Here is a 213,072-nt window from a genome sequence, read left to right as displayed (position 1 = left end):
TTTTCGATGGTCTTAGGAACCAAGACACCTGCGTGCCAGTGTTTGGAGCCAGGGGAGTGGAGGTGGTAGGCAGCAGCAGGCGCTGCCTTGTGAAAGAGAGGGGCTACCTGACAGGAGTGCCGGTGCAAGGACAACCGGCGCCCAGCCAATTGCGATACAAGAGGCACCGGTGGACCGATCGGACGGCTGCGCTTGACAAGAGGAGGGGAGGGGAGAATGGAGCACCTGAGTGCTGGCGAGGCAGCGGCCTGAGAGATGGCTGGGCTGAGATCGGTCTCCCAGCAGTGAGGGGAGGGGACACCGGGAAGAAGGAGCCGAGAACCGAGGCGGGAAGGATGGCAATGATGTCCCTTCGGTCCGCAGCCTCCTCCTCCTCAGAGACTCAGAAGTTCACGCAGGAGCTCTGCAGCAGCTGGCTCCAGATGTTCGGGTTTTCCCTTTTCTTTAAAAACTTCCGTCCATTCACAAGGAGACACACCTTCGTTTCCTTCCCGCGATATCTATGAATGAATGAGTGGTTGGAAAATTTGGGAGCGAGAGGATTCCAGGAATTTAGGGGCGGAGGGGAAAAAAGGTAGCCATCACAAAACATCTTCAGCAGCCGCTTTGAAAAAAAATAAAGACTACGTCTTTTTAGTTTTAAATTTTAAGCTTCCATGCTTAGAATAGAATGGAATGGAATGGAATAGGAAAATGGAATGAAATGGGAATGGAAATAGGAATGAAATAGGAATAGGATGGAATAGAATAGAATGAAATAGGAATAGAAAAGTTTATTGGTGGAGTGTGATAAGATACACAGGGAATTTGTCTCCAATGCACCAACTCACAGTGTACATATAAACAGCAAGTAATAGGTCATAATAATAGTTACAATCATTAATTACAAACAACAATTGATAAATCATAAACAACCAGTAGGACAAGATGAAAAATAGCTGGGGATATCCAACCTAGTACTGTATTTCTCTTTGACTCATTTTTTTTACTGTCTTTCTTCTCTGTTTTATTTTTATTTTGTTACCAACTGAAAGGGACTTCATGGACTTTTTGTAACAAGATTAGAGGTTATATTATATTATATATATTATTTTCATTAGCAAACCATTTCACAATATATAATTACATATTGTTTTTGTGTTTAATCACTATGCTTTAATTATATTCAATTTGTAACAATGAAAATACATCCTGCATATCAGATATTTACATTATGATTCATAACAGTAGCAAAACTACAGTTATGAAGTAGCAATGAAAATAATTTTATGGTTGAGGGTCACAACAACGTGAGGAACTGTATTAAAGGGTTATTGGGAAGGTTGAGAACCACTGATCTAAGCTGTACAAAGTGAGGCGAGGCTCACGTATAAAAATCAAGCTAGGGTGGTGGGGTGAAGCTGCTCAATGCACCCTACATCTGCTTACCTTAGGATCACCGCAGACAAGTCTTCCATGCCCCAACACTTATCATTCTGCTGCCCAACTTCTGCAGCCACTTGTGGCTGCGAGCGGCCAGATGCCTCGTGGGTCATTGCACCATTGCCGCCGCTCGCAGGTCACATAGCGTGTCGGATTGATGCCGCCGCTCGCACGCGCAATGGCACACACCACACAGCGTCCTGCCGCAAGCGGCCGCAGAATAACTTTGGTAGTGGTGCGACAGGTGTTACATTATAAAGCGGTAGTAACGAGTGTTACTACTGCTTTATCATGTCTTGGTCAGGCCACACTTGGAATATTACACCCAATTTTGGTCATCACAATATAAAAATGATGTTGAGATTCTGGAAATAGTACAGAGAAGAGCAACAAAGATGGTTAGGGGGCGAGAGACTAAAACATATGAAAAATGGTTGCAGGAATTAGGCATGCTCAGTCTAGTGAAAAGACGGACAAGGGGTAACATGAAAGCAGTGTTCCAATATTTAAGGGGCTGCCACAAAGATGGAGTTAGTTAGACTATTTTCAAAAGCACCAGAAGACAAGACATCTGTATCCAACAATGGATACAAATTAGCTAAAAATATTAAGTAACCTAAAAAGGAGAAATTTCCTGTTAGAAAAATCAACCAGTGGCACCCCTTGCCTTCAGTAGGCTCTCCATTCCTTTTAATAAGGCTTTTAATAAGAGAATGGGCAGCCCGTTGTCTAAAACGATAAAGGATGTCCTGCTTGAGGAGGGGGATGGACTTGGCGACCTCCAAGATCGCTTCCAGTGCTGTTATTCTATTGTGATCGCCTACACTAGGCCTACCCAGCCATGCACGCAGCCCTCGACAGCTAATAATGCCGCCCTACACCAGAATAATAAATATAAAAAACACCGAGCCTTCCTGCAAAGAAAGTTTATTTATGTATATTAACTGTATTATTATAGTTTTATATACAACCCAAGACAATTCTTAACTCAATGAAGCCGAAATGTCGGACAGCGGCGATCTATACTTCGCAGGCTCAAACCTCCTCGGCGCTTGGTTGGAGAAGCCAGCGGGAAAATCCTAAGAGTGAATAACAGGGACCGCCGCGGTAGACGAACCTCTGCGTAGCGCTGCCCGGGACGCGTTTGCAGGAGCGCTCGCCCCCCCCCCCCCGCCTTTTCCAATGCGCTAAGGTTCCTTCCAGACGAGAGGCGTCCCTCGGGGACAGGCGAAGGGCCGGCCGAACAGGGCGCTCCACAGCCGGGAGACCTCCTTCGACTTCCACGAGCCCCAAGGGACGCAGTCTCCAGTGCCCTTCCACCGTGCCAACTCGAGCCTACCGTCCCCACCTTCTCCGGCCAGCCCCTTGTGGCAAGCAGCGCCGCCTCTCTCCTTTGTGCGCAGCCGCAGCAAGGCGGAATTCGTCCGACCCTGCCCAGGCTGGATGAGTCTGCTTCCCAAGCGGTATCCCAGAGACGGACGGCGGCGGCGGGTGTAACTAGGCGAGGGCGAAGACTAGAATGAAGGGCTGCCATTTGGCCGGCCGCTGTTGAACCTTCCTGTTAGGTACTGTGCGTGTTCTAGGCCAGCCGGCTTCCCGTTCTGGCTCGGCGGCAAAAGGTGGGTGCTTAGCGCTTGCGGGGATAGGACGTCTCCCAGGCGCCATCGGGTGACCCCCTCACCCCCCTCCGGCTGCAGTCCCTCCCCCCCGCCTCCGCGCCCTCCGATTGCCGCCACCAGCTTGGGAAGATGTCTGAACGGATCCATTCATGGGCAGGCCGAGGCCACCCAAAACGAATTGGGATTAATCCGAGTTAACATCTATAAAAGAAATAAGAAGCGTTGCATTATGAATTACAAATCACAGTGACTGAGTTTCTACTAGAGACTAAGCTTAAATGTCTCACCCCACTGGGGTTGGCCTGTACCACTCCTGCCAGCAGAGAAGGCATACCGTGGGTCCCATCAGCCCGATTATTCTGGTTGGCGGGCTCCAGGAGGAAAGCTTTCTCTGCTCTTGCTCCTGTTTCTGGAACATATCCCCCCCCCCATGTTAGGTTGCCCCCACCCCTCCTATCTTTTCGTAAGGGCCTAAAGACATGCCTCTGCCAGTTGGCTTGGGACCCCAAGTGGGGGAACAGCGCAATGGAGGTGGTTGATAGAGTAATAATAGATCCCACCTTCCTCCCACTCCACCCAGTGTCCTTGGTTTTAATGTCTGCTTTTAATCTTTTATGTTTTAACTGTATTTGTAACTATAAGCCACCCAGAGTTATGCTATGGTAAGATGGATGGCGAATATATTTTTTAAAATAAATAAATATTAGAAACCATCGTCTGAATTAAGAATAAATCATGATCTGACCACACATGTGAATTAGAAACAATGATATATTCTAATTGCTAGTTTAACACTATCTTCAGATGTGGGTGCAGTGGCCAGGATGTACTCCTAAAAGCAGACAGGGCCAAGGAAAAAAAATAAAATATATTGAAATTAAATAATTAAAATAATTTGAAACGAAAATTAATACATCATAAGATTGGAGATTTACCCTGCCTACACAAGAGGACAGTTTTGTTGGGGTTTAAGGCTCCAACTCTCTGTTTTATACGATGAATTTTTTTGAGATAGATGCTTTTTAGAAGCAAAGAGGAACGGACACCTTACAAATGTGCATTTTCCTTTTTCATCTTACTGTTCGATGACACAGCGCATAAAATAGGATTCCACATGGACACTTACAGTTGAGCTTTCTTATTCTGATATGTGTTGGAATTGGTATACTGCATTCAGTTCTGGTCGCCACGATGTAAAAAAGATGTGGAGACTCTAGAAAGAGTGCAGAGAAGAGCAACAAAGATGATTAGGGGACTGGAGACTAAAACATATGAAGAACGGTTGCAGGAACTGGGTATGGTTAGCTTAAGAGAAAGAAGGACTAGGGGAGACTTGATAGCAGTGTTCCAATATCTCAGGGGTTGCCACAAAGAAGAGGGAGTCAAACTATTCTCCAAGGCACCTGAGGGTAGAACAAGAAGCAATGGGTGGAAACTAATCAAGGAGAGAAGCAACTTAGAACTGAGGAGAAATTTCCTGACAGTTAGAACAATTAATCAGTGGAACAGAAGTTGCCTCCAGAAGTTGTGAATGCCCCAACACTGGAAGTCTTTAAGAAGATGTTGGATAGCCAACTGTCTGAAACGGTATAGGGTTTCCTGCCTAGGCAGGGGGTTGGACTAGAAGACCTCCAAGGTCCCTTCCAACTCTACTATTGTATTGTATTGTATTGTATTGTATTATTGTATTGGTACTCCTTCAATAATACAATTTTCTTTAGCTAAAGTTCCATTTTCTTTCATTCACAATTTCACTTGGATATAGGTACAGTTCTAATGGCACAAGGAGAGAGGTTGTTTACTCTTCAGATTCTTTGTGGTGCAGGAACTAATGTTGCTGCTCATGATAACATATAAATAGCTGAAGTCTTAAGATCCACCTTTATTCCTTCATGGGCAAATGATGACCCATGCCTTTGCCCAATTTTGGTTGGGTTATAGTTTTGAGCCAAATAAGGCAAATGCATCTTGCAATACTGTAGTGGCTTAGGCCATCTTCAGTATGAACCTAGACTAGGGGTCTGGAACCTTAAACACTCAAAAGAGCCATTTGGACCCGTTTCCCACAGAAAAAAATACAGGGAGCCACAAAACCTGGGTGGGCATGGCCAACTTAATGTCACTCACTCCCACCCAGTCACATGACACACACCCCAGCCACGCCTACCCATGTTTTGTGGCTCCCGGTGTTTTCTGTGGGAAACAGGTGTGTGCGTGTGTGTGTGTGTGTGTGTGTTTCTCTCTTTCTTTCTTTCTTATCTCTCTCTGCCTCTCTCTCTTTCTCCCTCTCTCTCTCTCTTTCTTTCTCTCCCTCTCCCTCTTTGTGTGTGTGTGTGTGTGTTCCCTCTTGAAACATTTCCAAAAACAAGCAAGGCTTGGGGTTTGTTTTTGTTTTTGTTTTTGTTTTTGCTGATGATGTTCTTCTTCTTTGGGTGCTTTTTACCATATTATTTAAATCAAGAGCCATTTCAGGTTCCCAGATGAAACTCTTCCGTCCCCCTGCTCAAGGAGACGCGCAACTTGCTCTCCGCCCCAAGGGAGCGCAAATTTAATTTAGCTGCTTTTGTAGTGCCTTGCGCAGCACTTAAATTTAGCATGCTTCACAATGGGGGAGACGGCGTCCCCTCCTCCTCCTGAGCCCATTACAACATGGAGCATTGGCCACAGCTGGGCCAGGCCAGTGTCTTGAGGTGGAGAGCAAGTTGCACATCTCCCTGAGTGACCGAGGTATGCACAGCGCCAACTAGGGCCGGAAGAAGCGCCCACGATAGGAGGCAAGTACAGGGGTGCTTTGCTCCTGCTCTGGAATATGGAGCAAGTCTCCATCCTCCGCTGTCACCCTTACTTTCTCAGGCCAGGCGAGGAGTGACTGGGAGGGGACGGTGAGGGGTGAGGCCAGCCAGTGGTGGGTTCAGCCAACAGCGAGCCACAGCTTGGGGATGAAAGAGCCGCATGCAGCTCCGGAGCTGTGGGTTGCTAACACCCAACCTAGACTGTGGCAATGTGCTCTCCATTGGGATGTCTTTGGAGACCCTCCAGAACCCTCCATCAGTTCAGAATGCAGCACCTGGCTATTAACTCTTGCTTGTTGGCATATGGAACCCAATAGGCTTTCCATGAACTTGCAATGAAGCCCTACGTGGCTTGGCAGGCCCACGACTGCTTTCTCTATTGAAAATTGGTCCAGCCCAGGAGGTGCTAATGAATCCCAATTCCTGCTTAGTGTGCTTTCTTTCTTTATTCATGTCAGAAGCGTCATTAGTAAGATTGTATGCATGGGTAAAAGTAAAAACATAAGAACATAAAATACATAAAAGCCTAATTTAAATGATTCTTGCCCAGAAGCATGCAACATTGATTGCATTCATAGATTGAAGCCTGTGCTGCAGGCTTCATTTTGATGGTTCTAGATTTGCCTGCTGGAAGAAATCCATAGCTTTTGAAAACTTGAAAACTTGAAGAATTTGAGAGGATTTATAATGTGGAATAAAATACTCATGATTGTTTGATGCATTTTATGTTTAGCTTTTCGTGGCTTTATGTTTTTTCTGGTTTTTTGTCTTACTGCGGATATTTTAATTTTGATTTTGAATACAGTTCAAAATCAGGAATTATCAGATATTATAAATCAGCATTGGTCATTGATGGTGACCAATATAGGTGGGATCTGGTATGTCCTCAGGCTTTGTTCATAAAAGTCAAGATGTGACTGCAGCCCTCCGGTTCCGGTTGTGGAGAGCGATGGGCATGTTTCGCTCGCCCTGCGCGCTCTTGGTGGGCTCCCCCCTGATCGGGGGGGGCACAGGGAGCCTTATAGGGGGCCCTGCCGAAGGGGCGGCTAGCTGGGGGTCCTCTGCATCAGTGGCAGCCGTGGGGGGGGCTCCCTGCATTGCCCTAGGCACCGGGAGGCGAAAGGGGGCACGCTTCTGTGCGCTTTCGCGTCAAGACAGCTGGATGAATCTGACAATTGGAAGGTTGCGGCTGCAATGTGGTGAGGTGGAAATTCTCCCCATTCCCTTTTCTGACTGTTAAAAGAAGGATTGCCAGCTTTTTAAAGCTCTTCAATCTGCTCTTGGGAAGTGTGATTGGAGGGAGGGGGATTCCCCCCCCCTTGGAAAAGCGGCTTTGAACTGCTCTCCACCCTCGGAGGAGGAGGAGGGGGGAGAGCTCTGGAATGAAATCACCCTCACAGCAAGCAAGCAGATAAATACCCTGCTGCAATTGTGAAAGAGAGGTGATGATCTGACTTCTTTGAAAACTTTGAAAACTTTTGGTTTGTTGCCTCCTAATCCCGGTGCTGGCAAGGCAAGATGGCACACTTCCGCTGTCTTTATGCACTTTGAAATTTCACTCCACCCATGAAACCTGCTGGCATTTTGTCTTTGTCTCCGTGACACTCAGAGATATCTCTTGATATACTGTATTCTGGACCTGGAACAATGGATTTTATTGTCTGGATTGAACTATAGAAAAGGTCTTTATCTTTGCTTGGACCGCCTGCCTCGTGATCTCTCTTGGCTATCCCCTTTTACAGCTGCCTTTTTATTGTACTGACATAGACATCTCTGAGCTTTCTTTACCAAAATGGCACCGAAAAGACCACCACCTGGGAAATCAGGCTTTGCTGGCTCTGCTCCAACATCCTCAACGTCCAGCCCCAGCGGGCAACAGACATTAATATCTCTGTTACAGCCCAAGGCCCCGGAGGAGGACCTAACCCAACAGATGCTCCAAAAGATCTTAAAGGGGCAGGAGGACTTGAAGAATCAACTGAAAGAAATGAACGAACAGCTCAGAGAAAATCAAAACTGAACGGCTCAAAATATACAAAGACTGGAAGTTTTGGAGGAGGGGACGGCCGAGATGAGGGGGGAGGTGAGGGGGGGTCCAGAGAGGAAACCAAGAACTTGAGAACCATCAGATAAAAATGGAGTTTGAAAGGATGTCTTTTTTCCTTAGATTTCAAAATGTAATTGAGGCTGATGATGAGGATTTGAGGGAGATGATGACAACGCTATTAGCTGAATATATCAAAAAAGACAGACAGCAGTTGGGATGGGATATTGACCTAGTCTATAGAGTCAATTCAGCTTATGCTAGAACACACAATGTTCCAAGGGAGGTCCACATTAAATTTCTTAGAAAGACCACAAGAGACGAGATTCTGAGTGCACAAAGGGGGCAAGTGTTAAAATACAAGGATAGAGAGATAGTCATCCTGAAACAAATCCCAAAGAAAGTTAGAGACAAAAGAAAAAAATATTCGCTTTTAGGGAAGAAACTATACCAGAAAGGGGTTTGGTTCCGGTGGCTTCTGCCAGAAGGTATGCTGATATTCTGGGAGGATACTAGAGTTAGAATTAACACAACTATGGAGGCCGAGGCCTTCATGGAAAAAAACAAAGCGCTCCTAGATAAAGCTGATGATACCACACGTGATACACAAGACAAGGGAGGTGCCGGAGTCTGGCCGGTGGTGGGAGAAGAGGCAACATTGAGAAAACTTAGATCACAAAAGTGAATTAGAAAAATAATGCAATTGCTAATATAGGGAATTTTTTCTGTTTGATATAAAATAGATTGAAATTACTTGAAGATATAAGGTAAAAATACGCTGTCAAAATATTGCTAAGTAGTAATTACTTAATGTATTAACAAGTGAAAGTTATGAGAACTGGGGGGGGAGTGCCATTTCCTGCATAATGTAGCTGTCAAAATTTGTAACTTTATCCACTATCCCCTTTCCTGAAAATTTTTGTAAAACTAATAAAAACTTCTGTTTAAAAAAAAGATGTGACTGCAGCAGTGCAGCAGCTGTTGTGTGTGGTGTCATATATACAACAGACCGAAAACTGAGATGGATCTTTAATTGCAGGGTCACAGTCACGATCTTAACTTTTTTGACCATGCCTTGCAGAAAATCATATATGGGATAAATAAAGCAAGCAAAGACTTCAAGTGAGATGTGTGGAAAAACAAGTATGTCCTTTGTATTATTGATATGTCTGAGAAAGTGTTTGGAATGTCTGCAGGAACAAGCTGCATTTCCCACACATTCTCAGAAATGTTAAATTTTGCTTCTTAGTGGGACGCTTTAAAAAATCTTAATGAATGTCTTCTTGTCATTCTGTCTTCTAGGGTCTAGAAAGCAGAAAAAGCTGTGGAAGACTGATCCTTCCTCAGAATGAGCAGTACTTTGTCATCCTCCAGTAAGTGCATCTGTCAGCTGGGCTGGCACATTGGTGGACATCCAAGAATGGATTTGTCAAAATCAATAAAACAGAACGCTGCAAACTGAGTACATACAGTGAAGTTTACTTTGTGGCTTAAATAAGGGAACTTATTGGGTAATGGAAGAAACTTGAGCATTTCCTTGCATTTTCTCAATAGACAATTTTTATGTTTTTAATTTTTTATCCTTTGATATACTGAAAAGGTTAAATAAGTACACCTCAGAAATTAAGGCAGGGGTCAACTCGTAAGTTATCAGACTAGTGGGGGAAATGGTGTCAGCTTTGCCCAAATTCAAATGGGATTTTACATGCATAGAAAATGGTGCCAATGTTAAATGGATTTTTTGTCTGCTGAATCTAAAGTCTGCCATGTTGAGGTCTAGAAATGTGAGGATTTAATTAGTTTTTACTGTCAGTATTCCAAATAATATACACATAGAAAGTAGAACTCCAAGACAGGTAGATCGCTCAAAGAACAATTTATTGGATACATCATATTGGCACAACTGGTGAAAACCGATTCTGAAAGTTCCTGCGTTTTTCATCCACTTAAAAGTGAAAATCCGCCCTTTCTCCCAAGTCATCCATCACATTGTCCAATAGAGGGGCTGGCCAGTTGCTTGGTTTCTCTACTCCTCCTTCCAGCCACCTGTTGAAATGTCCTTGGTTCCCACACGAAAACCTTCTGTTTTGGCTATAAACCCCCAGCTATCTATTTTTCTCCTCCCTCCCATCCAGTGGCAAACCTGAAGCCATAAATATGGCCTCAGCCAGGTTTGCTTCAGGGTTGACAGTCGGACCTTCCCCCTTAATTTGTGAGAAGCTCCTGGAAAAAAAAACCCAAATGGAGTTTAATTAATATTCAATCAACCACCTCTCCCTCTCCGTAGAGGTCCTTATGGCTTTTGAGGATATTTGTCATGGAACTGCTTGACCAATCTGTCTGCTTTTATATCTCAGTTCTTTACTCACATAGTTTTGGAGAGTGGATATCCCTTCCATTGTACTATTGCAACCTCCCCTTGTACAGTCTAGAATCTTAAGACTCTCCTTACTTCATAATGCATTTCCCCTTGCACTACGATCGGTTTGGGGGCTACCCGGTCTACTGGCCTCAGTTGGGAGCCTACCGCCGGCTCTAACAAGCTACTGTGAAAGATGGAATGCACTTTTCCTAGCAGGCGGGGGAGTTTTAGCTGCACTGTAACAGGGTTAATTCCTTCACTATTGGCCCTAACTTCTTGCAGGGGAGTTTTAATCTCAAGTATTTTGTAGAGAGGTAAACCTTGCTTCTTATTTGGAAATTTATTTATTTATTATTTATTTATTTTATTCAATTTATCAGTCGCACCCTCTCCACGAAGGGACTCGGCTTTTGGGAGGCTCGGTGCTTATCAGCTTGCATTGTATGGGCCTTTGCTACTTCTGGAAGGGCTCGCTTCATGTTTTCCCAGGCTTTTTTCAGGGACTCCATCTATTCAGCTAAAGACATGGAGGAGGGTGGCTCCCTAGCGAGCTCAGGCATGGGGACAAATTCCATGCCACTGGTGACTTGGGGAGGGGTTAGACCAGTGCTGCTGTGCACCACATTATTGTATGACGCTTTGGCAAAAGACAGCAATTGTACCCAATTGGTCTGTTGATAGTTCACATAGCAATCATAGTGTTGGCATATTCTGCGACCCTATTAGTGCTCAGGTGAACTAAGCCTCCCCGTGAGGACTTAATGGACTTTATAAACTCCCTCCAGAACTTAGCCATGAACTGCCGCCCCCCCTGGTCAGTGAAGATTCTGCGAGGAATGCCATGCATCCTATAGATGTGCTTTATGAAGAGTTTAGACAGTTTATGGGCTTAGGGGAGTCCTGAGCAGGCTATGAAATGGGCTTGTTTTGAGAACAAGTTTATTGAGGTCCAAATGACTGTATTTCCATCACTGTCAGGGAGCTTTACTATAAAATCCATGATAATCTCTTCCCATGGCCAGGATGGGTCCACCCCAGGGGTGAAATGCTATCAGTTCTGACCAGTTCGCTACAACCGGTAGAAAAAAATGCTAAGGTTCACCCAAACCAGTTGTAAAAAAAAAGCTTTAAAAGGTGAAAAAAAAAGGTTCTGTGACACTCAACTGTGCCATGCGATCGTCGGAGCCTCTTTTTTTCTCACTTTTAAAGCATTTTTTTACTACCGGTTCTGGCGAATAAGTAGTTTAAAAAAGCTTTAAAAAGTGGGGGGGAAAGATGTGAGCTGCACAATCATCGGAACATCTTTTGTTTTCACTTTTTAAAGCATTTTTTTTCCTGCTGGTTCGGGTTAATAGGTAGGAAAAATGCTTTAAAAAGTGAAAAAAAGTTGACCATGCCCACCCAGTCACATGACACCACGCAGTTTGATTTTTAGTTTCTGGTAGTGGCTTGCATGACTGGTTGGAAGTGGGGAGCACAAACCATGTCCTCTCGTTTGCTGTTGTACTTTGGCGTGGAGTACTGTGGCGTACTGTGGCGTGCCCTCCACTCACGCAAAGCTCTATTTGCGTGAGTGGAGGGCATGTGCACATGCCGCTTGCACAAATGGAGCTGTGCATGTGTGTGTGCACCTGCCACTCATGCCCTCCCTGTGCTGGGCCGGGTTGCCAAGCTGGAAAGATTGGGGACCGCTGCCTTAATTGATTTGAGTCTGTTATGGAATCTTGTTTCTTTCCACTGGGATGCTGTGGAATGATGGCTTAATGACTCTGGAACTGCTGGCCAGAAATGGTCTGCATTCTGGCAGTTTGAATCTGGCTATGCAAGATGGGGTAAGCTTCCTGGCTCCTGCCCACTCAGCAATTTGATAAATGGGTACCACTTCGATGGGAAAAACCTAGCTGCATTCATGTGTATGGAAAGTAGAAGCTGGTACTAGATCTGACTGGATGTGAGGCAGTGCAACATGAGGCAAGGCAAGGTGACACTAGCAGAGGAGCCTGGAAGAGCCAGCAACCCAAGCACCACTAATCAACTGTTAGTTCACTCCCGTGGTGCACCAAGGATAGGCATGTAAGCACCGAGCAGAATGAACTAGCAATTTAGACAGAGAGGACTGCATGGGGTGTAGCATTTGTAGATTTCCCTAACATTGTATTCCATACTGTAAATAAATCTTTCCACTGTTGTGCATACTTGTGCTTGTAGGTTTAGCTAGCAAAGATTCTGTGGTTGCAACACACTCCCTTCACAAACCAGTGAGATGCTTATATCATATAATTGTTTCTAAATTTTAGAGGGCACTATCTCTAGCACATTGTAACACCTTCCCCACAACTGTTCTATAGGACCAATACAAAAAAGTCCCATGAGTTTAGATTGTGGCCCTGAGGACAAGGGACCATTGAAACCACAGCTCATGTCCTGTTATACCCTCTATAAAGTTTCACTGACTCATATTATAGCTCCTTACCTGACAAAATACTGTATCTGGCAAATTCTGATCTCTTTTATGTACCGCTGTTACTGTTGGATCAATATGATACAGTTTCTTTGAATATATAGTACAGCTACTGTATATAGCAGTGGTGACTAACCTTTTGGGCACCAAATGCCGAAACAGGAGTGCGTAGTGGCCAGCTGCACTTCCTGGTTCCGTCTTGCGCATGCGTGCCAGCCAGCTGGTCTTCGCGCATGTGCGTGACAGAACCTGGAAGAGAGTGGCTGGCTGCATGCGCATGTGCGCTGGACCAGTTGACTGGCGTGCATGCATGAGATGGAACCTGAAAGTGCAGCTGGCGATGGCACGCATGCCATAGCTTCGCCATCACAGGTATATAGTATAGCTAAATTCTGCTATCCTGTCCATAAAGTTAGGCAGAATTTGACCACCCATTGGTAATTCCATCATGAATTCCAATGTTCTATTGTGTCTCACTGTGTTGGTTTTATATTTTAGTTTAGTATTTTAATTTTTATTCTGGTCTGTGATCCTAATAAAAGATTGATGGATTGATCCCAACAAAGAATAAGGTAGAACATAGAAAATAGAATAACAGAGTTGGAAAGGAGCTTGGAGGTCTTCTAGTTCAACCTCCTGCTCAAACAGGAGACCCCATACCAAATCAGAAAAATGGCTGTCAAGTCTCTTTTTAAAAGCCTCCAGCGATGGGGCATCCACAACTTCTGAAGGCAAGGCATTCCACTAGTTAATTGTTCTCACCATTAGGAAATTTCTCCTTAGTTCTAGGTTGCTTCTCTCCTAGATTAGTTGTTTCTTGTCTTGCCTTCTGGTCCTTTGGAAAATAGGTTGACCTCCTCATCTTTGTGGTAGCTCATCAAATATTGGAACCTGCTATCCTTCTTTTTACTAGACTAGACGTACCCAATTCCTGCAACCATTCTTCATAAATTTTAGCCTCTGTCCCCTTATCATCCCTATTGCTCTTTTCTGCACTCTTTCCAGTGTCTCAACATCTTTTTTATATTGTGGTGACTAAAGTTAGATGAAGTATTGCAAGTGTGGTCTAACGAAGCCTTTGTAAAATGGTATTAATACTTCACTTGATCTTGAGTCTAACCTTCTATTTATGCAGCCTAGGATTGCATTGGCTTTTTAGGTTGCTGCCTCATGCTGCTGCCTCATATTTAAGTGACTGTCCATTATCACATCAAGATCCCTCTCACAGTTACTGGTATTCAGCCAAATTTTATATTTGTAAATGTACAAATGTTTTGTGTTGCCTAAGAGGACAATTTTACTTTTGTCCATACTCAATTTCATTTTATTACATAGTGCCCAGTGTTCAAGTTATTCCCTCATCTAAAATCACTTATGAAGATATTGAAGAGAACTGGGCCTAAATGGAATGCTGTGATTCCCCACTGCTCACCTCCCTCCATGTTGATATAATTCCATTAGGATTACATGCTGAATATGGTTTGTTAGCCAGTTACAAATCCATCTGGTAGTGGTGCTGTCTATTTCACATTTTTCTAGCTTATGAAAAAGTATTTTGTGGTCTTCATTGTCAAATGCCTTACTGAAATCCAAGTATATTATATTCACAGTATTGTGCTGATCCACTAATTTAGTCACTTTGTCAAAGAATGAAATAAGATTTGTTTGGCATGATTTGTTTTTGGCTAGGGCATGTTTGCTTCTGTTTATAACGTCGTTTGCTTCTAGGTGTTTGCAGATATGTTGCTTTATTATCTTTTCCAGGATCTTTCCAAGTATTGATGTCTGGCTGATTGGTCTGTAGTTTCTGGATCTGTTGCCCCCCCCCCCCCCCCATCATTTTTTGAAGATGGAAACCACATCATCTCTTTTCCAGTTCTGAGGTAGTTCCCCCATGCTACAAGGTGGTAGTATGAGGACCCTCATTTAATCAACCATGATACCTCTCAGACTACAAACTTTGATATAAAGACTGTTTGGGCTCTTCCTCCCCTTATCCAGGACAGAACATCTTTTGCATTAATTATGTTGTCTTCAGGAAGCTTTCTTAGTTGTGCCTATCATAATTTCTCTCTAGCCAAAGCTGTTCTAAAATTTAATGCCTTTAATTCTGTAAGAAAGACTTAGTGTCATCTCTGTTATGCAATGTTGTTTAAATACAGGCCATCATAATCTAGATTTTGGGAAAGGCTGGTCTATGAAACTATGTACTTGAAAGATCTTTAAACAATATACAAATAATTCTGTAACTCATAAATTTTCTACTTCTTACAACCCGTGTAATGACACATGAATTTGTGTAACTCTCCCATGAATAAATAAAAAATTGCCATGTGTTAGTACTTGGCTGTATGACTATCAGAGTTGTATAAAAGAGTAAACAAATCTTTGAAAGAAAGAGATAGCTAAAAACATTACCATATTGTTTTCAAGAAAATGAGGTGGACATTTCCTTGAAGGCACCATCAATGAAATTCAACTTTAAAAGAGAGCTTATTGTTGTCATGGTGTAATTCTCTCTCTAGGTTTGCTTCCAGTTCCATCTACCTCGGGGACACAGTTTGCAGAGACTTCTGTGCGAGAACGCATGAGAGAGAAACTGAAGGCTGCACGAGTAAGATGTCAGAAATTCCATTCCCAACAATGCCTGTCATAACATTTGGATCTTTGGAGAGATTGCTTTGGGGATTGTTGGTGTATTTGGGATGCAATAGATAGGCAGAAGTATAGCTATGTGTAATTTTAAAGGAAGAAGAACAATAATCTGTAGCTCAACAAGAATCAATTTAATTCCATGGTTTGAGGGCATTGAGAAGAAAAAAACAGAATTGCTTATCTCGTTGCCTTGTGATGAAATTTTTATTTCACATCTTTTTTGATACAGTATCTTTGATTGGCTGGATGGAGGCAAAACATTGCTCAAGACTGCATTTTTCTTCTCTTTTGTAATGAGCAGTTTTATTAGCAACCAGACACAACCCTGGCCCAAATTGGAATAATAAAGGAAAAACATACAAAAATAGAAACAGCATTGGCATGCTGGGTTTTTTTATGTTGAATTCCTAGCAACTGAATAGGATTCTATCTCCCCACCCCACCCCTGACCAGTCTGCAAAGTCAGAAAGATTGGGGAACTCTGATGTAATATTATTAGCAATTCCTTTTATTGTTTATAAGAAAAAAATTAATAATTTAAATGTTCAAATATACAGATGTCTTTGAGACTGGTTTATATTAAAATAACTCTCATGTTAACAGACTAAACATCCTGAAATGCAAATAATCTTGAAGTCAGAATTCTGGGTCAAGAACTGGATTTTTTCTGGACTTGTTGCAAATTCCAGAACTTCCAAAAGTGGTTTGTTTGGTGATCTATTTGAGTTTTTGTGTGTACTTGATAGTTCACAGCTACTGATGCAAAGTGATACATGATCCAGCACTGGATGAAGCAAGGAGCACAACAAAGTATCTGGCATTTGGGGTGGATTTGTCATCTGTTTGTTTTCTTTAATATTCAGTCTTCTCTTAACTGACATTTCTTGATACTAAAAGAAGTGGGGTCTATTGCTGTGCACAAAAATTAATTCTTAAAAATCTTCTACTTTCCTCCATAATATTTCCATTTTCTCTGCTTATTAAAAAATCTAATGCACACTCATTTTTCCATCTCCTGGTAAGGCATAATTTATGTCCATAGTATTGGCTACACTTACTTATTATGCAGAAAATAAGAAGACAATATGAGTTAATGCAATTTTTCCATATATTTTTGCAGACAGGTGATCATTTGTTGAGTGCAACACAAAGAAAAGAAGGCAAGTTATCTACAAGAGTGAAGTTTCGCGATGTTGTTAGAAGAGGCAAACAAAAATCACAGGTGATGAGTGTCAGTTGAAGAATGATGGCTTTTCAGTTTATTTTGTGATTAAGGCTGAATTATGAATTGAGTATGGTTAAAAATATCCTTGAGCATATGTGACCCAGAAAACACAGTAATATATTATGACAATTATATACTTGAGTTAAAGATTAGGAAATGATCCAGATACATATGTTTTATGCATCATTAGCTACATTTAGCTTTTTACTTCCAAAGTTGAAAGATGAAGGAGATTGTTGTGATGGAACTCCATGACCCACTGTGCAAATGGAGAAGTTATGCAAGATGTGATATCAGCTCCAAGATGCCCAAAATCCTGACAAATTTTTCCTTTCTTCCATTCATATCCATAGATAGAAATCTGATGATCAGTCACGTTATAATGTGTTCCAAAGATGTGGAGTATATTTTGGTGATGAATATAACATTCTAAAACCCTGTACAGTCAACTGTTACATTTTGTATTTCTAAATGTGTCTAAATAAACATCCTCCAATATAGAGTATGGATTGAGAAGTGGTGTTTCAAACAGAATAGAGCTGGAAGCGACCTTGGAGGTCTTCTAGCCCAAACGCCTCCTTAATACTGGAATACTGCTTATCATGTCACCCCTAGTCTTTCTTTTCTCTAGACTAGCCAAACCCAACTCCTGCAACCCTTCTTTATATGTTTTAGTCTCCAGACCTTTAATCATCTTAGCTGCTCTTGGCACTTTTTCCAAAGTCTCAACATCTTTTTTGTAAACCAAACTGGATGCAGTATTCCAGGTGTGGTCTTACCAACAATTTATAAAACAGTACTAATACTTCATGTGATCTTGATTCTATACCTTTGTTTATACAACCAAGGATTACATACAATACAATACAATACAATACAATACAATACAATACAATACAATAGCAGAGTTGGAAGGGACCTTGGAGGTTTTCTAGTCCAACCCCCTGCCTAGGCAGGAAACCCTATACCCGTGATGGCGAACCTATGGCACGCGTGCCACAAGTGGCACACGGAGCCATTTGTCAGGGCACTGAGTTCACGTTTTTAAAAGCTATTTTTTGCCTTCCCCAGGCTCCAGAGGCTTTATGGGAGCCTGGGGAGGGCGAAAAGAGCCCCCCCCCGGAGGCTTCAGGGACTGTCCCTGATGCCTTCGGAGCGCTTAAAATGACCCTCCGAGCAACCCGGAAGTCACTTCCGGTTTGCTCGGAGGGTGGTTTTAAGCGCTCCGAAGGCTTCAGCGAAGCCTCCGGACAGTCCCTGAAGCCTCCGGAGGGCCTCCGGGGGGTCGGGGGAGGCTCTTTTCACCCTCCCCAGGCTCCTATAAAGCCTCTGGAGCCTGGGGAAGGCGAAAAAAAATGTAAAAATGGGGGGGGGTCACGTGTTGTGCGCGCATGCGCACTGGGGGGGTCGTGCATTGCATTATGGGTGTGGCATGCCCGCACTCGACCCCCCTGTGCTCCTCCCCACTTGTGGCACGCGAGCCAAAAAAGGTTCGTCATCACTGCCCTATACCATTCCAGAGAAATTGTTATCCAACATCTTCTTAAAGACTTCCAGTGTTGGGGCATTCACAACTTCTGGAGGTAAACTGTTCCACTGATTAATTGTTCTAACAGTCAGGAAATTTCTCTTCAGTTCTAAGTTGCTTCTCTCCTTGATTAGTTTCCACCCATTGCTTCTTGTTCTACCCTCAGATGCCTTGGAGAATAGTTTGACTCCCTCTTCTTTGTGGCAATCCCTGAGATATTGGAATACTGCTCTCATGTCTCCCCTAGTCCTTCTTTTCATTAAACTAGACATACCCAGTTCCTGCAACCGTTCTTCATATGTTTTAGTCTCCAGGCTCCTAATCATCTTTGTTGCTCTTCTCTGCACTCTTTCTAGAGTCTCCACATCTGAATGCAGTATTCCAAGTGTGGCCTTACCAAGGCATTATAAAGTGGTATTAACATGATCTTGATTCTGTCCCTCTGTTTATGTAGCCTAGAACTGTGTTGGTTTTTTTGGCAGCTGCTGCACACTGCTGGCTCATATTTAAATGGTTGTCCACTAGGATTCCAAGATCCCTCTCACAGTTACTACTATTGAGGAAGGTATCACCTATACTGTACCTGTGCATTTCGTTTTTCTTGCTTAAACCTTACTCTTTTCACCATTGAATTTCATTTTATTAGATAGTGCCCAATGTTCAAGTTTGTCAAGATCCTTCTGTATCATAAGCCTGTCTTCTGGAGAGTTGGCTATTCCTGCTAGCTTGGTGTCATCTGCAAATTTGTTGACTTCCCCATTTATACCCTCATCCAAATCATTGATGAAGATGTTCAAGAGTACTGGGCCTAAAACAGAGCCTTGGGGTACTCCACTGCATACTTCCCTCCATGTAGATGCAGTTCCATTGAGGACTACACGTTGAGTGCGGTTGGTCAGCCATTTACGAATCCATCTGGTGGTGATGCTAACCCACATTCTTCTACTTTATCTAGTAGTAGGTTATGGTCTACCTTATCAAAAGCCTTACTGAAGTCCAAGTAAACTATATCGACATCATTCCTCTGGCCACTAATTTTGTCACATTATCAAAGAATGCAATAAGATTAGTCTGGCATGATCTGTTTTTGACAAATCCATGTTGGCTTTTGGCTATTACTTTGTTTCCTTCTAGGTGTTCACAAATTTGTTGCTTGATTATTTTTTCCAGAATCTTTCCTGGTATTGAGGTCAGGCTGATAGGTCTGTAGTTTCCTGGATCTATTTTTTTCTCTTTTTTGAAGATAGGAACCACATCAGCTTTTTTCCAGTCCCCTGGTAGTTCCCCGGGGTTCCAGGAACTCTGAAATATATAATTCAGTGGTTCTGAGATCTCGTCTGCTAGTTCCTTCAGAACCCTGGGGTGTAATCCATCCGGTCCTGATGATTTGAACCCGTCTAGGATAGACAGGTGCTCACTTACCATTTTCTTCCCTATTTCAATTTGTGTTCCTTATCTGATTTTTGTGGTGCTGCTTTTGATAGGTTGGACTGTTTTATCCCTTTGTGTAAAGACAGATGCAAAACATGAGTTAAATAGTTCTGCTTTCTCCCTGTTGCTTGTCACCTTCTTGCCACTTTCTCCTAGTAATGGACCAATTGTTTCCTTAACTTTTTTTTTTGTTTTTAACATGTTGGAAGAAGCTTTTTTTTGTTAATTTTAACTTTTGTGGCAAGCCTTTCTTCATTGTGAGCCTTAGCTTTCCTCACTTCATCTTTACAGGCTCGGGCCCTTTGCTGATATTCTGCCTTAGTTATGTCCCCCTCCTTCCACTTTTTATACTTACCTTACAACCCTGGGGTGTAATCCGTCCGGTTCTGGTGATTTGAACTCATCTAGGGTAGACAGGTGCTCACTTACCATTTTCTTCCCTATTTCAGCTTGTGTTCCTAATCTGATTTTTGTGAAACATTTGCTTTTGAAAAGACTGCTTGATGAGCAATGCTCAGAAATGCATAGTTACTGTTATAATTCTCTATGAAGAATAAACAGTAATCTTTTAAAATTCTGTTACAGAATTAGCTCTCGAGTTGTATTATGATTTTTTTAAAAATAATTTTCTTCATTAGATTCAGATGGATTATCCTTCTTCTGAAGAAGCCTATAATTTCTTTACTTTCAATTTTGGTCCTGAGGAAGAGAATGTAGGGGATGATGGTGAAAACAATAAAAAGAATGCATCAGATCTAGATGACAAAGACAGGGAGAACCAGAAATCTACACTCAGCAATCAGGAAGAAGAAGAAGAGAATGAAATGGTAATCATGAAGAAGTACATACACATCTTTTTAAACAAATATGTAATTGACTGATTGTATTTTGTTGTAAACAAAATGTGGAAGCTTGTAGTTAATATCATGCCTCTCCCCTTCTCTCTCCAGTGATGTACGTAGGATATCATATCTTGAGACACTGAGTCCTAGATTACATATAATGGAGAATTTAAGCCAAAGATGTTAAAAAATTGCTTATTTGTGGCTGAAGCACCAAGTTTGTTAAGGTCAAACATTTTCTGACATAGATATCCTTTACATCTACAGCAATCCTATTTAGAAAAAAGTTAAATTTTATGCTTTTCTCTTAGAAAGAAAATTTATTTACTTTGAGGGAATATTTACACTGTTTTTTATATGCAGTGAGTTAAACAAGGTAGTCAGCATCACACAAGGACTATCAGTAGGAAGTAGTGCAGCTTCTCAATTTAGTGTAAAGATAATTCTAAAATAGATGAATGCTTAGTGCCACAAAATGCAAGAATTGTGTGATGAAAATCATGAAGATTTGTTCAACATTCACTGACAGATTCTGAACAACCTAACTGCCATCTTTGTTGAGAAAAGTTCTGCTATTAGTCACTGCTAAGACTCATACTTTACTCTTCACCCTACACACATACGCACACACGCACGCACACACACGTTTGCGTATTTCTGTATTCTGACATAAACTCCCAGAATCCTCCAGCCATCAAGGTGGTTGGTGCTAGGTGATAACTTCATGCTGGTGGGAAATTCTGGAAGTTGATATCCACTCATATTAAAGTTGCCAAGGAAGAAAAACACTTCTAGGTTAATTTGCCAGCCTGGCCCCACACGAGGTAGAACTAATTATGGCTTACACACCAGTGAAACATAAGGTCTGTGTTTTCTTACTCAGACATTGTTTTCAGAGGATTTGTTTTATTTGTTTTATTACTGGGACTTCAATCATAAGACTCTAAAGAGAATTGGAAGCTTATTTTTTTTAATTTAGATCATTTTTATATACTTCAGCAGTGCCCAGATTAGTATCCATGTCAAAAATAAAAAGAATATGGATTGTGTATATTGCAGGGGTGGGCTCCTGCCAGTTCTAACCTCTTCTATAGAAGAGGTTCCACAAATCTACAGTGCTGTTTAGAACCGGTTCCAGCTTCCTCCCTCCGCCGTCCGCACATCATCAAGATGAAGAGCGAGAGGAGGAATTCTGGGAGTTGAAGTTCACAAGTCTTAAAGCTGTCAAGTTTGAACACCCCTGGGTTTTTTTTTCTAAAGAGGTAGGGGTGCTATGGTCTTGTAACTTGGCAGCTTTAAGACTTCCACACTTCAATGCCAGAGTTCCTGAGCCAACATGACTGGAGAAGGATTCTGGGAGTTGAAGTCCACAAGTCTTAAAGCTGTTAAGTTTGAACACCCCTGGGGGTTTTTTTCTAAAGGGTTAGGGGTGCAAGGGTCTTGTAACTTGACAGCTTTAAGACTTGCGTGCTTCAAATGCCAGAGTTTCTGAGCCAACATTTTGGTTGATAAGCAAGAGTGTTGTTAAATGAGTTTCATCACATTTTACAAGTTGGCCATGCCCACTTGGTCACATGGCTGGCAAGCCACTCCCACCCGGTCACATGGCTGGCAAGCCACTCCCACCCGGTCACATGGCTGGCAAGCCACTCCCACAAAGCAGGCCACACCTACAGAAAAGGTTCTAAAAACTTTTGAAACCCACCACTGGTATATTGCTTGTAAATTACAGTTATGAGAAGCATGTATGTATATTTGAGTTAGGTTGAAATATAAAAATTTATAGCAGCTGTGTTACAGTATCTCCTGAAATTGTAGTCAGTAATAGTCACCAGTGGCCTGATATGGTACATACACATAGATTTTTTGAGATAGTCCTCAAACATCAAGTGTAGGCTTCCTGATAAAGATGATTCTTTGATGCAAAAATGATTGGAAATAATTTTCTTTGCAAAAACTCCTATGATTGCAAACCTGTAAATCACCGTTATGCTGCAATTAAGTTCTGATTGAAAACATTTATGTGGTAAATACAGGATGAAGAGGAACATCTTTTCCATGATAAAGATAATGATGGCGTATTTGTTATTGAACAGACATGTCAAGATTTCTTAGAAATTAGACCTGCAGAATATGAAAGCTATTCTGGAAGGGTTCAGAAAGAGAAAGATACTTTATTTATTCCCAGTATGTTAAGAGGTATGTTGGTTGGAATTATTTTGAAATTTTGTGTAATATAAGAATTTATCAGATATAGCTCGCTCTATCTATCTATCTATCTATCTATCTATCTATCTATCTATCTATCTATCATATATCTATCTATCTATCTATCTATCTATCTATCTATCTATCTATCTATCTATCTATCTACTACATCCGTCCATCCATCCATCCATCCATCTATCATCTAAGAGAAAAGAGAAAAACCTTGGTTTTTAATACATTAATTTTGAAATGCCTCTTGGTGGATAATTTGTCTTCAGATTTTACAAGTAACATCCATTTTTTTACAGTAAAGGTGGGTGGGATTGCATATTTGTGCCTTTGATTTAATTTTGATTCCTGGCAGCTGCCTAGACAACTTTTTGCAATTTTCTTGGCAAGATTATTTGGAAGTAGTTTGCCATTGCTGTTTCAACTCTTAAAGAAGTTATAGGAGGCTGGGACAAAATAGATGTGGTTCTAAAAAAGAATTAACACTCAAAATAGAGATGTGAGTGTACAGGGAAAAATGAGAACAATTAAAAACAGTAGTCTAAATTTGTAGTATTTTCAAATAAAAATAAAGTTGTGTCAATGGGTAATAGTTTTAGAATGCAAAAGATAGGTTAGAAAATCTTGCTGTTTCTTTTTATTCATTAACCTTTTTTTTGAAAGTTAAAATTTAATACTTTCTTTCCCCGAGTCCCTACGGGGAGAGGGGGGCGGTCTATAAATTCAATAAACCTTAAACCTTAAACCTTTTGAAAATTGTATATATGTATTTAAATTGCTATGGAAAGACAAATATATATTTTATAGGAAAATATGCTGGATGCAGTGCCCTTCAATTATAGATTCGGCTCAGATATTTTTCTCAAATTGCCAAGTATTACTGCCTATTCAAGAGACCAGCATTTCCCAACCTAATGTTCTCCACTTATAAAGAGTACAAATCCTAGAATTCCGTTGCAATCACTGGGAATGATAATTCCAACATATTTGGCATGTGCAGAAGCATCCAGGCAGAGCCTCTGTCACCGCCACTACTGGTTCGCCCAATCCACAGCGAACTGGCAGAAACCCACCTCTGCTGTAATTCACTATGAATAAGCATAGTAGGGAAGTTTTATATTTTTAAGAGAAGAGCAGTTCTTGCTTGCTAATTCCAATATGTGTTTCTGAAATCCAGTTAAGTCTTCAGAACATCTCTTCCATTTTATCATGAAGTTGTTAAAAATCATTACTAGGGAACTATTATATTTAATAGTTCTTTCTTTTTCTCCCCCCCCCCTCTTTTTTGTCTTGGTTAAAATGCATGAGGAATATTTAAGAACCGCTTGCATACTATGGCTATTTAATTTGTCTTACTAAAAGTATTGTATTACAGCTGGTAATTGCTTCAAAAAGATCTGTTCAAAATTTTTAATAACTGTGTATGTTTTTTCCACTTGGCTTCTGCCCATGTTTTAAGTTAGAATTGCAAATAACTATTCAAAACTGTTAAAGATTTTGTGGGCTTCCAATTGATGTTGCGGCAAGATCGGACATGAGGAGTGGATCGCCACACTCCCAAGCTGAGTTATCCCCGTCTGTAGCCTCCTTTAGGAGGAGCCAAAGCTGCACTGAAGGGGCGGTGAAGGGGAAAGAGGGGTGCCCTGTGAGGTTGCGGAGAGTCACAACTCTCCTGTCTGACCTGGGGCTCTTTTTTCCTGTCAGCCATGGCGAGGAGAAGAGGCAGCCTAAAGATGGCTGCCACGAAGCTGGGACAGCAGAGCAGTAACTAAGACAGGTGCTGGAGCGAAGTAGGTGAACAGTGACTGGAACTGGGGGAGAGGATTCCTTTTTACTTAAAACCTAATTCCAAGGGATAATTCAGAATTGCTTGCTCAGAATTATCTGTTAAAGTGGCGATTAAGCATTCTGAGAAAAAGACCAGACCAGAAGGAAAAGAGAAGAACAATAAATCTCTAAAAATAAAGAAATTGGACTCTTAAACTAGATGTCAGCATTCCAAATATCCAGAATTAAATCAGAGTTCAAGACATAACTTTAATCAAAGTTCCAATTTAATAAGACAGACATGTTGGTACATCTGTGGAAACCTGAATCTTAAGGCTTCCTGGGTTTCCACCCAGTTGAAAGTTCATGAACTTGTCCCCACACCCACAAGTCCATCATATGACCCAATCTGCCACGTTGGCATTTCCACCCATCTAGTTCTGGTCAGATGCAGAGGTGCAGAGACAAAGACGACCTTGATTTCTAGAAAGGAATTTTTTATTTTGAAAACAAACACATTCTACTCCTACCCCCTCCCAATTCCCCATTAATGAAACAGCATAGTAAAGAAAGAGAGAGAGTGTGTGGCAGGCCAAAGATCCTAAAAGGAATATGACTGCAGGCCTGACAGGCGGCCTCTCCTCAGAAGAAAAATGTTTCCTGAAAAGAGAACAACATAAAAGTTAACATAACACAATAAACCACCTCTCCCCACCCCCAGGGGGACCCTTTGGCTTATCAGGAAACTTCTCATGGAATTGTTTTAATAACTTATCCGCTTTTAGGTCCCAACTTTTCACCCAAATAGCTTCGGACAAAAGGTACCCCTTCCAATGCACTAAATATTGTAAGTGACCCCTATACAGCCTGGAATCTAAGATTTTTTTCATAGTGTGTTTCCCCTTCTATCAGTACAGGAGGAGGGGGAGCTTGGGTGGACAGTCTTACTCTGGACCCAATTACTGGTTTCAACAAGCTACAATGAAATGCTAGGTAAATTTTCCCTAGAATTCTGGGTAGACTGAGTCGAACTGTAACTGGGTTGATTATCTTCTCTATTGGGAATGGACCTAGAAATTTTGGCCCTAATTTCTTACTAGGCATTCTTAATCTTATGTATTTGGTAGATACAAAAACTTTGTGCCCCACATGAAAGAGGGGTTGGAGCGAGTGGTGTTTATCATCTTGCTTCTTGTAGGCTTCTGCTGCATCTGCTAGAGCTTTCTTCATATTTTCCCATCCTTTCTTTAGTGTGTCCATCCATTCATTAAGAGACATAGAGAAGGGGGGTTCTCTAGGCAGCTCAGGCATGGGAACAAATTCCATGCCACTGGTAATCTGGAAAGATGTTAATCTAGTGCTGCTGTGGATTGCATTGTTGTACACCACTTCGGCAAAGTGTAGCAAGTCTGACCAATTGTCTTGCTGATAGTCCACATAACACCAGATGTATTGTTCCACCATCGCATTGGCCCTCTCTGCACAGTTCGTGCTGGGATGAAACACTGAGCTGAGTCCTTGTGTGGACCCGATGGATCTCAGGAACTCTCCAGAACTTGGCGGTGAACTGAACTCCGCAGTCTGAAATGATCCTTTTGGGTACCCCGTGCAGGCGAAAAATGTGTTTCACAAACATTTTCGCTAATTTCTTTGCCTGAGAAACCCTGAGCAAGCGATGAAATGCGCCTGCTTGGGAAAAAAATCAGTAACTGTCCAGATTACTCTATTTCTGCTGCTATCTGGGAGCTCGACGATAAAGTCCATTGCGATCTCCTCCCATGGTCGGCTAGGGCTGGCCACTCATTGTAGTAGTCCAGGGGGCTTCCCCGGCTGTGTTTTCATCGTTGTGCAAGTAGCACAGCTTTTTACGTAATCTTCCACCTCCGATCTCATCTTTGGCCACTAAAATTGACGCCTGGCGAGGTGGAGTGTTTTTAGGAATCCAAAGTGGCCTCCTAGTTTCACATCATGGCTTCGCTGTAGGACTTCCAGCCTCAACCCCACAGGGACGTACAGTTTGGACCCCTTCCAGGCTAAGCCACTGCTCATTGTTAGGATGTCCTTGTAATTGTTGAACCACGGGTCTGCCGGGACTGCTGCTTTGAACTCTGTCGTCAGCTTATTCTGGCTTCGGGTGGTGACCTGGGCCACTTGTTGGTGGGAGGAAGAAATGCTGGATTGAACCACTTCTTCCTTCTTACTGTCGTACTGCGGTTTTCTTGACAAAACATCCACCAACAAGTTCTTCCCTGCAGGGATGTTTGGAAGTATTATGTACAGTGAACTTGTTTGGGGGATAGTCTTTGATGGGCGTGGATAGCTTCGAGGTTTTTATGATCAGTCCAGACCTCGAATGGCATATCCCACCCCCTTCCAGGAGATATCTCCACGTGAGCAGGCTCCACCTGATCGCAAATGCTTCTTTCTCCCAAATGGCACACCTTTCTGTAGTGGTGAGTTCCTTGGAGATGTAAGCACATGGCAAGAGGTGACCCTCTCTATTCTTTTGTAGTAGCACTGCAGATATTGCTACATCACTGGCATCCGTCTGGATCATGAATGGTTGCTTGGGGTTGGGGTGTTGCAGTATGGGCTCTTGGGCAAAGAGCCATTTTAATTTCTCGTAGGCTTTTTGACCGTCCATTGTCCATTTCAGGGGTTGGTTTGCTTTTGGCTTTGTTGGGGAACGCCCCGTTTTTAATAGCTCAGTCAATGGGAGGGCAATTTCCTCAAATGTTAAAATGAACTGCCTATAGAAATTGGCAAATCCAAGGAAGCTTTGTAGTTGTCTGCTAGTGCTTGGAGGTTTCCAGTCTAACACAGCTTTCACTTTTCCTGGATCCATTTCTATACCCTCATTGGAGATGCAATAACCCAAGTAATCTAGTGAGGTCTTGTGAAACTCACATTTCAACAACTTTCCGTATAGTTGGCAGCCAAAAGTTTTTTCAGGACTTGCTGTACCAGCTTCATGCGTTCTTCTAGGGCAGTGTTTCTCAACCCTGGCAACTTGTCCTTTGGACTTCAACTCCCAGAATTCCCCAGCCGGTGGAAGGATTTGGAGGATTTTCCCATGTTGTCCAGTGGCATCTCTGCCATCCATGACTTGGGAAGAAAGCCCAATTTGGTGGTGTTTGATTAGTGAGAGATGCTTGCCAAATCCCTTCTTGCTGGTTCAGCTCATTTATCGCTGTATGGAAGGAGTAATTATCTCCACTCCAGTATTTTTTTTCCGAGCCTTGGCTGGAGAAGGAGGAGTGGGAGTACGCACTCATGCTTAGCTGTAAAAGTTGGGACCTAAAAGTGGACCCCTGAATGTTATATTAGAAGATTGAACCTATAAAGGGAATGTAAAGAGACTTTGGATAACTCCTGGGACTATTTCAATGGAACTGATTGATTATCTATGGGTTACAAAGAACTGTGATTAGTGTACTTCTTGAAGGGCAACTTTAGATCTAAATAAATATTTCTTGGACTACTGGACAAAAGTGGGATTTCTTAAAACAACATAATATGCTTCATAAGGAGGAAATGAGTGTAATTTTGAAGGAGAGGGTGTTGACTTTCCAAAGCACAAAGGACATTATGGAGAAAGGATTCAAGGAGATTATGGAAAAAATGGAAAATACTATACAAGAGATAATGAGTAAAGATGAAGACACTCAGAAAAGAGAGGAGACAGTAGAAGGAGTGGAAGAAAAGACAAATGAAGAACCAGTGAACAAAACAAAAAAAGACAAGGGGGAGATAATACTAAAAATAACAGTGATTGATGAATTAAACAAGGGGGAAAATATTTTAAGAGATTTAAAAAGAGAATTGGAGATACAGGAAGATACTTTTGAAAGGGAGATATGGGTTTGAGCAGATACTTTGAAAGCTAGGCAGTGGAAGAGGGTAGAGATGAGAGAAACACCTAGATTGAATAGCCAGGATATAGATGCAGACAGAGAAAAAGATCCAAGAGAGGAATATGGGAGACAAATCAAAAAAAGAATAGCAATTAAAATACTGAAGCAGGCAAGAGATGGATAGAAAGGAAAGGGTTTCTTTTTTTAATTATTATTTCAATTTGCTTTTTTTCTTTCTTTCTCCTCTTTTAGAATGGTGGCATGATTAGAAGTTAGGTAGAAATAAGAGAATGGGGAAACATTTGTAAATACACACCTTTATATAATGAAACAAAAGTAATAATAAAATGGGAAAACTAGAGATTGAATGATGGTATTATTAAGTATGTTTAAATAATATTGTGATTGGCATTGGAATAACATTGAAACATTGAGCAATTAAATAATGAAAAAACATATTTTAATATAAACATGTGTATTACTATCAGAATTATATAGATTTGATGATTTTAAAGAATATGAGTAGAATAATTTTGTATGTTTAAATATTGTGATGGTATTAGAACTGTGTATTGAGACATTGAATAATGAAATAATGAATGGTTGTATCTTAATATAAACAGATGCAAAGAGTGAAGTATGGGAGGTAAGTTAAAAATGAGCAGGATTTAAAGCATTTAAAGGTGACATGATTAAAAGTCAGAATAGAGACAGAAATAAGAGAAAGGGTGAATATTAATATATACATTTTTACATAATAAAATAAAAGCAATAACAAGAGGGAAGCTTAGAAATTGAATGGCGGTATAATTATGTATTTGAAACGGAATAATAAAATAATGATAGACTATAACTTAATATAAATTTGTATTATTATTAGAAATATATTAGTTGGTTGAATGTAATAACTGTGATTAATATTATTAGTTTTATCTGTATCAAAATGTATGACACCCAGGTGCTACACAGTTCACGCATTGATATGTACAGTATATGTAAAATGAAATAAAAAACTTGAAAAAAACTTAAAAGATTTTTCCTTAGTTTTATTTTGAACACCACAGTTGCAGACCTCTGAATTGTTTCTTTCATTAGTTTTTAGATGTCAAGGTAACATAATTGACTGTCTCCTCTCTGTTTGTTCCAAAATCATCTTGGATTATAATTCACTAAAACAGTAAAACAAATAGAGAACAAAACGAACAAAAAGCAAAATAATATATCTACCTAGAATGTTAATATAAAAGCAATTAATGAATACTAATTAATAATGGTTAATTATTCATTAATCCACCAAGCTGGAAACCAGGAGACTCAGTTCTAGACCCACTTTAGAAACAAAAACAGCTGAATGATTTTGGGACAATCCCTGTCACCTTCAGGAAGAAAACCAGGGCAAGTTGCTTTGAAAAAAGTTGCCCCCAAACCCCTGCAATTATTTGTCCAGGGAATCAGTAGCAGTAGTAACAGTAGCAGTAGTAGTAGTAGTAGTAGTAGTAGTAGTAGTAGTAATAGTAATAATGTTAAGCATCTCTGTCAACCCTTGCAGGTAAACCAGACAGGAAACGAGCAGATGAGCTAATTATACTCTATTATACAATTATATTAACAAAATCTTGCAATTCTGAAAGTACAAATCTCCTACTGTCTCTTTACAGCCCGATCAATTTAGGACATCTTTCCTAAGTTTCTTTCTCTCACATTAAGCAACTATGGGTTCCTTTCTCCCCACTTTTGTCTGATGGTTTCCTAGATAGCATCTAATTCCTGCTTCCCACAAGCTTGTTCTCACATATTGTTACATCATCTGTATCTTCCTTCTAGTACCTCCCTCTCTGAAGATGCCTGAAAATATGCAACCACGGTTTCTTGAGGATGAAGGTTTCTACATAGGAGAACGTCCTGTTGTATCATTATCCAACCAGAACATCATGGAGAATAGGATACTCAAGCAGGAACAGGTATGGTCCCTCATGCAGGTGCTATTTGCTATAATAATTTATCTTCTTTAAATGGTTCAGTTGCCAATGTTTCAAGTGAGCTTGGGGACTCTACTTTTATAGCGTCTTTAACAGTGTACAATTTAAAGAGGTTGGAAATATGCATAAGAAACAAACTGGCAGATTGAGGACAAAAGAGTTGCAACCCTTGGGTGAAGCCTAATTTAAAGTAAATGAAGCATGGTCTAGGACAGCGGTTCTCAACCTGTGGGTTGCGACCCCTTTTGGGGTCAAACGATCTTTTCACAAGGGTCGCCGAGGAGCCTCCCGCAAAGAGGCTGGCGAGAAGCCTTCCCCAAGGGAAGGAGCGGCTCGGGTTCCCCATGCGGCGGAAGAAGAGGGGTGTAGGATGGGGGTAAAGTAGGAGCTGGAATGGAGGCGACAAGGGGGAGGAGAGAGACGCTGGGAAAGCAGCTCGCTCCGAGTGATGGAGGTTGATGGGCAGAGCTACGGAATCCAGGAGGTACCATTTCTGAGGCATAAAACAAGGCAGGGAAAATAAAATAAAGGAACGTGGGATGCGCGTACGCTGAGATTCCCTATTAAGACTCTTACCCATGCTTAGCATGGGTAACAGTCTTAATAGGCTTTGGCCCCTCTCCTGCAGCTCCCTGCTGATCCAATTGCGCAATCTGCTCTCTGCCCCGAGAAGGCACGAGCCTCTCGCCTGCTTTTGCGATTCCGCATCTTTTGCAGGCAACTCGGTTGGGAAAAGCTCCAGCCCTTTTCTTGTGCTCATTTCTTGTGTGCGTGCGCGCAAGCAAAATATGAAGGCGGAGGGGACAATGACTCCTCCCACTGTCGCCACTGCGCAATGAGGTGAGTAACTGGGTACGCAGCGCAGGAGACTCCTCAGTGCCAGACTCAGGTCAGTGCTAGCTGTGGTCCCCTTTGTGTTGGTTCAGGAAGAAGGAGAATGGGGAGCAGCAGCAGCAGTTGGTTAGGTGCAGAGAGGGAAGAGCTCTCCTTGCGCAGGGCTCTGGAACTCTGCATCCAGAGATGACTGCTCCGGCTCTTTCCTGAGTCAACATGAAGAGGACCGACCTGAGTCTGGCGCTGAGGAGTCTCCTGCGCAGCGCAGCCAGCTACTCACTTCTCAGTGGCGGCAGCAGGAGGAGTTGCTGTCCTCACCACCGTGATCCTGGCCCAGGAGGGTATTTTGCTTGCACGTGCAAGAAACATGTAAGAGAAAAGTAGCGAAAGATAGAGAGAGAGAAATGAAAGAGCTGGAAGGAGAGAATGGGAGAGAGGGAAAATAGAGGGAAACAAATTAGAGGGAGAAGCAGGAGAGGGAGAAAGAAATGAAAGAGAGCTGAAGGGAGAGAATGAGAGAGCGGGAAAAGAAAGGGAAACAAATCAGGGGGAAAGAAAGGAAGAGGAAAGAAAGAAAGAAAGAAAGAAAGAAAGAAAGAAGAAAGAAAGAAAGAAAGAAAGAAAGAAAGAAAGAAAGAAAGAAAGAAAGAAACTTTCTCAGACCTATGACAAAAGCAATGGCAAGCTAGATCTCTTGCCAAGAAAACTGCAGTTTGCCAGAAGGCACAAATTGGAAGCAAGTCTGATTTTTTAAAAAGAAAATAACAGAGATGGCAAAAAAATGCATCTGAAAATAAGATCATTTACAATTTTGGATAACGTATTATATTGTCAAACTCAAAAGAATATATATATATATATATATATATATATATATATATATATATATATATATATATATATATATATATATATATATATACACATATACATATACATATACATATACATATACATATACATATACATATACATATACATATACATATACATCATATATATATATATATATATATATATATATATATATATATATATATATATATATATCCTATTGCTGTTAGTACAATCTTGCCAGCTTCTATCAACTTATAGTTCACTATAAAAAGATTACAGAGAAGCAATTTTCTACAATTAATCACTTTATTTTGGGTTCAATGAGAAAGAAAGAAAAAGAAAGAGGGAAAGGGAAGGAAGGAAAGAAAGGAAGGAAGAAGAGAAAGGGAGAGGAAAAATAGAGAAAAACAGAAATGAGAGGGAGGGGAAGAGAAGAGAGAGAGACCCTATTCCCACAGAAAACACTGAGCCATGAAACCTTGGTGGGGGATGTCTGGGGGAGGATGTCATGTGACTGAGTGGGAGTGATGTTGAGTTGGCCACACTCACCCAGGTTTTATGACTCCCGGTGTTACATAGTAGCAATGAAAATAATTTTATGGTTGGGGGTCACCACAACACGAGGAACTGTATTAAAGGGTCGCGGCATTAGGAAGGTTGGGAACCACTGGTCTAGGATGACTCATGGTGGCCAGGTCAGTGTGGCTGGGTGGGTGCAAACAGGTGGACAGCGACACAACTGATTCTACATGTCTGGGTGGTGTAGACAAGGTGCCACTGATTTGGCACTGCCAGGTGACTGTGGCTGAATGGGTGGGACCAGATGGGGGTGGATGGGTGGGGGTGGATGGGTTAGCACACAACAAGTTGCGCTGGCTTCCTGAATGTAGGGACAACTTGGCACCCCACCATACAGATACACCATTCCAAATTTGCGGACCTTTACCTGCATCCATGCTGGGAAGTTGCCAATCATGCCCAGGTTTGGCAAGAAGAACCTTTCCTTTGACATACTGTGTATGGGTGCACACATGCACACACACAGATGCAGACAAATACCATTCTGACTTTGGGGACTTTTATCTCTATCTGTGCTGAAAAGCTGCCAATTGCGCCTGGGCTTGGGGAGAAGTACCTCTCGTTTGGCGTGCTGGATGCTTATGCATGCGGACACACACCCCATTCTGATTTTGGGGACTTTTATCTGTATCCACATTGGGAAACTTCCAGTCTTGCCCAGGCTTGGGGAGAAGAACCACTTCTTTGTCATGCACAGACACGATTCTGCGCTTGGGAACTTTTATAAACTCTTTTCCTTCCCTACCTTGATAAGCAGTACCCCTCTTTGCAAATTCCAGACCGAACTTTAAATGTCCTGTGATGGCACTCAGCTATTCCCTTCTGTCCATGATCTGCATCTTACTGCCAATTTGTGATGCTAGAATGAGACAAGTCCCCAGGCTCGAAATAGTATGTGTGTATGTGCGCATGCGTACACATGCATGCTTGGCTGCCTACAGTTTGGAGAGGTGAGGTGTTGGGATGCTGGATTACACATTCAGTTAGCCAGTGCAATTTGTTCCACGCCAGTCCAGCCGTGCCCACATTGCACACAGCCGGCCATGCCCAAACAGCCATGCCCATCTGGCAATGCCTGCAAGGTACACCAACCCAGCTGCACCCACCCGGCCATGCCACCTATGTATGTCCACCTGGCCACTGTGAGTTGTTCCATTCTAGTGAAGCACTGCAACTGATAGGGCTGAATGCTAGGACCACTTCTGTACAAATCAGCAGAATGGAAATGTGGACACAAGAGACAAATGCAAATTTCTTTCCTTTAATGAGTTTTTAAACTAGTCATTCTATCCTTCCATTGGGATAGTATTGGGGAGAGCTTGAGAGCAAGGACTTGGCCATTATGACATTGGAGGGAAAAGCCTTCAGAATTTGAGCCTCTCCCATCTCAGCCTATCCCAATCCATCCTCTGCAGTCCCTTCCTTCTTTGGCTTTTCCCAAGACAGGGTTTTCTCTTTTGACAGAAGAGTAGATACCTAATGTGAAATGCCCGATTTCAGGAAAATTCCAAGAATTCTGGGGCATAGACATCAGGCTTCAGTCCTGTATGTCTTGGGTTTGATTATTCTCTACATACACTTTTCAGAATTATTGCCATTACTTCAGAGTTCCAAAAACCTTTGAACTAGACGGACCATTAACATTTTAAGAGCATGTTCTTAGGGACCTCAAAAAATGCTGCCTAGGTGGTCTAGCATGTTACAAACTGACTGCTGAGTCACTCATGAACATCAGTTTACTCTTTCTGTCATTCTCTATGTCAGCTTTGTCTTTCTTCTGGGCCAACGGATACATTTCTGCCTCAAAAACTAGTATCCAACCACCTTCTATATTTAGTTTTTAAGAAGACCCATTGGAAAGTCTGAAATATTCTTGGATATGGAGATGATACGGGCTTTTTTTAAAAAAAGAAAAATCATTTTACTTACAATATTTGCATACCACTCTTTGTTTAAGAAGCATCAGTGCACTTTTACAAAACAATAATCAATGCAATACAAAATAGCAACATACGTGAAAGCAATAGGGACAGTAAAACCAATCCCTGTTTAGAAACTAATCATAATAGTAGCTGATTTACATTCCTGTTTCCCATTACATGAAAAATAATAAGATTTTTAAAAAATTAGATAAGACAGGAACCAGGGATTAATTTCCTATTGATTGTTAGCTTTCATTTTCTGAAGAATGGTATAGTTTTATTTAACAAGATGCTTCTGGCAAAATTTAAATGTTTTTATGTCCTCTTTTTTGCAGGGGAAAAAGTGGTTTGGAAATGATGGTCAAATTTTAGCCTTGCCCAATCCAGTTAAACAATCCCTTACTAGACCTCCATTGTTTCTTACAAAGGGAGACCAAGAGACGGACCTTGTGATCTTTTATAAAAAGGTATGTTGGTTATTGCATGTTGTTAGATGCCTCAGTGCAGAATGGCTGAATACAAATCTCTGCCCAATTCAATGTTTTCAACTTTGGTAAATTTAAGATGTGTGGATTTCAACTCCCAGAATTCACCAGCCAGCATCAGCTGGACCATGGTCTTCATTACATACATGAAGGGCTTCTGGCATGGGATGGATTGCACCTCATAAGAATCAGGAAGAATGTATTCCGAAAACAACTGGCTCAACTTATCAGAAGGGGTTTAAACTAAAATTGAGAGGGGAGGGTGACAAACCCTTAGGATCTTTAGGGCCTAATAAAGCATAAACTTCAATGCAACCAATCAAACACTGAGAAAATAAACTCAGAAAGTCAGCCATGCAGGACTCAGTTCCTGTACACAAACACTCAAAGTTTGGGGAACAAACAGGGCTGCCAGATTGGGGGATTATTACCAGGCCTTGGCATTTACATGGGTGAAAGAATGGATCAATTTTAGGCATAAGGTTTAGGTTTAGGTTTATTGGACTTATATGCTGCCCTTCTCCCAAAGGACTCAGGGCGGCATACCACATAAAAGCGCATATAACAAAAGTTAAAAGAAAGATTAAATAGAATATAAAAAAAACACCAATAGACATTTACAATGAGATTTAGAAATTAAATTAAAATTAACAATTAAAATTAATAATTTATTTCATTCAGGCCAGGCCGGCTTGCTGGAAATGCCAACTTTTTAGGGTACACCGGAAGAACTGGAAGGTCAGGAATTATGCAAAGCTCCGGGGGGCAGCTCATTCCAAAAGGAAGGCGCTCCCACAGAGAAGGCTCTCCCCCTGGGGGTCGCCAGCCAAGACTGTCTGGCCGACGGCACCCTGAGGAGGCCAACTCTGTGGGATCGTACTGGATGGTGGGAGGCTACCAGTGGCAATAGGTGGTCTCACAAGTACCCTGGGCCTAAGCATGGAGTGCTTTAAAGATCATAGTTAACACCTTGAATCGCACCCGGAAAACAACCAGCAACCAGTGCAGGCCTCCTAAAAGGGGTATAACATGACAACCCACGCAGCCGCATTCTGGACCAGCTGAAGCCTCCAGGTGCTCTTCAAGGGCAGCCCCATGTAGAGAGCGTTATAGTAGTCCAGGCGAGAAAGGATGAGGGCGTGAGTGACTGTGCACAGGGCATCCCGATCCAGGAAGGCGCAGCTGGCGTACCAGGCGACCTGGTAAAAGGCCTCCCTGGTCATGGCCGTCAGGTGTTTTTCTAAACTAAGCCACATATCCAGGAGGACTCCCAGATTGCGGGCCCTCTCTGAGGGGGCTAAAATTTCTCCCCCTATCATCAAAGATGGTGCAAGATGCACAAATCGGGATGACGGGAACCACAGCCACTCAGTCTTGGAGGGATTGAGCTTGAGCCTGTTTGTCCCCATCCAGATCCATACAGCCTCCAGGCATTGGAACATCACATCGAGGGCATCATTTGGGTGGTTTGGGGTAGAGATGAAAAGTTGGGTATCATCAGCTTATTGATGATACCGTACCCCAAAACCATGGAAGATTTCGCCCAGCAGTTTCATGTATATGTTGAACAGGAGGGGTGAGAGAACTGACCCTTGGGGCACCCCACAAGTGAGGTGCCTCGGGGTCAATATCTGCCCTCCAGTCAACACAAACTGCGACCGATCCGACAGGTAGGAAGAGAACCACCGCAAAACGGTGCCCCCCACTCCCAAGTCGTCGCACTAGGATACCATGGTCGATGGTGTAGAAAGCTGTCAAAAGGTCTAATAGGACCAGGACAGAGGAGCAGCCCCTGTCCTGGGCCCGCCACAGATCATCAACCAGTGCAACCAATGCCATCTTGGTGTTGTACCCGGGCCTGAAACCCGACTGAAACGGATCCAGATAGGCAGCTTCGTCCAGGTACTGGGGAAGCTGACGTGCTACCACGCTCTCAACAACCTTCGCTACAAAGCGAAGGTTGGAGACCAGACAATAGTTGGCTAAAGAGGCTGGGTTCAGGGAAGGCTTCTTAAGGAGGGGCCTCACCACCGCCTCCTTCAAGGCAGTGGGAAAGAACCCCTCTCTCAATGAAGCATTGGTAATCGCCTGGAGCCAGCCTCGTGTCACTTCCCAGGAAGCCAAAACTAACCAAGAGGGTCATGGGTCCAGCACACAAGTGGCAGCACTGAGTCTCCCCATAATCCTGTCCATGCCCTCGGGAATCACAGGGTCAAACTCATCCCAGATAGTTTCCACAAGATTCATCCGCGTCAACCCGCCCGAATCTACCTCTCCCGGAGCTCCTTGGTAAACCAGGGAGCTTCCTGGGATCGGCACTGGGTCAGAGGACGCAAAGGCACAATGCGGTCCAAGGCCCCAGTGACCGCCCTATCCCAGGCTTCCACTAGGGCTTCGGTCAAACTGTGAGCAAGGGATTCAGGAAAAGTCCCAAGCTCCATCAGGAACCTTTCAGGGTCCATCAGGCGCCTGGGCGGAACCATCTAATCGGTTCTGCCTCCCTGCGGCGAGGGGTGACAGTATGGAAGTCAAGCCTAAGGAGGAAGTGATCCGACCATGACAAGGGTTGGATAGAAATATCCCCTAAATCTAGATCATTCATCCACTGTCCAGAGACGAAAATCAGGTCGTGCGTGTGTCCCCTGTTGTGAATAGGGTCTTGAATTAACTGAGTTAGGTCCATAGCCATCATGGAAGCTATGACTCGGATGTCTTGCCAATGGAAGGCAGATTGAAATCCCCTAGGACCATAAGCCTGGGGAAATCAACAGTCAATCTAACTAACGTATTCAGTAGCTCCGGCAGGGCCGATGAAACATAACAGGGAGACAGGTACGTAACAAAAAGGCCCACCTGGACTCCAAGGCCCCACTTCACAAAAAGGGACTCACACCCACCTATCTGAGGCACAGTGACCTCCTGAGGTCCAAGACCTTCCCTAATAACCACCGCCCGCCCCTGCCCTGGGCTCTCGGCTGGTGAAACGCCCGGAAGCCTGGTGGGCATAATTCAATGAGGGGAACATCCCCCTCATGGCCCAACCAGGTCTCCGTAATGCACGCCAGATCCGCTCTCCCCTCTTGTATAATGTCGTAAATGAGGGGAGCCTTATGTACCACGCACCTGGCATTAAGCGACACCAGCTGGAGACCCGAGTCCTGTAATTCCGAGCACCCAGGGGTACAAGAGGGGCAATGAGGGTTGGAGTGCGCGATCACTCTTAAAACAGCAAACCCGCGGCCCCTGGACATAATTTGGCCCTAGGCCCCCACCATATCTGCCCCTCCCATATACAGTAGAGATGGTAAACCCCCCAATGGAATGGTTTAATGTCTCCCCTGGAATCCCAACCCTTTCCAGCACTCCTGACCCGCGTCCATTAGTTAGCTCTGGCCTGTGTCCTGGCAGATCCCCTCTCCAAGTCTGTCTGAGCCATCCGAATCAACCGCCCCCTGCCCCCCCCCCCCCTTAAAATTTGATTTTAAAAACCCTGTAAAAAAAACCTAAGAAGCCTCTTCTTCGCATGAACCATCTCCCCGAAGTTCTCCTCAAACGTGACAGGACACCATCTTGGGCATTCGCAAGGACGTTATAAAAGACTGTTAACTTTAGAAAGACATAACCTTCAACTAGGTGGGCATAATTCAACTGCTTTTTTATGTTATGGGAAGAATAAAATACATAGTTACTTTCAAAGACATGTTATGTTAGAAATGCACTATAATTGGTATGGCTTAAAATTAAAGAACAACACTACCTGAAAATACCAGTCTGGCTTTCCACAATGAAAGCATGGATACAGCCTAATGTTATTAACATGGAAAAAATTGTAAGATATAAAAATATTTTGAATGAAAAAGGAACATTATAAACCAAGCAGGAACTTCGTAGTCAAGGGATGATATCGCATGGTGGTCACAAATGCAGATACAATCTCAATATGAGAAAGATGCCAAAATGTATGGTTTCAATATAGAGTTAATAGAATTGGACCAGATATTAACTGGAATGGATAAAAAACTGATAAAGAAAATATATTGTTACTTATTAGGTATCAAACTTAAAAGTGAGCAGGTAAAGGAGACAATGATTGTTTGGGCTAAAAATTTTGGCTATGCAATAGAACTACACAAATGGCAGAAATTGTGGGATAGAAATGTTAAATTGACTATGTCAACTGTATATAAAGAAAATTTGTATAAAATGTTCTGTAGATGGCATTTTGCACCAACAAGACTGGCAAAAATGTATAAGGATAGATCTGAATATTGGAAATGCAACCAAATACCTGGTTCATATTACCATATGTGGTGGACATGTCCAAAACCCAAAAAATACTGGACAAAAATACATACTTGGTTGGAAAAAATGATAAAATAACATTTACTATTAAGGACAAAGAAGAAACTGAATACTTTTGGACATGGTTAGACCATAAAAACAGACCATAACATACCAATGGTTAGACAATAAAAACAGAAGTTAGAAATGCAAGGATATAAAAAGGATAAATGTTAAAATGGAAATTTGATAAAATAGACAAACAAAATATTATTGTTATTATCAATGTTATTGTGATGAATGTTACTGTAAACATTTTGATTATGATTGCCTAAAAACAACAGTACCCAGATAACACACTTGTTTGCAGGGGGATGGTGGATTCAGAAATGGAATTTTTACATGTTATTCAAATAAAGTAAATAAAACATGAAAAAAGTTCTTGATAAATGTCAATTCCACATTTTATTTAACTTATCCTTAGGCATTAAGTGATATTTATTCCTGGTTTGCTAGTCTTTGGTATAGTTAATCTCAGTTATATGTAAAACGAGCCAGAGGCTCATACCTTGTGCTGAAAAGAAAACTCTCCAAATTAGTTGATTATGCATGATCCAGTTCTTATATGTTTCTCTGAAATCTTATTCTATCATACCTCTGTGTGAATGTAGTTGCTTAAATTTTTATTTTAGGCTCTAAAAATGAGACTTGCCAACCAGTACATTGTTGAAAATGATGATCTACAAAGTTGCTTTCAGTTGGATATTGACATTTCAGGATTAATATTCACACATCATCCTTGCTTTAGCCGTGAACATACTCTGGCAGCAAAACTGGCTCAGTTATATGATCAGTATCTTTCCAGGAAACAGAGAAATGTTACTAAACTCCTTACAGATAAGGTAATTTCATTACTTTTCTTCAGTTTGCAAATGTGTCAATAAAATAGAAATCAGCATTTTTGTAGAATATGCAGAAGTCTGTATATTTATTGAAAAATATGCAAATATTAAAATATGTTTGTGGTTGAATACCAGAAAATCTTATTCTGTTATTATATAAAAGTAACAGATACTGCTAACTACTTGTGCTTGGCAAACTTTACTGAGTTATTAGCTTAGCTGTGATATTATTGACTACAATCAGGTCCAGAAATATTGGGACATTGACACAATTCTAACATCTTTGGCTCTATACACCACCACAATGGAGTTGGAATGAAACAAACACAATGTGCTTTAACTGCAGACTGTCAGCTTTAATTTGAGGGTATGTACATCCAACTCAGGTGAACAGTGTGGGACTTACAGCAGTTTGCTTATGTACCTCCCACTTGTTAAGGGACCAAAGGTAATGGGACAGAATAATAATCATAAATCAAACTTTTCCTTAATACTTGGTTGCAAATCCTTTGCAGTCAATCACAGCCTGAAGTCTGGAACGCATAGACATCACCAGACGCTGGGTTTCATCCCTGGAGATGCTCTGCCAGGCCTCTACTGCAACTGTCTTCAGTTCCTGCTTGTTCTTGGGGCATTTTCCCTTCAGTTCTGTCTTCAGCAAGTGAAATGCATGCTCAATGGGTTTCAGGTCAGGTGATTGACTTGGCCATTGCATAACATTCCACTTCTGTCCCTTCAAAAACTCTTTGGTTGCTTTTGCAGTATGCTTTGGGTCATTGTCCATCTGCACTGTGAAGCGCTGTCCAATGAGTTCTGCAGCATTTGGCTGAATGTGAGCAGATAATATTGCCCGAAACACTTCAGAATTCATCCTGCTGCTTTTGTCAGCAGTCACATTATCAATAAATACAAGAGAACCAGTTCCATTGGCAGCCATACATGCCCACACCATGACACTACCACCACCATGCTTCACTGATGAGGTGGTATGCTTAGGATCATGAGCAGTTCCTTTCCTTCTCCATACTCTTCTCTTCCCATCACTCTGGTACAAGTTGATCTTGGTCTCATCTGTCCGTAGGATCTTGTTCCAGAACTGTGAAGGCTTTGTTAGATGTTGTTTGGCAAACTCTAATCTGGCCTTCCTGTTTTAGAGGCTCACTAATGGTTTACATCTTGTGGTGAACCCTCTGTATTCACTCTGGTGAAGTCTTCTCTTGATTGTTGACTTTGACACACATACACCTACCTCCTGGAGAGTGTTCTTGATCTGGCCAACTGTTGTGAAGGGTGTTTTCTTTACCAGGGAAAGAATTCTTCGGTCATCCACAACAGTTGTTTTCCGTGGTCTCCTGGGTCTTTTGGTGTTGCTGAGCTCACCGGTGCGTTCCTTCTTTTTGAGAATGTTCCAAACAGTTGTTTTGGCCATGCCTAATGTGCTTGCTATCTCTCTGATGGGTTTGTTTTGGTTCTTCAGCCTAATGATGGCTTGCTTCACTGATAGTGACAGCTCTTTGGATCTCATCTTGAGAGTTGACAGCAACAGATTCCAAATGCAAATAGCACCCTTGAAATGATCTCTGGGCCTTTTATCTGAACATTGTAATTGGGGTAATGAGGGAATATCACACACCTGGCCATGGAACAGCTGAGAAGCCAATTGTCCCATTACCTTTGGTCCCTTAACAAGTGGGAGGCACATATGCAAACTGCTGTAAGTCCTACACCGTTCACCTGAGTTGGATCTACGTACCCTCAAATTAAAGCTGTCTGCAGTTAAAACACATTGTGTTTGTTTCATTCCAACTCCATTGTGGTGGTGTATAGAGCCAAAGATGTTAGAATTGTGTTGATGTCCCAATATTTCTGGACCTGTATATGGAGAATGGTTGCAGGAATTGGGTATATCTGGTCTAATGAAAGGAAGGAAAGAAGATTACATGATAGCACTGTTCCAATATTTGAGTGGCTCCTACAAAGATGAAAGAGGTCAACTTATTTTCCAAAGCAACAAAAGGAAGAAAAGAAACAATGATTGGAAATTAACCAAGGAGAGAAGCAACCTAGAACTAAGGGAAAAAATTATAATTGCGAGATCAATGAACCAATGGAATAGCTTGCCTTCAGAAGTTGTGGGTGATCCATTACTGGAGCCTTTCAAAAAGAAAATGGATAACTATTTGTCTGAAATGGTATAGGGTCTCCTGCTCAAGCAGGGATTGGACTAGAACAGTGGTGGGCAACCTTTTTTTCAACTGAGCCAAATCTCGCCAAAACCACGATTGAAATTTACTTTGAGAGCCACATTTTTAAAACCGAAAATACATAGGATGGTACACTGTTTTTAGTTTCAATAAGATTTTATTGAGAATATTCTGCATGCAAGTATCCACATAGGTCGGGAGGATACAAATAACACAACTAATAAAACAAAAACTTTAGAACGATATTATTTATCGATAACGTTAAATTCCGTAAAATTTGCCTTACAATGTAGAGAAAATTACATCCTGACATTGACTGACAAAGTCACAACCACTAATGTGAACATTGGCCTTGCATTTCCTTGGATAGTTTGAGTAAGTCAGGTTTGTATGTTGTTGTTTTTAATTTCATCTCTCTCTCCCACTTTCTTTCTTTTTTTCTTTTTCTTTCTCTCTCTCTCTCTCTCTCTGGCTCTTTGTCTCTCTCTCCCTCCCTCCCCCATCTCTGTCACTCTGTGTGTGTGTGTGTGTCTGTCTGTCTGTCTCTCACTCACTCTGTGTGTGGGTGTGTCTGTCTCTGTCTCTCCCTCTGTCTCTCTCTCCTCCCTTCCTCTCTCTCTGTCACTCTGTGTATGTGGGTGTGTCTGTCTCTCACTCATTCACTTAATCACTCACTCTGTGTGTGTCTCTCTGTCTGTCTATCTTTCTCTCCCTCCCTCCCCCTCTCTGTCTCTCTCTGTCTGTGTGTGTGTGTCTGTCTGTCTGTCAGTCTCTCTCTGATTCCCTCCCTCACTCCCTCCCTCACTCCCTCTCTCTGTCTGTCTTTCTCACTCTCACACACACACACACACACAATGTGGTCACCTTGTTGAGTGTTCCAATCACATTTGAAACACTCAACAACTGGCCTGCATTTATGGTATTTTGCAGCATTCTGCAGTCATAGGACCAAAATTGGTTGTCACTCGCCCGGGCTTTTGCAGAAGCTTCCCTCCGAAGCCCGAGAGGAGGGAGGGGAGCGGGCACCCGGCACACAGAAGAGCCGCATGTGGCTCCCGAGCCGCGGGTTGCCCACCACTGGACTAGAAGATTTCTGATGTCTTTTTCAATTCTATGTATGTTCTACGTTCTAAATAATATATAATAAAATAAACCAGGTGATCTCAGGAGTGTAGGCATGACATGTATTTATGATAGTTGTAGTGTCCCTGGGCTTTGTGATCCCCTTTTACGACCTTCTGACAAGCAAAGTAAATGGGGAAGCCAGATTCACATAAGAACTGTGTTACTAACCTAACAGCTGCAGTGGTTCACTTAATAACTGTGGCAAGAAAGGTTGTAAAATGGAGCAAAACTACTTAACTCTCTTTTCTGCTTAGCATCAGAAATTTTGGGTTCAATTGTTGTCATAAGTCGAGATCCACACGACCTTCCCAGCCAGCTTCCAACAAACAAAACCAACGAGGGAAACCTCATTTAAGGTTGAATTCTGAAAAGATTTAAATACCAAGTTTGCTTTGTGTGAATCTTCTTCATTGTCTTCTTTACTTTTAGGTATTTGATTGATGGATACATTGGTTAGAATTATAAATCTTTAGGATTGGGAAGAATATAATTTTAAATAAAAGCAATAATAAAGGCGAGACAACAATATTGAAAAATAATAAACTATCAAAAAAGCATATTTTCAATGTTCTTCCCAGGTTTATTTTGGAAAATATTTCTGGCATTTTCATAGAAAAGCAAGTCTATCGATGTTGCTAATAATAAGGAAAAATACAGAAATATAATGGTTTCATATGGTGGTGCAAACAAGTCAAACTAATGTTTATAAGCTTATTTTCTAGCTTCATGCTCTCAGAAATGCTTTACAAAATATTTTGGCTACTACTGAAAGTGGAATTCCAAACTTAGTAGTCCAACAAAGCATAACTGATTATAAGCTTGAAATAAGGTGAGTAGATTAATAATTATTCTATTATTCATTCTGTAAGTTTAAAAAGGTTATCCAGCTGAAAAGGTGTTTTTGGGAAAAGAACGGAGTCATGCTCTAATAAAAGGCAATAAACTGTTGTCATTGGAATTTTGTAAGAACCTCTTTTTTCCATGAGTTATTTCAAGTATTTATTTTGTAAGGTAGATCTTTTTGTTTAATTGAAACTACATAATGGCCAGCCAGCAGAAGATTTATGACTCTTTCCTAAGTCCCTCTTTGTGTAACTGCTATGATAAAACAACTTTTATTTATTGTCCTTTTCTTATGTGCCATTTCTGGGAGCAACTAGAATAGTAGGAAAAGAAAGTGTTATGGGGACAAGTCAGTTGGGACAGCTTGTCAGATCTTCCAATTAGTCCAGATTAGGAAACCAGACCAATATTGCTATTATTATAAGGTTATAGTAACAGTCTTGCAAGTGTGAATATTCTTCCCCCTTTTCTCCCTTCTATGGGAGATGTAGGAGAATGTAGGACAACTCATTGCAACCAAGTCGACATGAATGGATGAGCATGGCTGGGTGGACATGGATGAGTGGGTGTGGTCAGGTCAGCACGGATGGATGGGCATGGCTGGGTGGATGCATTGGGTGGGCATTGCTTTCTGGGAACAGCCAAGTCAATGTAGAACAAGTCGCCTTGGCTAACTGGATATGGTGAAAGCTCAGCACTCCACCAGTTCCTCGCCTTCTTAAACTGCTGGGAACCAGACATGGAAGCAGGAATCATTTTGTCCCACACCAGTGCCGCAACCTCAAAGGAAGAAAAATCCGTGAAGCCTCTTGGGGCCTGCCCAGAAGCCCAGCGGTGGTCAATCCATTGCCCCCGAGAACAACTTCCCCATCATCTGCTGCCTCCTCCTCCTCCTCCTCCTCCTCCTCCTCCTCCTCCTCCTCCTCCTCCTCCTCCTCCTCCTCCTCTTCTGTAAGCTATGAAGATCTGGATGGGGAGGAACCAGCTCCACCTGAACCCTAACAAAAGGGAGTTATTTTGGCCCACCTGGATCTTGAGAGCTGTCATGTTTCATATTTTTCTCCAGGCAGACAAATCCTTACCTTTTCAAGATCTTTCTGTCTATACACAACTCTGTGGGAGTGAAGAACTGAGTTTTCTCCACCATCCCCCTGCAACGTTCAAATAAACAGAAGATTGGACTGGCAGGGCAGGTGGGTCAGGGAGCTACTTGGTCTCAGCCCAACAGCCATTCTGAAAGGCAGAAGTGAGACAGGTTGCAGGAAGTGAGTGGTGCAGTGGGCAGGGAGATCGTCACAAGCTGGGTGTTCCAGGAGGTGCAGATTGGCAGCCCTCAGTCTGTTGGAGCCAGGGAGCCAGGAGGGAGAAAAGGGGCAGGAAGGGAGAAAGATTCCTGTCACATGCCAGTGACAAAGTTGGTGGACAAGGAGACCTGGCCGATTGGAAAGCTGTCCTTTATCCTGTTGCGAGGCAAGAAAGTCAAGAAGAACTTCAGCCTGCAAGCCAGTGAAGGGGCAGGCAATAAGCACTGCCCTCCAAGGCCAGAAAAACTCACTTTCTGCCTCAGACTTTCACAGTGCCTCTTGGGCTAAAGCCAAGTAGCTCCTGGAACCCCCCTCACCTCCCAACCAGATCCTTTTTGGAAGTTGCAGTGGAATCATGGAGAAAGCTCGCCTTTGCTACCATAATTCTAGACAGAACGGTCCGGAGAAGATGAGGTTTTGTCTCCCTTGAGGGAAGATATAAAATATGATGGCTCTCAAGACCCAGGTGGGCCAAAACTTCCTTTTTGTTAGGGTTGAGGTGGAATGGTTCCTCTCCATCCAGATCTTCACAGCCTCCAGTCCAGCAGAGGAAGAGGAGGAGGAGGAAGAAGAAGGTTACAGGGAAGTTGTTCTTGAGAGCAGTGGATTGACCACCGCAGGGCTCCAGCATGAGTTCTGGGAGACTTTGTGGATTTCTCTCGCTTTTAGATCATGGTGCTGGAGTGGAACGAAATGGTGCCTGGCTCCAGTTCATGCCCAACCATCCAGGCCAACCCAGTTGCACCCACCTGGCCATGTCAAGTCATTTGCGCTGAGTTATTTATGCTGACCTGGCCCCATCCACCTGGTCATGCCTACCCGTCTGCACTGACTCATCTGTGCTGACCTGGCCAATGTGAGTCGTCCCATTCCAGAACTAGGAAGTGTTTTGCTTGAGACATTTTCTCAATTGTTGTTCTGGCTTAGATTCAGATTTTTTTTAAATCGGAATGTGGCTTTGACTACGACTGTTCCTTTTGTTCTTCAAAGTTATTCCTCCTGCCCAATATTATATAAGCATTAAAGTTCCCAGGCCACATCTTGCTTGGTCCTAAAGATTTTGCCAGTTTTCAGGGAAGCCATGGGCAAAATAAGATGGAGACTGTAATGAGAATAGGGAGTGTCAGTTTTGCTTCAGTGGTAGTTTCTACTTGAGTAAGATGGCGCTGTGCTTCTGCAGAGATAAAATCATGACTGCACCTATATAGCTTCCTGCCACTATCCCAGGGACCTTATTATGTTCCCAGAAAAGGTGCATCTTCTTGGCAACCTGGTTATTAATTGATTTGGGATTCGATAATCTGACCTGCTACACTATAGCTGAGTGATTACAGGCATTTTCCAATATTGCTAATGTTATTTGATGTATATTAATGTACTGTATATATTCCCTGCAATGAAATGTCTGTATTCATGAGCAGGAAAACAAGAAGACTTCGCGATAATGAACAAGAAAAAGATCGAGCATTGCTGAAAGCCATGATTAAAGTGTGGAAAGACATAAAATCCATGCGTGATTTTCAGAAGTTTATTAACACACCCCTGAAGCTCTTCATGAGAAAGTATGTGTTTTGTAGGAATTACATTATTTAATATATTAAATTTAGGGCTTTTTTGCATACATTGCTTCTGACTTAAATCTAAGGCTTGGATCTCATTGAGTTGATAAACAGGTAGTCCTCGACTTACAACAGTTTACTTAGTGATGGTTCGAAGTTACTAGGGCACTGAAAAAAGTGACATGACCATTTTCACACTTACGACTGTTGCAGCATCCCTTGGTCATTAGGATGCTTGACAACTGACTTACATTTATGATGTTTGAATTTCTTGAGGAAAAAAGGCAACATAAGATATATTGGACTGAAGGAATGATATTTCATGTCTGTGCTTCTTTCAAGAAAGAATGTTGGGCAAAAATGATAGAAGCCATGATAGAAACTGAGATAGAGAACTTTTCTGGCTTTTATTTCTCCCACTTGTTGCACCCATTATTTTTAAAAATCACACACACCCATTCTGAATGAAACCAATGTTGATCGTGTGAAAAATGCAACACATATTAGAGTGTAATATACCAACATTTTTATGTATGGCTTTGATTTTATTACTATTTGAAGGGAAGAAGTTGACCTGAAGTTGGATGAGAAGGCATATGAGGCAGAAATTCAGGCTGAAATAGCTGAATTACTAGAAGAAAATAGTGAACAGTATGAAAAGAAAATGGATGAATATAAAACTGAACTCCGGGCATGGAAAACATGGAAGAAAGCACAGGTTTGAGTCAGCATCATTGTGGGCAGAAAGTATTTTTGGTCACATACTATGTTGGCTAATGTGGGAAAGAGATTAGGCATGGGCTTAGTTGTCTAGCACAGTGTTTCTCAACTCTGGTAACTTTAAAACACGTGTACTTCAACAGCCTTCTAGCCGGATCATTCTAGGAATTGAAGTCCACACAACTTAATGACACCGTGGTCGAGAAAGGCCGGTCAAGAGATGGCGAGCGTAGGCAGTAGTGTGCTGGGTGATTAGCTATGACATAGATTAGAATGAATTATTTTTTGCATTCTGTCCTTTCAGACTGTCACAATGTTAATATAGGCAAGAGTCAACTCTACTTACAGTCCTTTCCATATGAAACTAATCAACACAGGAGGCTACTTTCTATGATCATTTACCACGATTGTCAAATGCTAGTGGCAGTTTGTTTCAGTATTAGATTCAATTCCCCCCCCCCTCCCTCACTCACATAAGCTCAGTCTGCCTTTCTATCAGCCCAGTCATTCTAAGAGAATTGTAGCCATCTAAAAAAATAAAAGTGCTTTGCATATTTTTTCTTCAGCTTCTGAAAGAAAAGCAGAATATGCTGTATATCTAAAAAATAATGGTGTTCTACATCAAAGCCACTTTAAACCCAAAGGTTCCTTTCCAAAAGGCAACTGGACTTTCTTGTTTTTTTTAACTTTGAAAATGTTTTGCTTCTCCTCTATGAAGCTTCTTCAGGTCCCTTCTTCTTGATGAGAAGTGAAACATTTTCAGAGAAAAACCCAAGAAATCCAGTTGCCTTTTGGAAAAGAAAGCACCTTTGGGACAACCATGTTCTGGATGATTGAGAATCTCCATCGACATTAAGACGTTTTAAAAGATAAAGTCCTGTTAAAGCCTTTATTTGTAGAAATTTATCTAAATTCTAAGATTTTTTAAAAAACGGGTAAACTTCTAATAATAGAATAACTGTAGTAAAAATTAGTAACGTCCAGCCACCAATTAAATTATTTATCACATTCATTTATCAAATTAGAGGGAAAATGTGGTCAGTCCAGCAAAATCCATGCATGAGAGATCCACCAAAAACAAATACATCTTTTCACCCATATAGAAAAACCAAAAGAAACAAAAGAAGAAATCAAGTCAACACTTGGAAGATGAAGAATCTGAGCAAATGGAGGAACCTCTGAAGCCTCTTCCACCTCCCCCAGTTGACCAACAGCAGGTGGAGTTGCAAGTTCGCAGAAGAGCTGCTGAGAACAGAAGGCAGCCTGGAGAACCCATTCTAATCCCTGAATTAACCTTGGTGGGGAGCATCACTCCAAATGAGGCTTGTCCTAGGTGAGCCGTATTAGCATAACATCAAAGTATCACTAGAATGTAGTCACAATTAAAAGCAGTTCCGAGCTTTGCCACAGTTCTTTTCTTGACGTTTTCTTCAATCCTCGGAGACATAACTGTCCTATAAGGCAGTTGTACATCTTCAGGAAGGCTTCTGCTGATCAAAGTCCCTGAGCAGGTTCATAGTATACACCACGGTCTTTTAAGGTTTTGAAGATCAACTCAGCTCTCTAAATCATCCCTAATAGGAAATCAGCAGTCAGCTATCTAAGTGTCAAGTCTCCTCAGCACCAAATTCTTTTATATAATTTTATGACATTTTATTACTAACTGCCTAGAACAGCGATGGCGAACCTTTTTTGGCTCGCATGCCACAAGTGGGGGGAGCGCAGGGGGGTCGTGTGCGGGTGTGCCGCACGGATAATGCAATGCGCAATCCCCCAGTGCGCATGCGTGCACAACAGGCGCGACCCACCCATTTTTACTTGCTTTTTTCACCCTCCCCAGGCTCCAGAGGCTTTATAGGAGCCTGGGGAGGGCAAAAAGAGCCCCCCGCCTCCCTGGAGGCCCTCCGGAGGCTTCAGGGTTGCGCCTTGTGTGCCCTGACAAATGGCTCCGCGTGCCACCTGTGGCATGTGTGCCATAGGTTCGCCATCACTGGCCTAGAATCACTTAGGCAGTGAGATGGGCAAGGCCCAGGGGTGAAATTCAGCAGGTTCTGACAGGTTCTGGAGAACCGGTAGCAGAAATTTTGAATAGTTCGGAGAACCAGAAAATACCTCCTCTGCATGGCCCCAGAGTGGGGAGGGAATGGGGATTTTGCATTATCCTTCCCCTGCCATACCCACCAAGCCAGACTCACAGAACTGGTAGTAGAAAAAGTTGAATTTCACCACTGGCAGGGCCCAGCCAATCCCAGAAAGATTTGAAGGATCACATTTCCCATCTAATTTTCCCAAAGTTCCCCAAAGCATGCTCGATGAAAAAGTCCAAATAATTAATTTAATTCAAGTGGATCAAGAGGTATGGATCCATCATTTTCTCAATTATTTATTTTTATTCAAAAGATTGGAGATCAGCCTGTAATTACAAAACTCCCAGACCCAGATGGATTTTTTTTCAATTATGTTCTTATAACTGCCTCTTATAAGTCATGTGGGAGAAACACAACAGTTTCTAAATGAGGTGCACATTCTTAACATTGGTTTATCTGCCAGTGTATTCTAATATCTGAATATTGTGTTGATAATAATAATTAAAACATTTAAATATTTGCTCCTTCTCATTTCATATAAACTGGAAATGGTCACTTCTTTGAAAAGTCAGTAGAAAACTAAGATTTGAAAATGCTGTTGACTCCAAATCAGTTCCTAAGATGTTTATTTTCAGAATGCCTGGAATAGCAGCCAGATGTTTGAAAGTAAAGATTGTTCATTCATGCCAGAAATGTAGCAAGGGGCCAGTCTGTTTTCAATTCCATAACTGTGGGCCAAAGAACATTTGGAGATAATGTCTCCAGCATTCAGCAGAGGCAGGATTGTGGTTTTTCCTATTTTTTTAATTGAAAATTTCCTCATTGCAAAAGAAAACGAAACAAAAAAGCAATTTTAGCCCTTTTCTCTTCCAAAGAAGCAACATTGTGGTCTTTCTGGCCTTGTCTTTGGCAGCTATTCTGCAGCCAGCCTCTATTTTTCAAATTGGCAGAATGTGGGACTAAGGTAATGATGTGTAATTTTATTTTGGGAAAAGAGCCTGTGCTTTAGAACTTTTATGATTTGGGGGGGGGAGGGGTTAGAGATGTGAAAAAGGGATTGCACGCACTGCATAGAGCAGGGGTGTCCAAACTTGGGAACTTTAAGACTTGTGGCTGGGGAATTCTGGGAGTTGAAGTCCACAAGTCTTAAAGTTCCCAAGTTTGGACACCCCTGGCATAGAGTGAAGACTATCTTATTTTAAACACATGTTTTAGTTATCAAAACCCTATGAAACATCTCAAAGACAAAACTGCCCAGACTTGATGGAAGTTGGGCAATATATAAAATGAATAAATTATTTTGATTGGTCATGCAGTCAGTCACTACAGGATTTGGCATTTTTGTCCACCTGTCAAGTCCTTTCCAAGGACATGAGATAAGCAGATGTTGATGTTTGATAGTGTTAAATTGTCGCAGGATATAAGCCAGTGATGGCGAACCTTTTTTGGCTCGCGTGCCGTAAGTGGGGGGAGTGCAGGGGGGGGCGTGTGTGGGCTTGCCGCACCCATAATGCGATGTGCGACACCCCAGTGCGGATGCGCGCACTACAGGCGCTCCCCCCATTTTTACATGCTTTTTTCGCCCTCCCCAGGCTCCAGAGGCTTTAGAGGAGCCTGGGGAGGGCGAAAACAGCCTCCCACGCTTCCCTGGACGCCCTCCGGAGGCGTGAGGGAAGCCTCCGGATGGTCCCTGAAGCCTTTGGAGCGCTCAAAATGACCCTCGGAGCAAACCGGTTTGCTCGGAGGATCGTTTTGGCGCTCCGAAGGCTTCAGGGAAGCCTCCGGATGTTCCCTGAAGCCTTTGGAGCACTCAAAACGATCCTCCGAGCAAACAGGAAGTGACTTCCGGTTTGCTTGGAAGGTCATTTTGAGCGCTCCGAAGGTGTCAGGGAAGCTCATTAAGCCTCCGGAGGGCCTCGGGGGGGCGGGGGGCTCTTTTCGCCCTCCCCAGGCTCTTACAAAGCCTCTGGAGCCTGGGGAGGGTGAAAAATGGCTTTAAAAAAGGGTGAACTCAGCTGGCCAGCTGACAGGGCAGCGCCTCGCATGCCCTGACAAATAGCTCCGCGTGCCACCTGTGGCACGCGTGCCATAGGTTCGCCATCACTGATATAAGCTGTTCCGAATAAAACTGCCTTTTGCAATTGATTGATGTTTATGTTGTCTGTGGTGTTGATAGTGTTCAAATGGTGCTCCAGTTGTTTTGCGATTACACTCAAGGTGTCTATTAACTATTGGTTCTACTTTTGCTTTCTTTTGGCACAATCATTATATCTCTATTTTGTTATCTTAATTCTTTCTCTTCTCTTCTTTATTATTATTCAAGCAAATGTACATGTTTTATTTACTTGTTGTTAACCTGTTTGTAGAAGTGAAGTTGCAAGACGTGAAGATGTGAAGAAAAGGTCTATCTTCTTAAAAGTTCTTTTCAATTCCAAAGAGGTGTCTCGAACAGTTTCTCGACAGATGAGCTCAGACTTTAGAATTCACATTGGGCAGATTTTTAATGTGCAAATATTCAATTGGCCAGAGAGTTTAAAATTGCAGGTAAGTTATTGTGTTAAACACATAGAGAAACAGTAGAACATAAATATTCTTACCTATGTCTAAGAGTTCTGAAGAAATCCTAACTTCACTCGTTTAGATTTAGTTTCCACAGAGGAACTTGAGTAATTTATTTTATCCATGGATTTGAATGACAGAAAGTTCTTTTCATAGTGAAATTCTGTTCATGGACAAGGCTAGCCTTGTATGGGATATAGATGGCATGCTCAATTTTTCTTGCTTTTATTTTTATTTTTTTTTGTACTTCTACACTGCTTCGATGGCAGTTTGAACCACTATCTATTTCAAACAAAATTCTGCAAAACTTTCGCTCCAACTAGTTATGTATATGCAATGGTAAAGAGCTTGTAAAGAATAAATGTCAATACTTTCCTGTTAATTTAATAGCATTCCTTTGAACCGCTGGTGTTTCCTCCGCAGTTGCTGGTTTTGGAGTCCATGATCTAGTGGCTTTTGTGTAACAAGAGCTGGATTTTCAAACAAGAATCACTTTCTCTGCTTTCACTTATCAGGGAAAGGGAGCCCACCCAATTACCATTCTAGTATATCCCAAGCTAGAGCATATTTTTACAGTGTAGCCCTGATACTATGATACATAATGAGAGACAAGCAATTCTAACTTAAACCATCCTTCTCCAGTCCCTTGAAATGCATGTACTTATTTATGGCCCTGAGAATATATTTGAAAAAAGGATGTAAATTAAATATAATTACCAAGCACTCAAAGTGATTAGGGTTTGGAATACTTTCTTCCCTTTATTACAGGTTTATGAAACAATTGGACTTGGCAGTGCTAACTTGTTAATGGAAGTATTTGTGCCCATCCCGGAGACAACTGTTCTGACAGGAAGAGCTCCCATCGAAGAAATTGAATTCAGCAGTGACCAGTGTGTAACACTGGACCATGAAGGAGTGGGCAGTGGTACAGAGATTGTTCCATTTCTTATTTGTTCATGTTCAGAAGATTGTAAACCAGCTAACATAGTTGACAGATTGTGGCTTTAGTGCTGTTAAAATACTTACCCAGTATGTCCATAGACTTAACTGTCATCTCGTAGGCAACTTGATGTGTTCAGCTTCACAACAACCTTTAATAGTTCTCCAAAACTTGCTGAAAACTGGTTTCCTTCCTTCCTTCCTTCCTTCCTTCCTTCCTTCCTTCCTTCCTTCCTTCCTTCCTTCCTTCCTTCCTTCCTTTCTCCCTCCCTCCCTCCCTCCCTCCCTCCCTCCAAGGAAAAATATAACAACATTAAAGACTATGCAAGCCATGTATTTTTTATTGGTTCAAAAGAACACAAACCATGGTTGATTTGTCAGATCTGAGCAGATCTTTTTGATCTCTTCTTGCAGGGGTTCCATTTTCATTTGAAGCAGACGGTAGTAATACTATGATTTTAATGACTTCTGGTAAAGTGTCATGCAGTGTGTCATGGGCAGTTGGAGCAAATGGGATACCACTGGTTCCTCCTGTGTCACAGAAGAACTCTGCTCTTTCAAGGTAGTGAACTTCAACAGAGTTGGATTCAACAAGTCCTACATAAGCCCGTTCTTTCCTAGCGAGAGAAAAAAAACCTCGTCAGGCTTCGTAATTTTTGGAATCATTGTTTTAGCCAGATGTTGAATTATATTTTAAGTTTTGTATGCATGTATCAGCTGACCATTATTGACTCTTGAACTACTCTGTACTGGCATTGTGTATTATTTAAAGTACAATGATATTTCATTTTTTTTTCATTCATATTTTTTTTTTTTATTTTAAACAAGTTTTATTTATTTTTACAAATTTTCCAAGGAAAACGGGTTCAAAGGGCTGTGATAACATTTTGACAGCTACATCGTGTGGGGGAGAGCAGTCCCCCCAAGTCTCACAACTTTTAGAAACAAGAGTTAAAAGGAAAAACCTCAACATTTGAATAGATATTAGCAGTTTTGAGTTTAACACTAAATCATCAGTATGTTTCAATCATTTTGTTTTGTATCACTTCCGTAAAAGTACATTGTAACAACAATTGCAATAATGTTTCAAATCACTTTTGTGACCTGAGCCTTCTAATTGTTGCATCCTCCCCCCCGCCTGCTGGCAGAGCCTCAGCCCCTCCCTCCCTCGTCTCTTGTGTACCATCCCCCATTTCATCTAGGAGAGCATTGTATTTTTTAGTGAAAGCCTCCACCTCCACAACTGTGTTGATTCTTAGTCTGTTGCCCTCCCAGAAAATCAACAAGCCTTCTGGTAATAGCCACCTGAAACAGACCCCTTTGTTATATAATGTTTTTGCTAAAGAGGAATATTTCTTCCTCCTATCTCTTATTTTCTTTGGGATCTGCTTAAGAATGGTTATTTCTTTATCTTTATCTTTTAGTGGTCCTCTCCTTTGAGCTCCTAGGACCTCATCTCTTGTGGTCTTTCTAAAAAATTTAACATGAACATTGTGTGTTCTTGCATAGGCTGAGTTAATCCTATAGATCAGGTCAGTGTCCCACCAAAGCTGTTGTTTATCTCTATTAATGTATTCTGCTAATATTGTGGTCATAATCTCCTTAAGATCTTCATTCTCAACTTCTGGCAGGTTTTGGAACCTAAGGAAAAAGGACATCCTTTCAAATTCCATTTTTATCATGTGGTTTTCAAATTCTACATTCCCCCTTTGAATTGTCTTCACCTCGTCCCTCATCCCAACCGCACCCTCTTCCAGTACACCTATTCTCTGTTCATTCCGTGTGGCTTGTTGTTTCGTTTCTCTGAGCTGATCATTTAAGTCTTGTAGTTGTTTTTTTATTTCATCCTGTCCCTTTAAGATAGATTGAAGCATCTGGTGAGTAGACAAATCCCTTGCACTCTCTTCAGGGGCTTTAGGTTGTAGAAATGACCCCAGTTGTGACTGCTGCGCAATCGGACTTGACGTGGAAGATGTTGGGGCCGATGAAGCCTTGCCAGGTGGTAGCTTTTTTGGACCCATCATGAAGCTCAGAAATAGTTATTAATCTGTACAAAGAAATGGCGTCTGTAGGGAAGCACAGCTGGTAGAGATCACAAGGCAGGCAAATCCAAGAGGGAAGAAATCTTCTAATACAGAGATAGATCAAATAAGTAGATCAAAATATTCCAAATCCAAGGGAAAAATGCATTTAGAGAGGCTCCTGGAGATCTCTGGAGTGGAAATTAGTTCAGAGCCATAAAATCTTCCAAGGGAGGAGTCTCATTCATAAAGACAAAGAAGAAAGAGGAAGTTGGCCATCTTGGCTCAGCCTTTACAGGTGGTCAGGAAGCAACAAGTCCAAAGTTTCCATACATAGTTTAAAGAAGAGTCAGTTCAGCCGTCCTTTCTCTCACAATTGTGGTAAAAAAAAAAAAATCCCCATTGTTTAAGGGAAGTGAAAGTAAGTTTTAAACTCTCTCTCTCCCCTATGAGAGGGAGAGATTTTGCAAGTGCCGCTTTTCCGAGAGGGGTGGGAATTCCCCCCCCTCCAATCTCAACTCTTCCAAAAGTTGAAACAAAGTCCCAGAAAAACTGCAATTCAGTCAATTGAATAAAGCAATAAAAGACTTGGGGAGACCTCCCACCTCACCGTACTTCAGCTGTATCTTTAAAATTGCTCGTTTCCTTCCAGGCTCTGTTCGGCGAAGGCACGCGGTAGCATTCCGCGCTCCCCCTATGCTCCTCGGCTCCTGGGGCAAAGCTGGAGGCCCCCCCGCGGCTGCCGCTGTTCCAGGGGTCCCAGCAAGCCGCCCCCACGGCAGGGCGCCCCTCCAAAACACCCTGTGCTCCCCCTAGACTTCAGCAAACAGCAGACGCAAGCGTCCGTCGCCCTCGGCTACCGGAAGTCATCCTACAATGATATTTCATTGAATAAAAATACTTCAGATTTATTTTCTCTTTATTAACTTACCATGAGCTTTTTAAACAATACAGTAGTGAGTCTTGTGAAATGATGTGATGTGATTATAAGCTGTGTGTAAATTTTATTTGAAACGGCAAATTAATGAATTTATACAAAATCGACAATCCATAACTAGGAACACCCAACATAGAGATTCTTTATTTTTCTTTCTTTCTTCCAAAATATTTGGAAGACTTATTTTAACCAATTGTTTTTACTCTTATGTCAAAATTTCAGGTCCTTAAAAAAAGTGGATGCTATTACATCAATTGGCACATCTGGATTAACTGACATGAAGAAATTAGCCAAGTGGGTGACTGAAACAAAACTTGATCCTAACGATCCAAGCAACGCAGCCCTGATGCAGTTTTTAAAAGTAAGAACTTTCTATTATTCATGATGCTGAACTTCCAGATATTTTTATCCTACATTTTCCCAAAGCCTCACCTGAAAAGTTAGTGATGCAGGTTAATATAATTAATAGACAGGTGATTCTTCCTTTTGGCATATTCCTTACATGTGTGCACAGATGGTTGTCTTGGATGCATTGAATGTTTCATTAGAAAATGGGTCTGGGCTTTGACCCTAATTCTTTATTTTGTATCACAGATGCAAATTCTAGAGTTGGAACACAAAGGCAGGCCCAGATAGGTTACTGATTCCATCCCTGGAGGTTACTGGTGTGATTTACCGTTGTTGTTTTCTTCCTTCTTCCAGAGGACTTGTTATGATATTGCTAAAGCATCTAATAACCTCAAGTTAGAAATTAGAAGATAAGTTGAACAAGGATCCAGGGGTTAGCTTTATTATTTATTTCTGTAAAAGTGTAGTGATTTTTTACATGTAATGCAATTCCAGCTCCTCTTTTGTTAGGTGTGTTTCATTTGAACAATTTATATCCTAGTTGTGTGTTCCAATCAATGTATATCCTAGTTGTGTGCTCCAATCAATTTATATCCTAATTGTGTGTTCCAAGCATGGGTCCATCTCACCAATACTCCCATATTGTATTTCCCTTCATCTACTAGAACTTCAACCTCTCCCTGTTGGTCCCTCTTATTACGAACATTGGTATACAGGCATTTGAGCCCTTATGGTTGAACTTCCTATATCTCCTGATTGTACTTGTGTGTCCTTTCTTTAGTACTCCCTTTCATGTTATTTGGTTTGTTGTGTTGGCCTTAGGCTTTGGATTTAGTCCTATAAATAGGTTTCCTTCCCCTGCACTTTTAGTTTAAAGCCCTTTGGCTAGGGAACCAGTTGTTTCCCTAACACATTCTTGCTGGTCTTTGTGACATGAAGTCTGTTTCTTGCTAGAAGCCCTTCATATAGGTAGTGTAAATCATGGTTTACAAATCCCAAATTCTTATGATGCCACCATCCTTTGAGCCAGCAGTTTACTTCTAAAATGTTCCATTCCTTCATTGGTTGATTGTTTACCTTTCATCCTGAATACAGATGAGAGCACGATCTGGGCACCCAGATACTTGTCTAGTTGTTCATAGTCCTTTGAAATTGATCCAGGCTCTTAGTTGCATGATTCGTCTTGACATGAAAATGTAGAAAGGGATAGCAATCAGTGGACTTGATTATTTTAGTTAGCCTCTCTGTCACATCTTTGCACTTGGAGACAACTCATTTCCCTTAAGATATTGTGAGGTATACAAATTGATGACTGTTCCTTTGAGTAGTGAATTACCAATAAGCAACACAGCCTTTTTTTTCTTTGGGGACATTTGAGCTCCTTTAGTTCTTATCACTGGAAAACTATATTTCCTTCCTGGAGAATACTATGAAATCATTTGCTCAGTTCCAGAGAAAGTAGGAATTGGCTTCTCAGGGTTTTTTTTTTTTTTTTTTGTTCTTAGCATCCAAAATTTTGGTCTCAATTGTTGTCTTAAGTCGAGGACTATCTCTGCCTTCCTCTGCATGGCAGCCTTGCCTAGTAAACTCCTTCCCTTTTCTGGGAATTTTTCCTCTGAGTTAGAGGCACCAAAATAACCAAGATGATATAAGGTCTCTTGCTGGAGAAGGGGGTTGGACTAGATGACCTCCGAGGTCCCTTCCGGCCCTGGATTGCTGTGCTGTTTCAAAGCATCCTCTGAAGCTGCGTCTAGTGCCAGGGTTTGTGGTCTTTCCTTCCTCTCCTTTTTCTCTCTCTTCCTCCCTCCCTCCGTACATCCATCCATCCATCCAGCTTCCTTTTTTTGTTTCCCTTCTCTCTCTCTCTTTCTCTCTCTCTCCCCCTTCCCTTTGGATGAAGCTGGCCCTCCCATTTCTTCTCCTAAGAAGCGTTTGGCTTTCTCTCTTCCCACCCACTTCCTTCCTTCCTTCCTTCCTTCCTTCCTTCCTTCCTTCCTTCCTTCCTTTTTTCTGTCTGTCTGTCTGTCTGTCTTCCTTCCTTCCTTCCGTCTGTCTGTCTGTCTTTTTGTCTTTCTGTCTGTCTGTCTGTCTGTCTGTCTGTCTGCCTTCCTGCCTGCCTGCCTGCCTGCCTGCCTGCCTGCAGAGTACTTATCCACATCCTGCTCTTCCCTTCCCTTATCAGGGAGGCATGATCAGGCACAGGGGAGTTTCAACCCCATTTTAGGAAAGCGTTTGGCTTTCCTAAAGCCATTTGGTGGCAGCCCCTTCCCTAAACCCCACCACCCCTGTGATCGATCGCACCATGGCGTCTGGCTGCCAGCATTGTCAAGTAGCTGATTGGTTGGTGGCTAACTGTCCCGAGCAGCGAAAAGTTGAGGATGAACCCTGGTTTAGTAAATGGGCCACAGTGAAGCACGTGGGAGGGGCTGAGGGTGAATGGGTGGGGGCGTGTCAGCCAAGGAGGAACACTGGCAGAGAAAGAGGCATGGCCAAGGATAGGAGACAAAAGGTCCTAGACCCGCTCTGTAATGGTGTCCCAAGGGGAGGAATTGAAGCAGTTTATATGCAGGATGTGAAGGGTCTGTAGGTATTTTCTCAGCTCTTCTTCTGACCTGCACAGTTCAATTTCAATTTCAATTTATTTGTGCTTCTAGACCGCCCCCTCTCCCAGAAGGGACTCGGGGCGGTGTACAGTCCATAGAGAATATCACAAAAATACAATAAAAAATTAAATATGTACAAAATTAAATATGTACAGTTTGGAGGAGGTTAAAATGCAATTAAAAGAACTGTACAAAGCTAAATAAATATAATTTTTTTTAAAATCCCTAAAACAGACACACAAGATTAAAAAACCCTAAAATAACCAGATAATAATACATTTGCCAGGAGGGACAGTTGTAATTATGCCAGGCCTGCTAATCGGAACAGGTGAGTCTTCAATTTTTGCCGGAAGGAGCGGAGGTCAGAAGTGGTTCTAATGTCGGGGGGGAGGTCATTCCAGAGGGTTGGGCCCATCACAGTATACAGGTCTTCTATTGAAAACAGGCTGGTTGAACTGTTCTAACTATCATTGATGTCTGCACCTTTCCTGTTTGGTTGCTGTACCAAACCAGACATTTATAGAAACGCAAATGATAGGCACAATAATTCCTCTGTAAAACTCTGTCAACAGTTCCTGGGGTAATCTGAACTTTCTGAGTTGATGCAGGATGAACATTCTTTGTTGTGCTTTTTTAATGATGTTCTAATGTTAGGTGTTCATTTAAAATCCTAGAAGATTATAGAAACCCCAAATATGAAGGATTCTACTGCTGATACTGTGCTGTCAAATATAGTAAGAAGTGATAGAATAGAATGGCTCCTCCTAAAATTCACTCTCATCTCTACAGTTTTAGGCATGTTCAGCTCCAGATTTTTCTAGCTGCACCACAGGACTAGTTGTTCAGCGTCCGGTCTATATGCAGACTCATCATCCTCTCAAATAAGACCAATGACTGTTGCAAACTTCAGTAAAGTTAGCAGACCAATCCCTAGAGATGTAGTCATTGGCCTAGGCTATAGGAAGATTGCCAAGGCCCTGAAACTGAGCTGCAGTATGGTGGCCAAGACCATACAGTGGTTGAACAGGACAGGTTCTACTCAGAACAGGCCTCATCATGGTCAACCAAAGAAGTTGAGTGCCCATGCTCAGTGTCATATCCAGAGGTTGGCTTTCGGAAATAGACGTATGAGAGCTGCCAACATTGCTGCAGAGGAATGGGACCTTTCGTCTCCTACTCTTGGCCGGGGTGGGGGTTCAGCCTGTCCGTGCTCAGACCCTATGCCACATGCTGCATCAGATCGGTCTGCAGAGCTGTCATCCCAGAAGGAAGCCTCTTCTAAAAATGCTACACCAGAAAGCCTGCAAACAGTTTGCTGCAGACTAAGGACATGGATTTCTGGAACCACGTCCTGTGGTCCAATGAGACCAAGATAAACTTATTTGGTTCCAATGGTGTCAAGTTTATGTGGCGGCAACCAGGTGAGGAGTACAAAGAGAAGTGTGTCTTGCCTACAGTCAAGCATGGTGGTGGGAATGTATGTGGTCTGGGAATGCATGAGTGCTGCCGGCACTGAGGAGCTACAGTTCATTGAGGGAACCATGAATGCCAACATGTACTGTGACATATTGAAGCAGAGCATAATCCCCTCCCTTTGGAGACTGCGCCACAGGGCAGTATTCCAACATGATGACCCCAAACACATCTCCAAAATGACCACTGCCTTGCTAAAGAAGCTGAGGGTATACCAAGAAAGCTCAGATCACAAAAATGAATAAGAAAATCTCATTGATATAAACTGACCGAAAGGAGTAATGGAATTAACATGTGGATTATATATTACAATGTATAAACTGACTGAAAGTACCAATAGAATTAATATGCTGATTGTATATGATTATGCATTTAATGTTTTATATTCAGATGTATACTATGAATTTGGAGGGGAGGGGCGCCTATCACACTTTGCAACTGCCAAAATTTGTATACCTTTCCATTACCTTTTCCCCTATAAATGTTAAAAAAACCAATAAAACTTAAAAAAAGAAGAAGAAGAAGCTGAGGATAAAGGTGATGGGCTGGCCAAGCATGTCTCCAGATCTAAATCCTATTGAGCATCTGTGGGGCATCCTGAAATGGAAGGTGGAGATGCACAAGGTCTCTAACATCCACAGTGATGTCATCATGGAGGATCAGAGTGGCTTTTTTGGGAGCTGCAGCAGACTGCTGGTTCATATTTAAGTGACTGTCCACTAGAACTGCAAGATCCCTCTCACATTTACTGCTGTTAAGCCAGGTTTTACCTATTCTGTACCTGTACATTTGATTTTTCTTGCCTGTGTCAAACCAAACGGCTTGGGTGGTGGGTGGTGTTCGTTTGTTGGCTAGGGCTGGTTTCCAGATGTTTGGGACATGAAATCAACTTTGAAGGAGCCAGGTTAATCTCCAAAACAGAACACTTCCACAAGAGAATAATCATGGAAGCCATCGAAATAGAGAAACACCCCCACAACATGAACAAACGTGATGATACCTCCCGCCTACCAAACATCTGGAAACCAGCCCTAGCCAACAAACGAACACCACCCACCACCCAAGCCGTTAAAATACAAAACAACAATGCACACACAGCCTGCACCACTCAGCACCAATCTACCAATCATGATACAACCACACAACCAATCATTCCACTTACTGAAACAAACCCAGCACCCCATCCCCTCCCACCAAGACTTACAGAAAGATGGCAGCTCCGGTCACATTTTAAGCCCACAGCTTCTGGTTTTGTTGTATTCGGGTCTTTTCCCGTGTAAGGTTGAGATTTGGGGCCAACATCTTAAGAAACCCCAAAGACAAAATCCAGCTAGAAAACCAAGGAGTCTACGAAATACCATGCAAAATCTGCCCAGCAATATACATAGGACAAACAAACAGGAGAATAAATGCACGCATCACAGAACACAAGAACGCAGTAAGAAAAAAAGAAAAAACTTCTTCCCTTTTCCAGCACCTTAAAGCTACAGGACACGAAATCAACTTTGAAGGAGCCAGGTTAATCTCCAAAACAGAACACCTCCACAAGAGAATAATCATGGAAGCCATCGAAATAGAGAAACACCCCCACAGCATGAACAAACGTGATGATACCTCCCGCCTACCAAACATCTGGAAACCAGCCCTAGCCAACAAACGAACACCACCCACCACCCAAGCCGTTAAAATACAAAACAACAATGCACACACAACCTGCACCAATCAGCACCAATCTACCAATCATGATACAACCACACAACCAATCATTCCACTTACTGAAACAAAGCCACCACCCCATCCCCTCCCACCAAGACTTACAGAAAGACGGCAGCTCCGTTCCCATTTTAAGCCCACAGCTTGAAGATGGCAGGTGTGAACCTTACACGGGAAAAGACCCGAAGCAAAGTGGTTTAATCTTGACATTTTCAATGATAATGATCTTTCATACTATCTTCTCCTGTTATTAATTTATAATTATATTACCATGTTGTTTATATGTATACTGAGACCTTTTGCACTGGAGTCCAATCACACTGTCAACTGTCCCATTCATTTAACTAGCAAAAAAAGACTTCTGGGCCATTGTTTACCAAGAGTACACTTTATTGGAGCTTAAATAGTTACAAAAGAATAGCGAAGCTGGTTCTGATGCTTTTAAGTGCAAACAAAGCAATTAAAATTTTCTTTTCCCTGGCCACTCCCCTCTATTATCAACAAATGTCCTCCCTGCCCATTTGCTAATGTCAGGTTGTCTGCATTGCAAAGCTTGTTTTGGGGATGGCATAACACGCACTTGGCCACTAAAGAATGTTCTGTTCTGTTCTATTCTATGACACACCATGCCACGATACTCTACTCTACTCCACTCCTACTATTCTCTTCTTTGCCATGTTGCCCACAGAAGCACTGTGTGTGTGAATATGCACATATATACATATACACAACTAAAAAACTTACTTACACTTTTCTTTAAGTATATAAGCCTTTTTGTTTTTCAGATTACTCCATGTGGTGATTCTTCCATTCCAGATTTCCTTCGACTGGAGCAATTGCAGCAAGAATTTAATTTTGTTTCTGATGAGGAATTTAATATGTCCAAAAGATTTTGGCTTCTTGAGCTTAGAAAGAATGAAGTAGCTGAATTTCAAAATTATAAATTCGTTCCTTTATTGGAAAGAGAGATCAGTGAAAATATTTTGCAGGTAAGAAATCATTCTAAAAATTGTAATTAGAATTTATTGACAGTAAAACTTCCCATCTTAGTTTCAGGGGTTTTTTTTTTTTTTGAGATCACTGCAACTTTAACAATTTTAGGAAAATCTGTGATGAAAACTTATGATATTATTTTAATCACAAACCTTCCAAGCTTCGAATGAGCAAATTTTTGAATAAAACTCTTCCAGAGCTAGACAGGACAGAGCCTTATAGTGGACTGCTCTAAATAGTGTTGTGTTTTACTAAATAGTTTTATGCATACTTTAAAAAAAACGAAGGGGGAGATAGGGGTAGAAAAAGAAAATATTAAATCTTTAACTTACCAAACCATTCAAATCTTCCCATTGAATAGAAGATGTTAAGATTCTAGAAAGAGTGCAGAGAAGAGAAACAAAGATGGTTATGATACTAGAAAATAAATTGTATGATGAACTGGTTGCAGGAACTGGGTACTTGAAGTCTAACAAAGAGAAGGACTAGGATTCATATGATAACAGTGTTTCAGTACTTGAGGGGCTGTCACAGAGAATAAAGACCTATTTTCCAAAGCACCCAAGGTAGGATAAGAATTAATAAGTGAAAGATCATAAAAGAGACACATAACAGCTTGCCTCCAGAAGTTGGTGGTTCTCCATCACTGGAGGTTTTCAAGAAGACATTGCGCAATCATTTGTCCAAAATGGTATAGGATCTCCAGCTCAAGCAGGGGTTGGAGTAGAAAACCTCTAAGGCAGGGGTCCTCAAACTTTTTAAAAGCTTTCCCCCAAAAGACTGCAGATGAAACCAGTTTTTTCCTTAACCCTAAGGACAGAAAAGACAAAGCCACTGGAATAAAAACCATCAAGGCATTGTGGGAAGTATTAGCATAAAGGACAGTGCCAGAAACCTCACAGAACCAGAAACCACAGAAAACAGTGCCAAGAAACTCAAGCCAGCCCTTCCCTCTTTAAGAAAACCCCAGGCCAGGGGTCCTCAAACTTTTTAAACAGGGGCCAATTCATGGTCCCTCAGACTGTTGCGGGGCTGGACTGGCTAGGTGGGCATGGCTAGGTGACCATGTGACTGGGTGGGCATGGCTAGGTGGCCATGTGACTGGGTGGGCGTGGCCAATTTAGCAGTCCATTTTGCCTTTGTCCTTCCTAAACTCTACTTGGTTGAACCCAAGGAATCTATTTATTTAATAAGACTCCCCCCCCCCCCAAGGGAAAAAGAGCACACACTTTCTTGCTACTTGCCTAATTTCAGTACAACAGCAACTTCAGGCTTCTTAAAATAGGCCATTAAAAAAAGAATAAAACAAACAGGATTTCCTTCAAAATCACTCCTGATTATATGTTGCAGAAGACCACACAATAAACCAGACTGAGAGCTGCAACAATTAAAAACCCCAGATTTGGGAAAGAGAATCACATAAAATCCATTAGCATTGCATTTCTCTGAACGCACCATATATCTTTATCTTACGTATTGTAAATTGATTTCTGATGCATTTAACTTATGGGATTATCTTTTATTACTACTCCCAGCAATATTAATCTGCATTTCTTACTTTATTTAAAACGAACAGATTTCAAATTATATAAATCCCATTGGTCTGTAGCCAAATACAACCCCCACCAATGTGCTTTCTCTCTCACAGACACCAATCTGCTTTAAAAGGTAAATATTATATATAAAGTAAATGTTACAGGCCTTACAATACCTTAATGCTAATTAAATCTAAAAGAGTCAGAAAGTGACTCCCTGATAACTAAGGACAGGTCCACCTCAAGTTTCATTTAGAAATGGAGGGGTGACAGAGAAAGAAAAGAAAAGCTTTTAAGTTAAATAGGCTTACTCTGGTAATTACACAGCTAATCAATTTAGGAACACAATAACAAAAACCCTCCCTCACGTTGCTGCTTCTGAACTAAAGCAATTGAGCAGGGAAGCCAGAGTGCGAAAGATCCTTAGCAAAATGTTCACCTTAGCAACCAATTAACCAACCACACACACAGAGAGAGGAGACGAATCCAAAGTCAGAGAAGGCACCTTTACAATTCTCCCAGATCAGAAACAAAGCTCCCAGAGCTGGAGAGCTGCACTTACAGTAGAATAGGAAGAAAAACTTCACTTTTAAAAACTCATGGAGAAACCCCCTCCTCCTCTCCACGTGGCTGCTTCTGAACTAAAAAAGCTAGCAATTGAGCAGGGAAGCTACAGTGGGAGAGATCAAACGCCCCTTTTTCTTCCTTCCTTTCCAGCAAGCAGCAGTTTGCAGGGTCTGAAATTTACCTTTACTTTCTGCCTTTGTCCGCTTTCCAGCTAAGGGATGCTGCTTCTTTTGCTGCCTCCCCACAAAAAGAACCTCTCTTTCTTTCTCCTTCCTTCCTTCTCTTCTTCCTTCCTATCTTCCCTGCCTGCTTCCTTCTCATTCCCATCTCCTTCCAGAGTTTGGCAATGCTGCTGGCTGTGACTTTCCCACGTGGGGTGGAGTGAGGGCAGTCCCAGTGAAAGGGAAGCCACACAGGCTGCAATGGTGGGCCTTTTTGGCCTTCCCAGCCCCCAGAAGCCTCTGCCAGCCAAAAAATGGCTGCGTTTTGGCCTCCCCCTCCCCCCTGCCTCCAGTAGCTCTCTGCCTTACCTTCCACTCCCAGCTCGCAAAGGTAAGTCCTATGCTTGGCAGAAGGGTGGGGGCCACCGGGTGGGTGGGCAATCTGGGCAGGGCAGCCTCGTGGTCCTGTGCGGGCCAGATTAATGACTTCAGTGGGCCGTATCCAGCCCGCAGGCTGTAGTTTGAGGACCCATGCTCTAAGATACCATCCAACACTGTTATTTTATGTTCATATGCTCTATGTTTATAGTTAAATGTATTGGATGGTCCCAGTTAATAAAAGTTACAGCTGAACCTGCGATATGAATTCAGGCATTATCTCCAATATTGGAACCAAGTCCTTAATTCTCATTTTCAATCATTTTAAACCCAGAGCTCAAGATGTTCTAAATTTCTCTCCTTTTAAGCTACTGTAGAATGTCTAAAAAGTTTATTTTACTTGGCAGGGGGAGGGAATGGTGAGCTTGCTGCTTTTGGTTTTTCTTCTGATCTGATTTTCTTCTGATGGCTTTCTGATACCTACTGGCAGGAGAAAGCTGAAGGAGAAGAAAAGACAACACAATATGTGTTTTTGAAAGACAGAGGTCTAAAGGGCTTTCATTGATATAAGTCATGGTGGTGACTCTTTTTCAGGACTATGAGAAAAGATTGCAGAAGAAGGATGCCATTGATACTAAGGATTATTTAGATGCACACAGAGCAATTGTTGCAAAATACATGGAAAAGGTAGGGTTTTTGAATGTAGTTAATAAATACATATGCAAAATGTACTTGGAAATATTTTGGAAAAATTCTAGACTTAATCATAACCCTAAATAATTGGAAGTAGCATAACTGATGGCAAGATGGATGGCAAGATGGATGGTATATACATTTAATAAATAGATAAAAATACTTGGAAATATTAGTTTGATAATATGAAATTTTATATAAACAACCCATGGAGAATATGAGAGGAGGTTTAAAAGCTTTATCTAGAATATGTTTTAAAGATGTATTGTGATTGGATGATTTAAGATGATTTAATAGAATTATCATATAATCCTATTCTAGATTTTGAATATTATATATAAGAGGATGTAAAAACAATTATAGTCAAATTAAGGTTAAGATATAATAATCGTGATTTACATGAATATATGTGAATTTAAAATATGCGATTTGATATGAAAAGCAGGTGATGACTATGGAAGAGATGCATGGAAATACTGTAACCAACTGACACACTTTCTACATTTTGTAATGGAAGATGGCTTTTTTATTTTTATGTTTGTTTGTCTTTGTTCAAAAATAAATAAAAATTGTTTTAAAAAAAGAACAGCTGTATTTGTTAATGTGAACAGCACAGCAATTGACTAATTTCAGATTTAAGATAATTTTTTTAATTTTTTTTTTTCAGGTTAGGGAGTCAGTAATTAATCGTTTCCTGATCACAAAGCACCATTTTGTTCTTTCTGACTTGGTCAATGAAGATGAAATCCCTACTATTGGGTAAGGAAGAGAATATAAGGCTAGCTCAAAGTTGTAATGTGTTTCAGATGTACCATTATTTTGAAGGGTTTTAATTTATATATTTTTTGAAAGTACAATTGAGGTCCTGAAAACCTTGCTTAATTTGTTTTAAAATGTAGCCATGTCCCTTTCTAAGCAAACTTGCTTCTAGTTTTGTCTCAATAATATCTAATGGAATAACATTTAATCTATCTTTGGCTGGCATTTTTAATTACATTTTCTGAAAACGTGAAGGTAATTGAAGGTTGTTGAGGACAATATGAAATTGATTGTGTGTAAACAACATATTTCTACAACTATGCCGGACAAGGGCATTTGGAAGTAGCTATGACAACACTACCATATAAGTGACATCAGAATATGTACGATGTCACATGCACGATATCAGCTGTTTCTTGAAGTAAAAGAAGGGCTAGGCCAGGAACTGAAGGAAGGTGGGCAGTTAGCAACATTAAGGGTAGAAATGGAAACTCAATGGCATACGAGACACATACCCAAAAGAGGAAGCTCTTATGCTGGAGTGAAACTGCCATAAAGAGATGTACCATTGTTTATTGTCAGTCCTGTAAGGTAGACCAGATCAAGAAACCAATGCCATGTAGAATAGTTTATTGTAAAATTGTAGCAACAGAATCTTGTATCCTTATGTGAAGCAAGAAATTGCTTTTCTTAGACATTTTTCCATCCATTATTCCTCGTCTGGCCTTCGGGTGCCTTGGAAAATAGCTTGACCCTCTCCTCTCTGTGGCAGCCCCTCAAATATTGGAACACTGCTATCATGTCTGCCCTGATCCTTCTCTTCACTAGACTAGCCATACCAGTTCCTGTAACTGTTCTTCATATGTTTTAGTCTCCAGTCCCCTAATCATCCTGGTTGCTCTTCTCTGTACTTTTTCTAGTGTCTCAACTCTTTTTATAGACAAGGAATAATGGAAGGAAGCTGATCAAGGAGAGATTCAAGCTAGAAGTAAGGAGAAATTTTCTGACAGTGAGAACAATCAACCAATGGAACAGCCTGCCTTTAGAAGTTGTGGGAGCTTCATCCCTGGAAGCTTTCAAGAAGAGATTGGACTGCCGTTTATCATAAATGGTATAGGGTCTCCTGCTTGGGTAGGGAGTTGGACTAGATAACCTACAAGGTCCCTTCCAACTCTGTTAAGCTGTAAGGATCTGTAGGTGTTTGTGTGATGTAAATTAGTGTTGTTTATTCAGCTACTGCTGAGTCATGGTCTGGTTTCAGTCTATTAGAATGGCTGGTTGTTTCTGATTATTACCAGCCATTCAATCAGACCAAAACCAGACCATGACTCGGCAGTATCCGAACAAATAAGACTAATTTACATCGCACAGAAGATACTTAAAACCAAAGGCCATGCCACAGTAACAACAGCCAGCCAATTTAACAGTCTGAAGTCAGACCATGACTCAGAAGTAGCTGAACAAACAACATCCACACTAATTTGCATCACATCAAGATCAGTGCTCTGACAGATGAGCACAATTCAAAGCACACTCCTGATGTCTCCTTGAATAGTGATGAAATATTTGCAACCAAAATGCCCAGCTCGGAGCTCAGACCAACAGACCAATTATCAACCTGAGCTACTTATATTCAAATATATTTCTTCTTAAAAATCTCCAGTGATGGAGCACCCACAACTTCTGAAGAGAAGCCATTTCACTGATTAATTGTTCTCACTGTCAGGAAATGCCTTCTTAGGTTCTAGGTTGATTCTTTCCTTGATTAGTTTCCATCCATTGCTTCTTGTCTTGCCTTCAGCGGCTTTGGAAAATAGGTTGATCCCCATCTTCTTTGTGGCAGCCCCTCAAATATTGGAACACTGCTATCATGTCATCCCTAGTCCTTTTTTTCATTAGACTAGACATACCCAATTACTACAACCATTATCCATGTAGTGTTTGTCTAAAGTTACAGTGACACTGAAAAAAAAGAGATTTGCAACCAATCCTTGCATTTTCAATCATTGTTATGAGGTCAGAATTCAGGTGTTTGGCAACTGGTATGTATTTACAATGGTTGCAGCATCCTAAAATCATGTGTTGGCCACCATCTGCAACCTCCTTATCTGGTTTCTGACCAGCAAAGTCAAATCAGCAATATTTGTTTAATAGCCACATAACTCACTTAACAACAGTGATTTGCTTAACACCCATGGCAAAATCAGGCAGTTACTTAACAACTGTTTGCTTAGCAACCGAAGAAATACGGATCCCAATTATGGTTGTAAGATAAGGACTATATAGCAAAAGCAATAGCACTTAGACTTATATACCGCTTTTGTATTTATTTTATACAATGACAATAAATACTATACTACTACTACTACTACTACTACTACTACTACTACTACTACTACTACTACTACTACTACTGTGCTTACAGCCCTCTTTAAGTGGTTTACAGAGTCAGCATATTGTCCCCAACAATCTGGGTCCTCATTTTACCTGCGGAGGATGGAAGGCTCAGTCAATCTTGAGCCTAGTGAGATTTGAACTGCTAAATTGCAGGCAGCCGGCAGCCAGTAGTCAGCAGAAGTAGCCTGCAGTACTGCACTCTAACCACTGTGCCACCGTGGCTCAGGTATATGTAAAATTCAAATAGAATCCTCTGATAGTATCTGCTACTTCTGAAAAGTGCTTTGTTTAATTTGGTTATTTTGTTCTCCTTTAAACAAAGAACTCTTGAATGTATGGAACAGGAATGGACATTACTTTGTATGATACACATTGATTATCCAGACAACTTCATGGATTCTGGGCTTTGTACATTCCCAAGCATCCTTTGCTAGCAATTTCAGAACTGAAGGAATGAACACATGTAGGCGCTTCTCACTCTCAAGCAATTAATGAGTTTCCTAGCTTTTGCTCTAATTTCAGCATCAAGATTGACCCAGTAGAATTTACAGGAGTTTGGGAAAGCAATCAATATCTGGCATTCTAGTATTAGAACATATACTTCTTGATTTTACCTGCTAAGAGAAAAATCGGCCATGGTGTTGAACTTTTCAATCTGAGAAATGTAATTAATAGTGAAGTGTAACCTTATTTTTTGAGTTTTTGTAAGCTTTTCAGTCGATCTAGCTTATTGCATGAATGCGTTTTTTAAAATCATTTTTTGTTTATGCATCCACTGAACTTCATTTCAATTTTGCTTTTTCTTTTTGTTCTGCTCTGCCTTCTGTTTAAGTTCTTCTGGCCCAGGGTATGTCAACTTGCATTCTCACTTCTATGTAGATGGTTGGTTTTGAGATCGATATCCAAACCAGTGTGTTTTGTAGAATTGTTATAGTTTTGTTTAGAAATTATAGCTATTTATACAATGTTAGCATGACAAATTATAGCAACATAACTTTTATATTGTGGCTCTGCTTTTTTTTAAATAGCTTTTTGAGTGTCAGCCTGTTTAAACTGGCCGAATCAAAGCGACCTTTAAAACCAAGGCGAAAAGAGAGGAAGAAAGTAATGGCACAGAATCTCTCAGATGGTGATATAAAACTCTTGGTTAATGTTGTTAGAGCGTTTGAGCTTCCTGTTAGAAAGTGTGCTGGGAGGTAAGCAACTTTTAGCAATGTTCTTTGGTGTATTGGACACACTGCTTTAGTCTATATGCCTGCTGACCACAATCTTAGACAGCAGTACTGGAGTATTTATCCTCCCCCTCCCCATTTTTAATTATTAGTACTTTATTGTTACATAGCCATGTATATTACCTTTCAAAGCTTTAACTGTGCTTGTTCCATTCCTCCAGGCATATAATTCAAAAGGTCCTGAAAAACACCTCTCTTGTGATGTGATGGTATGTAAGAAAATGAGAAGAGCTGCAGCCAAGGCAATGGTAGATCTCAGCCCAAAGAAGGCATGTTAAAATCTCAGAAGGCAGCCTTCCTAGTTCCTTGGAAAGTAAAGTCAAGGGTAGAGGACAAGGGAGATGTGCTTCTAGATTTGGAAGATTCTATTCTTAGAGGTTATAATACCTTATAATAATTGTAATACTTAATATACTGTGTTTCCCCAAACATAAATCCTACCCTGAAAATAAGCCCTAGCCCGATTTTTATGCCTGCAATAAATATCATCCCCAAAGTAAGTCCTACTTAAGGTCACTTAAGAGTCTACACAGTCACCCAGCTGCCCATTCTGTTTGGTTGCTGCCTATACGAGGTGAGGTGGGGGGATTAGTGTGTGTGCTGCGGCTACAAGGTGAAGCACTGGGAAGGTGGAGGATGAAGTGAGGCAAGGGTTGCAGAGCTTAGCCACACACCCTGAACCAGCTTACCTGAGGACCCCACAGCCAGGCCGTCAAGTGCCGACAACTGCTTGGCCTTGCGGCATCAGCTCCAGCAACCCCATGCAGAATTGCCAGTCTGCTTCTTCTACTTGCCTCTGCAACAAAGCAGGAGGCTGAGCAATGCACCAGTGCCATAGCCACTAAGCAACGTGGTGGTATAGTGGAGGATGAAGTGAGGCAGTGGTGGGGGTGGAGGATGAAGCAAGGCAAGGGGGGGCGGAGCTGTTCCATGCACCCTGACTGGCTTACCAGAAGGTCCCGTTGCCAGGCCATCAATGTGCTGACAACTGGCTGGCCTTGCAGAAGTGGCTCCAGCAGCCCCGTGCAGGATCCCATGTAGCCACTGGCCTCCTTCATCTCCTTTCTCATCACTGCAACGAAGCAGGAGGCTGAGCGATGTTCCGGTGCCACAGCCACTTAATGAGTCATTGGGGTGGTAGAGGATAAAGAGAGGTGGGGGGGTGAAGGACACTAAACCCTACTTTAACTCACCCCACCACAGGGGAACTACAATGCCATACCCTAACCCTGACACCCCTGATTTAATGGTACCATACACTTAACCCCCAGACAAGATGAGTGCAAAAAGAAAGCTATTCCATTGAGTTCAAAAAAGGACTTGGAGGACTCTCAGGGCAAGAATCTTTCTGCAAAGAGAAGAAATTGGATCTCTGTATGGTTCAAAAATGGCGAGCAGAGTACGATAACCTCAGACAACAGGTGGACAAGGGAAATGCTAAGAAGCCCAAGGGTGGGTCAGGTCAGCAACCATCATTTCCTGAACTGGAAGAGAACATCTGTGAATGGATTGCTGACAGGAGAGCAAAGGCTTTTGTTGTGCACAGGGTTGATACTCAAATATTTGCCCTTGCAATGGCATCACAATTAGAAATATCCCCAGAATAATTCAGAGCATCACAACACTGGCTGGATGGCTTCCTTCAGCGATATGAACGGTCTCTAAGAAGATCAACAACACTGTTCAAGCTGGAAGATACTGATCTTATTAAACGTGCACTTGCATGTAACTCCTTTGTTGATGGCATCAACTTTTCTAACTACCAACTCTCCAACATGATTGCTATGGACGAAACTGCAGTGTTTATGGGCCAAGGATCTCAAATGACAATTCATCAGAGGAGTGCCTCATCAATCTATTCCCTCCACTGGTTACGAAAGTGCACGTGCTACCTGTATTTTGTCAATTTGTCTGGATGGAAAGAAAGCCCCACCTCTAATCATTACTAAGGGTGAGAAAGGTAAGATGGAACTTTTTCAGATGTTTATGTTCTTGAAACCAAAAAAGCCTGATACACCCAAGCTGTTATAAGGAAGTGGGTCGATTTAATGCTGCCACTTGTTGTTCAAGGTGGCCAAAGAGGTCTGCTAGTCTGGGATTCATCCAGCACTCAGCGCACTAAAGACATGAAGATGTTCCTTGCACAGAGAAGAATATATCAAATAATGATTCCCACAGGAATGACTACCTATCTCTAGACTCTTGATATTGCAATAAACAAGCCATTCAAGGACCATTTGCACATGGAAATCCATGGCTACATTGAAACAGACTAGAGAGAAATCAGTGTGGAAACTTTATGAAGTCTAGCCTTCCACAGGTTGTGACTTGGGTGAAGAATTTATAGGATAAAATCACTGACGCCTGTGTTGCCAATACACCATGAGTAGGCTACATGGACAAGAAGTGCTCATTTATAATAATAATAATAATAATAAATTTGAATTTATTAGCCGCTCCCTTTCCAGGCAGGACTCGGGGCGGCGTACACTAGGACATATATAAACATACATATATACAAAGACATACATGCACGGAGGAGGTAATAGATTACAACATTTAGACAATTAAAACCATTAACATACCCCGTTTAATAAAAACCCAATATACAATAAAAATTTAAAATTTAAAAAAAGACAGTCAGGAGGAATATGAAAAAATTACGGTTGAGCCAGGCCAGATAATTGGAAGAGGTGGGTCTTCAACTGTACACGGAAGGAGCGGAGATCGGAAATAATCCTGATGTCACGGGGGAGGTCATTCCACAGGGCTGGGCCCATCACAGAGAAGGCTCTGCTCCTGGGTGTCGCCCCCCGACACTGTTTGGCGGACGGTACCCGGAGAAGTCCCTCTCTGTGCGAGCGAATTGGTCATAGGGATGTGTGGGGCAGGATGCGATCCTGCATGTAACTAGGTCCTGTGCCATGAAGCGCTTTAAAGATCATAATCAAAACCTTGAAACGCACTCGGTAGACCACAGGAAGCCAGTGCAGCTTGCGCAGGAGAGGTGTTACAGGGGAGTATCTAGTCCTCCCCATAATCACCCGCGCGGCCGCGTTCTGGACCAACTGTAGTCTCCGAGTGCATCTCAAGGGAAGCCCCATGTAGAGAGCATTGCAGTAGTCCAGGCGAGACGTCACTAGCGCATGGGTGACTGTGCGTAGGGCATCCCGGTCCAATAAGGGGCGCAATTGGCGCATCAGGCGGACCTGATGGAACGCCCCCCTTGCCACGGCTGTTACATGGTCATCCATGGACAGCCGGGCATCTAGGAGGACGCCCAAATTGCGCACCTGTTCCATGGGGGCTAGTTGCACGCCCCCAATGGCCAGAGATGGAAGCACCTGGTTGAACCGGGGGGCCGGAAGCCACAGCCACTCCGTCTTGGAAGGGTTGAGTTTTAGTCGGTTGCCATCCATCCAGACCCGTACGGCCTCCAAACACCGGGACATCATTTCGACGGCCTCATTGGGGTGGTTCGGGGTGGAAATGTATAGCTGAGTATCATCAGCATACAGATGATATCCCACCCCAAAACCACGGATGATCTCGCCCAGCGGTTTCATGTATGTGTTGAACAGGAGAGGCGAGAGCACCGATCCCTGTGGCACTCCACATGTGAGTGACCTCCGGGTCGAATTCTGCTCCCCTGCCAACACACGTTGCGTCCGGTCAGAGAGGTAGGAGCCAAACCACCGTAAGACGGTGCCCCTGACTCCCAGCCCCTCTAGCCGGTGCAACAGGATACCATGGTCGATGGTATCGAACGCCGCCGAGAGATCTAATAGGACCAGGATAGAGGAACAACCCCTATCTCTGGCCCTCCAGAGATCATCAACCAATGCGACCAAGGCCGTCTCCGTGCTGTGCCCGGGTCGGAAGCCGGACTGGCGCGGGTCTAGATAATCATTTTCCTCCAGGTGACGTGGGCACTGCTGTACCACCACACTCTCTACAACCTTCGCTAAAAAAGGAAGGTTGGAGACAGGACGATAATTGACTAGGTCCGTTGGGTCCAGGGAAGGCTTCTTGAGCAGGGGCCTCACCACCGCCTCTTTCAAGGCGGCCGGTAGAGACCCCTCACCCAACGAGGCGTTCACTAGGCCCAGGAGCCAGTCACGCGTAACCTCCCAGGATGCCAGTACAAGCCAGGAGGGACACGGGTCCAATAAACATGTGGTGGGTCGCAGACGTCCACGCAACCTGTCCAAATCCTCGATGGCAACCGAGTCAAACTCCTCCCAAAGCGGTCCCTCAAGACTCGCCACGGGCGTCTCTACTGGACCACTGAAAGGGGCTCATCCCATCCGGATTTGAGCGACTTTGTCCTGTAGATATTTCCCAAACTCCTCTGCTCTGCCCTGTAAAGGAGCTTCCCGCGGTCTCTCAAACAAGAGGGAGCGAGTCACCCGAAACAGGGCGGCAGGGCGGTTATCTGCGGACGCAATAAGAGCGGCACAATATTGACGTTTGGCCACTCTTAATGCCACAAGGTACGTCCTCAAATAGGCTCGTGCCTGTGCTCGGTTATGGAGACCTCTATTGCTAGATATGAGATATTGGGGCCAATGGTTTTACAGTAAATGGAGTCGCAAGAAATTCAGGCCAGAATTCAGTGTTTAGAGAGTTTGGAGAGAGGATGTTCCAGAAGAAGATGACAGGACTATATTTGAATAAATGTAGATGGTTGTACATCAGCTTGGTACATGGTTGCCCTGGGGTGGGTTAGGGTTTGGCATTGTGGTTGCCTTGGGGTGTGGAGGGTTAGGAGTGGGGTTAGGGTTTAGCCTCCTCCAACACACACACCCGCCTTGCTTAGTAGCTGCGGCACCGGTTCATTGCTCAGCCTTCTACTTTGTTGCGTCAGGGAGCAAGGAGAAGTAGAAGCAGGCCAATCCCGCATGGGGCTGCTGGAGCCCCTGCCATGAGGTCAGGCAGTTGTCAAAGCATATTGATGGCCTGGCTGTGGGACCCTCAGGTAAGCCAGTGCAGGATGTATGGGGCAACCCTGCACTCCCCATCTTGTTTTGTCTTCCACCCCCACCGCAGGCATGGGTTTCTGCTGGCATTACTGCCGGTTTGGTGCGCGTGCAATTTGTGCATGTGCAATTGCCTGTAAATAGGTGTGAGCATGTGCAGAACACTAAAAATGTTAAAAATACATGCTGTGGTGACTGGAGAACCAGTTTGGGGGTGTGGCGAGCCTGCCACTCCTACGAGTTCGGCAGCCCAGTTGCAATTGCCACTATCGGTTCATCTGAACTGGTTCAAACCGGTAGCAACCCACCTCTGCCCCACTGCCTCGCTTAGGTGCTGCTGCACCGGTACATTGCTTCATCCTCCACTCCACCTATTGCCTCACTTAGTGGTCACATCACCACTGCATCACTTTCTCTTTCACCCTCCCACTGCTTGGTTTTGTCTTCCACCTCCCTATCACCTTGCTTAGCGACCATGGCGCTGGTGCATCGCTTTGTCTTCCACCACTCCCCCTGCTTAACTTCATCCTCCACCCCCACCCTCCCGCCTCGCCTCCTGCTCCAATGTGGCCGCAAAAAAAAAGGGCTATCCTGAAAATAAGTCCTGGCGCTTATTTTGGCAATCCAAAACATATAAGACTTGTGTCTTCTTTTCAGGGAAACAAGGTAGGTAGTCCTCAACTTTACACCAGTTCATTTAATGGCCAAAGTTACAATGGCATTGAAAAAAGTGACTGATGTTAGTTTTCACACTTACGTCCATTGTGGGATGCCCATAGTCACATGATCAAAATTCAGATGCTTGGCACCGATTCATATTTATGATGATTGCCGTGTCCTGGGGTCATGTGATCACCTTTTGTGACCTTCTGACAAGCAAAACCAATGGGGAAGCCAGATTCTCTTAACAATTGTGTTACTAACTTAGCAACTGCAGTGATTCACTTAATAACTGTGGCAAGACAGGTCATAACTCACCTAACAAATGTCTCACTTAGCAACAGAAATTTTGGATGCAATTGTGTTGTAAGTTGAAGACTACATGTAACAAAAGTAGTGTTAGTACTCATGGTTTTGATTTCTCATCTAGACTACCTCAAAAGGCAGCTTGCAAGTCTGAAAGCACATCTCTCCCTTCTCTACCCTTCTGTTTTCCAGGAAACTAGGGAGAGTCCTTTCCAAGAAATTGCCAGGCCCCCCCATTCCTGCTGTATGCTGAGATCTCTCTTGTGTAACCATTGCCTCGACTGTGGCTTTTTCTCCTGTATCCCAAGGTCATTTCCACAAACCATCATGTGAACATCCCAGGGTTTTCCTATTCTATATAGAATCAAAAACCTTTCATTACCTTTCTGATGATTATTAGATCATCAGATGCTAAATATTTGATTTCGCAGTTCAGATTAGGAGCAGCTGAACAACCCCTTTTACAGACATCCACCCCCCAAAAAGACAGGGCAAATTTTGTGAAATAAGGGTGTGGGGAGAACAGGAGGTAACATTTTCCAGTTATGGTTCCAGCTTGGTATAGTACCTTTTTCTTTTGTTCCAGGACATACTGAAATAAGATAAAACATCTCTGAAGAGTATTTAGTTTAATAGTTGATTCTTGCCATCTTTACTTATTTCACTTGAAATATTTAAATGGCGTTAATATTATTTTAGTTTCATTATTAATTTTATTTTTCATTATCACAGCTATTACAACTTACATTTGTAGTGTGGTAACTTTAGTCAGTTATTGGTTTTTTAATTTATTCACACTTACTACATTTTAACTGTTACAGAGATCAGCAGTACAGTATATAAGTAGCACAAATAAGATCCGTGTAGGGGGGAGGTAAACCTGTTACTTGTTCATGCTGAGCCAAATTGTTTTGGGGGTTTGGGTGGGTGTAATGTACGTATGTGTGAAAATTGAAAAAATAGCAAAAACAAGAAGGGAAATAATTTATTTGTATTATTGCTGTGCAAATGTCGTCATCGCTTTTGCAAAATTTGTACTTAAAGTCATTTTGTTTTCTTTTTTTCAAATCCTATTGGAAGTTTATTAACTTTTTCTACATCTTTTTGTAAAGCAAACTTCAGCAGCCATCGAAATCATCATGGGCTTTCAATGAGACATTTGTTGGTTCTGCAACTCCACACAGCCCCAACCACAGTATGGACTGGACATTTAGCCAGGTACGTTACAATGCCATGAACCTGGAGGGGATAAATAGATAAATAGTTGAATAATAACAATATCCTTATTCCTTTTTATATATAGAGATCACCATTCCCCTATTTATTTATATATATATATATATATATATATATATATATATATATATATATATATATATATATATATATATATATATATATATATATATATATATATATATATATATATACACATATACATACATATATATATATATATATATATATATATATAATTTTTATTTTTAACACAAACAAAACAGCACATACATAAAAAAAACTTCATCAATTTCGTCAAGCATGTTGTTTGGTTACAGGTTTTTGTGCATCAATTTTTACAAATAGAAATAACAGCACTGGTTATCCATCAAACATGACTAAGTACATCACTATCATTGAGCATCCCATGTTCAGATTACCATTACTCATCCTTCATTTCAAACAAACCTTATTTCCTTAAATCCTTAATTATCTATTAAGCAACAATAAATCTTTATAAAGTTATAAACTCAGGTCTTACAAAAAAGAATAAAAATAGTACTACTAATAAATAAAAAAGAGAAAGGATTTCCCATCGACTCATATTGTAGATCATAACTTTCAATTAACCACCATGTGACCAATCAACCCTAAGATATAGAATATTGATAGTATAACATATTCAAGTCCAGTAATAATTTTCCATTGTTAATCCAAGATGTTATTAAATATTTCAATTCATGTATGTATCAATTATTCATTACATCATCATTATTCCATTTGACATACAGGAATTTTTCTACTATGACATGCTTACAATTATACATAATTCAAGTCAACCCACTCTTATACCTTAGATTCATTATTGTCTTTATATATCATATGATCAAGCACTCTAAACCATTCCACTATTCTTGATGGGTTCATTCTGTGAAATTGATAAATATAGCTGCTAACACTCAAAAAAGATTTAATGCTTCTAGTGGTAGTATATTCTTCTTCTATGTTGTAGAAGAAGAAATATTCCTAATTGAATTATTATATTGGCTACCTAAGTCCACTGGACTCTTTAATATATTTTAAATATTATTTACCAATGCATTTAAATAACATTTTCCTAAGAATGTACTGTATATTTATTGAAAATTGTTTTTTCTACTTTTTTTCTTTGTAGCTTGTTAAATAATATCAGTTTATATATAATGCTCCATATATTGATCAGAAAGTAAAAGGCTTGGGTCTCCACATGCCAAGTTAAAATGCAAGTGAAATACTGAGGGATTCAGCTTGTTTTAACATCTGCCTAGTCCTGAAATCATAATAGTGTCTTTATTGGGTCAATCCTGCCACCAAAAAAAAAAAAACAGAGAGAGAGAAAAACCACAATTCCCACTTCCTGAATTCGATAAACCAACATACCCATTACAGACTGGGCTAAACGGAATGTATTCATTATATTCTTACAGAGTTTTGGTCATATGCTTTTCATGAAAATTCTCAATAATGATGTAGCCTTTTTGATAAATTTTGAATTTGAAAGCTTTCAAGAATGTTTTCCAAGAGACTTCCCTTTATAAATGAGCATATTTCCACTTAGCCTATTCATCTTGTTATCCATAGTCTGTGTTATTTGATTTGGGGGAAAAGTTTTATAAACTTTGAACGCTAAATGTAAAGATTTTTTTTAAAAAAAATCTTTGGTGTTCAGATAAATTTTATTAATGTTAAGTGTTAGAAGCACGGAATGTTAGAAACGGTATTGAATAGGGAATCAAACAATAAAATATCATACTATTTTGAAAGCCAAATTTACATGAACTAGAAAATTTTGACCCTGGAAATTTTTTCCAGAAAGTGTCCATATCTATGACTGTAAAAGTAATTATTCATATATTTATTTTAATGGATGTTTATAATATGCTTGGAGGTATCTACAGTTTCTACTTTTAGTTGGAAAACGTAGTTTGACATATCTGAACTTTGCATCTCATCTAATATATCAAAAACTTTGAGTTCTGTTTAATTGTAGGTTTCAGTTCGGCCTTTTGTAGAGGTTTCTTTCCAGCGAACAGTTTGTCGGACAACCACCGCAGAAGGATCAAATCCAAACTGGAGTGAAGAATTGGAACTTCCATTTAGGTGTGAATGGATCCCATAAGGCCTTCTTTCCATTGGAGAAGAACTACATTGGGTGGGACAAAAAGACCAAGATCAAATTGTGCATTTGGATTATTTCTCCTCCTCCTCTTCTTTTTCTCCTTTAGGTTTCTGAAGGAGGGAGGTTTTGAATTGGTCTTTGTTAGTTTAAGCCAAATTTGGAAAGATTTCTTGTCCCCGTTACCTACCCCTGTTATTTAGCATTTTTATTCTGTACCTCACAAAGTGGCAAATAAAATCCTTATGTGAACATTTCAGTTGCTTGCAATGAATCCCCACCAGTAGGTATAACAAAATAGCTTTGCATTTTTCTGAAAATAAAGGCAGTTTTGATTTCTGTAAAAGACCGCAAAGGAACTGACTTTGAAAACATGGCTGAAGAGTGAGAAAAAGTTCATTGTGCTCCAGATCTTGATTCTACCAGTGTATCACATTCCATCTCAAGCTTTGGGCATTTTTTATCATTCCCTTATTGAATGAGATAGCTTCTGTTCACATCTGGATGAACGATTGGGATTCTGGTGGGATGGGGGTCAAACCTTTGAACTCTCTAATACTCTGCTAACCCTTCTAATGGAACAGGTTATTGGGTGTTGCATTGTGATGAAATCATTATAAAAATTGAGTTAGTCTTAGAGAATAGGGAAGAAGGTAAGAGAAAACAAGCCTTTGCCATGCTGATGTATTTTGCAAATTATATTTTGATCTGTACTGTATCTGTTTTAAAATATCGTTACAGAGCTCCTAACAGTGACTATAGCATCTCTAGTCTGCAGTCAGTGAAGGATGACATCTTCATTAACATCTTTGATGAAGTACTGCATGATATCTTAGAGGTGAGCAAATCATCTGAAAAATTCTCTTGAGCCCGTCTGTTGAGAAAACAAAATGAAAAGAGCTGGAAGGTGAGTTTACATTTACTCCCCTAATGGAGTCCCAGACACAGAATATTCAGATCTGAAAAGCAAAGTGCTCTCTCCAAGATTTGCTGACCGCAGATTAGACTGGATATTCTGAAGGTCGGTAGATTGAACATTCAAACACTTTCTGTGAAGTGAAAGGAAAGAGAAGAATTAAAATAAGATAGAGTTTCGCTCTTTGCTGATAACTGTGGATGCATCATTGCAAACATAGTGGAACTATTTTCACCAGTGAACATAGGAAACCTTGTTCTGATTTTATGTATTGAATAGGATGGTACCAGGACAGGACAGACTAGAATAGCTTTATTTGGCCAAGTGTGATTAGACGCACAAGGAATTTGTCTCTGTTACAGAAGCTGCCATCTTTATTGTTATTTTATAAATAACTCATGTTGGGAAACATATCTAATACTCCTTCCTCCTCCTATCTCCATCATAACAATAACCCTCTGAGGTGAGTTGGACTGGGAAAGGGTGGCTGGCCCAAGGTCTTCCAGCCAACTTTCTTGCCTAAGGAAGAACTATAACTCACTGCCTTCTGGCGCCTTAACTACTAGATCACCATGTAGTCAAGAGTGATTGGTATCATACTACCTACAGTATACATACTGTATACATACAAACGTAGATAAATTAAAAGCAAGAATTAAAAACCAAGGACACATGGGGAACCAGAGGTAGAATGGGGGATGGGGGATCTGTTGTTACTTGATCAACCACCTCCATTGTGCTATTCCCCATTGGGGCTTAGGCCAACTGTCAGAGCCAGGTCTTTAGGCCCTTACAAAAGGATAGGAGGGTTGGGGCCAATCTCACATCGGGGCAAGATGTTGCAGAGGGCAGGAGCAACAGCAGAGAAGGCCCTTCTTCTGGACCTTGCCAGCTGGAATAATTGGACTTACAGAACCTGCAGCATGGTTCCTCTGCTGGCATGAGTGGGGCAGGCCAATTCCAGTGTGGTAAGATGGTCCCTCAGGTGACTTAGACCCATGCCTTGAAGGACTGTAAAGGTGATCACCAACACTTTGAATTGCAGCCAGAAACAGACCAGTAACCAATGCAGCTCATGGAGCAGTGGTGCTACTCGGGCCATTCTAGGGGTCCCAAAACTGCCCACACTGCCGCACTCTGCACCAGCTCTAGCTTCCGAATGCTCTTCAAGTTTAGCTCCATGAACAGCACATTACAATAGTCCAACTGTGAGATAACTAGGAACTGAATGACTGAGCGCAAGGACTCCTGATCCGGGAAAGGCCTTGTGCACCGGCTCTTCTAGTCACAACTGCAGCCTGCTCCGCAAGCAGTAGTCATGAGTCTAGGAGAACTCCCAACTTGCAGACCAGATCTGTCTGGGGCAGTGCCACCCCATCTATAGTCAAAGATGACAATGTCCCAGACCCTGGGGCCCCGTGTATCCAAAGTCATTTGGTCTTGCCAGGGTTCATTGGAAGCCTGTTTTCCCCCACCCAAGCCCCCACAGCTGCCAGACCCTATGAGAGGGTGGTTACAGCATCACTTGAGTCACCAAGAATGAAAATATAAAATTCGGTGTCATTGGCATACTGTAGATGTTTCAACCTGTAGTGACAGATTATCTTTCTCAGCGGTTTCATATAGATGTTGAAAAATAGCATAGAGAGTACACAGCCAACCCAAAAGGATACCGTGGCCAATGGTATTGAAAGCTGCAGAGAGGTCAAGGAGAGCGAGGATGGTTGCACTACCTCCATCCCACTCTCACCAGAGATCATTGACAAGCACAAACAATAACGTTTCTATCCCATAACTGGACATGAATCCAGATCGAAAGAGGTCCAGATAATCTGTTTCATCCAGAACCCTCTGCAGCTGCAGGCCACCACCTTTTCTACAACATTCCTTAAAATTGGAAGATTGGAAATTGGACAAAAATTGTCCAGATGGGTGGGGTCCAGTGATGGCTTGTTAAGGAGGGAGCGAACCAGGGCTTTCTTAAAAGCATAAGAAATGTATTCTCCTCTAGTGATGTATTAATCCTGCTTAGACCTACCCGCTAATCACCATCCAGGAGGCTTACACCATCCAGGAGGAACAAGGATTAACTGACAAGTGGTGGCACTGATAGCATCAAGTGCCCTGTCCACTTCATCAGGGCCAACAGAATCAAATTGTTCCCAGATAATAGGGCAAGATATCTCCCCAGGCATTTCACATGGACACTTTCCATGCATGGGATCCAGCTTGGAATGGATCCCAGTGACTTTGTCCATCAGATGCTGAACAAACTCCTCTGCCCAGCCCTGTAAAAGATCAACTCAGTCTCCCCAACCCAGGACAGGCAACCCGAAACAGGTCACCGGATGGCACTCTGAGGACGCAATAAGAATGATGAAATACAGGGGGCCGGGGCTGACATCGCTACGACACGACATGCAATCCTGGGGCTCTAGGATTGCTGTCGATATTTCTGTTGCTAGATGGTCCTTTTGGACCTAAACTGTCCCATAGAGACAGTGATAGAGAGAAGGGCATGTCCTGTTGATCTCAGAGGCACCGCAAAGCTCCTGATCGATCCTGGAGAAGGATTTTTTTTTTCAGCTACAAGAGAAGCAGCCATTGAAGCTGCAGAAGGTTGGGACAGCCTCTGAACAGAAAGAAAGCAGAAGAGAGAGTATGTCGAAATAGTGAAAAAAAATTACTATTAGAGAAGAGAACACCCAAAAAGACTTAGAGTAAAATTAACATTGAAGACAGAAGAGAGCAAGTGGCGGATTTAGCCTATATTAAAATTACTGTGTTATCTATCTTTCTTTAACTTTGTTTTTTTATGGATGGAATTCTTACAAATGCCTCTTACTTTTTAAATTGGACTGGCCTCTTTTTTCCTTCTATTTTTCCTTACTTTTTGTATTTGTGAATCAAGAATCTCTTTCAATGCTCGGTTGGATTTTACCTTTTAAACATTTTTTTTCTCAAACTCGGAAGGCTTGGAAACACTACTTTCTTTGAATATCTGATATCTCAAAGTCCTTGATTTTGTTAGGAAGAGCACAATTTGTTTATACAGGTGCTCTTTTGGAGTACTATCAGTAGCTGGACTGGAGTAAAGAGAAAGCCTTGACTTGAAAGATTATAGTGAATTTGTTTGAAACCTAGCAATAAGCCTTGGATGTTTTAGTGGCAGTGATTACAACCTGGGAAAATGGCACAACATGAAGAAGAAAAGGAATTAATATTGCAAATAATTATGCTAGACATTCAACAAGTACTAATAAGTAGTGAGAACATTGAAAAGGGACTTGAGATTATAGAACAAAGAACAGAAAGAATGGAGGGAAGAGTTGAGAATATTTACAAAACGAGGATAACATTTGAGAATATTGAAAAGATAATCACGCAATGAATCAGAGAACACCTAGAAGCCAACAAAGTAATAACCAAAAGCCAACAAGGGTTTGTCAAAAACAGATCATGCCAGACTAATCTTATTGCATTCTTTGACAAAGTGACAAAATTAGTGGACCAGAGGAATGCTGTCGATATAATTTACTTGGACTCCAGTAAGGCATTTGATAAAGTATACCATAACCTACTACTAGATAAAGTAGAAAAATGTGGGTTAGACAGCATCATCACCAGATGGATTCGTAACTGGCTGACCAACTGCATTCAATGTGGAGTGGATCTACATGGAACTGCATCTACATGGAGGGAAGTATGCAGTGGAGTACCCCAAGGCTCAGTTTTAGGCCCAGTACTCTTCAACATCTTCATCAATGATTTGGATGAGGGGATAAATGGGGAACTCATCAAATTTGCAGATGACACCAAGCTGGCAGGAATAGCCAACACTCCAGAAGATAGGCTTAAGATACAGATGGATCTTGACAAACTTGAACATTGGGCACTATCTAACCAAATGAAATTCAATGGTGAAAATAGTTAGGTTCTACATTTAGGCAAGAAAAAACAATGCACAGGTACAGTATATGTGGTACCTTGCTCAATAGTAGCAACTGTGAGAGTGATATTGGCGTCCTAGTAGACAACCATTTAAATATGAGCTAGCAGTGTGTAGCAGTTGCCAAAAAAGCCAAGACATTTCTAGGCTGTATAAACAGAGGCATAGAATCAAAATCACGTGAAGTGTTCATACCACTTTATAATGCCTTGGTAAGACCCTACTTGGAATACTGCATCCAGTTTTGGTCACCACAATGTAAAAAAGATGTGGAGACTTTAGAAAGAGTGCAAAGAAGAGCAACAAAGATGATTAGGGGACTGGAGGTTAAAACATATGATTAACGGTTGCAAGAACTTGGCATGGCTACTCTAGTGAAGAGAAAGACCAGGGCAGACATGATAGCACTGTTCCAATATTTGAAGGGCTGCCACAGTGAGGAGGGGGTCAAGCTATTTTCCAAGGCACCTGAAGGCCAGACAAGGAATAATGGATGGAAGCTGATCGAGATTCAAGCTAGAAGTAAAAAGAAATTTTCTGACAGTGAGAACAATCAGCCAATGGAACAGCTTGCCTTTGGAAGTTGTGGGAGCTTCATCACTGGAGATTTTAAAGAAGAAATATATTTGAATATAAGTAGCTCAGGTTGGTAATTGGGCAAAGAGAAGAGATTGGACTGCCATTTATCATAAATGGTATGGGGTATCCTGCTTGGGCAGTGGGATGGACTAAATGACCTACAAGGTCCCTTCCAACTCTGTTATTCTATATGCCACATCTGAATTAAAAGAAGACAAAAGAAGACAGATCTTTATATTTGGAATTCTCTAGTTGTGACAACCGTTTGACTGCAAGTTACCAGAGGCTGGATTAAATACTAGAGATCCACCACTAATGAACAATGTGGCTGGGTTTTTTTTTTAATGCTCTGTTAACTCTATTATTGGAGATCTGCAGGGTTCTGTAAGTAATAATTATACTTGTCTCGCCTCTGCTCTTTTCATGCCTGAAAATTAGACTCACTGCAATTGTTTCTTTCTCTTCTGGAAAACTCAGGGGTGGGGCAGCTCTCAATTCCCTGTTAGCCTCAAGAAGTTTATCCGTGTAAGCAACATATTTCTTTATTGCTTCTACTATGTTAAGGTGGTTTTCAGTATACTTTACAAAGGACTCTCTTAATGAGTCATTTATTTTTGATTGAGATTAAAATATCAAAATTTGAGCTCACTGTTTGCACTGTAAGCAGACATTGCTTAGATATGAAATCCATTACATTCTCCCTTTTTAGGTTCACATTATCCCCACAGCTGCTGAACAAACAGTGGAGTCAGGGAAGAAAGGAATCCTCTGTCAAGGAGGGAGAAAATTCTAAAAGCTGTTGGCATCCTCCTTTCGCCTACAGATCCCTCTCCAAAGAGTTATGAATGCTATATCTATCTGGTGGCGGAGCAAAATTACTCACTGAAGTTGTCTGCTCATTCGTTGCGTAGTCTTCCCTTTTCTGCTGCTTTCAGGGGCTTGGTTAAAATCTCTATTGCTGAGTGTCTCTTCTTTCTTTTCCCCATTATTTAAATTATAACGAATAGAAAGCTGGAGTAAAAAGCTGACGTCTCAAGTGGTACAATTTAAAAATTAATTTAAAAGTAGAAAAAGTACTGAAAGAGTAAAAATAGAGAGTAAAAAAGGGCAAAGCTGAAAACTGCTGCTCAACATCGCCATATTGGAGTGTTTTTTATATTTGTGAACTAGATTGGATTAACTCTGCTATTATGGTGTTATTACTATTATTATTTGTTGTTTTTAATTGTATTTAGGTTACCCAGAGACCAGTGGTGGGTTTCAATTTTTGTTAGAACCTATTCTATAGGTGTGGCCCATTTTGTGGGAGTGGCTTGGCAGGCATGTGACCAGGTGGGAGTGGCCAACTTGATGTCACTCACCAGGAGATGTCATGGATTGGTAAAATGTGGTGAAGCTCACTTAACAACGCTCTTGCGTAGCAACCAAAATTTTGGGCTCAATTGTAGTCATAAATCAAGGACTATCTCTACCTTCCTCTGCATGGTAGCCTTGTCCCAGTAAACTATTTCTCCTTTCTGGCAATTTTCCTCTCTGTTAGAGGCACCAAAGCAATCCATACAATGTAAGGTTTCCTGCTGCAGCAGGGGGTTGGACTAGAGTAGCCTTCTAGTCCTAAATTGCTGTTCTGTTTTTCTTTCTTTCTGCTAACAAAGATACCTGCCTGAGGCTCATTCCGCATGCCTGCCAGATAGAGATAATGAGATAATGACCCTAGAGAAAGTTTGGCTTCATTCATAAGCAGGAAATTATCCAAACACTTTTAGAAACACAATGCTCATATTGCACTTCAAAAACATAAAACCATATAACCACATAACCAATTTGTTCTTTCCTGCACCTTTTCAATTTAAAGTTATTAAGACTTGTGGACTTCCACTCCCAGAATTTCACAGCCAGGCATGCTCAGTTCTGATTTAAAGCAACAGCATTTGTTTTTCTCCTTTGCGAAAGAAATTTCCTTCATTCCTTTTCTTCTCCCTTCCCCTCCTTCCTCCCTCTCTCCCTCCCTCTCCCCTCTCTCAAACACACACACACACACACACAGAGAGAAGTTGGATTGGATGATCTCTCCTAACCTCTTCCCACTCTCACTCTCTATCAAGCAAGCACACACGCACACAGTTTCACTGATTACAAGTTGGATTGGATATCTTTTCCAATGTCTTGAAAGCAGCTCCTTTGCCATCCCCCCCCCATTCCCCTGCTGTCTTCCCCAAACACCTCCCCTATTGCAAATGCAGCCTGCTGTCTGGTTGGGAAATGCCTGGAACGCAATAAAGCCCACCCACTCATCTTCTGCTGGCAGGCTGGGGTGAGAGGAGAGGCAGAGAAGCCGGAGGGGAGCCGATCCGAGCCTTCCGAAAGAAAGGGGCTGGGGGAAAGTGTGTGTGCTACAGCATGGCTCTTTGCCTGGCTTCCTGCCTCCTCCTGTGGTCTCCTCAGTGCTCGCTTGTGCTCTCCCTCCTCAAGTGTAGTTTGATTGGAGGCGGAGCCACATTGCCTTTTCAGACTTGTAGTCAGTGAAGCTGGGCTGGATTTTTACATAGCTTTATTCAGCTGTGTGTGTGTGAGAGAGAGAGAGAGGGAAATGGATGGGGGCCTGGGGAGGAAGTCACTACACTTGGGGAGGGAGAGCACGAGTGAGCCAGGGTCCTTTCCTCCAGCCTTTGGCCAAAGCCCTGCATAGCACCAGGAGGATAAACTTTGAATTCCTCCCCCTCCCTCCAACCCACACGTACCTTTTCCAGCTGCTTCAGAGAGGACTTCAACGCTGCTCTTGCCTCGGGTTCTCTGAAGAAGCCCCTTCTTTCCTTCCTTCCTTCCTTCCTTCCTTCCTTCCTTCCTTCCTTCCTTCCTTCCTTCCCTCCCTCCCTCCCTCCCTCCCTCCCTCCCTTCCTTCCTTCCTTCCTTCCTTCCTTCCTTCCACCTGCACAGGGTTCTAACCGGCACGGTAGATTTGTGGAACTTCTTCTACCGAACCGGTTAGAACCTGCAGGAACCCACCCCTGCCAGAGTCACAACTATGAGATAAACAGCTTTGTAACTTGGCAAATTAAATAAATACATTAATTCTAGAGAATCTAGGGGGAGAAATAGGGAAGCTCAGCATGTTCTTTTTGCAAATGTTAATCAGGATTTTTGGGACATTTTCTTAGGATGATCGTGAAAGAGAAATTGGTGGGGTCCATACCTGTATGGAAAAGCGCTGGCTTGGATTGGTTCGGATACCATTTACAACAGTATATTTTCAAGGAAGAGTAAGTGCTGAAGAAAGCGTTTTTACACACAAGCATGCATATAAATAACCTATTGCAGCATTCTTGACTATTAATGTTTAAGGAGCCCTGGTGGCATTGTAGTTAAAGTGCAGTATTCCAGGCTAACTCTTCCCATAGCCTGGAGTTCAATTCTGATGGGCTTGAGGTTGATTCAGCCTTCCATCCTTCCAGGGTTAATAAAATAAGGATCCAGATTGTTGGGGGCAATATGCTGACACTGTAGACCATCCAGAGAGTGCTATAAAGCTCCATGGGGCAGTGAATAAGCCTTAAGTGCTATTGCTATTGTTATTTTTACTCAAGACTCTTTGTTTCTCTTCTTCTAGATTGATGGCACATTTAAGATTGATACTCCTCCTGTTCTTCTTGGCTATAGCAAAGGGAAAAATGTGGAAAACGACAGAAAATATGATTCCATACAGCATCTCAGTGATGGTTCCTACCTTTCATTGTTCATTACAATTGAACCTCAACTCATTCCTGGAGAATCAATTCAAGAAAGGGTAAACCTGGACAAGTTTTATTTCTGGGCATAATTTGGACATTTAGGAAGTGGTTTGCCTCCATTTTCATAAAGAACATAAATAGCAAATAAATGGGACTCTAATTGAACAGGTATGCACCTTTCTTGGACTGCAATTTATCCTTTGCATGCTTGTTTTTCTTTCCAAGGAAGTGTTGCACAACATACCTCTACAATTATTGTATGTTAAAAGGCCTTCACATTAATCAGGTGGATACTATACCTCAGTAGTCCTTCTTGGATGTTTTAAGGGGACTCCAATGCATCTTCAGTTATTTCCAAGTGGTGATGGTCCAACAGAAACTCTAAGCCAAATGCCATTATACTGTTCTCTATATAAGGACTGTAGGACCTTATATATCCTGTCATGAAGGTAGAATAGCAGTGGAAAAGTCCCCAATCTTTCCAACTTGAGGGCTCAGCCCGGGCATATGTGTGTGTGAGTGGCAGGTGCATGTATGTCTGCACAACTCTATTGATAAGGGCGCACATATCCTCCACTCATGTGAAAGGACCTTGGCACATGAGTAAATGGCACCTGCGTTTGCACACAAAGCTCCACTTGCACAAGCAGAAGGTGCTTGAGTGGAGGGTGCTTGTGCTTCGACATGAAGTTCCATTCATGCAAATGGAACTTCGCACAAGAGCGGCCTTTGTGAGATAGCGCAAGCAACCTCCACCCAACCTCCCTCCATTCGTGTGAATGGAGCTTTTGAGCCTGAGCGCAGGCACCCTCAGCTCATGTGCAAAGCTCCATTTGTGCAAGTGGAGAGCATGTGAACCCACCACTCACCTCAATGGAGCTGTGTGCACATGCGTGCTGCCACTCACACCTCCCCGCGCCAGGCTGGGCCGCCAAGGTGGAAAGATTGGGGACCACTGCTCTACCTGAAAATTTCTTAATGACAGAATATATAAGGGTGTGCCTAGAGTCCTTGCATAGAGAACCGTATAACAGCATATGGCTTAAAGTTGCTATTGAACCATCGTCGCTTGTAAATAACTGAAGATGAAACTATGGGTGCTGAACCATAAATTGAGAGGATGAGAATAAAGTCGGGGATTTGGGAGAGTGAAGCAATGTTTTCACAAGTTCAAGGCCCACACTGCTGGCAGAGGGAAGGGAAGGCCTGTTTTGGGATGAGCATTCAATATACCAGGGGTGTCCAAACTTGGGAACTTTAAGACTTGTGGACTTCAACTCCCAGAATTCCCCAGCCAGCATTCTGGGAGTTGAAGTCCACAAGTCTTAAAGTTCCCAAGTTTGGACACCCCTGCAATATACAATACTTCTCCAGAGAACAGTTTTTTTGCTTCTTGTCATTTCTGCATAAATTTAGGCAAAAACAAGCCAAAGTAACAGTTTTGAATTGCATATCTAATTGCATATTTTCTCTCTATCTCTATGTACCTATCTCTATTTCTATATCATTCCCATTTGGAAGCAAAGGTACCTTTGGAATTCCTTTGTGCTATTAACTTTAACCTTTTCCTTAACCCATCATTTTAATCAGAACTTGCTCAATGAAAATTCACGTCCAGGTCCAATTACTGTTATGGACTTCTCTTGATGGTTTGATTTCAGAAATTTCAAAATTTTGAAGGATTTCTTTGAAACAAAGATTACATAACTCTTCCTTGAGAGTGAGTTCAGTCATCTAGTTTCAGTAGAGATGAGCAGATTTTTCTTTCCATGATGATGCCTTGCTAGAAAGCTCACTGCTTTTCCTAATAATCACAATTCCTTCCTACTTTTGGAAAAACAATAATTAAATAGTCAAACATTTCCCTTATTATTTTAACAGCTTAGTTTTTATATTCTCTCACATGATTCTGCGCTGTTGCATTGCGTTCATATCTCTCCCCCCACCCTTTTCTTGCTGGCCTTCCTGAATCTTTGTAGATGAATGAAATGTTGGGGAAGGTAAATGATGTTTAAATGTATTTTTTAAAAAATAATAACAGGGCTTGGTTAGAACTACTTATGATTGCTGTGCATTTGTACACTTAAGATTAGTGTTTATACGGTATAAAATATGTGTCTGGTTATTTTGACAATAGTCATGTAGAGCTTCATACTTGTTAACAAGATGTAGGAACCATCAAAATCTCTCAAGACACACTGTACTTCTAAGGTGGTATGTTTGGGGCTGAGACAGAGTAGGGAATTGGGATTATTTAATATACTGTAGAGATAAAATATACTGATATATCCACAGTCTTTACTATTACTGTTAGAACTATTGCTGTGACTATTGTGCACTATTTTCTGAACTTGCAGATAAGAGAAAAAGGGAAGGGAAAAATGAATCAAAAGAGAAACAGGAAATTGAAGAGATGCAAACAAAGAGTTAAATAAAAGAGAAATATATTGTGAATTAGATATATAGAAGAGTCAAACCTTTGAGTGTTTATTTGGCAATGAATTATGGGTGGAAATGTGTATTTCAGTGCCCCATGTTTTATTAACAGTGGAAAATGTCTCTCGATTAAGACAAGCTCCCTGGCATTTGGCACAGGAGAGCCGTGCAATTCCAGAAAAAGATGCACCTGCTTTAAAGAGTCATGGACAGGTACTAACTCTGCCCTCTAGTGAGGTCCTTGACTGATGTTTCATTAAATCATAGTATCTTTTGAATATCCTCCTGGTGCCTTTCTTCCATCCATAACAAGAAATATCATTTTTATCCAAAGCATTAATCTTGACAGAAGTGGTCTGATCATATTAGCTATTTAGGTCTTATGCATTGGTTGCAACATTAAAAAAAAAAACTGGATTTTTTTTTCTCTTCAAGTTTGACACTCAAGAAGATGAGAAGCTTCTTCAAGCAGCTGAAAGATATAAAGCTGATTGTGCCTTGAAATTTCCAGATCGCCAATGCCTGATCACTGTAATTGACATCAGTGGAAAAACACTCTTTGTTACGAGATTCATCAGAGCGCTCAACCCCCCAGAAGAGCTCCTACGAATTCATCCAGACAGTCCACAGCAAACCTCCGTGCGTATTTTTATTCTCTGAGGAACTTACATGTGTAATATGCAAACCATCATCGGTGCTGGTGTTACTTAGTTTAGGTAATGAAATGTCTGCAAGAAAATAACCAAGCTCAGAGAGCACCAAAAAATCCTTATTTCAACCCTGAGCTACAAATTTTCTCTTTTATTGAAGCAAAGAATGAAATCTTGGTTTGTATAATGAAACATCTACAAGAAAACAGCCAATCTCAGAGAGCACCAAGGACCCCTCAATTCTTTGTTTTGCTAACATTAAATCTCAAGGGCTCTGTTTCATGGCATTCTGAGAAGTGAGCCAGTCAACCCAAGGACACTGACCTGACTTAGTGCAGCCAAATTGAATTATTTTGGACCAATCTGGAAGAAAGGCTGATCTAGCCGGCAACAAGCCCATTTCTAAAGAGAGGATAAAGTCTTGTGTTTATAATAAAAAATAGCAGCTTTGGCCTCAGGCTAATAAGAGGATTGTTCTTTTTCTTTTTTTCTTTTTTTTGGGGGGGCGACACCCAGGAGCAGGGCCTTCTCTGTGATGGGCCCAGCCCTGTGGAATGACCTCCCCCTTGATATCAGGATTACTTCCGATCTCCGCTCCTTCCGTGTAAAGTTCAAGACCCACCTCTTTCAACTGTCTGGCCTGGCTCAACCGTAGTTTATCCTTTTCCTCCTGACAGTCCTTTTTTAAATTGTATTATTATTTTGGGGTATTTTAATGACTAATTTAATTTTTATTATTATTAATGTAATGTATTTTTAATTATTACCTCCTCCATGCATGTATGTATATGTGTGTATTTTATGTTTATATGTATATATGTATATTTTATTGTACGCCGCCCCGAGTCCCTTGCGGAGAGGGTGCGGCTAACAAATTAAATTTCTATTTCTATTTCTATTTCTATTGTTCATAGGAATTAGTTGCCCGATACGTAGCCCTGATTCCTTTTTTACCCGATATGGTATCATTTGCTGGAATTTGTGATCTGTGGAGTACGTCTGATGTAAGTTAAAAGCTTCAAATGTCTAGAACAGAACTGTCAAACTTGTGGCCCATGCGCTGGATGCATCACAAACTGGCCACACCCAAGCCCAGTTAGCAAAGGGAGAAAAAGTCCCTATATATCACATGACAATGTGACTTTGACACGCCTAGTCCAGAACTATGTGTTTATTATCAAAGGAAGTTCTTTTGTCATTATTTATGCCAAAACAATAGATGTGTGTGTGGAATAATTAAAGTTGCTCTGGGTTGTGATGTTTGTGATGTTGGCATTAACAGTATTATGCTCTTTTGCATTGGATTACATACGTCAGCTTTGGGGGGAGTTGAAAAACTGAATTGCTGCATAATATGACCTTTTAGAATCCATGGAAATTGAAATCACATCAAAGGCTTTGTTCAGGCAGGCACCATCTGCTTTCAATTTTAGTGGTCCAGTTTGGTCTAGAAATCCCTAATTATCCTTCCTTAATCATGCTGCAGTAGGCTTAATTCTTGTATAAAAGGATGTTATGCATTTGTTAAGAATATTTATTTTCTGATTATGTAGTTCTAAGTTGAACCACTTTAAATGAAAATAAGATGTGGCTGTTTTCATTACATAGCCGGAGACTGAAGTAGTAGCAGTTTATAGCTGCCCTTTCATAAGTCTGCCTCCTTAAGTGGAATTTAAATTGAGCCAAAATATTCAGTGATACAAAATAGTCTTTAACAGCATCATTTGTTTACTCACATTTGTTAGCAGTTCCTTGATCTTTTGGCTGGAGACGAAGAAGAACATGCTGTGCTATTGTGTAATTATTTTCTTGCTCTTGGCAAAAAGGCCTGGCTTCTAATTGGGAATGCTGTTCCGGAGGTAAGGCGTTTGTGTTTTGCATTTCAATAAAACTTCCTTACATGAGAAAACATGCTACCTCACCAGTCATTGTCCATACTGATTTTAGAAGCCAACAAAAACCCTGGTTCAGAGATTATCCCCCTGTACAGGTAGCAGGTTATCCCAGAATTTCCAAAAGAACATTTTCCTCCTGCATTTTAGCTAATTCAGAATTTGTGTCTTGAGCACTAATAGGCAAATAGTAGAAGAGGAAAGAGAAAATTGTAAATAACTTTATTTTTCCCGCCAGGGACCAACAGCTTATGTGCTAACTTGGGAACGAAACCAGTATGTGATTTGGAACCCAAGTCGTGGCCATTTTTATGGACAGTATGATGCGTTCTGTCCTTTGAAAAGGGTCAGCTGTTTGATATCTGCAGACAATGTAAGTGAACTATCCCTTATCTGCCCCGCTACCACAGCTAAGCAGTTCCTGTCAGCTACATGGACTCACTACCAGATGGCTTGCTTGCACATAGGTTTCTTTTCATCTTGTACCAGGAGATGTGCTGGAATTTAATTCCAGGACACCTGGAATTTAATCCCCATGCAAAAGATGTTTTCTGGATCTTGCCAAGCAGATTCTTGACAAACACTTTGTGCATCCAATATATGACGAGCTTGTCAGCCGGGCTCCAACTGGCATGAGATTTATTTACAGCCATACGAAGAGTAGGTGTCCACTTACTCTTTCTCTCACCCTGGACAGTTGGTGCCAATTCCCTTCCAAGTGAGTCAGTTGGAAGCAGAAACAAGGGCTATGGTTGCCTTCTGTTCAAGAGCCAGAATCAATTGAGCAGCGTGCAAAATGAGGGCGAGTGGCATCATGACTTGTGCAAATCAACAGGCACAAGCAAATTTCATTTTTTTGATCATTTTCTGGAGATACAATGTATTCTACCAGACTCAGCAATGCAGAGTGTGGTTTCCCCGAAAATAAAACCTGGTCTTGAAAATAAGCACTTAGGCTTATTTTCAGGGAGGTCTTATTCAGGATGACCTGCTTCCCTCATCTCCCATACTTTTGCCCGCTGCTGGTGCTGCCACGCAAGCCTCCCTTGAGCCTCCCGTGAGTCAAGCAGCCACACACACATCCAGATAGCCTGTCTTCACCCCCCCTGTCTCTGCCTCCATGCTTGGAATTAATGGTATTTGTGGTATGCCAAGGGGCCGGCAAGCTGTGGTTGCTGCCAGACACCATCGGTCCATGCACGCTATCTGGGTGAAGGTAAAAGAAGCCTCAATAGCTTTGTGGATTCACTCCAGATCAATTAGTCCTGAATTGCTACTGCATAACAGAGATGATACTTAAAGAAGTTTTTCCCCTTTTAGGTTTGGTTTAACATTCAACAGTATGATTCCCCACCAAGAATAAATTTCGATGTCAATAAAACCAAATTTTGGAAACCTTTCTTTTCTAGAAGTTTACCATTCCCTGGTCTCTCCAGTGTTCAGGTAAAGGAACTTTTATTCTGATGTTATTAGAACTATTGAGAAATGTATCCTGCCCTTTTCTTAGAAGTTAAGGTAGTTTATTAGGAGGAGGGGAATCTTCCTTAATTTTATCCCTTACTGTAAAGTGGGTTTAGGTTTAGGTTTTATTCAATTTATAGACCGCCCCCTCTCCCCGTAGGGACTCGGGGCGGTGTACAGACCGTTCGTGTATAAAACAACAAAACATAACATAAAACATCAGACAAAACAACGCACACATACCGTCTGTATATACAACCCAAACTAATTAAATAATTAAAAACAATTCTAAAACCAGTTTAAAACCCCAAAATTTAAAATTTAGAAAGCCATCCAGGAAGGTCAGTAGTAGATGTTCCCTGTAAATACAATTACAATTACAATTAGGCCAGGCCGGCTAGTCGAAACAGGTGGGTCTTGAGTTTCTTGCGGAAGGAGCGGAGATCCGAGGTGGTTCTAATATCGGGGGGGAGGTCGTTCCAGAGGGTTGGGCCCATCACAGAGAAGGCCCTATTCCTAGACACCGCCCGCCCGCACTGCTTAGCGGAAGGTACCCGGAGGAGACCCTCTCTGTGAGAGCGGATTGGTCACAGGGATGTGTGGGGTAGAATGCGATCCCGCACTCCTTCAACCCTGCACAGTCCTCTCTATATATATTATAGTATGGGCATACCAATTTCCATTATACAGGTGATCCTTGTTTATTGATAGGGTATCAATTTAATCTGTAAAAACACATTTTAACAGGTTAAAAAAAGGTAAATTAAAAAAAAACTAGAGTTGCCCATCATAAAGTTTTGTAGGTTTAATCCTTTTCTGAATATAGTGAATGTTTTTCCAACTAACTGATTAGGTTGCACGGTGGAAGACAAGAGCCTTATCACACAAGTGAAAGCCAGTTTGGTCTTGTGGTTCATGTGGAAGTGAGAAAAGTTGAATTCTAGTCCTGCCCCAGGCACAAACCCAGCTGGCAAACCCTAAGCTCCCAGAATTAGGAAGCAGGCAAGGGCAAATCAATTCAGGATATCTTGCTAAGAAAACTGCAAAGACATGTCCATGAAGTCTCTAGAACTCAACACTGACTTCAAGGCAAAAGAAAAAGAATAACAGAGTTGTACGGGACCTTGGGGGTGGTTTTCTAGTCCAACCCCCTGCTCAAATAGGAGACCCCAGACCAGTGGTGTATTAACCATTAAGCAGACTAAGCACGTGATTAGGGCACCAGGCCCAAGGGGTCACCACAAAGTTGAGAAAGAAAGAAAAACAAATGAAGATTTGTACCGTATGTACAAAGGAGTTGGGCACCAAGGTTTGTCAATGTTTATGACACCAGTGAGCCTTAATCCCCCACTGCCCTACACTATTTCACACAAATGACTCTCCCAAACTTCTGAAGGCAAACCATTCCACAAAGACATTTCCACCCATTTGGGGTGTCTGTGCATCTTATGGAGCGAAAAATAGGGTAATTTGATTGTCCTGTATAAATTGCATAAATAGTATTCAAAATGATTTTAATGTAATTTTTTCTTATGCCATATGAATCACTACAGATCTTGAAAGAATAAAAGTAGAGATGAATTTAAAGTGCTATAATATTGAAGTAAATTTCATAAATGCTAAATTGCTTCTCTTTCTGATTTCATTAGCCTGAAGAACTTTTCTACCAAAATGCAGACAAGGCTGCCGCATTACATTTACAGAACAGGTAATTTTGCATCAATCATAAAACCATAATATTCAAGGGCTGCCAATGTTGTAAATTACCAACAGATGGCAGTACTGCTATGCAAGAAGCTGCAATATGTTCTTTAGCATCTATTCTTTCACCTCACTTGATGGGAGGTTGCTGTGAGAAAAGGAAATATAGCTATGATTTTTGATTGCGGAAGGATCCCTTCCAATTAAAATCACTTCCAAATGCAAAATGTCACTGAGCCCAAAAATATAAAGGTAGTGAACTAGGAAGAATTGAGATGTGTAATCAAGAATAAAGTGATTAACCTGTGACAACAAGCAATATACTTTATGTGAAAAGAGTTCAGGAACTGATAAAGGACAATTGGTACATCAAAGGGAAATTGCTATCAAGCTTGACTTTCAAAGGAATGTGGAGGTGGCATTATCGATATTCTTCAATTTCAAAAGAGTTGTGCAAAGAGTTTACATACAGGAAAGAAGTTTCAAGAATTGAAATTTACTGAGTTCACCGGAAGTTCTCCAGCTGGACAGACGTGGGTGGAATGTGGGATCTCAAGAGTCTCACATGAACCCTGTCTGACAAACCATCTCCGAGATCTTTTTTAGATCGGAACCCCCCTGGAGGGGGGGCAAAGAAGGGGCAGTATCTCATCAGACCCAGGGGGAGGCAACAGGTCCCCCTCAGGTTGGAGATTTGCCCTCTGAATCGGAGTAGGGGCAGCAGCATGGCAACATGCTGCACAAGAAGCTAACTTCCAGCCAAAGCAAATGAACAGGAGTGTGAGGAAGAGATGAAAGACCGGTAAGAAAATTCATCTAACCCACAGTCATAAATCAAACTTGGAAAAGGCAAAGAATCTTGAGAGCATAAATAATATTGATGGTCAGACCGGGATTTTTTCAAAAAGAAAGAAAGAAAGAAAGAAAGAAAAGGAAAATGGAGGGTTGAAGCACTACCCCCCCCAAAAAAGCCATTTGTTTGAAACAATTCAGAGAGAAAGGGAGAAAGCAGAGAAGTGACAAACCCACTCAAATACTAACTCTAAATTTGGCTTCCGACTTGAAAAGATTGTGTTTTTAAAAGAGTCTAGGAGCGTGAAGATTTATTTCGCCAAGTGTCTTTTAACTAACATATCTTAAGCAATCCCAATTAATGAGAGATGGAATGCAACAAGGGAGAAAGATCAAGAAAAAAGCATTATCTCCTCATTGACAACTGATAACCTAATCTTGCCTGTGTGGGAAATTCTAATTAACCAACTGCCGTAAATCAGAACTTGGAAAAGCAGGAGACGAAGAAGAAACATACCCAAGTTTTGGCTGTATGCAAACTTGTTCCAATTAATGTATTTTGAGCAGCTATGACTAATGAGAGGTGAGGAGTGGCAAGGAAAGGAAATAATAACAGATGTCAAGAACTGGGAAATACGAAGGGGGTTTTTTTTCTTCCTTTTTTTCTGCAAAAGATTAAGATGGCTTTAGCTTCTCTTCTGGTTTCATGGTAGTTGAATTAACTAAATTTAAGGTGTACCAGAACCTCAAAGTAAGACTTATATAACTAATTGTAATTTTGGAACTGGACATTAAATTATAAAAAATATGCATAAATCATTAAAATCAAGCCTAAATAGAATTCTGAACCCAGAGAAGCAGGTATTTAAAGAAGAAGGCAAAGAAGAAGGGTGGCAAGATATTGAAGGGGTAGAAACAGAGGGAAATAAAAAGCAGACAAAAACTCCATTGGACCTGGCAGTGGTATAGGGAAAATTATAAAAGGGGGAATGTGTCCCAACAAAAGGGAATAAAAAGCAGATAAAAGATGTTTTGGAGGTTGTCAGTGGCATAAGGAAAATTGAAGTAGGAGATTACGCCCCAACAAAGAGAAATATAAAAGATCTTTTTGACGGTGGCTTGGGGAAAATTGAAGAGGGTGGACGTGTCTAAACAAAGAAAAGGGAGAAGGAAGGAACAGAGAAGTGGAACCAAAGAGTTACTACTAAAAAATCAGACAATTAGAAATTGTTATATGGGAAAATATAAAGCTAAGATAAGGGGTTTATTCCTAAATATGACAATAAAATGGAGTTGCTAACTGGTTGAATATGATAATGGAAAGATAATTAAATAAAAGTTAAAATATATGGAATATGGACAAATATGAAACTGATATGGAGAGATTGTAAAGCAGAGGTTTGTGATTCACTTTTATACATGATAATTAAACTGAGTTGCTAATTGATTGATTATGACAATAGAAGGACAATTAAGCATGGGCGAGGTTGAAACAGCGGAGCACGTCCTTCTATTTTGCCCCATGTATAACACAGACAGATCTAAGTTACTGTCTGTTCTTGAAACCGTCCCTTCTAGACCTAATGGCTGTAATTTGTTTGTATATTGCCTTGGAGATGTCTCCTCATACATCACCTCTCAGGTTTCCAAATTTTTCTTAAGAGCTGTAACCATTAGAGGAGAACGCTGTAGCCTCCCTTAGTTAAGCTTTTGGTGATTGACTGTTATGATACTATGATCAATTCTCCTATGTCTTTTTTGTAGTAGTCGTGTTTTGGTCTGTGACTGTAAATAAAGTATTATTATTATTAATTAAGCATGGGTAAAAATATATGAAATATTGACTTATATAGAACTTTTAAGATGATGAACTAAATGAGATGTTTACAGCTTGTTATTTTATATAGTAGATTAAGGGAATTGTAATGAACATTGAACAGTAAGGATTGCCATTTATAGACAAGGGTAATCTAATCCAAGATATGGAAAAATGGAGAGGGAACATGAAATATACTTACAATGGGAAACTATTGAGATAAAATACAGAATCACAAATTGGGGGCATGTAAGGATGTATAATTATATAAAGATAATGATGAGAATAGTGAGGAATTGTAACCAGGTCAACATCTCGGCCAAAATTAGGCTGGGGGTGGGTGGGTATAAAAGCACAATGATTATATATGTATACTTTTCTGTTATTTTTTTTTACTAAAAAGGAGGAGAAAAATTAAATATGTATATTGAAAAGGAATTATAAATACCATCAATTTAAAATGGAGCTCGCTCAGAAGCTGAAATACACCAAGTAAATAAGATGAAGAGTGGGAAGTAGAAAGAAAGGTAAGGGAAGAAGAGAGAGATAGGAGAGAGGGCAAGAAGAAGAGGAAGACAGGGGGAGTGGAAAGGGGAGAGAGGAGAAGGGAAGAGGAAGTAGAGAAGGGAAGGGCGACAGAGGGAAGGAGATAGAGAGGGGGAGAAGAGAGGAAGTGATGGATAAAGTAAAAATATGGTGTATGGAAAGCAGAAGGCCAAAATTGGTTTTTGGGAGTTGTTGGTGAGATGAATTGATGTAAACATTTAATAATACAATATGATGTTGGTTATTTATTAGTATACATGTGATTATATGTTATGAAAATGAAAAATTAAAAAACTTTAATGGAAAAAAAAGAACAGTGCCAGGAACCACTAAAGCAGTGTAAAAAGCTTAAAACAACTTCTCTTTTAAGAAAGTCAAGCCCCTAATACCAGCAAAGGAAAAAAAAACTCTGGAGAAACTTAGGTGACAGTAAGCCTAGGTGTACTGTCAAGAACCTTTAGCTGTTACAATGTAATAAGGGTTAACCAGAGAGGCAGTTTCTGTAAGTACGGCATTAAAGATAAGGATTAGGTTAGAAACAATACCAGAATGTTTCCTTCCTGCCTTCATTACAGGATTAGTCCTGTAAAGTGGAAAAAACCAAAAGATTTCTTCCAACAAATGGTTCTCCTGAATAGGTGTGACCTGCCTGAATCCCATTACTGCATTCATCCCTACATATAGTAGTAGAAAAGTGTAGTAATCTGTGGATTTTATTATTTTGGTTAGGTTTTCAGCCACATCTTTGATTTTTGCTCCAAGGAGACAACATACCACTTTGGATTGACTATCTGGTATACAGATGGCTGGTTCTGTTCCCTTGAGAATTGAATCTCCTATCACCAACACTCACCTTTTTTTCCATAGGGAGGTTTGGGGTATTTTTCTATATATCATAGAAGCATTTGATAGTGCTACTTTTTTAGGGCCATTACATGATGCTTCTTTTCTATGTGTCTGCATGTTTTTTTCCAGGGAGAGTCCATGAAATCGATTGCTTAGCACCATGGGGCTGCATCATAGTGGGATGGGTCAGATGGATTTTGTACTAGGTTTGCTTTTTTTTCTATGAGTGATATATTTCCGTCTGTCTTCTTCATCTAAGAGATCTTTTAGAAGTTGTTTGATCATTATTATGTTCAATTTGGGCATATTTTTCTTGCAAGGGTTGGAGATTCTCATTTTGTAGGTTGAGTTTCAGAGTGGTTAGTTTCCTTTAGACCCGTTAACTTTTTCTTCTAGTAACTTGATTACTTTACATTTGGTATATATATAGTTTGGATATTCTATGGGCATAAGTGTATACATGGGACATGTTTTGCAGATCACAGTAGTATCATTTTCTTTTTCCATGAGTGGATTTTTAAAAAAATGAAAATGAAACTGTAGGAGGTTTTAACACAGATTTTTAAAAGGGAAAAATTTCTAATTTAGATTTTTGATATTTCAATAGATCATTTAAAATTTAGGGGGCAAAGTCTAGCTAAAAATGTAAAGTACTAGCAATTAAAAATGTCTAGCTTAAGGATTTAAAATTCTATAGTTCAAAATTTTATAGTTTAAAAATTAAAAGTTTTAGCAGATCATTTAAATTGTCAAATTTAAAAATTTTCAGTGTTGGGTGGGCTTAAGGTTTCTTAAGGTTCGTTCTTAACCTGTAATGGAATGTTCTATAATTATGCCTTTCCTCTGTGCCGCCTTATGATCCTTTCCCTCATTGCCTTCTTGTGGGCTTTATTTATCTCTTCCTTCTCTGCCTTTATATGTTCTGTATTTGCTATTGTCTACTCACTTTTGATTTTTTTTTGCCTTGTGTCCTGTAGTGACTTTTTATCCTCGCTCCCAACTTGCTTTTCTCCTGCCACTACCAGGTATTCGGTTCTCCCTGCTTTTCTCAGTTCATGGTGTCCCGTCCCCCCCCATCTGTTGGTCTGCCACGCTGTTCTGTTGCCATTCATAGTCACTGTTTGCTGGTCTGCTGTGCTGCAATGCTCCACCACCATTAGCAGCCTCTGTGTTAGGGGTATCTCTGTTGGGAGATAGAAAATAGCGCAGCGGAATGTACAGCTAGAGAGAAAGAATGTTGCTAGTAGAAAAAACACACAAATAGAGTTTCAGATACTGCTAATAAAAAAACCAAGTAGCTTTACTACTAGTAATTGCTTCACAAGCAGTGATAGTAGATATATGTCCAAACACAATTCAAAGAACAAACAAGTGCTTACAGTCGCAGTTCACGTTCCAGTCATCAAGCGAGCAAGTAGTTATCAAGCATAGGACTAGCAGAGAGAGTGTGAGCTCTCCTGACTCCCTCTTATTGTAGAGTTAATTACAGCTGATAAGTACATTCACCCATTTAAAGCAACAACGACCATTTGTTATTGTATATAGATATATGTTGCCTACCCAACACTAGGAGTATACTCCCAACACTCTGGATCCACCGTTTCTCTACCATTGCTTTCCATGTTGCTCTCTGCATTGCTCTTAGGATCTGGTTCGCTGTGCTGCCCTTTCTGCTAGCTCTCCTTTCTGTTGCGCTGCTGCTGCTCTTTGCTCTTCAGCCACCTGGCTCCCGTTTGCTGGTCCATCACACCAGTGTGCTGCTTCTCCCAGCAAACAGGACCACCTGGATGACCTACAGTAAGCTCATTTCTCCTCTCCCCTGGCTCTCCTCCTCCTCCTCCCTGCTCTACTCTCTTACTGGCTTGCCTTTTTGTTCTCTGCTGAGTCATTGTTTTGCCCTCAGTCGGCTCACTTCTCTGCCCCAGGGATGATTTTCCTCCCTGCTCCACAGCTGGCCCCACTTTCTCACTGGCTCACCTCCTTGTTATCTGCCAGTTTGTTTTGTCTCTCTGCTCACCTCACTTCAAATAATGGTGCCGGTCCATACAATATCACAAGAGAGGTGAAAAATGTAACATCCAGGCTTCAACAGAAAAACTCATAGCTATAATTCCTTAGGACACAGAGGGTATTATTTTCTTACTGTCAGGTCTGCCTCTTCAGCTTCTTCCCTACGCTGGCATCCTGCCATAAATCACAAGGAGAAAGGGGGGGGAAGGAACTTAGGGAAGTAATGATTAGGCATGGGAAAGGGAAGACAAATGGGAGTGGGGAGATAAGATGTCAAACCAGAATAAGCCAGCTGCCATGGATTCCTGGGCAGGGAACAGAATGCAAAACTACAGCGAGAGGTGACAAGCATCAAAGTGGTTCCCAAAACATCAAAAACAAATACTATTGGACACTGGTGAACTGATCAAGGGGGGAGGGCCAGGAAAAGGGGAAAAGTGTAGCCTTTGCATGGGAATACTCAGATCTAGCTTTACTTTCGCTGCAACCGCTTAACTTCAGTAAAAGAACCTATCACTTCAACCAAATGGAGTTGAGGGTTTTTCTTTCCTAAATGTCTATGTTGGGGCAGGTCTGACATAATGCTAGATCTGCAATAATGGTGAACCTGGAGACACAGCTCTACCATGGGGACCATGCATAGAATGTCGGCGCAAAAGAATGATCAGGAGGAGATGGAAGCTTGGGGGCAGACCACATCAAAACCCCTAAGGAGTCCACCCCAAGTAGCTAGGGCAGGCAGAGGGCTGCAATGACCAGTCAAAATCCTGATGGTCACTGGCGGTCAGAAGGGCGATTGGGAGGAGAGACCCTCTAGAGCATGGTCAGTGTCACGTTGCCGTCATGTGATGTATCATGACATTTTTCCTTCCCGGAGCTGGGGTGGGCATGGCCTTTGTGTGACCCATCCGGCCCCTGGGCTGCCAATTTCACATTTCTGCTCTAGAGTAACCTTCACTTGGGGGACCACAGGAAGTTGCTGGAGGGAACCCCAGAAGATGAGGACGAAGTGGCACAGGGCGAACCAGACCATGACAGCATGTTCAATGAATAGGCTATTGAATTCCTGAAGGGCGCCTTCAACAACCTGCAAGCACATGAAGTTTTAGCTCAGTTGGCACCGCCACCTGTTGAACCGGGGCAGGGACAGGCAGACGGTGCAGCTACACCCACCACTGTGGTTGCTATAGTGCCTACTCCCTAACATCAGCTCCAACACAGCAGCTGGCACCATCTCTGATGACCCAGTCACTGCCATGGGCATGGACCACCCCACCAAGGAGGAGAGAGTGCAGACCACAGGCTTTGGGGATGAGATTCAATGGAGACACAAAGCATTTGGTGTTCTTAACCCAAGTGTGAACCGACATGCAGGAGTTTGTGGGTGACCTACTGATTGAAGGGGCCATGGTATGAAGCATGTCCCTAGCACTGTTGCCCTCTACAATAATGTTGCCCTGAAGTTGCACAACTTCAATCGGTTCACGGCAGCCCTCCAGAAGAGAGTCAAAGACCCCCTCACTGATTGGAAGACCAGGACAAGAATTAAGATAAACCAAGGTCAGCAACCTGTGGCTGCCTACAACCAATCTGTAGCTTGGCATGCAGATTAGCTGATTGGCTGCAAGATACACTGATAGAGTCTTTCCAAGACAAGCTGAATGATGATGTCTATAATACTTGCATTTCTAGAGGTGTCCCACACACCCTATGAGTGGTATGTCATCACCAAAGAATCTGAAATCAACCTAGACCGATCCCACAATTGCTCCAACTGCAGAAGTCCCTCCTGGCAGAGAGAGGAAGAAACCCCAAAACCAGGGAGGTGGGCTTAAAGCCCACACCACCACTCCACTGGATGCTTCAAATGCAGAAAAGAGTATCCGATTGCTGAGCATCACACCCAATGCAAAAGGCCACTTCCGGACCCACAAAGAAAATGGGAAAAGCAACCCCGAGGATTCAGGAGACAGCCCTAGAAGGAATGGAGGTTGTTGAGTGCACTTAATCACCTGGTGATGTTGTGAGAACTCTTAACAGCATCACCCAGGAGCCCAGTGGGGAGCAACACTGACACAGATGATGACCACCTTGGTAAGTCACCCTGTGATATCCGTGATGATCGTTATAGAACTGATGGTGCCTTCTTCAGTGAGTAGAGAGAACCTGGTTGCCCTCCTAGACTTGGGCTACACCAGATGCCTGGTCAACCCTGGCTTAGTCAAGAAACCTGGTCTGCAATTAAGGGAACTTAAAATACCCCTGGCTTTCTGCCAGTTGGATGGATTAATAGCAGGAGGGGGTCCCATGATACTTGTCACTGAACTGATAGATGAGGATGGAGCCCCATGAAGAAACCCTAAGCTTTATTATGCCCCATGCATGGAGAGACCCCTTGTATTAGGACTGCCATGGCTCCTGAAATGGAACACCTATGTAAATTGGAGGAGGAGGAGGATATTAAAGATTCACAAAGACATCTGAGGGAGACTCTAAAAGAAAACTGGTGAAACTCAGCCTCAGAATCAGAATAGAGCGGGAAGGTTTTCTAGTCCAGCCCACTGCTCAAGCAGGAGATCCCATACCATTTCAAACAAATTATTGTCCAGTCTCTCCTTAAAAATCTCCAGTGATGAAGCAACCCACATCTGAAGGAAAGCTGTTCCACTGGTTAATTGTCCTGTTAGGAAGTTTCTTCTCACACCAGTAGACAGGAATGCAAAGAGAGAAAGATGGGCTAAACACAGGAGTGCCCCAAAAGAGACCTCCGAATCCTCATGTGAAAGGGAAGACGAAAGGGAGGGGGAGACAAGCTGACAAGAACCAGAGGTGTCAAATCGGAATAAGCCAGCCGCCAAGGATACCTGGACTGGGAACAGAATGCAAAACTACATTGAGAGGTGCCAAGCATCAAAGCATTTCCCAAAACATCAAAAAGGAATACTATTGGACACTGGTGAATTGGTCAAGGGGGGCGAGCCAGGGAAAGGGGAGAAGTGTAACCTTTGCGTAGGAATACTCAGATCTAGCTTTACTTTCACTGCAACCACTTAACTTTAGTAAAAGAACCTTTTATTTCAACCAAATAGAGTTGAGGGTTTTTCTTTCCTGAAAGTCTAAGTCAGAGCAAGTCTGATAACTACATTGCAACACTTAAAACAATGTCTCAAGTTACTTTTGAAACAATTAAACCAAGTTTGTAAACACACTGAGATTTTGCTGCAACATGGTATATTTCATAAATCACAAACTACCCAAGACAGTTGTGTGGTTGGACTTCATTGTCTTATCGTATGTACCCTGCAGATTTGGTGTCACGCAACCTTCACCTTTTCCCAAAATTTAAGGAATGTTTATAATGTTGACACAAATGAAAAATGGAAAAGACTTCAGAAGACAGATATTGAATCCTGTTCTCATCTACTTTCCTAACTGAAGTGACAAATCCTGGTGTTGCTCTCATTTTTTTCCATTATAATAATAATAATAATAATAAATTTGGATTTATTAGCCGCTCCCTTTCCAAGTAGGACTCGGGGCGGCGTACAATGGAGCATATAACATGAAACATATATAACAACACCAAACGTACATACATACACAACACACATACATACACGGAGGAGGAAGCAAATTACATCAATAGACAGTTAAAAATCTGCTTTAAAATACCCCAATTGTAAAAACCCAATAAAATTAATATTTAAGAACAATTTAAAAACAGTTTGGAGGAATGGGAAAATTACGATTGCGATTGAGCCAGGCCGGATAATTGAAAGAGGTGGGTCTTCAGCTGTACACGGAAGGAGCGGAGATCGGAAATCATCCTGATGTCACGGGGGAGGTCATTCCATAGGGCTGGGCCCATCACAGAGAAGGCTCTGCTCCTGGGTGTCGCCCCCCGGCACTGTTTGGCGGACGGCACCCGGAGAAGTCCCTCTCTGTGTGAGCGAATTGGTCGTAGGGATGTGTGGGGCAGGATGCGATCCTGCATATAACTAGGCCCTGTGCCATGGAGCGCTTTAAAGATCATAATCAAAACCTTGAAACGCACTCGGTAGACCACAGGCAGCCAGTGCAGCTCGCGCAGGAGAGGTGTTACAGGGGAGTATCTAGTCCTCCCCATAATCACCCGCGCGGCCGCGTTCTGGACCAATTGTAGTCTCCGAGTGCATCTCAAGGGAAGCCCCATGTAGAGAGCATTGCAGTAATCCAGGCGAGACGTCACTAGCGCATGGGTGACTGTGCGTAGGGCATCCCGGTCCAATAAGGGGCGCAATTGGCGCATCAGGCGAACCTGATGGAACGCCCCCCTTGCCACGGCTGTTACATGGTTATCCATGGACAGCCGGGTATCCAGGAGGACGCCCAAATTGCGCACCTGTTCCATGGGGGCTAGTTGGACGCCCCCGATGGCCAGAGATGGAAGCACCTGGTTGAACCGGGAGGCCGGAAGCCACAGCCACTCCGTCTTGGAAGGGTTGAGTTTTAGTCGGTTGCCATCCATCCAGACCCGTACGGCCTCCAGACACCGGGACATTATGAAAATTGACTTCAAATATTATTACTAAAATGTGAGGTTTATGTTACATTTCAAAAATGGTAGGAATCTAAACTGTAGCATTTCCAGTACCTTTTCAGAAAGCAAACATATTTTATATAGAGAAGCCAGAAATCACATTTGTAATGTAGTTTATTTAGCTATTTGGCTTACCAAGGCAAATGCTACTCCAATTGAAAATGATTCTTGGTAGCTTATTCTTGATGTTCTGCATCAAAAAGAATTGCAGAAAACCCTCAGAATTTCAAATGCAGATTTAACATTTCCAAAAAATTTTATAAATACAGGCTTGAGAAGATATTAAAAGAAAAAATCATGGAATGGCGGCCAAACCACTTGACACGTTGGAACAGATATTGTACCTCTGCACTCCGGCAGTTTTTGCCTCTGTTGGAGAAACATCAAGGCAAAGAGATAGAAGACGATCATCAGGCAGAATTACAAAAACAACTTGGAGACTACAAGGTATGGATAAAAATTTTTATTCCTGAAAAGCATTTTAGATACTTGATAGCTGTGATGCGGCAACCACAATGAGGCTATAGAGAAGTGTTTTTCAAACTTAGCAACCTTAAGATGTGCAGGTTGCAAAGTGTGCTGGCTGGGGTATTTTGGGAAATGAAGTCCACACATTTTGAAGTTGCCAAGTTTGAAAAATACGGCCCTAGAGGTGTTCAGGAAAAAAAAACTCCCCCCCCCCAACTTATGGGAAGATATTCCCCATTTAAAAGGATTTACTTTCTTAGATTTGGTTTAACTTTCATCTTAGCTTCTATTGGAAGAAAAGTATTGCTTTAGACAGCTCGCTTTAACTGCTTTAACTGATAAAAGGGAAGTACCAAGTCAGCTTTGATTTAGCACATTCTGTTCTAAATCTATCCGTTGGCTTGCCTAACTAGAGCTTATTAAGGGAAAAATAACCCACTACATTCTTGGGCCTGATTACAACCTTCTTTTGCACTATTACTCATATGCATTAAGAAATTGGGTCAGTGGTGGGTTGCAGACGGTACGCCCTGGTACAGGCGTACCAGAGCCTGCCCGGAGCACCGGGTACCATTCCGGTATGATGCTCCAGAGGGCCCGCCCGCCCGAGATCCTTACCTGTCCTTAAAGTCTTTGGCACTTCCGTGCATGTGCATGGTGTCTACAGCGCCTGCGCAATGCTCCGCCGAGCAGCTGGAGCGTCGCAGAGGCTTGCGGAGGCATCGCTGCAAGGTAAGACACATGTGCGTGCTTGCACATGGAGGACACCAGGCCCGGAACCCACCACTGAATCGAGTGTACAATTTAATTCCCCCCCCCCCCCAATGACAAAGTGAGAATGGCAATTTTTTTAAAGAATTTGGATAGTAGTCGGGGGGGGGTATGTATTTTACACAGGAAACGTGGCAGAGAGGAGGGAAGCAGAGTTAACTTTAAATCATAAGTTATACCTGACACAATTCTGCATTGCTATTTTTTAAACTATATTTTGATAGTGGCATCCGCAAATGCAAAACAAGAGATATTGTAAACACTATTGCTGAATCCGGATTTATTGACTTACGTTGATCTTTATTTGACCAAAATTAGAAATGCTGGCAGGGGCATCCACAGAAAGAGCTAAAAAAATTGACACTGATCCCCAACCATGTGATTGAAGACATCCTTTTTACCTTGTTACAATACATAGAAAAGAGATGGAGCTTCATTTGCATGGCTGTGGCCACTATCTTGACATTTTCACTCCCTCTTCAATTGCTGGAAATATAAAAATAGAAGTAATAGAACTAGAAAGGAGGAGGGAGAGGAAAGACTATTTTATTGGCCAAGTGTGTTTGGACATGTGGAATTTGTCTCTGGTGCATAAGCTCTCAGTGTACATACAAACAAAGCAATATAAACATGATATCAGTAAGAGAAGGTAGTAGAAAAGATAATAATATTTAATAATTATAAGAGCTGAGGTGGCGCAGTGGTTAGACTTCAGGCTACTTCAACTGACTGCTAGCTGCAGTTCGGCAGTTCAAATTTCACCGGCTCAAGGTTGACTCAGCCTTCCATCCTTCTGAGATCGGTGAAATGAGGACCCAAATTGTTGGGATCAATATGTTGACTCTGTAAACCGCTTAGAGAGAGCTGTCAAAACACTATGAAATGGTATATAAGTCTGAGTGCTAAATGTTATTAGAAGCAGGTATGATAGAAGTGGTGTCATAGATAACCCTTCTCATTCTTTCCCTCCTTGCAGATCTCCGGATTTCCCATCCACTTGCCATTTTCAGATGTTGCATCTATTGTTGAAGCTGCATATAGTACGGGAGTTCATAAAACTGAAATTCCAAACACAGAATTTGCACTAGCTGTGTATGTTCATGCTTACCCCAAACACATTCTTTCTGTGTGGATTTATGTGGCTTCATTAGTTTGTAATCGATAGGACTCTACAGAAACAGATTGGCTTCCATCGTTTCCACAGATTCCAATAGTTGCGGCTGTTCAAGAAATTTCCTGCCTGAAGCCATAGTACAGTTGTGCACAGAAACATCTTTGTGGTGGCATCCCAGGGGTTTTGGTGCCAAAGTCCAAGGGCTACTAACACTATTAAGGAGCCTGGCAAGAATGAGCAACCAGACGTTGAAAGCCATTGGTACTGCATGTGCTCAGTCAATCTTACCCTTCTGTATTTCCTGTCGCATCAAAGCAGGAACACCCTCATCTCAAGACTTCAGTACTTTTGCCTTCAAACTTCAGATGACTCATTAAACTCAATGCCCAGGGACTGTGGTGGTGAAAAGGAAAGGTAGCTCTTGACCCAGCCTCAGCCATGGAAACTTCATGACTAAGGGCAAGATGGTCTTCCCCAGCTCAGCTTACCTTATTTAATGGAGGCTGTAGATATAATATGAAGATATCTAGAGGTCTCCTGGAGCTTCTGAAGAAAAAGCAGCACAGAATTCTGAATAATGTAGTTTAGTTTGGTAAATGTGAATTAAGATTACAGAATAATAAAGTCGGAAGGAACTTTGAAGGTCTTCTAATCCACCCTCTGGTCAGGCATGGGATCCTATACCATTCTGGACAAATAGCTGTTCAATCTCTTCTTCAAAACCCACAGTGATGCAGCAGTCACAACCTCTGGAGACCAGAAACTTTATTAAGTTGCAGATGGAATGAGAATTGGTAAAACATGTCCAGTTTTAATGCTGCGGAGGTATATTAGATGCAGGGAAACTTTTTCCATTTTATTTTCAGTTGGTATTATTGAAATGTAAAACATCCCACCCGCAATCAGAGTTCATTAGGTAAGACCCCTTTCAGTTGCTGTAAAGATTGTAAGAGTATAGCAGAAATGGCAACTCGGAAGCCTGGAGATTACTGTCCAAGATGGACAGGGAGGAGAGTTACCAAGGGAAATAGGCATGCCGTAGTTGATTCATATCCACATTTCATTCAGCAACTCAAGGCAGCATAGCTGTACCTGTGCTTATCCTTGAATTTTCCTGATGCAAATTGCTTTATAGTTGTGTAAAATTTTCCATCCTTGGACAGCAAGAAACTCAACTCTTGTTGCCAGGGTTTCTTGATTCTTAGAACTGAATCCTGATCGTTTCTTAGAGATACCATTGTGTCCTCATACAGGTAGGCTCATACAAGTAAACTCTCAATACACAAGACAAATTCTGGGCATCCGTGCAAAAGTCCCCATTCACATTTAGTGAAGGGAAATCATGTGGAGGACTCTTACCAGGACAACCACTGAATTGATTGATCTGAAAACGGAACAGCTTGGAATAGAATGGCAAGACTCTTATGTATTTGAATTGCTGTCTGCAGTCGTTTTACTTGTTAATGCAAAGTATGTAAATATTTCTTGAGAGTTGTTTTTAAACTTAAAGCTTCTGTAAGGGATTTTTTTAAGATACCATATAAATCAAGGTAACTTATTTACAAAATAAAGAAACATTAACATACATTTATTTTCATTCGTGACACAGAACTGTGACAAAAGTAATTTCAGAAAAGTTCTTTCAAAACCTATCCCCTTTTTTGTTGGTGACCATTTGGACAAATTCTGTTTGTTTTTAGGAAAGCCACAGCTCTCATACTGCATGTGACATGAAACCAAGCACTGTATTTTTCAATACAGATAGTCCTTGTTTAGTGACAACAATAGGGACCGGCAGCCTTGTTGCTAAATGAAGCACTGACTAAGTAGAAAATCACAAGATTGTGACTATGCTTTGCCACTCCTCCAACCTTTGGAATGCTCACCCCAGTGCTGGGAAAATTAGGAAGAATGGAATTAATGTTTTTAATTAATTCAATTAATTATTGCAAAGGAAGGGATTACAAGAGAGTAGGCAAACAAACAATGGAGAATATATGTCAGATACCATCTGAATATATGTCATAGCTGCCAGCTATGTAAAATTGTAATCTGTCAGGTGAAGCAATGAGGATAATTCAGCAATACAGGCATATTCTCTTTAAGACTCTGGTGGATTCCACACAAGTCATTTACTGTTTTAGGAGGTGTCTATTTAAGGGAGACCATGAGAGGGGTGTCTCTCCTAGTGTATCTCGTGGTGTGTGTTTCATTTTCTCTCCTTGTGTCCGTAGCTGAATGGTAAGACATTTATCTACCATGTATTTGTATATATGTATATATAAACCACTATTAATTGTCTTAAGGCGCTGTGTTATAATCCTGGTTTGATCTCATAATACGTCACACTGCCAAAACTCTGACAATACACATCAAAAGAAATGCAATGCTGCTGGTTCTTTGTGCAGTGTGATTGGGACTGAAAGCCACAAATATCTGGGTGTATTCGCTATCATGTGCCTGCTTATCCTCTTTTACTCTCTTACTCCCTACATAATCCCTTCCTTTTCAGTCTCTCTACTCTGCAGGGGGGAGAGGTCAGGTACAAGACAATGCACGACTAATGGTAAATATAGGACAGAGACACTGCAAGGGTGGTAAAATATATTCCATGGTTGCAGTTATTTTTTCACCACTTTGCTGTACCAGGCAGTCAGTAAGTGTAAATACATGCCACCCAGCACTAGTAACAAATTATCTTCCACTTTTGTATCTTTCCAGCATGCAAATGGACACAAGAAATTTTTTTCTTAAAGCTGTAGTTTATTTATTACAGTTGCTCTTATCACAGAGAAATTGCTTCTTGGAAAATCCCTTTCAAAATTCAACATCTTTAGTATGTCTACATAGAAGATGTAGGGGATTATGGTTGCTATGCATCTACAGTTAAGCAAATACTTTGAGAAGCCCACAAGATGATGTGGCAACAATAGTCACGGGCCTGCTGTAAATGTAGCTTTAACAGACCAACAAACTCTGATGCTGATGGGAATGTTTCATTTACTGTTCCTCAAGCCTAAAATGTGAAATCAGTACTAAAAGACCGGAAAAAAACCTCTCTAATTCAGGAAGAACAACTCTGGGATAAGAAGGTTATGGGGAAAATAACTACTTAACAATATATGTTACCCAAATGTGTTTCACATTCACTGATTTATATATAAGCATGTAAATTTTTTTACGGACTTAGCACAAATAGAGGGGAAAACCCCAAAATTTAAGTGCCAAATATCAAGGTAAGGGTGTCTAAATGATTTAATGATTCCTTTTCACAGCACAACAAAATTTAACCTCTCACCTTTTAAATCAGTATGGATCACTGAAAAATTATAAAACCCTATACAGGTTGTTTACAAGTTTCTGAATTACAGAGCAAAAACAATCCACAAATCACACTTCTAAAGAAAACAGTCAAGAACAAGATGTAAAGTGCATGGGAGGAAGCCTGTGGAACTAAATGAAGTAGACAGAAATGTGAAGAGATGGATCATTCACCAGAGCGGCAGCAGGCTCGGAAACCACACTGCAAGTTCTGGCATCCGCTGGCAGTTTCAGCGTGAGGACCTGCGCAAAGACAGAACAAACGTGAAAGGCAGAAAAAGGGACTGGATGCAGTCTGAGCAGAGACTGTTCTAACATAAACGTGTTCCTGTGATTTTCACTAAGGCTTACAAGCTACGCTAGCAAAATCACCCGGAGTAAAAGAGGTCTATTGATGAATGGGGAATGTCAAAATTCAAGCAATAATGGAATACGCAGATTCATCCAATCTAAGTATATTACTCCAAAAAAAATTAAAGGGACATTGTGAACCATTGCTTACTAATGAAACTTTGTTAAGAAAACTGGAGTGCACACTATCAAAAGCTACTTACCTCCATTTGCTAGGACTTTTTCTTTTTTAAAAAACATGCAATCCAGTGCCTGTATTACCCGGCATATAAAAATCACAGGTGTGCCATTGAATTTCAGTCAAAATTCTCTTAATGAAGAACAAGCAACCATGTTAACCCTAGCAGTATATAGATACTTCATCTGTGTATCAATGTACACAATGTCCAATCTTAATGTATCCTTTCTGATTCCTTAAACTATCATCAGTGTGCTAGTACAACGTCATATTGAAGAATTTAGTAAGATTTAAAATCCTAAGTTTTGTTACTGATTTTCCATATGTTTTGTCTGTAGTAGAATGCTGAAAGAAGTAATTTCAATACAATCAGATTACCAGTGAAACATTGTAATTGGGTTAAAATATGACATTTTTAGCAAGAAAATCCATGTTGTCATTTCATTCTTTTTTCAATGTTTGCTTCCTCCCCTCAAACTAATTCAATCAAACTTAGCAAAGAGCAACAACTGAAATGGGTGGTGGGCTAGGAGGAAAAGAGTTCACAAGCTCCAATATGTAAAGTCAGAATAATACAGCTGAATCGTTCCTTAACTAACATTCATTCAATGTCAGTTGCTGTCAATACAAACATTAAAGAGTAGCTGTGTTAGGATATTAGGATAAAAACAGCATCATATAAAATTTTAAACTACTTCAAATATCAGAAAAACTGAAGTAATAAACCAATCCTAACATCGCCATTATGAAATTTTAATTACTTTTTTAAAAAAACCAAATTTAGGGCAGTAGTATTTGACTCAAATGTTCTGAAGGTGCTTTCCACTCTGCAAAAAAGGAGGTTGAGAACCAGCTTATGATTTGCTTTTCTTCTTAAATTTCAACTGAATCATTGCAAGTATCTAGTTCTCAAGGTTTATTATTTCCTTTTGTAGAAGTCTTTTAAGAGTTTTAAGATTAGACTCTCTTCCCTTTTCTCTGAGAAGCTTTCATAAATGTTACATAGGAAGTGTTTTTTAGAATGTGTATCTCAAAATGCAAGGCTAAGAGATGAAATTTCCTCACAACAATTAAAAAAAATAAAGCTGGTCCTTTTCCACTTCCTATTATAAAACCAAAGGGATGTAATCAAACATTACTTTGTCAGTTTCAACCAGAAAATCATCAGCAGCAGAAATATACTTCAGTGTGATCTTGGATATTCCTCACTAGTATTATGAATTCTGGTTGCATAGAACATTTAAGTCCTCAGATATTTAAGTACTCAGAAAATTTAAGTCCTCATGGCCTCAGTTTCCTCCTGTAAGCAGTTAACAGTAGACCCACCCAGTATATTCACATTTCTATACTTCAAGTAAAAATAAAATGCTGCATATTATGGAATTCCTCACTATGGAAAGAGAAAATGAAAGCAGCATGAGATGTTATTTTTGAAACATGTAATTTACAACCATTGAGAAATACATCATTTTTAAAATCTATTCTGAAATACTCTTGAAGAGCAACATTTCTCATGTGCGAATTTCACTTTCATGAGGTATAAAAAGTGGTAAGTCAGGCACTTGCTAAAGATAACCATTATACAGGAGAATTTCTGCCAAGACGATTCCCAAAATGATTTTTGGTCTGTAAGTTCAGATATTGATTCAGTCTTAAGATGATTTCAATTCTGATCAAGAATGCCATTTTTAAATGTATTTTTGCACTGGAAACAAAATTGGTAGTTAGAATATTATTACTAAGATACCTGGTACTAAATTAGTTAATCTTTGAAAGCACTCAAAATTAAAATATTGAGATTTCAAGTCATAAAAACGTCAAAACAAGATTACATGTAACTTCTAATCTTTTTACAAACATGTATGCCAGAATAAGAGCAAGCCCAAAAAATAGAGATTTCTTTTTTATAAATAGATACGCCATTTGACTGAAACTAAATTCTTTAATACTCACAACTATGATTCCTTAAGAAAACAGCATAAACTTAAAATAAAATTTAAAGCTATTACCAAATGTTTGTACGGTGTATTGGAGGTCTATGTAAAGAAAAAGATTTTGAAATATGAACAAACATTTCATTTAAAAGACATTACCGTTTATGTTGTCACAGTAGTAAAAGTGTTCATGATTTAGAGATGGGCATACTGAGACCAAATCTTGCAGACCTGCACTGGTTACTGTCAGACAGCCAGAGAGATTGAGGTGTTCTAGATAAGGTAGCCCACCTCTAAGAGCCAGCATCCTAGGAGTAGAAAACAAAACGCAGTTAACCCCATGTCAAGAATTTTTCTTATCCAAACTGCAAACTGTTGGCCACCCAAAGCGGTCTTTCCCCATATGCTCTGGCTGTCAGAAATTCAACTGAGGAATGCTGGGAGGAATATGCAATTGTCCTGCCAAACCATTGCACTCATAAATAGCAACAGTTCATGGGAGATCACAATTCATCGCTTAAAGCTAATGATCTACAGGAGGTAAAAGTGGCAACAGATTTTGGAGTGAGGGTGGTGGGAGTAAAAACAAAATAATTCTAAGCAGTAGTTCCATTTAAAGACTCTAACCTGCATACATGATTGACCTCAAAACCTACCAAGAACAGTCCAATATTTGAGATCTATGTAGAGTTTAGTATTATTTCAAAAATAATAGCTAACAAAGGCTTTCAAATCCTCCAAGAAATTGTTCTAATTATTCTCAGCTAAACAATTTAAAAACTGCTTGGGAAACATCTGTATTCCATCTGATTTGCGTAACTTGCCAGCTTTTATCTTTATTACAATAGTGATTGTAAAACTGACTCTAGGGGACGGTGCTCATCTCTGAAAGTGAGGTAGCCCACGCATGGTCTGTAGACATTTCTGTGATCATATGGCCAGCATGACTATTCGCTGAGGCACATGGAACACTATTGCCTTCCCACCGAAGTGGTAACTATCTACTCGCATTTGCATGGTAGGAGGGCAACAGCTGGGGCAAGTAATGGGAGCTCACCCCATCACATGGCACTCGGGTCTCGAACCTGGGCTGTCAGCTTTCTAGCTTACAAGCTCAGCATCTTTAACCACTGAGCCATCGCGCTCCTAGATATATAACATAGTAGTATCATATTTTATAATATTATATCCTATTTTTAATTAATATGCCAATATCATCAAAACCTAAACAATAATTGATGAGTCAGCTGCAGTCCTGATTCCTAGTACCATTGTCTCTACAGTACTTTGTCCTACATTCCAGTCAATCTGTGAGCATCTATATTTCATTTATACATTAGGACTGTTGCTAGCTAATTGTTGCTAAGCAAAAAGCAGGCACCCCATGATATGCAGAGAGATACACCTCCACCCCAATGTTAAGGGTGCCTTGAGTTACACTGGTCCTACCCACTGCGTCTTGATTATCTCTATGAAGTCTAGAAAACCCTTTCTAATATCTACTTTGAAACTTGAAGGATAATGTTGGCAGAATGTGGTGACCTAGGATCATCTTTGCTGATTTAGGTATCATCAAAGTAAGTCAGCATTAAAAAGCCTTTGATATTAATTGTGGACCATGCAAAAGCATCATCTAAAACCTGATTTTCCTCTTGAACTCATCATCCTCGTAATCCTGAGCTGCTATTTCTAGACTACTTTATGTCTCACTGCTGAATCAGAACTCAGCAAATTTCTTCCACCATATTGCTATATCTGGTGTTCCTTAGTCTTCCTATTACCATTCTAATTATGGGGAATTATATGCTTTTGTTGTAGGTTCACGTTTCTAGATTCCGTGATGAATCTGTCAGAACTACCCAGTGGGTTTGCTCAGGATATCAGAAGAGTTATTCTAAGTGTTATGCCCATTGCCTAATCTATCCAAACAAAGGCAGGAGAAGTTGCTGCAATGCCTGGTTCAATGGAAAGCTGAGCTAACTGCATCTTCTCTGCTAGAAGAGAGGTATCAAACTCATGGCATCACGGTGTCACGTGATGTATCGGGACTTCCCCCCCCCCTTCGCTAAGCTGGGGGTGGGCGTGGCCAGTGCATGACTCTTCCTGCCCGAGTTTGACACCCTTGATCAAGAAGTTCCCATGGCTCCTGGCTTTCGGCTCAAATGATCCTGGGCTGTACGTTCTTGGCCTTCAAGATGGAAGCAAGAAAAAAATAGAATATCTTCCTAGAATGTAGAATTAGACATTGAGGGGGGAGGTTTCCTAAAAGGATAGGAAGTTTTCAGCCCTACCTTCTGGCAGAAGATATAGAGGAAAATCTTACTCATATCTGAAGAAAAATCATAACTATTATTGGGAATGAAAGTAAATATAAGTGCCCCAGGATAATGTTGCAGGATCAAATCTATCAGTCACCATGACCAAAGGTTTATTCTTCCAAGTTTTCAGGCTCATGCTGGAACCCATCATCAGGAAAACTCTCTCTCTCTCTCTCCCCAGACTAAGTGCACTGGGCCTGTTCTATTCACTATATTTATATGGTTCCTGGTTGTGTGTAACTTTTAGATTAATTAGATTAACAGAGTTGGAAGGGACCTTGTACTCCGATCCCCTGCCCAAGCAGGAGACCCTACACCACTTCCGACAAATCGCAGTCCAATCTCTTCCTGAAAGCCTCCAGTGATGAAACTGTTCAATTGGTTGATTGTTCTCACTGTCAGAAAATTTCTAATTTCTAGGTTGAATCTCTCCTTGATCAGTTTACATCCATTATGATGTAAAACTATTTAACACCACCGATAATGCTGCTACCCTACAAAGCGACCTTGATTATGTGTCAGAATGGTTGCGCAATTGGCAACTCTAAATCTCATCTAACAAATGCTCTGTCCAACACATTGGCAACAAAGATTAAAATACCAAATACAAGCTGGGCAGATATGACCTCATAGACGACCCTCACTCTGTAAAGGACCTAGAAGTGCTCATCTCAAACAATCTAAGCCCCAGAGCTCACTGTAACAGCATTGCCAAAAAGGCATTAAGAGTTGTTAACCTAATTTTGTGAAGCTTCTTCTCCGGTAACATTGTACTGCTAACTAGGGCATACAAAACCTTTGCCAGACCAATTCTTGAATACAGCTCATCTGCCTGGAATCCATACTGAATATCGGACATTAATACGATCGACCGAGTCCAGAGGTATTTCATGAGTACTCCACTCCTCTGCTCGCAATATAATTCCTTATGCCACCAGGCTCAAAATTTTGTGCTTGGACAACCTGTGACGCCACCTACGGTCTGACCGTACACAATAGTGTCTGATAGTACACAAAGTTGTCTGCTACAGCATCCCACTGTCAACGATTACTTCAGCTTCAACCTCCATAATACTCAGGCAAACAATAGATACAAACTCAAGTAAACTGCTCCAAACTAGATTGCAGAAAATATGACTTCAGCAACAGAATGGTCAATGCCTGGAATGCTCTACTTAACTCAGCTGTTACATCCTCAAATCCCCATAGCTTCAATCTTAAAGACCTCACCCAATTCCTAAGAGGTCCATAAAGGGGGTGTGCATAAACGCACCAGTGTGCCTTCTGTCCATGTCCTACTGTCTCCATTTATTTGTACTCATTTCCCTTGTTCAAGTCCACTTATACCTGTTATCTTTTACATGTTTGACAAACTAAATAAAATAAAAATAATTATTACTTGTCTGGCTTTGGAAAATAGCTTGACCCATTCCTCTCTGTGGCAGCCCCTCAAATATTGCAACACAGCTATAATGTCTCCCCTTCTCTTCACTAGACTAGCCATGCCCAGTTCCTGTAACCATTCTTCATATGTTTTAGTCTCCAGTCCCCTAATCATCCTGGTTGCTCTTCTCTGCACTTTTTCTAGAGGAGTGGTTATTTTAATTGTTAATTAGGGTATTGATGGCTGGCTATTAAAGTCCTTAATTGTTTCCTTGTGCCACCATGCCCTTGGCTCCTAAGTACCTAATAGACTGGTAGTAAATCAGCAGTCCTATTGACTTACGAAGGGCCATTTCCCAGGCTTCAATCATATCTCTGGCTAGTTTTCTCCCTGCTTGGCCAACAATCACAGTAGCTGCAAAATTTAATGCATGTCCTTGTTCATTGCAATGTATGGCTACCAATGCGTTTGGGTCGCCTTCAATAACCTGTTCTGGATTCTCTTAATGGGGAAAAAACCATCACTGCTATTCATTGCTTCATTGCTATTAGTCAACTCAGTTGTGTGAGAAATAGAAATACCAAAGAAAGGACTAGTGACATGTATTTGTGCTCTGGCTTTTTCCAAACAACTACAGTGATCTCTTGCAACAGATTACTTACCTGAGACCATTATCTGTTATCTGGTAACATCCTGACAAACTGAGGAATTGAAGAACTCGGGCTGTCTTTTGGTCCGATTTTGCACTCTTGAGGTGTGCCAAGTCTTTCCCCTCTATCTGCCTATTAGTCCTTGGTGCGTGGTTAAGTAGCACAGGGGAAGGCGGGAGTGCCTGGAAAGTTTTTAATGCTGACCCAGCACAACAAAAGGAGTGGCCACAGTAAGTCAGGGCCGCAGAAGCACAAGGCTGCTGCTCCTGCCAACAGAAACTAGTCCTTAATCCAAAAATGTCTTTATTGCAGCAGGATGCAGAGCAAGGGAAAGGGGAGGCTGGTTCTATCACGCAATCTCCTTCCAAATTTCTGTGCTTCCACTCTGCAGCATCTTCAATATCAGCCAGATCTTTGGCATCTAACATCCAGATATAAGTAGAGTTGAAACCCTTTGATCTGACTGGTACATTCCAATGGCTTTTGTTTCCTTCTTCCTTAATCACATTCTCATTTGTTACATAGTGCAGGCCACAATCCTTTTTGCTGAACTCCAAGGCAATCTCTTCGTTTTTCCACACAGTTTTTCTTCTCCTGTTTTGAAAACTTTTATGAGATCGTACTTCGTGGGAAGACAAAATCCCTAGAGCTTTAGAAATTTTTCTTACAGCCATATCTGTTATTCTTTCACAACCAGAGAGATCAAGATGCTGGAGACTCTGGCAGCAACCAATCCAAGACCAACTGAAACAAATAATTGTGTGGAATTAACATCATAATGTTTATGCATTTATTTGTAGAGTTTATATTGGCAGCTAATAGTACATTAACAACCCATCCCCAAAGCAAATATTAAAACACTGTAACAAAAATATGATATGCAATGAAAATGTTCATCCCTTAAGATGAAAATTTTCACCCTTAAGTGAAAATGTAGATATGTATACTAGGAAAAAAACATATCAAACAGGAACCATGACTGATATACTATAAATGGGAATCTCTCTAATAAGCAATAACTGTTTGACTAACTTGTAGGAAAAACATGTTACTAAGCAAGACTCTGCTAAGCCTTTGAAAGGGAGCTCTGCAAAAAGTATTGGCATCAGCAAGGCTGCCTGCATTTCTGCAGTCACATCTTTCCGAATGCCCAGTGCGGTTACTCTTCAAATTACCTCCAACAATATGCACACACAAAGACTTCCACTGGAGCTGCCATTAAAGCAAAGATGAATCTTTGCATAAAGAACTGGGGAAGGCTTTGGAAGCAGTTGTGCCAAGCTTTGCAGGGGCCATTTACCCTACTGCCAACATGCTTCCCAAAACACTTCTTTTGTTAGGTGAGAATCTCATGTTTTTTCTGCCTTGTGTGAACTCCCAACTCCATCTATGGAGATTCTTAGTCATCCAGGTCATGGTTGTCCCCAAAGTGCTTTTTTTCAAGGAAAACTGGACTTTCTTGTTTTTCTTTGAAGACGTTTCACTTCTCATCCAAGAAGCTTCTTCAGCTGACTGGATGGTGGGGAATGGAAGGATTCTTGCTTGCAGACAGCTGGTCATTTGCATTCTTTTAGCAGGTAGTTACAGTTACCTAGAGGCTTATCTATATTATCAGGGTCACCTGAGTGGTGCAAATTTGTGTGGAGCCTTTTTGGAACTGTTGAAAGGACTGTGTTGTAGATTGGAGATAGATGATGTCATATTCCTCCCGCTCTGAACAGCCCTCTCTCAATAGAGGGGGAGGGATATGACATTATCTCCAATCTACAACACAATCCTTTCAACAGTTCCAAGAAGGCAAGTTCCAAGATGACACAGATAAACCTCCAGCTGACCTTAACCTGCTAAAAGAATGCAAATGGCCAGCTGTCTGCAAGGAGTATAAATCCTTCAATTTCCCATCATCCAGTCAGAGCTGAAGAAGCTTCTTGGATGAGAAGCGAAACATCTTCAAAGAAAAACAAGAAAGTCCAGTTGCCTCTTGAAAAAAAAAAACATCTTTGGGAATCCCAACTCCATCCTGCTATTTCCTCCCCAGCCAGGCTTCCTTTGAAGACAAGGCTCCATCACTCTGCTCTGCTAACTGCATGCATCCATGGGATGCTCCTTGGCCCAAGGCCAGCAGCAGGAGGAAGTTTGATAAAAATCAGCTGGGCACAGTAAAGATGGGAGGGGGAGAAACGCTAATGAGGGGAGTTGAAGCAAACACTGTGGTCCTAAATACAGGCCAATTGTCAAGCACCCATGATTGTCAGGTTGCTGAAACAGTTCTACTGTAACTTCATGGACTAATTGCAACCATCATTCATTCAGCACCATCTAAATTTAAACAATCTAATTGTCATTAAGTGAGGACTATCTTAAGTGCTAGGATTGATAACATGTAACAAGGTAACCAACCTCTCATATATACAGACTACTACTTAAAATGAAAGCTATCAACCTTTCAAATGCAGAATCAGATATATCAGTCTGAGTGAGATCAAGGTATTCCAGGTTAGGACAAAGTTCCAAGATGTGTCTGACCTATATTAAAAAAAGTTTAAGAAGGCTGAATTATAAAAGGAATGCAGAAAATAGCAAAACATCTTTTCAACTTGTATTTTCTTTATATATTATTAGTTCATCTTAAATGTCAACTAGAAAAAAAGGTGACACACATTTTTAAAACACATTCAGGATACTTTTACACTCTAGAGAATCACTTATTGTATACTGTACCATTTTATTTGATATGGCTGAACTGTACGCCAGTACAATGGTTTTCACTGATGAGCCTACACGTGGCAGAATGTTATGGATTATGCCTTGAAGTAAGTCCTTCTCTTTCTGTACAATGCTGATAGCAGACGATTCTTCTCCATTTTCTTCAATTAAAAAAATGAGAAGAAACATTTAAAAATAAAAATGATTGTTCTAAATTACTGTATTAAGAAAATACTGGAAATCTATACTTAATTACAGTTTATCATGTCACCTGGATCAATTTGCTGTAGTTAACACTGTGTTTTGTTTGAATTAACCCGAGTCACAGCTAAGCTAAATGTTAGTATTAGTTCAAGTTCAGTATTTGTATCTTTCTAAGCTAGTATGTATCAATCAGTGATAATCAGTGACTAGTAATTGTATGCAGATACAATCTAGATGGGACATGACTTTCCTGCCTGAAAAGAAAAAATAGAATACATGCACATTATTATATGTATTCAAGGTGGTGAACCTAGCCAATAGTTCTGCTTCCTATTTTCCTAACAACAGCCTATGACGTAGATTAGGCTGAGGCAGTAACTGGTCCAAAGTCACTGAGCTGGCTTTCATGTCTATAGGAGACTAGAAACCATCATCTCCTAGTTTCCAGGCCAGCACCTTAGCCCAGGAGTATTAACCCCTGTAGCCCACTACTGGCCCGTGGCCCATTTGGAACTGAATGGCGCAAGTGGTGGGCAGCACATGTGCATCTCCACTTGTATGAGTGGTGGGCACTAAAATGCAAAACTCCATTTGTGTGAGCAGCGGGCACCTGCACTCACATGCAGAGCTCCATTTGTGTGAGTGGTAGACACACACACCCGGCCCTTGCACAATGGAGCTGAGCATGGGTGCACTTGCCACTCACACAGAACCATCCCCTCTCTCCCCCACCCCCGGCAAGGCCATTGAGCCAGAAAGGTAGAGGCCCACTGTCAGACTGGCCCCAGCTACTCCCTAGGGAAAAAATGAACCATAGGTTTTAGAGAGAAGATACTTTTACTAGAGATGCTGTGCAGTATGGATGAGGCAAGCTCTGAAGAAAAAATGCGCAAAAATCATATATTGAAAGCAATCCCCAATGTCCAAAACCCTCCCTGCTGGGAGAGTAATTCAATCAGGCTCGTTCCGATGCTTTAGGAACTTGATGCCTCAGGCATCAATGTAAATTCCTTTCCCAGGACTGGTGTCCTTGAAACTTGGCAAATGGCTCAGTTTGGCACCTCTAGTTCCTGTTAGTGTCTATACTCCCCAATTTCCTACAGCATTCTTTCACATATCCAGTAGGCTTCCCTTCTGAGATGCCTACTCCACCCTGTTATGGCAGTTGCTAGCGAGCTTCAAAGAAAGCCAAGATGAGCAGATGACATTTGGCTCCCCTTTACAAAGGCATTAGCACTAAAAGGGAGAAAAAAGAGAATTTTAAGTATTTAATTGAGATTCAATATTTTGGGTTTGTTGGGATATTTGTGGAAAGCACAAAGGAGTTAGTCAGTTCAAACGTGGCATCCATTGACCCATTCGGATTGGGAAGCAGGGAAATGTTTCTATGCAATCAAGTACTGGATGACACTTGTGTGTTATTGAGAGTCCAAAATTTCTTTTACCTCAAAACGTTGTTCCCCTTATATGAAAATAGGAAGGGGTGGTGTGGGAGGAGGTGGCTGAAGGGGAGTGATTACTTCTGGTTTCAGCAGGTTACAATGAAGTACTGGGTGGATTCTTTTCAGGTTTTTGGTCAATTCCAATTGGACCGTGACTGAGTTGATACTTTTGGTTTGGCATGTTTTTTATCAGCCTGCCGTTGTTAGGCTTCTCGTGCTTCTTTGAGCACTTTGCACACTACTGGACTCTTATTTTGTAGTTGTTGTACCCTTTCCTGTGAGGAGTTCTGGAGTTTGTCCAAAGGTAGTTCTGGTATTGCTACAAAGTCCTAACCTTAAGCTACCTTGAAAGGGGTAAACCCTTTGCTGCTGTGCACTGAATTATTATACGTCACTTCTGCAAAGTGTCCTGTCCAATTATTTTGTTGATAATTAATATAGCATCCAAGGTACCATTCCAGTACTGAATTGGCTTGTTTGCAAATACCCCCGCCCATTCATTTGAGAGGGTGAGAGGAACTTAAGCCCATGAGTTTCAAAAAAAGTGTGAGGTAAATTGTACACTACCACCCCGAGATAATTCGATCAAGAATGCCATGAAGTCTGTAAATATGCTGCACAAATACCTTAGCTAAGGTATGGGCTGAAGGGATCTTTGAACAAGAGATAAAGTGGACTTGTATTGAGAACAAGTCAGTAACCACCCAAATTATGGTATTCTTAGCACTCACAGACAGTTCCGCTATAAAGTCCATAGAGATCACTTTCCAAGGTGCATGGGAATTTGCCACTAGTTGCAGGAGTCCCATGGGTTTCCCTGGCCATCTTTTGCCTGACACACACACTGGTCCACTGGCTACATAGCTTTCAATGTCCTTTTTCAGAGATGGCCACCAGAATTGTTGTTTGACCAGGTGTAAGGTCTTTACGAATCCGAAATGCCCGGCAGCTTTTGAGTCATGGCAAGTTTGTAAAACCAACTCCTGAAGAGGGACATGGACATACAATTTTGCATCTACCCAGGCTAGTCTGTCCCTGAAATTGCATTGTTCTTTATGGGCCGCTAGCCATTCCTCATCTTTTAAGATGGGTTTCAGTTTATCTAGCACTTCTCGGGGAATGTTTGATTTGACTTTTTCCTGGCCCCTCGTGGTTATTGCTGCTGCTAATTGGTTAGAGCAGTGGTGGGCAACCTTTTTTTTCAACTGAGCCAAATCTCGCCAAAACCACGATTGAAATTTATTTTGAGAGCCACTCTTTTAAAACCGAAAATACATAGGATGGTACACTGTTTTTAGTTTCAATAAACTCTGGCATTTGAAGCACGCAAGTCTTAAAGCTGTCAAGTTACAAGATCCTTGCATCCCTAACCCTTTAGGAAAAAAACCCCAAGGGGTCTTCAAACCTGACAGCTTGAAGACTTATGGACTTCAACTCCCAGAATTCTGAGAATTGAAGTCCACCAAGGGCATCAATCATATTAGCCCAGGGATCTGCAAAATTGGCTCTTAAGACTGGTGGACTTCAACTCCCAGAATTCTGAGAATTGAAGTCCACCAGTCTTAAAACAGCAACTTTGCAGACCTCTGTGTTAGCCCAAAGCCTGGCGCTGGGCGGGCCTTGCTCCCCCATTGGTGGAGCCCCAGGAAGCGAGGAGGGAGAAAAAGAGACGGAGGCAGGGAGCCGGCGGGCAGTAGCAAATTAGCTGATCATGTGGCGTGATCGGCTAATTTGCTACTGCCCGCCCAGCTCCCCGGTTAGATTTTTGCTGGGAGGGGGCGGGGGGAAGCTCCTTAGTCTGCGTTTCTTTTTCTGCCTCCTCGCTTCTTGTCCCCGCCCGACTTCAGGATCCTCCCTAATCATTGTGGATCGAAAAGAAAAAAGGGAAAGAGGCGCTTGTTTTGAAGTGCCCGAGAGGAGGGAGGGGAGCGGGCGCTTCAAAACAAGCGCCCCTTTCCCTTTTTTCTTTTCGATCCACAATGATTAGGGAGGATAATAATCCGGCACACAGAAGAGCCGCATTAAAATGTGTAAAGAGCCGCTTGTGGCTCGCGAGCCGCGGCTTGCCGACCACTGGGTTAGAGGGGATGACTGGCTGGATGATTTCGGGTCTAGCACTGTTTTATTGTGGCAGTCAGGATAGAGCTTCGGCCAGGAAGTTTTTTTTCCCCCTGGGATATAGCAGAGTGAAGTTGGAATGATTGAAATTAGGTGTCCAATGGCCTACTTGGGGGATAATTTCCATGGGTTTTTTAAAGCTTCTAGGTTCTTGTGATTTGCCACAATTCAAATGGGTCTTTTGGCCTTCCAGGAAGTGTCCCCAAATTAGCAATGCCCATCGAAGTGCATAGGTCTCCTTCTCCCAGACTGCCCATCTCTGTTCTGGGTCCATTAATTTTTGGGAAGTGTTGGCACGGGGCTGAAGGGTTCTCTGGGGTTTTTCTTGCAGCAGCACAGCCCTTATGGCCACGTCACTAGCTTCTGCCTGGATTACAAAGAGGGCATCTGGTTTTGGGTGTTTCAGCATAGGTTCTGCTGCAAACAGCTGCTTGAGCTTTTCAAATGCCACTTGGCATTCCATAGTACAATTTAATAGTTGACTAGGCTTGGGTTTTCCCTCCCATTTCATTTTCAAAAGGTTTGTAATGGGTAAGGCAATTTGGGCAAAAGCGGGAATAAATTTCTGGTAAAAATTTGCGAACCCTAACAAACTTTGGAATTGCTTCCACATGCGAGGGAGGGGGGGATGTTCCAGGACTGCTCTGACTTTCTCTGGGTCCATTTCCACTCCCTCCTGTGAGATTCAGTATCCCAAGTATTCAATTTTGTCTTTATGGAACTTTGAAAGTTTGCTGTACAGCTGGGCTCGCCGCAATTTTTTTAAAGTTTGTCTGAGCTTAACATGCTCGTCCTTTATTTCAGAAGAGATTAGGATGTCATCTAGATACACCAACACTTCTTTCTACAAGTGTTCATGCAGGACTTTTATTAGCTGCATGAACATAGCAGGGGCTTCTTGCAATTCAAACAATAGCTCTCAGAATTGGAAATACCCCAGGGTCCAATTGAAAGTTGTTTTCTATTCCTCCCCCTCCTTAATCCTGATTCAGTAATACACTTTGCATAAGTCCAGTTTCAAAGATCTTCCTCTGGGCTAAGTGGGCTAGCATGTCCTTCATGAGTGTAAGGTGTATACATTCTCCACACAGACTGCATTAAACCTGCAGTAATCCATGCACAGGACACCTACAGGGGGCCAGTGCCAGGCGAACAGGTGAGTCTAGGAGGGAAGTGAGTGTGGTGGAGGGGGGAAGGGGAAAGAACATTCCAATAGAGGGTTGTCTTATTACATCGGTCGCGGGGAGGAGGGGATGCGAGGACAGGAGAAGACCACAACGTCGGTTGGGAGACCGTGGTTGTTGGTTACACCCGGTCGTTTGTACCAACCCCCGCAATCTAGGTGGTCAGGAACTACAGAGCCAGGGCCTGAGGCTGATGCTCTGCAATGCAAGGTCCGTGACCAACAAGGCCCCCCTCATTAATGAGCTGATCTCAGAGGGGGAGCTGGACCTTGCAGGGATAACGGAGACCTGGTTGGGCCACGAGGGTGGTTTACCCCTCGTGGAAATGTGCCCACCGGGTTTCCGTGCATTCCATCAGCCTCGGGCCCTGGGTAAGGGTGGTGGGGTGGCGGTAGTTATACGGGAATGTCTAGAGCCGAGGGAGTTCACTGTACCTCAGATACCCGGATGTGAGTCCCTTGGTGTGAAATGGGGCCCAGGGAGGCAGTGGGGCTTGCTGATTGTATACTTGGCTCCTCGCTATGCGTCAGCAGCCCTGCCCGAGCTCCTCGAGCTGATCTCAGAGACGACAGTTGAGACCCCCAAGCTTGTGGTTATGGGGGATTTCAACTTGCCGTCGACGGGGGAAGCATCCGAGGTAGCTCGGGAGTTCATGGCTTCCATGACAGCCATGGACCTGACCCAATTAATTCAGGACCCCACACACGAAGGTGGCCACATTCTGGACCTTGTTTTCGTATCTGAACAGTGGACGAGTGATCTGGGAAGAGGGGATGTAACCATTACCCCCCTGTCATGGTCAGATCACTCATGTCTCCGGCTGGACTTCCCTGGCGCTACCCCCCACCGCGAGGAGGCGGAACCAAACTGTCCAAGTTGGTACCGCCCCAGGCGCCTGATGGAACCGGATAGGTTCCAGACGGAGCTTGGGCCATTCCCTGTAGCCCTGACCCGCTCTCGTTCCGAGAACCTAGTGGCCGCCTGGAATAGGGCGGCCGCTGGGGCCCTGGACCGAGTTGCGCCTTTGCGGCCTCTCCTGCGGCGACGACCCACCCGGGCTCCTTGGTTTACCGAGGACCTGAGGGTGATGAAGCGCCATAGGAGACACCTAGAGGGCAGGTGGAGGTCCTCACGCTCCGAATCTGACCGAACACAGGTAAGAGCCTATTCACGGACTTACCTTGTGGCATTAAGAGTGGCCAAACGTAGACATTGCGCCACTCTTATTGCGTCCGCCGATAACCGCCCTGCCGCCCTGTTTCGGGTGACCCGCTCTCTCTTATCACAGAGGACGCGGGAAGCCCCTTTACAGGGCAGAGCAGAGGAGTTTGGGGAATATCTGCAGGACAAAATCGCTCAGATCCGGAGCGGATGGGCCCCCTTCAGTGGACCAGAGGAGCCGCCAACAGTGAGTCTTGTGAGACCATTCTGGGAGGAGTTTGATTCTGTTGCCCCCGAGGATTTGGATAGGTTGCGTGGACGGCTGCGACCGACCACATGTTTAATGGACCCGTGTCCCTCCTGGTTGGTACTGGCATCCTGGGAAGTGACACGAGGCTGGCTACTGGGCTTGGTGAACGCCTCTTTGAGCAAGGGGTCCTTGCCTGCCGCCTTGAAAGAGGCGGTGGTGAGGCCCTTACTCAAGAGGCCTTCCCTTGACCCGATGGAGCTAGCTAATTATCGTCCAGTCTCCAACCTTCCCTTTTTCGCGAAGGTTGTAGAGAATGTGGTGGCACAGCAGTTTCCACAACACCTTGAGGAATCCGAATATCTAGACCCACGCCAGTCCGACTTCCGGCCCGGACACAGCACGGAGACGGCCTTGGTCGCGTTGGTCGATGATCTCTGGAGGGCCAGAGATAGGGGTTGTTCCTCTATCCTGGTCCTATTAGATCTCTCGGCAGCTTTTGATACCATCGACCATGGTATCCTATTGCGCCGGCTGGGGGGGATGGGAGTCGGAGGCACCGTTCTGCAGTGGTTCGGCTCCTACCTCTCTGACCGGACCCAATGTGTGTTGGCAGGGGGGCAGAGGTCGACCCTGAGGTCACTCACTTGTGGGATGCCTCAGGGGTCGGTCCTCTCGCCCCTTCTGTTCAATGCATATGTGAAGCCGCTGGGGGAGATCATCCGTGGTTTTGGGGTGGAGTATCATCTGTACGCTGATGACACGCAGCTGTACATTTCCATCCCAGACCACCCCAACGAGGCTGTCGAGGTGATGACCCGGTGTTTGGAAGCCGTCGGGGTCTGGATGGGGGACAACAGACTCAAGCTCAACCCCTCCAAGACTGAGTGGCTGTGGCTACCGGCACCCCGGTTCAGTCAGTTGATTCCATCACTGACCATAGGGGGCGAGCAATTGCCCCCTGTGGAACGGGCGCGCAATTTGGGCGTCCTCCTAGATGCCCGGCTGTCAATGGATGACCATGTGGCAGCCGTGGCAAGGGAGGCGTTCCACCAGGTTCGCCTGGTGCGCCAATTGTGCCCCCTACTGGACCGGGATGCCCTACGCACGGTCACTCACTGGTGACGTCTCGGCTGAACTACTGCAATGCCCTCTACATGGGGCTTCCCTTGGGACGCGCTCGAAGACTGCAGCTAGTCCAGAACGCAGCCGCGCGGGCTATTATGGGGAGTACTAGGTACTCCCACGTAACACCGCTCCTGTGCGAGCTGCACTGGCTGCCTGTGGTCTTTCGAGTGCGTTTCAAGGTGTTAATTACTATCTTTAAAGCACTCCATGGCTCAGGACCTAGGTACTTGCGGGATCGCATCCTACCACACACTTCCCTGCGACCGATTCGCTCTCACAGGGAAGGACTCCTCCGGGTGCCGTCCACTAAGCAATGCCAACGGGCGGCGCCTAGGAGTAGAGCCTTCTCTGTGATGGGCCCAACCCTCTGGAATGACCTCCCCCCCGATATCAGAACCACCACCGACTTCCGCTCCTTTCGACAAAAACTGAAGACTCACCTGTTCCGTTTAGCCGGCCTGGCCCATTTATAGTTTTATTCTACCTCCTGGCAGATATTTTAATTGGGTATTTTTAGGGTATTTAAATATTGCTTTTAATTACTTTACTTCAGATATGTACAGTTTCTTATTGCCTCCTCTTTGTGTTTGTATTTTCTATTTATTGATGTGTTTTTATTTGACTGTACACCGCCCCGAGTCCCTTTGGGGAGAGGGGGCGGTATAAAAATCTAAATAAAAGTAAAAGTAAAGTAAAGTAAAGCTACCAGAGTCTTGCTGGCTGGATGAAACTGCATTGCAGGTTCTTATCTATTAATGCACAGAGTTCTTCCAGCTCTCTGGGGATCATGGAATACAACTTGAGCTTTGGCAATTTAGACCCAGGGAGGATCTCGATGGTACAGTTGGTTAGCCGCTGTGGGAGCGCATCAGAACCATTCTTGCTAAAAACATCCATTAAATCCCAATATTCCCTGGGGATTTTGCGCAGGACTCCTCTTTGAAAGGATGATCAGCAGGACAAAAAAAACTCACCCACAGATCACTTTCTGAAACAATAATCAGCAGGAAAATCCCGCCCACCTGCAGATTGCTTTCTGAAAGTTTTCCTTACCCTATCTGCTTCTGATCTTTCTCCCTCTCCCGCATCTCAAGCAAAATCAAACTGTGATGGGGGGGATTTTCCTGTGCATATGATGTTAAAAATTAACATTTCAGAAATGTTACCAGTGACTGTCTCTTTCAGGAAGGGGAGGGGATTTTCCTACTGATTGTCCTTTCAGAGGAACCCTGCACAAACGCACATCCCAAAATGCTCCCTTCATGGCTTCAGAGCCTCCAATCTTGCAATCCTGTGCAGGGAAGGCAGAGGTTTGCTCCAAAGCTGCAGCAGAGCATTGCACAAGGAGACCTCCGCAGGTACAGTAACATTTCTGAAATGTTAACTTTTACCACCATACTGGGCCACATGGGTTGGGACAAAATAATGGTAAAAAAATTGAAAATAGTTGCTACTACAGTACCCGTTGAGAAGCCAGTGCGAGCCACATGCAGCACATTGTTTGGCTTCCTGCTGCTTTTGTGGCCACAATCGGCTACAAAAAAGTCTGTGGCTGCTGGAAGCGGCTAGAGCAGCACCTGAGAGACCACTGTTCCATGGATGAAATTGCCTGCTGCGACTCTCACCATTAGATAAGGAGTGTGCGAGGCGCATGGGGTGCATCACTTGGCCTCCTGTTACTTTTGCCGCTCCAAAAGCGGCCATGTTTGCACTGGGGCGTCTCCATGTGTAACATTGAGTGTGTGTTGCTCCAGTGAGAGGGGTACAGGCCAGGGGCTCAGCGGCCAGGGAAGATGGGTTTTGGCATGCAAAGGAGGAAGGGGCAATCTCCCCCTCCCTCCCTCTGCAGGGCCACACAGAGTTTGCATAGGGCAGCGCAACTGCTGGTGAAGGGGGGCTGGCAGGCCAGCGGTAGGGGAGGTGCTCCAGATATCTGGATTCAGTTGTCCTATGCCAGGCAGGAGCAGCCAAGCTGGGCTGCTGAGAGTAGTGCAGCCAGGAGGGCAATCAGGCCCTGTGAGGCCTGCAGTAGCAGGTGCAGAAGGCACTGCAGTCGGGTAAAGGCAGGGGAGAGCTGATTCCGACATGCCACATGGCTTTTTGCCTCAAAGTAGCAGCAGCCTGAGCAAGACCCGAGCTCCAGGCCTGGCAGAGTGCAAACTGTGGTCACTGCCTTCTCCAGAGCCACAAGGTGAACTGCGGACGAAAGGGGCCCTTGGCTACAAGGTTGCCAGGCGCCGTAGGCAGGGCTGGCAAGAGTGCACTAGAAACATCTCCAGGCAGCCAAAGAGACACACCAAGAGGCAGCTCCCAGCCCTCATTGGCTTATATTAGGCCTACCCCCAAAAAAATCAGACTAGGACTTATTTGGGGGCTCCCTATGAAATGCAGGTGTTGTATACATTGTCATTGAGCCCATCTTGGAAACACTCTATTAGGATGTCCTCTGGCCAGTTGGCCAGCCGGCACATCAGCTCATGAAACTCTTGGTTGTACGCTGCCACTCCCCTATAACTCTGATTGATGGTTTTGATGCAGTTTTGAGTTTTGTGTTGGGCAACTGGGTGTTTAAACTGCTTGTGCAAGACCATCATGAATCAATCAAAGCTTCGGAGCTCTGTCACATCCTCATTGTAGAGGGAGACCATCTACACCACAGTGGTGCCTTCCAAGGCCATGGTCACGCACTGGACCCAGGCTGCTTCAGTGGTGAGGTTGACACCATACTCTTGCATATAATTCCACACCTGGGTGAGGAAAAAGCCCAGTTGTTTTGCATCTCCTACGTATTTCAAGCCCAGGGCAGGAAGTCTCAGCATCCCTTATCTTGGGAGGACATCCCCCCCCCCCCCCGCTGCCTGAGCAGCTGGTGGCAGAGCTGCTAGGGCCAGGATGGGTCCAGGTGAGGCTGCAATTCCCTGTTGCGACCACCTGCGTTATGGCACCATCTCCCATCAGCTCTTTGGGGTTCGAAGCTCTGCTAGCTGGGCAAGGACTTCTTTGTCTCGCCAGTTTCCAAAGGCATCTTTTGGGAACTTGGTACCTCAGGTGCTGGTGTAAATATCTTTCCCAGGACTGGCGTCCTTGAAGCTTGGCAGATAGCTCTGTTTGGGCCCTCTGGTGCCCGTAACTCCCCAATTTCCCATAGCATTCTTCACATCTCCACCACGCTTCCTTTCCAGATGACCCCCTCCTCCCCTAGTTGCTAGCGAGCTTCAAAGAAAGTGAAGATGAGCAGTTGACACCCACTGTCTTAGCCATTATACCAAACGTGGTCTCTAAGATATAGCAAGCAGCCAAAATCAAACAATTCACATTATAGTAAGCCTTAAAGTGCGAACTTGACCAAGATGTCAAACTGCAGTTAAGCAAAAATCTGCAAAAAAATTTTTTTCCATTTGCAGAAAGGAGTGGGAAACCTCCTTATGATCATTATAGATCATTAGCATAATTGTAATCTAACCTTCCCCAATCCTTCCTGATATTGGGACTAAAATTCTCAGAATTTCAAACTGTTGTATGTATATCGATTATAAGAACTACTGATTTAACACAGGAAAAAGGCCAGGCTAGGAATGGCTGATGAAATCGTTTCCCAAGATAAGCCTTACTTAATGCCAACCTCATCATACTCTTTGAAATGGAACAGGTGAAGAAACTTGGCAGACCATGTAGTCATTCCATAACAGACACCATATATATGAGCAGTATTCCAGTTTGGATTCTCACAGTCATTTTGTGGAAGGGAACTATGAGATTAATGCTCAATGTTCAGATCTTTGGGACAGACAAAACTGAACAAGGCAGACAACTCACCTGATTCATCTATATCAGCATCTTCATCCCATTCGTGAAAAGCCTGACTTTCATCTTTCCTGTTTTTCACCCATTCTTCATCTGGCTCCGTATCAACATCACCTGGTGGGCCATGGGACCAATTTCCTGATCAGTCAGTAAGAATTTAATTCATTAAAGAAGTCTTGGCATTTAGTCCATAACCAAACAGCATAACAACATAAGCTGATTATAGGTATGTAAAAGGATCACAGGAGAAAGGTGGAAAGACTGCATATTACTTTCTTATCCTTATAGGTTTTAAAAGTAGTACATGCAAAATTGGAATATTGCAATACCTTTCCAAACTACAAAATCTTTAGTGACTGAATCATTCAAATGATTCCCAGACACAGTTCATTCTCAACCCTTAAGCTTCCAGAAACATGTCTATCAGAAAATGCTAATACTTTTTAGGTTTGTTGTTAAAATAAAAAACAAAATGAAGAGGGGGGGGGGGAGATTAAAAAACCTCAATAAATAAAGTAACAAATATCTATTTATTTAGTTCAATAACAATCCATATCATTTCCATATAATTAAAAAGAGAATAGACTGGGTTTTAAAATTCCTAAATTTATAAATGCTGTATTTCAAAAGCAAGTGCAAGAGATCGCCTAACTTAAGGTCATTCAATCTATATTGGCTTTATGTTTTCTACATATATAACTGAAGATAAGGTAGCGATAACTGTATCCAAGTCTAGAGAGCTTTGCAAATCCAAGTTTGACAATTACTAACTAAAGGTGGCTCAGTGCTAAGACACTGAGCTTGTCGATCAGAAAGGTTGGCAGTTCAGCGGTTCAAATCCCTAGTGCCGTGTAACGAAGTGAGCTCGTTACTTGTTCCAGCTTCTTCCAAACTAGCAGTTTGAAAGCATGTAAAAATGCAAGTAGAAAAATAGGGACTACCTTGGTGGGAAGGCGGTTCAAATCCCTAGTGCCGTGTTAATGAAGTGAGCTCTCGTTGTCCTAGCTTCTGCCAAACTAGCAGTTTGAAAGCATGTAAAAATGCAAGTAGAAAAATAGGGACCACCTTCGTGGGAAGGTAACAGCGTTCTGTGCGCCTTCGGCATTTTGTCATGCCGGCCACATGACACTGGAGACGTCTTCAGACAGCGCTGGCTCTTTGGCTTTGAAACAGAGATGAGCACTGCCCCCTAGAGTCAGGAACAACTAGCACATATGTGCGAGGGGAAGCTTTACCTTTACTACAGTAATTTTCACACCATAAAAACCTAAATATTTTGATCAAATCATCATCAGCCATTAAGCAAATTACTCGAAGAATGATATCATGTGACCATGAGTTGTGACTTTCTGCTAGCTTCTCTTCTAACTCTGCTTGTCAGAAGCCAGCTGTGATGGTTGCAAATACAATCCTGTGCCTGTAGGATGCTGCAACCATGATAAATGCACGCTGATAGCCAAGCACTCAAATCACAATCACATGACTGTGCATACACAGTGATAACTGTAGGGTCAAGGTACATAAGTATAAATCTACTTTATCAGCACTGCTGTATGTTTGAATGGTGACTGAACTTGTTATTAATCAAGTACTATCTGTACAACATAAATAATGCTTAGTTACTGGTTTTTAAATCAAGTTTAAAATTACAAATTACTAGGAATAGAAACTAGGGCTGATAAAAAAAATATTGAGAGTGCAGCCTCTTACCTCTAGCCCAGTGCACGGGATAAAGGTGTTTCCAGAGAAATCCTGTTTTTGCTAACTGTGACCATTTGGTGCTGACTTGACTACATCGGCATAATTCTTGAGGGCTAAGATAGCTAAAAATTGTCAGCATCACCTCAGAAGGCAGATGAACAATGTTGGTGGATTGTTCTGGTTCTTCAGTTTCTGAAAAACAGAAGACACTCTTCAGGCACTTGACAAGTTGGTCAATTTTAGCAGAATTCAGCTCTAAAGAGGCATTTCTAGCACTGTGGCAAAGAGAATGCTGTTGACAGCTGGGGGAGGTGTTGTTAAACAAGGCTATTTTTGGAATTATGCATCCAGCTACTCATTCAATTTAAGGGCTTACCATGATCTGCTTTTTCATCCACAGAATATTTAAAAGCTTTCTGGAGTTCTTCTGCTTGATTCCACAAACTTATCCCTCTGCGTATTTCTGCTGCAGTTTCCTTCTGTGAGCAGTGTTGTGCAATTACTTTCTTTTTTATGTCCTTCAGTTCTTCATAGGTAAAATATTCCATTAACATTGGTTGGAAAACCTAAGGGATAACTATGATCACTATTTGAACATCAATTCTAACTTATATTCCATACTACATTTTTTTTTACATTTAGAAAGTTATGGGCCTTTGCTGAATTATAAACAAATATTCTTTATATTAAAATAATCAATGCTTGTTCAACAAGATCCAAATCTACTGTTCAAAGATGACTTCAAAGGAAAAACATATTTGACAGATAATAAACATGTAAAAATGGAAAAACTATACATATCAACATGAATATTATCAAGATAGAAAAATGTTTATTAAAAACAATAATTTACCTTGACAATTCAGCACATTTTCATGTAGAAACAATAAGTTACGTCTACTGTAATTCTTCAAAAAAAAAAACTGCCAAAGTGCAAGCTTTTAAAAAATAATATACTTTCTTATTTATACTACCATGACAAGCAAGAGAGAGAGAGGGGGGGAGGGAGGGAGAGAATGTAAGCAGGTACCACAGGATACAAAGTTTTGCAGATTTAGGATTTGGAGAGATATTAAAAAATTATTTAAAGTATGTTCTAATCTTTTTTAAAATATTAAATGTTATTCTTTTTCACATTAACAATCACTGCAGCATCCCCATAATCAAAATTCAGATGCTTGGCAACGGGTTCATATTTATGATGGTTGCAGTGTTCCAGGGTCATGTGATCACCTCTTGTGACTTTCTGACACGCAAAGTCAATGGGGACATCCAGGAGTGGTATCCTACCGGATTAACCACCGGTTTGCCGAGCGCGCTTTGCATGCGCACTCGCTCGCCTGATGTGCCTGACGCGCACTGCGCACGCACTGTTCGCCACAAAACAGCTGAGGCACGGCAATCCACTCTACCACGCCAATCAGCTGGGCTAAAAACAAAGAAATATAGGTGCCCTATTTTGGGGAGTATAAGATGCACCAAAGGTTTGAAGAGGCAAATTTTAAAAAGTAGGTAGATAGAGGGATAGAGAGGGAGACAAAGAGAGAGAAATATAGCAGGTAAGTAGGGAGAAAGAGAGAGTAGTTAGGTAGGTAGATAAAGGGATAGAGAGAGAAAAATAAAGGTAGATAAATACAGTAGGTAGGTGGGGGGGAGAGAGAGTATAGGTAGGGGGAGAGATAGATAGATAGATAGATAGATAGATAGATAGATAGATAGATAGATAGATAGATAGATAGATAGATAGATAGAGAGAGAGAGAGATACAGTATATATGTAGGGAGAGAGAAAGAGAGTAGGTAGGTAGATGTTTCAAGGTGTATTTATCCATGTGCTGGAGAAGGAAATCGCTGACAATCTGTAGCACCTAAAACTTTGTTTCTGCTGGCACAGCACTTGATCAATGTAATTCTCATCAATCAGTTAAAGAGCTTTCCAAAAGGGGGGGGGGAGTTTTTGCACTCTGCAAACCTCCCAAAAACAGCTCGTATTTCCCGAAAACGGCCCTGTTTTTTTTAAAGAATAGCCGGGGGGGGGGAGGCTTGCAGAGTGCTCCTGGGGGGTGGGAAGGCCAAAACCGAGCAAAAAACAGTCCGTTTTTCGTGAAAACAGGCCCGTTTGTTGTCAAAAAAATTGTATGCATAGCCTTATGGAGGCTTCTAGAGTGCTGCAGGGGGGGAGGGAAACGGCCCATTTTTTGCTCATTTCTGCCCTCCCCAGCCCCCAGGAGCTCTCTGAAAGCCTCCATAAGGGTATACATGGCCATTTAGTGAAGGCTTCAGGAGGCAAAAAAATTGCTCTATTCAGTGTGTAAGACACACCCAGATTTTCAGCCTCTTTTTTGAGAAAAAAAGGTGCGTCTTATACTCTGAAAAATACTGTAAGTATGGGGTGGGCGGGCAGGCCCACCTGAAAGTCGGATCAAACCGGTTCACTCTCGGCAGATCTTTGGAGCTACTCGTATGCCCGATACAGGCAAAACCGGTAGAATCCCACACCTGGGGACATCACTTTGCAACCATGTTACTAACTTAACAATGGCAGTGATTCACTTAACTGTGGCAAGAAAGGTTGTAAAATGGGGCAAAATTCATTTAACAACTGTCTTGTTTAGCAATAGAAATTTTGGGCTCAATTGTGTCATAGGTCAAGGACTACCTATAGTTAAATAAACATTGACCACTTTTAATCTTTTGAAGCCAAGCTTGGAAGATATAGCAATTTTAAGGGGCAACACAGCAAATGAATAAATCAAATGTTTATCTACAGTTCTGTCACAAAGATGTATGGCAGTCCAATGAAAATGGGAAGCATGGCAAACACATATACCAGCCTTATTTAAACTCAATGTAACAGCACAAATATACCATACCAGCAGTAGTCAGTAGAGTACCCAGAGCAAGATGGAGAAAAGAGAATAATAGATGTGAGCTGTTCTTTTGCTTAGCAGGATCTGCTAGTATAGATTCCAGCTTTGGACTGCAATACTGTTTACGATTTAACTTTTATTATTAGAATATTTTTAAATCCTGCCAGGGTACAAGAAACAAACATCTGAGGGCTGCTTGGTTTTACAGAATTTCCATTTGTAATATGTGTTCTTGACAACTCTGAAATATATTTTGAATCTAGTTTTTACATGAAAAGACTTTTAGCCATATCAGGTGTAAAATTTAATTTACAAATTTAATTAGCATTGAAAACCAACAAAAATAATTAAAAGAATTAAAAAGTTTATTTGGGTGTGCTTCATATTAATATTTCACAAATTGGTGGAAGCTATTTTGTTCTCATTTACAAGGAGAACAATGCATTTGCTTATATATACAAATCGTTTAAGCTCGCTCTCTGTTACTGTGAAGATTTTCTTAATGACCAATCCAATGACCAAGGGAGATGGTTGCAAACGTCACAGAAGAGACTGAGAAGAAACACAAGGAGCCTGAAACATTTCAGACTGTGAAATCCTAGTGGCTAAGGACAGGGCTGGGGGATGGGTTTTCTGAAACCCCAGGATTTTTTCAGCTGAATTTACCGTCTCAGTTTAGTGAGTACATTCGAAGAAAGGGCAGAGTTCATGAAGTAGCATTTTCTTTTAACACATAAATGGCAAAATCCTTTTTGTAAAAAATAAAAATAATGATGAATACACACTATTCAATCCAAACATTAAAAATAAAGGAAACGTTTCTCAAAACATTTAATCATTTCTCAAAGCACTCACCTCCTCTTCCTCTTTCATGTGAGGAAGGAAATCTCTGGTAAAAGCTTCCAATCGTTCCTTTAGCTGTTTCGCATAGTTGAGCTGCTCATATTCATTCTGAAAATTAGTTTACAAATTCATCATAGAACTTAATGTGCCATTTAAGTTATAAATGTTTGATCTACTTATTAAATCAATAATACATTACATTTAAATCATAAACCTTTTAAGACAAAGATAAAGAAATACTGGAGTTGGGTTTCCAATATTTAGCAGTACAAGTTACTCCACACCTTTTTCAATTCCAATTTTAACCAATCAACTATACAAAATTGGGATTACAGTGAGAAGCACTGTAACATTTGCTTCTTTAAAGGTATGTTTGCTATCGAAGTGAACACAACCTCTAAACAAAAGGGATGGTTTTTTTTACATATTTCATGTAGCTTAACTAAATAAGCTAGGAGCACATTCACTAAATTTAGAAATCAAAGGAAAATTTCAAAATAACATTTTTGGTAAAAAAGTTTTACGTTAAACACATTTTCCCTTCTAAGTATATTACAACAGCAAACAAACACCATGCTTCCTTCACAGAATCATATCTATCAATGAAAATAAGTCTTCATTTTTATAATTAATCATTTATATGCAATATTGATACTGCTTTCTAAGAACTATTCTTTGATTGACCCATGCCAAAAATCAAATAAACTCACCTTTACATTTTTCAAGCCTTTTTCAAAGAGGCTAAGCATCTCTGACAACTTATTGTCTGAATGTACATTATATACAGTTTGACTACGTTGCTGAAGTAAACCAATGATGTATTCATTTTCAATCTGTTCATGCATTTTAAACTCTTTAAATGTAGCATATAATGATTGGAGGAGAGCTCGGAAATCGTTGTTGTTGGAGAAATTTGTCTTAGAAAGCTGAAAAAAATAGAGGGTTGCACATTAGACATTTATGGGTTTTTTTAAATTAATTTTTAAGAAACTAATCCTAAAAGGTATTAGGCAATTATAAATTCCTAACTAAATTTGAACTTCTGTAGTTTTATCCAGCTCTGCTAAAAAATATTTTAGGTATTATTTTTAAATGTTAAAAGTATATGTTATATACTGAAAAAAAATCAGATTTGACCAATAACCAGATTTATCTATAATTTTAATTCATATATAGTCAAGACAACCTGACTGTTTTTTCCTTGAGGCAGAAGAAAACATTCCGCTTCTCATCAAAATAGTTTCATCAGCTCTGATGGCAGGGGGATGGAAGAATAGGTATTGACAATTAAGGCTTGATGGTGGGGGTGAAAGGATAGGTTCTAATAGGATGGGAAGGATGGAAGGATTGTATTTCTTTGCAGTCATCTGGTTGTTAGCACTGTCTGAGAGCTGTTGAGGCCACTTGGCATAGATAACCTCCAAGTGGCCTCAAGAATTCTCAGAGTGCTAACGACCAGATGACTTGAAATAAATATTCTTCCATTCCCCCCCCCCAATCCTATCAGAACCAATCCTTCCATCTCCCCACTAGCCAGTCTCAAATATCATCTATCCTTCCATCCCCTCCCCATCATCAGAACTGATTAAGCTTCTTGGATGAGAAGGGAAACATTTTCTTCTTCTTCCTCAAGGAAAAAACAGTCCAGTTGCCTTTTTAAAAAGCACCTGTGAGATAACTATGACCTGGATAACTGAGAATCTCCATAGACATGTACTTTATTTAACATTTTTGCATTCATGATAGCTAAACAGCATAACATTCAGGAAACACTAAAAATGAAAAAAATTAAAAGTATTTCATGGTCATAAACAAGTATTGTAAAACATTTTTTTTCAGTCTAGATATTATGATTAACAGTACTCTTAACTAGGGCTACAGACTTTTCATTTGAAATAATCTTTCATTTGAAAGATCTTATTCAGCCAGTAATTATATGCAATAAGTATAATTTATGTCTTCAAAATAAAGTTCGAATATGAAAAAGGTTATTTCCATGTTTTCTAAGAAGACACCTAGTTATCAAGTTTACAATTTTGCCGACAAATTCAGAGTTCCGTCATGAGCAACTGCAGTTTGATCAATTATGTACCTTATTTTTAATAGAACTTTTAAAAACAATTTTCTTTTTAAGTTTGTTTGAAGGAATTTAGCTGCTAGATTCACTCCAATCCACCGTAGTGCTCTCTGGAGACACTGGAGAAGTTTACATAAATTTCACTATGGTAAATAACACACTTTTTAAAAACATCTATCTATTTGGCCAATTTTTTTAGCTGGTCTAATGGCACTCAGCTTGATGTACCATATTAAGTTAATGCTCCGAAGAATCCTAAGAATGCAGAAACAATGCAATTCCAAAGCAATTGTTTTAGCTAGCAGTACCTTGTCAACAATTCTACTAGCAAAAATAATACAATCTTCCAAATCCGAGTGCCATATTTAGTCTAATACAGCTGCTTGAGGAGTAAAAGTTAAATTTCCTGTTTAGCTTGAAGATCAATATTCCCCAACACTTCTTTCACTGGAACTGTCAGTGAAATAAATTGGGTTTTTGCTTAATCCCGCAGGTAAACAGATAAACTGCTGCCCCAATTATTCCAGAGGACTTGGCTACTTTAATAATTCAGGGAAGGATGTGTTATCCACCCAATATGCTTTGTGAAACAATCCTGTCAAATGTTTTACAAAACCTAACAAACAGAACAAATCACCAAACCCTCATTTTTGGAATATGGATAGACCAAAAAGTTATATCCATGTACACATTGCTTTCTATTATTAGGTATTTTCATAGCTACATTGCAGAACAAAAAAGAAACTTTTTTCAGGTGACAGAAGTGATCTTTAAGTGATTAATATTTAAAGGACTGGCACACATTCTACATTTATGTCTTGATAATAGTGAGTTACATACAACTCCATCAGCAATATCAATTTTATTTGTGCTAAAACTGCTCATTTAAGTATTGAACATGCAATCCTACCTGTACAAACTCTTTCAAACTAGGTGGAGCTCAATTCAACAAACTTAACAGGATTTAAGTGTGTCATTCAATAACACTCTTCTTTACAAAAATATAAACTTGTGAAAGCTCAGAACTTTTGCAGGTGTTTATATTTCTCCACCTTGATCAGGTTTTCCTCATTATAAATGTATTACAAAGATGATTGTTGAGGCATACACTGCTGATCTCAGACCTATACCTATGATCAAGTTTCCTTGCATACATAGCACAAGACAATCTTGTGCAAACTACAGAGAAGTGTTTTTAGTAAGCCAGCTTCTTTTTTATGGGTGGACAGGTCTAGAAAAGCACTGTGTCTGACCCTGTCCCAGGATATGAGTCAGCAGAAAAACAAAGCAGTTTACTGGATCCAAAAATTCATTGACTTGAGTGGAAATCCTGATCTCTTTTCCATTCCTGGAAAAGAGGACAAATATTAATTACTAATCCTCAAAGTGATACCGGATAGACAACACTCCGAAGTTCTTGGGTCCCCTTTTGCTTTGGCAAGGAGCTGCAGAGCACAATGAGAGCGCAGATGAATTCTTCCTTGGATCAAAGGCACAAATAGCAACTCAGATAATTCTCTTTCCTGAAGCACATTATCTGTATTTTTCGGAGTATAAAACACACCTTTTTCCCTCAAAAAAGAGGCTGAAAATCTGGGTGCATCTTATACACTGAATACAGCATTTTTTTTTTGCTTCCTGAAACCCACCCCCTTCACCATAATGGCTGTGCATAGCTTGTAGGAGGTTTTCAGAGAGCTCCTGGGGGCTGGGGAGGGCAGAAATGAGCAAAAATGGGCAATTTGTTGCTCAATTTTGCCCCCCTCCCGCCCCCAGGAGCACTCTATAAGCTTCCTAATGCTCTTTTATTGACAAAAAACAGGTCCGTTTTTTTGCTTGTTTTTGGGCCCCTACCCTCCCAGGAACACTTTACAAGCCCCCTAAGGGCTATGCATGCCCTTTTTTGGGGGAAAAAATGGACCGTTTTTGGGAGGTTTGAAGAGTGCAAAAACATTTTTTTTTTAATTTGCCTCTTTAAAACCTTGGTGCGTCTTATACTCCGGTGTGTCTTATACTCCGAAAAATACAGTATATAGGGTTTGGTGTTTTTTTTTATTTAATGATGCTCTTTCAACCAAAAGAAGCTAACTAGTCATTATCTTCTTTCTTTCACCATACCTAAATATTTTTTCCTAAAAATTAAGTGGCACTATTTTCCACCGCATTTCTAACTTTAAGCATACTTTGGCATTGCCACAGCAAACTAACTTAAGTTTCAATGACTCTTTCAAAGGATCTAATATCTGGAACTTACTTTGTGCCTTTCGTTATTTTCTTTTAAAATACAAGTCAATACATGTGGAATGTCCAGTAATCCTTTCTTGTATTACAGATTAAAATGTAGACTCACACCTCCTCTGAGCAAATAGATAAGTGCTATCACTCATATTTAAAGGCAGGTATAAACACCTAACACCTTGCTAATATAATATTGTCAAAATACATTGTAACTGAATATTATCTGCTTAACCAATTTAACCTGTGAATGCAAAACAAAAAAATCCTTTATCACCTTGAAGAAAAACAAACCCTTAGAATATAACTTTTCTCAGAGTCTACTTCATTAAGACAAGCTTGATTATGATACAAACGTCTTTCTCCAGTTTCTCATCTTTCTCCAGTTGCATGATTTCCATCTGCATAAAGGTTGTATAGAAGTGTTTGATTTTTTCCCCCACTCAAACCTGAAACTCCTTTGTAGATCCAGAACTAGTTCTTTAATTTTTCCATTTTTTATGTCTAATGTCTAGCTTTGCAAATTTATTTTAATCAACAATAATCAAGCAATTATGTTTCATGTGTTGTATATTAATTACAGCCACAAATTTCAGAGGATTGCTCCTGTTCTGTTCTTCCATCTTCTGAATTCAGTTAAGGTCTTGAAAAATGATAAAACCTTTATTACTACTTGCAGCAAAAAGTGACAAAAAGAAAAACCTTGAAGAAGAAAAAATCCCTTAAATGCTTGACTCCTATTCATATTCAGTTGTATCATCCTGTTTTGTATCTAATACTTGTGCCTAACTACATTTCTATTACACCTATTATTTCCAACAGTACAATTTTCTGCCATCTGGATTGTCTTTCGGACTCCTGAAACTTGTGTTATCTTGGAAATGTATGGTTGGGAAGAACAAATATAAATGTTAATATGCTCATTTTTATGCCAGAAGCATGTGATCTCAAACGACTAGTCTTCATGTCCATGCCTTTTTTAAAAACAAATATTTGGAAAAACATAAAAGCAGCAGTTACCACCAGATTGATTCAACCAAGTAGATTCCTAGTCTACATATTAAGTTTATGAACCTTGATTGCTGCTGTTTTTATTGTAATGAATATTGTGTTATCCCAGTCCCCCCAAGGTTCACAGAGACAGGCCTCAGAGCTGGTTTTGACTGCAGTTGCTGCAGTCCAGATGTGTATGATAAAATAATGGATTAATATGTCTTTATCTTAGGCCTTAGCAACAAGAAGATTCTGAAGTCTGGTGAAAAATATGGCAGTACTAACAATTTGGAAAGATAAGTCTCTTGCATATATAAGGTTTGTAAGGCAGCAACTGGCAAGTGAGGGAGGCAACCTCTTCAAAATGCCTCTGGATCTGACTCAGTCTACCTCACCAGGCAGCTGTAGCTTTAGACCTTCAGCTCCTCAAAGGACTGACTTAATCTTAGCAAATTGAAGATGGGTGGACTTCAATGGTAAATTGACTTAGCCTTCCATCTTCCTGAGATCAGTAAAATGAGGAGCCAGATTGTTGGGGGGCAATATGCTGACTCTGTAAACCGCTTAGAGATTGCTGTAAAGCACTATGAAGCGGTACATAAGTCTAAGTGATATTGCTATTGCCACTTCCCAGAATTATCTAGCCAGGAAGCTGAAGTTCACATCTTCCAGTTGCTGGAGTTGACAAACAGCGTCAACAAAGAGAGGGGGAACCCAGAGACCTTGGGCCAGTTATCCCCCCCCCCCCAGGAAAATAGATCTTTTATTCCTGGATTGAAAGGGGAAAAAATCAACATCTCTAAAAGCGTAAAAGCAAAGAGGAAGAACTACGTCGCGCGCAAGACAGCAACCCAAGTGCGCAACCGCAGGGTTCTCCCCCCTTTTGTGCGCAAGCGCAGTACCTCCATTCCGCCGGCTGAGGCCGAGACGCGGGGGTGTGTCGCGGCGGTGGCGGCAGCTCCCACGACGCCCCTCAACCCCTTACCTACCTTGTCACAGTAGAGTCCGACGAGCTGCTTCATCCGCCAGTGCGGGGCGGTGAAAACATCCACCTCCTCTGGGAAGGGAGCCATCTTCTCTCCCCCATAGAGAGCGACGTTCGCTCCCTCAGCCGCGCTACAGCGACGAGCATAGGTGGCCTGCTCTGCGCACGCGCCCTTAACGGAGGCGGCGCAAGCTCCGACTCCACCCAGAATTCTCCACGTCACGTGGAGGGAGAAGAACGCCTTTTATCTAGAGAGGTGTTTCCAGGCCGAGAAACCGTCTTTTTCAGGCATTTTGTAGAACTAGGAAGTGTCTTGCGTGACATCCTAATAAATATGTTTCTTCAACCTGGTGGCAAGTTTACAGGAGACTTAACATGGCATTCTGGCAGACATGAAGCCTAAATTATGAATAGCCAGTTATGCAATTTGCAGAATGGCTGGGGGGGGGGGGGGAGAGTGGGCTGTCCTGTGTCACACATAAAGCAGAGTGTTTTTCAACCTTAGCAGCTATTAAGATGTGTAGACTTTTCCTCCGTTTTTAAGATCTCCATTTAATTTTTTCTAGTCTGCATCTGTATAATAAAGTAATTGATGGATTGCTATAATCGGTTCATATTCCTCCCCCCTTTCCTTCTTTTTTGATTTATGGAATGCTATAAGGTTCTGTTTTGACCTCAGCATCCGTCGCTATGCAAAACTTCTAAAGACTCAATTCAATTCAAACCTTCATTGTCAGAGTACAATTTGTGTACAATGAGATTGGCTGAGCCTCCCTTCGTGCGCACACCCCTCCCCCAACCCAATACAATTTACGGTGAAGGACAAAAAATCCCTAGCCTAGTAAATCCTACTATTGCACTGTTGGGAGAATTGTCCCAGTCCGTTCCCCGCTGGGAGTCAACAGGAAGCTAAAAGAAAGTTTCGTGAAGACAGCTGCCTGGAAGTAATGTGTTTTATTGAGGGGAAAAAAGCGGGAAGGACGAGACGCAGCTCAGACTTTCCTGGGTCTGCAACACACCGTACATGCATTGGTTTTCCCTTTTATACAGTTTTCCTCCTTTGAGGCTTTTGTGTAAGTTTATGATTTACAAAGATATCTTTATTTTGGATGGTTGCTCTAATCTTGATTCTCTTGTCTTCTGATTCCGTTTCGTCTAGTGTCTTGTCCTTGGGGTTAATCTTGTCAAAAGGAGGGAAGGGTGTTTCCTGTGTGAGTGCTTGAGAGTAGGTGTCTGTCTTATGTAAATGGTTGTGATGTTTGTCTTGCTTTAGATTGGATTCTATGCCTTTTGTTATTCCTAGGGGTTTCTGCCAGACTCAGGGGTTTTCCTGTGCTTTTGTTACTCTTAATCCTTTATACCAGTGATGGTGAACCTATGGCACGCATGCCACAGGTGGCATGCGGAGCCATTTGTCAGGGCACACGAGGCGCTGCCCTGTCAGCTGGCCAGCGTGCATGCACGCGCTGGCCAGCTGAGTTCACTGTAGCGATCATGTTTAAAGTTGATAGCTGCATCACATTTCTGCTAAGCCGGCACAAAGCTTGCTCAAGGTTTTGCTTTGCAACAATTCTATGCAACATTCTTTGCTTTGCAACATTTCTATGCAACAGTCTTCTGTAACATCTTTTTGTAACATGTGAACAAGCTTGCCCGGTAACACGTATACGTGACAAGTGAACAAAGCCTGCCCAGTAACAAGTGTTTTAACCAATCATGTAATAACACGCTGTTAGACAGAAACCTTTTGTATGATTTTAATAAATACCGTCTCAATCGGGCAGCCGGGGTCTTTTCACCTCGCTGAGTTGGTTGGTGCGTTTCATCACACCATGGTGTCCGTTCTTCCTTGGCAGTACCAGACCCGCCTAACTTAGGCGCACCTCCGTGGAGGCCAATAGCCGAGCTCAGACACACCCTTGCGAGGGTCCCATAGCCTAACTCAGGCTCACCCCTGTGGGGGTTCTAATGCCTAGCTCCGGCTCACCCTTGCGAGGGTTCCAAAAGCAGACGAGGTCGTTGCTCGCTGCCACGCACTCACAACTGGTGACCCCGACGTGCCGGATTGCCTTTCGGACGTCTCACGCCGAGTCCCGTGTCTACGTGTTCGGCGCCTTGATTCTCATCTTACGCACCTGGCGGGCAAGCGCTTCGTAAGTATGAGCTCCTCACTCTCAAAGTCTCATGCCTTTGATAGGCATGAACTTTGCCTTTTAATCAAGAAGCCAATAGTCTGCAGAAACTCAAAGGCACCACTGTATAAGAACAAAGACTAAAATTGCCTCAAATGGAGGGAAATCTCTCCCTCGTTTGAAGAAAAAATAAAAAAAGAATTAATTGGCCTTCTGTCTTAATCATGGCAAACCCTTACCAATAAACAAAAACAATTGGCTGATTTAAAAATAATGGGAAAGTCCTGCCAGTGATATCAAAAAAGAATTTGATTTACCTTTTAAAATACATTTGGTAGATACGATTAAAGTGTGTCAGGACATAAGAACATCTTCTTATAAAAGTAATTTGTTAGTAGCTGCTTTATTACAAGGCAGCAAACCTCAAGGAAAGTGTTATTTTAAAAGGGAGTGTAAAAATCCAAGGAGGGGCATGTCTGTAACATCTCGCCCTCTCTTTCATCAGGGATCAAAACCCTAGTATAAAATGATTTATGTGTCTATGGATTGTACATTGCCTTGGAAAAAAGATACAACTCTCGCTCCCCCTTTCCTGACTTTTGCTTTTGCAATCCTCCTCCGCTGTGCATTTTATTTCCTTTGACCTATCGTTCTTTGCATCTATAATGATAGTGTGTAAAATTAATGTGATTTAATTAATTAATTGCTGGCCAGCAAAATGAATGTGCTTTTGCCTTGAGGCAGGCCAACTCAGACGGTCGTTAAGGGCCCTATTTCACTTTTGTGATTAAAACTGCTGTCTGAGTTTTCACTGCTTTGGGGGTAAGCTAGTTCATTGAAATAAATTTAATGACTGATTTATTGTAAAAGAAATGTAACTATAGGTGTGAATGGGTGTGTATGTAGTCAGTATTGGATGCTTGAAATGTAAGGTTTGTTGGCTGAAAAAACAGAGCATGTGTGGTACTAAAAAAGGTGTTTTTGAATGAATGATAAATATTTTCTCCCTGTATTCCTAGGAAAAAAGAGCCTGTCGTTTTAATAAAACATTTTTTTCCTTTCCTCTCACCCCCCCTCTTTGCCTCTGGTGAGAAGGCAGGAGGAAGGGGGGCTGTGTTCTTTTCACCATTTTTTTTTCTCCTCTCCCTGCGAGCCTCAGAAAGGCGGGGTTGAGGGTGATATCTGATGCCTGCATATTTCAGAGTATATTCAAACTATCTTAATTGTTTGTTTGATTTTTGAAGCTGTGTTTTTTCTCTTTTATGTTTTTATGTTTGCGCGCACTTTGTATGCTTAACAGATGTCACGTCTGTTTGTTTAATTGTTTGTCAGTAGCACTGGTTGCTGTCCCTTTTAGAATTTTAACAGAGATAACCTAACAAAATACAAAATGCAGTCAGAAAGAATGAGTAACATTTTTGCTAGAATCCAGATCAGTTTCACACGGACATTTAGATCAGATATTGGAGCCAGAAAAAGGTTACTTTGTATATAGATGGGAAGAGAATGTTGTAAAAGGCATCTGAAAAAGATGTGCTTTGTTGAATGGACTGGAGATGTTGCAGAAACAAAAGAGAGGAAATAGGCAAGTTGATAAGGACAGTTGAAGCTACAGCAACTGGTCATTGCAAGACAGGATTTCAGAAAGTGAAAGAAAGTTAGAGAAATGTTTTTTCAGACAGTCAGAGATATGTTTTTGTAAGGATTTCAGTAAGTGAAAGAAAGTTAGAGATATGTTTTTTCAGAGATATGTTTTTGAAGAAGATGAATATGTGAGGACTTGTGTATGTGAGGACTTGTGAACTCTGGCATATGGATGATTCAATACCTTTTCTTTGCCCCATGGAAATATTTCCATGGATATTTATTCAGGATTTATTATGGCACCCCGCAAAGGGGTGTGACCCAGCCATGTAAAACAAACTCAATCCTTGTTTTTTTTTACTTTCAATCACTTGAATTTTTTCACTTTCTAATTTGACCACTTATCAGAGGCATTTTCAACAAAAAACAAGTTTGCCTCTCCCTCTGGTATATTTTTACTGTTTTACCAGACAAAACACCGATTCCTTTAATTATTTGGGGGCATATATGGAAAATTTGCTTTTTACATGTTTAATCCCAAAACCTAAACTTTACATTTTAGAATGGTTACATCTAGCACATACACCTCGTAACTCACTTACACCCAGAGCAGCCCAAATGGCTTTGCTCATTGAAAAGGCACGAAAAAGAACCCGTGCCTTAATGGGAATGGATTTTGTTACGCTTTATCTCCCTTTCAAGTTATCTCAATGGGAACCTCTTTTTCAAAATTCTATCCTTCTCCAAGATGCACTCACGGAATGGCCTGGTCAAATTTCATGTCATCTACCAGCTGACCCAAGGCTACAAGTTATTAAGACCATTCTGATACAATTTTTTACACCAATAACATCACAACCCATCAAAGATGCGTTAACCGTATTCACAGATGGGTCCAAAAATCATGGTGCATGTACTTGGAATACACAACAGATATGGCATAAGAAATTGACTGATACACAAACATCTGCACAACAGGCTGAGCTGGCAGCTTTTATTCTGGCTTTGGAATTATTTTCTTCCGAACCTCTAAATATCATCACAGACAGTCTGTATGTTGCTCAATTAACTTTGCACATTTTTGATGCCTATATCTCACCCTCTTTAACACCTTCTCTTTTGATGTTGTTTACACAATTGCAAACAGTACTACACGCAAGGACTAAACCTTTGTTTGTAGCACACATTCGTAGTCATCAGCATCTGCCTGGGTTCCTATCTGAAGGAAATCACATGGCAGACGAGGCCTGCAAAATGATGCCTCTAACTATTGTTTCACCTCAGCCTGCCCCATTGACAGCAGGTGAAAGTCACACCTTTTTTCATCAAAACAAAAAAGCCTTGATGAAGCAATTTGGCATATCAATGGCAGAAGCAACTGCCATTATTCAACAATGCCCCACGTGTAGTCTCCAAGCTAATAATATCCCGCAAGGAGTAAATCCAAGGGGTACTGAGGCTTGTGAAACTTGGCAAATGGATGTCACTCAGTATTCTCCCTTTGCCCCATGGAAATACCTTCACGTTTCTGTGGACACTTTTTCGGGTTTTATTATGGTAACCCCGCAAAGGGGTGAGAATACCAAGCAAACAATTAATCACTGCATTCGATATTTCGCAACATTGGGGTGTCCAAAAATTTTAAAAACTGATAATGGTCCCGCCTATACCTCCTCTGCCTTTGCTCAATTTTGTTATAGGTGGTCCATTATTCACAAATTTGGAATTCCTTTTAATTCAAAAGGACAAGCAATAGTAGAAAGAGCAAATAAAACCTTGAAATTAGCTCTTGATCGGCATATGGGGTCAAAAGGGTTACACCCCCCCAATCTCCCGATGTTGCAAAACATTCTAAATACTTGCCTTTATACTATCAACTTCCTTAACCTTACTGGCACACCTGCTTCCTCTGCAGCCTCTCGTCACTTTTCTAAACCTCCTCTCCCCGCCTCCCGACCTCTTGTTTACTACAGGCAATTGCCGGATCCACACTGGAAAGGTCCGGCTCAATTGATTACTTGGGGAAAAGGCTACGCAGCGGTACAAATTGATGACAAGACTCTCTGGGTTCCTGCTCGTTGTGTTCGTCCGTATCACCGCATACCAGAAGAAGATCAAGATGACCCTGCCTTTTCTTCTCCCCCTGACATCTCACTCCTTTTTCTTTAAACTCTTTCTCTCATTGTTATCTTATACCTCTGCTCGATTTATTGCTCACCCTCAGGTGATTTTTGCACCTCTTGACACTCATGTGACTTTTGTGTTTAAAGACACTCTTCTCACTGCTTGCCCCTATGCCTTGCAGCATCAGGGCCAATTTCTTTTCCCTTCTTTAAAACCTTTGATATTAATTCAATACTTATATATGACTCTTGTCAAGTTCGTCTTTCCTTACACGTAACTCCTCAAACTATTGGCTCCTACTCGTGCATCGGATTTTTGTCCAATAACACCTATTTTAACCAAACTGTTTATCTCTACTCAACACCCTCTGTGGTTTATCCTCCATTATCTTCAATTTTTCTTTCTTGGATGACTCCTGTCAGCACCTCTCCTCACCCCTCTTCAAGAACTTTGCTTTGCCATTTTTCATGCTGTTTTCCAGAGCCATGCGATGTGAATACTTGTTTATGGAAAGCCAAAGAAATTCCAGACTATGCACCAGGAGTAAGCGAGCCTCTCCCAGGAGCAAGGATTCGCCAAAACGCACCGGACTTTCCAAAATACAATTCCCTCATACGAACACACCAGGTACGCTACACCTTCATACAAGGAGTGCCATATGCTCCCACCATGTCGTGTCGACAACGATCTCCTATCAAGAAAAAAGGTACCTTTTGGCGATGGTTTTTTAACAACACATGGCTTCCTGAAGATTCAGAACATTATTTACAAACATTTCATTTCCGTACTACTCAATTGACTGTCAAAAACCCTAAGGCAGTAGATTTGGGACTATATCAGTGTGAAATTACCAAAATAGTTAAAGGACTTGCCACTTCTGCCAGATTGACTTTATTGTTGTTCCAGAAACAATCCACTCATTTCTCACGAATTCGGCGTGCTGCATCACTTACGTCTAACAATCACAGTTGTAGTGATTGCATCACCACCACAATACACAATGGCAAGGTCTCTAAGACATTGATATATCATACCATCAAACCTGAACATTGTCAAATTACTAATCCATCAACTTGTAGTGTTAATAATACTGTTTATTACATGTGTACCCTTAACAACAAGATTCAATGTTACAACCCAAAAGAAGCAAAAACCGTTACTACATATGTGATGTCCATTTACACCATTGAATGCGGTAGAAAAGAATTACTCAACAAAACTGAGTTTAAATCCCTCAACACGCAAGTCCGCCTCAGTTTTGACGCTTGTTTAGCAATCAATCGCAACTGTTGGAAATCAACTTGTGGGACATTACAATGGGAAAGGAGTCTCATGCTTGAACGAAAATACATGTGCTACAATAACAAAGGGACTTGCTCCGAACGGGACACTTACAGCTTTTGTCCATATTGGTCCTGTGTCAGCATGTGGTCTGGGGATCCACCTGGTGGAAACCATAAATGCAATTTGGAAACGGGCATAGCCAACAGCAAGTGTCCAAGAAATTCGTGCAACCCAATTACCATAACCTGCACACCTACCAAAACATGGGAAGTAGAATATGACTTGGCCATAGAAGCAAGTGGTAGAGACCCACACATTGCGTTGCGCTGGACAGTAACCAAGCAAACTAAGCAATTGCGAACAACTAAAGGACTTTTTTGGTCATTTTATCAGGAAATTGAGAAATTGAATATCCCCGAAATACCACAACATGTTACTAACACTTTTGTCCAACTAGCAGAGGACATTGCTAACACATTGAATGTTACTAATTGTTTTGTATGTGGGGGAACCAACATGGGGGAAAAATGGCCCTGGGAAGCCCAAGAACTGACGGCCCTGCCACATGGGCCGAAGATGGTATGTATGGATACCGCAACTATGGTATTTTACCCAAATTCCCAGGTTTAAAAGCTGTTTTTATATTTGTTGCAATGATTGCTATGGGATGTATACTATTACCTTGCTTATTACCTATTTTTGTATTCATGATTAAGCGTAGTTTGAATGCCATTGCTGAAGCAAAAACTACTGCACAAATTAATATGATGCTTGAGAATAATGCGTATATGTTGATACCAACAGATGAAAGTAAGCAACCCTTGCTACATTTCTCCCCGGATAATGATTCAGAAGATGATGCTGAAAGAATGGTAGGTGCGGACACAGGAAGCCTGGGGTCGGAGGGCAACACGCAACCTGAAATAGCACTCACCTCCATGGACGTAAAAGCTCCATGTTTTCAGCTTTAAAAAAGTAAAAACAGAGGAGATGTAGCGATCATGTTTAAAGTTGATAGCTGCATCACATTTCTGCTAAGCCGGCACAAAGCTTGCTCAAGGTTTTGCTTTGCAACAATTCTATGCAACATTCTTTGCTTTGCAACATTTCTATGCAACAGTCTTCTGTAACATCTTTTTGTAACATGTGAACAAGCTTGCCCGGTAACACGTATACGTGACAAGTGAACAAAGCCTGCCCAGTAACAAGTGTTTTAACCAATCATGTAATAACACGCTGTTAGACAGAAACCTTTTGTATGATTTTAATAAATACCGTCTCAATCGGGCAGCCGGGGTCTTTTCACCTCGCTGAGTTGGTTGGTGCGTTTCATCACACCATGGTGTCCGTTCTTCCTTGGCAGTACCAGACCCGCCTAACTTAGGCGCACCTCCGTGGAGGCCAATAGCCGAGCTCAGACACACCCTTGCGAGGGTCCCATAGCCTAACTCAGGCTCACCCCTGTGGGGGTTCTAATGCCTAGCTCCGGCTCACCCTTGCGAGGGTTCCAAAAGCAGACGAGGTCGTTGCCGCGTGGCAGCCAGCCACGCACTCACAGTTCACCCTTTTTTAAAGCCATTTTTTGCCCTCTCCAGGTTCCAGAGCCTTTGTAGGAGCCTGGGGAGGGCGAAAAGAGCCTCCCCCACCCACCCCCACCCCCGAGGCCCTCCGGAGTCTTCATGAGCTTCCCTGAAGCCTTCCCTGGAGCGCAAAAAAACGGCCCTCCGGGCAAACTGGAAGTTTGGCAACGGACTTCCGGTTTGCTCGGAGGGTAGTTTTGACTGCTCCGGAGGCTTCAGGGAAGCATCCTGAAGGTCCCTCAAGCCTTCAGAGTGCTCAAAACAATCCTCCGAGCAAACCGGAAGTCACTTTCGGTTTGCTCGGAGGGTCGTTTTGACTGCTCCGGAGGCTTCAGGGAAGCGTCCTGAAGGTCCCTTAAGCCTCCGGAGGGCTTCCGGGGGGGGGGAGGGAGAGGCTGTTTTCGCCCTCCCCATGCTCCTATAAAGCCTCTGGAGCCTGGGGAGGGCGGAAAAAGCATGCAAAAAATGGGGGGGAGCGCCTGTAGTGTGTGCACGCGCACTGGGGGGTTGCCCATTGCATTATGGGTGCAGCACGCCCGCACACTACCCCCCTGTGCTCCCCCCACTTATGGCATGTGAGCCAAAAAAGGTTCACCATTGCTGCTTTATACTGTTTCTTTTGGCTACGTGTCTGGTTTCCTCCTGACTATGGTCCCCCCCCTTGTGTGTTTTAATTTTTTAAGATATACCTTTTGGTTATGTCTTTTCATAGCACCATGTGAACGTATTGCACATCGCACTGCATGTGCAATACTAGAGTTATTTTTTTTTATTTTTAATAGTTTCATAGTTTTAAATTTTATTTACAAACATGTAAAATACACACACACAAAACTTAGCCATACACCACATTTACACAATACAATACGAACAGGAGCTTCCTGTTCTTTCTAATAGCAATTGCCAATCGATATCGCTCACCTTATATTGTTTCCCCTTTTATTATATTTCATTTGTATTTCACCAGTCTTAACCCTCTTATCTTACTCCTCTGTCTGCTATATTGGGTGATTACCTCTAGTAAGTTTAAACCACTTGGGTGTGTGTATGTGTTTGTTTGTGTGTGTGTTAATTCTCCTTAACTACTATTTTTGGGCTTTGTTATTTTCCTTCATTGATCCTTGCTTCTTTCCTCCATCCACCTATACCATTTATTCCATATCTGGTAACATTCTGTTTCTTCTTTTCCCTGGATTTCTTTGGTTAATTTGTCCATTTCAACACAGTCCATAACCTTTCTTATTATTTCATCTTCGCTTGGAATTAATTTGTTTTTCCATTTCTGGGCAAAGGCAATCCTTGCCGCCATAATTATATATAATATTAAATACTGAATTTATACGAGAGTCATCCTAGACATAATAGAATATTACAAGGCGCATCCAGAAAAACAAATGGTACTGGTTTTCCTTGATGCACAAAAAGCATTCAACAACGTGATTTGGAAATTTATAATAACACTATTAGGATGAAATTCGGAGGAAAATTTACAAAAATGATAGAAAAACTTTATAACAGTCAGACAGCCAAAGTTCTGATGAACGGAGAACTTACAGAGAAGATCGAAATAAAAAAGGGAGTCAGACAGGGATGCCCCCTCTCTCCTTTTCTGTTCATATTAACCCTGGAAATTTTATTAAATGAAATTAGGAAGGACCAGGGAATAAAAGGTTTGAGATTCAAAAACGAAGAATATAAAGCCCAAGCTTTGCCGATGACTTAGTATTTGTTCTAGAAGATCCATTAGAATCCAGTCTGAAATTAATTAAAAAATTAGAAGAATATGGCGAAGTGGCAGGATTAAAAATCAATAAAGGCAAAACAAAAATGATAACCAAGAATATGACAAAAAAGCAAGAAGAAGAACTGGAATTAGCAACTAGAATGCAAATAACTAAGAAAGTGAAATACTTGGGGATCTGGGTGTCTCCAAAATGTTACACAATTAAGGACGATAATTTTAATAAACTAGTGACACAAATAAAGAAAGATTTAGAAAGCTGGAAAAATATTCAGCTATTGCTAATGGGACGTATAGCCACAATCAAAATGAATATTTTACCAAGAATCTTATTCTTGTTACAAGCCGCACCTATTAACCTGGGTAAAACTTTCTTTCAAGAATTAAACAAAATAACTGCTAGGTTCATTTGGCAAGGATGAAAAACGAGGATTAAACTAAAGTCAATGCAAGATAGCAAGGAGAGGGGAGGTTTAGCATTACCAAATTGGGAATTATACACATTAGCAGTAACAATAACATGGGTGAAAGATTGGATAGAGCTAAAGAATAAAATAATTTTGACCTTAGAAGGCCATGATTTGCAAGCAGGTTGGCATACATTCCTATGGGATGATAAAAATAAAACACACAAATACTTTCAAAAACATTTAATTAGAAGTGCGTTATTGCAAAACTGGCTCAAAATCAAAAAAATCCACTATGTGAAAATCCCAAATTTGCTATCACCATCAGAAAGGGCGATCCATCCAAATTTTATAGATATGAATAAAATGCTAAGATACAGAGACATAATTGACGGACAGGGAAATTTAAAAACAATTGAAGAAGTGGCAGAACAAAACATGAAAGTTGACTGGCTAACCTACTTGCAAATCAAAACTAAACACAATAATGATACTAAAATATATGACATCGAAACAGAACCACACGAATTGGATAAAATAATTCATAGCTCGGATAGAAAGATGATAGGGAGAATATATAAATTTCTCCTGAAGCATAAAATGGAAGAGGAAATCGTGAAAGAACAAATGATAAAATGGGCAGAGAACTTTGGCTATGATATTGAATTGGATAAATAGGAAAAATCTTGGGGAACAAACTTAAAAATGACACTATCAGTTGCATACAAGGAAAATCAGTACAAAATGTTTTACAGATGGCACCTGGCACCAACAAGGTTAGCTAAAATCTCAACAAATACCTTCCCCAAATGCTGGAAATGTGAATCAATGCAGGGAACATACTACCACTTATGGTGGACCTGTGAGGAGGCTAAAAATTTTCAAAAAGGATCAAAAAGTGGCTAGAGGTAATAACAGGTTTTAAAATAGAATGGAAACCTGAAGTTTTTCTATTAGGAATAATGACTGTGAAATATAAAAAAGAAATTCAGTAGAGTTATTTTTCATTCAGGAGTCTGACAGCCCACAGGTAAAAACTGTTCTTCAGCCTGTTTGTGCAGCTGCCTGTGCTTCTACTGTATATCTCCTTCCAGATGGTAGGAGAATAAAGAGGGACTGACCAGTGAGTCGTCCTTGAGGATTTTTCTCACTCTTCTAAGGCAGCGAGCCCAAGCAATGTCATCTAGTGCTATCGGGGGACAGCCCATGATGTTTTGTGCTATGCTCACCACCCTCTGTAATGTCTTTCTATCTGGGCCTGTTAGGCCACCATACCACACTGTAATGCAATGAGTGAGGATGCTTTCTATTGTGGACTGGTAAAAGGAGGTCATCAGTAGTTGTTCCACTTTATTTTTTCGCAAGACCCTAAGGAAGTCGAGTCTCTGTTAGGCCTTTCTGGCCACCTGGGTCATGTTGATTTTTCCAGTTGAGATCTTCGCTGAGATAGACTCCCAGGAATTTAAAGGAGGAAACGCTCTACAGAGCCCCCCTTGATATAAAGTGGGGTAGGGTCTTCTCTCTTCTTCCAGACGTCTGACACCATCTCATTTGTCTTGCTGATGTTCAGGTGCTGATTGTTTTGTAAGCACCATGTGGATAGTTTTTGAACCTCCCCCCTGTACACTGTTTCATCTCCACCTGTATTAAGATCCAATATGGTGGTATCATCTGCGAAACTAATGATCACGGTGGATGGGTCAGACGATACACAATCGTGTGTACAGTGAATACAGGTAGGGACTGAACACACAGCCCTGTGGGGAGCCAGTACTAAGCTTCAGGGAGGTGCATATGACAGACCCAATCCTCACTGTTTGTGCCCAGTCCCTCAGAAAGTCTTTGATCCAGTCGCAGACTGAAGAAGGAAAAATCCAAGTCAGTCAGCTTTTCGATAAGGATGCTTGGCAGAATGGTATTGAAGGCCAAGCTATAATCTATGAAAAGCATCCTGACATAGTTTCCTGGTTTCTCCAGATAGCTCGCTACAGAATGTAAAGCAGTAGCTATGATGTCATCTGTTGACCTATTCCCCCTGTAGGCAAACTGATGTTTGTCAAAGTCCAGTGGGAGACGTCCTAAGGTGTTGGAGAACCAATCTCTTAAAGCATTTCATCACTACAGACATTAGTGTGATAGGTCTATAGTCATTTAGGCAGTTAATTGCTGTTTTCTTTGGGACTGGGACAATAGTGGATGCTTTCAAGCATGATGGAACAAAGGCGTTTGCAGGGAGATATTAAAGATCCTTGTCAGGACTCCTGCTAATTGATCGGCACAATTCTTTACCACTATCCCCAGCATCCCATCTGGGCCTGCAGCTTAGCTAGGATTCACAGCCTTCAATACAGCTCTCACTTGGTGTTTGTAGAGAGTAGGCTAGGAATCAGAAGGCCAGCGGGCAGAGACTACGGGGTCTGGTCTTTTTACCTCATAGCAGGCAAAGAGAGTGTTCAACTCCTCTACAAATGAGGCATCAGCGTTGACTGTGTTCCTCATGTTTCCTTTATAATTAGTTAGGTGCTGCAATCACTGCCACACTTGCTTCGGGTTGTTGTCTGCTAGATGGTTCTCCACCTTATGTTTGTATTGTTGTTTTGCCATCTTAATAGCTCTTCTGAGGTTTGCTCTGGCCTTTCTATATCTATCACTGTCCCCTGCCTTAAAGGCAGAATCCCGGGCTCTCAGAAGCATCCGTACCTCGCAGTCATCTAGCGTTTGCAATTCCCGTAGACTCTGATGACCTGTCCGCTGTTATGCTGTCAGTGCATGACTCTATTTCCACGTAGTTTTAATTCCAAAAGGAGGACAGAAATGGTGTGGGATATAATACAAAACAGAGCCTCAGCCTTTCTTTACAGTGAAAATTCCAGTTCTTCCTTGGTTATTAAGAGATGAGAAATATATTTTGTCAATCAGCAGGGAGGAGCTGCAGCCAGTGCTTAATTAAGTGGGTGCAATTCTCTGTGACCAAACAAGCTGAGAATGTGCAGAATCTTGGAAATTGTTCCCTATGGTTGTCCAAAAATTGGTTCAGCTTGGCACAGAAGCCAATCAGCCAGACACGAGAAATGGACTTTTGCAAAACGTTTACTGAAATCTTCAGGAAAAGGGTCCCAACTGCTAAGGGGGCTAAGACCCTGAACAATGGCAAATCATGATTTATACAGTTGTTTTGAAGAAAAATTTCACAGAACCTTTTACCTTTTTTGGAGTTGTTCTGTTTCCAAGCGTTTCCAAGCATTTGGCTTTGCTCTTCAAAGACAGACAAACTGCATGCAGATTAAATTCATTATCAGGGGGCTGCATAAAAGTGCTTTGAGTGAGTCTTCAGCAGCATTAGAAACAAAGTTACATTACATTTTCCTTCTCATTGGTAGTTTCTTTTCAAAGCAATCTAAAAAGAACTTGTTCCAGTTTATTAGGTTGTTTGCCAAAGACATTGTCAAAGCATATTTGCCAAAGATATTGTCAAAGGGCATTATTTGTTTTTCTTGTTTAAGATTTTGTTTTCCCATTTTAGCACAGTCCTCATAAAGGGTGAGCCTTTCACGTTAGTCAACAATGTTGATCTACCTGTAACATAAAGCAGGTGGACTTTGATCATTCAGGGCTACTCCTAATAGAGCTTCTCTTGAAACTGATTTTAAGTGCTGAAAACCTTATGTAGTTGGAGACTCCTAAAGATCTTTGCCATTTCTTTCCATGATATAAACAGAAGTTGGAAAACATGGTTAGAGGAGACCACAGGAAGAATGTTCTTCTCCTGGGAAGGATAAAGCAATGATTTACCAAATCATTGGTAAAATGATTTAGAAATGCATTTTTTAAAATTTCTGACACGTAAGCAGAACATAATGACCGCAGACAGAAAGCACCACCAAAACTGTTTGTTCCCCACCCTATTCCTTTTAATATATTTAATATATTAATATATTCCAAATATATTACTCTTAGCCAGTCCTAAGGTATGTGACAATGTACAAAGGAGCTTAGTTGTTAATTTGATTAATTTGATTAATTAAATAGAATATATAGCAGTGATGGCTAACCTTTTTGTCGAGGTGTGCCAAAAGCGTGGGGAGCATGAGGGGGGTCACGCGTGCGTGTTCCCACACCCATAATGCAATGCCCTTCCCCCACACATGCACACAGGCTTGCCTTAAGCCTCTGGACGTCCGGGAGGTGCGTTGGGCCTTTTTTTGCCCTCTGCAGGCTTCAGGAGGCTTTCCTGAAGCCTGCAGAAGGCAAAAGAAAGGCCCAACGCCTTCTGTAGGGAGAAAAAAAAAGCCCAACATGCAAACTGGAAGTTTGGGGACGGGCTTCCGGATTGCCTGTTGGGCTGTTTTTCTCCCTCCAAAGGCTTCAGGAGGCTTTCCTGAAGCCTGCAGAGGGCAAAAAAAAGTGCCAACGCACAAACCGGAAGTCAGGTTCCCAAACTTCTGGTTTGCACATTGGGCAGTTTTTCACCCTCCTGAGGCTTCAGGGCAGCCTCTGGAGGGTGAAAAATGGCCAAAAAACCAAGGCCGAAAATTAGCTGGCCAGCACGCACATGTGTGCTGGAGCTGACAGGGCAACGCCTCACGTGCCCTCAGAAATGGCTCTGCATGCCACACGTGTATCATAGGTTCCTCATCATGGATATATAGCCATCAGCTGTTCCATTTCCCTATATTATTGGATAACTCAAAATCTGTAAATGTTTTGTCAAATATCTCCTTCACAAGATAGGATTCCATTTATATCTCAATCTTCAGATTGTGGTGTGTAATAGATGATATAAATGAGGAACAGCTCACACCTTCAGCTGTTTTAACACCAGAAGAGATACTTTTCTCCTTCCCAATAAAACTTAATTGCTTAATAAAACAATACCTGACTTAGCTGCCTGGAAATGCTGTTCCCAAACCTGTGTAAATATCAACCCTGAAGCTGGCCTGGCCGAAGCCATCTTGGAGCTTCAGTGCTGCCACAATGGAACTGAGGGATAGGGAAGGGGATTAGAAATAGCTGTGTAATCAACATAAAATACTTTCTCTTGGGAACCAAGGACATTCTCACACCTGGAGGAAGGAAGGGGAAATGATGTCACCAGACCAGTGGATCTTGCCTTGTTTGGGCCATATCACTGATTGTTTGGAATTGCGGGAAAAACTTTCACTTTTAATTAGATGAAAACCAAGAGACCATTAAGAGTTGGTTTTCACCAAATATGTGCCAATATGATATTTCCAATAAAGCTACTCTTTGAGGAATCTACCTGCCTCAAAGTTTTGCTTGCTATGGATCTATTACTTGGAATCCTGACATTAAACCGACTCTACTAAACCATACAGAAACTCCCTGCTCCATCCGGAGCCGCTGTCTAGAGTTCTGAGCCCCAGCTGGTCATCCGGTCTACCAGTGGGAAGAGTCAAAGAAGATGGAGGAGATGGTGGCCGCTGGCAGAGCTTTGGAGGAGTCAATGAAAACCGACAATTTCTCCCTCCCACCTCATCCCAGGGGGCAGTGGACATCAAGCACCAGTTACCTCACTACTAGTAAGATAGTTGCATCAAGCACCAATGGGTGCCTGACCTAAAGCTCATGCCAAGTGGTCGGCCACCCAGGAGTTCTACTGGGTGCAGGAAGACACTGGCTACTAGTTTGCATTCCAGGAGCTAGTGAGAGAATGCCGGGTCAGCTCAATGAGGGAGGAAGGGACAGCGATCCTCAAGATCAATGGGACCCCTGAACCTCAGTGAGTCTGGGGAGTGGAAGTACCAGACTGTGACTCCTAGAGGGATCGGCAGAGAGGCTCGACCATCTAAGCCTTGGCAACATGGGGTGGCATCAAAAACCTAGGCAGGCAATGGTGCTATTTGGCCAGCTGACTTTTATGTTTCCCACCCAGAGGAACTGATCTTCCCAGGGAGCAACCCCCCATGCTGCTCCCATTGGTGCAATCCAGCATGTGTCAGTCTCCCCAGGTGGGTCTGGTCTACCTCCCTAACAGCCTGGCCTGTCAGCCCTCCACCATCTCCATTAGCTTAGTCAAGCCCCCAGGCTACACTATTTTTCATAAATCCTGTAAGAGCCAAATGGAACTTACCAAAATATCCGAACAACTTGGATCTGTAAAGATCGGAAGAGTTTTGGGAACAAGATGGGCTGCCTGTAGTTTAAGGTTAACTCTAGCTGTGTGGCATGCTTATCCAGTGCTACATCAGTATCTTCATGCAAATGAAAAATATTCAGGTATGCCTGTACATCTTGAAAATATATATTTTATAACTGATTTGGCATTGATGATACAAAGGATAAATGAAAAATGGGTACTGCAAAGGGTGTACCAAACCAGCAGTAATTCAAAGTAATAAATATGGACAACAGGGTTATATATTCCTATGTTTTGGCTGTGTTTGCACAAAAGCTGCTTTGAGCACTACCATTTTTTGCCCCATCACATATATCTTTTGAACCAGCCTTAGTCATATGAACCCCAAACAGCCATTTCTCTGGGCTTATGTAAATCAAGCTTCTTAAGGGGCCTTTTTGGCTTAGCAGAAAAACATTTGAGAACATTCTTAGAGAAAGATGAAAATACAAATATTTGTAAAAGCAATAGTTTTAGTCCTAGAAAGCATTCTTCTTCCCCTGCATTAACTGCCCTTTACTTTTCCCCATGCTATGACTCTTCTGCATTTTAAAATGCAATGTTTTGATCATGAACATTAGTATTCTTCCCTCAGAAGAAACAAACTACAAGACACAAGGCAGAATTAAAACCAGAGTGGCAAGTCTCCGCTGGTGACCATTCAATGAGACAGAATCTGAGTCAAGCTGGTGCTGTCCAACTTCCCTTGAGCCAATAGAAGTGCATCTCAGGCTTCTCTGCAAGTGTGTCTTTACAAGCGTGAGCCACTGAGCCAGCAGAGAAAAAGAGGAGGAGGAGGAGGGGCAGGGGCAGGAACCACATGAAAGCTATATTGCTGCCAGAAGTGAAGGAGGCAGAAAGTGCAGCTGTTGCTGCTTTTCAGGATCTTTTACTAAGATGCCCTTTCAAAACAGTTCTTCCTGGACAAGGAAACAGAAAATGATTTTGACAGGGGCGATAGTGGTGCTTTTGGGCACTATAACTGTTTTTGTGGTTGTTGGATTGCTCAGGCTTGGAAGGAAGAAGACTCCCGCTGCAGAAGAACAGCAGTGGAAAGGCAAAGGGACTACTAAACACCTGGTGGAAATTGTCCTGGGAAGATGTTACAACTTCATCAATACAATAAATTCTGAACTCAGGTGAGTGGCAGGGTGTTCTTGCAAAGACTGGAAGAAGGATTGATCCAAAGGGTATGCAAAAAGGAAATAAGTAGGAAAAGGAAATGTCTGGGGCTTCTTTTCCTGAAAAATAAATACCTTGTAGCAGTTGAAAACAATTTTATTCTGAAATGTATCATACTTGCAAGAATATAACAGTATATAGCAATTAGGTTTGCTATTTTCTTCCGAGGAGTGCTCTATTTTATTAAAGAAACATATTTAATAAAATAATATAAACATCTATGTTCTGCCTTCAAATGCATCTGCATACTTCAGGGCTGATCATATCAGAATTTCAATTATCCCAGCAAACTATTTCAATTAATGGGAAATCCATATACGGAGACATTTTCACATTTCTTTCACAGCAAGTAGTATAGGCATGTCTGTTGTCTCTAATATATACCTGACAATTGATTGCCTTCTCTGAAAATCCCATTTAAAAAAAAAAATCCAGCCACTTGTGTGAAATGGTGTAGGATGTCCTGCTTGAGCAAGGGGTTGGACTAGAAGACCTCCAAGATCCTTTCCAACTCTGTTATTCTGTTTAAAATTACCTATCACTAGAGCAAAATCAGAAAGAGAAAGGAGGGTTTAGTAGTACAAGTGAGGAATACCTCTGTCATATTCCCACTTACCCTTCCTTTCTCTTGAACCACAAAGCAAAGTATTGCAACCTTTCTCCAGCAGCTTGACCCTTTGATTGTTTCTTTCACAATCCTCTGAATGTGGCATGTTCCAAAAAGCAGAACTTTTCTCTGTTAAGGGTGATTCATGGTTCTGATATTACAAACCAAGGACTTGTTAAAAGCATGCAATGGCATTTCAGACTGGAAATGAGACATTCCAGTGACTTCTTGGGGAGTGGAAAGTATAACATATAAGATGGCTAATGAAGGGGTGTAATACAAGAGAGAGAGATGAGGACAGATGGATTTGAGAGGTGTTATTTAAAATAAGATTGCATTAATTGTTCAAATCAATTGAGCCCAAAATTTATGTTGCTAAGTGAGATAGTTAAGTGATTTTTGCTCCAATTTACAACCTTTCTTGCCACAGTCATTGCAGTTGCCAGGTTAGTCACCCAGTTGTTAGGTGAATTCGACTTCCCCACTAATTTTAGTTTTCAGATAGTTGTCGTAATTATGAATCAGTTGCCAAGCATTCAAATTTTGATCGTGACCATGAGGATGGTCTCAAATCACTTTTTTCAGTATTGTTGTAAGTTTAAATGGTCACTAAATGTACTCTTATAAGTCAAGGACTACCTGTAGATTATCTCTGTATTTCAGGTATGAATTTGGAGAGAGAAAAATTCTGGCTCTTCATGATTTTACTGTGTCTTGAATCATGGATTTGCATTTCAGGGGTCTCTCTATAAATTTACTCAGAAGTAATCTAATTATATTCAGTTGGATTTCCTGCTCACTAATGTAAACAGAATTGTAATTCTATTAGGAATATAAACTCACGATAAACCTTGTGTGCCTCATTGTTAAGTAAATATCACAAGATTATAAAAAAAAGTCCTGTTAATTTACATTCTCAAGGAAATCAGGATTTTAAATCAGGAAACAGAGAAATGTGATTAAATTAGGAAATGCATGGCTGATTGAATTAGACACTGTATTTTTTAAACTGGTTTGTAATTATTTATGCAATAGAGGTGGTAATCTGCAAAACTCAATAGTAAAGGAATGTATTGTTATCTTTGTGTAAGCAAGATGCTTCCGGAATTTTATCAAGGGATTGCAATTTTAGTGAATTAGTGTGAGCTTGAAAGGGAGATGTTATCGCTTTAAAAGGAGACAATTCTTCAAAATAAATGTAACTCTTAAGACAGTGGCACTATTTTTTTTCCAGGCTCATTTGGAAATCAGAAAAAAGTTCCAAACCTTACTTAAATTCTTGAATAGAGAGCATTGAGAGCAACTTCTAAATGCATACCATTTTAAGATTGCCTTTAATTTTTCTTGGTATTGCTGAATACTTTAGAGAATCATACTCTTAGAGGATTTGAGGAGATACTGTATATTAATATTAATCTACATCCTTTCCTTTCTGGGTTGCTAATGGTTTTAAATGATAACTGATCTTTTCTATAAAGACAAACACATCAAAGTTTGATCACTTTAAACAGAGAGATACTAGATTCATGTTCACTCTCATTCCAAAGCATTTCTTCCATATTTTTGTGGAGTGTAGTCATCCTGTATTTATGGATTAATTTTTGTTTAATATCTAGTTTATAGAAATCATCATTTTCTGTGTCAGGCAGGCAGGCTAGACTGGGAACTATATACTATTCATCCCCCATTTCTCCATCTCTTAGGCATCATTTCTGCTTCTGTAATATTTAAATTTTGTAAGTCATTAACTGGTAGAGTGGTTGTGATAGTCTCACTTCAGACTTTCAAAAATTATTGGTTGATTACTTCAATTGTTATTATTTTTGTTAATGTTAATGCCATGTGTCTATTTTTATTATGTTTGTAAATAGGTGATTTAATGCCATATACATATAATAAAATTGTAAGATAGGTGGCAAATGCTACATAAATCTGGTTATAAAATACAGATACTTTTCAAAATATGACTCTTGTGGAATCTGTCCATTACAGTGGCATGTCCCAATAGTCATTATGTGAAGTATCTCACCTCCTCACATCTCTGTTCTCTCTAATGAAGCATTAAACACCCAGGTTATTAAGTGAAGCAAGGGATACTACATTTAGGTCACCGCTATGTGGCCCAGTAACCCGAATGTTTTGCTGCCTTAACAGGATCTACACAATGATTCTGAGTGCTTCAGAAAGCATCTGCAGCACTGTGCAGATCTTTTTTAGGCAACAAAATGAAGTAGTTTGTCAGGCAGCCACCATTTTGTCCCCACCAACAAGTGGGTGGCAGCAGGGGTGGGTTCCTGCCAGTTCTTACCTCTTCTATAGAAGAGGTTCCACAAATCTACAGTGCCTTTTAGAACCGGTTCCAGCTCCCTCCCCCCCGCCCGTCCGCACATCATCAAGATGAAGAGCGAGAGGAGGAATTCTGGGAGTTGAAGTCCACAACTCTTAAAGCTGTCAAGTTTGAACACCCCTGGGGGTTTTTTCCCTAAAGGGTTAGGGGTGCAAGGGTCTTGTAACTTGACAGCTTTAAGACTTGTGTGCTTTAAATGCCAGAGTTTCTGAGCCAACATTTTGGTTGCTAAGCAAGAGCGTTGTTAAGTGAGTCTCACCACATTTTACAAGTTGGCCACGCCCATTGTCACATGGCTGGCAAGCCACTCCCACAAAGCAGGCCACACCTACAGAAGAGGTTCTAAAAAAATTTGAAACCCACCACTGGGTGACAGCCACATTCAAATCATCTCTGTGCAGCCCAAGAACATGTGGCCTGCCCTCCTTTCCCAACATAAGGTCCAGAGAACTTCAAAAGAAAAGTGCAATGGGTGATGGGCATATGAGGAACAGGCGCAACTGTTGAGTGGTCTCATATTGGGTTGGGGGGGAAAGGTGGAGGTGCTGCAGCAGCTTTGTTGTAAGGACAAATGATCTCAGGGGTGCTACAGCCACTGTAACTTTGAAACAGGTCATAGGTAATTTTGGGGTGTTTAATTTTGAAAGTTTGTTAAGTAATCTGTTGTACAGTAGAACCTCTGGTCATGAATGCTTCTGATCATGACCAAATTGGGTCCTGACCAAAAAATTCACATTTTTTTTTCATGGCCAATTTATCCTTCCGTGCCATTTTTTTTTTGTAAGTGCCAAATTTCTAAAATTAGGTTCGTGTCACGACCAAATCGGGTTGCGACCAAAGTTATGGAATGAATTATGGTCATGACCAGAGGTTCTACTATATCTCAAGGACTAACTGTAAGCCAACGTGCTACCTTTGTCTTTCATTCCTTCAGGAAACAATACAGTTAGTTCTTGCTTAACAGTGGCAATTAGTACCAAACTTTCTGTTGCCAAGAGATACTGTAAAATGCAGTGTTGTGTGACCACACAGCTCAGAAATGGCAATTCCCGCAATCCTGATTGTCACCGTTAAACAAGGATTGCAGAGATTGTTAAGTGAGGATTTCTTAAACAAAGACCACCTGCATGTCAAAATAAAGGAAAGAGATCAGAAAGAGATCACTACAACACTTTAAACTGACTTTTAAGGTGAATGTTGAACAATATAAACTTCATCTTCAAATCACTTTGACCTACATTATACCATGTCTTAGATGTTAGGAGAAAGAGCTAATTAATCACATATGCTTAACCCATTCCTGCTATGAGTAATAAATTGTGTGCGATCTTTTTGAAATTAGAGCAGGTAAAAAGTTACTTGGAATGTATGTTCTGATTCCGAGAGACTGAAATTTCTCCTTGTTTGTGAAAATAGGTTTAAGCCAGGATTATATTCAAATTTCTGTGTTTCATGCTTCAAACTGGAGGGAAATTATTTTACTGATTTTGGCAGTTCTGTTGCCCACTCACCCCAAAAATTAGATGTGTCAGTCCTCTGACCTGTAATGTGATAGTTTTAATTTGGGCAATGTAGCTCTATCATTAAACAAGGTGTATACATGTAATCACCTTCATTTGTAACCTTCCCAGCTGGCATCTGACAAGTAAAGTCAATGGGAGAAACCAGATTAGTTTAATGACTACATGATTCACTTAAACTGTTGTGATTTTTTAAATTTTTAATTGTATTCATTTTATCAAGCATGTATTAGATAACATATATAAGTGTAAACATGATTTTGGATATGTGAAATGGATATGAATTAAAAAGAAGCATTGGGACAGGGATGGTAGGCATGGTGTGCTTAAGCAAGCCCCTTATTTGCTAACAACTGTGGCAGAAAGATCATAAAGTGGGGGCAAAACTCATTTAACTGCCTTGCTTTGTAACGGAAATTTTGGGTTCAGTTGTGGTCATACGTTGAGGACTATCTGAATTCTCATGAGAAAAAAATGGCAGCATTTTTACATTTTGATCTTATTCAGTTAAAACCATTTATCAGAACAAAAACTAGCACTGATATATTAATATACTTATAATATTGCACTAAGCAGGTTTATTCTCAAATGGAAAAGAATTTTTTTTGATGAAATAGGCATGTCAAGGGGCAACTGCATAGAGGGGGCAAAGGGCCAAAATGGTAGCCCCCAAGTCCCACCTTTTTTATGGGTTATGTACAGAGGTGGGTTGCTCCCTGTTCAGCGTGGTTCGGCCAAACTGGTAGTGGTATTTTTCCCTGGGTCACAGAACCGGCAGCGCCCCAGGCTTGCCACGCCCCCAAACCGTGCCACACACCACCGCTGATGTTGCTGGCATGTTGTTTTGTAGTGACTGTGCATGCGCAGTTCACTGTAAATTGTTCTGCGCAAAATGCGCACGGAGCGAACCGGTAGTAAAACCAGCAACAACCCACCCTTGGTTATGTAAGGAGAAGTGGGACTTTGATCACATAATTCTTGCTGCCATCTTGAAGTTTTTTGCCCCCATCCCTGGTTTTTAACAATTACATTATGAATTGATCATTAAAGCAATTAGCCTTTTGTTCCTAGTGAGTAAATAGGTAACTAATTCCAAATTGGAGGAGAATCAAAGAGGAACAACAGATAGATTGGAGTGAGATGAGATGGGGGTAGAGTAAAATAGAGTAGAGTAGTATTGTTATTATTGTTATTTATTGGATTTGTCAACCGCTCCCTCTCCCCTAGGGGACTCGGGGCGGTGTACAGACAAAATAAAAACATTATAAAAAACATTATATACAACAATTACAAAACCCCATAAAAAACAAATTAAACACAAGTCTGTACAATAGTGGAAAGATTAATTAATGATTAAAACCAAATTAAAATACCCCAAAATTTAAAATAACCGGTCAGGAAAGTCAATGGATTAAATCATAATTGCGATTGGGTCAGGCCAGCTAATTGGAACAGGTGGGTCTTGAGTTCCTTACGGAAGGAGCGGAGATCAGTAATGATTCTAATGTCAGGGGGGAGGTCGTTCCAGAGGGTCGGGCCCATCACAGAGAAGGCCCTACTCCTGGGCGTCGCCCGCTGGCATTGCTTGGCGGACAGCACCCGGAGGAATCCCTCTCTGTGAGAGCGAATTGGTCGCAGGGATGTATGGGGTAGGATGCGATCCCGCAAATAACTAGGTCCTGAGCCATGGAGCGCTTTAAAGGTGAGAATCAACACCTTGAAACGCCCCCGAAAAGCCACAGGTAGCCAGTGCAGCTCACGCAGGAGAGGTGTTACATGGGAGTACCTGGTACTCCCCATAATTGCCCGCGCGGCCGCATTCTGGACCAGCTGTAGCCTTCGAGTGCATCTCAAGGGGAGCCCCATGTAGAGAGCATTGCAGTAATATGGATGAGTGATTATTAATCTGGAGACAGATCCAATCTCTCACTGAATGTGATTCCCACTACCTTAAGGAAGTCTTAAAAAGAGTGCTAATATTATTTGGTTCAAATTCACTGGTTTATTGAAAACCCATATTTACAAAACTGAATAGAAAAGCTGTCTAGGCACATAAAATAATTTATTTTTCTGCATTTCACTGAAACCTCTACAGTCTTCTTGTCATCTTGGAATAAGGGATGAATGCATTAGTTAAGCCTGTTCACTGGTGATGGTAGATATAAAGATCTAGGTAAAAATTAGAGAGGGCTGTAAAGCAATGTAAAGCGGTATATACAGTAAATCTAAGTCTTGAGTGCTAAATGCTAAAACAAACTATTCTTGGCTCATCCTTAAGATTAATACATTTTTGGTACATGCCATAAATGCAAAAAACAATGTGTTATTTGACCTCTCTGGATGGGATATGATGAATTCAAGTGATCATCCCATTATTATCTTGTAGATTTGGAAGGTAATCAACTTCACTCACATTTAATCTGGAAGTCAAGGTCATTTTTTGTCATTAGTACTATGAATTTATCATTTTCTCACCATTAGCATTGTAATATAAAAAACATTGACTGATTTGAACCTAATTTAGGTGAAGAGAACATAAAATCACCATGATTTCTGAAACTTTTTTGTCACAAAACATAATCTTGCTGAACTTCAGCATCATTAGGATATCTAGTAGTGGTAATTTCTTCATGTACCAGTATTACAGGAGGAATATCTCATGATCCATCCACCAATCTCCATTCTCCTTTCATTATTTTTCCTGGATTTTTCAGGTCCAGAAGGTCAATACCACACATTCTGGAATAGTTCAAAAGTGGTGTTTGTGTAGAGAAAAAGGCTCCTTTGTTCTATTTCCTGACTTGCTTCAGATGTTAAAGACTCTGAATCATACATTCTTAGCCAAGTTTCTCTTGTGTTCTGACCTTCTCTCTGTCGTATTTTTTTCTGTGTGACACTCAGCATTTCAAATATGTCTAGACTCTTCAAAAGATTTTGTTGCACTGAAAAAATACCATTGAATCACTTGCTTTTTAAGTTACAGAAATGCGTTCCTCATTGTTCCAATTGGTTGTTCCAATTGTTAAATTCAGCATAAGATGTATGCTAACATACTTTAGCATACCACATCCATGTTGAACTACCTTCGCTTCTGAAAGCTAGTTTCTGTAGTCAAACAAGACCAAGTAGTAAGCCTTCTAGATTCTGGATTTTACCATATTTATGTTTTGAAGATCCTCTACAATCTCTCCCTTTTGGGCTATCTGTGTTTGGAAGACAGACTGATATAACTCCCTGCTCTGCACTGCTTTTAGACTGGCCAACCATTGAAAAATTCTCTGTCTATGAAACAGACTAGCCATAGAAATACTGTACTCTAACCCAGTGGTGAGATACAAGTAATTTAACAGCCGGTTCTCGGCCCTAATGATCATTTTAAGCAATGGTGGGATTCAGCCAGTTCACACCGCTTTGGGAGAACCAGTTGTTAACTTTCTGAGCAGTTTGGTGAACTGGTTGTTGGAAGAAATCATTAGGGCAGAGAACCGGTTGTTAAATTATTTGAATCCCACCACTGATTTTAAATACATATAAAAAATGATATACCAAAAGGGTTAGAGCAGGGGTGTCAAACTCGCACTGTCAGGCCTGGAAGCCATCTTTTTGCATTAGTCCTTCAGGCCTGCCAAATTCAATGCTGGGGAAAATAGAAGGGGGGATTATAGGGAGTATGGGAGATATATAGTCATAATAACATTCCTTTCTTTGAGAGTCAAGGACATTTGCTCTGCACCTGGAGGGGTATGACTGGGAGGCATCTCCAGTTGGGACGGTGCCTGATTGGGCCATGTGACGGACATGTGGGTGCTGAGCAAGGTCTTGAACTTTCATTTGGATGGGGAAAACTTTTAAGCTTTCCCAGATGTGCCAATATGACCTCTAATAAAATGGAACTTTGAGGAACTTCAAGCCTCGGAGTCTTCTTTCATTGGGGGTGTTACTTGAAACCCTGACATGCAACCTGAAGACCGGATCTGTCATGCACTGGCCATGCCCACCCCCGGTTTAGCGAAGGGGGAAAAAGTCACGATACATCATGTGACAATGACGTGATGATGCAAGTTTGACACCCCTGGGTTAAGGTTAGCGCCTGAATATTTTTTGACCACTGTAGAACTTTGAAGCAGATTCCTGTACGTGGTTCAGATGGCTTCCTTTTTTGCTGTGTTCCAGTACGAAGTTCTTTTGTTTTGCTTTTCAAAATTTGTCACTGCTTTGTGAGTTTCTTCTATTTTCCTGGCTGGTTATTTGGGCTAAATTCGATATGATGATACTCTGCACACTTTTTTTGGGGGGGGGGGATTTTAGCTGAAGTAGTAGAGTTCCCAGATTAAATTCATTAACTTGGAATCTGCAATGAAATCAAAATATGTCTACAAGGGCTGCTAACTAGGCCAGAAGTGCATTTTGCCAATGCTGGAACAGCTGCATTGATTTCACCTGACTAATTTCTCCATCATAGAGATAGACAACCTGCTTTATTCCAGGTGATTTGGATTACAATTCTCAGAATGCATGACATTGCTCACATTGGCTGGGGTTAATGGGATTTGTAGTACAAAATATAAGGGAATGCAATATGCTTTATATGCACTACACAAATCATACTACCTTTCTTGCATTGCTTGAGTGGACAAATAATTTAGAGCCATCAGTATGATTACAAAACTAGTTCCTGAAAAGGAATTAGTAACCCATAGGATTGTACAGAAAACATCCCTGATTGGCAGAAGCTAATCAACCCATATGAGAGGAATTACAATCAGAGATGAAATGAAGACAATCAGAAATATAAAAAACTGAGTTCTAGATGAAAGATAGGATTCAGAATTCACATGTTGCTTTTAAGGACCCGGTCTTATTAGTTCTTTTATCTTCAGAGGAATTTTAAAATGCTTGACTGACAGGTCTATAATTCCCAGTTATTTAAGTAAAGGTCAACTCTTTCACCTCTCTCTTGGCTTTGGACTCTACTTTTCTGATAGAATGTAGTCTGGAGTTGCAGGAAGCAGGAGATCTTTCCCAGAGAGCAACAAGACAGTGGAGCTTGGAATGTCCGGTGGGCAAGAAGAGAGCAAGGTTGGACTCTCCTTAGCAATTCACATAATCTATTTATAGTTATTGCAGGTAATTGCTTTAGTCTGATAAGATATTTGTTTGTAAGTGAATAACAATAAAGGGACTACTCAGGAGTAACTCTACATTCTTAGTTCTTCGGGCCTGACATTTTTTCATCCATTGTTCAGTCAGACAATCTTCATTAGGGAAAAGCATACTAATTTTATAATAATTGCAGTGCCAAACAATTACACACTTTTCAGTCCAGTTCTGGGAAAATTAAAAGAAAGGTACATTGGATTATTCTACTCAAAACCTGGAAATGCAATCTTGATGCAATCTTGAAAGGTAGCTGTGGAACTGCAGTCTTTCACATGGGATTGTTTAAATGAAAAGTTCCCTTATTAAATCACTGAAGCCAAAGCTCTCTCTATAAAATGGAATATACGGGGGAAAGAGATATAGAAAGCACATAAAATTGGTTTAGCACAGAGGCTAATAACACAAAATTCTAAATAATCAGTAAAACTGGTCTAGCAAAATCGAATTGCCTCATTGAATAAATACATTGATAGACTATAGTTTGTATAGACTATTGATAGACAAACCCTTCTTACTCTTCTTTCTTCAATGCTATCATCAGTTTTACAGAATATAAAAATAACTAAAAGCCAGCCTCTTCAGTAGAAACTGACTATTGCTTTGCCCAATCAAGAAAAATGCTCCTTCTGTGATAACCTAGTCTCACCATGGCCCAAGCTGAGAAGGTCGCCATGGAATCAGCTGGGCACAGGAACTAATGCCATCTGTGGCCCAGGTGTACTGTTCGCTCGCGCATGCAGGCCTTACTGTTTGAGTGCGACTATCACATCAATGTCCAGTCCACCAAAGTTTGCTGCGCCGAGGGAGGAATGAAACCCACTGAGCCCATCGCTGCTTGAGCGGGGAGAAGGAGGAAGAGAAGAAGAATGTTGAGGCTTTGCACCAACAGGCTGGCCAGGCAGGGAGTAGGTGAGGTGGGGCTGGCTGGCTGGGGAGAGGGGATCATGGCTCCCCAGCCATGTGGAGAGTCTAACTTCATGCAAAACTATCCAAGTGTGACTTAATTGTGTTTCTGAAACTGAGGCAACCATGTAAAAAGTTGGGACCCAAGTACATGTTTCCCTATTATCTGGATTGTGAATCTGGTGACAGTAGAGTTGGGAGAGCCAAAAATCTTAGGCGTATCCACCCAGTGTTTCACTGCAGTCTATTGAAACCCTTTTGCAGTTCACCACTAAGAAGTAAAACACTGGATGAATTTGCCTAAGTATTTTAGGAAGGAGTAGTTCTACCATGATGGGGTTAATGATTCTGGTGATGGGGAATGGGCCAATGAATTTTGGTCCATTTCTTAGATGGTCATAAGGATTATAGAAACTTTGTGGATAGATATACACGGTCCCCCACTTTAAATGATTTGAATTCACAGTGCTTCTTGTCAGCTTGAATTTTAAAAGCTGCTCTAGCTTCTTGTAGAACTAGTCTGACCAGTGGCCAAGTGGATTGTAGATTGTTTATCCATTCCTTAAAGGAGGGGATGTCAGGTTCCTTAGCTGGTAGCTATGGCATGGGGGTTGAATTCTTGTCCTGTGGCAATCTGAAATGGGGTGAAGCCAGTGCTGCGGTGTACAAGAGTTGTTGTAAGCTACTTCAGCAAAAGGTAACAGGTCAGTCCAGTTGTCCTGTTGGTAGTTAATAAAATATCTTAAATATTGTTCCAATACTCCATTGGTCCTTTCAACCCTGCCATTTGTCTGAGGATGATGTGAAGAGAACAGCCCCTGGGTGGAGCCTAACAGGTTTAAGAAAGCCCGCCAACATTTGGAGGTGAATTGGACACCCCTGTCTGAGATAATCAGTTGGGGAACTCCATAGAGGCGATAAATGTGGACTAAAAACATTTTTGCCAGTGCCTTGGCTGTTGGGATCTTCTGGCAGGATATGTAATGGACCTGTTTTGAAAAGAGGTCCATTACAACCCAAATAACTGTGTTTCCTGTTCTTTCAGGCAGCTCCACTATAAAATCCATAGAAATCTCTCTCCAGGGTGCTGAAGGTCCTGCTACCATTTGTAAAAGTCCTGGGGATTTTCCTTGTTGTCTTTTTGCAGCTGCGCAGGTGTGGCAGTTAGCAACGTAGCTCTCAATGTCTTTTTTAAGGGAGGGCTACCAGAATGGTCTTTCGAGGAGGTGTAGAATTTTCACAAATCCAAAATGTCCAGCTATCCTGGAGTTGTGGCCTCGCTTCATGAAATCCAATCTTTGGCTAGCAGGGATGTAAAGTTTGTTTTCTACTCAGGCTAAGTCATTGTTGAGCAAACAAATGTTTTTGTGTGCTTGGAACCAGTCATCCATAAGTAATCCCTCCTTAAATTTGAAGAGTGGTGCATTGTCAGCAAGTAATTATTTTTAGCTTGTGCTCAGGTAATTACTTCGGTGGCTAGCTGGGGTGTTTGGAGTATGGGTTTAACAATTTCAATCTTTCTGCTGTTGTATTGGGGTTTTCTGGACAGGGCATCAGCTAAGAAGTTTTTCCCTCCTGGGAGATATTTGAGGGTGAAATTAAACTGTTTAAAGTATTGTGCCCAATGTACTTGTTTGGGGGAGAGATTTCGTGGGGTCATCAGAGCTTCTAGGTTTTCATGATCACTCCAGACTTTGAAGGGGATTTTGTTCCTTCTAAGAATTGCCTCCATGTGAGGAGGGCCCATCGTACTGCATAAGATTGTTTCTCCCATATAGCCCATCTTTGCCCAGTTTCTTTTTGAGGTTTGTATGCACACAGTTGCAATTTTCCCTGTTCATTGTTTTGCAGTAGGACCGCTCCTACTGCCATATCACTGCTTGGATGACAAACGATTGTTCTGGATCTGGATTTTTAGGATTGGTTCAGGTGATAATAGTTGTTTAAATTTTTCAAATGCTGCTTGGCATTCCATGGCCCAATTAAGGGGTTGCCTTGGTTTTGGTGTCCCCCACCCCCCTTTTGTCTTTAGCAAATCTATAATAGGGAGAGCAATTCGTGCAAAGGCTGGAATGAATTGACGGTAAAAGTTAGCAAACCCCAGGAATCTTTGTAGTTGTTTACGGTTTGGGATGGCTCCCAATAGATGACAGCTTTTACTTTTTGTGGATCCATCTCTATCCCCTCGTGGGATTGTCTGTATCCCAGGTAGTCAATTCTTTCTTGGTGGAACTCACATTTAGAAAGTTTTGCATAGAGCTTAGCAGCCTGGAGTTTAGCAAGAACTGCTCGGACTAGTTTTATGTGTTCTGCTTTTATTTCGGTGTAGATGAGAATGTCATCAAGATAAACCAGATAAATGTTCATGGAGCACCTCATTAATTAGTTGCATAAATACGGCAGGGGTCCCTTGTAGTCTGAAAAGGAGTACTTTAAATAATCTTCCACTGATCCCCTTTCCTAATTCTGATGCAGTAATATACCTCTCATAAATCCAGCTTTGAAAAGATTTTTCCTTTAGAGAGGTGGGCCAGCATGTCCTTCGTGAGGGGGAATGGGTACATATTTTCTATGCTAATCATGTTGAAGTTGCAGTAGTCAACACATAGGTGTAAGGAGCCATCTTTCTTTTCACGGAACAATACAGGGGCCGCTATTTTCGGTTGGGTAGGTTCAATAAAACCTCTTTTTAGATTTTTGTCGATAAATGCTCTGAGTTCATCTAGTTCTCTGGGGGACATGCAGTACATCTTTGGTTTTGGAAGTTTAGCCCCCAGTAAGATCTCAATGACACAATCTGTGGTGTGATGAGATGGGAGTTCATCCGATCCCTCCTCACTAAATACCTCCATCAAATCCTGGTATTCTTTGGGGATGATAGTGGCCCCAGCATGGTTGGCTAGCCATGGCCATTTCCCTGTTCCCTTTCTTCACCTCCCTTTCCTCTGGGAGGTTTGTGAATGTCTCTGGAATTTTACGTTTCCACTCTTCCAGTTTACTTTAGGGTTCCATTTCCATAGCCACGTGAGCCTTAGGACTAGTGGCCATTCCATTCTTGGTGCTACTATGAATGTGAGGGTTTCACTATGGTCCCTCAGTTTTATTTGTAACGGTTCTCTGGCAAAAATGGCTAGTCCCCCCCTGCTACTATGCCATCTAGCTGGCAGAAAGAGATAGAGGTTTTCATTTTCCTTAGGTGAATTCCCAATCTCCCGGCCAGGGTTGGGCTAATTAGGCATCGGTTATGTCAATCTCTGCCTCTTCTGCCACCAGGTACTATTCATGCAGGTGGTTAGCCCTCCCCCCCCCCCAGCCAGGCAGGCAGTGTACAGGTTGTCTTTTTATTTCTTCCTTTTGGAAATCCGGGCTGGCTGAGGATCGATCACCAGCCACAGCGGAGGCTTCCCTTCAGGCGACCCTCCTCCTACCCCCTCCTCCTCTCACACCACCCTTGCCATCTGTGGTAGGGCCGGGAGGGTGCACATGCTTGGGGAGACTCTCCTTAAGTGAGCACCAAAGTGCAGCAAAGGTGCGCGGGGGCAGCCGGCCACTCATGTGAGGGTCTTAACAGGATGCAGTTTCTCTCCTTTGCTAAGGCTCCGGCCATCACCTTGCCATGTCTCCCCCCCCAGCAGCTCTTTGGCCAAGCGCAGAAGGCACGAACTCCAGCCTGAAGTGGCAGGAAGTGAAGGCTGCCTTATGCACCAAAGTGGCATGAAGGCAGGTACAGGGCCACTTGATTCCTGCGACCCTTCTCCTCTCCTTCTTCCTCCTCTTAAGAACCCCTGGCTGGCTGTGGTGGAGCCGGGAGTATGCGCACATGTGGGGAGACCCTCCTTAAGTGTCCCTGTACCACATTGGTGCATAAGTCAGCCTTCACTTCCTGCTGCTTCGGGCTGGAGCTCGCACCTTCTGCGCTCGGCCAAAGAGCTACCAGGGGTTGGGGGCAACACAGCAAGGCGATGGCCGGAGCCTTAGTGCAGGAGAAAAGCCACGTCCTTTTGCATCCTGTTAAGACCTTCCTTAAGTGAGCACCTGAAAATCCTGTGCGTGCCTTAGACATACACATACACACACACACACACACACACACACACACACAGAGTGATACACAGAAAGAAGGGGAGAGAGAGGGAGAGGGGGAGAGAGGGAGAAAGAGAGAGATGGGGAGAGAGAAAGAGAGATGAGAGGGAGGGAGAGGCAAAAAGAGATGGGAAAGAGGGAGGGAGAAAGAAAGTGATGAGCAGGAGAGGGTGAGAGAGTGGGAGAAAGAGAGTTGGGAAGAGGGAAAGAGAGAGAGAGGGAGAAAGAGGGGGAGAGGGAGGGAGAGAAAGAGATGAGAGGGAGGGAGAAAGAGATGTGTGAGGGAGAGAGATGATAGATAGAGAGAGAGAAAGAAAAAGAGATCAGAGGGAGGGAGGGAGGGAGAGGGCAATAGAGAAGGAGAAAGCACGTGAGAGATACCTGTTTCCCATAGAAAAGAAAACAGAGCCACAAAACCTGGGTAGATGTGGCTGGGGGGGAGTGTCATGTGACTCAGGAGTGAGTGACATTGAGTTGGCCATGCCCACCCAGGTTTTGTGGCTCCTATTGTTTTGTTTTCCATGGGAAACGGGTCCAAATGGCTCTTTGAGTGTTCAAAACCGCTGGTATAGGGTCTACTGTTTGAGCAAGGAGTTGGACTAGAAGACTTCTAAAGCAACTTCCAACTCTGTTATTCTATTACTTTGGTCTCAATATCCCACCAATATTAGTACTTCTAATAAAGGCCTATGAGATGAAAGAAAATGCCCAGGATAATGATACCAGGATGTTGGTATATTTTGACATTTTTAGAGGGAGGGAGATTTTGACACAGTCTTCATTTATCATGTAATTTTGATTGATTTGGTTCCTGCAAACGTGAAGTAGATATGTGATACCAAAGATGCAGCTGTTTAATAAGTTGCTGACAAATTCTATATTTGCATCCTGACATATTCCAAAAGTGAAGCATTTTTAAATAAAATCTGAGAGGTCAAATGATGATAGTGATGGTGAAGATGACATTGGGGATCAGAAGAACAGGTCCTTCAATTGCATCTCTTTGACACAGCCATTTTATACCATTGTGATTTAACAACAGTGAAGCTATTTTGCAGCCATTTTTTTTAACTTCAGGTTTGTCTCTCTCTCTGCAGAAATAAAGATTGTCTCAGAATATGGAAACTATTTGAACAGGCCTTTCTGTACAAGGACCCATGCAGTGTGACCACAGAAGATTACCAGCCTTTAATGGACCTAGCAAGATATTCCATACCATGCAACAAGGTGTGTTGTGCCAATAGATTTCCAGAGAAAGGATTACATCTGGGGTCCCCAGTTTGCTATGGCTTCAGAAAAATACATTACATTGTTTTGTTTTTCAGTGACTAATTAAAAGAAGGAACTGTCCATTATTCACAAGTGTCTGATAAATGTGAAAGTACTTTATCAGAGTGATTGTGATGTGCAGTCAAAGTTCAACGTGGTTTTTATATCCATATGAAACTTTGATCTTCCCATTGCAGTCATCATTTTGCCCATAGCCCATGGTCTCCTCTGTAAGTTGTTGAAATATGTTTCCTAGCATTAGATCATCAACTTCTATAGAAGACCAGTGATTTTCAACTCAGGCAGCGAAATATCCTGAATGTACTCCTAAGAAGTATTTCCGGGAATATTTGCTATTTTGGCACACATGAAAGCAAAACCAACTCTAACTATTTTCTGTGATTTTTGTATAACTAAAGAATAGATATTCCCGTCCCTCCTTGTCACAGGTCACATTGTCCAATCAGGTATCCCAGCATTTCCTTGGTACCTCCTTCTAGTCTTTGGCCAGCACTTGTTGAGATGACTTTGGTTCCCACAGGATGTTGAGATGTTCTTGTCTGGTCTGACATTCCAAACCTCTCCCTCCCCCCATACTGTATGGCAAGCTGAGAAACAAAAAAATGGCTGTGGCAGCATGAATCCATTTCAAAGTTGACAGTTGGACCCACCTAGAAAGTGAGAAGCACCTGGAAAACATTAAGCACACATACATTAATTGAGTTCAGTAATTCCCTAAGTCCCTAGGGAGGATCTTTTGATTTCTGAATATATTTCTTGTGAAACTTCTGTATTAATCTGTCTGCCTTCATATTCTGTACTTTTATCTGTCTAGTTTCTGACATTGGGTATCCCTTCCAATGGACTAAGTACTGAAGTTTCCCCTTGTACAACCTAGAATCCAGGACGCTTTTAACCTCATAGTGTTTCTCCCCTTCTACTACAATTGGACTTGGAACTATTGTTGCTAATGGCTTTATATCTGAGCCTACCACTGGCTAAAGCAGACTGAAATGGAACATTGGGTGCACTTTTCCCAGTAGGCGTGGCAACTTTAACTCTACTGTAATTGGGTTTATGATTTTCACTATGGGGTTCTATAAATTTTCAACCCAGCTTTTGGCAGAGCAATTTCAGTTTCAGATACTTGGTGGATAAATACACTTTCTCTCCTATGTGAAATGATTTCTGGGGTGACCAGCTCTTATCAACTTGCACTTTCTGAGACTCTGTTGCCTTAACCAGTGCTTGTTTCACATTTCCCCCAAGCATTTTGTGAAGAACCCACTCACTCATGAGTCCATTTTGAAGTTGACAGAAGACGTATAGGGGAAAATACCAGGAGCTATGGATCCAGCATATTTATTGATACATCTATTTATTTATCTTAGAAATGGATATGCTACTCTTTAAAGAACATTTTTCCTATGACAATTTTGGAAGAAAGATTCTAATTTTTTTCAAGATGAAAAGTAAATAGCAGAAACAAATTTTGGAAAAGCTCAATTAATACATAACATTTTTAAAAAGTGTGAGCATATAACAAATCATTTGGTTAATGCTGAAAAATGACAAATGTTTGTTCCTCTTATTTGCAGTCCTTATTTTGGAGCAAAACATATGACCTGGCACATCATTACACGAAAACAAATCCTGATTTCCTCACCTTAGAAGATACTTTGCTAGGCTACATAGCAGATGGAATTACCTGGTGTGGAAATCCCTCTGATTCAGGTAGAAAAAGCAGAATTCTTACCTCAATACTTGTTTGGAGGGATGGTGGGAGGAAGAAATTGTACAGTATTTCCAGTCCTTTAAAAATGACTGGAAAGAGAATTGACCCCATGAAACTAAAAGGGTTTTTTCACTGAAAATGAAAATACAGCTTTTATTTAAACAAAGCATTTCTTCCAATTTAAGGAAAAAAGAGAATCCTGATAGATCCCATGGGCCATTTATAAAAGGAGGGTAACATTAAATATTAATATATCTCATCCTTTCCACGTTATATTTATGTCCAAACATCTTTCTTTTAGGAGTCAATTATGAATCTTGTCCAAAATGGACTGAGTGTGAAAATAATCCCAGTTCAGTATATTGGAAATTGGCCTCTAAAATGGTATGTTTTTGCTGATCTCTTTTCAGCCCCAATGCTAAATGTGCATAATGTATCAGTGATATATACTTTCATGCAATGAACCCAAATCATTGGTCATTAAATCCGAGTAGTTTCATTTTCTCATTGGGAGAAATAAAAATTTCTTTCTGGACTCAAGATGCTGATACTGAAAGCTGTGCTGAACAGGCTTGTGTTCCACCACCTAGATTTGTGTGGGGGCTAATTAATGATTCTGCATTAATAAATAGGGTCTTGTATGCTTGCACCCCAACAGCAGCAATTCTATTTTCCAACTGTTCAGTTTTTAAGTTTTCTTCAGCACTCCGTAGCTGCAAACTAGCTAATTAATGTACAAAATACAGTTAGCACTCAACTTACATCCATTCAGTTAGGGACCGTTATAACAGCACCAAAAACAATAATAATAATAAGATACCATTGAAAGTATGAGGTCTAGCACCCCTGCAGGTGACGTGTTCAAAATTCAGGTGTTTGGCAACTGGCATGTATTTACAATAGTTGCAATATTCCAGGATCATGTGATTACAATTTAGACCTTTTCAGCCAGCCACTGCAAAGCAAAATCAGTGGGGGAAGCTGGGTTCATTTAACAACCTCACTTTATTTAACAACAGTGATTCCCATAACCATGGCAAAAAAAAAGGTTGTAAAATAGGGTGCAAGTCAGGTTGCTTAGTAGCTCACTTGGCTTAGTAATAGAAATTCTGGCCCTAATGGTGATTGCAAATCAAAGACTACCTGTATTGATGGGATGATGGGTATCTACCACAGCAGTGGAGGGTTTCAATTTTATTTTACTACCAGTTCTGTGGGCGTGGCTTATTTTGTGAGTGTGACTTGGCAGTCATGTGACCGGTGGGGGTGGCTTGGTGGCTTAGTGGTCATGTGACCGGTAGGAGTGACTTGGTGGCTTGGTGGTCATGTGACCGGGTGGCCATGGCCAATTTAGCCGTCCATTTTGCCAATTTAGCAGTCCATTAAACAATGCACCGCAGCCCACTTTTCTATTCTTTTTAATACTGCACGAAGCTTGTGCTCTAGGCTTTTTTCTTTTTTTTACTAAGGGGGAGAGGTTGGCAATGCTTGGGGATTTGTGGGAATTTCTCCTTGGTTACCAAAATAACCAAGATGATATAAGGGTCTCCTGCTGGAGCAGGGGGTTGGACTAGATGACTTCTGAGGTCCCTTCCAGCCCTGGATTGCTGTGCTGTTTCAAAGCATCCTCTGAAGCTGGGTCTAGTGCCAGGTTTGTGGTCCTTCCTTCCCCTCCTTTTTCTCTCTCTCCCTCCCTCCCTCTATCCATCCATATTGCATTCACTTTCCTTTCCCTTCTTTCTCCCTTCCTGTGCGACTTCCCTTCCTGTGAAGAACCCCAGAAGATCTGTGGTAGGAGGAAGAAAAGCCAGACGTTTTGAAACTGAGAACATGCCCATTGATCATCTGGCATTCTTAGAGCTCCACTATTGATTAGTTTACCCTGAGCAAGGATAGCCAGCTGCACTTTCAATAAGTTCTCAACTCAAGCTCCATGCCAGAGGTCTTCAAACTTGGCAACTTTAAGACTTGTGGACTTCAACTAGCAGAGCTGAATTCTGGGAGTTGAAGTCCACAAGTCTTAAAGTTGCCTAGTTTGCAGACCTCTGCTCCATGTACTTGTGGATCCCCAAATGGTGATGATTTCTTTCTTTCTCCTGTTTTTGCTCCCAGGGGGCTGCAGAGAGGCCTGCTAGGCACCCCCACACCCTATTTTGGGCCTAGCAGGCCTGCCTGAAGCCTCCTAGGAGCCAAAATGGTGGGATCCGGGAAGAGGCAGGGGAAGGTAAGGTTGCGAGCCCAGTGGGGATGGTGAGGGGGATGCAGGCAAGTTCTGGGGAGTGGGGGTTAGTAGGACCTGTAGGCAAGAGGAGGCAGCTCAGTTGGGGTGCAGGACAGGCACCACATGGCAGCTTAGGCAGGCAAAGCAGTTTAAGCAAGAAGCCGCCCGGGAGGCGAGGAGTGACTGGGTGGGGCGGGTGGGTGGGGCAACCAACTGGGGAACCGGGTTGGGGGAATGGCAGGCCTGGGTTGCTGCCGGTTCCAGAAACCCAGGCTGACAAGTTACTACCTATTCAGCTGAACCGGTCCGAACCGGTAGGAACCCACCTCTGCACCAGAGGGTAAAAAAGGAGGAGAACTTCAAATTGGTTGTAAGTACCATGTTTTGCTCCAACACCTGTCATGCCACTGCCCAACTTCCGTGACCACTTGATGCCAGATGCCATGTGGCTCATCTCATTGCTGCTGCAACTCGCAGCAGGATGCCGCAAGACTCATCATGGCACTGCCGCTGCACGCATCAGGAGGCTACGTGGCGTGTTGTGCTGTTGCACGCATGAGCAACAGCACCGGCATGATGAGCCTTGCGTTCTGCCACATGCGATGGCACCAGTGAGATGAGCCTCATGGCATCCTGCTATGAGTGACTGCACCAGCGCAATGCACCATGTGGCATCTGGCTGTGAGTGGTGGCACTGGCACAATGCCATGTTGTGGCATTCATCTGCAAGTGGCCACAAGCGCCTGCAGTTGAAGTCGGGCAGTGGTGCGACAGCTGTCGGGGTGTGGGAGGCTGTGGTGGTCCTAAGGTAAGTGGGAGTGGGGTGCATGGGGCAGCTCCACCCCCCCTCCCCTGCCTTAGCTTGATTTTTACACATGCGCCTCACTCCACCTCCTATAACCAGATGGTGGTGGGGCTTAACTAGGGCTTATATTTGGGGTAGGGCCTATATTAGGCGCAGGCGTGAAAATCAGGCTAGGGCTTGTTTTCAGGGGAGGTTGTATTTTCAGGGAAACACGGTAGCTTTCAGGGATCCATTATAACTTTGAACAATTGTTAAGCAACCATAAGTTGTGGACTCCCTGTATTTGTTGGTTTTATTATTACACTTAAGTTTTTCCTCTTCCATGAATTTTGTGAAAAACTGAAACCATTTTCAGACAGCATTGATATAGGTGGGTATGTCTTGTTATGAGTACATATCTTTGAAATCGCGGCAGGAAAATTAATCCTGTAGACATAAGGTGTTCAAACCTCTATTGCATTTTTGGAAACACAAAATAGCAACCAAATATAAAATAGATGATTTGTTGGTAGTAAGAAATAATGTTCCTCCTTGTTTTAGTTTGCAGAAACATCCTGTGGAACAGTCCAGGTGATGCTCAATGGGTCAACAGTGACTGGAGCATTTAGAAAAAGCAGGTATTCTCTTTCCTTTCATGGGCATAAAATGTTCAGAAAGTAAACAAGGAACATTTTCTTCACGATTTATTTGTGGGTATTTCTGATCAAGCATCTATATATCAGCCATGGGTATCTGCAAGATATGGAATAAAGATGGCAACCACAATGATATGATTGAAGTATTACTGTAGAAGATGACCAGGCTGAGCCTGAGGAGGGGTCAAATGCGTCAGGAATCCCTTCATGCCCATAAGAGATCTAAGTCCTACCTTGAATTCCTTATCTACCACCAAATTGCTTTGACTGTTAGTAGTTCAGATTCTTGTAGAGAGCTTAAGCTTGCAATAAATATTTACATCCATTTGAACTGCCTGGATCTTCTGATTTCTCTGGCGCTTGACAACTATCAATTTTAATCTGCATCTCACACCTGACACACATTAAAGAGGGTGGAGCTTCAATTGCACCATTGTGCTGCCATCTTGATTTTTCCAACTGTACCCTTGCAGATACCCCAAGGACCAGGTGTAGCTTTTCTAAGCACTGGACTAGCAACTGGGCTGTGGCTTCCAGTTCTCAGCCTGATTGATGATAAATGATAAGTTCTGATGCATTTCAAAAATGATTTGCCTTTTCCCTGGGAAGGAAAAGACAAAAGAAAAAAATGAAAGAATAAAGAAACCAAAAGAGTAAAGGTTTTTTTTAAAAAAAGGAGAGCAAAAATGTAGCTCCGTTTACCATTTATTTCAGTAGCAGCCACCCTGGGTGTGCAGGTCCCAAATAGGTTCCTTCCGCTGAAATACTCCTCTTGAAAATAAAGCCCCTCCTTTTGACATAAGGTGTCAAAACAAAGGCAAGGCCTTCATAATAATAATAATAATAATAATAATAATAATAATAATAATAATAATAATAATAATAATAATAATAATAATAATAATAATAATAATAATAATAATAATAATAATAATAAATCAGTGTTAATATTTATTTATTTATTAAATTATTTGGCTGCCCATCTTGCCACAAGATAACTCTGGGAGGCTTACAATCATAATAATATTTGCATGGAAATTCATCACAGCATGGGTTAAGAGGATAGATAATCCTAGGTGGGGGCAAGTAGGGGATATCCCTTAAGATTTTGGACCATACTCTGTTCATTTTGCTAATGCCAAAATTCAGCAAAATCCTTTTTGGCTATGTCATCTTGTGGTTCCTTTTCTTTTCTTCTTGGTTTTCTTTGTGAGCTTGTCCCCATGGCTGAGAATTTTATGATGAACAGCAGACAAGGCTCATCCACCATTCACTGAATATGCCAAGCACTGATCCCCCTGTTGAAGAGTCGGAATATATAAGGATCCAGAAGGACCAAATTAGGGTCTTTTTTTCTCTTCTGAAAATAGAAATATATATCCAGTAACAAAGGAGTTCTATTTTAACATTTTGGCTTGATATATGTGTTTAACCAAGAAAAGATTTTGAATGTGTTTCTCTGCTTCTGCTGTTTCAGCATTTTTGGCAGTGTTGAAATTGTTAACTTAAACCCAGAGAAAGTTTCCAAGATGCAGATTTGGCTAATGCATGATATTGGTGGACCTCAGAGGTATGTATGGTTAGCCCGTGCAGAATATAGCACTGCTTTATTGCCATATTCAGGATAACACATGAGAGATGGGCAATATATAAATTTAATAAATAAAACAGTATATATCAAAATGACTTCTTGTGTCTCTTGAACGGTTCCTTAAAAATGAGTCCTTTGTCCTTAGATTTAGTGACCTGTCTTTAGAAATATAGTGGAAACACCATTTAAAAAGAATTTTTATTTCATTTATTTATTAAATTTATTGATTGCCCATCTTAACACGGATTAATGGTTATACATTCATACCTACCCATTACAATTTCCTTTTAGCATAAGCAACATCATTAAAATAGAAAATAGGGGATGAGGAAACAATATGCTCCCCCAAATTAAAGGCAAGAGATAAGAAAAAAGAAAAGGAAATAGAACTGCATCTAGCTGACCCCAATACCACCAACAGGTCACCCTTTATCTTCCTAACATCACAAATGAGCCTCACTTCCACCACAACAATGGACATTTTCTTCTTAAACCTCTCAAATCCCTCCTTCTCTGGATTACCTTCATTCCATCCAGTGGTTGGATTCAGCTGCTTCACACTGGTTCAGCCGACCAATTGTTAATGTTGTGTGAAGTTTGGCGAACTGACTGAATCACCACGCTTGGCCTTGCATCTGAGATCATCCTTCCCCTCCCAGCCACTACTCCCAGCCACTACTCACCTCGCCTGGCCTTGCCTCAAGCCGTTTTGGCATCTCAGCGCTCTGCTACCGGTCCCCCTCCACCCTCCAAGCGAACTACATCTGCGCAGCAAAACCACAAGGCAGCTCTAACAAGGCACCCAGAGGGAGAGGCTGCAACTACTAAACAGGCAGCCAAGCTAAGTGAAGGACCCCTTCATCACCAAGTGCCTCAGCAGGCAGACAACAGTCTTCACAGGGGGCCGATCTAGCGCCCGGAGCCGGCTCTGTTTTAAAGAGGCCAGGGACATTGTTGGGGCTCCTGCGGAGAGGGGTTCAGGCCCAGTTCCCACATGGCACCATGATCCACGAGCTGGTGCTGTGCGACTACCTGGGCAACCTCTTTGTGGGGCGGTGACCTACAGGTGGGCACCCCTTGCCCCTCCCCTCCCAGTCACTCCTCACCTGGCCTGAGTAGGTAAGGCTGATGGCAGGGAAGGGAGATCAGTTCCGGGGCCACCAGGCTCACCCAAAGGACCACCTGGGGGGAGACATGGTGAGGCTCGGCCATCTTTTGGGCCTGGCTCTGGAGGGATGCCCAAAGAGAAAGCGCCTGGTCCAAGCACCCAGTGCCCCAGCATGGCACTGTCCCCCAAGGGTCGCCCACTCGCTCTCCCATCTCCTGGAAGCGGCGTCCCCCCATCATGGATTGGATGTGGATCCTGAAGTGGAGGGGAGGGTGAGTGGGCAACAGCCAAGAGCTGAGTGCTAATGGAGGCCAAGCCCTGCAATGTTGCGACCAAGGCAGCCCTTTGGCCAAACTCAGCAGGTCCAGAGCGAGTCTCCCACCCGCAGTATGCTACTTTCCACATTTAAGTTTGGAGCTGCTAGAGGCTGCCCTCTTCTCCCTCTCTCTCCCCTTTGGTGGGCAATCCCATGTGAAAAAGGGGGTGGCCACTATCAGAGAGGGGAGAGTGCAAGGTTGGTGCTTCTGGGACAACAGGACCTGGGAAGCATCTGGGTCCGGCTCACCTGCCTTCTCTTCCTGTCGCAGCTGTGTGTGCTTCCGCTGCTGTTCCAGAGGACTGGCTCGGGAGTGAATGGGAATAAAGAGGCCAGCCAGCAGGCTGAAGGTTCACTTGCTTGTTTTGCTCTCCTGCCTCCACTCTTGCAAGTTTCGCTGCCTTTTCTCTTCCTGCCTGGCTCTCCCCATCTTTGAGACTGCAGCTCCCTATATGGGAAATATGGCTGTGAGAGAAAGAGAAGCCAGGTGAGCTGGACCCAGACACTTCCTGGGTCCCTTTGTCCCAGAAGCACCAACCTTTCACTCTCCCCTCTCTGCTAGCTGCCACCCCCTTCTTCACATGGGATCATCCAGCAGCGGGGAGGGAGAAGGAGTGGCCGCTAGCAGAGAGGGGAGAGTGCGAGGTTGCTGCTTCTGGGATGAGAGGACCCAGGAAGTGTCTGGGTCCAGCTCACCTAGCTTCTCTTCCTCTCACAGCCAGCTTTCCTATTTAGGGAGCCACAATCTCAAAGGAGGACTGTGCGGGAAGAGAAAAGGCAGAGAAACTTGCAAGAGCAGAGGCGGGAGAGCAAAGCAAGCAATGCTTCGGCCTGCTGGCTGGCCTCTTTATTCCCCCTCGCTACCAAGTCAGCCAGGTAGTATCACACAAGGCCACAGAGGTTTAATAGCATCCCGTCTCCTCACATGAGAAGCGACCAAAGGGCCTTCTCACCAGGAGCACTGTCCTCATTCAGATTCCCCACCTCCCTCTTGTGGCCCTCAACTGAGTGTGGCTGCCCCGCCAACCAAGGAGACAAGCTGACTCGCTTCGGCGACACCACCACCATCTATGCCCAAAATCTTTCAAGTCTTGAAATGTTTCTTGAAAGTCACTCCAAAGGGGTGAGCAAAGTAGGCTCCTTATTCTACATTCTCATTAGGGGTAGTCCTTGACATGGCCACAACTGAGCCAAAATTTCCATTGCTAAGCAAGATTTAAATGAGTTTGTTCCGTTTTGTGATTTTCCTTGCCGCTGATGTTAAGTGATGTTCAGTAGTAGTAAATAAATAGAGAGGGAAATTGTATCTTATTGAGGCCTTTGAGGCAAGTAGCCGGGAAGCAGGGATGGGCATGGTGAGTGACGTTGAGTTGGCCATGCCTACCCAGTCACATGATCACCCAGCCACACCTTCCCAGCCAGTCATTAGGGCAAAGAACTGGTTGTTAAATTAGTTTAATCCCACCACTGATTCCACCCAACTATTGTCAATATTTGCATGAGCAGTGTGGTGGTTTAGTGGTGAAGACGCTTGTCTCCCACTTGGGAAGTTGAGAATTCAATCCTAGATAGCAGCAGATGTTTCTCTCCTCGGGCACAAAGAAAAAATATCTGCTGCAAACTCTCCATGGCATGAAGAACAGCACTAGAGGACCTGCAAGGTCCTTCCAACTCTGTTAATCTGTTAAATCTGGCAAGTAAACACACAGCTCCATTCAGTTGTTTGACTCTACCCTGAATTAAGGAATTGCTGGGCGATTTTAAAAACGTTATTGTCAATATTTGTGTATGACAACACACACGCTCACAACACTTATTATTTAAGAATCACTTTTTATGCAGATTGCCATGTAACAATGTCTGTGCTTATCCCAATTTAAACTCTCCAGCAAACTATTGTTTACTTTGAGCATTCATCTTCCGATCCAATCTCCACTTCGTAAAAAATCTAGAGTGGTTTTTATTGCATTCTTGGTTTCTACCATTAGAGGTCTCTGTTCCCCATGAATACGCTAGATCTTGCTCATATTAAAATGCAGCAGTGATTTACAGCAGTGTTTCTCAAACTTGGCGACTTGAAGTCCACAGGACTTAAAGTCGCCAAGTTTGAGAAACACTGATTTACAGTATAGGTTGATAACATAGTTAGCTAGATGTTAGCTTGGATTTAGCATTTTTTTTCACGTATCTGGTCCATCCCAAGCACCTAGAATAGGCAGAGGTTGTTATTTATTAGGGGAACATAATTATATAAATATAATAGATATTTATATGATATATAAATATGTAATTATATAAATAATTAATATAAAACAGTATAAACAATAACATATTTAATAAATATAAATAACATTAAAATAATAGAAAATAATTAATTATATATAAACCCAATGCAGCTCAATATCACTGAAAAAGAAAACCAAGAAAAAAAAAACTCAGGATGGATGCATAAAGAACTCTCTGACCAACTGAGGAAAAAAAGGATAAGTACAAAAAAATGGAAAGGGGCAAATAATATAACAGAATACTGACAAATAGCCTGAAGCTGCAAAGATTAGGAAAGCTAAGGCTCAGAACAAAGTAAGACTTGCAACAAATGTCAAAAACAATAAAAATGTGTTTTCAACACATAAAAAACAAGAAAAAAGTCAAAGAAACAATCAGTTCACTAATGAAAGAAGATGGCAAGGAAGTAAAGGACAATAGAGAGAGAGCAAAACTGTAATTCATTCTTTGCATCTGTCTTCACACAAAAAGGAAATACAAACCAGTTTACCAAAAACAAAACTGTAAAAAAGGCTAGGAACAAAAATTAAACTAAGCAAAAAATAAGGCAAGAGAACATCTATCAACTCTAAATGGATTGAAAACTCAAGGTCCTGACAGATTGCATCCAAGAGTTTTAAAAGAACTCTTTTAAAGTTTCTTATCAACTCAAAATGGATTGAAAACTCAAGGCCCTGACAGATTGCATCCAAGAGTTTTAAAAGAACTGGCAGATGTGGTCTCAGAACCTTTCTTTATTGGCCAAGTGTGATTGGATACACAAGGAATTTGTTCAACACCATCTTTCAAAGTTCTTGGAGTGCTGGGAAACTACATAAGGACTGAAAAAGAACTGATGAACTCCATCAGGGGAGGAAAACACAGATTTAGGAAATTACAGCCTGACATTAATACCTGGGAAGATCTTGGAAAAAATATTCAAGCAACAAATCTGCAAACACTTAGAAGCAAATGAAGTTATAACCAGAAGCCAACAGGGGTTTGTCAAAAACAGATCATGCCAAACAAATCTTATTTCATTCTTCGACAAAATGACTAAATTAGTGGATCAGTGAAATGCTGTGGACATAGTATACTTAGATTTCAGTAAGACATTTGCCAAAGTAGATCACAACCTACTTCTTGGTAAGCTAAAGAAAATGTGGGATAGTCAGCATCACCAACAGATGGATTTGTAACTGGCTGACAAACCATACTCAACATGTAGTCCTCAAAGGAACTACATCCACATGGAAGGAAGGAAGCAGTAGGGTACCCCCAAGGTTCCATTCTAGGCCTAGTACTCTTTAATATCTTCATAAATGATCCAGATGAAGGAATAAAAGGGCAATTCATCAAATTTGCAAATGACCCCAAGCTGGCAGGAATAGCCAACACTTCAGGCTCAAAATCCAAGAGGATATTGACAGACTTGAACACTGGGCCTTATGTAAGAAAATGAAATTCAGTGTAGATAAAAGTAAGGTTGTTCATTTGGGTACAGGTGCAGACTAGGTCAATCTTGGCTCAATGCCAATGACAGATCAAATCATTAATGAGGGGGGCCTTATTGACAACGGCCCTCGCGTTGCACAACATCAGTCTCAGGCTTTTTTCACATTCTCCCAAGCCTTTTGCAGGGAGTCTACCCATTCAGTCAGGCTTACTGAGGAAACTTAGGCATTGGGACAAACTCCACCCCTGTGTCCACCTTGAAAGGCATGAAGGTCATGCTGATATGTAGGGTATTGTTGTATGCCACCTCAGTGAAAGGTAGCAGATCAGCCCAATTGTTTTGTTAGCAGTTTACATAGCACCTCAAGTACTGCTCTATCATTCCACCACCCCGTTAGTACTCAGATGAAAAGCTGAGCTAAGCCCCTGGAAAGACTCAATTGACTTTAGAAACTCGCTCCAGAATTTGTCCATAAACTGGACCCCCTGATCAGATATGATCCTCTTTGGGACTCCATGCAGTCAATAAATGTACTTCAGGAACAGCTTAGCCAGTTTATGGGCTGAGAAGTGAACTTGTTTGGGAAAAAAGTTAATCAATGTCCAAATTAGGGTGTTGCACTAGGAGGGTTATATTCAAACCAGCATCTTATTTTCTTTTGACCCCCCCAAATAAGCACTTGGCCTTATTTTCGGAGAGGTCTTATTAATTTTGAGGTGCAGGAGGCGACAAGTATGGTCACCTCATGGCTGCTACTGTGTTACAATATTTTTGGGGAGGGCTTCTTTTTTTGGGAGGGCTTATTTTTGCACATGCGCTCAAAAGCCCGATTGGGCTTATTATCCAGGGAGGTCTTATTTTCAGGAAAACAGGGTAACAGGTTATTTGCAATGTCCGGCATTTGTAGAGTTGACACACACTGTGTCAACTCTACAAATTTGTACATCTAGATTTGTCTCTTCTTCTTTTTTTAATATCCTGTATAATTAATATCTTCTATTTGATTTATGAAAAGCAATTTTCTGTATGGACTTATCAAAAATTTCCTTAATGGCATACTCCAACTCAGTGTTAAACATCTTAGTAGCTTCCTCTGGTGGTCAAAAAATGTTGTTTGTTTGTTTGTTTGTTTGTTTGTTTTTTGTTTTTTATCCTTTTTCTAACCAGTCAGAGTTCATGAAAATTGGCAAATTTCAACCAACTACAATAAAACAGTACAGGGATACAGATTATTTTTAAAATAGTAGATTAAAATAACAACTTTTATCCTTATATTCCAAGTGAGAAAATTCTCTATGCTTCTTTCTTTTGGCTGCCTCTAACAACTCTCTTCCTTGTTTAACAATAAATAAGACTAAAAAATGGCATTCAGATCTTCAAAAGGAGTTATAGGCTGTAACTAAAGAGAGCCTCTTTTAGCCAATAGAGATAATAGTCTCTTTAATTGATTAAGAAATGAAGGGAACAGCTTATTGTCTGTTTGAAAAATAAATTCCAAATGGCTAGTTTTATCCAATGTGATTTCACATAATCTTCAGATTATTATTATTATATACTTTATTCATTAAACATGAAACTCAGCCAACTGAACATTCAAAAATGCATTACCAATACCAGTGACTGGTGCTAATGGTTGATACGGTTTGCTGCCAGCATTCTAGGTATCAACCAAGTACCTTCTTAAAATATAAATTGTTCCGAGTAGCGCAGTATTTTGCAGTTCTCCTGGTGTTATTGCAGGAAGCTGCAATTTGTTGATGTATCTTGTAAAATTCTTGGACATGGTGCCAAGTGCCCGATGACAATGGGTATCACTGTTACATGCTTCATCCATAGCCGTGTAGTTTCGATGCAATATTTCATGATTTTTTCTAGTTCTTTTTCTTCGACTCTGGCATCTCAAGGAACAGCGATATCAATAAAATGTACTCTTCAGCCCTCTACAACCATGATATCAGGCATGTTGTGCTCCAAATGACGATCCGTTTGTTTCGAAAGTCCCACAAGGTCTTCACCTTCTCATTTTTGATAACTTTTTCCACTTTATGTTCCCATGACTTTCTGGATACAGGTAAATCATATTTTTTACATAATGACCAGTGGATTAATTTAGCAACTCGGTCATGTCTAGCTTTGTAATCAGTTTGTGCTATTTTGCTGCATTCACATATTAAATGTGAAACAGTTTCGACTTTGTTAATGCAAAGTCGGCAGTTTGGATTGTCAGTGGATTTTTGTATCTTTGCTTTCATGGCATTAGTTTTGTAGTGCTTGTTCTTGAGCAGCCAGTATTAAACCTTCCGTTTCTTTCTTGATAGTTCCCATCTTAAGTCATGTCCATGTCAAGTTGTCATCACATTTTCCTTCAATGTTTTTCAAGTGCTGTCCATGCAAAGCTTTGGTTTTCCATCTTGTAACCATCATCCTTTGCTAATGCTTTCACTATATTTCCATTTCCCAGTTTTATTCATTCTGGGTTTTTTTTTCATTTTTCCTCACTGCATGGATAATATAACACATTTTTCAAGTCCAAAGTTCATTTTGCTGTCACTGTGTTGAGTATTGATTTTTAAGTTCAGTGGAGTTTTCACATACATTTTTAAGTCATCCATGTATAGTAGGTGGTTTGTCTTGCCATATTGGCTTGAGATTTGGTATCCCAGTTTTGTTGTTGTTGTTATTATTATTATCAAAGTAATTCTGAGACATTAAAGGAGGGGATGGCAAAACAGGAAGAAAAAATGCATGGGTGACAAAAGGGATTAAGATTCTAATAATCTTTTGCCATATTGGGTAATATGGCACAATATGACCAATTACTCTGGATTTGTAGAAAGCAAGAGAAAGGGAGGAAGCTTAGAAAAGAGGGCAGCATGGAAAAAACAAAAATAGAGTCATGAGAAAAAGATGAATCTTAAAAAAAAGACACAGAGGATCTAAAACATATTTACAGTAACCTCTTTTGTATTCTGAAATTGTATACAACTTCTGCAGGGTGGGCTTTGTTATTAATCTAAACATTAGAATCTATAGTTTTTTTCACGCATTGCTCTTTAGTTTTTCCTGTTCCTTGTTTTGGATCTCGATCCTCCCTCTCCCATCCCCCATCTGAGCGTCATTTTACATTGTCTTTAATTGTAATGATAATACTGTGAAACCCCTTCCAAATATGCTATCTATGCGTGCAATGTGGTATAAGAAGAAAAAAATGCTTTCTAATTTTAAAAAAAACCTTCTCTGTGTACTGATGCCTCTTTTGGTCTGCTTAAATGGTGAGTGCTGGGGGCAAGACGGATTATGCTGATCTGGGTGTTTGGGAATGAAGTTACCCTGAAAACACTAGAGAGATTTATAAATTATTGGGAAAAAAATATTTATTCAGGAATCAGGCATCAAGTTTTTATTTTCTGGAAGGATTTAGCACTTTTTTCTATGCAAATTTCTGTGACTTACCGAGACATCATGTACTTGGAACTAACATGTTATGTGCTTCTATTACCAGGGAATCTTGCACAGGGCATTCCATTGCACAATTGAGAGAGATCTTGGAAAACCGAAATATAAGTGTCTCCTGCGAAGACGATTACAGGTAATTTCTGTGCAGCAGAATAATAAAAATTACAGAAATAATGCAAGGTTATCATCTTCAAAAAGTTCAACAAAAACAATTTCTGCTTTATCACTTGGTAGATATTATTGTTATTTTAATCAACAAGTATCAATCACTGTAATTTTTAAGGATACCGTTTAAACTAGAGTTAATATAATAAAAGAAAAGAAATGAATTGATAAAGGTTAAATCCATGGATCCCCCCCCCACAAGTCAACCTTTCCAGAGGTTAAAATAAATCTTATAAAAATGGTTCCATTATATGGTTATAATGTAAATACATGCAGAGTCAGATAAGCAAAATGTAGAGTGAGAAAGAAATCAAAGCTTTTGTAAACAGCTTTTCCATCAGTTTATTAAAGTGGTGTTATCAAATCAAAAATTAAAGATTCAAATGTATTTTTGAATGATGTGTCCCAAACTTGAGGCTTCCAATCACATAAAGAATTATAGGATGATCTGGGAGGAAAGGGACAGCCAAACAAATCACTATTCATACAAATCATTCAAAGATAGTGTGATCCCAAACTAAATCTTGGATGCAGTGAACTCTCTATTGATGTGATGGAAAGACATACTGTATTTTTCGGTCTATAAGACACACTTCCACCCCAAAAGTGGGTGGAAATGTCTGTACATCTTATAAAGTGATTGTTGCCAAATCCCTACCCATCCAACCAGCCCCCACCCTTTGGCTGTTTTTGTCCTCCATGCACCCCATTTTCAGCATCCGCATGCCTTGTTTTCAGCCTCAATGCATCCAGTTTTCAGCCCATTCCAGGCAGCAGGGATTGCCGCCACTGCTGATCTCCACCAATCACTGTCGATAGGCGGCTGCGATCCCCACTGCCTGGAATGGGCTGAAAACAGGATGTGCGGAGGTCAAAAATGGAATGCACAGAGGCTGAAAACGCAAGATACGGAGGCGGCGATAGGCGGCAATTATCCCCACAGCCTGGAACAGCTGATCCGTGGTATTCCGGGAGGCCAATCCAACCACGAATCAGCTGCTTGTGCTAAATCAGGCTGTGATAACATGCTAAAGCTGACCAGGCTGTTTGCTGTTTGCTGCAAGGATGCTAGCCCGACGAATACCAATGGATCCTGGGAGGCAGAAGCAACTTTTTTTTCTTGTTTTCCTCCCCAAATGCTAGGTGCGTCTTATGGTCCGGAGCATTTTATAGTGCAAAAATATGGTAATTAATTTTATGTCTTTGTTGAAAGTTTAATGTTACATTCAAAAGTGGTTTGAATTATGTTTCTTATCCAAAGTAGTAGGTTTTCCCGTTTGTTCTGTATTTTTTCTTTGTTTCTTGTTTGTTCTTTGTGTATTAAAGTAGAAATTGTGACAAAATTAAACTATCATAAACTGTGTTCAGTAAGGGTGCCTAAAGTGTCCTATTCTACTTATATCAATAATAGAAACTCTTCTGATATTACACAGATATTGATAAATTAGATCTATACATCTGGGTGGATGTAGACTTGCCATATTTATTTATTTTATTTTATTTATTAAATTTGCCGCTGTATATGTGGATTTATATGTATATTTTGTTACTGTTTTACAACAGGCCGGCACAGTTACTTCAGTGTACTAGAAACCCCAACCACAACGCCTGCACAATTTGTTCCTGAAATCATGGTATTGTTGTTAACTAAATATTATTATTAGTGGAATGCAGTATAGCATATAATTTATAAAGAAGAAACTATAGAAGTAGAAGATGGTAATAAGCAAAATCTCAGCTAATCTTTGATTTGCATTTGTACAGGGATATTGCATACGCTGTGTGCATTTGCAAAATAAGAATGAAATGATTAGAAGTGATTTATATCTTTCAAAAAATAATGAAAACATTCTTATTAGAGGCCACTTCAAAATGTGAGGGTTATGTCTATCAGAGATCAGAGCCATCCCAAGTCTTCCATTTGATAATATGAGTCTTCAGACAATTTTGCCAGATTAAACTTTGATCTTAATCAGCTCAGCTTTTGATCCTGAGATAAGTAGACTGCCTTTCATCTATGGCCATCAGTAGTTGGATCTTAGGGGAACTCCTGACTTTTTGTATTCTGACACAAAAAAGTCTAAAGTTGCACATAAAAAATTGCTCTGCCTCCTAATACAGCCAGCAACCACAAAGACCTTTGGATAGGGGAAAAAACAATGGCCAATGGTGCCAGCCATATTTTTGAAAAGAACATACATTCTCAAGTGGCAGTGAAAACTGGAGTCCTACTGGACAAGTACTTAAATATGAACTATATTTGTGTGCAGCTGCCAAAAAAGCCAATGCAGTCCAAGACTGCATTAACAGAGGGTTAGAATCAAGATCATGTGAAGTGTCAGTACTGGTTTATAAATCTGTAGTAAGACCACACTTGGAATGCTGCATCCAGTTCTGGTCACTACAATATAAAAAAGATGTTGACACTCTGAAAGAGTGCAGACAACAGCCACAAAGCTAATTAGGGGGTGGGGGGTGGAGGCTAAAACGTATGAAGAACGGTTGCAGGAATTGGGTATGTCTAGTCTAGTGAAAAGAAGAACTAGCAGTGTTCCAATATTTGAGGGGCTGCCATAAAGAAGAGTGGGTCAATTTTAAAAAGCACTAGAAGGCAAGACAAGAAGCAATGGATAGAAATTAATCAAGGAGAGAAGCAATCTAGAATTAAGGAAAATTTTCCTGACAGTGGGAACAATTAACCAGTGGAATGGATTACCTTTAGAAGTTGTGGGTGCTCCATCAGTGGAGGCTGGTAATTAGAGACTGGATAGCCACTTCTCTGGAATGGTATAGGGCAGTGATGGTGAACTTTTTAAGGACCGAGTGCCCAAACTACAACTCAAAACCCACGTATTTATCACAAAGTTCCAACGTGGCAATGTAATCTGAACAATGAGGTTTTGTGAGGAATTTCAATCACTCATTCACAACTTTACTTCTCCCTGGTGTCCCTCTCCATCTCTCTCTCTCTCTCTCTCTCTCTCTCTCTCTCTCTCTCTCTCTCTCTCTCTCTCTCTCTCTCTCTCTCTCTCTCTCTCTCTCTCTCTCTCTCTCTCTCTCTCTCTCTCTCTCTCTCTCTCTCTCTCTCTCACACACACACACACCACACTCATTTTTATTCCACTTTCCCTGGGTCCTTGGGAAAGGAATGGCATCTTTTCCCCATCCCTGTCATTAATAATCAGGATTTACATTTTGTGGAGTTTCTCTCCTCCCCTACCCAGAAAAAAAACAAGATTCAGAAATGTGAACCAAGAAACCAAGGTGTTTTTTTTACTACTGGTTCTGTGGGTATGGCTTGGTGGGCATGGCAGAGAAAGGATACTGTAAAATTTCCATTCCCACCCTACTCCAGGGGAAGGTTATTGCAAAATCCCCATTCCCTCCCGAACAGCTGGGACTTGGGTGGCAGAAAATAGATGGGGTAGGGCCAGTCAGGGGTGTTATTTACCGGTTCTCCAAACTACTCAAATTTCCACTACCGGTTCTCCAAAACTGGTCAGAACCTGCTGAATACCACCTCTGGTCAGAGGGCTACCAGTCTGAGAACTTGGTGCAGTCTGGAGCTGCTGCATTTTATGTCCATTGCCTCCAGCCAAGGCCCTTCACTTTCTTTCCAGGACTGGTTTGCTGAGGAGGGGGGAACAGCCCTGATGCCTCTGCTTCCCCCCTACACATGGCCCTAGTCATCACTGCCCGGCTTCTTCAAAGGCACAACACTTTTCAAAAGTGGCAGCTCATGTCTGAAAGTGCTGAACAGCGGGACAGGCCTGGCCTCTTCACCATCTGATTCTCCACTAGGAGTGCTTCTGTTGGGCCACCCCCCCTCGCTAGGCTTTTGTGCTCAGGCTGGGGCCGGGAGAGGGTTAGGGTTAGGGCTAGCCACCTCCTTCTTTCTCTTGGCCCCACCGACAAGGGAGGAGGAAGGCTAGGCTTGAGGAATGGCCCCCACCCCACAGGATCTGCCCCTGCTGTTCTCCCCAGCTCTCTTTGCTGGTGGCAACAGCAAATGTACGTGACAAAAGCGGAATGTTGTTTCCGTGCAAAGGCAAATACATGGTGCTTCGCTTCCATACTAAGGCTCTGCCTATCACCACTGCCACGACAGGGCAACAGCTCTTTCATCCCTCTGCCATGACTGGGTGACAAGGAGCCACAGCAGACACAACTTCCAGTTAGCATCACAACGAGACAGACTGGAAAAGCGGGCTCCCGACGGACCCCGTGAAATCCAAGGCTGACAAACCATTGCCGGGCGGTCTTTTAGACCAGAGCCTTCTTGGAGAGAAGATGAAAAAAGAGCTGCATCTTGAATGGCCAAAAGGGAAGAAACTGATTCTTCAAAAGCCAGAGAATAGCTCTATGACCTGGCGATGTGGGAGACAGACATGGCAAAATGTCTGTCATAAAGTTGGAGGCAACCAGGCTAAGCATGAGTGCAGGAGCGATGGCTCGACAAAGTGACAAGTTTGCATGAGAAGATTTAAAACCCACTGATCAATAAGAGTGGATTTGTGATTAGGAGAGAATTCAAATGTAAATTAGAATAAATGGAGGAATTGGGAACTGTGTGATAAAACAAAGAGAAAAGGAAAAAACATAGCGGTTAAAAAACATTAAAACCCAAAGAGAACAGACTGTTTATCTAGCTTAGGAGGCGGAATTAAAAGGACTGGATATTTTATTAATACAGAAAAAAAATCTTCTCTCTAGTTGAACTTATAACCTGGAAAGACTTTGCTTTAATAGCGGATAATTGATAGACCCCAAACTCCACGGAAACTTTACGAAGGAGCTGGGGGGGGGGAACCCTACGATTTAAAATTGAAGAAGAATACCCCCCCCCCTGTTTCTGTGCTACAATTTGTATTTTGTGCTCCTGTGGAGTTAAAGATTACATTCAAGATTTAAGATATCTGACTGAAAAAATAGCAACTAAGAAGCGGAGGCACCTACCAGAAAGAGGAGCAATCAGCAGGCAGAGAGGAAATTGGGAGCTGAAAAAGCTGGTAGCCAGAGTTTAACAAAAAAGACCAGGAGGCTTGCTTTTAACATGGTTTCAACACGATTTAAAACTAAAGAAAAAATCCCCTTCCCTACTTCCTTGCTACAATTTGCTTTTTGTGTCTTTGTGGAGTAAAAGGTTACATTTACATTTCTACCAGAAAGAATGCTCATTTGGAAGAAACAAATAAAACGAAAGAGCTGATTTTGGCGGTGAGTACCTTGGACCTTGGAATCAGGCATAGGCGGTTTGACTACATTCTTGTACAATGAAATCTTTTTCCTTTTTTGTTTGAAAGGGGAAAATTTGAACTGGACTGGAGTTGGTTGATAAGAAAAAAGTGGGAGTTTTGAAGTGTAAAGAATTGGGATACAATCTGAAGAAGGAAAATAGCAAATTAAAAATTGGGCATCAGAGAGGGGAGATCTTAAAGAAATATGTGAAATGTTGAAAAATATGTGTGAATCATTTGGGTTGAGAAAGGATGTTAGCTTGGATATTATGGAAAGAAGCGGAAATGGAAGCCAAAGTATAGAAAAAGCAAGAGAGAGGGAGGGAAATAATAAGCAGATAAAGGATCTTGTTGGATTTAATAGGGGCACAAAGAAAAGGGAAGATTGTATCCCAATAAAAAAAAAAAGGAAAAGAAGAAAAAAATGGAGCAGATAGGCAGCATGATGAAAGAAAGACAAGAGTTCATTACAGGGGGAAAATATAATAAGAAAAGAAAAAGGGAAAATAGGATGAGGAGACAAAAGAAAATCCTGAAGAGGGTACAATGAATGGTACAGCAAAAAGTTACAAAAAACATTGGGAAGAAAAGATATATAAACAGCAGAAAGAGAAAGGAGAAGTTCAGAGATTGGGATTTAAGATTCTTTAAAAATAAGTGGAAGGGAAAATAAAAATTGGTAGATTAAAAGAAGAAAGGAAATACACCCATAGATAATAAAAATCGGGGGGGGGGAGTGGAGAATGTTTGTAAAGCATATGCTATTGTGAATTTTAATTAACTGTAACACTGAAATGTAATATGTGTGTATGGTACAGAAAGGATTGCAAGCAAAAAGGAATTAAAGGTAAATCAAGTAAGGTGAATAAAGATAGTAGGCTAGATGGTATGTATTAATAATGGAAGGTGAAATGATTATGCCAGATTACAAATAAGAAAAATATTAATTGGGAAAGTTACTAGAGGAGGTGAAAAAATGGAGGGAAATTTGGAAATATGCCTAATAATATAGAGTTAAAATTATAAGATGAGACAAAAATATGGGGGCTTAATGATGTATAAGTATGTAACAGTATTATGAGGATAGCGGGAAATTTGAATCCGTCTTGCACTGCATCCAAAAAAGAGGTTGTTACTGGGGGGGTGGGGGATAAATTGGATTCGTATAAAGGTATCCCTTTAAAAGAAAAACTAGCAATATGGAAAATATCTTTTATTTTTTTCTTTGGGAATATAATTATTAATGCCACTGATATTAAATGGGATTTGCTAAAAGGCAGAAGTACACCACATAAAATAGAAAATGGAAGGAAGATAAAGAGAGGGAAAGAGAGAGAAAGGAGACAGGAGAGAGGGAAGTAGAAGGGAGGGAAAGAGTAGGAGAGGGGGAATGTGTGGAAAGAGAGGAGCGGGAGAGAGCAAGGGGAAGTAGAGAAGAGAGAGGGCAGAGGAAGAAATGACGTAGGGAGGAGGAGAGGGAGAGGAGAAGAGTTGAAGATGAAATAGACTATAATATGGTGTATGGAAAGCAGAAAAGCAAATAAAAATTGAAGAGGCTTAATGGCAAGAGAAATTGATATATTATTGAATATTTAAAAATGTTTGTTAAGATGTAATGGTATACTTTGGATTATATTATGCAGGGGAAACTCGAAAAATTAGAATATCATGCAAAACTTCATTTATTTCAGTAATGCAACTTAAAAAGTGAAACTAATATATGAGATAGACTCATTACATGCAAAGCAAGATAGTTCAAGCTGTGATTTGTCATAATTGTGATGATTATGGCTTACAGCTCATGAAAACCCCAAATCCACAATCTCAAAAAATTAGAATATTACATGCAATCAATAAAACAAGGATTGTACATAGAACAATATCGGACCTCTGAAAAGTATAAGCATGCATATGTACTCAGTACTTGGTTTGGACTCCTTTTTCAGCTATTATTGCCTCAATACAGCGTGGCATGGAAGCTATCAGCCTGTGGCACTGCTGAGGTGTTATGGAAGACCAGGATGCTTCAATAGCAGCCTTCAGCTCTTCTGCATTGTTCGGTCTCATGTCTCTCACCTTTCTCTTGGTAATTCTCTATGAGGTTTAGGTCAGGTGAGTTTGCTGGCCAATCAAGCACAGTAATCCCACGGTCATTGAACCAGGTTTTGGTGCTTTTGGCAGTGCGGACAGGTGCCAGGTCCTGCTGGAAAATGAAGTCAGCATCCCCATAAAGCTCATCTGTGGAAGGAAGCATGAAGTGCTCCAAAAGCTTCTGGTAGATGGCTGCATTGACCCTGGACTTAATGAAGCACAGTGGACCAACACCAGCAGATGACATGGCTCCCCAAATCAACACAGACTGTGGAAACTTCACACTGGACTTCAAGCATCTTGCAGTGTGTGCCTCTCCATTCTTCCTCCATACTCTGGGTCCTTGGTTTCCAAATGAGATGCAAAAGTTGCTCTCATCAGAAAAGAGGACTTTGGACCACTGAGCAACAGACCAGGTCTGTTTTTCTTTAGCCCAGGTAAGACGCTTCTGACGTTATTTGTTGTTCAGGAGCAGTTTGACAAGAGGAATATGACATTTGAAGCCCCTGTCCAGGATCCGTTTGTGTGTGGTAGCTCTTGATGCACTGACTCCAGCCTCAGTCCACTCCTTGTGTAAGTCCCAACACTTTTGAATGGCCTTTTCCTGACAATCCTCTCAAGGCTGCGGTCAATCCTGCTGCTTGTGCACCTTTTTCTTCCACACCTTTCCCTTCCACATAACTTTCTATTAATGTGCTTTGATACAGCACTTTGGAAACATCCAACTTCTTTTGCAATTACCTTTTGAGGCTTTCCCTCCTTATGGAGGGTGTCAATGATGGTTTTCTGCACAACTGTCAGGTCAGCAGTCTTTCCCATGATTGTGATTCCTACTGAACCAGACTGAGGAACCATTTAAAAGCTCAGGAACCCTTTGCAGGTGTTATGGCTTAATTAGCTGATTAGAGTGGGACACTTTGAGCCTAGAATATTGCACCTTTTCACAATATTCTAATTTTCTGAGATTGAGAATTTGGGGTTTTCATGAGTTGTAAGCCATAATCATCACAATTATGACAAATCACGGCTTGAACTATCTTGCTTTGCATGTAATGAGTCTATCTCATATATTAGTTTCACCTTTTAAGTTTCATTACTGAAATAAATGAACTTTTGCACGATATTCTAATTTTTCAGTTTCACCTGTATGTAAGTTAAAAAATAAAAAAAACATTGGGGAAGAAAAAGGAGCCACAGCATAAGGGTGAAAGAGTCGCATGTGTCGCATTGTGGCTCTGCATCGTAATGGGCTTCAGGAGGAGGGCAGGACCCCACCTCGCCCATTGTGAAGCATGTGAGTGAAAAAGTTCACTCAATCAATTCCAACTTCATGAGACCTTTTTCTTTTGTGAGAAGTTGGAATTGATTGAGTGAAACGTGATGGAGAAACACTATTGGAGCTAGGCGGAGGTGATGGCATGCGTGCCCATAGAGTGGGCTCTGTGTACCACGTCTGGCACGCATGTCATAGGTTCGCCATCACAGGTATAGGGTCTCCTGCTTGAGTATGGGGTTGGACTAGAACACCTCCAAGGTTCTGTTCTGTTCAACTCTCTGCTTGCTTCCAGAAGTTGTTGGTGCTCCATCACTGGAGGTTTTCAAGAAGATATTGAACAGCTCTTTGTTTAGAATGGTTTATAGTAGGGGGTTGGAGTAGATCTCCAAGGCCCCTTCCAGTGGTGAAATTCATTTTTTTTTACTACCGGTTCAGCTTGGTGGGCATGGCAGGGGAAACATACTGCAAAATCTCCGTTCCCACCCCACTCTGGGGCCAGCCAGAGGTGGTATTTGCCAGTTCTCTGAACTCAAAATTTCTGCTACCAGTTCTCTGAATTACTCAAAATTTCCACTATTGGTTCTCCAGAACCTGTCAGAACCTGCTGGATTTCACCCCTGGTCCCTTCCAACTCTGTTATTCTGTTAATGTGTGGAAACCCAATTAAACATCTTGAGAGCTCCTCCGGACATGGAGAATCTACAACTTTTGCGGGTCAACTATTCCACTGCTGTACAGAAGTTACTGGAGGGTAATTTTTTAAATAACTTCATTGTAGAGCCATTGTTTCTGCTCCTCATTTCAATGAGAATGGAAAATGCTTCTTGATCATCTCTTCTCTGGCACCTGAACCTTGATATCCCATTTACTCCCCCACCCCTCATAATTGGTCTTCTTTTCTCCAGGCTAAACACCTGAAATTCCTTCAGCTTTCTATCATAAAGCTGTCCTCACATTCATGTATTTTCTTTGTTGCCTTCCTCTGAAGTTTTCTAAGCTGCTAAACTGTATTACTTCCATCACATCTTATGTTTGACATTCAGAAAGGAACAGGAAAAGGCAGGCCAAGATAATTGCATTAAGAATCTCTTATCACCTAGTTCAAAAGATCCACTGGACAGCCAGTGGAGTAGCCAGGACTACAGAGAACTTAAATGCATTGGGTGTTACGCAAACTAGAATTTCTCTGCTAGTTATTAAAATATTTTTATTGGAAAGGTAGTTGCTTTAAGGTATCTACTCATTAAAATTAAAACAGCAATGGTTTTTCTTTTCAAGCTAGTGCTGAAGCTCGTCCAAAGAAGGCCTGCTTTAATAAACAGTAGCAAGGCCATCTACATAGGCATCAAATAAGTCAAGATGGCAGTCAGTATCACGTAAACTTCTGCAGGTTAAACAGAGTGAGACTTCAATGACACGGACATGGTTGCTATGTTGACATTTTTAATCATTCCTGACGATCCCTGTGAACAGCAGAAAGGTTCTGTTCTTACACAAAGTCCAAATTATTTTTGAGCATCAACAATTTTAATCATTAATGATATGAATGCTGGAGAGATAGAACCCAGATGGCCTAGCTGATGCTATAGTGGAGCAATAATGTGTTTAGAAGGGGCCTCCCTCCTGGCACCCTGGCAGGAAATGTGACTGTTTGTACCACCTTGCAATATTTGTTTGATCTCTCTCCTTGGTGTTGCTGAGACAGATAATGCAAGAAATCTCAGTCTGACTTCTAATACAAGCTTCAACTTGTATTAGTTGAATGTAATGCATATTTTCTAACATTTTAATAACAAACGTTCCTCTCCCCCCTATATTGTTTTTGCTTCCCTACAGGGGAAGACAGAAGAGTGAATATCATCAGATTCAGAGAAACTCGACAGATTGTTCAATTTAGTGAGCTTTTTTCTATCAGATAATTTTATGCCAATCAATAAGTTAGTTTCTGCTTTTCTAAGTGTCAAGTTTTTGTTCTATTTTATTACTGTTTTGTTCTATTTTATCGTGTGTATCATTGTTTGCGGCTGCTAATAAACGTAACAAAATATTTTAATAAAATATCCATTTATATTTTATTCCATTTTCTCTGACACCCCCCCCCCATTATTCCAAGGAAGACAATCAAGAATGGTTATTATATATGTGTGAGAGGATAAATTGGAATTTGAGCATAGGTCTCTCTAACTCTTGGTGAGCCATTGTCCTCTTCTGTTTCAACTCTAAATTAAAATTGAAGGTCTGAAAAAGCCCTTGCCTTTCTTAGTGATTGGCTTCCTTGCAAAATTTTATAACCATCCTTAGCAAGAGGAAAAGACAAAGGGGAAATAACCACCATATTTGAAATGTCAACTGAATCCTTGAACAAGGAAGCCACACAGAATTCTATACAAAGAAGAAACCCCTTTTGGTGTCAGAATTACTTTGCTGATTTTCAATTTGGAGATCTGAGGCACAGGCACTAGCCCTGAATTGTGGGTTTTGTGGATTATTGGAAAAATTAGTTGCCTTTTTCTGAGGCTAATGGAATGGAAATGATAAAAAGAGAAAGGAACTAACTGTAATTGTAAAATGAGGGAACCTCTCCCCCACCTGATAGTGTGCCAGGAAAAAAAGGCTGATTGCTAACACTTTGGAAGATAGACTCAAGATTCAAAAGGTGTGATGTCTCAGGTAGTTGCTGGATCAGAACAGAAGGATCTTGATCAACTTGAGCATTGGGTCCTACCCAGGGGTGGGTTCCTGCCGGTTCTAACAGGTTCGGTAGAAGAGGTTTGTCAAAACTACCGTACCGGTTAGAAGAAGTTCCACCGGTGGACCCAGAAGTAAGTTCTGGAACGCCTCCCCTGGCCCTGTCGCTCGCTCGCCCCGCCCGTTCCATCACAGCTCGCTCCCTTCCCCACCTGTCCGCACTAAAGTAGCCCAGCCCTCAGCAGGCTTCTTAAACCTGTTAAGCTCTGCCCAAGGGCTGTCCTCTTTGCATCATCCTCAAACAAATGGTGGGGTTGAATGGGCCAATGGAGTATTGGAACAATATTTTAATAACTACCAACAGGACAACTGGACTGACCTGTTACATTTTGCTGAAGTAGCTTACAACAACTCTGTACACAACAGCAGTGGCTTCATCCCATTTCAGGTTGCCACAGGACAAGAATTCAACCCCCATGCCAGAGCTACCAGCTAAGGAACCTGATATCCCCTCCCTTAAGGAGTGGATAAACAATCTACAATCCACTTGGCCACTGGTCAGACTAGCTCTGCAAGAAGCTAGAGCAGTTTTTAAAATTCAAGCTGACAAGAAGCACTGTGAACCCAAACCATTCAAAGTGGGGACCATGTATATCTATCCACAAAGTTTCTACAATCCTTACAACTGTCTTAGAAACTGGGACCAAAATTCATTGGTACATTCCCCATCACCAGAATCATTAATCCCGTCATGGTAGAATTTCTCCTTCCTAAAACACTTAGGCAGGTTAATCCAATGTTTCACTGCACCCTACTCAAGCCAGAAATCACTTCAAAGGAGAAACCTCCTTTGCCTACATCCCCAACCCCCATTATGGTGGAAGGAGAACAACATTTTGAAATTAAAGATATCCTGGACTCCTGCACTCACCACGGTTCCACGCAATATTTAGTGGCATAGAAACACCTATTATCCTCTCAGAACAAGTGGGTTAAGGAAATTCCACCTAAATTGTAATGTATTATATGTTTTATGTATTTCCAGGTGGACTTGCCATTTTTCTGAGGAGGGCAATATGTCAGATCTGTGTATCTGCCATTCTTCGGTGAACAAAGAGGGAGGAGGTTGGATTTGATGCATTTGTTCTTTCTCCTTTCCATGTCTTGCCTTGCATGTTTATATAACTTTTAGCCTGATTTATAACCATTGCCTGACGTCTCAGAGGTCCAGAAAATCCTTCACCTCTTGGAGAATGCAAAGTGGGGTGGAGTCATGGGGTTTGAAACTCCGAAACATGATCCTTGAGAATTCCTGCTCATCTGTGTCTGAGAGAGGCCTGTACAAAAACATCTTCACCTTTTCGGATAGGTGGGAATCCACATTGGGAGGGGTTCATAAGTTCCTTTATCATGGATTGTATAGCCCAAGGATCCCAGAGCCTGCTTTCGATATTGATCTGCTTTCACTCCTTTTCAATAAAAGAGCTAATGAATTGCTTAGTTATTCAAAAATAAATTACCCGGTTTTCAAGAGTCTATGCTTTATTTTGAAGGGGAGGCGAGGCTGATCCTTACAGCCATGGCAGTTTTCTTCCAACAACCTTTGATCACAAATTCAGCTAATATGTGTTGGTCAGAATACTTCGGTGCTTTCTGCTTGTAAAAGATGCAGTAAGCACACAGTTGCATAGCAAAGGTCAGTTGATGTGGCTACTTTCTGAGAAGGGAGGGTCAAATCAATTGCTTAGTTGTCCAAAGATAAGTTACATTTATGATATGCTGTGACATTTGTTATGAAATCATTTGTTAAGTCCAAACCTGTGAAGTAGCATTAGCTCTACGGATTGTGACATGAGATTCACAATTCTTTATGGCTTCACTTTTCAAGCAGTGGAATGACAGCAAATTGTACCCCTGACATTTATTTCTAAAACAACTATCTTGTAATAAGCTGCTCAAGACAACAAGCAGGACAAAATGTTCATAAACAAGTTTAAATAACTAAAACTCACCCAAATTCAAAGGTCAGAATAGCAATAGCTCTTAAACTTATATACCACTTTACAGCCCTCTCTAGTGATTTACAGAGTCAGCATATTGCCCACTCATTGGATGAAGGATGGAAGGCTGAGTCAACTAGAAAACAAAGATCTCAATGCTTTCCTAAAAGTAGAAAGAAAGAGGCCATGTTTAGTTCCCAAGGACTACCCCTCCAATGCTTACAAACAACATGGGAAGCTTATTCTCTGTACCTAACATGAAGACTTGGAAAGTGAAAGCATGTTAAAGAGGTTATTTTGTACAGCCCTCAGTGTTCACATAAGTTTACACTGGCACAGGTGGATTTTCAGAAAGGCAGCTCTTAAGCTGTTTAGGGTGTTGAAGTTTAAAGCCAGTATTACTTATAGGAAGTCATTAACCAGGATAAGTATTTTTTTTAACCCCAGGTTGCAATGTACTATATTTCCAGAATTGTCTACCAATTAGCAGCTTGGCTTCTATATTTGCATAACTGGAACTGAAGAAGTTTCTTAGACAAGAAGTGAAACATTTTCAAAGTGAAAAAAACTCCAAGAAAGTCCAGTTGCCTTTTGGAAAAAGCATCTTTGGGACAGCCATGATCTGCCTGATTGAGAATCTCCATAGACGTTTCACTGGAAGATTCCACGTTGGAAATCCAGAAATAGTTGTGGATCCAGAAGCACTCCTAAACTATGGGCCTGCTTTTCTAGAGATGCAATTCCTGGTTGTCAACAAATTTAATCATTTAACGTCATTTAAATTCAGCTTGTTCACCCTTATGCAATTCATTGCTTTCTTGAAATTAGATGGACCTGGAAGTTACTGATACCTTATTTGGATTTGGATGTTTTCTACCAGCGATGTCATCTACATATTGAATAGTGCCTGGGACAAAATGAAAATTATGAAAGGCCATGTACTTCTTGACATAGCATTAGAGAAAGGAACGGAATCATAACATAACATGAACTTCCTAGTCCAAAGGGATATTATAGTTGATTTTTTGAAAGGTCCACATTCAGCACAAGTGATTCAACAAGATAATCAAAACATATTCAGTCAACTATCTATTTAAAAGTCCATTGTTCCAGATTATTGATTTTCAACTTTATAAATTCTAAGACATGATTCACTAGGAGAGACAAAACCTTCCAGACATCATTTCTTAATGTTGCTTTTAGTCATTTCTTTTCCACTGTGGGTGGAATACAACATAGAAACTTTCCATCCTCTGAGGAAGGAATATATTATAAATCTGTGGCTCAGGGGACATATTATCCTGAGATATTAGACTCCTGTTTTAAATTAAAGGCAAAAGAATATAACTGGGTAATGAAATATTGTTCTCTTCTTTCCAGCTTGCAGACTAAGTTGAGAGACTAATAAGGAACCACCTTCATTGCTATAATACTGTTGCAAAGGGAGCATGTGAAGCTGCAGTTTATATATACGTATGAGAACATTTGCTTTTGCAAAGGGGTTTGGACAAGAAAGGTGCAACTGGGGGGACACCTCCAAGCCTAAGAGGCACAATGAAGATTTGTTCCTTGAACTTCTAGGGCTGAATGTGCCAGGTCTTCATACATTGCCAGATAAAATGCAACTGCCTTCAATTGAGTTTTTACCAAGGAGGGGTGTTAGATAAATTGTGATCCGCTGAGGAACAGGCCTCACCCTAGTTCTTTATGGGTTGCTCAATACCTATTTTGAGGGAGGCAGCCAACAAGCTTACAACTATTTTTCAAACAGAAGTCATTATTTCATCAACAATTTGGATAATCTATTTAGTACAGTTAGCTGGGACAAAATGGCCTGTAGCTGTGGAACTTCAGATGGATTAGATTTAGCCCTTAAACAGATTAGTCAAGCTAATTCTACTTAATCATACAAAAGAAATGGATAAGAATTGGGTAAGACACACATTTCTCTTGAATCTTTTAAAAGTCTTAATCATATCTCTATTTTTTAAAAATGTTGCTATTTGGGAATAGGACAAAAATAAGGAAATAAATGTGAAAATCTCTTAATATTGGGTGATTGTATCTGGGCCACAAAAATGAGGATCAACTCAAGATGGTGCCAAAGAGATATAGAACATGCTCACTTCTTCCTGCCACCTAGTGATTCTCCAGACTTTTGCACCTTAAATCAATCAGTCTTAATGGGTATTCTTTGCCATAATCAGATAGATAGACAGCTTTAAATGGCTGTCACAGTATAGACTTAACTACTCCTGTTTCACTCCTGATGGGATATATTGGTAATGAGAGGGGAACAGCTGGTGCAACCTAAGATTAACCATAAAGCAAAATAAGCCTGTGGTTAGGGCACCGAGGGAAGGGGTATCCAATCTCCTAGCTGTCACTTGACTACACTACCACATTTGACTTTATTGATTTTTAATAATTGTTCTTATCAGTCATGTTTGACTATTCTGATTGTTAAAATGGGGTTTTTAATGGTAATTGACTAAAGCAGGAGTGTCAAACTTGCATCATCACGGCATCATCATGTGACATATCAGGACCTTTTTTTCCTTTGCTAAATCAGGCATGGGCATGGCCAGCATGTGACTCATCTGGCCCACCGCCATGAGTTTGACAGCCCTGGACCAAAGTATAAAAAGTTTGATTTGAAGGTGTCAATAGATTTCACATTTGTTTCTGTTTTATGGTATGAGAATTTTGCTTCTGTTGAGGGACAACATTGTTGGGTTCAGTTTTGGGCATCAGTTGGCCTTAATCTTGCCCAGGGCTGGTAAAACAAGTCTTAGAAAATGGTTGTTGAGAACACAGTCTGCTGATTGTTTGTCTTGAGTTTCTAAGCTAAATATGCTGAGAAGTGTCAGTCACATCTGTTGTGTCCGGGCTCCGAAGACGTGATACCATAAGCCTGTAGTATTGGCTGGAGGCGTGTCAGCAGAAGCAGGGGGAAAAAGAACTCCCATTGGCTGTCCGTTTGACAGCTGGCTTATAAAAGAGCTGTCAAACGGGCGGCACGTTTGTTGCGGGTTCAGAGCTGTTGCTAACTTGTTATCTTATCATTGTGTTAAATAAACAAGTTGCATTTGATCCATGTTGCCTCAGTCCTGTCCCTCCAGTCTCCCTTCAAAATACTGCCAACAAAGGATGGGATCCTAGGACTTTGGCAGCAGATCAGCTAAGTCACTGTTCAAGGAAAGTGTTGAGACCTTTGAACAGAACACTGTGGGAAAAAAATTTTTCTCTCTCCTAAGGTAATCAGAGCTGTTGTCCTCTTCAGGATGGCCACGCTAGCCTCCTTCACAGCTTTCTGTCTGGCAACAGAGTCCTGGGAAGCATACCTCAAATGTTTTGAATGCTTCTTAGAAGCTA

General features: G+C 41.5%; 3 protein-coding genes and 1 long non-coding RNA gene across 14 annotated transcripts; 2 read left to right on the top strand and 2 right to left on the bottom strand.

Moving 5' to 3' along the window:
- Positions 1-1,988: 1,988 nt before the first annotated feature.
- CC2D2A (coiled-coil and C2 domain containing 2A) lies at positions 1,989-112,347 on the top strand. Of its 3 annotated transcripts, none has more exons than XM_081959386.1 (34): positions 1,989-2,987; positions 9,180-9,250; positions 15,226-15,314; positions 16,476-16,577; positions 20,178-20,366; positions 22,418-22,580; positions 30,044-30,180; positions 34,706-34,837; positions 39,829-40,038; positions 44,090-44,196; positions 46,936-47,076; positions 47,635-47,791; positions 48,897-49,126; positions 52,247-52,424; positions 53,208-53,364; positions 53,793-53,940; positions 56,559-56,697; positions 63,259-63,462; positions 66,702-66,794; positions 67,468-67,559; positions 70,985-71,152; positions 78,246-78,351; positions 80,381-80,490; positions 81,248-81,344; positions 89,109-89,210; positions 89,558-89,734; positions 92,550-92,753; positions 93,679-93,768; positions 94,510-94,623; positions 94,895-95,029; positions 95,977-96,099; positions 97,767-97,825; positions 108,677-108,854; positions 110,623-112,347. In XM_081959386.1, the coding sequence occupies exons 2-34, from the start codon at positions 9,226-9,228 to the stop codon at positions 110,809-110,811; spliced, it is 4,545 nt and encodes a 1,514-aa protein (XP_081815512.1). In that variant the 5' UTR covers positions 1,989-2,987; positions 9,180-9,225; the 3' UTR covers positions 110,812-112,347. The 3 variants fall into 3 exon arrangements, with proteins under 3 accessions (XP_081815512.1, XP_081815513.1, XP_081815511.1); XM_081959387.1 differs by having other exon boundaries at positions 1,989-3,041; positions 20,244-20,366; XM_081959385.1 differs by having other exon boundaries at positions 1,989-3,041.
- Positions 53,862-63,833, bottom strand: LOC309395320. Its single transcript, XR_014175879.1, has 3 exons — positions 63,799-63,833; positions 63,222-63,424; positions 53,862-53,995 (listed from the first exon to the last, which is right to left on the bottom strand). It is a non-coding gene; the product is annotated as an uncharacterized lncRNA (long non-coding RNA).
- Positions 112,348-113,502: 1,155 nt separating the features above from the next.
- FBXL5 (F-box and leucine rich repeat protein 5) lies at positions 113,503-146,764 on the bottom strand. The gene is made up of 11 exons (XM_081959416.1): positions 146,598-146,764; positions 141,014-141,229; positions 140,316-140,411; positions 136,968-137,157; positions 136,601-136,783; positions 134,903-135,028; positions 123,618-123,763; positions 123,340-123,422; positions 120,909-121,640; positions 116,704-116,852; positions 113,503-114,324 (listed from the first exon to the last, which is right to left on the bottom strand). Exons 1-11 carry the CDS (start codon positions 146,679-146,681, stop codon positions 114,248-114,250), a joined length of 2,082 nt encoding a protein of 693 aa, XP_081815542.1. The 5' UTR covers positions 146,682-146,764; the 3' UTR covers positions 113,503-114,247.
- A 17,657-nt stretch (positions 146,765-164,421) lies between these two features.
- On the top strand, positions 164,422-207,039 carry LOC309395643 (ADP-ribosyl cyclase/cyclic ADP-ribose hydrolase 1-like). Of its 9 annotated transcripts, none has more exons than XR_014175955.1 (11): positions 164,422-164,720; positions 180,481-180,610; positions 182,251-182,386; positions 182,689-182,771; positions 185,954-186,030; positions 187,526-187,618; positions 196,287-196,373; positions 197,549-197,590; positions 197,969-198,039; positions 201,575-201,622; positions 206,846-207,039. XR_014175955.1 is itself a non-coding variant. In XM_081960066.1 (10 exons), exons 1-9 carry the CDS (start codon positions 164,479-164,481, stop codon positions 198,030-198,032), a joined length of 954 nt encoding a protein of 317 aa, XP_081816192.1. In that variant the 5' UTR covers positions 164,422-164,478; the 3' UTR covers positions 198,033-198,039; positions 206,846-207,039. The 9 variants fall into 9 exon arrangements, 3 of the variants coding, with proteins under 3 accessions (XP_081816192.1, XP_081816193.1, XP_081816194.1); XR_014175956.1 differs by having other exon boundaries at positions 201,571-201,622; XR_014175952.1 differs by lacking the exon at positions 187,526-187,618 and having other exon boundaries at positions 201,571-201,622.
- The last annotated feature ends 6,033 nt before the right edge of the window (positions 207,040-213,072 follow it).

The sequence above is a fragment of the Natrix helvetica genome (assembly GCF_964273705.1).
Source record: "Natrix helvetica genome assembly, chromosome: 7".
NCBI classification, from domain to species: domain Eukaryota; kingdom Metazoa; phylum Chordata; class Lepidosauria; order Squamata; family Natricidae; genus Natrix; species Natrix helvetica.
Note: the sequence above shows the minus strand (reverse complement) of the source record. Positions and strands in the feature narration are given on the sequence as shown.

Excerpts from the sequence above, each read along its gene's own strand:
- LOC309395643 (XM_081960066.1), top strand. The coding sequence starts at position 164,479 with ATGCCCTTTCAAAACAGTTCTTCCTGGACAAGGAAACAGAAAATGATT. Across the intron at positions 164,721-180,480 it reads ACAATAAATTCTGAACTCAG|AAATAAAGATTGTCTCAGAA; the intron begins GTGAGTGGCAGG and ends CTCTCTCTGCAG. Across the intron at positions 182,772-185,953 it reads GGAAATTGGCCTCTAAAATG|TTTGCAGAAACATCCTGTGG; the intron begins GTATGTTTTTGC and ends TCCTTGTTTTAG.
- CC2D2A (XM_081959386.1), top strand. The coding sequence starts at position 9,226 with ATGAGCAGTACTTTGTCATCCTCCA. Across the intron at positions 44,197-46,935 it reads GATTATAAGCTTGAAATAAG|GAAAACAAGAAGACTTCGCG; the intron begins GTGAGTAGATTA and ends ATTCATGAGCAG. Across the intron at positions 66,795-67,467 it reads TTGCAAAATACATGGAAAAG|GTTAGGGAGTCAGTAATTAA; the intron begins GTAGGGTTTTTG and ends TTTTTTTTTCAG.
- FBXL5 (XM_081959416.1), bottom strand. The coding sequence starts at position 146,681 with ATGGCTCCCTTCCCAGAGGAGGTGGATGTTTTCACCGCCCCGCACTGG. Across the intron at positions 135,029-136,600 it reads TCCCGTGCACTGGGCTAGAG|GAAATTGGTCCCATGGCCCA; the intron begins GTAAGAGGCTGC and ends CTGACTGATCAG. Across the intron at positions 116,853-120,908 it reads ATAACAGATAATGGTCTCAG|GATGCTGGCTCTTAGAGGTG; the intron begins GTAAGTAATCTG and ends TTCTACTCCTAG.